Below are 288358 nucleotides of genomic sequence, written 5' to 3' on the forward strand. Positions count from 1 at the left end.
TACTTAAGTGGAGAACAGATTCTTCATAGTGGGCTTTTCAATCTACCCGAGAAAGATATAACATGATCCAATGTCTGGAAGTTGCAGCGAGACACATTCAGACTGGAAATAAGATGTGAATTTTTGACAGTGAAGGTAATTAACTATTGGAACAATTTACCAAGGGGAATGGTGCATTCTCTATCAGTGGCAATATTTAAATCAAGAGTGGCCGTTTTTCTAAAAGGTATGCAGTAGGAATTATTTCGGGGAAGATTCTATGGCCTGTGTTTATAGAGGTGGTCGGACAAAGTTATCACAATGGTCCCTTGTGGACTCGGAAGCTATGAATCTGTCATGTCAGTGTAGCAGGGTGCCAGTGTCTGTGGGAGACACACTTTAGGCATGGGCACATTCAAACCTAAGTCACGTTAGGTCAATGTAACTTTATAGTGTAGACCAGGACTAAAGCAAATAAATCAGGGTAGGCAGCTCCTTGCTCATCTCTTATGAGACCTTGTGAGGAAAAGTCTCACGAGATCCTGTTCTTGGTAACCAACACCAGTGTATAGATAGGACTTAGGCCTGGTCTACTTTAAAAATTAGCTCAGCTTAGCTACGTCTCTCATGATTGTGAAAAATGTCCCACCCTGTGTTGTGTAGTTATGTCAACCTAACTCTCAGTGTAGGTACAGCTAGATTGATGGAATAATTCTTCTGGCCTCAGTCATCCTCTGGTGCCTAAGAAATGAGGCGTGAAACCCAATAATTGCACTGAATGCTCAGAAGCTGCCACAGTGAGAACGATTTCACCTGACAGAACCCATGTTTCTGAAATCCAACAGCATTCTGAGCTGAGCAGTTGCACTGAATGGCTTTACATTAAGGGCACCTCTTCACCGGCAACATTAAAGTGCTGCCGTGGCAGCGCTTTAACGTGGCTTGTGTGGTCGTGGCAGAGCGCTGGGAGAGAGCTCTCCCAGCATTCTAACGAACCCACCTCCATGGGGGACATAGCTCCCAGCGCTGGGGCACTGTCCGTGCTGGCGCCTTAGTGTCGAAACTTGCAGTGCTTGGGGGGGGGGGGTGTTTTTTCACACCCCTGAGCAAGAAAGTTGCAGCACTGTAAAGTGCCAGTGGAGACAAGTCCTAAGATTCCAAGCCGGCACCTCTCCAGCCAGTTACTTTTTATAATTTGAGGGCCTGCTTGTCTTGTTGATACCTCCAAAGTTTTCTCTACACACCTGTTAAAAAATTGGTTCAAAGCATGGTTCAAACATAGCTCCCCTTTAAACTGGTTATCAATATAATTTGGATTATAGCGACCTAAGCGACCAGAGGAACTAGTGAACAGGAGCAGCTACCAGGGAATATGTCAAGAGAGTTCTCCAGCTGAAGGAGGAGTGACTCTGACCTTGGGGTGAGTTTGCTGTCTGTGTGCTTTCTGCTTGACTGAAGTATATAGTGTGGTCTGTTTAGAGGGTTGTGTGCTGAGCCTACCAGGCAACATTTAAGCAGGGGTAGTCAATAAGGCAGACCGTGGGCAAAATCCAGACTGCCAGAAGCTTTTGAATGGGCCGTGAAATCTTTCCATTTACTTATTATTGCTATTGTTATTGCAGTGTGAAAAATGTTTCCGAGTCTGGACCTTGACTATATCTGACCAAGAAATTTGGACCTTGACAAAAAATATTTAACTGGCTTAGAGTTTCTTAACAAGACTTTAATCCCTAAGCCTGTTAACACCTGTTAAGTGGGGGGGGGGGGGCTACTCAGAGAGAACAGGAGTTTAAAAAGCCAGCTCCTAGGTGACCAGAGGGCTGGTGAACAAGATCAGCTAATGGGTGTTTTGTGAGGAAATTTAGAGGGCGTACCTGAGATCCACACATACCTGATTAACATTGTCTAATCTTAAGCCAATAAACACTCTTCTCCTTCCCCCACCCCCTCAAAAAAAACCGCAACATAAAACAAAACCCCCAGGAGTAAAAGCTGGAGGAGTAAAAAGAATGCAGGCAGAAGTCCAGCAGCAGAGTGGGAGCTATTCAGCTTATTGCACTGAATGTAGCATGTATGATCACCTGTCTTGTGGGCTGGTGGCGTGTGTAAGGAGCTCATGGCTCTGAGAGAGTATGGGCTCTGAAGACCAGAGTGGCTGAACTGGAGGAGCTCAGGGACACAGAGAGGTACATAGATAAGACTTTCTGTGACACAGTAGGGCAGTGCCAATCTCAGTCTTACAGCCTGTCTTCTGTTGAGGAAGATGGATGTTCTCCTTCCCTGAGACTTTCAAGTGGAGTGGAAGGAAATGATCTCATAGCTGGGACCCTCCTTTCCTATGATGTCAGGGTATCCTCTCACACTGAGAATACCTCTTTGCAGGAGGGAATGCTGGTAATTAGCATAGTTAATAGTTATGGGGGATTTGATCATTAGAAATATAGGTTTAATTAGGTTTCTGATGACCAGGAGAACTGCATAGTGACTTGCCTGCCGGGTGCGAAGGTTGCGGATCTCTTGAGACATCTAAACAGGCTTATATGCAGTGCGGGGGAGGAACTGATAGTTGTGGTTCATGTAGATACCAATGATATAGGAAAAGAGAGAAGAGAGGGCTTGGAGGCCAAATTTAGACTTCTAGGTAAGAGATTGAAGTCCAGGACCTCTATGGTAGCATTCTCTGAAATGCTTTTAGTTCCACACGCAGGGCCAGTTAGACAGGCAGAACTGCAGGGTCTCAATGTATGGATCAGACAATGGTGTAGGGAGGAGAGATTTAGGTTTATTAGGAACTTGGGAGCCTTTTGGGAAAGGAGGAGCCTATATAGCAGAGGTCCTGAAACTGTGGGATGTGACGACCCCCCCCCCCCGGGGTGTGTGTGCAGAGGAATGTTTGGGGAAGTGCAGTGGGGCTTGGGCCAGCTCCCACGGGAGGTGGGGAGGGAGCAGCACCCAGCCCTGCTCCATTCCACTCCCAGCTCTGCTCTGGCCCAGCCACGGGGTGGGGGGAACAGGGGACCCTGAAAAGTTTGTGACCACTGCTATACAAGAACGCAAATAGAAAGGAGCATATACTCTGACAAATCAAGTGTGTAAAGTTATAATTAGGCAGGCCAAAAAAGAATTTGAAGAGCAACTAGCCAAAGATGCAAAAACTAATAGCAAAAAAAAACTAAATATGTCTGAAGCAGGAAGTCTTCCAAGCAATCAGTGGGGTCACTGGACAATCAAGGTGCTAACAGAGCACTCAAGGAAGATAAGGCCATCGTGGAAAGCTAAATGAATTCTTCGCGTCCATCTTCCCTGCAGAGGATGTGAGGGAGATTCCCATACCTGAGCCATTCTTTTTAGATGACAAATCTGAGGAATTGTCCCAGATTGAGGTATCAGTTGTAATTTTGGAAGAAATTGATAAATTGAACAGCAATAAGTCACCAGGACCAGATGGTATTTACTCACTTCGTAAAGCTTATGCTCTAATAAATTGGTTAGTCTCTAAGGTGCCACAAGTACTCCTTTTCTTTTTGCGAATACAGACTAACACGGCTGTTACTCTGAAACCTGTCACTTTGTATAGTGGGGTTGAACCATTGAACAAAACTGTAAACCCTGTATGATGGAAACCACTTCAAGCCAGGGAGTGAGACAGCACCCCTAGTTCCAGCACCTATGTATTCACCCAAGAGTTTTGAAATAACTCAAATATGAAATTGCAGAATCATTAACTGTGGTATGTAACCTATAACTTAAATCAGCTTCTGGACCAGAAGACTGGAGGCTTGCTAATGTGGCACCAATTTTAAAAAAGGCTCCAGAAGCAATCCTGGCAATTACAGGTCAGTAAGCCTAACTTCAACACCAGGCAGATTGGTTGAAACTATAATGAAGAACAGAATTATCAGACACCTAGATGAACATGATTTGTTGGGAAGAATCAACATGGCTTTTATAAAGGGAAATCGTGCCCCACCAATCTACTCTAATTCTTTGAGGGGGTCAACAAACATTAGGAAAGGGATAGATAGAAAAACAGTAAATATTATGATGCCACTATATAAATCCATGGCACTGCCTGAAGTTATAGCCACCTCATCAGAAAAAATAGAACTGGAAAAAATACAGAGAAGGGCAACAAAAATGATTAGGGGTACGGAACAGCTTTCATATGAGGAAAGATTAAAAAGACTGGGGCGGTCTCTTTTCCAAGCTGACAACTAAGGGGGGATATGAAGGAAGTCTATAAAATCATGAATGATATGGAGCAAGTGAATAAGGAAGTGTTATCTATTTCTTCATGTAACAAGACCCAGGGGTCACCCAATAAAATAGACAGCAGGTTTAAAACAAACACAAGGAAGTACTTTTTCACACAACTCAATCAACCCATGGAACTCATTGCCAGTGGATGTTGTGAAGGCCAAAATTATAACTGTTCAAAAAAAGAATTAGATAACTTCCATGGAGGAACTGTCCATCAATGGTAAATTAGCCAAGATAGTCAGGGATGCATCCCATCAGCGTTCGTGTTGCACTCCTTGTCCATTCAAGCTCAGGTCAGCAATAATATTTAGCATTTTATAGCTTAAAGGTATTGTAGTAAGGATTAACTAATGATGGGACTAAATTTAGGAGCTCTGTCATATTCTCAGTCCATCAGACCATGTTTTCCAAGCCATGGAAAGTTGTCTTCATTTTAAGGTTGCTGGGGGATGTATGTGAAATGAATTAGATGTTTTCTCAGCAGTTACCAATGGACAAGTGTCCACAAAACCACTACAGTTCTCAAGTGACCCACCTATCTGGCAGTTTCAGCATGGAGCCCTTCAGACCTAGCTTCTCACCCCTCCAGGTGGTTCCTCTAGGTCAGGACTGAGGCCCAGCAGTGCTGTAGCCCACATTGTACCGGTCTGTGGATAAACAGTGGATTTCTGCCTCTGGAATGGTTAGTTGTGTTGAAGGGAGGGTGTAATGGGGGGTTTTCATGCTTGGTTTTTTACATTAAAAACTTAGGTCTTTCTGTCCTGCTTTCCTGGAAGACTTGATGAATAATTAGAATTCGTAGAATTTTGATGGAAACAAAATTAACAGTCAGGGTCAGCCTAGGCTAAACTACAAAAGTTTCTAGCCTGAAGCAAAGGATTGGGGTGTATCCAGACTAGTCTTTACAAAAGCGTTAACTACCTCAAATGAATTGGCAATCAGATCAGTTCCCTCAGTGATATTTATTCAGATTGAAAGATTTTTTGTTTGTTTGTTTAACACCTTTTAAACTATAGCTCTTGGAAGAAAAGCTGTTTAAGAATTTAACACTCCCCCTACTTCAGATAAAGGCTGAGAGATCTCCCAATAAACATCTGCAAATCATCCAAAAAGTCTTCAAAAAAAAAAAAAAAAAGACAGAAAAGACAAGACTTGACATTAATTGATCATCCAAAAGGGGGAAAAGCAGTTCTTTGTTTTTCCTTTGGAAAACACACATCTTTCAGGTCCTTATGCATCATAAAGAACTCTCCTCTCCACCTCCCAAAAAAAACAGTGACAGCCTCCCTCTGCATCTTCTCTCTGTCGATCCCTCTTTTAAATTCCAATTTAGAATTACTGTATGAATTACAAACAACATGTGATGAGGATAATCAGCCTTAGCTGTCTACTCAGTCTTCCAAAAAAGGTCAGCCGTAAACTTTTCAAAAATAACCATCACTAAAATACTCGCAGCCCTGGTGGCTGAATTTCGAAAGGAGGAAAATCAACTGGGGAAACTGCATATCAGGGTTCACTCAATGTCTGCGATTGTATTACTACTGCTTTGTGGAAAAGCTTGCTTTACAAGTGAGGGCTAATCTACACTGGCAATGCTAAAGCACTGCCTAGCTCCCAGCGCGAGGGGCGCAGCTCCCAGCGCTGGTGCACTGTCTACAGTGGCACTTTACAGCACTGAAACTTGCTGCGCTCAGGGGAGTGTTTTTTCACCCCCCTGAGCAAGAACCCCCTCCCATCAGCATAGGTGGGGTCTGCACTTAAGCACTACAGCGGTGCATGTGCTGCTGTGTTGTTTCTTTGTTGTTCCCCCAATGTAGATGTGCTGCCTGGTCACCAGTGTGAAGTGGGGCTGGCACTGCCAGTATAATTTAACCTTGGTTTGAAACTATACAGCAGTAAAAAAGCCTAACGTAGGTATTCCCTAATGCAGTAGTTTTCATTTAGGGAAATGAAATTCTAAATTTCTAAAAATTTTTGAATGGAGGTGAGGACTCCTTTCAAAATCTTAGGCCTAGTCTGTGGACCATATAAGTTGAAAAACACTGCCCTAATGTGAGACCGTCCTAAAGGCTTATTAATGTTCTGGAAAGGGAACTACTAAAACTCTCTCCACTCCCTGCAGAGAACATGGGAAGGTGGTGACAGCCCTATAGACTGATGGGCAATGACTTTGACATTCTACTGGAGATATTACTTTTATAATGAGAAATGATACAGATTCTTGGCACTGGCTTAGTTAGAAGAATGGATTCATTTTAAGAAGATGCCAACAGAATTTGTATGTCTTGCTCAGTTCAGGATGGACCATAAATGTTTAACACTTAGAACACTGGCCTTTTTCCAGAATGCCAGCCAAATTAAATTGAGGACTGGTGTGTATTCAGAATCTTGATATGCTTCACCCTTCCCCTTTGCCTCCAATTAGATGAGCAATCAGGTAAAGGAGGAATGGTGCTCTTCATTACCCTCTTCTTTACTAAAACAGGAGGACTTGTGGCACCTTAGAGACTAACAAATTTATTTGAGCATAAGCTTTCTTGAGCTACAGCTCACTTCATCGGATGCAGGTGCCGCAAGTCCTCCTTTTCTTTTTGCGGATACCGACTAACACGGCTGCTACTCTGAAACCTCTTCTTTACTGTTACACTGGGTTCTCTTCTCCCTAGTGTTCACCGCTGCTCTAACTGTAGGAGGATTGGAATGGTGAACCAAATTAACACACAGCATGTTGGCTCACCGTAGGCAGTAGCGGTTTGTGAAATCCACCCACACAAAGCTATAATCACCACTTAAAAGCAACCAGCAGAGAGGGGGTAGGAGGAAAGGTAGGTTTGTGTTGTCCCCCCATTTTTTTCACTTATCTTTAAACAAAACCTACAAGGGTGGAGACATTTATCAAGGGTATTGTTTGTTTGCTTTTAACTTTGAAAATGTCAAGGCCGGTCTTTCCTGGTTTCACGGTGGACTCATTGGGGATCCCAGAATTGTATATTGGGAGTTTTCTCAGCTCTTAATTGAAAGCGGTAGCCTGTTGAAGCCTTAACAAAGAGATCTTTTCACTTAAGAGGTTGAAATAAATAGTTGTGAATAAAGCTGACCAAAAATGTCTGAATAAAAACCATTTACCCTCTCACTTAAAAAGGCAAATCTTCCTTGGTACTTTTAATTTAATAATCCTAGTAATTCTCTAGTCATCCATAGAGTCTTCCAGGGTAAGCAGGGCTTGAATTCCTGAGCTAAATCAGTAGGGAAGAGGAAAAACCTTTTCAAAAGCAAAAACGTTTAGGTCTCTTCATACATGACTGGGAACAAGCCCAGTTCACTCCTTCCTCCCCCTTCTGGGTTATGTTTAAGAACTTAACAAAGGATATAAAGGGTGTGTTGGGCCTCCTGTGGGCCTCTACACCTGTGTAAATGTTACCCTAAATGAGGTATTCAGATACTACATTCTAGTGTCAAAGTACTGGTAAGAACAGAAAATGGCACAACAGGAATCCAGTCTCCTGGAAGAAATGTAATGGGAGCAGGAAATGGTATGAATATGTAATGCAAACTATTATTCTGGCAACCTTTGTGTTCCTCTTTGCTTTGTCCTGTGAAGATTTGATGGCAGGCAGCAGCAGACTGTCCCCTAGCGGAGGTATGTGGGGCACTCCTGAAACCTGGGATAGCCAGTGGCCTTTCTAAAATGGCAAAAAGTCTTCAGAGAACTTGCCAAATAACACCCATGTGACAGATGTAAAACTAGAAAATTTAAAAGGAATTGAACACAGCTTTTGATGTCTGATTGTGTGCTAGTGTTACAGCCCACAGCATCAGGAGAAAGCTAACATTGGCCATGGATTAGTTTTAATCAAATAAGCAGACATTTCTGCTTAATGCTGACAAGCTGAAATAGGATATTTGATCAAAAAAGAAACAGTGGTTCAGTCTGTCTCCTTCTCGACTAAAATTGAAAAGCATCAAAATAAGCACAGTCAACATAAGTTGAATTTGGTTTAGAGAGTGTGAAGGGTGTTTATCATATACAGCTGAGCATGAGTCATCTGAGGCAACAGCTACAGTTTTCTTTTTTCAGCCTCTCAGCAATAACCCACAAATAATCTGATAAATATTGAATTATGCCACAGGGCAACTGTTCATACCTTTAATAAGCTCTGTTTCCCGTTTTTTCCCCACATCCACCTTCTGAATAAATGCTTTGTCACAAAAGCAGAACTACGAGTTAAAATTATGCTTTGCATTCCACATCTGCTTCTGTAACTAACAAGATGTAGTCCCCACAAGTACCATATACTTTAGAAAGCTCTCTGACCTACTGCAGAGCCCACATAGAGGGCAACAATGCAATTCTACCAGGGTCTAGAAAGTCAGAGGTTCACTGCAGAATCCAGGACTTTTAAACAGGGTTAAGGTCACTCACTGCTGGTCATGTTTGATTAAATGTTAAAATAAAACATGGATTTAAATCTTTTCACATAGACAAAGGTTGAACTCTGTGATTTTATATCACGCGTTCTGGAGTCTTACTGAATGAACTCTGAATGTTTTTAAGGCCAAGTGATTTAAAACTGCTCTGGCTGAACAGTACAGATTTATGATGTAATTTATAAAAATTCCAGTGAAATCAGGGCACATTCAAGCTGTATTAGACAAAGGTATAGCACTAGCTTCCCCTTCTGGCTGAAGGGAGCAGCAATCCCTCGGCAGGAAAAGTTTTACAGAAATGTAGGTCTATATTCTTGTATATGCTTAAGATATGGATTATTAACATGTTTTGTATCACCAAGATATATCCACCTCCATCATCTGATTGCCATTATTTGACTGCCCGGTAAAGGCTGTGGGTCATAGCACTCAAGTCAATATATTACTGGGGGTGGGAGGAAAGCTGCTATGTTTGAAAACATGGGATAGAAGAGAAACAAAGTTTCTCTGGAAGTGTGGTCCTACTGTGAAAAGTGACTAGATAAAACTGGCACCTTTTCTGCAACATGCCTCTGTATTTTCAGAATCTGATCTGCTGACATTAGGGACATATACATTTTTAGTCCTCTTAGGCCAGGTCTAATCTAGAAACTTTGTCAGTATAGCAATGTAGCTTAGGGGTGTTTTGCAACATTTCTATCCTGGTAAAAGCCCTAGTGTAGATGCAGTTACGACAGAAAGTGTTTTTGCCAGTATAGCTTATTTTACTTAGGGAACTGCTATAAGCAATCTCAGAAAAAGCACTTTTTGCTGGTATGAAGTATGTCTACACTGGGACGGTGTGCCATTATAACTATACGAGCAAACTTTTTTTAATGTCGACTTGGCATCAGTCTTTCAATGACAGCACTGCCCCAATAGAGACCGAGTGAACTGGATTTTATTTCTTCATGTACATCATCATTTTTCCCACCTTTCACCCCATTCCCTCCTATTGTTGTTTGCACCTATTTATTGTATCCTGTCTTAAACTACATTGTAAGCTATCCAATAGAGACGTTTGGGAATTTTCTGAGAAAGCACTCTTTTTTTGTCAGACAATGTCCATTTGTTAAACCCAAAATTGTTGGTGGGAAAGGATCTGTTCTAATAAATCTTCAGATTTGAAATTTTTTTTACAGAATTTTGAAAATGTGGAAACAGGACAAGTTTTTTGTTTTTCCAGTTTGAAATGACTTTTTGTTTTGAAAATTTAGGTAATTTACACAAAAAGGTTAACATTTAGAAAGGTCAAAGTTGAAACAAAATTTTTAGAAATTATTGAAATGTTTTGATTGACCCAATCCAACATATTTATAGATTATTGGTTTGTGGAAATTTTTGAGATTTCAAGTTTTCATCCTGATTCAGGATGGGAAAAAAATTCAAAATCAAATGTCCTGGGATCAGATAACTGTTTCTCTGTCAGGGATAAGTCCACAGATCAGCAGAGTGGATCTTGACTGATCTGTTGCTGTAGTGAGTAAAATCAAAACTGACTGGATGGCTGAGGCAGTGGCCCTCCCCAACCCCATTCCAGGGACCCCTTTAGTTCTGCTCTGCCTCCTGTAAGCTACTGATAGGGAAGTGGAATCCAGCACCTTCTGCGAGAGAGAGAGGACTTCTGTTAATTAGTAATTTGGATAACATTTAGTCTTATTTGGACACGCTGGTCACACTAAAAAAAAAAAAAAAAAGTTTGAAGAGTCGCTTTGTCTCTTTTCTGGAGTTACCACAGCAGGCACCTAGTTCATCTTGGAATGTTGATAGACACAGACCCACAATTTTTTTCTGTCAGCTGGAAGACAGAACAGGATCAGATCAGCAGTTACCCTCTAAAGGAGGTGCGCAAAGATGTCAGCACTCTGAGTGTTTGGGCAAGAATGCATATGAGGACTCTCCAGGGCTTCCTCGTCTCCCTTTCCTGCCATTTTATGATTTTTTTAATTTAATTTTATTTTTTTCTTCTTGGAAAGTGAATGTTCCATCACTTGTGTTTGAATTCCCTGGATTGGTGGATGAGTTTGGAGAGGTTCTAGGGAGAGATGGCCATGGCAGAACCAGATAGGTCTGTCATAACTATAGGTCTGGAGGGATGGGGTGCGTTCTCTGAGAAGTTAGTGACTCAGAGTGGTGGTCCTCTGAACAAAAGGAAAGCATGAATTTTCCAGAACCGAGGGCAGGAAAGTGTGTTTTTGAATAACTGACCCCATCATCCTCATAACGATGGACAATACATTGGCGATAACATACATATGTAAACCACCTTGCGGTAGGAGGTCAAGGTATATACATAAGGAAGCAGCATTATTGATGCAGTGGACAGAGGCCCATTTTCTATCAGGGTTTTGCATATCAAGGCCACCAGTAATAAAGGCTGGCTGGCTGAGCAGAAGAAAAATCAATAAGATAAAATGGAGTCTTCACAATGAATCTTTCCAGTTGATCACCAAAATGTTTGGAACTCCAATTTGGGATTTTTTTTCCATCCAAAGCAAACTGGAAGGCTTGCCAATGCTTAGCAATGTGGAAAGAGCCAAGAGCCCTACACAGAGGTGCCCTGTTGCTCAAGTGGCCAAGGCGCTACTTTGTTTTTCCCCTAGTGCCCATTACCACAAGGGTGTAACAGAAGATCGAGGAGGAGGAAGTGGAAGTGATCTCACTGGGTCCCCAATGGCCCAGGAGATCTTGGTTTCCCAACCTGGTGAACGTGTCAGTAAACCCATCATTTTTCCTCACTCAAGGGCTGGATTTGGTATTGTATGGACCACTTCTTCTGCAAGTTAAATCTAGCAGCTTGGCATTTGAAAAGAAGTTTGGTGTGCTCACTGCATGGAAGAAGGCAAGACACACAGTATGTGTTTTAACTAAGCTGCAGCTTTATTAGTTTAATTACATCCAAGGTTCCTGTTGAGGGACAGCCCCATCACTTGCAACCCATTGATTCTTTGCCAATTCATGGGGGCTTCCACTGGAGGGGAAGTCTGTCATCACATTAGGAGGGTCTCTGGGCACTTCCACTCCCCTGATAGCATCTCTCCCCCTCTAGGGGATTGAGGTCAGAGGGGACATTGACCATCAGCCTGCACTGCCATCAAGTGCATTGGCTGGGTGTCCCCTGGCCTCTGGTTTGCATTTCCCCCCAGGAGGTTAGACATCATATCCTAATGAGATGGGGCATCACCTTGGGATGCCTTCTACATTATCTGTTTGTATCTGGAGTCTAAATCAATGAGTTCCTGCACTGGGCACCTGCCACAAGTAGGCACTAGCATCAGATTGGCTGCCTCCACACCCATGTCCCTACAAGAAGTTACCTAGAAATTCAGCCAACCCACTACTAAGATCATCCAGGAACAAATCTGTGCCTGTATCAGAAAAAGCTCAGGTACAGGCTGGGCTGATGATAACCAAGTTACCTCAGGACTCCAGCCATGTCAGTACTTTCCAGTTGGTCCTCCTCCAGGCCTTATCCACATTTTTTGTGGGTGGATTGCAGTCTGCCAAACCCTGCAGACTAGTATCTCCAACTATATCATCCCCATGCTAGGAAACATGTCTAGCAGCAGTCTAATATCCTGCTTAGCCTTCCAAATCAGTTGGAGCCTGGAGCCCGTTCCCAGGTCATTCTTCCCTAGGGGGATAATAATGTGTGGCATATCCTTATGGTGCACCAGTCCATGCAAAGGAGGCATGAGCTAATCCACTACATGCCCTCTCTGCTGTGCCAAGATAAAATCATATGCAGCCTGACGACCAGCTGCAAGCCCTTTGCTGAATTACACACTCTTTTGTGAGTCCAATGCACAATGCTGCACCCGCAAATCCATGTCACCAGCTATAGACTTGCTCCAGTATGTTCTATATGATAGACTGGGAAGGAAGCAGACATGGTTAAAACCTGTGGTGCTTATGGACCACCACCATTTCAGTCTCCTCTCAGGCAGCTGCATGTAGGACTTACAGGTCCTGGATCACTTGTGCACTATAGCCTGGATCTCTGGTGTGCCAATACCAACTGGGTAACTGCTGTTGCAGCTACTATATGAAACTGATGCGTATACCAGCCTCCTTGTCAGGCTGTGACCTGCGTCTCAGACTTTAGGGGGCTTTCTCATGATGGCATCTTCGTGGTCCTGTGACCATACAACTGATGCTGAATGAAGTAGTGGACGAACAGAGACATGTCCAGGTAGGGCAGAGAAGGTAGTGAGAATCCCACTGGTGACTGGGTTGATTTAAAATAAAGGAGAGAATTTTTTTCTCATAAGAAAAATACTAAGTTTGTTCAGTAATTTCTAACACACTCACCCTTTCTCCTGCCCCTTGGCCTTGCACATGGAAGAAAAGCTAGGGAGTGTGGGGAAAGCAGCCAAGGGGGAATCTCAGGTTTTTCAGTTTTCCATTATAAACAGGTATACACACATTCTTGTGTCTTTTTTCATAGGGGGACAGCATGTTGGTGAATGAGTGAGTTGTTGTGGGGGTGAAGTTGTCAGGGGCATGTAGAAGCCCCACTGTTTGAAGTCTAATTGAGGGTTGTTTAGCAGAGCTCAGGACCAGTGACAGGATACTATGCCCTCTTCACCCTACCTGCTCCTCTTTGTGGCTGTTCCTATGAGATCTGCTGGCCAGGATTAGAATGTAATAGCAGAACAGTAGGGGGGGTCAGGGGAAAGGTCAGTGGGTGTGGGGATGTCTGGGTAGAGGTTGTCTATATGTGTGTATGGGGAAGTGTGTGGGTGTTGGGAGGGGTGTGTATGGAGGTGTCTGTTGGGAGAGGTGAGTGTATATACAGTGAGGGGTGTAGGTGCATATGTGGGATGTCTGTGTGCACTGGAAGGGGTCTGTCTGGGCACTGAGACAGTTATATGAGTAGTGGTGTGTCTGGGAGGTGTCAGTTGGGGGTGTTTGGAGAAGTGTGTGCACGGGGGTGGCTGTGGGTGTTGGGAGAGGAGTGTGCAGAGGGCGTGTCAGCTGGGAGAGGTGTGTGTACAGGGTAGGGTTGCCAACTTTCTAATTGCACAAAACCAAACACCCTAGCCCCGCCCCCGCTCATTAACATTCCCCTTCCCTCTCTGGCTTGCTCGCCCCCATTCTCACTCACTTTCACTGGGCTGGGGGAGGGCTCTAAGTGGGGTGGGGCCAGAAAGGAGGGGGCTCCAGGCAGGGACTTGGGGTGTGGGAGGGGGTGATGGCTCAAGGGTGGGGCTGAGGGGCTTGGCTCCAGGCTGGGGGGTGGGGCGAGGGATTTGGCGTGTGGGAGGGAGCTGCAGGTTGGGGGTCAGGAGGGGGTGCGAGCTCTGTGGTGGGGCCAGGGGTTCAGGGTGTGTGTGGGGGTTGGGGTGCAGGGATGACCCCTAGAGCGGTGGCTGCGGGTGTTGGGGGGTCTGTTGGGAGAGGGATGTGTACGGAGGTGGCTGGGGGTGTTGGGGGACACGGGGGAAGGGGTCTCTCTGGGGGGGATTGTTCTAGTCTTTGTACACACGAGCTCTAGGAAAGTGCAGGCGCTGTGCTCTCTAATGCGCATTGCGCATGCCTGGAGCTCACACGCGCCCCCCCCCGCCGACCGCGCCCTTTGCCCCGGATGTCCCGCTCGGTCGCGCGGGGAGGCCGCGGGGAAGCCGCCGGAGCCGGAACCTGCTGCTAGGCGGGTAGGGCTGGGCCTTGGGGGGTCCGTGGGTGATGCGGGGGGGCCGCGCCGGGGGCCTGTGTCGAGTGGCGTATTGGGATTGTGTGTCTGGGGCGGCGGGGGAGGGGCGTCGTGGGTTATGCGCGTTCACACGAGCAGCCCCGCGTAGACCCGCCGCCCTTGCTGCGTGGCGCGGCGCGGCGCGAGTGCGGCGGGCTCCTGGGCGCTGTGGTTGTCCAGATAACCCGATGATACTTTTACAGCCCGTGTCCTGGCCGTGTGAGCGCGGAGAGAGCACAGATCTCTGAACGGGGGGGTGTGGGGCTGGGGTGCGCCCGCCATTGCCTCACGTCTGGGGGGTCATTCCCATGTTCTTATTTTCTAAATTTTCATTGTCAAAATAAGTGAACAATCGTCACTTGGTGGTTCAGTTTCCTTATGTCCTCTGTTAACAAACTTGATGTTTTGCAGAATCCAGTGATTCAGAGTGGCCACCCTTTTTGAATTTGTCTGCCCAAAAGTTAGGTTCCTAAATCCATGTCAAGGCCCCACTTCTGCAATGACATCTGTGTGTGTGTGTGTGTGTGTAGAGATTCACCTGCATAGATGTCATTGCAAGACCTGGGCTGTAGGCATCTAAATAGAAGTGGCCTGATTTTTCAGAAGCATACCAGCTTCCATTTAAGTCAATGAGAATGTGAGATGCTCAGTCCCTCAGAATAAGGGCTACTTTGCTTAGATGCCTAAATATTGATTTAGGAGTCTAACTTTAGTCCCATAGATTTTAAAATTTTGGTCAATGTGTTTCCCAATCACAGTGAACTAGTTGTACAGTTTTGTCTGTGCTTTTTTTCTGAAGATTTGCTGCAGTAAAAATAAGCAGAATACATAATACACTGTATAAAGTGAGTGCACATGCTATGGAGTGTAGTCAAATCTTGTCCTATTGCTAATGCATCTTATTTTGTCTGAAGCTACTAGAGTTACAGTAGCCCAGTTAAAAGACAAACCGGGTGCCTTGGAAAAGGCATATAGGTAGTTTAAAGTTAATACAGTTCTATGCAGGGGGAGCATCTTCGCTGAAGCTCACTAACTGTAGGTGTGCGTAGAGCCCTGTGCAGATAGAAAATTTGTACCTGTATCTGATCTGCAATCCGGAAACATGGACTTTTTTGTAAATTGTGAAATTTACAAGGAAGTGAAAATAGGATTGTAGAATAGAATGTCTCTTGCATTGTGAGGCTGCTTCTACATTAGACTTCTTTCTGAGAAAGTTCCCATCATTGCTAATTTTGGCATAGCTCCACTGAGCAGAGCAGTAATATAGATGCAGCTTCAGGTAGTTGCCAACATTTTAACCTGTGTCTAAACCTGTTCAGAGTAGGTGTTGTAGTGCTTCTGGCAACTTGTCTATGAGGGTGCAATTATGGGTCTTTTTTTTTCTTTCCAGAAAATAACCTCCATGTAGATGAGACCTAATAGGCTCCATCTTAAATCTTCAGAGTTAACAAATTATTTCCAAGTTCCCCACACTTATTTAGTGCACCTAACTACATCTACTTCTGGAGAAAAGGTACAAAAGGTAAACTCCAGAGGGTTGTTTTATTTGATTTTATTATGGGCTTCAGAGCAGAACAGACCTGAGGAAACTATTGGATAAACATATAAGGTTTGTTGTGTCAAGAGCACAGAAGGGGGGATGTGTATGAGAATTTTCTTACCTGTTGAGGTGAATTTTTTTGGTTTTTGGTTTTTTGTTAAAACAGCTTTCTGATGATCAAGAGGATAGATGATTTTTTTTTCTCCCTATAACTAGAGTACAAACTTTTTAAACAAATGGTTTAGTTTATTAACTTCAGCTTTAAAAATTAACAATTATGTGTCTTCCTAAATCCACCTAATGGGTGGTTTCCCATGGTGATATTTTTCCAACAAGAATAAAATGTCATCTTTTAGAGAGAGTAGTTAACACAACTGTTTTGTGTGCAAATCTCCTTTGTACATGTTATGGACACAGGTGTGGATAAAGTAAAATCTAATGATTTGACTGAAAAGATTGATCATCTACATCTGTTAATTTCAATGTTTAGAGGTATTTTTAAGAAACTAAAGTGTTTTTTCTCTCCTTTTAGGCTGGCTGCAAACACAGTTGAACAGATACCACTGATACTCTCTGATTCCAAACAAGATGAACACGTTGTCATTGCTGCTAAGATTCCCTCACTACCGTTTTCTGAGAAAGATTTCTTCCAAAAGCTTCCACTCAAATTTCACTCCTAGATCATTATTTCCATATACCCAATCTTTTAATTCAGTATGCTTGTATTGTACAAAGTGGATGTTGCCAGCAAGTGATTTGAAAAGAGGGATGTGTTATCAAGCAACCGTAGACCAACAAACACAGGGACTTTGTGACAAGGAACAGAGACTTGTAGACAAACTTTACAGTGGATTAATCCAAGGGCACAGAGCCTGCTTGGCAGAGGCCATTACCCTCGTAGAATCAACTCAGAGCAGGAAAAAGGAGATAGCCCAGGTGCTCATTCAGAAGGTATTATCCTACCACAGAGAACAAGAAAAGTTAAATAAAGGAAAACCACTAGCCTTTAGAGTGGGTCAGTCCTCTTTTGTCTGTCCAGTAACTGTTGTGATCTTATGATGATATCATCTCTTGTTTCCGATATTTATAATTTTTAAGCAAATATGGAGTAGAGTCTGAAATCATTGGATTATTAATAGTTTGTAACCATCTTTAAGTCACTTGTATTGTTCATAAGAATAGCTTCTCCACAATGCTGGAAAATACTCTTAGGGAGGCTTTAAAAATGGCCCCTCAATTTCTGGAGAGGATATAGGGGAATTTCTCATGGATGATAGGATTAGTTTTGCTGAGCTGAAGAATGTGGGGGGCTAGAAGGCATAGCTGCACCAGCTGTTCAGATGAGTTTAGATGAGCATTACCAAATGGCTGTATCTTTTTTTCTTGAGGTGCATGTGTTTTCCCCAAAAAAAGGAAGAGGAAAAATTTTCAGTTGTTTTATCATTAGTAAAGGCCCCACCTTAAAGCAACCTACCTTTTAGCTGAGGAGAGGTGGTTGAGATTCCCTTTACAGCCCATCAAATGCTTCAATATCAGTTGGAAGGATCACTGTAGAGTGGTGTAGTGCACAATTGCCTTATGCATTTGTATGCCCAAAGGAAGCAAGAACTGGAGCATGGCATCTTAAATGTTAGTGAAGAGCACAAAGCGCAAAGGAACAGGCCAGTCCTAGTTAAGTTGTCTTAAATTAGAATGCAAGTCATCCACCTTCTTATCTGAAACAGCAGCTTTAAATACTAAATGATTTCTGAAAATTGTAGATTTGACATGTTGCATTTTTAAAGTTCTGCAGTGCAAACCAATATTGAGAAACCTCTGTTTGGGAAGAGGAGAAGAGGTTAAAGAAATCAATCTTATGTTGCTATGGGCAGAATGAATAAGCGTTAGAGAAGTGAATGATCCCCTCCAGAGCAGACTGATGTAATACACTGCAAATCCAAAATGAGAAAGTTTGGATTTCTTCATTAGAAAATTCAATATTAACATGTAACTCTAGGTGCCTTAACGGGAAGATGAAATCTACCAGTATGTGGTTTATGAAGGTGATTAATTGTAGCAGTTGGTTGCATTTTGTGATATATCTGGAGGAGGGAAAGGGGGAAGTTACTTTTTCAGTCAAATCTAAATTAAAAAAACCTACACCCCTCTATTAGTAGAGGGTTTTGTGTGGAGGTGAGAGTGTGTACAAAAGAGGAGGGGTCGTTTACTAGAAGTGACAGGCCTCAGATTATTTGTAGTAAATAACTGGAATAGGGTCTCATACTATTTTTCTGAATTATATTTTTAAGACAAATTATTTCTTTCACATTATTGTCAAAGGAATGTGTTGGGGATTAGTTCATAACATTGAAGAGCATTGAGAAGGAAAGATCAGTAGAGGCTGTTGCCTATTTCATTAAACTAGAGTTTTTTGTCCCCCTACTACTTAGGATTGTCTGGTCCCCCTGGTGCTGGGAAATCAACATTTATAGAATGCTTTGGGAAAATGCTTACAGACAGGGGTCACAAAGTGTCTGTGCTGGCTGTGGACCCTTCCTCTAGCACAAGTGGTGGTGAGTGTGTCTTAAAGCTTTTTGTCGGCTCTCCTGCATTTAATCTTGACAATATCTGGTGCTTCTGGTGTGTGTGGTTGAAAATTTATCCTATAAAGTTACATTAATGAACTATATATTGCTTTTTAGTCATTTTTGTGTGCTGTGGAATTAGGCATCATAGTCCCAGTTTTGTGAGGTCCCCAAACTTGTGCTGTCTTCTGGTGGCCTTGTACAGCCTCTCTCTCCTGGTATTGTATGGGGAAAGGGAAAACTTCCTTTTCTGTGATCAGTACTGTTATTGTTAAAACTTTGCGATGTAGACTGGAAGTGATGCCAAATAATCTCTTCATTTAGAGGCCATCAGAATACACTTGCAACTCAACCTCCCCCTCTCCCCACCAATATATATATTCCTGCTTTGCCTTGGATCTTGGAAAAATACACTATCATCCTTGAATGGGAACAAATTGTTTAACTTCTGTGGGACTATCTTGGTGCCAAGATTGACTCTTCTGTGTAGTAAGTCATGGTGATGTTGCAGTGCCGCTGAACTTGACTAACTTTTGTGGGCTACCTGCTCTTCAGCAACAGGCTCTCCAAACCCATGTTGCTTTCGTCTGCAAACCCTGCCCCTCCCAAAATTTAAATCCTCTGGTGCAATGCTGACTAAGCTTGATTTAGAAAACTTATCTGGGACCTAACCAGTAGAAACTGAGATTTTAATCCTTTTGTCATAGATGGCTGTATCTGACTAATACGTTATCATTTTCTGTATATCTGTCTCTTGAAACTTGTTATAATTCTACTACTGGGAGATGTTACAGGTTAACTATGAATAACGACTGTGCGATTAGTTGTGGCTAGACGGAATATGCCTTGAATGTGTAGTGGAGACAAGACTTATAGGTCACCAGAGAAAGGGTCAGGATAAGGAACAAAGGAGGACTGAGAGGGTCTGTCTCCTTTTAAACTTTAGCAACACTTGTCATACTAGTAAATTTTCATTAAATTCAAATAAAAAATTGACTATAGGAGAGTTTCGTCTTGGGAGGACACTGCTTGTCTTTGGGCAGTTTCCTATGGAGTGGGAGGGATAACAGATAGGTAAGAGTTTGCTGACCCAGCTGTGCTCAGATCACATAAAGGGGTTCAGGACTTGCAGAGTCTGTGCTGGCATAGAGGGAGCCCTCTGAGTTTAGGGACAGTGGGTTGCATTAACTTGCCGTTACACTTTTGTGATATTCTCACATCTTGCAAGCCAAAAGAGCCACACAGAAGCTTGCTAGCACACAACGCTGGGAAATTCTCATTTGATTCCACAGCAGAGACACTTACCTGCCCACCTATGTTATTGACTATTGAAAATTAACGGACTACTTGCCCTTTTTGAAATTGTTAATGTTAAATGTTTAAGGCTCGCTCTTGGGTGATAAAACACGGATGACTGAGTTGTCAAGGGACATGAATGCTTACATCAGGCCATCTCCAACCAGGGGAACGTTAGGAGGTGTGACTAGGACCACAAATGAAGCTATTCTGCTATGTGAGGGAGGAGGCTATGACATCATTCTTGTGGAAACAGTAGGTATGTGATTTAAAAGTAAAAATTAAAAATTTAGCGCTTGCAACCGCACTGTACTGTCCAGGCCAACTTATGGCACTAATGATGCATATTTCCTCTTACAGCTTTTCTTCTGCCTTGTCTATTTCTGGTACTTCATCTTTTCTGTTCCATTTTGGTCCATTCCTTTCATAAATGTGTGTTGACTTCACCCAATGGGGCCTTTCTGTTATGTCTTTAAGCCTTGTCAATTCTGAGAGAGAATTTTATTAAAACTAGATTTCATACTGACCTTCATTGTATCCAACTTTGTTGAGCTCAGAAAGAGAGGGAGCCATAGTGGGACTTCTCCTTAGTACTGTCATTAGAATGGCTGTGAAAGTTCAATTCTGGTTTCAATTTTTCAGGTGTGGGGCAATCTGAATTTGCAGTTGCTGACATGGTTGATATGTTTGTTTTGCTGCTACCACCAGCAGGAGGAGATGAGTTACAGGTATTTATCTTTCTCAAATGCTAATTATGACCTAAAACATAAGTCTGAATTTGGAATGTGTGTGTGCATTAAGTCTGAGTAAGCAAGTATTAGTAGTATTTTCCGAAGTGCTTGGTGGTGTCCTCACTCTTCTCCCACTGAAGTCAGAATCTTACCAACTTGACCCACAAAATTTGGATCTGAATTTTCCCAAATGTTACAGGTGTTAGGATTTGAAGTTTTGGTTCTGGCCAGTCTCTTATGATCCACATTACTCATTAGATATGATTAACTTCTCACTTTTGAATGCTCATATATGTACATGACGATGACAACAACAATCAATTGTGTAACAACTGATTAGTTTAGCAGAGGGGTCCTCAGACTGGGGGGTCAGGACCCCTCAGGAGGTTGCGAGCCGTCAACCTCCACCCCAAACCTGGCTCTGCCTCCAGCATTTATAATGGTGTTTAAATATATTAGAAAGTGTATATATTCGCACTCAGAGGCTTGCTGTGTGAAAGGGGTCACCAGTAAAAAAAGTTTGAGAGCCACTGGTTTAGCAAATTCAGTTATGCTCCTTTCAGGTAATATATGCCAACCCATGCTATACATACATGAAGGGTGTTAGTTTCTCATGGTAGAGGAATAAATATGTGAATTTAATGGTTCAGAGTCATAACAACTGCCTAACTACTAATGAAACCTCAGACAGTCCTAATATTAGGAAATTCCTGGTGCCTAATGATTAAGATTCAGCCTTCCTAGGGGAGCAGTGGGGGCAAAAGACACATCTGGCTTCAAGACTAAGCTTGATAAGTATATGGAGGAGATGGTATGATGGGATAGCCTAATTTTGGCAATTAATTGATCTTTGATTATTAGCGGTAAATGTGCCCCATGGCCTGTGATGGGATGGGATCTGAGTTACTACAGAGAATTCTGGGTGTCTGGCCCACATGCTCAGGGTTTAGCTGATCCCCATATTTGGGGTCGGGAAGGAATTTTCCTCCAGGGCAGATTGGAAGAGGTCCTGGGGTTTTTTCGCCATCCTCTGCAGAGTGGGGCTTGGGTCACTTGCTGGAGGATTCTCTGTACCTTGAAGTCTTTAAACCATGATTTGAGGACTTCAGTAGCTCAGTCATAGGTTAGGGGTTTATTACAAGAGTGGGTGGGATTCTGTGGCCTGCATTGTGCAGGTCAGACTAGATGATCATGATGGTCCCTTCTGACCTTAAAGTCTGTGACTCTAAGAAGAAAGTCAGGGGGTAAGATAATACAACAAACAAGCCCCATTAGTTTATCAAAGTTTTATGACTGAGCATTAACATATTCATTTTTTTCTCCTTTTTCTTTTTCCATTCAGGGTATTAAACGGGGTATAATTGAGATGGCAGATCTAGTTGCTATAACTAAAGCTGATGGGGATTTAGTTGTGCCTGCACGGCGGATACAAGCAGAATATGTTAGTGCTATGAAACTGCTTCGCAAGCGCTCTAAGGTTTGGAGACCAAAGGTTTGTATGTTTTCACAATTTTCTTCTTTTTATTTCCGAAGAGGTGGTGTGTAGGTTACGGGACTTAACTTAATCCTAACTACATATTAACCACCTGGACATTTATGTAAAAGTCTCTCCTGCACCACTTGTGCACCAGCGGCTGAAACATCTTTGCTACTTCTTTCATGCAATCCCTTATTTATTGGGTACCCTCCCTGAACTAGTTTAGAAAGCCATTACTCGCTCGCTCTCTCTCGCCTCCAGATCCTTCCTCAAAACTCACATCTACCACGTTGCCTACAGCAAAGTGATAATGGCTAGACCTAGGGTCAGGGGGGCTTGCTGAGTTTTAATCATTTCTATACATTTTTAAGAAGTTTGGGAACCATCTTGTTGTAAACCATACTAACCTATGTAACTACTATTATCCATGTTTTATTTTCTCCTCCTTGTTATACCCACTTGTGATGTGTGTCATGTGATTTTAGTGCAATGACCTTGTCTTCCTCTGTGTGTACAGCACCTAGGACAATGGGTCCTTGATTCTGTGGGCCTTCAGGTACTACCGCAATACAAATAATTAGAATTCATAATTGTGACAAAGAGTCAGTCATAAAATGCTTTTATATATAAATGAGGCTTCCTTGGTCATGGTTTTCTGTTCCCATTCTACCCCCTACACTTAGAGTGCTTCAACTCCCAGTCATTTGAAACCCAATTAGTGATTGGACATCACTGTAGAACAACTATTACTTTGCTTCCTGATCAGATTTTTAGTCCTTTGGCTTATCCCTTTGAAACAAAACCCAGGAAGTTATGCAAACTGACCTGAATGTGCCCTTTGAAACAGTGTTATTGATGCAAATGTGTTCAGCTTTTAACATACTTACATAGGTGGCACATACATTTGTGCTTTGCAGTGTCTAGTGATTAATTTGTTCAAGCGGCAGAGCAATTTACACAGAGCTGAAACCTTTACCCAATAAAGTTTAATAGGGAATGTAGTCTTTCCCTGTCTGGTTCAGTTCTGCTCCATATAAACATGAACCAGGAGGGCTGACAGGTGACTTGAGATTTATATCAACTGGCAGAAGCCACACACTCCCCTCCTCAGCACTGCTGAGCAGAAGTTTAGATATGGAAGCTTTTGAGAAACATGCTTTTTTTATTTTAAGAGGAAATTTTAAGAAGTTTACAAATCCTTGCCCTGTAAATATCAGCAAGAAAACAATCCTTACAACAGTAAGCTTAAGTTTCAAATTACACAGGAATAGAGTCATCAGATCTTTCTTTTTAGAGTGTTACCATATTATAGAGTGAGCATCATTACAACACCTATAATATGTAATTTCTAGAGATTTTATTACATTGTGTGAAAGCTCTCTCTCTACACATTTAACAGACCAGGCATCTCCGTGAAGTGTTAATAGTAAAAAAAAAAAAAAAAAAAGGACCCGTGTGGGTTTTTTTGGCTGACTAAAAACACTTCTCTAACTAGGGTGTTTTTAGAACTTGTTTCAAATGGCTTGGATGTTTGCTTTCTAGCCTACAATCACTCTTCCAATGTACAATGAGAAGTTAATACTGTTGTTATAGTATTGAAACTATCCAGGGTTTCATATTAATGTGGTTATGCAAAGACCTAACTGACTTCCCATTTAAGAAGTAATATTGTATACTTTACCTTTAATTTGATAGGATCCTAAAACCTTCTACAAATTATATTACTGAACTGCAGCAACTGCTTGGGTGTAAGCCATCAGACAGTACAGGGGCAACTTTGTTCAAGAATACTTAGGCAAACCCTCTTTGTCACAAGTACTATAGGATGTGAGTAACATTTTGGAGGTGGCAGAAACTTGGTTTTCAAGTCTCATCAGGAGGACACACAACATAAGCTGCATGGGGGGAGCGGGGGGGGGAGAAAAAGGTCTACAGTAGCACTGAAGGATGAGTTTGCCTTACTAGGATTGGAACTTGTGATTGTAGTAGAATCTAGCTGATGCAGAACTCAGGTGTAAACACCCTCCCCAACCCAATGATTACTTAATTTCTTTTAAGATGTCGTCCTTAATCCAACAGGTAATGCGCATCTCTGCTAAAACTGGAGAAGGCATTTCAGATATGTGGGATAAGATGACAGAATTTCATGATCTCATGCTTACAAGTGGTGAGTTGACCACGAAACGACAGAAACAGCAGAAAGTGTGGATGTGGAATCTAATCCAAGAAAATATGCTGGACCATTTTCGGAGTCATTTAGCAGTGAGGGATAAAATTCCACTTTTAGAAGAAAAGGTTCTCAGTGGTGTCTTAGCTCCAGGGCTGGCAGCAGACCTATTGCTGAAAGCATTCAAAGACAGACCTTAAGATACCATGTTCTACTGTGTCATTGATCAATTTGCACAAATTATTTAAACATTAAATAAAATTTTCCTAAGCATGGCTTCACATTTTTATTACTGCAGCATACTTGCATATAGTACTAGACTCAAGCAAAGATAATACACATGAGGAACAAAGCTAGTTTCTGGGAGTACTACAGATTATATTCGAAAAGAAAAATGTACACGTCTAAAACTCTTATTTGAGTACAGCATAGTGAAGGATGTTGGTTGTTTTAATGAGCTTGTAATAGAAATTGTTAAAACAAAATAACTATGGTACTGTTTGTCACAGCAAGCTAGTTAATTTGTTTGCCTGTTTTCCAAATTTTTCAGCACTTGTCCTATTATCCTTATTTTGTATGGGGGTTTTGTTGGTAATAACTGTTCTTGGGCTCATCTGTGTCTTTTACTGCAGGGGACATGCCTGTTAAATTTTACAGTGCATACATGACCTGTCTGTATAACTTACCAAAAACCTGAGATTTTTCTGATTCAGTAAGCACATTAAACAACGAGTCTCCAAAGTCTCATGTACACAACAAAAATAAGTGTTTAAACATGGCTATGGTATAACACAGCTTACTGCTGCTGGAGCCTTCTGTGGTTTAGGGCTACAATTAGATTCTATCCACGCTACAGATTTCAGCTCTGGTATAGTGGTAGATGCTGCAAGGGGAGCGGTTGCCAACATGGATCATTGCCCATCTCCTCACTGTGAGTGACAACAAAAGTGTTGGGTGCTGTATAATTACCTAAGCAAAACCTGTTCTTTGTGTTACAAACAGATATAGCATTGAAGTAGCCTCGCCTGGGAGCTATATTTATCCAAGGAAACACCCTACTCATATCTCCTGAATAGGAATTTTTTAAAACAAAAGGTGAAGTTTCATTAGGTAATATAGCTAATGATAAAGACTTCAAGTGGAACCCACATCAGAGTTTAATGATAAAGATAAGTATTTCCATAACTAAAGAGCTATAAGTAAAAAAACAACTTTGTCTATAGGGGTTTAAGGCCATTTGGCTGGATCAAAGCTTCAATTTCTAAACTTTCTCCTGTTAAATTCACCTTAAGTACTTTGACTATTTAAGGTCTATACGCACATTTTGATATCCTTTAATAATATTTGGAGGATCTTCTAAAATATTATTTGGAAAACATGGTCTGTTTGGCAGAAATGTATTATTACAGAAAAAATGCCAATTTTGGAAACTGCAGAAAAGCAATAAAGCAATAATTGGAGTTCTATGAAGAATTCTTTGTATCTTGCATAGGTAAATTGAATTTTTTAATTATGTTAAAAGTGGGGATACTTGATTTTGCATCTATATTTATTTCTCTAGATCTTCAGCTTTTTTTTTTTTTTTTAAACTTCTAGGTAAATTGCAATACATCAGAAAAGTTAGCTTTTGAAGACACTAGGAATTTTTTTTTATCCTTAGACAATGAAGAACCCCCCCTTGTTAAAGTCCTGCTACTTTAATTCTTGCTGCCAGGATTAAAGTTAGTTCGCCTGTCAGGTGACAGCTTTTGCCTTATTTTCCAGTATCCTTCATTATGATAAAAAAAGAAAGGATAAAATTGGATGGAAGGACCCCATCCTGCAAACATGCATTTGCGTTCACAGGACTAGCCCTGCTGAAGTACATTTTCAGGGATTATAGTACTGAACAGCAGGACAACCATGGTTTGGCTGGTGAGGGATGAAAGGCAGTTTCCGTATGGAGAAAACTTGCACTCACGTAACTGATTTTAGTTATACTGATGCAAACCCCTAATGTAGTTTGGCTGCACCAGGGTAAAATGATGCTTAAACCACTGTTGGTAACACATGAAATTAAGCTACCACTGCCTAAGAGTGAACATCTACCCTTGAGCTAGAGGCTTAATTTCCAGCTCAAGTAGTTCTGATCAAGCTAGTGCACTAGACATATCCAGGGCATGACAGATAGCTGCCCTCTGTATGATCCTGTCAGAAACCCTAGATATGTACTTGGGTGGATAACCCCTACTGCTGCTCATGCCAGCTGCTGTTCGTAGCATGTGTACATCTACTGGAGCTGGAAATTGTACCATCCAGCTCCAGTCTAGATGTACTCATGCTAACTCTGATAGGAGGATGAGGGCAGAAACACAAATGCTTTATGATGACATCATAATTGGTCACAGTATAATGCTAAATTGCACCCATGTGAGAGGAAGCTGTATCAGCTAGAGTATGCCCCAAATCAAAAGCCAGGGCTTTAAACCCCCTGAAATGTAGTGAAGTTTGCATCTGAACTTCATTCTTTGGGTTAATCTCTAACATACATTGTTCATTTACTAAATGGGCTGTCTTGATCACACTTTTATGATTGTGTACATACTTACAAAATTAAAATCTAAATTTCAGGCTGGCTGAGGGCACCCACCTTGTGGACGGACTAATATGCTACGTAACTCTCGGTTGGAAACTGGCTTGATCTAGAAAGTGATGAGAACAGCATTTAGACTGGTTTTCTCAATATTTTTCTAGACCATCTGTGTGATGAAAAATAGTGGAGTTCATCCATGCTAATCTATTAAAACAAAACTTTACCCTTTTGACTTTTTGTTCGAGTGCTCAACGGCTGCCATTTTCCATCTCCGGGGAAAATCTGAAACTATTCTACTTAAACAGTCAAACTTGCTAAAAGGAATCTACAGCTGAAGTGCCCTCAGCAAATTCAATCCCCTTCTCCTAGCTTGGATTATTCTCTTCATATCTAATCTCTGTTTTCAGTGATGGGGCCAAGTGACCCACGCTTGGCTGACTGCTCCATTGTCAAAATTACCGCTTTTGTAAATTCATTACCTCCTGGTTTACAAGCTTGTCAGCCTTGAATAAGTCTTCTCTTGTCTGTTCCTTATGTGTGTAGCTCTGCAAGCTGCACTGACTCGCTTCCTGTGTGTTTGCTGAGGCTACTGTCTGTAAATAAAATTATATTTTTAACCTTGGAGAAGAACTCCCTCCTGATGTTTACTTTTAAAAAGTAGCCATGTCTTGCTATGGTATCCACTCCCTCCACACTGCAGTAACTACCTCAGTTTTCTCCCTAACGCCACATTTTTTATTCTATTTTTCAGGGATGTTCAGAGAAAATCTACATCACCCCTTTTCTGTTTTTTCCACTTTTTGGAATAAGAAATGGATCTTCACATAGTTTAAGACTTCGATAGCAATACTTTTCCTTGGATACATATTTTCCCTAACAATAGCTGGATAATAGATGTCATGCAAACCACTTAAATCAGGAAATTACAAAATTAAGGGTGGATGTATAACTTTAACTCCATCCTGTTTGGCATATATATTATAATTCAGTATTATGATGTCACATACCATTTCTCAAATAACGCTCTATCAGTTCAGTTTGCAGCTCGGAATATACATGGAGCATGTTGCCGCCTTCCTGATCTTTTTGTGCAATGGGGCTGTGATCTGAGTTGGGGCATCTGGGTACTACTGTAATACAAATAAACAACACTGAATAATAAACTGTTTTTTGTAAAAATATAATTGAACATGATGTGCCACTGTTTGCTAGGCAGCAGCCGAACCCTTTTACACACATGAGCACTCAGCGAGGGAGAAGCCCGGCCTTTTTCCTTGGTGCCTTCGCATAGAGGGGCAGGGACAGCACTCCTGATGAACTTTCCTAACATAGGGTGTCTGTGCAATGCTGATAGAACAGTGGCAGACTGCTACATGAGCATGTTTATTTTAAAAAAACAGCGTGCATGCACAAAGTATGATTTTTAAACCTTTATAGCTTTGACAGTTCACAGACAGGCAATTTTCATTGAACTACCAACAGGTAGATAACTCTGTCCCTGTCCAATGTTCAGCTTCTAAATCTACAATTCAAAAGATGTTGCAAATATATTTTTTAATCATGTTCCTAGTTCCCTTAAAAAGTTGATTGCATTTTTTTAGAAAAGAAAAAAGTTGTAAACAATTGAAAAGAACATTTTAGAGCAGAAACACACATGCCTAAAATGTTCCTTATTACCTTTACAATTTAAGATCTTGCTAAACAACAAATGGAAAGAAAAAGACAAAAAAGGAGAAACATGACATGCACGGTAGCCTGAAACAAGGGAATGTTGTGTAACCAAATAAGAAAATCTCTGTTTTTGGCGGTGGTTGGATTTTTGTTTGTTTGTTTTTAAATGGGACTGTAGTATTTGTGAAAGATGCCTGATTGCCAACACTTAGAGACTGATGTAATCCACTGTGAACATCCTTCATTTCTGGGCTGCATGGACTACATTAAAGACTGAATGGTTATTTCAGTCTCCACGATTGTTGTTTCCGCTTACCTAGAGGCACAATTGCAAAGAAAATATTTGTCCTTTAGGAACCAAATGGAGATTAAAAATCACGATCTTGCTACAAAGAGATTGAAGTACTCACAGGTCTTAGATGTTTGAGTAGATGATATCTATTCACCTGTTACAAAAATGAGAAACTTTACAATGTGTGTGTTCCACAGTAGTTGACACTGAAAAGTAAATGCTTCCCTTATTGCAATACTGCTGTAATTAGCTAAGGCTTTATTCTTATTTACATAAATGTAATTTAAGATCACTTTAAGGCCCTTATTTATTTTTAATCAATCGTATATATTCCTACTACATAGCTTTATCTGCTATTTTACCACCACCTTCCTCATTTTTGCTATGAAAAAATTAGCAATTAAAAGGAAGTGTCAAAGGGGAGACTATTCAGCTGACCTGTCCTTTGACTGATTGTGATGCTAGTACCCACATAAGAAGAATAAAAAATTATCACTGCACATATAGACAGTGCCCTAGCAGAAGTCTCATTTCTAAATATTTCCTCCCAGCAGGTATATAAATACACACAAAAATCCAGTTTGTAGTTTGCTAATTACTTCTTCTTTTACTGGGTGTAGTGCTGGTAGAGTTTTTATGACCTGTTGCTTAGCAACTTTTATCAACAGCAGCAAAGCACTTTCCCTTTCCTTAACCTTGTTAAAGTTAGGCTTGATCACCTTTAGCACTCATCAGCTGAGGAAAATTATTTCTAAAGTAAGGTAAAGTTGCTGCTCAGCATCTATGAGCTGCATCCAGGATGAGCTATCTCTTCTTATCTCCTGAATTGCCTTTGCCCTTTAGTCCTCTCTCTCCTCAAGCTTTTAAAGAAATCCAACGCCATGCTGGGGAAGCCTGGAGACAGGAGGCTCAAAGAGAGGCCAACTGTGCGACAACCTATTCTGCTGGTTATGGAAAAAAGGAGCTGGCTGACCCCACAAGGTGGAGCACCAAACCCTCCTCTCCTACCAGGATAAACAGACCTCATCCACCAGAGTAAGGTTTATTCCTATTTAGTGGAGCCCACAATACGTAGTTTATGTGAGTGGAAAAATAAATTCCTCTTAGAGGTAGACGCTAGGAGAGGTTTATTACACTAGGCCTTTCTTATTCTTCATCTCTTCTAAGAGGAATTTGAACATACTAAACTGGAATGAAACCTGACTGCTATAGAAAACGAGTAGGATCAGTTTAGAAATCAAGAATAACATATAAAAAGATCACCTAATCAAATTCGGCAGGTTCTGTTTAAGACCCAGGATTAAGTTAGCCACATTTCATTTTCAATCCTGGAATGGGAACAGCTAGTAAAGAACTGCAAGGAGGGTTTCTAATGAGATCATAAACTACAAGGGCTCGTATTCTTTATGATGTCATCAGAATCTTAACCTAGAATCGTTTTATCATTGCCTTGCTACTCAGATTTTAATTCTAGATCTAGCTCTGTTTTATAAGTTAAAGAACTAGAGAAACATATATATACACACTACAGCTTATCTATCCATTTAACGATGGAGACACCTTTCACAATTCAGGCATTACATTCAAGAATTGATGGGGCAGGCTGTAGCTTCTCTCTCTTCCTCTCTGGTTTTTGGCTCCTGTCCTCTACCAGATTCTCTGAACCTGTTAGTAGAACAGCAATTAGCAGTAGTGCTGTATTGAAGAACAGTTGATGATATCATGCACACATCTTAGCGTATTCAAGTTTACACAGTGCTAGAAGATGGAAACATTTGCAGTGTACATGCTTATAAAAATCCATTTTTGATGAAATCCTTATTCAAGTCTAACAAGAAACAGGAACCATCCATCAAGAAATCTCAGAAAGTACTTGAAGGTCAAAAAAAATTGCCTCCTTTTGGTTCAGCATCCCTACTTGGTGGAAGCAAATTTAGTTTGCCACAGTAGCACGCTTTTTGCAAGCTGTCGAGAGAATGTGATGTCATTGTTTATCCTGATTAATATTGGGTCTGAGGGAAAACATCTGTTAGTATTTGTTGCCTGATAGAGCCAAAACATGTATATGACTCATGTCGTTAATCAGAAATAGAGTATTGAAAGACATTCAGTAACTTAGCAATTGCCTAAAGTCTGAGTTTGTGATATGCGAGTTGAGACCCCAGGTGTTGCACGATTGCAACCATCTTGGCCTTCCCATATTGTTAAGTCTGAAGGGGGATCCCAGCTAGATGGGAGCAAGGCCTTGGTATGAAAAAGGGGTCCCAGTATGGAACCACTGGCCTAACTAGAAGATCTAAAATACATAATGTTGTTCCTTTAAAAAACAAGCAAAAACCCCTTATAATGCAGGCTGAAGAGTAAAAATATATTACCTTACCAAAAAACTAAGGGTGAAATCCTGGCCAAATTTAAATCAATGGGAGTTTTATCACTGACTTCAGTGGGGCTAGGATTTCACCCTAAAATATGCTACGTTGTTGTAGGTGAGACTTTAAATGCCTAAATGTTATGAATACTCAGGTACAGTTGCGGCACCAACCTAATTTTTGCTGCTCTCGAGTCTCACCTGCCATACATGGCATATGCAGGCCCCCTTCCTACTCATTATAAAAACAACTGTAATTCTGCTCCTCATATCATGGACTGTTCTCCACCCTGCATCCTCTGTTACTCAATATATGGGCCCAAAACACTCTACATACACATATGAGCAGTTGTTTCTTCAACTCTGGGCTCCATCCCCCTACATTCACAATATAACTTTGTTCTGAGGGTTTTCTCTAGTTCCCATTCTGGAAGTATCTAGGTGCTTCCCAGGTAAATTAAATCTGTGTTAGATCAGGAGAGCAGGCAGGGATATGTCTGCACATAGGTGAAGAATGCATCAGAATGGTGTACTAATGGGGAAGAGTTTGGACTGCATGCGGGAGGTGGGTTGGAGTACAGGGTTTGGAAATGAAGTAGGTTCTGGAACATTAATTGACAGTTTTCTGACTTGATAGATGTATTCCTTCCTTTCATAATGTTGTAGCAAATTTGGGGCCTGTATTCTGCTGTACTAGTTCCCAAGAGGAGGAGGAAAAGGAAGATGTAGTGAACAACTTTCCCTCACCCAAGCAACAGAGCAGGATCTTTGAGAGAGTGAGGGGGAAGGCTTGCTGGCCTGTGCATCATGTCTCTAAGGGACAGAAATTTACCGTTTGGTTAATGGGGTGTCTTTCCAATGTACCAGGCAGCCAGTGCTGTCAGCACCACGCACTGAGAGCTCACATTACCCCCATTCACACAGTGACATTGTCCCTTCTGGCAGTGGAGAATCTTGCCCTGGCTAGCAGAGTTTTGTAGTTGATCACTATTCAATCTCACAATGCCAGACACAGCAGGATTTAGGGTAAAATATTCCAAAGCACCTCAGTAATTTAGGCATTTAAGTCCCATTTTCAAAAATGTTTTAGGCATTGAGGGCCAGATTTTTAAAGGGATTTAGGTGTTGGTCAGCTGAGTGCGCCAACATACAACCCCTGGGTTGCTTAGTGGAATTTTCAGCCCCAAGTTAGGTGGCTCTATGCTACCTATAGAATCCTTGGGGATAGTTAAGCACTTGAAAAGGGGTTTTTCACAAGTCAGCCATCTAAGCTAGCCAGGAGTGAAATGCTGAGAAGATTGGTGGGGAGAAGGGGGGCGGGTCTAAGGTGCCTAAGAAGCTGACCTGCTGTGCCTGGCTGATGAGCCACAGATAAGATTCCTTCTTCCATTCGGGACCCTTAGCTGCAAAGAGTTAAGAATTGTCAGAGAGACAACTCAGAGAGTTAAGAATTGTCTCCTGCGATCCTGCTCCTAGAGACATACGTACGAATCCTGTAAAACAACTATAGAACTAGAATAGCATCTCCCATGTAACATTTTGAAAAGTTATGCCTTATTGACCAGCTAGAGCATAATGAATGTTCTAAGTGCCAGGGGAAAAAAACAGACCTTTTTTGGTGCTTAATTCCCTAAGGTTTCTTCTGCCAAAGCAGCTTGTACTGGGCACTGTCAGAGACAGGATACCCAACCAGATGGACCATTGGGCTCTTGTTCTTGTGTTGATGGGCATGGCATTAAGAACCTAAATAAAACAGATATTAAAAAATGCCTGCATAACGTATTATAAATAAAGAAACCTGACCAATGACAAGGTAAAGATGCTGCAAATTTATCATATTGCACAAGCTTATAGAAATAAAGCAGCCTTTTGTTTGATCTAAAAGACTTAAACATTCTCTCCCTCTGTGTGTTCTCTAGAGTATTTATGGTAAACCAGCTTCATTATATACCTGGATATTACAACAGTGATAAACAAACTGCTTCAGATGACAAAGGTAAATCTAACACGCTTGGTTATTCTGAAGATGGTTCCTTAGCCAATCTGGCAACCTCTGTGATTTCCAGATTCTTGTTACTGATGGAGCAATGACAATGATTTAGAGGTATGGAGAGATGTAGGTTGGGGGGAGAGTGAAAACACTTGGAAAGTTTCATGTAGATGGGAGGCAATGAAGAGACATTAACAGAGCAACTGGGAGCTGGCCAGAGCAGCTGCAGGATGACCGGGCCTGGGCTGCAGCGTTTACAGGCAGTGCCTAGATGGTGCTGTGGAGCAGTGTTCCTCAGCCCTGCAGCCACCAGCTAGCCAGAATCTGAGGCAAGGGCAGCTCAGCATTCAGTATGCCTCTGCGCCTTCTGGGGGTGCTCCCTCTAGCTAGTCTGGTCAAATGGGCCAGGCAACCCGGGCAGTTACCAAGTAGGCCACCAGTCCAGGACTGCCACAGAAAGATAAACAATTGTTTCAGGGAATTGTCAGATGAAAGACAAGCAGTTGCAAAATGGCCCATGGACAATGGGTACAAACAGGGGTTGACTGAAACTCAAAGGAACCTGGATCTGGTCCAACCGAAGTCCATCCTCCTCACCCTCCCCAATCAAATCTTTTCCCTCCACCTGTGGAAAATTCCTGGTTCCTGGCCCAGCCAATGCTACCTCCAGCACTTTCTGGGTAACGTCCCCCCATAGATCCAAAGTTTGTGGGTCCATCGGCCCCCTCTGATCCCAGGTCCCAAATCCATGGAGGCTAAGTTAATTCACCCATGGGAACAAAGGAACACTGGCTGCAGACACCATTTATTAAGGTCACTAAATGTCATCTGTCATTAGACACATTTTAATATTATATTTGAACACAGACTGCAGTAATTGCTACAATTTATTCCTCCTACTAAACTTAAACCATGGGATGTTTTAGTATGTCTGTCTATACATGTGTAAGCAGCATTATTTTTAAATAAAACACCCACAGCATTTCATTAATAGCAGCATAAGATTTGGGGATCACAATTACAGAAGTATAGTATTAACTCCTGGAGCTTCTTCACATAATTACAGTGTAGTATCATCTCTTTCACCATCAGACTTTCTCACTGTATAACACAATTTATTTCTGAAGTTAGAGTTCATGGATTGGGGATCTGGATTGGGGACTGGAGACATGCCAACAAAGTAGGGCTATATTAAATGACCTTAATTAAAAATATATTGAAACTAAGATCTTTTTCAGCAAGACAGAGTTCAAGCTGTAATGTAGGTTTTATTTTGAAGCTGTTGGTGAACTTGTGAAAGGCAATTGTAAGTACTCTCCATCTACATTATCAATAGTTCATAAATAACAAATATCTAGCTGTCACTTCTGTAAGGAGGATGAGGAAAAATGAGCTACAGTAAAAGTGGAGATTTTTCTGTGAGAGAAGGTAAAAATTAAGTTTGTTACTGTTAGGGAATGTGACTCCCTACAGTATAATAGGGTGCTCCTTCTGGTTTCTATCATTTTGAGATATTTCAAATTCTTTCTAAACTCGCACAATTCAGCAAGATACGCAAGCACGAGTAGTCTGACTGAAGCCAATTATATTGATCTAATATTTAAGAAACACCTTATTTATTGTTGTCTCAATCATCTTCTGTGTAATAGTCTATATTAAAATACTAGTTAAAAACCTTCAACATTCTTTGTGATTTCCTATAACCATGGTAACTCAGCAATTGAAAGGTAAAGACTACATAACTTGGAGATGTACCATAAGTTCTAGTCATCCCAAAGCCTGCATGCTGCTGTGTTACAAGTATTCTTTATTATTATATGGGCCACATTATCATTACCCTCATTCACTTGAATGGGAGCTGCCAGCATGTAGCTGGGAACAAAATTTATCTGTCTTTTGTCTCTCTCTGTACCTTGAGAAACTGTACTGCTGAAGTCACTGACTGACAAAGTGTCAAGTTACCAGGTTAGTCTCCTTCACTTGTCTCCGCCAGAATTTTTTTTTGAAAACTACCAAAGAAACCTCCATGATGCTTTTCCACCACACCAATGAAAAGTGCCACATCAATGGTCCAAATAGAGTGGTAAACTCTCATCTGTCAAAGAATGGGAAGTCCCACTTCTACACTGGCCGTTTACCTCTAGCTATAGCTGAGTTTTGCAGAATGAAAATCCTTAAACACCAGTAACAATATTTTGCACGGATCTAGCACTTTGCATCTTCCTTGTGCTGTTTAAATCTTCAGCTCAGTAATCGTCTATACACCACTGTGAGGGAGGCAAGTATCACCTTGATTTTATAGGGGAGGAAACAGCCAAGGAGACGTTAAAGTGACTTGCCCAATAGCACACAGCAAGTCAGTAGTACAGCTGGGGGGATTACACCCCAGGAGGTTCCTGGCTCTCACTAGACTACACTGCTGTTTAAAAAGGTCATATCCCAGAATGGTGCACAAAGTTACAGTTTATTATTGATAATGATCTAATAAAGGGCTCTAGCTGTATTAAAGAGTCATTGTATAATATCTTTAATAATCCAGAATTAGCAACTCAGTAAAAGAATTGTAGCATTCCATTGTTATGGGGCAGCGATGCATCCATAGTTATTTCTCATTGCTCCATATATGCATTTTTTGTGCAGGTTGTTTCAACACAGTTTTAATTAAAACAAATCGCATTCAAAAAGTAGATGTAAATAAATATTTGTAACTAACATTTATATTACTTAGTATATTAGATATACTCAGCTCTCAGATCTTGTTTAACTATTTAACCCAGATTGTGCTTCTTGGACCCATGTGCACCGGTGAGGCTCTTTCCCCACCACTGCAGTGGCGACCTGGCATGGTCCATGCTCTGCACTGGTCAAGTGGAAGGGACCAGCCAGGTTAGGGGGAGGATGCATATTGCCCCACATCTGACCAAGTTTCAAGGAAAGTTCCAAGGAAATTTCTCTGATAATTTAATAAATATAAGCCCAGGTTGTATTACTTTTCTGCCCAAATGTGCTGGAGGCAGCCATGGTCAGCGGAGAACCTGGTATTACAGTTCCAATGGACTGGTGTTGCTGGGGAGCCAGTGGGTGGGGTGGGAGAAGGTGGCTGCTGAGGAGGCACAAAGCCTCCATGCAGATGGACCTGATATCCTTCAGATCCTTGGGGAGCTGCCAAGTTTGGGAGCAGGCCTTGGGCCTTTCATTCAGGGAGGCAAACCTGCTCCTCACATGGCAAAATGTGGCAGGCAAGGTGAATAACTGCAAGGAGATCACCTCCTCTGTGGCCCCATCCCACAAAATTTCCCCAGGAGGGTGGAGGATGAGCTGGGGAGACACTGTTTAATTTGGTAGCCTAATTTTCCTCTCTGTGTATATTTGTGTACTGTAAAATTCAACAAAACATCTGTTGAACTTAAAAACGATAATCAACTTGATAATGTATCAAGAAATTGGACTGAACATTTTACTCACTCTAAGGCTTTCATTTCTTGTTTTCCTTCCAGGCAAATGCTATGAATATCCAGGTTACAGAGACGATTCAAAGTATCTCGGACAACGAGTAGTAAGTACAGAATTTGAAGTGAATTTGTACCTGATCATTTAAATCTATAGATCTTGTGTTGACAATAGAAGGCATCAGCATTTTATCCTAGTCAAATGACTGAAGATTTATAAACAAATGGTTAGCTGCTTGTGTCTGTTGTTCTTCGAGATGTGATGCAGACGAGTATTCCATGTGGGCATGTGCATGCCCCACTCACTTGAGCCAGAGAACTTTGCCTAGCAGTACCCTTGGGGGGGGCGCTTGTGCCCTGGAGCCGTATATAAGGCTCCTCCCCTGCTCATATAAGGATGGCACTGCCCCCAAACCCCTCAGTTCCTTCGCACCGAATATCAGGAGTACAGACTCTGATGCAGACAGGATGGAGGGTGGATCAGGGAATACATCTCGAAGAACAAAAGCAACAGATGGGTGTTTTTTCTTCTTTGAGGAGATGCAGCTGTGCGTTCCTTGTGGGCCACTCGCAAACAGTACTAATAGGAGGCGGGGCTCTGAGTGTACTTACAGAAGGACTACAGGACTGCCTTCCCAAAGTTTGGATTTCATCTGGACGCAGCCTTAATGGCATAGTGGTTTGCAAAAGTACGCACAGAGGACCAAGTAGCAGCCCTGCAAATGTCCAATATAGGAACGTCACCTAGAAATGCCGTTGACATCACCTGAGTTTTCATGGAATAAGCTCATATCCCTTGAGTCAGCGTAGTCTGGGCTATTTCATGCTGTCATGATACAGGAAGTCATCCACCTGGACACTGTCTGTGAAGAGACTGCTTGATCCTTCATTCAGTCTGCATATGAAACAAATAGAAGAGGTAAGGAATGGAAAGGCTTAGTTCTATCCAGATAAAAAGCTAAACATTACTTGACATCCAATGTGCGAAGATGCTGCTTCTCTGGGATTGTACGCAATTTAGGGAGGATATTTAACTTGGTTCAAGTGAAACTGGGAAATCACCTTAGATAAAAACTTTAGGGTGTGGCCGCAGGGGTCCTTTGTCTCTACAAAACTGAGTGTAAGGAGGCTCTGCCATCAAAGCCTGAAACTCACGCACTCTCCTTGCAGATTTACTGCCACAAGGAAGGCATTTTTCTGACACACAAAGGGGAAAGAAGAAGTTGCCAGAGGCTCAAATGGAGGTCTCATAAGAGCCTCTAAAACTGAATTAAGGCCCTACAAAGGAACCAGCTCTTTAACTGATGTGTGGAGATGAGTGACTCCTTTCAAGAACCTCACTGCCATGTAATTTGAAAACACCAACTTCCCACGCATAGGTGGATGAAATGCCAAAATTTCCACCAGGTGGACTTTATAAGACCAGAAGACTGAAGGTATAACAGATACTGGCTTGTATCCAGGATATTTTGGAGTGTCGGTTGATCTCCCTGGGCTAACTATCATACCGAGAATCACTTCCATTTGGTTGAATAGGCTGCCCAGTGGAGGGCTTCTCCCTGTCAAGCAAGACCTGCTGGACACACTCTGAACATCTGTCCTCCTCCTCCTCATTTAGCCACGCAGTCACAACCAGGGAGTTAGAGGCCTGGCGAGAGTAGAAACCCTCAAACCCTTGCATGGGAACGAACTATTGTTTCTCTGAATGCTTTGCCATAAGGGCAATGAAGAGGGGGTATTCCAGAGGGCCTGTGCAGGCCTTTAATTTATTGGGAGGGCTACTCTCTCTGGAGCTGATGATTGGAGAATATCCAGCAGTTTATGCATAATCTCCTGCAGGAATTCCCTGTGGATGCCCAAAGTAGTGGTCATATTCCTCCGGAGCTCCTGATACACTTTAAAATCCTCGGGCACCGAGGGAGAGGAAGATTCTGTCATGGTAGAGTCATCCAGGGAGGGTAAGGAGGCGGTTCACTGCGCCAATAATGAATCATGTTCTTGCACCACAGGATTGGGTCAGAAGAGCCCCGTAGGTGCCGAGGGAATGGACTCAGTGGTCACTTCCAGCTGAGACAGTATGGGAGCAGGAGTCACTTGCGGGACCAGTGATATCTCTCTGGATTAGGTCAAGGAGTAGGACACTAGGGACTGTGGAGTGTCCCAGGGATTCCAAGGAAACCACTAGGTATACAGATAAGGTATTGGTGGTCAGTAGGCACCAAACCAAGAGCCCCTATCCTGATCTCAGTACTGATAGGGATCAAAGGGCAATCTGACGAGGACACTGACCTGGATCTTGAGGAATCTTGGAGGTTCTGTGGTGACAAACGGGGGAGCCAGCTCTGATAGGCCAAACAACTGATCAGACTCATCTGAAGCCCAATATGGAGGCATCATCGGTGCTGAAGAGGAGTGGGGAATTAGCACCAATGGCACCAAATGGAACCCACTCCTGCTTGGTACCAGGAGAAACACTGGCACCGAGGCCAGTACCAAACTAGATGACGGGATCTGCCACCATTACAATGACAGGACCCAAGGATGCACAACATTAAGAGGGTCTTCGGTGCCAGACCCAGTCTTGATGCCACAGTCTGCAGCCCAGGTGATGTGAGCTGCGGTGCTGACAGACCTGGCGGCTCTGCAACCTGGCCAGAAGGTGATGGAGGCAGAATGGAGGAAGAGCTGGTAAAAGTCATAGCACTGGAGAACTCCTGAACTAGAGTCCAGGACTGAGAGGCAAAGAATGTCGGGTGCTGCCTGGTATGCTATTGGCATGGAGATGGTTGGCTCTGGTGCCGTCGTCGTCGGTACTGGACTCAATGGATACCCCGTGGCTGAAACCGCTGGGGACCGCTGCCTGGGGCCGCAGACTGAGGCTGCTCCGCTGGCCCGGGACTGCTGCCTGGGGCTGCCCGAGCAGCGGCTGGTGTGGCTGTCCCCAAGGCAGCCTGAGCATCTGCCCTGGAGCATCTGCATGGGCAGCCCTGGGGTCAGGCATACTGGCTGCTGCAGAAGTCATGGAAGTTGCAGGAAGTCATGGAATCTGTGACTTCTGTGACCTCCGTGACAGACACAGAGTTCTACTCACAGCCTGCTCCAGAAGGTGCTTCTTCAACCACAAGTCTCTTGACCCGAGTCCTCTTTGGTGCTCCATCTGCAAGTTATTCACAATCTTTAATGTGTCCCTCACTAAGACACAACAAGCACCTTGGGTGGGGGTTGCTGCTGGGGATGGCCGCCCTACATGATGTACAATGCTCGAACCCCAATGAGGGCATCTCACAGGGAAGCCAACTACTCTACTAACACAAAACTAACTTTTAAACTACATCTAAGATACTGTTACTACTATATACAAGCAAAGTTCTCAGAAAACTGATGGTGGAAGTGTGAGGTGAAGACACCAAACAGCTCTGACTCTAGCCATGGGCGGTGAGAAGGAACAGAGGGATTTGGGACGGCACCACCCTTATTTGGCCAGGGGAGGGGATACATCGGCAAGGTGTGAGCGCCTTCCCTACAGGGGTTGCTAGGCAAAGTTCTCCGGCTCTGGTGCACAGCATGTGCACATGCCCACATGGAATATACGGCTGCAACTACTTGAAGATTATAAATTATGATGGGAGAAACACACATGAAGAAAATGGGGGTAATTAAACCAATCTACTCAGCATCCATTTGACTTCAGTTAGACAAAGGCGTTCATTTTGGGACAGCCCATTTCAGGCAAACTAGAAAGAGAATTTAGGAGAAAGCAACAAAGATACAAGGTTTGGAAAATAAAACCTGTGAGGAAAGAGTTAAAGACTAGAGCATGTGTAGTCTGCAGAAAAGACAAGTGAAGGGGTAAGGATGCAGTGCTCTTGTCTTTATTGTAATATCTGCAGATGTATTTGAATTAACAAAGCAATAAAGGCTTTTGGTGCTGCATTTTCTTTTTAATGCTTATTGGTTGAAGTAATTGGATCTGTTATTGTGTTCATTAGGAATACCTGCTGGGCTTCTATGGCCAATGACTTGAGAACAAGACCTATTGGAGGTCAAAACATTGGAGGGTCTGCTCTGAATAGCTCCCAGTGGGCAATACATTTAAAATGGGTTTAATGTTTTACCACTTTTAAATACTGTTCTGTTTTTCCCCTCTATCTGGCCTGCCTTAGTATTGCATTTTTGATTGTTTGGAGTCTAATTAGCCATTTGGCAATGGACTTGGAAGATGTACCCTCATCCATTTAGTTTTGTGACTTCTTCGTAAGGGCAAGTTATTGCACCACTGAAGTCGATGGAAGTTTTGATATTGACTTCATTTGGAGGAAGATTGAGCCCTAAATGCTAGCCTGTATTTCTTGAATGGCACTGGGGCATTTGCTCAACCATCCTGTCATCATTCTGTGTGCTAAACTACACACACACACACTCTCTCTCTCTCAGAAGCTATACCTGCTAATCATAGATAATACTCAGAGATAGTGGGCCTGATTTTCAGAAGTGCTGGAGCTCCTATTGATGTCAGCTGGAGTTGTGAGTAGGCAGCTCTTCTTAAAATCAAGCCCATATAATAAAAAATGCCTAGTTACAGCAGGTCTGCTTGTTTTCACATATCACTGCAGTGCTCTCATTTCTGTTTGCTGCTGCTCTGTGGAACTGTTAGGACAGCATCACACAATATATCTGAATATAGACACTTGCTCGTGATGTATTGTGATGTACTCAGATTGGCAGCCTTGGTAAAAGGAGCAATGATTTGTTACTGTCTTTATACAGGTGTATCAAAATATGTACTGTGGTGCTTCAAAGCCACATCAGGCAGCTCAGAACAGGATAAAAAATGCCAGTGAAAATGGTGAGTATAACCCTAAATCACTCCCCCGAGGCCTCATTTGCTTCCCTAAAATATAAAGCTTCCATGTTTCAAATTCCCTGCTGGTTTTCAGCCTATTTTTTTTCACCTCTTCATGACAGGGGGCAGAACGATTAAGAACATGAAAAATTTTGCAGTGGAGAGTCAGAAGATGCAGACTACACCACACAAGGTAAAGTCCTATAGCTGTCATGTAAGTAGATTTCATTGTATAACTTTTCTAGAACAGGTCCCTTGTGTGGCCTAGGCAGAAGACCCAGGTTCTAGAGCTACTCAAAACCAGCCATCTTCTCTGAAGGAAGAAATTCAAATCCCTCTTTATAACACCTCTGCGCTTTCTTCCATGCAGCTTCCAGTACACAGTATGCCCAGGAGCTGGGCAAATTTTCTGATCAAAACTTTTTTCAGCAACAAATGCAGATTTGGGCGAACTGAAACGTTTTAAAAATTCATGCAGAATTCACCAAATTGTTTCTGTCAGAAAAAAAATGCCCCCAAAATCCAACTGTTTCATTTTAACGTTTAAAAACGGAAACATTTTGATTTTTTTAATTCAAATTTTTCTTTAATTAAAAAAAGGCTTTAAAAAGCTCAAAATCAAAATGAAACATTTAGAAACAAAGCATTTATTTCCACCCCAAACAATTTTATTGGAATTGCCAGCAAACCAAATAATATCAGTTCTTTGCACAACTCTAGGTATGACCTTCCTGAACTCATCCATAGAGCCTCTACCCTGTCCATATTTAAGTCCCTCTTAAAGACCCATTTTTGTCATGTGGTTTACAGTGAATCAAGTTGATTTGTATAGCAATTGCCTATTATTGTTCCCATTTTCCTAGCCTCTGTTTACTTGTCTATCAGTCTTTATATTGTGATCTCCTCTGAGTAGGTACCATCCTTCTCAAATATTTGGAAAGTGCCTAGCAGTGCCCATTATGTGCTATAAATGAACAACAACAAATCCCACTTTTGCAAAGCCATTTTGTGCCAATTTCTTCACTGACCATATCTTTGCACTTTCTTGGAGGTGAGCCGTCTACCTATTACTAACATTGCAATTGATTCAACTTTATTGTGTGTCAGAATCTCCTACCTTGTAAATTCTGACAGATCTTTCTCCAGTGCTAGATTGCCAGGCAAGGTAGAGATCTTGACAGCAAGAGACACTTGTCAGATGTAATCTTCTGTACCACTGCTGAAGATGGTAAGGGAAATAATGATGCATCACCTACCACTTAAAATCATGGTGTTGGATAAGGTTTCCCACCAGTCCACTCTCAAAATGCTTCTGGCTTCTCTCCAGCATATATAGAACTTCCTTCACAAGTGTGAGTGATACTTCAGAATAAAGTCCTAGCTCAGAATCCCAGGACTTCCTGATTTACACTATGTTTTTTGGGTCTGTCTCATCACAATGAGGCTAAATGATGTTGATCCAGATGTAAAGACATAAAAAAGACTAAAAGCACCAGATAGTATCATGGTTGGTGCTCTAAAGATACAAGCTAGAGGTCTTTGGCACTGATAGAACTTCAATATCGCCAGCTAGGTAAATCTGCTTTATAGAGTCATGAAACAAACTTTCAATCAACTTAATCTAAACTTGAAGGAAAATCTCTCTTTTTTTCATATCAGATGTAGAAGCAATTAAAATATAAAAAGCAAATCAAACATCTATGCTCTAAAATATATTCCATTATATACACACATTTTCCAGAAACTTAAGAGACCAGCAAACACCGAGAGACCAAAATACCAAGAGTTAAAAATTCACAGAATCCATAGAGGGTTCACCTTTGTGGTTCAGAAGAGACACCTCTTTATTCTGTTTTGCCTTCTGATCAGGGTTCTTTGAAGCCGTCTTCCTGCAGAGAAGAAGAAGAAAAAAGATGTTGCCACTAAAATAAAAAAGCAAAGTGATTTACTGCTATATGGTATTTAACTATAATCTGGTATTTGCAACATTTCTTATGCTAAATAAAGGAAACACTGTAGTGAGGTAAATTTAGACGTTTTGGCAACCTAAACAAAGCAGGAAGAGTAGATGTATTTGATCAAAGGATGGGAAGGGACAGTTACTTACCTATGATTGATCTTCTCTGAAGATAAAATTTGACTGAATTCCTGGTTTTGAGTCTTGTGCTTTTGGTGTGAGATGGAGAGCTAGTGGGAGTTCTTCACTTAAGTTATTTTGCTCTGGGTAGGTGAGTGTCATGAACAGACTGTCAGTGTCTCAGCAGCAAAGTGCTTCTAATCCCCCCTGAATAGTTTATGCCAGAAATAAATATTTATACCAGGGGTAGGCAACCTATGGCACGCGTGCCAAAGGCAGCACATGAGCTGATTTTCAGTGGCACTCACACTGCCCGAATCCTGGCCCTGTTCCGGGGGACTCTGCATTTTAATTTAATTTCAAATGACGCTTCTTAAACATTTTAAAAACCGTATTTACTTTACATACAACAATAGTTTAGTTATATATTATAGACTTATAGAAAGAGACCTTTTAAAAAATGTTAAAATGTATTATGGCACGTGAAACCTTAAATTAGAGTGAATAAATGAAGACTTGGCACACCGCTTCTGAAAGGTTGCTGACCCCTGATATATATGATAGTATGATCAGAAAGAAAGTAATCAAAAGCTTTTACTTCCCAACTTTCAGTGGAAGTTGAGTAGGCAAGCAGGGAAGCAAGTCAAACGATAACTTCAGAGAAGCTAACTTGCAGGTTAATTTTCCCTTCTCTGCACAGACTAAATTGACTGGATTACTACTCTTAGAGGCTAAAAAACTTGAAAAGGGCTCCACAAAACAATGCATTTTCCAAGCCATAAAGAAACAAATTATCTATGGTTGTTTTGTGTGTCTCAGATCACTGTGGAGAATTCCTGAAACCACCTCTACTGCCAAATAGGAAGTGGGATATTTGGGAAAATATTGAATAGATGATAAAAAGCCAATGGCAGGACCACATACGGCTTGCACTCCTGTCAAGAAAAATGAAAGAACAAACATTCTTTTTGCATAGTTACCTAGTGGAGGAGCTGGACCATACACTAGCAAAGTAGGAAAAAAGACTCTCATTCCTGTAACAGAAAAACTGTTGGAAAAGGACCACCTTAATAAAGAATCTGCAGGGACTCTTCCCTGTGGAAACTACTTTGGGGATCTGATTCAAAGCCCATTGGTCAGATGCATTGTTGGTAGTAGTGGCCAGGAACCGAAATTTCTGTTCCATGTGAAATTCTGACATTTTGGGGGGAAAAATTAATTAAGAATCTGAACAAAAAAGTTTGCTTTAGGTCAGTGAACATGTTTTAATTCATTTCTATGTTGACTTATTTTAATTGTATTTTAAATTGTATTATTTTACACATAATTTAAACAAATTTCAATACAAAATCATTTCAAAATTAAAATCACAACGTTCCATTCTTATAAGCTTGAAATTGAATGATTTGCCCTTATCAAAATCCTCATTTTGATTTTTTCCCCCCAAAACAAAATTTCATCCAAATTGATGTGTCCCTGTAGAATATTTTGAGGTAAATGGACTGGCATTTTCTGCTTGAAAAACACTCAGAAAATTTTCAGTCAGCTCTAATTGCTGGCTTTTATTTTTGCTTTTTTCTGAGTCATCAGTGGCATTTAGTGGAGCAGGATACCAAAACAGAGGAACCAATGATGTGATCCAGGCAGAACAAATCCTGTTTCTGCATAAGAGACAGAGGACAGAAGACATGCATGTGTGAATGCCAACTTATTTCACCGGATACAGCCTGTGAGGAAACACAATTGTAGATTGTTCCATAACTACCTGTCATATGAGTTGGAATTTGACTAGGATACTGAAAAGTGCCAAGTGATCTTTAATCAACACAAGTGGCCATGATGCTGACTGCAAAGGTGGAACCTCCAGCAGCTGTGTTCAGCACCACACCAGGCTTTGATTCATCACTAAGAGTATGTCTATAATGCAGTCACAGGGTGTGACTAAAGCTTGAGTAGACATACTGGAGCTAACTTTAATCTAGCTAGCTTAGGTACTGGCAGTGTGTACTGACACATGGGATAGCCCCATGAGTAATTACCCAGGGTACTGGGTGGGCTTGTACACCCCACATGCTGCCATGGCTTCACTGCTTTGGCACCTAAGCGAGCTAAATTAAAGGTAGCTTAAGTATGTCTATTGGAGCTGCAGTCGCAACCCATGACTGCAGTATAGACAAATGGGAAGAGTGCCTCCCATTGAAACATCTGCACCACCTACCACTGGAAGGTCTTATGAGATCTTCTATTCAAAAATTAACCCAGCCTCATACGCTTTAGTTTTATGAGAGTGGACAGGCTAACACCACAAGGTGATATGGCTGCAGTCATGTTACTGAAATGTTAAAGCAATTCATACATATATAAGCTTTTATAATGCACTTAGATGTGATTTAAATTTTATTATAAAATTACTGACCGTATCAGAGAGACCACCGAAAAACAACAACAATCTTGAAAGACATTTTATGCATAAAATGTGGTATCGAGAGATGTCTGAACTTTGGGAAAGTGATCTGTCTGTGGCCCCTTAATTATCTACATCTGCCTGGTTTGAGTGGAGAGAGAAGACTGCTGCTTCCAGTTCTCTCGAGAGAAATCTGTCACTTTTTGAATAAGAATGAATCTTGACTGATGAAAATGAGATCTCTGCACTGTACCACCATGTAATGGGTTTTATTTATTTTTAATTGAAATGCTTACTTAAAAGATAGTGCAAATTCCTTAATTACATTAACATTCTGTTTAGCTTTTTCATTAGGTTCTACTTACATAGTCACATTAGAAATAGCTAGATATACAAAAATGAACTCTTAAAGATGATTGCGTAATAAATATTTAGAGTGCAAACAGGCATCAGTCTAGTTACACAAGAAAAAGGAGCTATTCAGTTACATTTAAGAAATGTCTCTTGTATGAGTGACAGAGAGCAATATATGCCTAGAGCTTTATTCTACAGCATCATGCTTATAGAGCAATAACTCCTGCAAATATTGGTTCATATTTACACTCCCATACCAATTATTATTTAGCAAGAGATACTAATGGTTTATAAGTAGTAGGGCAACAGTTCCGTGTTATAATGCATTACAATTCTATGTAATGCATTATAAAAAATCTATTTGTTCAAACAATACAAGAGATTTTAGTCATGTGAATTAATTTGTTCCTAATAATAATCTATTCTGCTGGATCTAGCAGGAGATTTTGCATTAGCTTTTCAGCTTGTTTTAGAGTGAATGATTTTTGTAGGAATCCCAGATTGCTTTTTGCCTTAAACCCATCCATCCAATGGCTGCTCTAGGTCTCCAATGAAGACCCCCTTGGAACTTACTGTTCACTTGGATTGTGTTTTCCACATGAATGAAGGGCAGAAAGTTGTTTTTTGACCAGGACGCAATCACTGCCAGTACTTCAATCTCTCAGCTGATGGGCTGTGGAAAGTGAAATGGCCTTTCCTCTTAGGCCTACACTGACGTCAGGATTTGCCATTAAAATGTGGGTCTCCCAAATTGCACCAGAATATCCTGGCCACCTCCAAAACTGTAATTATAAGAAGTGAGCACAAGGGTGAATGGGAAGTAATAGAAAATATGTCCTACTTTTTGGCACCTTTAAACACTGAAATATGTGATGGGTTCTAAAACCCAAGTCAATTGCCACTGTCTGAGGCAAATGTTTCTGTGAAACTCCCAATTGGATATTCTATGAAACCCTTTTAAAAATCAAATCTTTTGTTCCAGCCCTTGGCTGAAGATTCCAGGCTTCAATCAAAAATAGCAAACAACTTCACAAGTCCTTACCTATGGTCTAGCCAGCTACAAAATGAGACCCTTTTAGCGTTACTGGTCACATCAGGCCAGAAAGAACATCAGCGTGGGGAGTATGAGCACAGTAATCAGAGCTAAAGAGCACTTTGCTATGTTTTATTAAAACAGGCAACTTTCCAGCAGAGTAACAAGCCTGAGTTTGTCGTTTCAATGAATCACTGGTTGAAGAAAGCTGGAAAAGAAGGTATATTAGTTTTAAAATCTATAAAGGTAAAAGCATAGTGGGAACACCAGGTTTCTGTATTACAGAGGACAATACAATAACATGGGCCACCATTTCAGTAACTCTGTCCTTAGTCCATATTTTTCTTAGAGATTTTTTCCATGTGTGAGGGAAGGGGCAACTCCAAATATTAGACACAATTCGGGGAAGGGAAAAAAAGAACAGAAGCATGAAAGCTTCCAAGAATGGGAAGTTGTCACCAATTATGTAAAAGTAGGCAAGCAGACTGAAGAATCAGATCATTCAGTACTGCTGCATCTCATCAGTATTGTTACTGCACAGCAGTCACTCATGGAATTCAGTCCCTCTTATAGATATTCTCACATCCAACTTGTAAAAATCAGCTGCTCTGCACATGCATGCAAGCACAACAGCTGGACTGACATGCGGCATAGCCATATCTCTAGCCTACATAGTATCTTGGGATACTAATACTATGCAACATCTAGTCTTGATGTTGGATAGTATCTTGCAACTGTGCAAGATACCGGGCAACATTGATGCAAGATACTATGCAAGAGCTGTGCAACATGTTTGTAACAAGACCACAAGCCAAATAAAACCATGTTCTTACTGGGTTTAGATAGAAGCTCAAAACTTAGCTTAGATTTGTTAAAACATTTGTGACTCTTGAGCAGATTTTTGGTTTCATACCAAAAGGGTGTGAGATTCACAGATCGACATGATTTTCATGAGAAGCCAACTGAAACTTAGTAATCTCAAGTGAACTTTGCATTGAGTTTTTAGGCACAGGAGGTGCAAACCCACAGAAAGTAAAACTGACGGAAAGGTTTTCATATGAAACAACTGTGAATTGAAGCTAGTGAGTTTCAACACAGCTCCTAGGGCCTGATCCAATTCCTATTCTAGTCAATAGGAATCTTTTCCCTGACTTGAATAGGAATTGATGAGACCCTAAACCACCTCAGTACAGCAAGTAGTGGAAGGTTATTTACACTGATCCCTCTGCAAAGGGATGAGAATATGCGACAAACTTGAGTTTTATTTATCCTGCAGTAGAAAAACGAAAGAAGTTGCTATTAAAATCTTTACAGCTATTTGGCAAGTAAATATTGCTGTTACTCCCTAGGTATTTCCTATAGTAAGTAGAAGGAATATTTTTGTATTATGATCTATTTTTTAATATTACAATGGTGACTGCTTTATGTGTATTTAAAAGATTCATCCTGACAAAAAATCCACAAGGCACCAGGCCAGATGGCATCCCAGCTGAGGTTTTTAAAGCTGGTGGAACAATACTCCAGCACAAACTTTGCCAACTTCTCGACAAACTCTGGCCCTGCAAAGAAATTCCACCTGACTAAGAATGCCAACATTGTTACAATATTCACGAAAGGGCACAAATCTTTGTGCAGGAACTACAGCAGTATTGCCTCCTCTTCATCGCAGGGACAGTCCTTGCCTGGATCCTGCTAAACCGCCTTCTCCCCCTTACTGAGGCACTCCTCCTCCCTGAATCACAGTGTGGCTTCAGGCCATCCCGAGGCACAAATGACATGATCTTCGTGGCACGACAGATTCAGGAGAAGTGCAGAGAGCAACACCCGGAACTGTTCAGGGCATTCATCAATCTAACCAAGGCCTTAGACTATCAATCCTGATGTCCTATGGAAGGTGCTGTGTAGGTTTGGCTGTCCACAAAAATTCATTTCTATCATCAGACTACTCCACGATGGGATGACTGCCACCATTTTGTGCAACGGCTCAGAGACTAAACTATTCATCATTTGCATTAGTGTCAAGCAGGGCTGTGTCATTGCTCCAACACTCTTCTCCATTTACTTTGCTGTGGTCCTGATTCTCATCCATGACCACCTTTCTGATGGAATCAGGATTGAGTATCATATGGATGGTCAACGCCTCAATCTCTGACACCTCCAAAAAAAATCTAAGATCACGAAAATTGGCATCACCGACCTTTAGTATGCAGATGACTGCATCGTTCTTGCACACATAGAGGCTGACCTGCAAAGTACCCTAAATCTTTTTGCAGATGCCTATCACAGCCCGGGTCTCTCTCTCTCTCAACATCGGGAAAACCAAGGTACTCTACCAGCCCTCATCTGCACAAACTACTCTTCATACTCCACAAATCACCATCAGTGGAGAACCCCTGGAAAATACGGACCATTTTCCATACCTTGGGGGCCACCTCTCCAAACATTCAGCATTGACACAGAAATTGAATACAGGATCTGCTGTGCCAGCACATCCTTTGGAAGACTACTGAAACGAGTCTTCAACGATAGGGATCTGCAAATTGGCACCAAGATCTTGGTTTACAAGGCAGTTATCATCCCCACCCTTCTATAAGGATGTGAGACCTGGGTAACCTATAGACGACATCTCAAGCGGCCGGAGTGGTTCCAACAGCACTCCCCCAGGAGGATTCTCAGGATCAGCTGGGAAGAGCCATGCACTAACATCAGCATTCTCTCTGCAGCTAACATCAGCAGTATAGAAGTGCAGGTCATAAAACACGAGCTCCGCTGGGCTGGTCACTGTGTACATATGCCTGACACTCGCCTCCCGAAGCAAGTACTCTTCTCTCGGTTAAGTCAGGGAAGAAGGGCTCTTGGAGGGCAGTGGAAGCACTTCAAAGACATGTTGAAAGTACATCTTAAAAAGGGAGGCATCAACCCAGCAAACTGGGAGGACTTGGCGCAGAACAGAACACAGTGGCACCACACCATACACCGAGCCACAGCTCACTTTGGGGAAAACAGACCTGCTCATGAGACAGAGAAGCAACAAAGGAGGAAAGAAAGGGCACAACAGTCCAGCCAGCAACTATGTCTCTTCCAAGATTACAACTGCCACTTCTGTGGGAAAATCTGCAGGTCACGTATTGGGCTTCTCAGCCACTTAAAAACCTATCAATGAACCGACCCCCTTGGCACACATCATCCTCATATCAAGGGATAGCCGAAGAGAAGAGATTTAAAAGATAGCATAGTAATTTTCTAGGAAGGTTGTTTCTATTCTACCATTGACCTTTTTGCAGTGTTGTCATAGCTGTGTTGGTCCCAGGCAAAGTATATGAGGTAGTATCTTTTATTGGACCAACTTCTGTTGGTGGAAGTTACAAGCTTTCGAGCTACACAGAACTCTTTCTCAGTCTGCAGAAGAAAGACAGACACTCTGCTTCTTTCCCCAGACCTGAACAAGAGCTCTGTGTAGTTCAGAAATGAGTACTTTCCAACAGAAGATGACCCATTCAAAGATATTACCTCATCCACCATGCCTCTCTCATTGGCTTGCTGTGTGATTTACAGCAAGTCATGTCACTCTATGGGCTTCAGCTTCTCCAATACTTAACCTGGGTATTAGAATATTGACCCCTTTTTTGTCACGTATTTTAAGTTGTGTGGATGACAAGGGTTGTATACAAACCAAGTATTAATAAAATACTGAATAAAACATTTCTGCCAGTTTGGGGAGCTCAAACATGAACATGGGTCAAAAAATGTGATTCCTGCCTTGTGGGAGCATATTGCTACTAGACAGCCAATCAAGTGCGTCGAGTACAGTTGACTTTTAAAAAATGTGAATTAAGTGTTTGCAAAGGATGCCTAATTGACAGCCCTAGAGAATACATCCTGTATTAGCCCACAGAACAGGATCTGTTTGAAAGGTACAGTGCAACCTTCTGCACATAGGGCCTTGGTCCTGACCTGAAGGGACCATTTCTAGGGGTGAGATAGTAGCTTACTTTCACCATCAGTCTTTAGCCTCTCTGCTGAGACTTGCCAAAAAGGAAGCTAATCAGCACCAAATATTATTGCAGTTGTTGTACTGTGGACATCTGTTCACAAGGAACAAGTGATATTTTAAAACCACAACACATATATATTTTAAAATATGGCTATGCAAAACTGATATGATCTATGACAAAAATCTCTACAGTTAGCATTAATTTAGATATGGGTATAGAGAAGCTATCTTAGGTAACTGTTATTGGTTTTTAATGTATCCTTTGGAGCCCTGTACTGTTGGATTCCTCATGACAGAGGCACTTGGCTTTACAGTCTGACAGGTAGAGGATTACAGGAAATAGTGCCAATTCAAATGTTTAAAATGCTCTAAAACTTTTCTAAAATAGCTTCTCTATAATATATGAGGCATATGCAGCACACACAAAATCTTTATACTATATCGTCAGGTATTTGCTCCCTCTAATTTTAATTGAGGGAATCATCCCATCTGTGTACCGATAAAGCCTTTATATCACCCCACAAACATATTCTGTATATGTCAGAAAAATTAATTTAATAAAGTTTTAATAACATAAATCAAACCGTGCAGTGTTCCGAGGTAGCCAGAGACCTTTAAAAAGTGATATAACTTTTCTAGATTTGCGAATGTCATTTTTTGATCTCTCTCTTCCCCCATACCAAACTTTGATTAATTTTAGTCTTACTATTTGAATATTTACTGTTGTCATAGACTTTAAGGCCAGAAGGGACCATCATGATCATCTAGTCTGACCTCCTGCGCATTGCAGGCAACAGAACCTCACCCACCCACCCACTTCTGTAATAGACCTATGTTCTGTATGGATGTATACTGATCAGTGTGTGGCTTGGTAAGATATAGACTCTGCTGTTAGTCATCTCTAGAACTCTTTTGTCACAAATTTGAGTCCAGAGGGACTCTAAGGTTTGTGAAAGTTTGGACCTGTTTGGGTTGGTTTTGTTCCATCTCTAATTAGGAACTAAATATTGTCATTTTAGTTAATATGGCAAATCTGACAAACCGGATTTTTTCTTTCTTTCTTTCTTTCTTTCTTTAAATTACACAAAATGACCAGATCCTCAGCTAATGGTAATTGTGACAGCTCCACTGACTTCAGCTGAGCTATGATAATTTATGAAAGCTGATGATCTGGCCAAAATGTTTATTGTAAGGGAGGGATTAAGACATAATGAGGGTCTGATAGATCAGTTTCTGGTATTGTATATGAAAGATATTATAGAAGCTGCCCAGGGTCTAGTTTATCCTCTATCTTTTTACTATTGATGCAGATTTATTAATATTTATAACTCAAAGTATACGAAGAATATTCATTTTACTTTTCCTTTGTTATAGAAACAGCTGAAGTGGAGAGCGCGAGGCAATCTTTTCTCAAACGTGACTGATTATGCAGCCAGGGCCATGTAAAAAATAGAAGCACCTTTCCTAGAACATAACTAGTTACCAATTGATGCAGGAGCAGGATTAAACACAAGACTGAAAAAGCATGATAAAGCATTGTCGTAATCACTAGTAGGTGCTAACATGGTACCCAAGGATTAGAATATTTGCTCTAGGAATACAACCAAGAATTCTCCAGCTAATTAGAAGTTTATACCATGTCTTGATTTGCACTGAAGATTGCTTTGAATAAAAGAATTCCCTCATTACAGTGGTTCAATATTCTATTCTAACTTCATTTCAAAGCTCTTGTTTTGGTAACTAGTGCCCTCACCTCCATGACCCTTGACAATTTATGTCTGACCTTGGATCTGTGTAGATGTTTCCCCTCTCTCCATCTCTCCTGTGCATCGGAATGTCTTAATGGCATTATCCTTTTTTTATGTTGATGTTTACAAGACGTTGACAAAACATACACACTGTGTTGGATGACAGAAAAATTCACATTATTTCACCAAAATGTACTAAATGAATATTAAAGGCCAGATTCTACCACCTTTACTCATAAAAAGGAGCACCTTACTCCACAATTAGTTCCACTGGTTTCAGTTGGGTTATCTGTGGAGTAAGATACTACTCAATATGAGTAAGGGTGGCAGAATCTGGTTGTAAATCAGCATGTCATAGCTTTTAAGGGGAGAAGGGACCGTGACGATAACCTAATCTGATCTAATCACCCTGTCATTGACACTATTTCTTTATAATTTACCTAAAGGCTATCATGAATAATTGATCATACTTTTACAAGGGATAGTAAGAGGGACCTTTATTAAATTCTGTGTTGTGGCTGTCACAACAAGGCTTTCATTTATATGCCCAACCTTTAATCTGAAGGATCTCAAAGTACTTTACAAGGAAATCATATACAAATTATATTTAGGGATCACTACTAAAATATCTGTGGTGGAATACAACAAGTTTTTAACAGTACACAACAATACTACACATTAGCTTTAGGAAAAGAAGTGAAGGATGCTGTATTCAATTGAAATACAGGGGGGATATTTGGAAGGTAGATAGAATGTAGTTACATAAAGTTACATTTGGCTAGCAAGTAAGATTATTTTTTTGCTCTTACAATGGCTCAGGTCAAGACCTCGTTTATATCTCATCTGAAAGACAGCACTTTCAGCCACACAGTATGCCCCTTAAAAATATACTGGAGCATTGGTTCATTATTGAATCAAAGGAAAAAGTACCACATCCTGAATCATGCAGCACCACTTCAAACAGTATACAAGTGCTACTTGGAGGTCTCCCATCCCAGTACTAAGCAGGTCCCACTCTGCTTAGCTTGTAAGATTAGAAAAGATTCCAACACAACACAGTATGGCTGAAGGCCAAATAGTCAATTATTAATTTACTTACATTTTCATACTTTTGATCAAGAAATATATAAAATGTAACAACAACTAGAATTACAAAAAAGCCACAGAATTTTCCCATGGTTAAAACTGAATAAAATGCCGGTCTTACCTTTTTAGGTCTGTTACTCCTGTTGGGAATACTCCCCTATCCGCATTTTTAAAAAATCCTTAAAGTTAGATAGATTAGTTAACAAACCAATGGAGGGGGAGGGGAAAAATGAAAAGAAACCAGAGTATAGCCAACCTTTTTTAATTAGCGTATATTGTACTTCCAAACTGGATACACTAGAAATTGGCAATGCAACATAAGATGCAAAGGAATATACCAGTAACTGTCAAAATGACCCTGTACAGCCTTATAATGCAAAAAGCTTTATACAATACAAATTTTATTAATGTACACAAACCTTGACAGTGTGATATTTGAACATAATGCAAGTAAAAAAGGACAGGAGAAAGGAAGAAAGTGCTGAGAACTTTAACTGAATTACTGGATGGAAAACCAAGTCAACCTTCATTTAAGAATGCATAGTGAAAACGGCTATGAAATCAGCTTTGGGGTGGTGGAAGTTTACCAGAACTTTTAGTCTTTAATAGGTCAGAGATATCTATGGAGAACATTCCTTTCCTTAGCTTTGAACTGCAAACCAATTATGTATATGCGAGGGCTCCAATAAATACTGTATATTTTTCTTAACAAAAATAAAACACCTCCAAATACATCTTTTCTCCCTCACCAGAAAGAATTAAATGTCTTTTTCCAAAGTGCTAAACAAAGTTGCTCAGTTATATCAAACGTTATTGTCATTCAAATATAGGTTTGGCAGAAAACTTAAACACATGGGATTAATATGCTGACAGCTTCATAACACTCATTCCTGGGTGAGTTCCAGCCTTATTATATTGCAATTTGGTTTACAGAAAATATTCTTTAAACATTCCTACTTCTTTGCTCTTATACATCTGTAGTTTACTCACTGATGCACACGTGGGCTTTTTTCTTCTTTTTAAAGTGTCTGCTCTATTGTAGTAGGCTCAGTCAGAAACACTGTGAATGTATTTTTGTAACAGTTGTATTAACTGAAATGCAGACTGCATAATTCAGGGGGTAAAGAAACTCATCTTTTAACAGTTCTTATTCTGAATGGGTTACTAATGGAGAGCACTACTCAGCACTCTCTATTTTTGTCAATACTCCCGAAGAAGTCAAAGAGGGTTTTGATGGCGTAGGTGCAATAATATGATAAACAGGGCCTGAATTGTTTGCCTTGCCTATTAATAGAGTTAGACAGAAATTTGGAACAGATGACTTATATTAATAGCTTAGCTAGAATAGCCACATGCTCACAGGACCAAAAATATCTGATGGAACTGAAACAATTAGGTGGGAAATATTTTGTCATTATTACTTTACTTTTAAATTGGTATATTACAGTCTGCTAAAATGTGAGGTTCTCCTCATTCTGTGTTTTCTCATTGCAGACAGCTTCTAATGTTTTAACACATATTAAAAGGTGTGGAAACTTACAAATGAGCTTAATGACTTAATGTCTTAGGTCCTGGCTCGGGAAAGCATTTCACCATATGCTTAACTTAAGTTCTTAAGTACAACAGAATTTAAGAACATGTTTAAAGTTCAATATATGACTAAGAGCCTTCCCTGAACAAGGAAGCTTTCCTGATTGGGGCCTTATTTTGGTACAGTCATAAACAACAGGCCTGATTCAGAGCCACTGAAGTTGTTAGGAATCTCCCCATATACTTCAAGGAGATTTGGATTAGACCCTTAAATGTGTGTGTGAGAGGATGCTTTCAGATAGGAAAGATGTGGGGGTAGAAAATTAAATCTGATTAGGGCCACTTCTTTTAAAGCTTGTTTGGGGGAAACTCTGAAGAAAGCAAGGGAGATCTCTAAACAAATGATGAAACAAAGATCTAGACCAAATGCCAATACCATGGAAAACAGTAACACAATAAGAAAGCATTCTTGTACATTAACTGATTTTAAGAGAGAAATAATTTTTAAAGGTTCAATACTTTATACTTCAAATTTCAATCGAAAGAAACTTTTACTCCTGACCTTTCTGTCTGTTTTGCTCTGGAAACTGTTATCTTAAGAAATAGAGATCTATTAACATGCAGCCAAAGTTTTTTCCTCTTTCTTTAAGATCACTGTTTGCTTTTTAAGATTAACAAAGGTTATACAACCAATCCACTTTTGCTTCTTACTGCAATAAAGTGCTACATATAAAGTTGTCATTTTAATGACCACAAAGTAAGAGCATTAAATAAGTATAAAGTTAGCCTTCTAGCAGTGTACACTCTATCAGCCATTAACAAAAAGGAATAAAATAGTACTAATAACATGGAGGATAATATTGATAGGACCACGTAATTTGCAGATACAACTGAAAAGTTGAGAGTATAAAAAGAGAACTGTATGATTACACAGCACCTTTTCATATCTTTCTCTTTCAAAGAAGTTGCCGGTACCTTTTCAAACATACAATCTGATGTTACTTCATCCCATAAAAGAAATGTTTTCTTCCTTTTTTTCCTTTCTTTTTTTTTTTTTTTTGCAAGTGAGAAACAAACTAGTGCAAGACTAAAGCACTGTGCAAAACTGCCTTTTTTAGTCTGAGCATTTATACCCAGAATTTATCCATATCTTTTTTTTAATCCCCTTTGCTGGATTTAACCACCATAGAATTCTAGTTATACAAGTTGTTCCTGCAAACTAAAGGTAACCACTGCATTAATACAGTATATATATTTATATCTATATATATGCCCTTTTAAAACAAAAGATGTACACTATGGGCCAGATTCTGATCGTAGTTACACCAGCGTAACAGTAAAGGATCTGGCCCTGTGAATGTGTGTATATATAATGCACACACTAAAGGCATGTGTATGTATATACACACACACACACTTCAATTTCACACACTCATCTTACAGTGCTGAAAGTAATTTCTTCCAGATCTGTTCCACCTTAATCCTCAAATCTTTACAACTGATTATGTGAGGACAAGGCACCAAACACACTATAGGAAACTGCAAACAGCACTAAGCCAATATACCAATCCTCACTGAACCAAGCATTGCTCTTCTCAACAATCCTGGAGTTACAAAATTCTAAAATGAAAAGGAGGGTGGGGGGAGGCAGAAGGAAGGGAGAAAGTAAATAAAAAGGGAATTTTTTAAAAATAATTATTAAATAAGCCAATACAAAGGATGTGCAAAAGCAATGTCATGGCACACTACAGATAGGCTCTCTTTCACACATTCGCACTCACACACAAACCAAAAATAAAACGCATCAATATGTAATCTTACAAGTGCTGATTGCCATTAAGGACACTCTTCTTCAGCTTAACAAGACAAAATTGTTTCTTAGATAAGAGTATTGGGAACATGCCTCTGAAGGTAGAAGTATGCAGTAGGTTCACCTCTCTGAAGATTTAATAAAGCAGCTTTTAGGTCAATGCAGTAAGTATACACACAGAGCCATTTTCTAAATCTTACTAATGATATATAGTACAAGTGTTCATACCTCTTCAGTCTAGGTTTTGCAGCAATGTATACCTGCTGGGTTTGTTAGGGTATTTTTGGTACAGAATGTAACTGTCCTCAGACAGTTTCTGCCCTTTCTGTTAGTCCAAGGTAGGCGAGGAAGGAGTGTTTAGGTGAGGTGCCACCTAGAGGTGCAGTCTGAGGTCTGGGTGGATGGAATGTGAGATCAAAGTGGTTCTTGGGGAAAAACATTGTTAAGGGAATGAGATGGGCAAAATCAGAGTTCCAGTATTTATCAAAGCACAAAGAGGTGCCATTTATGGCCAAGGCCTTCACTCCCAAGTTTGGCTCTGCTCCACTGCTGTGTGCAGCTGACATGGCCACTGTTTGAAGAGCCTGGGAGGCAGACATGACCGAGAGGGGTGACAAGAGGTTCCTGGAGCTATTGACTGTTATGAGAGGGCTGGCTTGCTTAGAGGTTGAATATTGGCCCTTCTTCTCCTCTTCAGGGCAGTCCCCATTCTGGTGCTTCTTCACGTGGCGGCTGAAGACAAAAGGGTGGGTGGTCTTGAACAGGCACTCATCACAGCTGAAAGTCTGGCGTGGAGCATGCTTCAGTTTCTTGTGCAAGTTGAGATTGTCTTTGCGTTTGCAGCTGTAGCTGCACTGGTCACAGTGAAAAGGGCGCTCCCCAGTGTGGACACGCACATGTTCTATCAGCTTGTTGGCTGTCTTTGAAAGATAGCCACACTGGTCACACTTGTAATGGTTACCAAGACGATGTTCCCGGATGTGCATTTCTAGCTCCAGCTGATTTGCTTTCACTGTCTGGCAGATCCGACACTTGTACTCCATCTTGTAGTGGGTCTTCAGGTGGCATTCCATTGCTGCAGGGCGATTTGTGGAGTAAATGCAGAATGGGCACCTATCAAAAGAACAAAACCAAAGAAAAGACAGTCAGTTCTGAATAGAATTTTTTCACCTTTTTCTACCCATTGACATTCTTGGTTTAGCTTCTCATTCAATCCATTTGAGTCTAAATACAGGGCAAACAAAATTATTTTTCAGTTCATTTTAGTATATTTTGCTCTTCTTAGCCTGTGCCTCTAGAATAAAAATGTATGAGCAGGATGATTTACTACAGCAGGGCTAACTTAATCCTAGGAAAACATTGATTCATCCCACAAAAGTGCGTGTCTAATCTTACTTCATCTCTTAATGGAAAGGGAGTTTGTGCAAAAATGTATGAGTGTCCACTTGTGTAAAGTAAGAATAAACTCACCATGCACGAAACCAAACATACACAGAAAGAGAATGTCGGGAATTCCTTTAAAATAGCTTTCAAGGATAAACTGACAGTGTACCAAAAGAAACAACAGAAAGTTGGTTTGTCAGTGGGAAGTTCAGTCAGTACCTACTCTGTTTACCAGACAAACAAAAAGGTAACTTACCAGTAACTGTAGTTTTTTTTCAAGTAGATTGTACTGATCCCCACTCCTGGCATTGAAGACAAAACTGAAGTCAGTAACTACTGGCACCAAGCGTATGCTCCCTTGTGAAACTGAATGCCACAGCTCCACTCCCTTCACTTCCTTCCACTTACTCAAAATCTTTGATAAAAGGACTAAAAAGAAGTGGGGGTGGATGGTAGGTCTATACAATCTATGCAAAGAACTACAATTTCTGGTAAGTAAGGTTTCTCATTTGAGTACTGTCTGTAGAGATAGTCATTTCTGGGAAATTAATTAGCAGCACTAACTCAAAAGAGATGGGTAAAAGTGGCTGGCAGTGTTTGCCTGAAATACTACTTGTCGGCAGTCTTCATACTGCTGGGGAAAGTTGAGTGGGTTCTGCTGACTCATTGAAGCAAGTGACTCATTAGTCCACCTGGATATTAGGGAGGTGGGGGTGGCTCATTGTAAAGGGAGGATCATCTAGGTTGTGGGCTCAGTAGTCAGGAGAGAGGAACATTAGGAGCAACGGTGTGTGGCTGAAGGTAGGTTTAAACATTGCGATAGTTCATTTCTTCATCAATAAAACCAAAGCAAAGAAAGTGCGTGAGTTTTGACTCTATTTAGCATGTGCACTGTATTTGAGAGGAGGCTGGAGAAGGCAGCTGTTTGCAGTGGCTCTGAAGTATATTAATTAAATAAAGATTGCAGAACTGTTCTCCCAAACTTGTTTTAGATCTACCTGCCAAGCTAAAAGAGTAATGCTAAGTAAAATATGACTAAAGCTCCAGGTAGCAGCCTTACAGATGCGCAGAAAAATTATTACATTTACGACAATCTCTGAGCAGATATCATCTCTCTCACAGACTTGTTATATCTACAATAAAAAAAATCTAGGAGGCATACACATAAGTTTAATTTTATCTAAACAAGTCACCTTTAAACACAGGGAGGAAGATGATGACGAACAAAAGGACAGACGGATAGTAGCAACCAGTCAATATTCTTGGTCCATAAAAATACCCTAAACTGAAAAAGCAGCCTTGCAAAGACGATGCCAAAGCAACTAACTGTACTAGAACCAAGGATTTTGATGTCAAGACATCACTCATACTTACCTCTCTTGGTGCTGACTCCTCTTTGGATCAGAATCTTAAGATTTCTTTCTGGATAGAAACTGGAGGAATAATGGTTTTCCTCATCTTTTGCTCAATCCTCAGTGTTAAACAGGAAGCAGAAAAGTACAAACCTATTTGATATTTAGATCTCTTTGGGCTTCTTGGATGTCTTCAGAACATAACTTTTTATTAGATCCAGCTCTTAACTTGCCTCTACATTGTGTAACTGAAGAAGGACAAGGAGATAACTTAGCTGGACTGCCAGAGCTAGCCTGATGTATGCAGTATGTAGCTTGAAAGCTTGTCTCTCTCACTGTCAGAAGTTGGTCCAATAGAAGAGATTACCTCGCTCACCTTGTCTGTCAGAGCTAACCTGAAAAACCTACAAAGCTCCTTACATCAGGAAGACTTGAGTCAAGATGCATAGTCTTTCCTGGCACAGAGAATAGATTCAGCATATATTACACACAGGCACAAAAGGCAACTGGTATGTGCATCCGAGACAGATGTCTTGTTCTTGCAAGATGCATACTGTCTAAATCTGGTTTTCTTCCCAGATTCAGTCATCACATCGGAATCAAATACAGACCCCCCGACTGATGGAACTATTGAGCTTGATACAAGAGTTTGATTGGCAGATGGAACCAATCCACCAAAATGCGCAATGCACAGATTTAGCTAAACTAAAAATGGCTTACCTTACTGCTAATAAAAACTAAACCAGAAAAGTATTAATGTAACATTTACAATACACTAACATTAATTTGGTCAACAAATGCAACACAAGGCGGGAAACGGGGCATGCTAGTGTGTTGAACCCTACTCACGGCTGAAACAGTTCCAACCTTATTGTCTGAAGTGGTTGGAACACACAGAGGAATGGGACGTGAGTCCTTATATGACATCATATTGAATGTTTAGATCCGGGAGGGAGCATGCATGCATACCCAACAGTCACTGCTTGTCTGAGGGTTCCAACTTTGACACAAAGGCACACATGCACTCTAGAAATAGGGGTCTATACAGACAATTCTCAAAGGACAACGCTTATTTCTTAAAACTAATGAAGCTTTCTTAAAAGGAAGATTGGTAGAAGGAACAGACAAGTTGCAATTTAATGCAGTAACCCATGCCCAACTCAGACACACCTACATAAATCTGTACTTTTCCTGGACAATTCTGAAAGTCTTTCACTGTCCTCAGCTATGCACAAAAATTGTATTATCTACATAATGAACAGGAAATACAGCACAAGTAGTTCCATCACAGAAAAGTAATTTAGACATTTCCAGTCTGTTACATTGTAAGGACATTTCTGTGACCACAGATTGGTCTCTCAATTGCAGCTCAGGCAAAGACAACATTTTTTTCTGACTCATTAACAATACCTTTTCAAGCAAGTTAATCCACTCAAATGGTCAAAGAAAATGCTGTACTAGCAGAGGATATCAGGATATTTTGAAAGTATTTGTTACTGGTCACCTTATAATTTATAAATTAATTATTAAAGCCTGTGACTAGCCTATAATTTAAAAACAATACTGTAATGTAAGAAATGACTGCGGGAACGTGTATATAAATGTACAGCTAAACTACTTCCTTCCTTGTTACATTTACAGATTCTGTATTTTTACAACAGAGAACACAAAATTAATAATATGAAACAAAAAGTGCTGTCACATCAATATATTCCATACTCACACAACTAGAGAGGACAACAAAAATTACCCAGAACTGAAAAGATACTTGGAGAGGGAAAAAAAAACAAACCAAAACATTGGACAATATCTGCTTCTGTTATTCACCTGCATTTGTAATAAGGACATTTCTTCAGGGATTAATAGGGAAAAAAATAGGTGCTCTGTGTATTCACTATACGCACATCACTTCTTCCCACTCCCCAAAAAAACCTTAAAAAGGAACAAAAATTAGGGATCCAAAGTCTTGGGATCCAAAAATCTTTTCCACTTTGAAAACAAAAACATGCATGATTACCGGTGAAGACTGCCTTTGCATTAGGACCTGAAAAGGCTGTAAATAATTGGGAAAGTTAGAATGACTTTATACTTTGTTACATAAACAAAAGCTTGCCGACTTTATCTGAGCTAGCCTCAGTGTAAAAACTGCTCAGCCTTAGGTTTTTATATTATTTTTCTTTTTCCCTTTTCCTTTGACAGGCAGGCTGCAAACTAAGTGAAATAATTTTGTCATCCATTACATCTGTGGCATCCACTGACCACTGCTTTCAAATCCAGTGGTTGGTTCTAAACTATCCTTTGCCATGATACCTACAATACATTCGGCAACAATTAGGCTGCTGGTGTGTGAGACCACAGCCTGCCATGATGTCCAACACTGTTTCCTTGTACTCCTCTGTCTGACTTGTCTTTCTCTAGTTGCCTCTTGTCTTATATTTAGATTGTAAGCTCTGTGGGGCAGGGACTGTTTTTGTACAATGCCTAGCACATTGTGGTCCTGGTCCATGACTAGGGCTTTTAGGCACTATGGTAACACACATAATAAATAAATACATAAATAAATAATAATAATATAATAAACTACATTCAACCTAGAGGGCTGAGTCTATTGTTACCCAATTAAAGGTAAAAATGGTAGCCCTGACTTTGGATCATCAGACATTAACTAATCCCTTCTAATTTACTTCCTTTATTACCTATCGCCACACAGTATTGGAGATGCTTAACACAGTAAAAGTTTGTGTACTTGCTTTCCTTACTTGAGTCCTCCGGTGGGGACAGTGTGGCATTTCTTGTGCTCCAATAATTGCTCAGGTGTCTTCATGAATTTATGGCACACGTCACACTCAAACATCCGTGTAATCAGATGGATTTGCAAATGGCGCTCAAACATGTTTTTTGTTTTGCAGACAAAGTTACAGAAAACACATTCAAAACCTGAAAAATAAAAATACGGACACATATTACCCAAGTTCCATCCAGTTCCCTTGCCTAGAAGAAAGGAGTCTGTCTGTTTAACTAGCTTTTACCTTTCTCTGATTTCTCTTCAGTGTTCAGTAAGGTCTGGCTACCAGGCACTACGGAAATTACTAGTAGGTTGTTTGAACCGTTATTTTTTTGGGTAACATCTGCATCTTCTTTGCTATTGGCAGAATCACTAAGTGCTGACAGAGAAGATGAAGAAGGGCTGTTTGATTCACTGGGTGTCTTCCGCTCTTCACCTGAAAAACAAGAATAAAGTCCACTTGATCATTAGTATAAGGGGAAAAACTCAATCTCTGTGATAGATTTCCAGTTATCCTATCCTATGTATTCATAGTTTTAAAAAAAAAAGTGACTTGTGTTAAAAGGAGAAGCAAAGTTATTCTGAACTCACAGGTGAGCTTGTTTAGTATAAATCAATTTGTTCTTAAGCATCATGGCTACATTGCCTACCTTCTGCAGGGCTAGTCTCAAAGTACAAGAGTTATAACAGTGCACCTACCAATTTATCACTGTTGACTTTTAGTCCATATAGGCAATGAGAAGAGAATGTGTAATTTTGTTCTACTACCAAATTAAGAAAGGTTAAAAGAATTTTTTCTAATTAGCATAGAATTTACAACTTAATGGGAATTTGGTTTTTTGTTAGTTTATTAAGTTCCTTTAGGTTTTGTTTTTATATCACCTTTGAACTCACATGTATTTCTACCTCATGGCTGTTCCAGCTAGACTTTTTCTAACTTACATTGTAGTTTATCCATTTGGTTAATTTAGGAGGAGAAACGGGAGAAAGGAGAAAAATCTCACAACCCGCTCCACTCATTCTCCTGAGGAGAGTTTCCTCATACTTTAAGTCTCTTCCTCCACCTCTCTCTCTGATTACTACTTCTGTCCCATAGGCAGTGCTATTTTTCACTCCATTGGTGCTCCAGACTTTTACAGAACACCAGAGGGAAGAGATCAAATTATAAACATTTGGAAGATGTTACTGCTGCTGGTAAGAGATAAAACACATTCATTCCAGTGTAACTCCAGTCAAGCCATTGGTGAATTTGTCATCATGTCATAGAGAGGAAAGATCAGAAGCCTTGTATATTATTATAAAATTTCTCTGCAGCCTCTGCTCTGGGGTTAGTGTTCTAGGACCAGATTTTAAACGTACTTAGGTGCCTACATATTCAGATAAGCACTTAGTGGGATTTCCAGAAGTGCTTAGGTGTCTTACTTCCATTGACTTCATATTCATCTTTAGGTGCTTAAATACCTGTAAAAATCTGGTCCTCTCTGCTTAGGTGCTAGTGCACTTAAAACTAAAAGTACCATTGTCATCTACTGCATAGCACTACAAACTACATTTGAGATAAATCTGGGTTGTTGACAGCTATGTAATAGTTTGTGTTATAAAGATGAAATTTATAGAAGACTTCCATGTTGCTGGATGCATGAAGTTAGTAGTCTTCTCTCAAGGTTTGGTTATCATTAGAATTTTTTAATGAGGAAAAACTAATTTTAAGAAAAAGCAAACACACACACACACACACCACACACATACATACAGACTTCACCCAACTGGATACAGAGTTCAAATCAGTCAGGGATTTCATGTGTGTACAATAAGCACATAACATTCCAAAGGGCGTCAATTCAGAACTGTAATACATGCTAGCTAAGTATGGAGATTAGGTTGTCTAGATGTTATAGCAATAGACTGGGAGCAAGGAGGATTTGGGTAATAATCTGCAATGAACCTTATTTGGCAATAGGCAAATTATTGGATCTGTCTTTGCCTCAGTCTAATCAGTTGCATAAAAAGCAGAACCTAACTAAAAATCCTAACCTTATGTATGTGATAAGATTTCTTAACTAAAGTCTGTATCCTGTAAACAGTAATGGACAGGCTTAACTCTAAAAAGGTGAGTAGTTTCATTAAGACAAAGTTAGGTTAAACATAAGCATAAGAGTTTGCTCATCAGCACCTAAAATAGCTGAATTCAATATGATGAATGGAAAATATTTTTTAAGATACAGAGTCATCAGAAGACAACAAAATACACAGAAATATTTGTAAAACTGGATTTGATATCCAATACTGAAATATTTGAAACAAAAAAAATCAAAGAACCAGACAGAAAAACTCAGGGTTTGGTCCTGTCCAAAGTTTTATTCTTTGCCTTTTCAACCACTTTATTATCTTTTATATATGTCTAAAACAAACTGTTCAATTTTCACCATTGTTCCTCTTAGGGATGAAATGGTGATTTCATTTGACTAGAAATCATGCTCAGAATAAAGCACACCTGTGTAAAATTAAGGCCTTCTTAACATCTGTGCCATGAGCATCACTTACTGAACCCAAAACAGAAAGTTCAAAGCACAATGACTCCATAAAGAAATGTGCTTCATTTTCACACAGAACAAAGACCTGCAGAATGCAGAGATGCCAAAGTCTGAGTCTTGAATATGCACTCTTGAAACATAATTTACAGATGAGATCTGAAATTATTTTTTAAAACAGAGTACATGAGAGAGGCCATCCTTAGGGTGTGAGTTTCCCCTGAAATCCTGCCACATTTAAATTCACTAAGAAACTCCTCTCCAGCTTTGCCCAGTACAGATTAAGTTTTCGATGAAATGCTGCAGTGATTGACCATAAAATGTATAACTAAAAATAAGTACCTGTAACCAGTGTTTATGGAGAACAGTTAGAGATGCATATGGATGCATAAGGCTATTTCTGAGTTTGCATTTTTTAAGTTCCACAAAGGTTTGCAGAACACCAAGTTGGATTCATTTTATCGGCTTCATTTTTAAAAATGGCAGCCCCTGGTTCTCATACAAAAATACAGGTGTAATTTGTTACCTGCATATTACAGAAATTATATGCACAAATTGGGCAAATATGCCAAAAATGGCTAATTACCTACCTACATGTGTTTACCCATACCCATTTGCACACTGGTCTTGGGCCTCAGGTTTTTAAAATATGGGTCCAAATGGCTACAGTATTATTGCAAATAGAGGAAGTGGGGGAAGGAGGAAGAAGTGAAAGAGTGAAAACTTGCTCTATAGGTCACTGATCTACTTAGAGAACAAAAATGTGTAACAGAGGCATTTCCTAATTCTGACTCTAAAATGATATGAGCTTTTAACACAAAGACTACTGCATAGGATAACAGATGATTCCAGACGGTACAGAAGCATATAAATCTCCAAAAATTCTTTGCTGATGTCTAAATTGAGAATGCTGCACTCCTATCATTTATGACACCAGCAGTAAAGCCCTAGGAATAAATGCAGGCTTATATAGAAGAATAATTGATACAAGCAGTTACTTGTGCTTACCACATACATATATTTTAAATACAGCTTTTCAATATTTAATATTTTTAAAGTATATTTTTCAGCATTGTACAGCACACTAGGAACTCATCTCCCACTAATTAATGAAGGTTTCACACATCACTTGTGTAGAGCTAAAACTGTACACCTTACGGATTGTCTGGTCAGAAAAGTGAGTGTTTGAAGGCACCTTCTTCATCAACAATATATGTGCTTTCAGCATGTTTTCAAGTCATAGTGTTTAATTTCACTGACAAAGGCTCCAATCCTTAAGATACTAGAATGGGACTCAGCAGATCTGGATTCAGTTCCCAGCTCTGCTACAGACTTTCCATGTGACCTTGGATGACAATCTCCATTTGCCTCATCTCTAAAAGGGGGATAATTATAAGGGTTTTGTGAGGATAAATTAATAATGTTTCTGAGGTGTTCAGATATTATGGAGATGGGAATCATATCAGTACTTTGCACTAGCACAGAACCCTCTGTGGACTTTCACTGACTTCATATTTCTGTAGTTGCATTTAGTGCATCTATTTGCAAGTTGAGGGGAAAAAAATCCAATTTTATTCCTCGTAGAACTGTAGAGCCAATACAGTGATGGAAGAGACAGCTGAATTCAATTCTCCCCAATATAATTGTCTACAAAATTGTCAGCTAGTTTCTAACGACAAAATCCTTATGACTGCTGATACTGAGAGAGAAATTAAGAGTATTCTAATTTTCCTCTCCTTGCATCACGCCAGGGTTCATTAGTTGGTATAAATATATGTGGTTTATTTGAAAATTGTCATGAATCAGAGGTAATGTAGAAGTTCTTTTCTTCTGCTGGTAAGTGAATAGAACTAGAGAAACACAGAAGTTAAAAATCACGATCTGTTCAACTATTTAATATGATGTTGGGACAGTAAAACAACAGCTGCATTAGTTTAGTTACTGAATCAGAGCTCAGGCAACAAAGTTTCCAGACATACAGAGTGAGGGGGAGGGAACAAACTCCAAATATTGGCACAACTCAGTACAATTTGGGTGTATTACACGCTTACAATCTAGGGCAGGTAGTTAACACCCAGAAATCACCATACAGCTACTGAAGTCAAATTACATTTTAATAAGCCAGTAAACAAACAAACAAATAAGTAAAACAATAACTTGTGTTTTTGACAACTTTAACTTCATAGAAGTCCTTTATTTATGCCCCCTGACTGCAAAGTGATCTCCCCAAGCAGACTTCTTACCTGGTGGGGGCCAACTGACTTCAACTTTGTGGGATCATGACCATAATTAGTATGAATTTCCATGGAGAAAAGGAGTGTTGATAGGAAGTGTGAATGATTGCACTGAAAAATGGGGGGGAGAACAGAGATCACAGGAGCAGAAAGTGCGGGATCATCACCTGTGTGCTTGGTGCTGACATGAGCCTTCATATCGGACTCTTCCATGGTGACAAAATCACAGGCTGTGCAGCAAAGAGAAAACATCCATTGCTCTTTATCCACATGAAGGGACATATGACTGACGAACTGGACATTCATCTCGGTCTCAAACCCACAGACGTGACAGCTGCAGACAGAAGGGAATTAGAAAGAGAAAGAAACATAAAAAAAAATCCCCATAACAAATGTACAAAGCTTCTGCTCATTTTCATAAGAAAACTCTTGCTTCACTAATTTCTTCTCTTCTCTACTGTTGAATTTTCAATGGAAAATTCTTTTGCCAGCTGAACTGCCTCTGAACCGAGGGCCATGCCAACCTGATTAAAGGGAGGCCCAATGCAACAATCCCAAACATGCTATGATGATGCTCAATAATCATAAAGTTAATTAAAAACTACAGATTCCAGATGCTGCACATCACCTAGCTGAATCCTTTGGGCAATAAGATGCACTGCAGTCTTGCCAAGATGTTTAGTAGGGCTGGTATTCTGAAACTGAGAGTTTGCTGCACTCTCCAGGAGACATTCTCAAGCCCTGGAAACAGTCCCATGTCAGATCAGGATCTCCTGCAGAACTGCCTGACTTTCTGAGTACAAGCAAGCAAAAATGGGTTCAGGGATTCCTTCTACGTGACTGGACAAAAGCAATTATCACCAATGCAAATAATCAGCACTGATGCAAATTTTACAACTAGCAGATAACAACAACGATGTTCACAGATAATAGAAAGGAACTTATAGTTTAACTTGTTTTATACTGTTGTTTTAATTGAGGCATTAACATTTAAAACAAAGCCAGAACACTGAAAACAGTTTTGCACTTGCAGAGGGATAGATGAGATAATCTAACAGAGCTTGTGTATTTCTGATTTCTATGATTGTAATTAAATCTGTTCCCACCACTTAGATTGAAATAAGAGTGATTTTTGTAATCTATATGTACACTAGGGTTCATATCTAAGCTTGAAGAATATGTGATAGTGCTTACGTCAATAATAAATGCCTGAGCAACACAATTGTATCTGTACCATTCTTTTACCATCATGAGTTTTCCTAATGCTCCTATTCTCACCTTCATAATTTTGGCCTTCTTTATTATATGGAAACATTATTTCACAGGTAGCTGAATTATAAAACATACCTGCCTAAGGCAATCAAAGAGATAAATCAAATAGAGGAAATGTTTATATTTATAACAGAAATTTTAGTTGAAATGATTGAACTAATTGCATCAAGTGGAAGGCACTATAAATTACTGCAAATGTGTATACACGCTAGTATCCACAAAAGGGAACTTATTAGATGTATGTCGTACATGTGGTAAAAGATCATGAGGTATTTAAAGGCCTATTTGCCTTTCAAAGCCATTTAAAAAGTGCACAGTCTTTCAAAGTGTCCAGCAAGGCCCAGAAGCATGACATAACCAGCTGGGTTTTGTTGCTGAACCTAAAGTCAAATGTGGCTAAGCCAAATACTTCAGTCACGTTCTACCTTAGAACAAAAAGGATCATCCTCATAATTTGTCTTTAGCAAGCAGACAGGCATATAAGACAGTTGGATTCTGGTCTCTCATGTGTGGCCCTCTACTGGGTCCTCACCTGTAATAATAAGGGTGCTTCTTCCCACTGCCTTCAGAAGTGACAGCGCTGACAATGTCCTCAGTGTCTGTACTCACTAACTTCACAGAATGGACAGTCAGGTGCTGGTTCAGATTAGCACGGCACTTAGCAGCATAGGGGCACAAATGGCATTTGTATTTTCTCTCTTCTGAAAAACAAACAAATCATCTCGAGTGTGTGTATCAGTCTTAAGTGAGATACTTTAAAAACCTCATTTCAAATATGCAACTACACATTGCTTGGGTTAAAAAATCTGAGTAGCTTTTAGAATCATCCAGGCTGACACATTTAGGAGGTTGAAAAACTTCAGAAAGTTATCAGGCTTCACAATAGTAATTTATATAGATGACTCATTTTCAGCTAATTTAGGGGTATTTTTGAAATTTGGTATAATGACTGTATGAAGTTTAATACAAAACTTTTTAGGCTGTGGAAAACTGGTGTAACTGCAGCTCTGAGAACTGCCCCTCAGCTACTATAGATTCAGGTCAACAATGTGCCATTCATTTCTTCACCTAGCACTATTTTTTTCTGTAGGGTTTTAGTTCTTGAAGGTGGTTGTGTGCATATTATCTATCTTTCTATCTATGGTTTTTGATGCTTATTTACCAAAACTTGGAGAAAAGAGTCCATGGAGGTAGTCAAGTTCTGAGCACAAGTCAGCCAAAACCCCTTGAAGAATAATAAAACAAATCCAAACCAAACTCCTCGGCAGTTTCTGATGCTTCACAATTTTTGATTAACATCTCTAAATCCTGGCAACAAAGTCATTGCACACAGCAGGTCTTATTTTGTATTTACTTGATTAAAAAAAACAATCAAACATTAAATTGCCTTTAAAACCTTTCCTCTTTAAGAAGAGCTGCTTCGCTTTTGGAATACAATAATACAATGTGCAAGCGCTAACAAAGAGAAATTCAGAATCCGAAGAAGACAAAAATCACAAAACCGTAGAAAACACCATTTCTAGCATGGCCATACTGTATATACCAGCATTATGCTAACAATATTTTTCAGCACTATGTCTGACATTTTTGCTTCCTAATCTTATTAATCTGTGCATTGCATCTCAACACATTTGTCCTTTGGCCTGAGTTTGAGACATTCTCCCAAAAAAGCTTGCACTATACACTGGCTGCAACATCTGGTTAGGCAAATCCTCTGTATAAAACTACTGGGCATGGAGTCAGATCCTCAGATGACTTTAATAGATCTAGCTCCATTGACTTTATGGAAAAGGGTGTTGTAGAAAAGAGTCATCCTCTACTATCTTAACTTGAGCTAACAGTTCATGAAGGTGAACATCCCAGAGGCTAACTAATATCTGAAACACTAGAGCTTTTTCCTCTGCTGGTCACTAATGTTTAAAGAGCCTGTCATATAAACAAAAAAACAAAACAAAATACAACTTTCCTCCTCTCTTTAGAACCCTGTTTACAGGCTTGCTTAATTGGTGGTAACCAAAAGGTAGTTTGATATTGTCAGAACCTGGCAACTGGACAAATCTCCATTTAACCATTTGTTTTCTAAAATGGATGATGGTTGGGCCATAATGAGTTAGGTTAGCTTCTTGAATCTTTAGCCCAGTTCTACTTGTCTTCATCCCAAGTGAAGGGAACAGAGGATGTCTCTTTCCACTACACCTTGCAGTGAAACTTGCATCATGTTTTTCTTGCAACAAACTTGCATGACACTGTAAATGAGAATGCCAAAATGTTTGATTTACCTGTGTGCAGTGAGAGATGTCGGGACAATGTCTGCTGTCGGCCAAATACTTTTCCACACACGTCACAGGGAAAGAGTTGGTCATTAAATTTCCAAGATGGCAATCCGTTTCCTGCATCCAGCCCTATCCTTTCTGTGTCTATTCCAAAAATGCATAAATACAAAGTCTTATTTTAACAACTTAAAGAACTGTTAGATTTCACTGTATGGACTACTTCCATGTGTCATGTAAAAGAGAACACTCTCAACTCTACTTTGCTGTTCATGGCGCATGAGTTCACATGAACTCTGAAGCAGAGATTAATTTAATCTGTAACCTAAACTGCAAATATTCCTCTGCTCCACGGTCCATAGCATTTTGAGTTTCTGATACAAAATCCCAAAGCAGGGCTTCCACAGAACCAGAACACCCTTGGGGACTCTGGCAGAACACGAAAAAAAAAGCAATGTTACAGATGACATTATAAGAATAGTATAGACAGGTAGCAATAATCTGATAAAACCTCAAATCCATCATAAAACTAAGAAAACAAAAAGGCAACAAAAGATGCTTTTTTGTTTTGTTTTTATCCCTACAAAGTCAACAAACTGGCTGCTGTACAGACTACTCTAAGGCAACCGAGTCTCCACCACATCAGTGTTACTCCACTCATCTACTATACAAGGAATTTTGCAACACAATATGGACTGTAATTTTTTTCCACCAAAAGCCTGTTGTAGATCTGACTATTTTGTATGGCATCTTTCCAACAAACTGTATTGCAGAACACTTCAGAGTTACTATAAAGTTGAAGAGGCAAACCATAAATAGTAGAGGAAGAGGTACAGGCAAGACAGAGCAGAGAAAAGCACTGATTTTTTCTAAATAGATCATTTCACCGGTCTTCTCACTTCCCCTCAGTGTTTGTCGGGTCTCTCTTTTGAGGCAGTGGTAAGTTTTACACTAATTTTTATTATTCACTTTCTCAGGCAATGTTTTCAAACATTTTCATTTTTATTGGCTTACTTCTTTGGGGAAGTTTTGACACCTGGTCAGTTCAAAACTGATTGGAATATTGCAAAGGCAGCAGCTAAGCTAAGAGAGCAAAGCATGATCATCAACTGATGAAAGCTGAATTGTGTTCCATCCTGCTCCCAGGGCCCTTAGGGATCAGAAACTTTCAACAGCTTGGGGAGTTCTGCTTTTCTTGCACTAAGAAGCTGAGGACCAGGAGTGAGTCATCTTTAGAGAAGAGGGAGTTTTAACTACTTTAAGACTAGATGAAATCTCCATTGGTGAAAGTCTGTTCCAGATGACAGAAAATGCAGAGGTGAAGGCTCTCATACCACCAGACTCAGGGGAGGGATAGAGAAAAGGGCAGTTTTAGATCCCAGGGAATGAGGGGGAGTAGAAATAGATAATGTTCACAAGATAAGTTAGAGCAGCAAGGATATAGAGGGCAATTTTGAACTGGATCCTAGAACAAATGGAGAGCTTGAGGACAGTGGTGATGTCATCTTGCTGCTTCGTACGAGGGTTGCCAGGTGTCCAGTTTTAGACCGGAACCCCCGGTTGAAAAGGGACCCTGGAGCCTCTGGTCAGCACCACTGAGCGGCCTGTTAAAAGTCCGGTCGGTGCCTCAGTGGGGCTAAGGCAGGCTCCCTGCCTGCCATGACTCTTTTGGCTCCCAGAAGCAGTGGCATGTTCCTCCTCTGGCTCCTACGAGTAGGGGCAGCCATGGGGGCTCCGCATGCTGCTCCCATCCCAAGCGCCAGCTCCGCTGCTCCCATTGGCCAGGAACCATGGCCAATGGGAGCTGCAGGGGCGGAACCTGCGGACGAGGCAGCATGCAGAGCCGCTTGGCTGCACCTCTGTATAGGAACCGGAGTGGGGACATGCCACTGCTTCCAGGAGCTGCTTCAGGTAAGTGCTGCCCAGATCCTGCACCCCTGACCCCCTCCTGTACCTGAACCCCCTGCCCCAGCCCTGATCTCCCTCCCACCCTCCAAATCCCTCGGTCCCAACCCAGAGCACCCTCCTACACCCCAAACTCCTCATCCCCAGGCCAACCCCAGAGTCTGCACCCCTAGCCCTCACACACCCCAATTCCCTGCCCCAGCCTAAAGCCCCCTCCCATGCCCTGAACCCCTAATTTCTGGCCCCACCCCAGAACCCACACTCCCAGCCCAGAGCCCATACTCCCTCTCACACCCCAACCCCTACCTCAGCCCGGAGCCCCCTCCAATACTCTGAACCCTCTGCTCCACCCCCAGCTCGGAGCCCCCTCCTTGACCCCAAACCCATCATCCCTGGCCCCACCCCAGAGCCCGCACCCCAGCCAGAGTCCTCAACCCTCCTGTATCTTAACCCACTGCCTCAGTCTGCAGCCCCCTCCCACACCCTGAACTCCTCATTTCTGGCCCCACCCCAGAGCCTGCAACCCCAGGCTGGAGCCCTCACCCCCTCCTGCATCCCAACCCCCTGAACCAGCCTGATGAAAACGAGTGAGTAAGTGAGGGTGTGGGAGAGCGAGAGACAGAGGGAGGGGGGATGGAATGAGTGGGGATCAGAGCCTCAGATAAGGGGCGGGACAAGGGTGTTCGGTTTTGTGGGAGTAGAAAATTGGCAACCCTACTTTGTACATGTCAGAAGCTGAGCATCAGCATGTTATATCAGAGGAGACGCTTTTATACAATACCTCATTAAGCTTGAGCAGGAGGACTTCTATACTTAGAAGTTCACAAAATCAAAGAAGGAAAATGTATTCAGTAATATTCCAGATACAACACAGACGGATTGTGTTCTTTCTTTGTTTAAGGACCATAATTTCCAGTCAGGGTCCCCTTGACTAAAAGGCCAGGATTCAGTGGGACTTTCTCCTATATTCTACACCATCTGTGGGATTCTGGATGTATCATGTGACTAGCTCACAAGTCAAGGACTATAGAACTGGTATGTGTTTATTTAGAGCAATAGAGGAAATCTGGTTTGGGATTTCCTGTTAAACGGGAGCAGGGGGAGGAAAATATAGTATGACTCACCCAGGAGTGGAGGTGAGGCACAAAGGCTGAGACATTGTAATGTCCTGTAGGGCTCAAGTTACCACTGCAGGTCCCTGTATGCACGAAGCAATGAGGCACTGAACCATGAGCAGTAAACATCACACTAGCACTGGTGATGCTCCCATGAACAAGAGCCCCCTGCAGTTGCAGGTTTGGACTCCTTATCTGTGCCAATTCTGCTTCCATTTATAGAATAGAGCTGGCTGGGCAGCTTTTCAGTTGAATGAAAAATTAATTCCGATACTTGACAAGTTAAGTAATAACAGAAAGGCTCTTTATTTGGGAGGGGGTAGTTATGTAGTTATTATAGCATGTTTTATTGGAGGTCACATCTGTCAGCATCACCACAGCTACATGTTGTTGGTTTGGGTTTTTTTTTTTTGTTTCTGCTATGATCCCATATCTATTTGTACAACAGGGACTTGATATTTGATAGAGGCCTTTGGATGCTACTATAATATAAATAACAAACAATTTTTTCTAGTGAGAGGACTCATGAATCTGTGAAATTAGTCATTTTGTAAAAATAATATAAGAAAAAGAATGCAGACCTTATGTGTCACAATGTCCAAGAACATCAATAAACAACTCATTTGATTATATTCTTGAGCTCAAAACAATGAACATTTTGACACTGCAGCAATGCTATGGATATTTTAGTAGAGCTTTCAGAGTACATAATGAAAACAGCGCTTCAAAAGGGGAATATGGTCATAATTATAAGAAAAGGTCAAGAATGTGCAGGTTTCTTCAATAGCGTCACAACAAAAATGAATTAATTGGGACACACACTAAACAAGCAGACTCAAATAGAAGTAAATACATCTCTTAACAATTCCTTCCAGTATTAGTCACTGGCCTTCTTTTATCTCTCAAGAAGCTGATATACAATATCCTGTTCTCTATGCTGGATTTATATCTATCAGAGTTGTGGGAAACTCATAGAAAGCTTGAAAAATATCCATTTTCAGATTATCCAGAGCTGTTAAAAACTAGTTCCATTTATGTAGAATAGGATACTTTTGATGCTTTTAATTATTTAGTTTTATTTTAAAGCTATACTGCTGGGTTGCAACTTTCAGTGATTTTTCTTCAGTAGTTGCTGACTTGCTTTCCTGGCTAGGATACTGCAAAGTATTCTAGTCAGCGTGCCCCTTACTTTAGCTATCATGACTAAAGTAAGCATCTGGTGCAATGTGGTGCTGACCACCTCCCACAAGGTTCTTTGAGCTCTTCACTCTCATAGAAATCAATCACTGAGTGATTTCATGCTGTGAAAAGACACTATTTGTCATCCATGGTAACCAAAGCTCTTTGTTCAAAGAACAGGTACAGCAAACTTTCCCACAACCTTCCTGTAATTTACCTCACCAACGACCTGAAGAGTCACTTCTGGGAGTGAGTGGATAGTTCAGTCATCATATCCACTCTATTCTTGGTTCCTTTGTGGGACGGCAAATAGGGGTGCTGATTAGTGCCAGTTGTGATGGTTATTTTTCTGAAGTGGGTATGTATGTACCAACTCAAATACGACAGTATTATAGTAGATATCTTACAGATACTTTAGACAGAGGATCATTCAGTCAGACAGGAAGGAACTGGATTGATACCAACTGATGTTGCATAACAAATCATCATTATATGGAAGGCTTCCCACAGAAATCCATCCTTCATCAAATTATCAAATCAAACTGTTCCCTCACTAAACTCCAAAATAAATTTTCCCCACATTGTGTACAAAATACTGATAGTACTATAGATAGGGAGAAAGACAGGCTCATCTGTTGATTGAAAAGGTACTGTAGACACTGTGTGAGTAGAGAACCCAGTCTAACAGTCATTTTTCTTTTGCAATTTCTTTGAATCCGTAATTGTTTTGTATGCCAAGAAATCCTTACCTTTTTAAAAATAGGTAAGCGTGTTTGGTGCAAGATTTCTGATTTAAACCCGTATTTAATAGCAAAAATGCTGCTGGAAAAAGAGCAAAGTGAAAGGCAAATTTCAAACTTTTAAGTGAAAATAGAACTTATGTAAAATACTGATGTTCCCAAATCAGAATATACTATTACATGTAGACTTAAGAGTTAAAAATGTTTTAAAACAAAGTACTCTTGGTGAAATGCAAGGTTTCTAAGTACTACTGAAATTCATAATTTTAAAAAGTAATAATACAGAGAGTTCTGAACTCACGGATTTAAAATGGTTTTAAAATGTAAATGTATGGAATTAAGACTACACACTGTGTACCACGTTAAATAATTAATGTGTTACTTTAAAAAGCTGAATTTGAATCTTCAATAAATTTCTTGATAAAAAAAGTAGTAAAATTTGTTAGCAACATTTCTGTCCTTTATGCTACACCCAGATGTCATTTTGCCACCAATCCTAGTAATTGCATACCGACAAGCAGTGTAAGGCTGATGGTCTGAAAAAAGGCTAGAAGAAGGTGGGAGAAAGCACAAGTCAGTATTATAACTGCAGAAATTTGCCCCATTATACCAAATATTTCATGTAAATTCAATGGATGTTTCATGTATATTGGCAAGCTTGGTTTTGCATCCTCAAATTAATGACATCAGTATGGATAGCATATTCCACCATCCTTTATAAAAAGCCTTTAACTTGACTTTTGCTTGAGAAATGCTGAGAGAGGCTGCTTCATTTGGTTGAAGGTATAAGCAAAGAAGAGAACAAAGTGTGACCTGAGTACATAAATAACTGTCCAGATTCACTAAATCAGCATTGTAATCACTGCTGGTAGTTCACAAAAGGGAATGTGCCGACTCTGGTTTTAGACTATGAGACACGATCAAAGAAAATAATCAAACTTTCGCTTTACTTAGCTTTTTAGCTGTTTTTACATGATTGCCTCACAATGTTTTAACTGTATTCTATTTTAAGCTATTGTATAGCACCAGCATTACCTTGATGGGGGAAGACAGTGAGGATGCTTTATAAATAAAATTATTATAAAAGAACAAAGCTTTGGGTCACCAAAAAAAAAAAAAAAAAAAAAAAAGTCACACGAAGGAGAAATTAGGGTTTATACGTTTGGTTGTTTCACTAGCTATACCGTCTCTCATCCTAAACCCCATGTAAACGGCTGCTTCAGCTGCCTCCATTTCAAACCTCCACGCAGCCACAAGTAATCAAAGATTCCATGGTCTACAAGCAGTGGTCCTAGCAGTGCAAAGCAATCTGCATGGGCAGACCCTTGTGTCCATGTAGAGGCCCACTTGAATGAATTATAAGGGTTTTCCTGTGCTAAAAGTACCCCCTGAAAAGGTTGAAATTAAAGATGCTGATGAAACCTAACAGGCACTTTTAGCCTTTACAATATCATAATTCCTCTGAAACTGTGTATAATTTTTTATATTTAGGAAGCATTTGGGATTGTTGATATCAGGTTACAACTTCAGGATGGGATCCACACAAGCAGACCCACTCCACATGGTCAAGTGGAAGCCAGGACAGTGACTTTGAATCATAGAATCATAGAATATCAGGGTTGGAAGGGACCTCAGGAGGTCATCTAGTCCAACCCCCTGCCCAGAGCAGGACCAATCCCCAACTAAATCATCCCAGACAGGGCTTTGTCAAGCCTGACCTTAAAAACTTCTAAGGAAGGAGATTCCACCACCTCCCTAGGTAATGCATTCCAGTGTTTCACCACCCTCCTAGTGAAAAAGTTTTTCCTAATATCCAACCTAAATCTCCCCCACTGCAACTTGAGACCATTACTCCTTGTCCTGTCATCTGCTATCACTGAGAATAGTCTAGATCCATCCTCTTTGGATCCACCTTTCAGGTAGTTAAAAGCAGCTATCAAATCCCCCCTCATTCTTCTCTTCCGTAGACTAAACAATCCCAGTTCCCTCAGCCTCTCCTCATAAGATGAGGTTGTGACGAAGTGGGACTGTTCTTAATGTTTCCTCTGAATAGTGTGGGGGTGCCTCAGTTTCCCCTATGCAGTTCTTAAGTATCTAGGTGGTGGGGTAAGGGTGTATGATCATTGCAGAGCCCTAGAGGGCAGGTGTGTGCAGGAGTCTGGACACAAAGAATGGCTGACACCGTGTTTCCTGGCAACTGATGGCCTGGGCCCTTCCCCCCTGCAAGGTGAGAGCTAAAGGGTTGGAGAACAAAGGAATCAGGTGACCTCCTGGCCCGGGAAAGGAGAAAGCCCAGAGGAGTGGGGCTGGAGGGAGTTTCAGTTGGGGGCTAGCTGGGACATGGAGTGAAGGGCAGACGTGGTTGTCTGGCTCACTGTCCCCTAAAATGGACCCAGCTGAGGGGTCCTGTTCTCTGCACCTGCAAGCTCTGTGTTAGACCATGTTCCTGTCGTCTAATAAACCTCTGTTTTACTGGCTGGCTGAGAGTCACGTCTGACTGCGAAGTTGGGGTGCAGGACCCTCTGGCTTCCCCAGGAGCCCCACCTGAGTGGACTCGCTGTGGGAAGCGCACAGAGGGGCAGAGGATGCTGAATGCTCCAAGGTCAGACCCAGGAAGGTGGAAGCTGTGTGAGCTGTTTGTCCTGAAGACAGGCTGCTCACAGAAAGGCGACTGCCCCAGAGTCCTGACTGGCTTCATGTGGAGCAGTTCCAGAGCATCGCCCAGGGACTCCGTGACAGAGGTGAAGGTCAGAAAGAGAACATTATGATGGAGAGATCAGAGAAGGAGCAGTGCTTAGTGAAAACAAGATTGAGTGAGTGGCCATTTTGATCAGTCCCGTTGAAGGTTAAATGAGGAGGTGAGAGCCAGGTGTCAAGAGAGTAGGTCAGCATGGAAGTTGAAGTAACCAAGAACGAGACAGAGAGGGAGAGATGGATATCAAATTCCGAACAGAAGGCACAAGATGGAGGGAAAAGGAAGGGAAAAGATACTTTAAGAGAATGAGTAGGAAGTGAGGAGAAGATGGAAATGGCAGAAGTGGGGGAGTAGGAGATCAACAGTAGAGCTATGCGAATAACAGATTTTTCAGTTCACTGGCAATTATGAAAAATTGAACAGACATTTCATTGTGGGCCAAACAAAAAATATTTTTTTAAAAATTTTTAGTGAATCAAAAAATTTTTAAAAAATTAAATGTTATTTTGAGTCGACCCAAAACAAAAAGTTTCAATATTTGAGAATTTTTTTAATTTCACTTTTAGTTTTCAATAATTTTAAAGGAAATTTTGAAACAAAAAGTTATTTTGAATTGAAAACTCAAAATTCAGTTTAGAAAACGTTGAAACTAAAAATTTAGATTTTTTTTGAAATTTTTTAATATTTTTTTTAAAACTAAAACAATTTGGCAAAATTGATGCAAATTTGCCAAATGTTTTAGTGTCCCCAAATCTGCGTTTTTCACCGAGAAAAGTTTTGGTCAAAATTTTTTGCCCAGATCTACTCAACACACCCACCACATTTCTTATGGAACAACTCAGGGTAACGTGTGTGAAAGAGAAGCCACTTTGGGACAAAGCAGCTGGAGAAGCAGTGTCAAATAGGTGACTAGGTTTCTGTGAGTGCACGGAGATAGAGGCCTGAAAACAGGGGTAGCACAGGTAGCTACTGTGCATGCTTCCCATGCAAGTGTGATTCAGCTCTGAGCTGAAGGGCCACTTTGGACCAAACCAAATATTTCACAGAGGTCACTTGAACAGCCATCAAATAACTTTTGGTTCCTTCAGATGCCTCCTATTTACCATTCAAAGAGGATAGGACACACTGTACATAGTGTTGCATCTGTATCACCGAGGCTTGTACCACTTGAAAGCCTACTTCTGTTTCTTTATGTTTTAAAGATGAAAAGTTTAATAAAAGTTTTATTCAGAAAAATAGTTGTAATATTCAACCAGTCAAGTAAACATTGCTTTAAAAACATGCATTTGGAAATTCTCCTCTCCACTCTTATCACTGCACTCAACTAAGATATTTCATTGGCTCTCTGTTTTTGTGCAGTGCCTCATTTGAGATTTTTTTTTTGCTTTAGAAATTTCCACTTACATGCTCATCCATCTTCTGTGCCAATAGCACAGTACTTAAAAGCTGACTAGAGAACTCCTTTCCTGAACTATGCAATTAAAGTACCACTGCAAATTTGGTCCCTAAAAGCCCACAAACCTCTTACAAGCTTAATAATATATTGACTGTATGAAGTTGCATCTTCTCCAAATACAATATATCTTACTCTCATTCCCCCACTCACTGTCAAAGTGATTCTACCTGCACTGCCAACAATTATGTTGCTAGTAATCCAGTTAAAATAAATTGTGGATTCTTTCCAGTTCCTTTATAAAATATGCTCTCCTATTTACCTACTGTAATTGTGGCCCTGGGTGAACGCTGTTTTCATTTATCATTGTCACTACCACACTGAACTAACTAGTACTTTATTTTTGGATAATATTTTTCATTGTGAACATAATCATTCATGGAATCTTGTTTTATGTGATCAATCTGTTACGAGCAACTTTGATTTTTTTTACTTTAAACTCTCATATGCATCTCCATAATTTTTTTTTAAAAGAGATCCTATTTCTTAACCTCACTTCAGTTGAAATACTACAAGTTTGTTTGTCTCCTTAATATTTTTGTTATGCTTTTTGTAATTATAAAAACATTCAGTATTGTCACCTGCAATATTTTTTAGTCACAATGCATGTCAGATAAGAATGGCTGTTAAGGGGATGTCAAGTTTCCATTTTTACTAATTTATCATCCAAATATAATAATCTTTGATCCATCTGGTAGAAGGAGAAAAAACTCATTGCTAAATAAAACAATTTAATTAACTAAACCTTAGTGGATACTCTTAAGGTTTTTGAAATGTTTTTGCAAATAATTATCATTACCATGGAAATTCGGTGAATATCAAAGTAATGTTATTATGGTTGTCTGACTGACCACAAAGATCCTTACTTGATAGAGCTAAATAAGATGACTATTTGTATGTCCATAGTATGATACTTCTAAGTTTTACATATGGTATTTCTAAAATTGCCTGGTACTAGGTGTGGAAGTATTGGACTAAGGAGCCAACATGCCCCTCACAAGGCAGCACTGACTTTATGCACTGAGGTACTCCAAATGAACAACAGAATTGCCCAAAAGTGTTTGAAGAAGTCACTGAAAAGTGATAGATAAAGATGTCTATTTCCAGGAAGGGAGATAATGAGGAGATGGAACTTTAATGAACTTCAGATAGGAGTCAGGAAAAACATGCAGCCAACTATCTGCTCAAGCAAAGTGGTTGGATGAGACAACGAAAGGTGGGAGCAGGAATCCACCACCACACACACCAGGGATAGGCCAGGTTGCTAGAAAATGGAAGTTCACAAAGATGGTGACAAACATAAGAGCTGGAATCCAAATAAAACAGGAGGTAGACTAGGAGACAGGAGGCAGAGGAAATTACAGCAACATAGGTGAGCCTAAGACGAGAGGACTTATTTTCTCTTGTCCTTAAACAGCATTTCTACATAAACTTCACTTGTAATACAAATAATTTTTCACCTAAGCAGCAAGGTTTATGGTAACCTTAAACTGAATACCACAACTTTGAGATTTGCTTTTATTTTAACCGATTCTCTCTTTTTTTCCATATTGGATAAATTTGTTGATTTAAGCAATATAAAGTTACTAGCTGTTATCTATGCAGAGGCAAACAATCCTTTGACTTCTGAGGAGAGGCAGAGGGATATCTGACCCTAAACCCAGCTTGAGTTCTCAGTTGCCAAAAATGAAACACAAGTTGCCTTTGGTGCTTTGTCTGAAGTTGGACTGAACCAACAGACAAGAATAAAGACTCAGGAGGATAGCTAAGCCTTGATGGACAAAGTGACAATTATCTAGCTGAAAAGGAGAAATATTTTAATGTGACCATTGTAAAACTATTGAACAGACCTATGAGTCTCATGGTACATCATATCACATCCTGTAAAATGTACCGAAGTGACAAACAAAAACCTAGCAAGTACTTTTCAAATTTTGAGATTTTATTTTTTAAACTGAGTTTTCAAAAACAAATACAAAACTATTTGCCCCATCTCTCTCTCTTCAAAACTTGCTTTTAAAGAGAGTCATTTAAAATCCAATATGAACAAATAGGGGATGAAGTGAAACTTTTTTCCAGTTTGCTTCTCACACTGATGTGAGTTTCAAATGATTGCAGGAATATGAAGTGAAGCCATCAAGGTTTTTTTCTGTTTTGAAGATAAATCATGAAAAACCACTCATTTTAGAGAGGTTTCCCATACTTTAAATCAGTCCAAGTTCATGAATCTTGGTGAAGCTAGTCTCAGTTGCAGGTTTTAAACAAACCCTGAAACAGAGATAATTCTGCTGTAGTTCCTTTACAGAAACTAGTTTTTACAGCAAACGTAATAACCTCTTTTCATCAACTTCAGACTGCATATAACATGGAAGAGGCCCCAAATTCAACCATATATTGTACTGCCCTCTTCAATGTGAGTCATAAACAGGACTGCCTTCTCAGAAACGTCAGTCTTTACCAAGACAAAAGGAAAAGACAATGTAAAATGTATGACATATACTAAGGTCAGATGGGCACTGGTCATGAAAAGTAACACTGATAGCAAAAACATCGTCAACCAGAAGTCCTTTCAGATCACTGCATTGGCTTCAGAAGTTTATCTAACACCTTTACCATCATTAATGACCGTCATGATGTGGAAGGTCAATCAGTCTGACATTTCATTTTCTAACTGTAGCAGAAACAATTCCCCCGGGGGGAGGGGAGGGGAGAGGGGAATGGAAATTGAATTAGTTTTTCATTGAGGGAATTGTGTCATTACAAAATCAGGAAAATGGGTGAAACTGATGAAAAATCCTCTTTTCCTTCCAACATATATGCTTTTAAAAGCTTAACTGATCACTGCTGACAAATTAGACAATCAATCATCTGAGTAACAAAAAATGTCATTCTCTTTGCCTTATTCTAAAAAAGTATTGTATGTCTTAAAAAAAGAGAGTATGTATCCATTCCCAACACAGAACCTGAAACTGTTCTCTGTTCTTCTTGCATGTTTCAATTTATTTTAACTTTATTGTATGGACGGGATTTCTTCTTTAAAATATCTTCACTACAACCATAAGGGAGAGATACGTATGTGCCATAAGGAATTTACATCAACTACTCTCCTAATTCAGTTCCATGTACCTCACCATCATTTTTAGCTCATTTATATTGCTCGTTACATTTATTTTGGGTGCTATGAAATCCAATCTGCATCTATTTCTGTATGTCTGAGTGACTACTGTATTTGGAAAATAGAATGCACTTATCTTCTAATAAAAGCCAGTGCAGGTTTATTTGTTCCTTGCAATTCAGTTTGTTATGATAAACTTCAGAGAAAATCCTACTCAAAACCAATCTAGGCTACTCATACATACCTTTTGGACCATTCTGGGCAGTGTACAGATTTAATGCTTGCTTTATCTGTCAGTGTGACACTTTCCTTTACGAGTCCTGGTGAAATGGTGACTTCTCTTTCACAGAAAGAAGGCAATAATACAATTAGGGATTTGCACAGAGATTAATATTAATATTCTCCATCCAGAAGTTCGAGGTTAATAAAAATGAATTTGCCTTACGGTTACATTTTTCACTCTGGGCTTCAGCAACCCTTTCAATTTTCCAGCCAAAAAGCTACACAAAAAATAATATACGAACTGTTAAGCCAGTGAGCAGATACACCAGTAGAGGGAGGTAAAAATACAGCCCAAACTAGCTCAGATCAAGTCCCTTTCCTCAGGGCTAGCTTTATCGATACAAAAAGATCAGAACACTTGGTTTCAGCCACTTTTCCAGCTTTCAGCAAGCTAGTAAGGGAGAGGACACACCCTTTCCCCTAGACAGCTGCAGCCCCTTCCCCTTTGCTTTTACAACCTCACTGCAGCTCACTTACATGATAGACAGTGAACCTGGGCTGTGCTTGAAACCCCTTACATACTGGGACTTAAGGAGAGCTTTATACCTTGTCTCACACACACAAATAAGAGGTGAAAAGATTCCATGTAGGAGCTCTCCCTGTTTATCTTGTATCCAGTAGCATTTTGTGGCATCAGTCTAGTCAGCATATTGAGCTGCCCGTAATGGAGTTGACTATAACTCCCAACAACCAATGTGGCAAATTTTAACTGAGGTCTAACTCAGAAGCCATTAGAAGAAAGGTATGAAAGTCTTCTCCCCACCCTCTCATAAGGTACTATTTTTTAAAAAACCGTCTTCTGCCAGCCCACCCTCACTAGTAGCTGATGGGATTTGTTTTTAATTAACTTCCTCCTAGGCGGACTGAGCTGTTGTAGAAGACAGCTGTGCACAAGATAGAAGACGGGGTGAGGAGGAGAGAGTCCCAAATTAACTTTTAAAATAAATGTCTGGGACAGGTCTCCATTTGTTAGTAAAAACAGAAAAGTTGTTTTAAAAATCTGTCTTACTACTTTATGTTTAGCTTGTATTCAGGTAAATTTCATATTTAGGAAGGAGTACAACTAAACCCTGACATTAAATTTCCACAAATATTCTGATATAAAAAAATCAAGACAAAATTTGGGCTTCATCATATTTAGACCCACATATAAATAAGAGCCCAATACAATACAACGAGTATTTGTAAACCAAAGGCTCCTTCTATCAAGAGCCACACGGCTGGTAATTTAATATATGACACATCTGTAGCACTCAACTTAATGACAGTGTAGAAAGTTCCATTTGTAATATCTCCATTCATTTTATGTATTTATATTAAAATCCTAATGACAGTAAAACATTTGTGACTAATTATTTTACTTCTTGTAAAGTTGGTTTTGGTGGAGTAAGTGCTAGGTTTCTTACTGCGTCTATGACATGGACTTTGGAGAGATGAAAAATGTTACCACGGTTCAAAAGTGCATTCAGTATGAAAGAGTGAAAAAGTCAAAGCCCACGTGCTTTGTTTCCCACACAGAAGGAAACAGTTATCTTTTGCTGTTTTGCCCTGGATTTGGTGTTTGTGAAATTTATTAACACAGTCGTTGGCTTGCTGGGTTTAATGATTGGGATCCAGAGTAGGTTTATTTTGAATGAAACCAGGAAGGTATTTGTTGAATTTACTTTGTTCTTGTGTTGGTTACCCAATGTTGATCTTGCTTTAGAAAGGAACAAACGCAAAAAGGGATATTACACAAAATGAAAATATACATTTTTGCTTGTGTGGGAGGAATGTACAGTGTGAGAGGAGAAAGGCTGTGCCAATTAAAATTAGCCCATAATAAAACAAGAGTCACAATGTTTCAGTTATAAAACAAGTACTCTTCCACACAGTCATTAAACATAGACCAGACTTTGGGTTTCTATAGCATCTTTCATCCTGAGGGTCCCTTGAAGTGTTTACAAAGTAATTAGTGAGTGCAGTGACTCTGCAGTCAAAGAGAGCAGCCATTGTGCGCTCAACATTAGTTCCAGGCATATAGCATCTGTCATACTGCGGAAAGGAGTAATAGCCAGAACATCACGAGTTTCACATATACTTCAAAGAGATCTTTAAATTCTGCCTGGAAGGCCACCAAACAGTGACTGCTAAACAACAAAAAAGGGCTTGGTTTCATTATTTTACCCAAAGGACTTTGCCAGTGTCTGAATTAGAGATGGGCTTGGGCTGCACAGCTTTGATCCAGACCTGAATGTTCTCAAAGAGCATGGGATGGTCATAGCTAGGGTTTTGTTCAATCTTCTACAAAAAAAAAAATGGTTAACTTGAACCCACGAAATTACAGGCCAGAGGTGAGAAAGCTACCTTATAACCCACATCATTATTATTTTCTCCCTCTTTTATGGATGGCTACAAGTACTGTAAATAGAGAATCTAGGCCACATATAGACTATTAATTTCATAAACACCCTCATGCTGTGAGTTTCTCTTTTGTGCAATCATTTTGAAGTGTTCATTGTTCTGCACAGTTACACATTACCATGCCCTGAAAATTCTTTCAAAATGGAAAGATTTGTTTGGCTGCTGAGATCATGTTAGTTACAGTGACTATAATGGATAACAGGAGACAGTCATTATTACAATATCAGAGACCTGCAACACATGGAATTCTTAGTGACCGTGACATCCCTGCTAGGGAACACATATGCATTACATGCAAACCTATCTGGTAGCAGCCCTAGAAAAAGTGACAACGGAAATGTACTATAGAGACAGAATATAATAGAATAACTTAGAATCATACGCATCCTAGCTGGTTATAGCCCCAGAAAGGGAGCCAGGGATCTGGAACACCATTCCCTCTGCTCGCTATGTGCAATTCAAGCTGTCCATCAAGGCAGTTGGAGAATGCGTGTCCAGCAATGTAACTGTCTATGCTTCAGTTAGGCACATGATCATGGGAATTTAAAGATATGATGAGATAAAGAACAATGTGATGCAATGTGCTAAAGCCAGAACCACTGAAATATAGTTTGATGCTAAATTAAGTTGAACAAATGCTGTTAAATCTGTGTCTCTAGGAAGAAATATGCCAAACGTGCCCGCTTCTACAGTAATCCAAGTGAACTGGCTTTCCTAGAACAGCTTTCTACAAGCTGTAATGAGTCATCTGTCTCCTGCTACTAGAGAGTAACAAGGCTAGCTGACAAATCCTCTCTCTTCTAAAGGGCAGCAATGTAGAGAAAGCGTACCATATAACAGATACCTTAAATAAGTTTTCTGTTTATGAAAAATCATAACTGCATATGAAGGCGACAAGGAACCAGGAGCCATTATAACTCAAACTGATTGACCACTCTGCCATAGGGAATTTCCTGCAAATCCAGGGCTTGTCACAGAGGTCTGTTATGTCTGATTGATTATGTCAATATATTTTATTTTATCTATTTGGATTTATAGACAAAATAAAGAGGTACCTACAGAAATCTCTAGGCAACCCCAACACTGTGCTGCAGAACATGCCTTTGCATCTGCCTCCATAGGGAATATCCATAGGGACAAGCATTCAAAGAAAAAAAGGAATATTACTTACCTCATAGTAACTGGAGTTCTTTGAGATGTGATCCCTATGGGTTTTTGCTGTGGGTGCACATGTGCTCTATGCATCTGGGACTGGAAATGTTTCCAATAGCAGTATTCGTTGATTTGCACCTGTGCTCTTCATGTCATCGTGCTCTCAACTGCGGGTGTAAAGGGCGGCACAGACTGACTCTCCAGTTCTCACCCTACTGCAAATCTGAGAGGATCTGAGCAGAGGGGAAGGAGGACAGGACGTGAATACCCAAAGAGACCACACATCTTGAAGAACTCCAGTTACTGTAACGTAAGTAACCTTCCTTTCTTCTCTGAGTGCTGGTCCCTAAAGGTGTTTCACTGTGGGTGACTCCCAAGCAGTGTTCATTGAGGATGTGAGTGAGAGGATGTCTTCTGTATCAGTTCTCAGGACTGCTGAACCAAATCAAGCATCCCCAACTGAGTCTTGAACCAAGGCATAGTTCCCAATAAATGTGTGAATGAAGCCCCAGGTTAGGCCAGAGCCCTGTGTACCTTCAGTGAGTGGTGTTTCCTGTCCTCTCTAATATTATGAGGTTACAGGTAGGTGAACTGTTTGGTTCAAGTGAAAGTCAGAAAGAACTTTGTGGATAAATTTGGAATGCAATCTGAGAGATACTTTATGTCCTTGGAAGATCATATAAGGTGGGTCCGCCCTAAGGGCCCTGAGCTCACCTACTCTTCTGGCCAAGGTGATAGCTGTTAGAAAGACCACCTTTACTGATAAGTGCAAGAGGAGGCAGGAGGCTAAGTGTTCAAATGGCAGGTTCATAAGTTCTGGCAGTACCAGGTTCAGACCTCAAGCAGGAGTAGGTCTTGCTACTGACAGGAATGTCCTGACAGTGCCTTTTTAGAACTTTACTGTGGGGCAGAAAACTGAGCAGTTCTCCACTAGAGGATGAAATGCACTAATAGCGGCTAATGTACTATAATGAACTTATAACAGGTAAGCCCGATGACTTCAAGGAGAGGAGACATACAAGATAAGAGGAATCCTGGACTCCTTAGGAAGCAATGATGCTTTTGTCAGATGGCGAATCTATTCCATTTGGCAACATAAAACTTTCTTGTAGAGTTTCCTGCTATTGAGAAGGATGCATTGGACCTCCTCTGAGCACAATCTCTCTTAAGTCTCTTGCCCAGGCAAAAACCAGACTGCCAGGGGGATGGTTGGTTTTGTCTCCAGTCTTTGACAGTAGGTCCAGAAATGGCTGTAGGTGAATGCACAAGAAGGAGGTCAGCTGCAGAGCCATGGTGAATCAGAACTGTTGCAGCCACCATGGTGCTATTATGATCACTGTTGCCTTGTCTCACTTGATAGTTCAGAGGATGTGAGGCAGGAGAGGGATGGGACAGAAGACATACATCAATGGTTCTGACCATTGCACAAGAAAGGTTGTGCCCCTGACTGGATTGTGGGAGCAGTTTCTGTACTTCCTTAATGTGTGATTGAGTCTGTGATAGAGTGGCATTCTTCATGGAGGGAATGGTTTGGAGGAAGTACATTAACATATGAATTGAGGAATATAAAGCAAAGTTTCTATCTTGTCCCATTACTGGAGCTGATGGTCACCTCATTCATGACTTTTTTTTCAGTTACAGTTTCAGCTTTGCCCCGCCCCTGATGTCAAGTAATCAGTTCTTCTTTTAGTGCTGTTGCCTAGAAATGTAATGCCTGGCTTGAAAAATAGTTTAAAAAAGAAGAGATTTACACTGTAAGGTCTCCATTTTGAAGAACATGAAACCCATACAGTCTGAATGGCTTACTTATCATATTAAAGATATGTTGCTAAAGCGGTGAGATTTTTGAACTATAGCTGCAGAAAAAAAAAAGCAATACAGGAAGAATGGAGAGAGAGGAAAGAAGGGTATATATTATGAAAAATGGCACTCCATCACAGACTTAATCAGATAATTACACAGTCTAATTAATGGTCCTGTACTTGTATAAGTGTCTTTGTTACACAATTTACCATAGTTGCACCAGTGTAAATGTTTCATTGATTTCATCAGTCAAGTTGTCCGATTTGAATAGAGTTATAATTGACATAAGGGCAAATGGATGGGACTATCAAAATACAAATTCCTCCAGAATATTATTTGATTTTTAACTAAAAAAATAAATAAAAACAAGTTGCAATGCTGGTAAAAACAGGAAAATTTAAATTGATTAAATATAGGACTAATGGACACTAATATAGAGGAAGTAAGGTCAATAAGGAGACAAAGGCTATTAGAGAACAAGAGTGGAAGGTTATTGATGGTGAGACAGATACATTTTCCAGGAATGAGCTGGGAATTGGTTTTGTTTATTCGTTTTTGTTTTGTTTTGTTTTTTTGATACTTTAGGGCAAATTTAGTCATGGCACAAATGACCAAAACTCAAGTAATTAGAACTACTGGAAAAAGCCCAGATAGATTTTTTTTGTAATTTTGGGATGCAATTTATCTAATCTATCTAGGTATTTATACCATATTCAACACCCTGGTTTCCACCTCACAACAAGTATTTCCAAAAAGGGTGGGGGCAATAAACAAGAGGGTCCCAATATTTAAGAATGGATGAGGGAAGACGTAGGTCACAAGACTTCAACTGTGATGAATGGATGATAAAATAATATGTATTTCATTGAACTAGAAATGGGTGATAAAATAGTAATAAAATAATGTATATTTCAGAACTACTCATAGATAAAGACTGGGCCTCAAAAACTGTAGTTGAATTCTTTGACTATATTGCTGAACTGACTGGAAAAGTTGAAACTGTGGAAATCACTTATCTGTATTTCAGAAGAGCAATTTGATTTACAAATGAGACAGCAAGGTAGTGGAGAACTATTAAAATAGATTAAAAATTGTCTCAGGGTCAAGAAAGTCAACAGAAGATTAAAATTTTAATCTATCTAGAGATATAGACCTAGGTATACAGTTCCATACAGAACTACACTATACTTATCAATGGAAGTCAGTCTCAAAAGGCATGAAATAGAGATGTCCTCTTCTTCCCATTTGCTCATTCTGAATAACTTCATATCTTCTTTGTAATTTGTTAGGCAAATCAGTGATTTTTTTTAAAGTCATAATTTCTGAATTGTTTCATGTCCAAGTGATCTTCTCTGAGATCTTGTCCTGTCCGACAAGTGAATGAAGGAAGTGAACCACTGGCTAGGCAAGTGGTGTAGTGTAAAGGGTTTTGGTTTTGTGGAACATTGGTCCACCTTCTGTGAGGAGAGGGGGCTTGTACGGAAGCGGAGTGGCCTCCAACTGAACCGGAAGGGGAGGGACCACTCTCTGATCCCTGCTGGGCAGAGCCAGGCTGAGCTTGCCCCTCCCACTGGAAGCTAAGAGGCGGGACAGGAAATATAAAAGGCGGAGCCTCTAACTCAGTTGAGTCTAAACCAGGGAAGGGAGCAGACAGCTCCAGGCCACTGCAGATCCCTGGAGCTGAACCTGCACTATGCCATGCCCTGCTCCTGGAGGAGACTGACCCAGTGAAGGTGAAAAGTTGCCAGGACTGCTGCTCACAGTATACCCCAAAGAGACAGGGGACAATCCCAAGCCACAGGTACATTACGGTGGACGAGTAGGAAGTAGCCCAGGGACAGCAGGCTACAGGTAGGTTGTGTTGCTGCCTGAACATTGGTCAGTGTGTTGTGGTAGGATCCCCACTGACCCAGTGATTAAACCTTCTGCCACTGTTATGGCCCTGGGCTGGGATCCGGTAGAGTATGATGGGCCCACGTCCCTCCAATGCCCGGCAGCCAACCCCCGCCCCAGGGTGGCAGCCTCCCTACCTTAGGCCAAGGGGCCTGCGTTTGTCTGCTGTCTACCTGAGCCAAAATATCAGATGATAGACTGCCTACTGCTCAGCCCTGCATAAAAGGTTCAGAGACCCCTGGACCTCTAAACAGACTCTGTCTTGCCTGAGAGTCTGAGCTCTACAACTATTTGTTTGCTTTGTCCTGCCTAGGGACTTGAAACCGAAGACTGTTTATCTCCCCTGATCTGCCTGAGGGCCTGGGCTCCTTAAGACTGCTGGATTGTGCTGTTCTGCCAAAGGGCCAGAGCTCTAATCACTGATAGGGAAAAGTGCCCCAGAGACGTAATGAAGCGGAGTGGCCTCCAATCGAGCCAGAGGGGTGGGACCACTGCTAACCCACTACAGATCTGGATAGTTTGTTTGGCCTCCCCCTCAGAAGAAGCGGAACCAAACTCCTCAGGGACAGGCTGTCTAGAAGTAGTCAAAAGGTGTTAAAGTAATAGCAAAGGGTAGGGTAAAAAGAGGAAAGATATGAACACTACACACAAAACTGAGATTTTGAAAACAAAATTAATCAAGGAACCAGAGGACATGAAGAGAAGAAATTCTTGAATTGCCTATTCTGAGTCTGGAGAACAAACAGAGGAATTGGAATTGCTCATTTATGAGAATAAATTCAATTTAGTTGATATTACTGAAATGTGGTGGGACAAGTCACACTACAGGAATGTTAAAATCAATGGTTATAACCTATTTAGGAAGGATCAAGTGGGCAGAAGAGGAAAGGGACTAGAACTATGTAAAAAATGGTATTATCTGTTCCAAAGTCACTGATAACTCAGAAGAAAATGATCTTGAATGCTTATGGATCAATGTCCTAACCAATAAGACGCAAGATGGGGTATTAGTTGGTGTCTGTTACAGATCACCATATCATGCTAGGGAAAAGGATAACAGTGTCTTTACGCACTTAACTATAAGGTGTAGGGGGAAAAAATTGTTGTAATCAAGTGACATGTGGAGGTCTCATTCTACCAGTACTAAAACATCCTTGGAATTTCTAAAGACTATAGATGCAATTTCCTACCTCAAAGTGTAGCAATCAACCCAGAGGAATTCTTTATTAGACCTTGTCTTAACAGAGAGGAACCGATCACAGAACTGAAAACTAATGGTAGCTTAGATACACGTGATCGTGACTTGATCACATTTATAATGTACAAGCTGAATATACACACGCCCACACCTGGTGCTTTAATAGTACCAATTTCACAAAAGTGAAAACAGGAGCCAAATCAGCTGGGAGGAAGAATTTAATCAGAAAAATGTGAATGATCATTGGGAATCATTGAAGAACACCTTACTAGATACCCCAAAAGCCACAATCAAGGAAGAATGCCATATGGGTTAAAAACTAAGTGAAAGGCAGCTATACAAAACAGAAAAATAATATTTACCAAATGGAAAGAAGGGGAAATTGATAGTAATGAATATAAACCGAAAGTTGGTAATTGTAGAAAACTGATAAGGAAAGCAAAAAGACAAGAAACAAATTTAGCAGAATTGAGGACAGTAAGGAGGAATTTTTAAAATACTGTAAGAACAGAAAGAACCCTGACAATGTTATTGGTTCAATACTAGATGGAAATGGTAGAATTATCAATAAAATTATATTATCAATAATATTGCAGAAGTATTCAGTACATTTTTCTGTTCTGTATTGGGGAAAAAAACATGACAGTCTCCTCAGAGAGTGATAAAGCTCTTTCCATTTCACTAGAATCTCTGGAGGATGTTAAACAGAAGCTGCTAAAGCTAGACATTTTTACATCAGCAGCTCCAGATAATAGTTTTAAAAGAACTGGCTGAAGAGCTCACTGGACCAAGATTTTTAATAAGTCTTGGAGCACTGGAGAAGTTCCAGAAGACCGAAAGAAAGCTAATGTGCCAATTTTCAAAATGGGTAAATGAGATGACCTGGGTAATTATATGCCTGTCAGCCTGACATCAATCCCAGACAAGATAATGAAGAGGCTGATATGGGACTCAATTAATTAACAGCTAAAGGAGAACAATGTAATTAATGCATATCAACATGAGTTTATGGAAAATAGTTCCTGTCAAGCTAACTTGATTTTTTTTTGAGGGGGTGAGATTACAAGTTTGGTTGATAAAGGCATTAGTGTTACTAGACTTCTGTAAGGCATTTGACTTTGTACAACATGACACTTTGATTAAAAATCTTGAAAAATAAAATTAACATGGCATACACATTACATGGATTAAAATCTGGCTAACTGATGGGTCTCAAAATGTAACTGCAATGGTGAATCATCATCGAATGGATACGTTTCTAGTGGGGTCCCAGAGGGATCTATTCTTGGCCCTGTGCTATTTAAAATAAATAAAATCACCACTGATAAAATCTGCAGATGACACAAAAATTTTGGGGCGTGGTAAATAATGAAGAGGACAGAGCAATAATGATTTGGGGAAATCTGGACTGCTTGGTAAACAGGGCCCAAATAAACAATATGTGTTTTAATACAGCTAAATGTAAATGTCCATATCTAGGAACAAAGAACGTAGGCCATACTTACAGAATGGGGGGTCTGTTATGGGGGAAGCAGTGACTCTCTAAAAGATTTGTGGCTTGCAGTAGATAATCATCGGAACATGGACTCCCAATATAATGCTGTGGCCAAACGATGCATAAACAAGGGAATCCTGAGAGTAGTAGAGAGATTATTTTACCTCTGTATTTGGCACTCGTGCAACCTCTGCTAGAATCCTCTGTTCAGTTCTAGTGCCCATAATTCAAGAAGAATGTTGATAAATTGGAGAGGGTTCACAGAAGAGCCACAAGAACGATTAAAGGGTTAGAAAACATGCCTTATAGTGACAGACTCAAAAAGCTCATTTTATTTAGTTTAACAAAGAGGAGGTTAAGTTATGACTTGCTTACAGTCTAAGTATATTCATGGGGAACAAATATTTAATAGTGGGTTCTTTAATCTAGCAGAGAAATGTATCAGAGTAACAGCCGTGTTAGTCTGTATTCGCAAAAAGAAAAGGAGTACTTGTGGCACCTTAGAGACTAACCAATTTATTTGAGCATAAGCTTTCGTGAGCTACAGCTCACTTCATCGGATGCATACTGTGGAAAATACAGTAGATGTTTTTATACACACAAATCATGAAAAAATGGGTGTTTATCACTACAAAAGGTTTTCTCTCCCCCCACCCCACTCTCCTGCTGGTAATAGCTTATGTAAAGTGATCACTCTCCTTACAATGTGTATGATAATCAAGGTGGGCCATTTCCAGCACAAATCCAGGTTTCCCCCCCACCCCCTCCCCCCAAACAAACCCACTCTCCTGTTGGTGTGTGTGTGGGGGGGAGAAAACCTGGGTTTGTGCTGGAAATGGCCCACCTTGATTATCATACACATTGTAAGGAGAGTGATCACTTTACATAAGCTATTACCAGCAGGAGAGTGGGGTGGGGGGAGAGAAAACCTTTTGTAGTGATAAACACCCATTTTTTCATGATTTGTGTATATAAAAACATCTTCTGTATTTTCCACAGTATGCATCCGATGAAATGAGATGTAGCTCACGAAAGCTTATGCTCAAATAAATTGGTTAGTCTCTAAGGTGCCACGAGTACTCCTTTTCTTTCAGAGAAATGTAAAACACTATCCAATGACTGGAAGTTGAAGCTAGACAAATTCAGCAAAAGAGATTAACTACCGGAATAATTTACCAAGAGTTGTAGTGGAGTCTCCATCATAGACTGTTTTAAAGTCAAAACTGGATGTATTCCTAAAAGATATACTCTATGAATAATTTAGGGAAGTTCAAAGGCTTGTGTTATAGATGATCACAATGGTCCCTTCTGATCCTGGAACCTATGAATGTCTGCATCTCTCACAGTTATATATATATCAAGCCGCAGTGACATGGAAGAGTTTAATTGAGAACTGAGTTTCAACCTCCTCCCACCTATTACTCTTCTTATTTCCAAATCAAGTACAGTGGAATCTGTTTAAAATTCTCTATTTATTGTTAAATAAAATGAGATTCTCTCTCAGATAGGTTTAATTAATTAAAATGTGAAAAGTGGAGTCTCTTTACAGTGATTCTGTGCAACACTGTGTTTTTTTAGTTTTCTTAAAATGTATTGTGTGTGAGACTAGTACTAATTTTTTGTGAAAACTGTGTGTGATATTGGATTGATAGCTCTTAACAATAAAGTTCTCAATGTACACAGAACAGTTGCTGATCACAGGTCATTATTTTCTTTATCAAAAATTATTTTATTTGGCTGATACCAACTCCACAGGAAGAGATGGGAATGTTCGATAAACAAAGGGAAAAGAAGAAAAAAAGTCCCCCAAACATTAGAATATAAGAACAGCCATACTGGTTCAGGCCAATCGTTCACCTCACCCAGTATCCTGTCTTCCAACAGCGGCCAGTGTCAGATGTGTCAGAGGAATGAACAGAACACGGCAATTATCAAGTAATCCATCACTGTTGTTCAGTCCTGGCTTCTGGCAGTCAGACGCTTCGGAATGCCCAGAACAGGAGGTTGCATCCCTGACCTTCCTGGCTAAGAGGCATTGATGGACCTATTCTCCATGAACTCATCTAAATCTTTTTTTAACCCAGTTAAAAAACTTGGCCTTCAACACCCCTTGGCAACGAATTCCATGGGTTGACTGTATGTTGGGTGGAGAAATATTTCCTTATGTTAGTTTTAAACATGGTGACTATTAGCTTCATTGGGTGACCCCTTGTGCTATGTGATGGGGTAAATAACACTTCCCTATTCACTTTCCCCACAGCATTCATAATTTTATAAACCTCCATCATATCCCCCTTTAGTCCTTTCTTCTCTGAGCCGAACAGTACCAGTCTTTTTAATATTTCCCTATACAGAATTTGTTCCATGCCATACTAATAATTTTTGTTGCCCTTCTTTGTATCTTTTCCAACTTTAATATATCTTTTTTGAGATGGGGTATTCAAGGCATGTGGGTACCATGGTTTTGTATATTGGCATTATAATATTTTCTGTCTTATTATCTATTCCTTTCCTCATGGTTCCTAACATGGTTAGCTTTTTTGACTTCTGCTGCACATTGAGTAGATGTTTTCAGAGAACTATTCATGATGACTCCAAGATCTCTTTCTTGAGTGTTAACAGCTAATTTAGATCCAATCATTTTATATGTATAGTTGGGATTATTTTTCCCCACTGAGCATTACTATGCACTTATCAGCGTTGCACTTTATCTCCATTTTGTTGCCCAATCACCCAGTATGGAGAGATCCCTTTGTAACTTTTTGCAGTCAGCTTTGGACTTAACTATCTTGAGTAATTTTGTATTGCCTGCAAATTTTGCCATCTCATTATTCACTCCCCTTTCCAGATCATTTATGAATAGGTTGAACAGCACAGGTCCCAGTACAGATTCTTGAGGACCCCACTTTTTACCTCTTTCCATTGTGAAAACTGACCATTTATTCCTACCCTCTGTTTTCTATCTTTTAACCAGTTACTAATTCATAAGAGGACCTTCCTTCTTATCCCATGACTACTTATTTTGCTCAAGAACCTTTGGTGTGGGGCCTTCTTAAAGATATTTAGTTTAGGCATTACTTTTAAAGGATATTACATTTTCCCCTCAAAGTCATGACTCATCACAAATTATTAGCATGTTGACTGGATTGCAGTTCAGACAGCTATTGCAATTTCCGTCTTATTTCCTTGGTTGCCCAGCCAAAGTGGTGCAACATGACAGTAGCTCTTCTTTCATGTGATGTGGCTGCTGGTCTTTTTTCTCTGATGTTAATTCATTTCACTTTTAATTCTTAGGGCTTGCCTACATGAACATTTAGTTTGTGGAAAGCTTGGGTGTAAATCTACCCCATGTTAGCCTGCCGCAACTAAGTGTTCACATGGACACTGCTGCTGTCAACTAAAGGTATGTCTAAACAGCATTTTGGAGTGAGCATCCCAGCCCAGGTCAAAAGACTTAGGCAAGTGGGGCTTGTGCTACTGCCCTAAAAGTAGCTATATAGACAGTGCTTGTAAGTTGCACCTCAGTGCACTGCTGTCTCTTGTGCACTGCAGAATAAAAGAGGCCCTGCAACTCCTTGGCACACTCACTTCACAACACAGAGCATAGCAAGGTGGTGATGGCAAGCAGCTTCAGGGTACCTAGCTGCCACTCCACTGACCCCCACATGGAGGTGGAGGAGAGCTGACCCAATCTGAGAGGGTCCGGTTGTTTTCACACCTGACACGACCTGGACCTTAACTCTTGCAGTTGGTCTGTGGGAGTTCATTCCACAGACTCAGACCAATCTTCAAGAAAACTGTCTTCTGCACAGACTTGGATATAAATGGTTTAAACAGTTCCTTCCATGTGTATTTTACTTACCTTTATTAAATTTAATCTGCATTCACATTGCCTAATTGCCGAGTTTTCTTAGATCCTTCTGGATTTCCTCACAATCCTTCTGAGTCTTGATTAACCTAAATAATGTTGTGTTCTCAGCAAGTTTCACTATGCAGTTGCTCTTCCAACTCATTAATATATGGCACAGCCTTGTTTGTAAGTACATCTTTTTACTACAGCATCAATTTCCATACTAATTAGCCATTTTTACTCCTTGTACCCTATGTCTTGATCAGCTTCTACTCCATGACATGACTCTATTCCTCACTCTATAGTAGCAAGCTTTCTTATATCTATATTCAGAGGGACTTTATCCAAAGCTTTTTGAAAACACACTGAAACACGTACAGCAGCAGTTCTCAGCTGGGGATCCAGGACTCTCTGGGGGGCTGCAAGCAGGTTTCAGGGGGTTCACCAAGCAGGCATGGCGTTAGACTTGATAGGGCCCAGGGCAGAAAGCCCAAGCCTGAGCCCTGCCGTGCAAGGATGAAGCCAAAGTCTGAGCAGCTTAGCTTTACAGAGCACCGTGTGGCATAGGGCCCTGAGCAATTGCCCTGCTTGCTACCCTCTAATGCTGATCCGGACTCTTATATGCAGAAAAACAGTTGTGGCACAGGTGGGCCCTGGAGTTTTTGTAGCATGGGTTGGCGACGGGGACTCAGAGAGAAAAAGGTTAAGAACTTCTGAAGTACTGGACACAACTCTTATTAGGTAATGTCCTATCTTAAGAGACCAACCTAAAGTAGTCCCAAAGTACTGAGTACAATTCTGATCTGTCATTAGAACACCTTATTTAATCAGTCAATTTGTCCATTTATTGAGTGGTTGCTTAAAACAGATTTTGTTTAGAAGGAAGCTCCTGGGGGTAGATTTGACGATACCATGGATTATTTATTCATTCATTCCAGAACATCCACAATTTCCACCAGAAACAGAGAAGGACTACGACCTTCTACTAACAAAGAATGAATTATCAGCTCTCTGAGATTATACATTATATATAATTATTATTTTTATTTTTTTAAATCACTACCACATTGCTACTGTAAAGTTGTTTCAACATTTCGGTTCCAAATCTCATTTATCAAAGGGTTATTTGCTTGTGAAAAGTGATGAAAAATCTCATAAGATAGAGTTATTCCAAAAGTATGCAGTAAACAATGAAAAGGAAACTAGTATTTATGCATACCTATCCATACAAATTACATATTGATCCAACATATAGACTCCTTACAATATGACCAGTAAACAATATGCACTTTGTAACCAATATATTATATATAAATAACTAAATAAGTAGCCCTTATATGCTACATGTAAATGGTAACAATAAGGGACAAACCAATAGTTAAAAATAATTCCTGAGCAATCGCTTTCTGGATAACAACTTTTTTTTGACTATTGAAACTTATCTGATACAAAAACATACACTATGGTTCCAATTACCTCAGTTAAAACACTGACTCTTGAGAACAATCATAATTTAATTGCAATAATTCTGATAATATAAATCAAGACTTCATGCTGTGGTATGATTCTTCTGGTATGGTACAAGAATGTTGGCTCTACAGACTATGTCTTCTGCAGTTCTGAGCACATCTTGAAAGATGCTGAGAGTTGCTATCTCCTAATGGGTATTGACAACACTCAGCATGCTATAGGAGGTGCTTATCACCTTTCAGGATAGGGTCCTAAATGAATGATATGGGTAAGAGAATTGTATTGGAAAGCTGAACCGTTCAGGCACATGAACTGCATATGTAGAAATTACAGGGAGTTTTCCTGTATTTTATGAGTTGGAAGGGCTTAGTCACCAATGAGGGAGTCAGAGGGCAATAATTATTTCTTATCAGACAGCTTTATACTTCCCTTAAATATAGGATGTGAAAAGAAATGCACTCAATTTATAATATTGAGCTACATCCTTTTTAGGTTCTTGCTTTGGGTGTTTTTCTTTGTTTTTTTTGAGAGAGTTGTTTAAAGGCTAATAACATAAGTGCTCAGGCAATTATGAAGAAACTTAACTTATTCTGTTTTTTTCTTTTTAAAAATATTCATTTTTTTGGTAGCTGAGTTATTTGTTTTTACACAGCAAACTAAGTTTTATTAAGGGTAGATATAGATGATTAAAGTACTGAATAAATATAGTACAGATAGGACTATATCTAGAATACCTAGTAAATATTTGTCTTTGTCTAGTCAAAAATTTGTCTAGTAAATATTGTCACAGGTCTTTTTATGCTGAACAAATTAAAAGTAATTAAATAGAAAAAAGGCCATACCTGGTGCTGATATCCTTCCATGAAGAGCAGTTTCATTGGGCAGGAGATCTTTTGAGTTGGAAATGAATGGCGATTGTCTAAATGTATCTTCAGAAAAGAACGGGCTGAGGGGGAAAGAGATTTTTTTTTTAGTAAACAAAACACTGGCTAGCTAAAGAAGTAAGTGTGACAACTGATCCTAATACTTTTACAGCTCATGTTCAATTAAGTTTTTTTGGTGTATAAGGCTCCTACTGAAACAGATGCAGTATGTGATGCTCCATACAGCGGTCTTACTTCAGTGGCACCCCTACATCAAATTTCCTATCAAAGTGAAAACTCTCTCTCCAAAATGCTTTTAATGGCATCACTTCAGGATAATTTAGTGACAACCCAACATCAAGATATGTATCAGTAACTAAGAATTGATTTTTTTTTTAAATTTGTACTCTTCTATCCAATCTGAATTTTATTGTGGGAGGCAGGGAAGGAGTGGGATTATTTTGATTATATCTCTTAATGAGAGCATTTAACTATCTAATCAGTTAAGATAATTAGGAATGGAATTCTAAACAAGTCATGAAATACCCTGTGTGGTTCTCTTTTAACGTGGTATTCTGCAACTCAGCTGAAGTTTAGTTGGCTTTCCTTGTATCCTTCCCTATCCTGGACAGTTTTATCAAATAATCAAATGAAGAAGCAGGAAAAAATTGTTATAACTGACCAGAATGGTGCCTTCTCAAAGACCGCAGAATACAAACACTATTTTGAATTCACTTTCATCTGACTTTGAAAGTATACCTTCTTTATTCACCGTAACAGTTAATAAGAAGTTAGTTTTGATACTGATTGTCATATGTCATAGAGCAGTTTTGTTTCGCATGCAGCTAAAGACCTGAACAGAAACAAGACTTGCCTACAATACAAATACCAAGAGGTACACAAAATTTAAAATAGAAAAAAATAGTCTATTTGTTGGAAAGTCATTCTTTTTCCCTGGCATGTTAAATATGATTTAACCCAGAACAAAATGAAAATTACATTTAAACCTGATAGCTGCTAAATTGAGAATGTATAATAGATAGAGACAACTGTATTTTAAAAGGCATCAAGAGGCAGGATGGAGGAAGTGATTGTTTCCAGAATGGGATTAACCACATCTGCACTGTACTATCACAAGTAATTAGTAATTATGTACAGAACAAACCTGGCATACTTTTGCGGGGGAAGTTTGGGGATAGCTAAACATTTTCATTGAGTTGATCTGGCCAACTTAAAAAAAAAAAATTAAATAGAAATTGTAAAGAAACACATTGCTTCCGTAAAGAACTAGGAACCTTTTCTGGCCATGGAACAAAGTATTGGGTTTTATGAAGTGTTACACTGTGAGGAGTCCAGAATCAGAGCATATGTGCCAGCAGCATGCCCAAGCAAGTTAATCCTGCTGGTCTGGATACAATAACTGTCAATCTGAAGACTGACACAGACACACATCTCCTGTCACAATCTTCTCCTGTAGAGAGAGGACAATGATTTCTACTGATGTGGTCTGAGTGAGAGGTTTGCATTCACAATGAAAGGTTATTTGCCATTGGGAAGCTCACTGATAATTACAGTTAAACTGATCTAGTAAACCTCTCTTTTCTTTTCCCCATTCACTCTCTTTACTTTCCTTATTGTACTACATGGACATTATCTAGACAGAAGTCAAAGAAATCTAGTACTCATAGCTGCCAAATTTTGTGCTGCTCCACATCACATTTAATCAGCTAATTTTTATATTTACTAAGGCTGTCAAAGTGATTTAAAAAATTAATTGCGCGATTAATCATGCTGTTAAACAATAACTAGAATACTATTTATATAAATGTTTTTGGATTTTTTCCACATTTTCAAATATATTTATTTCAACTACAACACAGAATACGAAGTGTACAGTGCTCACTTTATATTTATTTTTATTATAAATATTTGCACTGGAATGATAAAAAAATAGTATTTTTCAATTCACTTAATACAAGTACTGTACTGCACTCTCTTTATCATGAAAGTTGAACTTACAAATGTAGAATTATGTACAAAAAATAACTGTATTCAAATATAAAACAAACAAAGTAAAATTTAGAGCCCACAAGTCCACTCAGTCGTACTTCTTGTTCAGCCAATCGCTAAGATAAACAAAAAGAAAAGGAGTACTAGTGGCATCCGATGAAGTGAGCTGTAGCTCACGCAAGCTTATGCTCAAATAAATTGGTTAGTCTCTAAGGTGCCACTAGTACTCCTTTTCTTTTTGCGAATACAGACTAACAGGGCTGCTACTCTGAAACCTAAGATAAACAAGTTTCAGAGTAGCACCCATGTTAGTCTGTATTCGCAAAAAGAAAAGGAGTACTTGTGGCTCCGTGTATATAAATCTCCTCACTGTATTTTCCACTGAATGCATCCGATGAAGTGAGCTGTAGCTCACGAAAGCTTATGCTCATAGAAATTGGTTAATCTCTAAGGTGCCACAAGTACTCCTCTTCTTTTTAAGATAAACAAGTTTGTTTACATTAGCAGGAGATAATGCTGCCCACTTCTTGTTTACAGTGTCACCAGAAAGTGAGAACAGGCATTCTCATGGCACTCCCATAGACGGCGTTGCAAGATAGTTATGTGCCAGAAGCGCTAAAGAGACATATGTCCCTTCATGGTTCAACCACCATTCCAGAGGACAAGCATCCATGCTGACGACGGGTTCTGCTTGATAACAATCCAAAGCAGTGCAGACCAACGCATGTTCACTTTCATCATCTGATTCAGATGCCACCAGCAGAAGGTTGATTTTCTTTTTTGGTGGTTCGGGTTCTGTAGTTTCCACACTGGAGTGTTGCTCTTTTAAGACTTCTAAAAGCATGCTCCACACCTCGTCCTTCTCAGATTTTGGAAGGCACGTCAGATTCTTAAATCTTGGGTCGAGTGCTGTAGCTATCTTTAGAACTCTCACATTGGTACCTTCTTTGTGTTTTGTCAAATCTGCAGTGAAAGTGTTCTTAAAATGAACAACATGTACTGGGTCATCATCCGAGACTGCTATAACATGAAATATATGGCAGAATGTGAGTAAAACCAGAGTAGGAGACATACAATTCCCCCTCAGGGAGTTCAGTCACAAATTTAATTAATGCGTTATTTTTTTAACAAGTGTCATCAGCATGGAAGCACGTCCTCTGGAATGGTGGCCAAAGCATGAAGGGGCATACGAATGTTTAGCAGAACTGGCATGTAAAATACCTTACAATGCTGGCTACAAAAGTGCCATGAGAACCATGTGTTCTCACTTTCAGGTGACATTGTAAATAAGAAGTGGGCAGCATTATCTCCCGTAAATGTAAACAAACTTGTTTATCTTAGCAATTGGCTGAACAAGATGTAGGACTGAGTGGACTTGTAGGCTCTAAAGTTTTACAGTAACGCCTCACTTAACATCATCCCAATTAATGTTGTTTCGTTATGTTGCTGATCAATTAGGGAACATGCTTGTTTAAAGTTGTGCAATGCTCCCTTATAATGTTGTTTGGCAGCCGCCTACTTTGTCCACTGCTTCAGGAAGAGCAGCCCATTGCAGCTAGATGGTGGGGGCTTGGAACCAGGGTGGGCCGGCAGCCCCCCCATCAGCTCCCCGCTCCCCTAAGTTCCCTGTGCAGGAGCTGCCCAGCAGGCTATCAATTGCCAGGCAGTTCAGCTGTCCCTCCCCGACTGCCAAGTGCTGCTCCTGCCCTCTGCCTTGGAGCTGCTCCCAGGAGCCTCCTGCTTGCTGTGCATAGAGGGTGTGGGAGAAGAGAGGTGCTAATGTCAGGGTGTCCCCCCCACTCCTGCCCCCCCTCCTGTACCCCATCTCCACAGAGCAGGGGGACACCCGACAGGGCTCAGGATGGAGGGAGCTTGCTGGCAGCAGCTGTTGTCTCACATAAGCAGGGGCACATATAGGAATCAAAGGGCTGTGAGCCTCAGATGCCCAGGATGAGCTATACTTTGTCCAGAGAAAGTAATCCACTGGTCGGTAAATGTTACAAGCACCTCTTTTGCCTTATCCACAAAGAATGAATCTGTTACAGCTTCCAACTATAAAGACTGGCTCTTTGTTTCAAGCTCTGGAGGCCACTGGTTCAATCTCCAATATGCTGCTCAAGATGGCAGCCATCATATGTGCTGGGGGGGGGGGGGTGCTAGGTAGATGGGTGGGTGCTGGAAGAAGCTAGGGTGTTTCGGATGGGTGGGTGCAGGAGGCCATCTGCAGGTCTGAGGAGTAGCTAAGTGCTGGTGGGTGGGGTTTGCTTTGGCAGAGGTGGCAGTGGGGAGGTTGAGGGAAGGTGCCTGTAGATGTCTGTAAGAAACAGACGGAAACCGAGTGTGGGTCTCGGTGGTGACTGGATGGTGGGGGAAGCTGGCTGAGGACAGGTGGAAGTGTATGGGGATGCTGCTGGAAGGGAGTAGCCAGAGGCTGACAGTGGATGAGTGAAGGGGAAGCGGAGTGGTTGTGTCTGGAGGATGATGGGAGGAAAGCTGGGGACGTTTGGAGTCTGTAATGGGCCCCCTCAACTTCTGTCTCTGCCACTGCCTCCTCTGCTTGCTCTTGCTGCTGCTGCTGCTGCCGTCACCATCTCCTCCTGGCTGCCCCTGCCCTGCTCAGATACAGCAAGGGGAGCAGCAAAGGAAGGCAGAGAAGCTGCCTGTTCAGTAGGCACTACAGCAGCCCCTAGTGAACAGCAGCAGCAATTACAGGGTACTCCTGCAGCCTAGCTAAATGCATGGTATGGGACAGGGCTGCCAAAGATGTTTCATGCAAGATGCATAACACTGGGCAGCCCTGAGTATTAATTATAAGCTCAGCTGATAAGAATCAGGAACGCTAGAACACTTTACGTGAGTCCTACTAGCCCTCGCTTGGTGGTGACCAAATGACATTTTAAAATTTTTATTATGTATATTACAGTAGTGCCTAAAAAGTGTTAGGTGTTTGTAATGGGGTTGGAACCCACCTCTCGCGAGTGCCCCCTTCTGGTTGGGCGTGTCTGCATTCTTTAGTTCTGGTGACGCCTTTCAGTGGTTCTCAGGCAGGTCTTCAGCGACTCAGCGCTCCGTCCGAGTCACTGTCTGCATGTTAACCAGCACAAACCCCTTCTGGTGTATACGGTCCACCGGGGCCTGTCTCTCTCGCTAGCCCTCCCTGTGCTTTGGTCTTTAAGTAGTCCAGCCCTGGAATGCAGTTGTATCCCCAGGGCTTCCTCCTGGGAGACACTATCTTTCTGCTGCCCTCCCCAGGCTCAGTCCCTACTCAGTCCTAGCAACCAGCCAAGAGCTTCCTCAATGCTCCCGCGATCCCTGCTAGCAAACCATATGGGACCTTATTGCTCTTCCAAGCAGCCAGACCTGCAGTCCTTTCTTCTCCTGCTCCAAACAGCAAACAACTACAGCCAGTCCTCGACTTTACGATGTTAGAGTTACGACGAACGTCACTTACGATGTTTATAAACTGTCACTGTGTTGCAACTTTATGATGTTGATTTCGACATTATGACACTCAATCTGACATTGTTACTATGGAAAATTCGAGTTACGACGTTTTCAACTTAAGATGCGATATTCAGGAACCAACTGTGTCATAAGTCTGAGGACTGCCTGTGGGGCTCTGCAGCTCCTTTTATATGGCTCTCCTGGGCCCTGATTGGCTGCTTCACCTGCAGCCACTCTAGCCTGCTTGGAGGACCTCTCCACTGCTCCTTTCCTGGGATGGGTGTGGCAGAACCCTGAGGCCTCCGACAGGGTTAAATACAAATATTTGTGAGTTAATACACTCCGAGGCTGGCTGAAGAACAGTAAAAAGTTCCTGTCCATTAAACCCTACAAACTTATTTCCCATCTAATTGAGCACAGGTATGAGAACATTATGGATAATGGGTTCAAAGTAGATGTGAAAATTGCCAGAGGAGGGAAACTTTTTGAGGTGAGCAAATTCTCTTTAGGTACCTACACTTCACTGCATACCTTATGCAGTTTAGCTTCTAACATGAAGTTGGAATTTTCAGGCTCACAGAGCAAAGTACTCATTTGACATGCTGAGATCTCAGCTAGTCTTATCTTAAATATAAGGCATAATTAACATACAAAGTCCTGAAGTTAAGCTAGGTACCAGCTCCAAGAGAATAAAGTCATTATTAATTCAATGTGCCCTTTTGTTTACTCTCTTAAATGCATACAAAGCGTTTAGAAAAAAGTGCTATTCATATAGCCCTTTGTCTATATATTGTACATAATGTATAATATTAATTCAAACTGAATGGCAGAGTTAGAAGAGGAGGTTTGGTAAATAAGTGCTTAGTGCAATACAGTTTTCAAAGAGATCTCCCAGCCTCCATTTAGTGAAGAGATTAGGAAGCTCCTTATATCAGAAACATAAGTCACCATTCCTCATTTAAACGTAAGCACCCCTTATGGGCTTGTTCTCATGCAACATACTGTACATCAGCCCTCTAAGAATATAGGCTGGTTGAATCATATGTTAGTTCTCTTAATTCTCTGCCAATTTTGCCCCATTTTCCTAACCCTGACAATTAGTCTACATCAAATATTTCACTAGTTTTTACCTCACACAATACCTGAAAGAAACTACGAGGGTCCATCTCAGTGGGACCAAATCACAAAACTGAACTGTTATTTGAGAAGTCTGAATTTGTCAGGAAAATGAATCACAAGACATGGACCAATACAAAAAAAATGTTAAAAACTGTACTGTCAGATAATTCCTTACTCACCAATTGTCCCTGATATTCTTTTAAGTTATAATTTACTGAAATAATATTTTGTTTTGCAGAAAAAAATAAACTAGGAAAATCAATTTCCAGTGGAACGTTTGCACATTTGGTCAGGGAAAGGAAGAATCATTACCACAGATAGCTCTGGTATGGTGCCAAGGTGCCATCTTGTCTTGTTTTATGGCCTCATAATATGCACTGATTTATAGGCCTAATTTTTTTAGTCATATATGTTACCCTGGACACAGAAAACTATCTTACATTTATAATATGATATTACAATTGTGAAATGGTGTCATTTTAAATTATGAACTGCAATGTAAAGCTAACCCATGCAATTTATGCTGCAGCACTACATGGATGGAACTTACCTGGTTGTGGTTCTGATGGTGTTATCTTTAGTGTGATTGTGCTCTTTGCTCACCTTTTCTGCAGAAGAACAAAGATAATTTTAATTAGCATGAGAACCATTTTTTCAGATTTTTAATTATTTTATATCCTTGCTGCTTTATACTACAGTACAGGAAAACTTTTATCCAATAATTAGAATGAGCTAAGAACACTAGAATCATTTTTATTTTAAACTGTAACTATCACAATATTAGTCTTGCTGCATATTTTAGCATCACTATTCACAATTCTTGCATTCGTTCAGTTTATGGCAATGAAAACCTTTCTGTGTTCTCTGCTGCTTGTCCCCTCTGTGAGTGGGAATCTGTAAAGCAGTCAGAAGAACCTCTGATGCTGCAACCATCACGTGCTTATTCCAATAGATGTCGTGCACAGAAACCCTCCTTTACTTTATTTTCAGCTCTGTATCTACCAGCTGTCAGGAATTATTTAATTAGCTTTCAAGACACAAGAGATGAACTCTGTTTTTTCCAAAACAGTTAAAATGTTATGAAACTGCTCTGACTGACAACACCCAAAACCGTATTCTAAATAGCTAAAGAATTCTTGGCCAATATTATGGGGAAGCTTTTGAATTTCTAATGTAAGGCATAGAAGAAAGTGTTTTTCATTTCTATTATTTTCTATACCATACTAGACTTAACTGTGTGTAAAATCAGAACAATGTTAGCTATCTTCTTTTGTTCTTTAAATTCCACTTCCAAAGAGCACACAGTGGTAGCTATGTCTACCGTCTTTACCTGACAGTTGGAAGAGCAGCTCTGAAGCCATCTTCACTGATATATCCTGGCTGAAGAGGTTTCTCTCCGGGAGCACTCGGCCCTCTGGTACCTTTTGTATGTGTTCAGTAATCTCTCTCCCTAATAAAGAGCTGTAACCAACAGTCTGGCTGGGTGAAATTGAGGGCTGGGACTGATGAATGTCAACTTCCATTGGTTCTTCTTTAATCTTTACCATCTGGGTTTCCTTGTAACTTTCCGCTGCAAATATGTGTTAAAATAAACAAAACAACAAACAAAATTGTTTAATTCAATTAAAAATTTTCAAAGCAAGTAAGGAGGAATAACAAATGCTAGTTTTACATATTACTAGGATATCAGCATAAACAGGACTGAAAGCAAGTAGCTGAGTATAGTGGTACTGGTCTGATTTAGATCTCTGGAGGGGAGAGCAGGAATCACTATCCGCCACACCCACTTTGATTGAATTGTCCTCGTTAGCACTACAGAAGTAAATTTTCCCTCTGTTGATATTCACCCCCCTCTTGTCAACTGTTGGGAACGGGTTATATCCACCCTAATTGAATTGGCCTCGTTAGCACTGACCCCTCACTTGGTAAAGCAACTCCCATCTTTTCATGTGCTGTATATTATACCTTCTTAATGTATTTTCCACTCCAGGCATCTGATGAAGTGGGTTATATCCCACGAAAGCTTATGCCAAATAAATTTGTTAGTCTCTAAGGTGCCACAAGGACTCCTCGTTGTTTTTACTGATACAGACTAACACGGCTACCCCTCTTAAACCTATCCGAATTATATTCATCAGACTATTTTTCTAAACAGAAATGGGAAGATTGCCCAAAAACGTATTTTTGTTTTTAAAAAAAACTATAGTTATTTAATTTACTGGCTGTGGGCACTGTTTAATCAGTCATATTCTAATTGGCCAAGGTTTTTGTTTTTTTTTAAATGATGTCACTGATGGACACCAGTTCTCAAAGGTGCATAGCTGAAACCTCATCACACACACAAAGTTATCCTATGCACATGTTAAGAGCAAATATATTAGGAGGAACATTTTTATGCCTCCTCTCTTTCTTAAAACCCATTTTCGATAACAGGCATAGGAATTTTCTCTTAAAACACTACAAACCCATAGTACCCTTCCTGTCCAACTCTCCAAATCCAATTTTCCCCTCTTCTGTCTTCTTCCCCAGCCCTAAAACTTGGTCTTTTAAATTAAGAAAATGAGGTGATAATCTAAAAACCAACTCTCAGTTCAGTTTTCTACGGTGTAGGTACACTTAGATTATTCATGTGTATTCATGAGTGCTGTGATGCAGGTGCAGGGTGAAGTGACCTTATCCCCTTGAAATATTGGCTCCCTTCCACTTCAAAAGAACCTCAAAGGCTGCACTTCAAGGCAGCTCGATCATGGCACACCAAAATACCTATAAAGCAGGTGGGCTGCTCTGAAGTGTAATCCTGAACTGAGAGTTGGTTCCAGACTCCCACTTAAGTTTTTTCAGTTATAAACAAAGTTTAAAGGAGAGTGGAAGGCCCTAGGGGTTGTTTGGTTTTGAAACACCTTTTCGTTTCCTCATTATAAATTATAGTATTAATTTTTAAAACATCAAAATCAGAACAAAACAACATTTCAATTGAATGGCTGAATGATTTGACTGACCAGATACATTTTCTCCCCACAAAAAATTTCATTTTGCAGGAAATTTCAAAATTTTGGAATTTCCAGTGGGATGGAAATTTCCAGTTTTGAACAGCTCTACTCCAGAGCTTTGGCTTCCCTACCAATAAGGTTCTTTTTTACTGAAGCATAGCATAAAGAATTTGAAGAGGTCTGGGCCATGCTGGTGAGAAGGCCAAAAATTGCTCTTCTCATTGACTTACAGCATCCACCAAATCCTATCTAAAGGAACTGTTCTGATTTGTAAGCCAACCAATAAGAATGTTTTTTCTCCACCAACCTGACGGCTGCCCTCCTACTTTGCTCAGAAAACTGAAAATCCATGATAGCCTCTCATTTGCAGGAAGCACGTTCACCATTCTTCTTCTCAGAATTAAGTTCACTCTCAATAACGAGAGGTACTATAATCTTTTTTAAAAAATCTGTGCCTCAAATCTGACTCTTGCTAGAGTCAGCAGCAAATGTAATGGCCCATTTCTGACAGAAATAGAAGCAGTCAATGGCTTTCTCAAAGGTGGTAATCAACCACCAGGAAGCATGAAATACTGTGATCTAGCTTCCAAAAATCCATGGTCGATGCCATCGTCATCAACTACCATCTGCTCTCAACCCTGTTTTTCCTGGGAAAGAGATAGTGAACTAGCTCTAGCAACATCTGACCCCTTCCAACCTGGCTTCAGGCTAAGTTACAACTGGCAAAGCACTGGTAACACGGATGGACAACTTTACAGAACTGAATAGAAGCAAAACAACAATGCTGATACTCTGATGTGAGTTGCTTTTGACACAATCCACCACGAGGTGCTGCTTCACCTATATGTCCTGGCATGAGCAGATTTAAATTGTGCTTAACTAACTGTGCTCTTTCCTTTCCTTAAGATCACCTACAGTGATGATAGGCAGCTGTTACTCGATCCTGAGACCTCTGATACATGGAGTTTCACAAGCCTTAATTCTGTCACTCTTCTTGTTTAGTATTAGAGGACATCATGAGATAAATATTAGCTATGATGACAGCAATAGATTTGATAATGTGTCTGTCTACCTATTTAGATATTTATATAGTCCTCATCACCATGGTATCCAAGCAACTCACAATCATTAACAGATTTTTATCTTCACAATACCCTGGTGCAGCAGGGAAGTATTATTTCCATTTTACAGATGTGGAACTGAGGCACAGGGTACATATGTGAATTGTCCAAGTTCACACAGGAAGTCTGTGGCTGAGCCAAGGACTGCATCCTGGTCTCAAGTGCCCTATCTACTAGAGCCAAGGACTGCATCCTGGTCTCAAGTGCCCTATCTACTAGACCAGTCTTCCTACATAAATGCAGCTCTGCAGCTCTCTTACATAGCACAAAGTGGCCCAGATATTTTAGCATATGTAGGAAGGTAGAGCCTGGATAAAGAACAGCTGGCTCAAATTGACCCCTGAACAAATAGAAGTAATACAAATTAGAAGAGAGAAACTCTTTGAGGAACTAGTAAATTCCACTTTCTTACCATCTGCAGTCTGGTAGCTAACATTTTGTAACATTTAGTCATGGTAGATTCATGACTAACACTGGACATCCAAACAGCAGCAGTAACCAAAAATGCTGCCTTCCTTCTCTGGCTAGCATGAAGACTTTGTCCATTCCTTTCAGATGAGGAAATCTGTCACAGCAATCCATGCATTTGTCAGCTCCAGTCTAGAGCACTGTAACTCCCTATGTGGCTCTAGGCAAACATTCAGTCTGCACTGGCTCTTGTTCACTTCCAGATTCACTTCATAGTCTGATGCTGATCTATAAAACCCTTAATGGGACAGGGCCACACTATCTCAGTTATTACACTGCATTCCAAAACTGGCCAAGGCAGCTATAATTGTCCAGCCCATAGTACTGGCAGAGTCCTGGTCTTCCTCCATCAGCATTCCAGCCTTTCAAAGATTCATAGAGTTTAAGGCAAAAAGGGACCATCAGCTCATCTAATCTGATTTTTTGTGTATTGCAGGCCATTACATTTCACCCAGTTAGGGATAACTTGTAATCTCCTCAAAGAATAAAATCACGTTTATTTGATGTGACCTATTTTCCATAAAACCATGTTGCCTAGCATCAATTATATTACTATGACTTAATTCTTTATCAATTGAACCCATTATCAGCTTTTCCATTAAAATTTGCCAGTGACTGAGATCACACTAAACCAGTCTATAGTTACTGAGATCATCCCACTTGCTCTTTTTGAATACTGGAAAAACATTAGCTCTCTTCCAGTCTTCTAAAATTTCCCCAGAATACCAATACTTGATAAGAATTAACAGCAACAGCCCAGCAATCTCCTCAGCCAACTCTTTAGGACTCCTGAGTGCAAGTTATATGGGCCTGCTGATTCAAAACGTTTACCCCTAGTAGATTTGTTTAACATCCTCCTTAGTTACTAATGGACTGAAAAGTACTTCATCTTCCTCATGTGATAGGGGTACATCAAACTGCTTCTTTCTGAATACAAAACAGAAATATTTATTGAACACTTCCCGCCTCTTCTGCATCATCAACAATTTTATCATCTCCACCTAGTAATGAGCCTACATCATTGCTAGGATTTCTTTTGCCCCTAATGTACTTAACCTCCTTCTTATAGTCCTTACTTCTGCCAGCTATGGATTTTTCCCTGTCATTAGCTCCCCTTATCAATTTTCCTCATCATGAATTCTAATTTATGCTATTTCCTATTTGTTTCCTCCGTTTCCCATTTGTTAAAATAAATATTTCTAATTGTTGGTTTCACTTTGCCACTGACCAGGATAGGCTTTTAGCCAAATTTGTCCTCTCCTCTTTCTTGATTGTGGAATCATGACTTTTTGATCTAATAAACTCTTCTTACGGAACTTCCAATTTTTGTCCACGTTTTCCTGTCTCAATTTTACCTCCCAATCAATTTAATTCATAATTTTCCTCAGTCTTTCCTCATTGTCTGACTTCATCAGAGCACCATGGAGAGCTGTGTGCTTAGTGTAGTACTAATGGGCACTTGTGGGTCAGAATATTAATTGGTGTAGACGGTAGGAGATCATAGCTGCAGTATCTGACCACTAATCTGTTACTGGGGGAGGAGGAGGATACAGCCTACTAGTGAGGTTTGGAAGGGTAGGCAGTTCCTCTTTGCCAATCTTTTCTTTGAAGTGTAAGGATATTAGGGATGTTTTTAAAAATCAAAACCACCACCCTATAGCTGTTTCAACTTCAGTTCACCAACAAAAGTTCACTGGTTCAACTAACTTCACTTGGTAGTTACTCTGATTCTGCCTTCTCTGTTTCCCCCTGTGCCAATTAAGGATGTGTTTACTTAGCACCTTCCGTGATTTCCATTTTTCTCTAATCTTGGCCATCAAATCTTCAAGCTCTGCCATGCATTTTGTCCTGAGCTGCTAAATATTTACAGAATATTGTAAGGTAGTATAACATGGTTCAGCCATTCACAATGTCATGCGACCCCAATATAGTCCTAGTGTTTTTATATGGCTTTAGTACAAATATTAAGTTTTCATACAGGAAACCTTTTCATGCAAGATCAAGTTGACTTATTGACTGACTCATTTGTATTTCCCTAGATTGTGGACCTGGAAGGAGAGATTGTTTTGGTTGCTTTTGTTGTTAAATGGAGAAAATAGGCTTTATTATTTGCAGCACTAATAGAAATGAAGCTAGCAGTTAACAGCTACATGGGAATGTTCCAAGAATGATTTACATGAAGTGTTTTCTATCCTATGACAACCTTTGTGCATTTTTTTGAAAAAAGGCCAAACTGATAAAAAATCTCCACCATTCACGATCTACCTGATTTATTTCAGACTTAAGAACATTTTATATTGGGTTCTCAATGGAAAAGCAAGGTAGAAATATTATAATTCAATACTATTTTTTGCTCTATCAAGCATATTTCTTCTTTCCCTAAAGCTTCTCTCACCCTCTTATAATAAGCCATAGAAAATTGTATCAATGGTGAAGGATAAAAAATAAAATATAGTGCACTGAAAGTGAGCTTGGAAGGTCTACATCAGTTATTATTATTAATCAAAATTTCAGGTAACTTGGCAAACATATGTTCCTCAGATGTGTGACATCCAGAGTTCTGGGACCAGCCTCCACATTTAGGTGAAGAGATATGGGTTAACCTTTGCTGCTCCGCCTCTCTTTCAAAATATTCGATTTCTGTTTCCATTCCATAGAGTTTAATCCCCTGTCCTGCTTACTCTTTTGATTGAGAGACACTGACATAAGCCAGGCAGAGGCAAGAATGGAATAATACAAGTGCTTCCTTTCTCTCATGATCAGGGAAGACTTCCACAGCTCAAGCTAACTTTACACATTTGAGATATTTCTCTCTTCCTTCCCTATCTTATTCTAGGCCCCCATTCCATCCTGTCAGAAAAAAAATAAACATAAGTCATGCCTTAGCCTCTTTCCTAACAGTAAAGCAAAGAAAAAGTGATACATAGCTAGACTGTAATTTTATCACAAGACCTGAGTAAGGGGAAGCACATAGTCATGTTGTCCAAGCAGATGACTGGGGACCATGTTGTGACTCAGTGTCACAACATGGTCTCTGGTTCATTCTTGCCCTGGGGTTAGGTGGTGAAGCAACATGAATCAGTCCAACTCCTGGCACAGATTACTACTACTTCTGCACCTGTTTAGCTATGCTGGCCCACATGGTGGGAGAGGAAATGATGTCAAGTCTCTGCTCACTCCCTACCCACTTGCACAGGTGGGAGAATAGTACCGCATGAAAGTGGTTTTCCCCTTCATGCAAGGGAGTAAAAGGCTCCTTGCACTCCTGCATAGGTTTACACATGGTCAGAACTGGGCCCAGTGTTATTAGGAATGAGGTTAGCACATTGAAAAGACTAAGGTTGAATATGTAACACAACAACTACTTTGATTTTTCTTTTCTTTTGCATTACACCTGGGTAGCTGGGCAGGGTTAAATTATCGTCATGGTTTATGCACTATTCAAATAAACTTTGATGGCCAAATTAACTTGTAGCATGACAGAGCTGTTATACTGGTCTGCAAAATATAGTAGGGTGACCAGAGGGCAAGTGTGAAAAATCGGGATGGGGTGGGGGGTAATAGGTGCCCATATAAGAAAAAGACCCCAAAATCAGGACTGTCCCTATAAAATCAGGACATCTGATCACCCTAAAATATAGTCTGTTGTTCACTTAAAAATACACTGGATGAAGCACCATAAAAATACAGCAGAGAACAATTGTGGATGGACTAGTCAGACTTTTTGTACTGGCGACCCCTTTCACTCAGCAAGCCTCTGAGTGCAACCCTGTCTCCTTATAAATTAAAAACAGGGGGAAAGAGGGTAATTTTAATTTAATTTAACTGGGGCTGTCAGCTCCATGCATGGCAGAGCTGACAGCTGGAGCCCCACCAGGTATGGGGCTGACAACTTGCAACTCCCAGGCAATAACCTCGAGACCCCATCAGGAGTCGCAATCCCGCAGTTTGAGAACTGCTGGACTAGATGATCTAATATTGAATCTATTTCCCCATGTTAAGTATCCTCACACCTTCTTGTCAACTGTCTACATGGGCCATCTTGATTATCAGTACAAAAGTTTTTTTCTCCTGTTGATAATAGCTCATCTTAATTAATTAGCCTCTTACAGTTTGTATGGCAACTTCCACCTTCTCTGTATGTGTGTGTGTGTGTGTGTATACATATCTTCTTACTATATGTTCCATTCTATGCATCCGATGAAATGGGCTGTAGCCCACAAAAGCTTATGCTCTAATAAATTCGTTAGTATTTAAGGTGCCACAAGTACTCCTGTTCTTTTTGCGGATATGGACAGACACAGCTGCTACTCTGAAACCTGTAATTTTGGACAGATTTTCTGTTGCTAATTTACATGATGCCCAACTAGTTTAACAAAATAAGGGAAACTTATTGCATCTATAAAAGCACTAACATCAAACCACCAAGAGTTGTTACTTTACACATCAGTAAGCCTTTCAATCAGGTGACCCATAAAACCCTCAGGTACAGCTATTCATATCAAGAGACACTATTTTCCAAATCAGTCATAAAAACAGAGTACTGCATATGGTTTATTTTGGTCTGAAGTGCATTCATCAGAGGTTACAGCCTCTTTTGTGTTCATGAACACAAGGAATTGTAAAGTAGTAACATCCCAAAAGACCAAACCAAACCATAAGGGAGATCCTAACAGTCTAATTGTAGCACAGTGCACTGCCATGGTGAAAATACACAGATTGGCATTCAGCTCCAGAGATTTCTCCCAATCCCCCAGGCAGCAGGGCCTGAGAGTTGTGCAGAAATCCACTCTAAAGTAACACCCTCTGCTCTGTTTAGAACCAGTATTGACTAACTTCAGAAAGACCATGTCCAAATTTCTTCCATCAAAAGGTTGGGCTGCCAGTATGAGCCATTAAGGTAGAAATAAAGCGGAAAAGCGGAAGACAAGTAAAAATGATCACATAAGATTTTATTCCAATAACATAAGCCTCTACTGTGAGTTCATTGCTTCCATAGTATCTTAAAATAGAAATGGAGCTAACTCATAAGCTGTCAGCTCATACAAAGTGTAAAAATGTTAAATTACGGAGATTAAACTACCTCCATGCAAAATAAAGTTAGTATCAATATACCAATAAACTTATTTTGTATAGCATCTTTCATTTGATGATCACTAACCATTTTACACATGGTGGGGAAAATGATGCCCAGCAATGGCTATTTCTTTTGGTTTATACTTTATAAAAATAAATGTTATTTACATAGAGAGGGTTTGAGTCTCATCATTCAATTTTACACCAGCGTAACTCCGTTGACTCAGTTGGCAGTTACTTACGGAGATTGGTGCAAATTCAGAATCAAGCCTATATAGTAGAGCCGTCAATTAATTGCAGTTAACTCAAGTGATTAGCTCCAAAAAATTAATCATGATTAAAAAAATTAATCGCGATTAATTGCCATTTTAATCGCACTGTTAAACAATAAAATACCAATTTAAATGTATTAAATATTTTGGGATGTTTTTCTACATTTTCAAACATATTGATTTCAATTACAACACAGAATACAAAGTGTACAGTGCTCACTTTGTATTATTATTTTTTATTACAAATATTTGCACTGTAAAATGATAAAAGAAATAGTATTTTTCAGTTCATCTCATATTATACCGTAATGCAATCTCTTTATCGTGAAAGTACAACTTACAAAGGTAGATTTTGTTTCGTAACTGCACTCAAAACCAAAACAATGTAAAACTTTAGAGCCTACAAGTCCACCCAATCATACTTCTTGTTCAGCCCATCACTAAGACAAACAAGTTTGTTTACATTTCTGGGAGATAATGCTGCTGGCTTCTTACTTACAATATCACCTGAAAGCGAGAACAGGTGTTCGCATGGAACTTTTGTAGCCGGCATTGCAAGGTATTTATGTGCCAGATATGCTAAACATTCGTATCCCCCTTCATGCTTCGGCCACCATTCCAGAGGACATGCTTCCATGCTGATGACCCTCATTAAAAAAAATAACGCATTAATTAAATTTGTGACTGAACTCCTTGGGAGAGAATAGTATGTCTCCTGCTCTGTTTTACCCGCATTCTGCCATATATTTCATGTTATAGCAGTCAGTTTCAGACAATGACCCAGTATGTGTTGTTCATTTTAAGAACACTTTCACTGCAGAATTCACAAAACATAAAGAAGGTACCAATGTGAGACTTCTAAAGACAGTTACAGCATTCGACCCAAGGTTTATGAATCTGAAGTGCCTTCCAAAATCTGAGAGGGATGAGGTGTGGAGCATGCTTTCAAAAGTCTTAAAATAGTAACTCTCCAAAGTGGAAACTACAGAACCTGAACCACCAAAAAAGAAAATCAACCTTCTGCTGGTGACATCTGACTCAGATAATGAAAGTGAACATGTGTTGGTCTGCACTGCTTTGGACTGTTATCAAGCAGAACCTCTCATTAGCATGGATACATGTCCTCTAGAATGCTGGTTGAAGCATGAAGGGACATATGAACCTTTAACGCATATGGTACGTAAATATCTTGCAACACTGGCTACAAGAGTGCCATGTGAACGCCTGTTCTCACTTTCAGGTGACATTGTAAACAAGAAGCGGGCAGCATTGTCTCCCGCAACTGTAAACAAACTTGTTTGTCTGAGTGACTAGCTGAACAAGAAGTACGACTGAAGGACTTGTAGGCTCTAAAGTCTTTCATTGTTTTATTTTTGAATGCAGTTTTTTTTTGTAAATTATTCTACATTTGTAAGTTCAGCTTTCATGATAAAGAGATTGTATTACAGTACTTGTATGAGGTAAATTGAAAAATACAATTTCTTTTATTATTTTTATAGCACAATATTTGTAATCATAAATATAAAGTGAGCATGTACACTTTGTATTCTGTGTTGTAACTGAAATCAGTATATTTGAAAATGTAGAAAAAAATCCAAAAATATCTAAATAAATGGTATTCTATTATTGCAATTAATCGTGATTAATTTTTTAATCGCTCGACAGCCCTACTATATAGTTATTTAAAATATCACGAATCAGGTAGTAAAGCCTGATGTTGGCAATACCATAAGTCTCCAAAAATTTGGCTTCCAGAGTAATTTCAGATGTTATACCTCAGACCTAGAATCTTTGTGTCTGATAACCAAGAGCCTGAATTACCTGATTATTAGCTGGGATGCCAGTCAGGTTCACATGCCAACTGGCAATTTGGGTGAAAAATATTTCCCTTGAATGTCTGATAAGTTGAATTTGTGCATTAGTTTTCACAATCAAGTCGACAGGAGTAACTAGTGGGTCAACTTGTACTGACTCTTCAAAAGCATTCAATATGGTGAATCAGGCATTTTGTTATGCTAATTGTTCTCATTTGCTAGAAATAAACATGCCCTAAAACAGCTTAAATAAAACCTTAGTGGTAGGAAACAGTTGGTGAGCCTCAGAGGTTCAGCTTCAGAGCCACAACAAGTAACATCTGATTTTCCCTAGGGCTCTGTGCTTGATGCTTTATTCCGCTGTAACTTTTTCTTTTTTCTTACTGATGTTTTATGTAAGGCAATGTTGATAAGGCTGGAATCAATGCAACAGGGCTTTGCATAAAAGAACAAAATTGGAAAATGGCTACTGTTTTGAGTTTCCACTTTAACAAAATTCCATGCTGTAGCATTTTATAACTAAAAAATCCAATTTAGTAACAACTAGAACTAGAAAAAACTGGCAAAGGCAAGTAAACCACAACATAGGGATACATCAGAGTCACGCAATACACATTTCACTTCTCCTTTTTAAATTATAAAACTGTGGATGCTAATTTTAGAGATTCTGATTACAGGATTATCAACCCTTTAAGATTAAAAAAAAATAACTGAAAAGTGTTTTAAAGTCTACACATGCAGTGACCAATGTTGTTGCTCACCCAACACATTCCAATCAATATAGTTCTCTCATATTTCAAGATTCATCTACTGAACTTCAAGAGTATCTGTGGATACTTATAAATTCATAAACACCTTGGCTCTTATTCACCTTGGCATCTCACTGCACTGTGTTCTATGCAGAAATAAGCAAAGGGAAGAAGGGGACACAAAGGTGGCTTCATGCAAACTTTGCACCTCCAAGATTCTGGGAGCACACACAGGGACTGGATGGGTTCCCAGCAAAAGTCAGAGCATCTCCAGAGGCTGCTCTAGTTTGCAGTCCTCTTCAAAGGTTCTATATGGGTTCACAGCAGCTCATAACAGCTTGAGTGTGACAATCTCAGATACATTCCCTCTCTACCCAACATGCTACTATGCTAGGAAAGCACAGAGCCTTTCCAATGGCCCTATACATCCAGGGAATCCCTTACTCCGGGCAATTCCCGTATCCATATGGCCACTTTTACCAACTCTGTGGCTTCTGTATGGTGGTTGAACAATATAGAGGGACAAAAGCAGCGCTAAGAATCCAGGCTCTTGCTTTTTGTTTAAACTTTTATCTGAAAGTTAACAAAGAAGGTACATTTAAACTGTGGACATTAGCATTCGTTATTCCAAATGACCTCATCTTTTAAATTAATATGCTTTTCAATAGATGTCAAGATTACACTTACATAAAAAAGGGAAGGTCAATTAAAATCTCTGATCTAACCTATTTAAAGATCTATTATCCATTAACATCTACTAAACTTTAAGCTCTGTTCAGTTGTGATTAATATGCTTGTACATCTCTATGAACATGAACTTTTCCAACTAGTGCCTTTTGCATTTTGTAGAAAAATTGTGATCTCACAGGACTTCAGATACATATTAGAAAAGTGCCACTTTTGCCAGATGCTGCTGCAGCTAGTGCTTTGCACTGCTGTGTGGAATTCAGCTCAGCTGTCCTTGGCCACTCTGCTCTCCACATAGGCTAACAAGGTGATGTACAGGTGGCTGGGTTTGCTGAGTGATTCCCTAGAGGGATACCAGGAGCTGCTTGGTTCTCATAACCAACAACAGTCTGGCCTGCTAGCTGACTGTGCAAAGTCATTCCCCTTGCTCTAAGGAGCTCTCTTATTGGCCAAAAGGGAGCTTCACCCATTAGGTTTAGCTGGGCAAGGAGTAAAGGACATTCAGATTCTCCTCTTGATGTACCACTTGATAACCGAGCTTAAGGTAAGTCGCAAAAAGAAAAGGAGTACTTGTGGCACCTTAGAGACTAAGCTTAAGCTTATGCTCAAATAAATTGGTTAGTCTCTAAGGTGCCACAAGTCCTTCTTTTCTTTTTGCGGATACAGACCAACCTGGCTGCTATTCTGAAACCTAAGGTAAGTCGCTGGTTCTTATCTTTGCAAAACTGTATTGCATTCTGGTTTCTGGTTGCATCAAGCCAGCACTGCAGTCAGGTTTCCATATGTTCCACAATACGTCACAATTTTAGGAGCGGACATAGTCTTTGCAGGAAGGTAAATTTATCTGTCTGGTTAGGTCAGACTGGTAAGGAGGGAGGGATATATATCTTCCAGATTTGTAGGATTCGTGGATAGCTGGGACCAAAAGACTTGCCAGCAAAGACTGTGTGGAGTCTGCATAGGCGGAGTTTGGGGGGGCAAGGGAAGGCATTGCCCCCCGAAACTGCAAGCCTCAGGGGCAGGCAGTCTGAGGCCTTGTCTACACTGCCACTTTACAGCGCTGAAACTTTCTCGCTCAGGGGGGTGAAAAAACACCCCCCTGAGCGATGCAAGTTTCAGCGCAGTAAAGTGGCAGTGTAGACAGCACTGGGAGCCGCGTGCCGAGCGCTGGGAGCTACTCCCCTCGTGGGGACGGATTTTTTACAGCGCTGGTGCCGTGACTACACAGCCATGTTAAAGCGCTGCCGCAGAAGCACTTTAACGTTGGTAGTGAAGACATACCCTCCATGTGCAGTGCAAAGAGTTCTGCAGAGGAGGTGCTGCTGCCAGCTTGCACCCTGGAGGAGGGGAGTCAGCATTTTGTTTATAAACAGAGTGATTAGCAGGTGATTAAGATAAGAAAGGGCTTTTAGAATATTTCCTAAAGTTAAAAGATCTGTTCCAAACTTGGTGAGCTCAAAAAGTAAGTAGCCTAAGGGCTTGTCCACACTGGCAATTTACAGCGCTGCAACTTTCTCGCTCGGGGGTGAAAAAACATCCCTGTGAGCACAGCAAGTTTCAGCGCTGTAAAGCGACAGTGTAGACAGTGCACCGGCGCTGGGACTACGCCCCTCGTGGAGGTGCTTTTTTTAGAGCGCGGGGGCCCTGTGCCACGACCACATAAGCCACTAAATGATAGAGAGTAATTGTAGATTTTTCTACAATGGTTTCCATTGTTGTATTCAAGAGGTGGTAACAAAGTTACTAATATCTTTCTTTGAGAAGATAACTGATTTTTTTAGACAAAGGAAATGCAGTAGGTCTAATCTACCTGGATGTCAGTAAGGCAGTTGATACAGTTCCACATGAGAAATTATTAGTTAAATTGGAGAAGATGGGGATTAATATGAGAACTGAAAGGTGGATAAGAAACTGGTTAAAGGGAAGACAACAACAGGTCATACTGAAAGTGAACTCTCAGGTAAAGGAAGGTTACTAGTGGAATTCCTCAGGCATCAGTCTTGGCACCAACTTTATTTGACATTGTTATTGCTGACCTTGGCACAAAAAAATGGGAGTGTGCTAATAACACTTGCAGATGAGACAAAGTTGGGAGGAATTGCCAATACCGAGGAGGACCGGAATACCATACAAGAAGATCTGGATGATCTTGTAAAAGGGAGTAATAGAAATGGGATGATATTTAATAGTGCAAAGTGAAAAGTCATGCATTTAGGGACTAACAACAAGCATTAACTGGGGACCTATCAGTTGGAAGTGACAGTGGAGGAGAAAGAGCTGGGGGTATTGGTTGATCACGGGATAACTATAAGCCATCAATGTGATGTGGCCGTGAAAAAGCCAACACAGTCCTGGGGTGCATCAGGCAAGGTATCTCCAGCAGAGACAGGGAAGTGTTAATACCATTATACAAGGTACTGGTGAGACCTCATCTGGAATACTGTGTGCAATTCTGGTCTCCCATGTTTAAGAAAGATGAATTCAAACTGGAACAGGTGCAGAGAAGGGCTACTAGGATGATCTGAGGAATAGAAAATCTATTTTATGAGAAGAGACTCAAAGAGCTTGGCTTGTTTAGTCTAACCAATAGAAAGCTGAAGGGAAATATGATTATCCTGTATAAATACATCAGAGAGATAAATACCAGGGAGGGAGAGGAGTTATTTAAGTTAAGCATCAATGTGGACCCCAGAACAAACACATATCAACTGGTCATCAACAAGTTTAGACTTAAAATTAGGTGAACACTTCTAGCCATCAGAAGAGTGAAGTTCTGGAGCAGCCTCCCAAGTGGAACAGTGTGGGCAAAAGTCTTAACTGGCTTCAAGACTGAGCTTGATAAGTCTACAGAGGGGATAGTATGACAGACTGACTACAGTGGCATGTGGCCCATTGGTGACTGCCTGGGCAAAAATCCCCAATGGCTGGAGATGGGACACTAGATGGGGAGGTCTCTGAGTTACTACAGAGAATTCTTTCCCAGGTATCCGTCTGGTGGGTCTTGCCCACATGCTCAGGGTCTAACTGATCAGCATATTTGGGGTTGGAAAGGAATTTTCCCCCAGGGCAGATCTTTCGCTTCCTCTGCAGCATGGGTCACTTGCAGGTTTAAACTAGTGTAAATGATAAATTCTCTGTAACTTGAAGTCTTTGAATTATGATTTGAGGACTTCAGTAACTCAGCAAGAGGTTAGGGGTCTATTACAGGAGTGAGTGGGTGAGGTTCTGTGGCCTGCAATGTGGAGGAGGTCAGACTAGATGATCACGATGGTCCCTTCTAACTTTAGTAAGAGTATCTGAGTAAGAATATACATTACAATTTTAAACCTAACCAGTATCCCATAAGTTACTTGCCACAAGATGTCAGAACATGTTAGTATTAGAGCTGAGTGTAAGTTATGCAAAAACTCCAGAGTTTTCAGTTGCCTAAGTAGCCCCTGGAATCATGGTTAAGACTGTGCCCTCCCCCTCCCCATATCTGAAATGGCACCCTTGTGGGCAGGCATGAAATTTGTCCTCACCCTCCCAACGTGCAGCCCCATTGGCCTGACTGGACCTGCTGCCCCAGTCCCCCCAAATATAGAAGTCAAACTATGCCTATGGGAATCTGTCTCAATGATGGCTCTAACCTTCTCTACAGAGGTGGAGCGTGGCTTAGTGTAAGCCATGTCGAGGCAAGGGGGAGTCCGGATGGTAGCTCTGATTGGGTCTTGAGGTTTGTCAGCCAGGACCATAAAAAAGGCAGCTCATGCTTGGGCCGAGCTACTAGACACCCTTTGTCACAAAAACTCCTGCCGTTTGTTTGCATTCTTCATGGTAGTTTATTTCATAAAGTTGCGGCCTTTGTGACAAACATGAGAAACAGACATACACAGACTTACTGTTACTTGCACCTAAGTGGCACCTTAATTAGTGGCCTTATCTAAAGCCTACTGAATGCAATGAACAGCATCCCTTTGACTCAGCGGGCTTTGGAAGGACTTGCAGATCTTCACTCAAGGGTTTTATTCTCACTTCCATGCACAAACAATTTAATTCAAACAGTGAAAGTCAACAGCAACGTAAGAAGCGAATAGTGTCCTTGTTAATCATTTAAAACTTTAAAAAGCACACACCTGCTGGTAAAATCTGCCCTGTGCTCCTCCTGAGTCCTCCAGCCCGCGTTTGCAGCACTCCTGCCACCCGCACCTCCCACCTGCTCCCTTGAGGCTGTGGGTGAACCTCCCTCCCTGCTTTCCTGCTCCCCACAGCTTCTATCCCTGCAACCTCCATCCCATGGAGCAGCCCTCCCACAGGGGGTGCGCCTGTTGTTGGGGGGCCCCATGCCAGGATACAGTGTGTTTTATGGTAAATCCGCCCCTGATGATGATCTCTTCTGGCCTTAAAGTATAGGAGTCTGTAAATGGAGGTGCCAGGAGTGAGGAAAGGGGGAGGAAGACTGTAGAGAGCAAGCCAGCCCAGCACTTACCCACATCAGTGGCTCTTGGGCCCCTCCCATTGGGCTGGGCCCAGCTCCCTGCTCCAGATGTTGCACTGGTTGCAGCACCACCTAGGTCTGGCCTGGCCGTCTCCTGGCAAATGACCACCCCCCATCATCACCGCTCACTAAAATTGGGCCAAAGTTGAGTAGTGCTGCAACCCCATGTGTCAGACTGCAACACGCATAGTGGGGAGCCAGGCTCAGCCCCAGGGGATAGAAGCCGCTGCTACAGGGTGAATCAGGATGGGCTTGCTCTCCAATGCCTCCATCCCAAGGACCTCTTCTCTTAACCGGGCCCACAATCCATTTAGAACCTTCCTGTGACTCACTGATGTGATCCTCCATTTGAGAAACGCTGTATTAGACCTTGGTGTGCTGGAAGAGAATTCTGGGTATTAACATGCAATCAGCTTGCCATGCATCTCTCCTTTTCCATGCTCAGTATCCTGAACACAGTGATTTTTTCACCAGAAACTAAATTTGCAATTAAATGAGTTTTTCTCCCCTGCAATTAGGCAGTATATTTCCACCATTCTGCCTGCTGTTTGGTTGAGTCATTAATGGTGTCATGAAACATGACAAGTCCCATCCCCAGATAGAAGTCCATTACTATTCACATTCTTTTGGGGCTACATATTTATGCAATTGTCATGGAAAAACCTATTAAGTGAAATGAACTATATGAACTTTCTGCAGTATACCGCTGCTAGGAGTAAAACTCAAAATACAGCAAAAAATCCTAGATTTGCCTTAACACATAGTAAATCTAGCTCTTCAACAGGTTACATCTTTGTAAATAACTAGAAAAAATGGATTAGCTCTATAACATTGTACTACTGTTATCATATTTCTGTTGTAGTAATCAAAAGTCTCATAATCTTATAGTTTTACCATGAGCTTTAGACAGAAGATTTCTTTTCTACTGTATCATTACATTTCTATTTTTAGTTTGAAAATATTTCCTTTATTTTCTTTCTCCTTCTCTGGGCTCCGGTTGAGGGGCTCATGAGGGGTGACCCTACTGCGTCTTGGTCCCGGACTATCACTCATACTGGCTACAGCAGAAGAGGTCAGTTCCCCAAGCCTCCCCTAGGTTCTCAGCCCCTGCAAACCTCCTGTCTCCTATTATTTCCCATCTCTGCCCTTCCTCAAAGGGGCCATATCCTTCCCTGCTTGGTCCACAATCTTCTGGAATCACTTTGGCTCTTGCAGAGTGGCATCTATCTCCTGGTCAAACACCTTCTCTCTTAGCCCAGCAAGTAAGAGAGAAGGTCTTACAGAGAGGTGAAGCAGAAGCTACTGCTTCTGCCAAATGCCTCCAAAGCCCCACGTAGGGGTCTAGGAAATTAAGACAAAGACTTTCCTACTCCCATCCCTTGCCGGGCTCCCAAGGGCTCCCTAGCACTAAGCAGGGATCTACACAGCGAAGACGCGGCTCCCCCAGGCTTCTGTTGCTCTTTGCCCCTCAGAGACATTGACTCAGTACTAAACTCAGGAACAGCAGCAGCATTGTTGCTGTGACACTAGTAAAAACCCTCTTGCAGGGCCTGGGGAAGATTCCGGGTTGCGAGATCTCCCCAGGGAAGTGCAATGAATATGCTGTCAAGATGCAAGAGCGTGAGATGAGAAGTTTAACTCTCTGTCAAAAAACAGCGAAATTATATACAAAGAACTGTCCAATGCACACAAACTGGAAAAAACAGGGGAAAATATTTACCCCCATTTTGTTGAATTATAGCAATCACAGGTGTCACTTGAGACAGCAATTTTGAAAAAAATCAGATTAAAATGTGTTTTAAAGCTGACAATCTCTTTAAAATAAGAAAATAAAATTTCTTATTATCAAACATTAAATAAATCACTAGTATTTTGCATAATCGGTCAGAGGCTCCTGAGGAAAATGTATCAATTTGATCTAAACTGGTCCAAAGTAAGACCGCTGTACTATAACAGAATTAATCTAGTTACAGAAATTCTTAAGATTTTCATAACTATCTTATTTAGTTTGTTGTGTGCTTGCTTGAAGATCATATTGTGGTCTGTTTCGGGGGGCTGTGCGCTGAGCTAAGTGAACAGGAGCAGCAACCAGGTGAATTTTGCGAAGGAGTTTAAAGACAGAGGGAGAGAGGCATCCCTTATTCCTTCCACATCCAGCTCTCAAGCAGAGAGTGCCCTGGGACAGACAGCAATCACCAGACAGAGTTAACTGCCAAGGTAAGGTTTCAGAGTAACAGCCGTGTTAGTCTGTATTCGCAAAAAGAAAAGGAGTACTTGTGGCACCCTTGATTATCATACACATTGTGAAGAGAGTGGTCACTTTGGATGGGCTATTACCAGCAGGAGAGTGAGTTTGTGGGGGGGGGGCGGAGGGTGAGAAAACCTGGATTTGTGCTGGAAATGGCCCAACTTGATGATCACTTTAGATAAGCTATTACCAGCAGGACAGTGGGGTGGGAGGAGGTATGTTTCATGGTCTCTGTGTGTATATAATGTCTTCTGCAGTTTCCACGGTATGCATGCGATGAAGTGAGCTGTAGCTCACGAAAGCTCATGCTCAAATAAATTGGTTAGTCTCTAAGGTGCCACAAGTACTCCTTTTCTTTTTGCCAAGGTAAGGAGAGTGTAGCTGCAGTGAGACTTCAGCAGCAAGGGGAGAAGTAACTAGATAATACTTAGTCCTGACTTGAGTGCAGGGGACTGGACTAGATGGCCTCTCCAGATCCCTTCCAGTTCTGTGATTCTAAGGCTGAGGGACTATAACCTAATGACTGGAAGGGCACCAGCAAAGCCCTTGGGAAAGAAACATTGAGGGGAGGGAGGTGGGAGAAGGAAAGAGACAGAAAAACCCAATACACCTAACAAACTAATTCTAAACTTAAGCCAATTATCCCCGACCCATCCAAAACAAAAACCAAAACCCTGCAAGAGTAAAAAGAATGCAGGCAGAAGTCCAGCTGCTGAGTGGGGGGCTATCCACTTTATTGCACTGACTGCAACATGTACCTGCCTTATGGGTAATCATGGATGCAGGCATCTCATGGCCTTCAGAGAGACAGTATGGGCTCTGGAAGCCAGGGTGATTGAACTGGAGGACCTATGAGATACAGATGGTACAGAGAGGAGACTTTCAGGGACAAAATAGAGTGGTCCCACCCCCAGTCTGACAGCCTCTGTGCTGTTAAGGATGGCAGTCTCGGGGAAGGGGAACATCAAGCTGCAGCAGACAAACAATCCTCTAGTGGGGACCTTCATTCCAGATGATGTCATAGTATCCTCTCGCACTGAGGACACTCATCCTGGGGAGGGAACCCCAGTTACTTTGAAAAGCACAGTAAGAGAAATGGGGGGGTTTGATTATTAGAAATATAGCTATGTGGGTTTGTGATGACCAGGAGAACTGCATAGTAAATTACCAACCGAGTGCAAAGGTTGAGGATCTCACAAGATATTTAGACAGACTTATGGGCAGTTCTGGGGAGAAGCTGGTGGTTGTGGTGCAATGATATAGGGAAAGGGGGAAGAGAGGTCTTGGAGGCCAAATTTAGACTTCTAGGTAGGAGATTCAAGTCCAGGACCACCATGGTAGCATGTTCTGAAATGCTTCCAATTCCACGCACAAAGGCCAGAAAGACAGGCAGTACTGCAGGGTCTCAATGTGTGGATGAGACAATGGTGTAGGCAGCAGGGTTTTAAGTTTATTAGGAACTGGGGAACCGTTGGGGAAAAGAAGGGACTGTAGAGAAATGATGGGCTCCATCTAAACCAAAATGGAACCAGACTGCTTGTATGTAAAATTAAAAAGGTCATAGAGGATTTTTTAAACTAAGGGTTGATCGGTTGAGAAGTACTTCAGGAAGGTTTCAGTATAGTTTTATTCCTGACAGCAGATTTCGTTGGCTTTTCAGATCAGCTGAAGAAAATCCCAATAATTATATAAACAAGAAAAACAAAATAAAGCATGTACTTCACCGTACTCCATTACCAAACCACCAGTCTTTCTACTTTTCCACAGCTTCTAGGAGGATTTGTTTTGCAGCTTACAACCAGGTTCTTCACTCTTAAGAGCTGGCATTAAAATAAAAATTAAAACAGAATCCCAAGAAGGCTGCCCTTACATAGCAGGGACAGGATCATGTGATCTCTAACCTTCAAAGATGCATAGCTGTTGTTCAAGGGACAAATTAAAACCAAATGTTTTTCATCTTGCACACAAGAATGCGATGCACCACACCCTGTCAACCTCCTGAAGGCCAAATGTGTGCAATTTACAGCAATGAAAATTAGATACTATACCAGCAAGGTGTGACAGGGAAATCTGCATCTAAAATTAGAGACATTCCTTGAAATAAGGGACAACTGAGAGATGCAAAATGGGTCACATGGGGTATGTCTATGCTGCAGTTAGACACTCATGGCTGACTTGTGCCTGCTGACTCAGGCTCGTTGGGCTCAGGCTAAGGGGCTGTTTAACTGCGGTGTAGACGTTCCGGCTTGGGCTACTGACTGAGCTCCGCAAGCCTCCCACCTTGCAGGCTCCTAGAGCCCAGGCTCCATCCTGAGCCCAAACTTCTACACTGCATTTAAACAGCTCCTTAGCCCACACCCCACGAGCCTGAGTCAGCAGGCATGGGCCAGCAGTGGGTGTCTAATTGAGTAGACATATCCTTCCTTTTCTACTGCTTCATAAATTGAGAGGTTTATTTTAATATAAACATATTGTCTTATCAGGAGGTGCGGCGGCCTGTCACAAACAAAAAACCAATCATAACACATCATTGATTACAGTATATAATTCACACTGAAGCCTGTATTTATAAGTCTGTCTCAGTCACTGTATGTTATATAATACCTCTCTATTTCTGATGTTCTGTTTCTTGTTATTTATTTTCCAAAAACATTGGAAGTTCTTTTTGAGCAATTAAACGTTTAGCAGAAAAGCCAGCCCTTTTATTTCAAGACAACTTGGTGCCATGCGCTCCCAAAGAGTTTTCTTCAAACACCCATGTCCTGCTTCTTTGTATAGAAATGTCAGCCTTGCACTGTTTCAAATTAATTCAAGTCAATGGAAGATAAATAACTAATACTTAGGACTTTTCAGTAATAGAGCTGAAAGTGCTTTACCATGATGGCATTATTAGCCCCATTTTAGATATGGGAAAATGGAGGCACAGAGAGGTTAGGTGAGTTGCCCAAGGTCACACTGGAAATTACTGGCAAAGATAGGAATTCACGGACACTTCCAGTCAGGTTCACAATCCACTAAACCATATTGTCTCAGAAAGAGAAAGAAAATCATGTGTTTTGTTTTTGTTTGTTTTTGGTTTTTTGTTTGTTTTTTTTTTTAGCAGAAGAGCCAGATTTTCTACTAAAATATTTTTGACTTCATCTGGGTTTGAGTGGCAAATATCACTGTTAAACAACAAGCAGATTTTCTCTATATGTACCACAACAATTAAGAATTTGACCAAATCATGTTTCAGCTCACACACCTTCAAGACAGAGCTGACTCAGTGGAATAGATAAAATCATTCAGAGAGTGAGGAAATTAAGAGGGTATAAAGGAGAAAAAGTTTTATATATTTCCAGGTCTGTGATAGGCTTTGCACAAAAGGATAAAGCATTCAATGATTCTGAAAGATAATACATACACAAAACAAAATCCCTCTACTGTTTCAGTAGAAAGGAGTTTTTTGAGTGTAACATTAGAGTGTAAATGAAAGTTAACAAGACAGGTTGCATTGGCTACTGAAATTTACAAGAAATGCCTGCAGCGAGACTGGATGCATTAAACTTAGATGAGTACAGTGCAGTGCTTGAATAACCTACTTCAACATTTTGGGGATGAACTGTTGCTTTTCTATATTTGAGAATGGATAAATTTGTAGAAAAAGCAGTTTAGCTACATTTGAAAAAACAGATTTCTGGAAAGACTTTTTGGAATGTTGTGACGTTATTGGATTAAAATATGACTATATAGATCATTGTTACAACCACTATTATATATTTGCAATGAATCTTGTACAAAATGTGGTATGTAAGGTATCTATGAAAAGGTTATGATTTGCTGATGATTATGCTATTTCTATGCACGTATCATTTTTGTATTTGAAGTTGTAAGTACTAGCTTTATACATGGATTTCAAATGTTTGCTCCTGGGGTAACACCCACAAAGTAGTTAGCCAGCACATCTTGGAGAGACTATTCAAATTGAGTGGCCCATCAAAAGGACACTTAACTCACAATGGACCATGGGAGTGGACTGTCTTATAAACGTGCTGTCTGGTATATAAGTAATGGCTTCCTGCAATGACTGAGTGAAATTGGGCATGAACATGTGACTTGCCCATGTGACTCCAAACATTCTGTAAAAGCACTCTAATGTGCTACAGTACTGCCCTATGTAGACCTTGCTGACACACTCTAAATGGTACCTAGTTCGTACTGATCTAGTCCCATTTGAAATCACACCCCTCTAGTGTGCTTTGCTGGTGCTGTGTAGACAAGTCCCAAGAAAAAATTAAAAAGGGCTTTTCATTCGTGAAATATTTTTCAACATGACCCACACTGACCTCTATCATTATGCCCCTCAAGAGCTGTCACAGACTATAAAGCTGAAATGTTTAACCACCAACACGGTATAACCCCATCCACAGGCTAATTTAGGAATATCAACTGCTACAATTAATTCCTTACTTTCTAAACTATTGATTAGCCGGAAATACCATCAGCAAGCTTTGCTGAATCACTGAAATGATCACAGGAGAAACATTTACTTAATGCATTTCTTACTTGCAGCATTCAGTCAATTCCCAACTGAAAATGACTGAAGATTTGTGTAAGATTCTATATAGTCTCTGAAAATTCCTTTTGAATAGCAGATGTGGAGGGGCCAACAAGATTTCATCCTATTTGAATAGGTATTTCAAAAAGGAATATTCTAACCTACTATAATAAAAAGAAAAAAACCCTGTATTTTACAATAAGACAAGGAGATTCCACGTTAGTACTGTTATTACTCAGACGTCACGGTCATGATTTATAGTATCTCCAGAACATTGGAGGAATTATATTAAATTACAGAGCTATTACTTTATTGAGTATAAACACATTTGTAAGTATGAAGAAAAACAGAAAACCACCATTTAATATCCATCAGATTGGAGGGTTTTATCATTAGAACACCATGCTTGGAATTCTGTCTACTTCCATTCAAAACTCCTCCTACTAGTATTGATAGCATGCTACGTCAATACAAAACACATCTTATAATGTTCAGTATTCTATGGGAAATTCCCACCCCAAAACCCAAATCAGTAATTTTTCATTCAAAGTGGATGCTTCCAGACTAAAGTATTTCTACAAGTGTCCATGTATCTTTCTGTCTGTCTCTCACTCCGTACCCCCATTAGTCTAACCTGAGACATCCACACTGAAAGGATGAATTGAAAACAAGAGATAACAGACATTGCTTAGTTCCAGGAGTTTAAGTAGGGCTCTGAGTTTAGCTTCTAATTTGACAATTCGAAAATCTTGTCGACGAATTTCAGATGTAAATGGCAGAGATCACGAAAGTCACTGATCACTGAATTTCCACTGGTGTTTCTTGAAAGACTTTGACATAGCCAAACTGCAAAAAAACCTCTTCCAATTTTGGATATGGAGATATGAATCTTAGTTTTCATACTGGAAATAAGGCATACATTTTTCACAGTGAGAGTAATTAACCATTGGAGGAATTTTAAATAAAAATTAAAATGTTTTCCTAACTAGAAAATTATTCTGGGAAGTTCTATGGCCCGTATTATACAGGAGGTCAGACAATACGATCACAATGGTCCCTTCTAGCCTTGGAATCTATGAATATTATCACTCCCCTTTCTCCTGCCTCTCCCCTCCACACCCGTTCATAGTTTCAATTCAAGGTTCTAATGTTCACTGATCTGTGCTAAAACCTGAAGTTTATTATAAGGGCAACAAGGTCCCATCATCACTAACTTAAATACCAAAAAAGTCATCAAATTAATCCCCTGCCTCACAACCCTCACACCCGAAATATGTATGCACGTGTCTATGTCCATGTGCACACTACTATAGACTGAAGGCAAAAATTATGTTCCTCCTTTCTACGCTCAGATATAGAGCATATTATATACACACACATGCCCACACCAAACAGCCAACAGAATGCAAAAGGTTATATTTCTATTGGGGGTACAGAGAGAAAAAGTAAAGCAATGGAGTCAAGTTCAAGTGGTTTGTAACTCACTACAAAGCCTGTTCAATCTACAGTATCTACTTTATAATATGTTCTTACAATTTAGGATACTGCACTCAAACAAAAGGCTCTAAAGCCCGTAGTGTGTAAGGTTATGTCAGATACCTACACCATGTGTACAATACAAATACACACTCTGATGGTGTTAATGAAGAGAGAAACAGACGCAAATAAATTAGGTATGGAAGTGTTTTGGGACATTATAAAACTATTTCAACATATGCAAATTTTAAGTTATCAGTTCTGTTGACTGATTTTATAGTCATTAACTTGAAGACCACTGAAATCTGTGCACTGGAATAATTAGACACCAGGTGGTTAGGCACCTTAGATTTGCCTATCTGAGGGTAGGTAGAGGTATCTTTGCTGCTCCTTCAGATGTAACTGATACCATATGCCTTTTTTTCAGTGTATCCCTGCTAGCATACAGGTGAACATTTAAGAAGCTGAATATTTTTAAATTAATCAATTACCTGATAGCTTCATGAGGAGCTCAGATGCTGCCTTGACAGACATGTCCTGCCTTAACACATTTGTCTGCACTTCCTGTGGCTTGACAGTCTCCTCAGGGATGCTTGGGGCTGAGGCTTCAGATCCCGGGTTGAACACATAGCTGGACTGAGACAAAGTTGAGCTTGCAGCTTCTTCATCCCGAGGCTCATCTTTCACTTTAAATGTAGGAGTCAAGGGCTCTTTTTGATTTGCAGCTGTCAAGGGAGTTAAAAGGCTGGACTTAATGAGATGTGTACTGCATAATCACACAGCAGCAAGAAACAGGAGTGAACTGCAACCCAAGAACAGCTGGAGCAGATACTGGGCGCTAGAACATGACACCATTTAGAGATGGCTGGTGAGGTAGGTAGGTATCTGCACCTTTTGTACAAAGAGCATCTTTGGCACATAAGAGCTCAGTGTGTTGAATCTCAAGGAAACGTACATTTCCCACTCCTCCCTTTCTTCTTCTGCTCCTATCCCCACAACAGCTTTCCCATTGCTTGTGCTGTCTTGTATGTCTCCCACAAGCCTGATGGACACCTGAAGATAACACATCACATAATAGCCAATTTGGCACAACCCATAACCATTTAATTATGAAGCTATTTTTTAAAAACTGGATATAAAAGAGAGGAATAATAAAGGATAGCAAGAGAGGAGGCAGAAGAGGGGAGCAAAAGGAAATGGAGAAGAGCAAATTAGTTACCCAAATCCAAATGGTTTGTTGTAATAATCTTACAGGTGTGAATAGAAGGAATTTTAGAGGTCCCAAATACTTCTTGGGGAAGAGAGCCCTGCATTATCAAAATATTTGGAGATTTTGTTAAAATATCATTTTAACCCCAGTCCCCACCCTGGAGAAAAACCAAACAAAGCAAATAGGTTTTCTTTTTAAATGCCTCATGTAAACAATTGCTGCTTCTGGGAGCAAGTTCCATAGATCTTGGTGCTGCTTATGTTGGCTTGGCACAGAATCACTTTGGCAAATAGCTCTTCAGTTAGTAGTTGCTAGTGTTGATCCATGGCACTGGATTTGGTCAACTTGGTGAAACCAGGGACCTGGATACCACTTAAACAATATTGCCAACTCCAAACATTCTAAACTTATGAGTCAAGCCCCCTAAAATTATGAGAATGCCTTAAATCATTAGATTTATTTTAAAAATGCCTCACATAAACAACTGCTCCTTCTCAGAGCAAGCATACATAAAGCTACTTTTGAAGCTTGGTCTTCTGCTTTGTAACCCTATCTGAAGTGCTCAAAGGAAGAGATAATGAAGTTTTAAGTGCAATCATAGTTGCTTCTCAGATGATGAGAAACTTGAAGTTGGTGGCCACAATCAATTTGAGGGTGCTTAAAAAGGATACAACTCTTGGACACACATTCCACTGTGCCTTAAAAAAATATATATATATATCCGGACCTCTAATACACATTTTAAAAGCTTTGCAATTTACACTATGGAGCTGCTTGGGTTGCCTTTGGATGATTTATATTTTTGGTTGGGCTTAGGGTTGGCACGATGCTATCACAGATCATTTAAGGAAGTGATGTGGATTGGGCTCACCCAGTAAGTATGCACATTTCAGTGCATGTTGACAATACTCACTCTTAAGGAATTAAATCATCTTAAATGTGAACATTTTAATATGCATTTTTAGCACTTATGCCACCATATGGATTTTTTACCTTTACAATTTTAGGTAATCTAATGCAAAAATATGCATTAATGCAATGATAAGCATTGCATTAAATTCACCAAAATACAGGTTATGGTTAACATAGTTATGCTAACCTCACCAAGTTACATATGTAAGCCCTCCAAACACCTCCACCATCCGTTGTCCAGGTCTGACCCTTCTGTCTAGCTCTGTCTCTCATGCCCCATTTCTAAACTAGATAGTCTATTCTAGGGTTCCAATTTGGCCCATGTGCGGTGGCATTGTGTACCAGCACATCTCCCAAGAGGAGTGTAGCAGCACCTCTTGGGGTCCAGAATCTCAGCTTTTATCTCAGTCTCAATTTACATTTGAATCAATTTGGCTCTCGGAGGTACAGGGGTCCATTCACATGGAATTCAATGCAGGATCAGGGCCCATGTCTAGACAGGGCTTTAGAGATGTGGTTTTGGCTAAATTATACAAGGAAAAAGGCTAAACTGATGTTCCTGCCTTTCCTGATTTCTCTTGTATAGATGCATTATTCTAGTCAGAAGTCATAACTCATCCAGCAGAATATATATTTGTTTGGTTAACTGAAAGCTCTTACTCCTGGAACATTTCCTGAACTGTCAAAACCCTCCCCAGATGAATACGTCCAACCCAGAGGACACACAAACCTAGGACAGTTATTACCAGGGCTTAAATTCTCAGAGACTATTTCCTGGAATCCCCAGGTCCCTCCCCCATTTGGGGCTCCGGGCTTCAGCTGTGGGCTGGGGCTTTTGGGGGCTTCAGCCCCACAGGAGGTGCCAGGGCTTGGGACTTCAGCCCTGCCAGAGCTCCCGCAGATTTGAAAATATTTATCAGAGCTCATCTCTGGATAGCCCCAGCTGAATTTCAGCCCTAGTTATTACAATTAATTGAAAAAAGAACCAACTATTGTGTTGATATCCATTTAATATTCCCTGTTGCTCTAACCTGAAAGATAACAAAGAGGATTACAAGCTAAACCAAGTCTATATAGAAGAGTAGATAAACATAAATAAGATTTTCCAGAGTGATGGATCTGCACTAGGATAAATTAAAATTACAGGTGAGAAAACTAATCTTGTCTCTCTTCAGTACCAGTTTCACTGCTCCAGACAGAATTCATCATAACACATGGGAAGTAGCACACAGTGACCAATCATCAACCACATTGGGAGAAATAGTGAACAGATGTAATAGTCATTACAAATAAAGGAATCAGAAAGTTTTCAACAGAAGCTGCTGACCAAACCAATTCACTTACTGTGTATTTCTCAGTGCTTACAACACTTATGACTGAAAAAAGGAAAAGGAATTATCTGCTTCAAGTGAAGCTTGGTGTTATAAGTTGGGCACAGTGAAAGACTGGTCTGTGGTCCAGCTACTAATGGGTTGAAAGTAAGAATTTAAGAAAATAAAAGAATCCCCACTCAACCTTCCTGCCGAAGGGAAGGCTGCAAGAAAAGAGATCTACAGAGCCAGTAAATAGACACATCATGGTTGAAAGTAGCTCTAATGAAGGGCTCTAGAACCACACAGCAATAACCTTGGGCCATAGGATGCTTTATAAGTGGTGCTTGTGAGCCACAACTACAAAGGCATGAGATAGCAGGATCCAACCAAAGACAGCAGTGGGAGATGTGAGGATCAGTGGCACCAAGTGCTGAGACATGAAGCTAAGAAAGGAAAACTTTTTACAAGGAACCCTAGGGTTTATGGGAAGAAAAGAAAGGAATAACGTTTTAGTTGGGATCCCATTGAGGCTAGAATGCCTGAGTGACTCAATAAGTGAATACTTACTAAGATTCCAGGTGGGAAGTTGTGGGCATTGGGGATCAGGAAGAACCAAAGAATTCTGATGATTCATATTCATTATATTTGGAAGGATCCATTGTTTGATGTTGAACATTCACACCCTAAAGAGAAGCTGTGATGAGTAAAGGACTAACAGTATGATGATAAGTATTACTAGCTATTTTTGCTATTATATTGGGAAAGTTGGGGGGCTGGAGTAAACTTTGGCAAACTATATACAAGACCCTAGTTCACACTTGCAGATAGCCAGGAAGTTTGTAAAATCTGCAAACTCTGCAAAAGGAGCAAGTGGTGAAGTGATCTCTTTGCAGGAAGAAACTATGTGGTTGAGATCTGTTATTGACTTTTCAGAATAAGATCCTATTTACCTGATAATTTCTATTTGACTTATTAGAAAGAGATGCTTGGAAATACATGGCTTGGAAATAGAAATGCCATTCTCCTGACAGGATAGAATCTAGCTGGGTCTCTCACTTGCTCTTATTCTTTCCGGTGCCCTCTCCTCAAAGGATCTGATAGATTACAGAACACCGGTTGTCATTCACCGTACATGAGGTGCTGTAACACAATTCTGTTCAGTTTCCAACTCCTTGTGTACTCAATCTCTGCCTCAGGAAAACCAAGTAGGCTACCACCTAAGCTCCCCACTGAAAGAAATTTACCTCTGTGGGAACTATTGCCGGCAAATTCACTGTGTGTGTTTGAGATCCTCCACAAGGATCTGAATTGAAATATACATTGTCAAAGTGAAACCCTAGTTCCATATGAACTAGGGTGGTGAAACTGTAGTGTACGCATGCCTAAAGGGAAGGGATATGAGTGTTAAGCCTTACCCCTGAGCAACAACCTATCAGGTGCAACACTCTATTTAAATTCATGGTTATTCAAATCATCTTGTTTAGGAATATTAAGGCAAATTGGAAGTAATAGTAGAAGTGAAGTGTTCGAAAAAAGTTAGCTACCTAGCTCCACCTTTTCTTAAACTGCTTTGAACCTAAGTGCTTGGGGCGGGGGGGTGGAGGTTTAAGGAAACCAGAGAGTGCTATTTCACACACAAGTATTGCCACAAGAAATCCCTTCCGTCACCACTACTGGCTAAATTACAGCTAGTTCTGAACAGTGAACCCAGAAAAGAGAGCATGCAGAGTAGGAGTGTGACTGGCCATAGGGAGAGGTGCACAGAAAAATGGAGGCTGCTTGTCTGTGTGAGCCCACTGAATGAGTTTTTGTTCCCTTACTGGAACCTGCTTGCAGGCTACATGGTGTGATGTAGATTCTGGTAGGGTGAAGACAGGAAATTTTTGGTTTAAAAACCCCTCTACTACTGTCTTCAGGGCCGTCCCCCTGTTTGCCAGCTACATGGCGCATGGCCCATTGCAACAGAGGCATGATCCTGAAGGGAAAGCAGGTCAGTACCAAGTGCTAAAACCATCCTGCTGAACCCACTGATATGTCCCTAGTCTGTTGTGCAGCAAAGTGAGACCCTCTGCGAGGGCCCTTTCCACCCTAACAGATGAAGACCAAGCTGGAGGAAGATGGACGGGGGGGAAACGATTTGTTTCCCATGAGAAAGAATTTCTTGCAAAAGGCTCTCTCACAGAGAGCAGCAGAGAAAACATCTGCTCACCTCCATGAAAGCAGAGATACTGGGGAAGGAGCTTTCAAAGAACGAGCGAATGAAACTCCGCCTTTTTGCCAGTGGATCTGACTGAAAGGCCTATGAGTTATGACTTCTGCTCAGAGCAGTAGATCCCATCACAGAACAAAGAGAATTATCATTATGTTTGTTTCTGTGAATAGTAATTTGTGCACAATTTAAATCTAGGTTGAAAATATACACTTTCTAGAAGCACAGGGTTGTATATTTCTTGCTGTGTCTTGGGGAAATGCACTGGGAAGCAGTTTGTTGTACTGAAGTTCAAATCACGCTTCATTAGCGCAGACTTTCCATTCCTGTATGCTGCTAAATTCTGTGCATTTCTGGGAGGTGTAAAATATGAGAGATTTGATTTTGATGATGCCAAGAAATTCTTGGATGTAAAACAGCAATCTGTTGGGGAAGGGGAAGATGAAGCTGGTGATATATCAGAAGCAGAGGTTATTAAAAGCTTTTATTTGTCCAACTTTTAATTAACTGTGCTATTGCCCTTTTTGGGTTTTATTTTCAATTAAAGATCTAGATGGAAATTATGAAAATGTGAATCTGGAGAGACACTTCAAAGAGCTATCTTGACATCAGTAATATCTACACTGACAGCAACATTATGGAATTTACAATGTTTTTAACTTAAGGACATGACCAAATATTTGCCAGCCATGTGTGCTTACATATTCTATTTGAAATCTCTGATTTGGGCATAAACTATGGACTTTAAACATATGCAGTATATTCTTTTCCTTCGAATTGCAAAAGAAATATATCAGTTTTGACAATTTAATTGGGTGTACTTTTTATTATTTTAAAAATAACCTTCTGAAGAGTCTCCAAACCAGCCAATTCAGCACTGTTGATGGGAAACTTTGCAGGGAGATTTTGCTTGACACCACATAAGTACCAAGGTTTTCAAGAACCCACACAGTACGGATGATCTTTCTAACTAATAATGCAATTTACCTCATAATGTACTGTATGGAGCAGTCAGCTGATTTAGTAATTTTTTATTATTATATCAATGGATTCAGCTGAGAAAACATGAGTACAGAGTTTAGTGTTTTTCAGTCATCAGAATCCCAAGATAGTATTATTTCCTAAAATGTGTATCACTGTATGGCTGTGATATCAGTTATGAATTAAAAGGGGTTTCCCCCACCCTCCTTAAACACAGACTGTAGTTTCTTTAACAAGTAAGGCTGGCCAAACTTTATATATTGATAAGTGCTCCTGTTAGTTTTCCCTCATATTAGAGTGTTTTCACATGAGCAGTTTAAACAGCATAAAAAGAACTGTAGACGCAAAGTACATCCTAAGATAAAAAGAGTTGTTGTCTAGGGCAATGCAATTGGGTGAACACCAGGAGGAGAAAGGGAATGAAGTATGCTTCACAATTATTGTTTCCACACAAAGTCCCTTTGAAATTAGTAGCTCAAGAATGACATTTATTTCAATGGGACTCATTTATTTTAAATTGTGATGAAAAGTAAACACTTCACAAAAACTAGCACAGTAAGGATGTTATTATACTATGCTGGCCATGGCAATTTGGCTTAATGTGAGAAAACGCTGTTTTATAACAATAGGAAACACAATTTTTAAAATGAGTGGAAGGGAAAAATTTTCACACAGACACATATTTTGAATCTGCTGAAATTGAAACCATAAAAATAGAAACTAACATTCTGCAGATTAAGTTACAAATGCAGTTACAGGGTTTCTGTATGGAATTGATGTACAGAAAACAAACTAAAACAAAATGAAAAAACGTGTTGGCTCTGATTCAACAAAGCACTTAAGCACGTGTTTAACTTTAGGCCTGTTTGAACTGAAGTAAATGCAAAAAAGTAAAGCCCATGCTTAATTGATTTGCTGGATCAGAGGTCATTAAACAGAGTCAAACAGACTACATGACCATAACCAGTAGCTAACAAGCTAAAGGGAAATTATTAAACTGGAGAAGATGGGGATCAGTAGAAGAATTATAAAGGGGTATGAAACTGGCAACAGGTTGTGCTGAAAGGAGAACTATCAAGCTGGAAGGAGGTAACTGGTGGAGTTTCTCAAGGATCAGTCTTGGGACCAATCTTATTTTATATTTTAATTAATGACCTTGGCTCAAAAGATCAGCATGTGCTAATGAAATCGGTTGATGATAAAACGTTGGGAGATACCATCAATACAGAGGAAGGTTGGGATATTATAAAGGAAGAATTGGAAAAGCTTGAGGACTGGAGCAATGGAAATGGGATGAAATTTAATAGTGCAAAGTCATGCACATAGGGACAAATAAGAACTTCTGCTATCAATTGGAAACAACAGAAGAGGAGAAAGACCTCAGTGTATTAGTCGATCACAAGATGACTATGACCAATCTGATGTGGCTGTGAAAAAGGCAAATACAATCCTATGATGTATCAAGCAAGCCATTTACAGTAGATGTATGAATACCATTGTACAAGGTACAGCAAAGACCTCATGTAAAGGAGTGGGAATTTTCTGTAATATTTTGTAGGAATACTGTGAGTACCTCAATTTCCCTTATATGTTGCATGATCATCTTGGGAGCAGAAAAAGGCTGTTTACTCTTAGGCAGGCTACCAGACAGTGTGGATGAAGCCTCGCTGTCTTGAGTTTGTGGCCCATGTGAGTGGAGAGTCCATGAAGACAATGGCAAAGCTGACCCCTGGGACATTTGGTTCCTAGCAACTAACGATCATGGATGGTCAGGAAGCCAGCCATGTTTGACCAGTTGGAGAACAAAAGACTGAGGAGAGGCCAGGTGTGACTCACTGGGAAATCTGCACAAAAAGGACAGAAGGGGACAGAGCAGGAGCCAAGCAGGGACACACTGCTTGGCTGGGACTCTGGGCTAACCAGAATGGACCAAGGTGTAACTTTCTTCTCTCTGTGCTAACCAAGGTCTTTCTACTATTCTACACACCTAACAAAGCAGGGATTCTCATCCTTTTTCTTTCTGAGGCCCCCCCAACATGCTATAAAAACTCCACAGCCCACCTGTGCCACAATGACTGTTTTTCTGTATATAAAAGCCAAGGCTGGCATTAGGGGGTAGCAAGCAAGGCAATTGCCCGGGGCCCCACACCATAGGAGCCCCGTGAAGCTAAGTTGCTCAGGCTGCGGCTTCAGCCCCACACAGCAGGGCTTTGGCTTTCTTCCCTGTGACTCTAATGCTAGCCCTGCTTGGTGGACCCTCTGAAACCTGTTCACGTCCATCCCCCCGTCCCATCCCAAGAGGGCCCTGGACCCCTAGCTGAGAACTGCTGTAATAAACCCTACTGTTTTTACAGTGCTGGCTGAGAGTCACTGCAGATGCTGAAGGTGGGGATGCATTGCCTCCTTTGGGTGTATAAGTCTCCCTCAGGTGCCCACCTCAGGTGGATTTGTTAAAGGGAGCTCATGGTTGAATCAGGGTGCTGAAGGCTCTGAGGTTCAGTCCAAGACTCCAAGGTTCAGTCCAATGGCTTAACCCTAATGAAAGAGTGAGATCCTAAGGTGGTCTGGCACACTGAAGGGGTCCTCCCAGGGATTGCTCCAAAGCAGTTCCAGAGCACTGGACCTGTGGATCTGTGACACCTCACCTCAAATATTGTGTACAATTCTGCTCACCAATGTTCACCAGAAAGTTGAATTTGAACTGGAACAGGTGCAGAGAAGATCTACTAGAATGATTAGGGAATAGGGAGCCTATTTTCTGATGGGAGAGTAAAAGGGCTTGGTTAATTTAACCTAGCCAAAAAGATGGCTCAGAGGGGACATGATTGGTTTTTATAAATACATTGTGGGGAGGAGTAACCACCAGGGAGATGAGCTATTTCAGCTAAAGGACAATGTTGGCACAAGAACAAATGGATATAAACTGGCCATGAATAAATTTGGGCTGGAAATGAGAGGAAGGTTTCTAACCATCAAAGGAGCAAAGTTCTAGTACAAACTTTCAATAGGAGTAGTCGCGGCAAACAACCTTAGTTTTAAGATAGAGCTTGATAAATTTGTGAATAGGATTCTATGACTGGGTTCCCTGCAACAGCTGGGGACAGGACTCGATGACCCAGTAGGTCCCTTCCAGACCTATGCCCCTAACCAAATAAAATCTGTAGATCAGCCTCATTTAAAACAGAACACTAGGAAGCATTAGCATACACACCTTGCAAGTATCTTTCTAAATTAAACTGTTTTGACTCTGAATGATAAAATCGGGAAAGTATTTCAGGGTTTTTTTTAATGTTTTGGACTTTAAAATTGCTGAATTGGTTTAATCTTCTATTTCAGAAAAGTTGAAACAAACTAAAGAGTCACATCTAGCCTGAAAATTTCTCTGGAAAGAGTCTGTCACATGTTATTTGAGAAGTCAAGAGATTTATATTCTTGAAAAGTTAAGGGCTGAGAGTTAATAGTGTCATTATAAGAAACTAATCAAAGGGACTGAATTCAGTACACTAACTGAAAAACCTGGAAACAAAAAAAACACAGCTAATATTTATCAGATCTGCTAAATAAAAGAGCACTACTACTGCTATATAGCCACGCATATTGCATAGGGAATAGCACCAACTTACAAACTATGTTGCAAAATATCAACCCCTTTGGAAAATACACTCCTTCCCCTTTAACATAGCTTTTCTTGTATTGTAAACTTGGTGACGGTGGCAGTACATTTTCATCCAAATATGCACACACACAAAATTACAGATACATCTCACTCCCCGAGTGACTTTATAGCATGTTGCTAGGTAACAGTGCATACAAGTCAGGTTTCAGGACCTTTAGTAAGTCACCATAAAATAACTGCATGGGTCTTTTTGCATGAATAATGTACATTTCTATCCTTTTTCTGATGCCAACAGATCAATCATTGAAAACATGACTGTCTGCCAAACTGTAAACAGCTCCCCATCAACTGTTACATGAAAAACAACAGATCAAGATGTTGTGGGTTTTTTTTCCCCAGTTATCAGTAGGCTTTTTCGCCTCTTGCTTTCCGCTCTCAATTCATGCTCTAAGCAGCCATCATGAGCTCTATTATCTACAGTGCAGTCCAGCTGAGGTCTAGAGAGCCACTTACTGCATAACATGCTCTTAAGCAACACTAATCTAAACCAGTTGTCAGAACCACAACAAAAAATGGGCTTTTTCTATGGATTAAGTTTGAAACTCAACAGCAACAACAAAATAAGGTGCGGACAAACAAAAATTGTTTTTCCATAACAAAAAATGGAAAAAACCGTCAACATATACTTCTAAAATCCAGAAGTTTCCAGAGCTTCTTTTGAAACATAATGAGAGCTGTTTGCTATCCCATCCCTGACTTCTCATTCCTCTTTTCCTCTCCCTTTTGCTTTGTGTTGGGTTGGCTCTATGAACCCTGAAACTTTATTTTCCAGCTCTCTTCATTCCATCCTGTGTTCTCAGGTAAGAGTCTACATACTCCCAGAGGTACAAAGATCTGGGGCAGATGAGGACATTAAGCCATTCCAAAAGACAAGACTGAATTGTCACTGAGCAAAAGGACATTAGGCCAGACCTTGATCCTCTGGTTCACCTAGCAATGACATTTATTGAAATGCAAGTCACATTCCATTTAAAGGAATGCAGTGACCAGTTAGTCTCCATTTAAAAGGCTATTGTTAACCTCCAAAGGGCAGAAATGGTATATGGAAATCACCTTGGGGACTGCCATCTCCATGTAAGACAGAACTGATTCTCTATCAACCATTTTCCCCCTTCCTCTCCTTTAAATTTTCAAGCCCAACCTTTGAAGATGTTTAGCTAATAATGCCCCACCCCACCTCTGGCATATTCCCAAAACTGAAATGTTCAGTCAAACCAACAATAGAAGACAGAAAATACAACAGATTCTCCCTAGGCACATATACTCCATTTCATAAAATTATTCTGCAGACAACTCTCCAAAGGAGGGGGAAAAAATAGAAGCGTGGTATGCATTAAATAAGGATTTCAATTAAAAACAAAGGTTTTCAGAAGTTCTTCACGTACTTCTTAGGCTACCAACATTCTGATGATAATAATCAATAAAATGAAGTAACATCTTCCATTCTTTAATAGCACTGATTAACTAGGCCTCACATACTCCTGTGAAGTGGGGTCAAGCATTATAAGCCCCATTTAAGAGATGGTAAAAGGCCAAGGAAGGTTAAAGGCTAGATTTTCAGAGATGCTGGGCAACAATAGCTCTGATTGACTTCAGCTACAATTGTGGCTGCTCAGCATTTCTGAAAAGCGTGCCCAAGAGGACTAGTATATGGTCACATTGACTCAATAACAGAATCTGGAGTTCCTATTCCCAGCTCTCTAATATAATAATTAGGTGTGACCTCCCAAAGAATAAACAGGAAATTGTTATTTTTTTAAAGTCAGGTGAAAAAAAAAACGTATGGCAATTCCAAGAATTAGTGAACGCAGAACAGAGGGGGTTCTTAAGGTTGGAGAAGGAGCAGCAGCTGCTGCCTGCCTTTCAGTTACCTGACAGCTTCATGAGAAAGTCTGATGCCATCTTGACAGAGATGTCCTGGCTGAATAGTGCTGAGGCTGTATTGGCCACATAGTCAGAGGAGTCTTTCAGCTTTGTGTTGTTGGTGGCTCTGTCAACGGTGCTGAAAGCAAAGGATGTAGCTGAGATGCTGTTGTCATCTTTGGGTTCTTCCTTTACTACTAAAGGTGGGACACCAGCACTGGCCTGCCCAGCCACCTCAAGTGTTTTAGACACAGACACTGTCCCTGTAAGCTCAGATCCTCTTTCCCTCTGTTGCCCAGGGCAGGAATTGTTATTTAGCTGTGGCGATCCCTTCACTTCAGTTTCTGGGATTTCCTCCTTCACTTTGGCTTCTGTCCTGAGGAAGTGCTGATGGCAACGCATGTGGAGTTTCAGGCTGAAGTGGCGTGAGGACGTGAAAGGGCATAGCTGGCATTGGAAGGTTTCCCCCCTGTCCTGGTGCTGATGAACCTAATTATATGATTGAAAACAAACATACATTTAAAGAAAATGTTATAAAAATATTCTAACGGTCTCTCCTATATATCTTTCTCACACACATTTTTATAAATACTTCAACTCATTAGTGAACATGTCATTACAAGACTCCTGCTAAAGATCAATTTCTAATAAAAACAGTATGGCACCACCTAGGCAGCAAAGAACATAAATTCTGAACCCAGTTCAAAAACCAGATATGTCCTGTTTCTGCACCATAAAAACTGGAAGTCCTTTTTGTACAAATCAACCTTTATGACCTGTCTGTAATGCCTATTGTATAAAATTCTGACTCCTCCATTCAGACAGGCAGCTGGTTCTTGGACAAGAACCTTATTTATTGTGTATTTTGTTGAGCGTTATGCCTATAACATTCTGTAAATTATGATGTTTCAGTGCAAACCTTGAAAATGCTAACTTGTATAACAAATACTGTAAACAATTTAGGTCCCATATTAATCCTCCATTATGAGAAAAACACAGTTCTTGTTTATAGTCACTGAAATAGTTTGTTGAGAACTAATTCCAGCAGAAAATGAAAGATTTTGTTATGACATGAGACAATAAAGTATTTGCATCACATTCTGATTTATCAGGTGTTACCTGGTGAACATTTTCTTTTATCTTCCATATTTTTAGACTACAAGTTCTTTCACACAGGGACCACGTCTTCCTGTGTGTTTGTACACTTCCCAGTACAATGGGACTCCAGTCCCAACTATAGCCTTTGGGAGCTACCATTTGTGTATGTACACACACTCTCTCTCTAATTTGTAAATTAATTTAGTATTCATGACAGGGAGGGAACAAGCATAATTAGGGCCCTACCAAATTCATGGCCATGAAAAATGTGTCACGGACTGTGAAATCTGGTCTTTTGTGTGCTTTTACCCTATATTCTATAGATTTCACAGGAGAGACCAGCGTTTCTCAAATTGAGGGGCCTGACCCAAAAGGGAGTTGCAGGGGGGTCACAAGCTTATTTTAGGGGGATCACAGTATTGCCACCCTTACTTCTGTGTTGCCTTCAGAGCTGGGCAGCTGGAGAGTGGTGGCTGTTAGCCGGGCACCCAGCTCTGAAGGCAGCACCCCGCCAGCTGCAGAGCAGAAGTAAGGGTGGCAATGCCATACCATGCCACTCTTATTCTGTGCTGCTGCCTTCAGAGCTGGGCATCCGGATAGTGGCGGCTGCTGACTGATGGCCCAGCTCTGCAGGCAGCATCACAGAAGTAAGGGTGGCAATACCATACCCGGCCAGCAGCCGCCGCTCTCCAGCAGCAGTGCAGAAATAAGGGTAGCAGTACCACAAACCCACCCCCCCAAGCACACACACAATTTCTTTATGGAGCAGGAAATTAAAACACCTTGAAATTTCTGATTAGAATAGCTGAAATCATGAAATTTGCAATTTAAAAAAATCTTATGACTGTGAAATTGACCAAAATGGACCATGAATTTGGTATGGCCCTAAGCATAATGCTAGCAAACTTTCCCAATGCACTTTTGTCATAAATATAAAGGGAAGGGAAAACACCTTTAAAATCCCTCCTGGCCAGAGGAAAAACCCTTTCACCTGAAAAGGGTTAAGAAGCTAGGATAACCTCGCTGGCACCTGACCAAAATGACCAATGAGGAGACAAGATACTTTCAAAAGCCAGGTGGAGGGAGAAACAAAGCCTCTCTCTGTCTGTCTGTGTGGTGCTTTTGCCAGGGACAGAACAGGAATGGAGTCTTAGAACTTAGTAAGTATTCTAGCTAGATCATGTGTTAGATTCTGATTTCTTTAAATGGCTGAGAAAATAAGTTGTGCTGAATGGAATGTAGATTCCTGTTTGTGTGTCTTTTTGAAACTTAAGGTTTTGCCTAGAGGGATTCTCTATGTTTTGAATCGGATTACCCTGTAAGGTACTTACCATCCTGATTTTACAGAGGTGATTCTTTTTACTTTTTCTTCTATTAACATTCTTCTTTTAAGAACCTGAATGCTTTTTCATTGTTCTTAAGATCCAAGGGTTTGGGTCTGTGTTCACCTATGCAAATTGGTGAGGATTTTTATCAAACCTTCCCCAGGAAAGGAAGGATTTTGGGGGGAAAGACGTTTCCAAACGGGCTCTTTCCCAGTAATATACCGGTTATACGTTTGGTGGTGGCAGTGATAAAGTCCAAGGGCATAAGGTAAAATAGTTTGTACCTTGGAAGTTTTAACCTAAGCTGGTAAAAGTAAGCTTAGGAGGTTTTCATGCAGGTCCCCACATCTGTACCCTAGAGTTCAAAGTGGGGAAGGAAACTTGACAACTTTAAATTCAGACTCTAGCAACCATGCTATTCCAACCCTGGGTATTCCTTTTACAAATACTGCTAGAGATGTAAATTTGTTCCATTCTGTTTGGTGAGTGTATAATCTGGTCAAAATGGCACTCAGCTGAGATAAACACACTCATTTTCACTTGTGACCTAAACAGGATTTGAACTCAGGCCTCCAGAGATGTAAGGTTAGCGAAGCAATCAAAATCTCGCTTGCCATTTAGCCCTTCTGCATTCAGTGAAAGTACGTTTCATTGATGCTGCTAAGATTTGTACTGCAGCAGCACCCAAATGCCCCAAACAGGATCAGGTCTCATTGTGCATGTGATGTACAAACACTCAGTACAAGATAATCCTTGTTGCACAGAGTTTACAAAATGACATTCTCAATGTGATAGAAATGTGGGTATTTACAGCCAAAAATAATTTTAAGATGTTAAAAGTTGCAGCTAACAAAAATTAAGATATTAAGAGCTAATGCTGAAGCCCAGTCCTTATAGCACCCAAAGTGCGTTTTAAAACAACCCCCCACTTACAGCAGAACATTTGTATAATGCATCATAAATAATAAGAATTTGTAATGAAACGTCAACAAAATTAATTATCTGTACTACTGGAAATACTGTGATATAGAAGTGAATTTCTTCTTTATCACATGGCACTGAGATGTGCTAACAGTTGCAAGCACCTTCAGTATGTCAACTTTATCTGCTACACCCACTGAATTGCTATGTGCCAGGCTGCATCTTTAGGATTCCCACCAATCAATGTCTCCCAGCGCCCATATTTAACTACTTCTGCCAGAGGACTGATGTCATAAATATGATTCCTTTTGAAGGCTGTCAAAGCCACTGCTGCTGAGAGGTGGCAAAGTTTGTGTGGAAGCCCAGTTTCTTTTCCCAGGGGCTCAGAATGCCACCTCTGCAGTTTCCAGAGTTCAGAGAGAGGTGACGGGTCTGTCCGTTTTGGATTTCTCTTGTGATAGGTCACAACAGCAAAATCACCCAGCTAATCATGACTTGCTTTAGTTTGAAACAAAATAAATGTTAGGTTACAATTTTGCAGATTATACAATAAATAAAAAAGGAAAAATTCTTGCTCACTGGATCCAAATTCAGGGATTCCTGTTTAAACCATAGGAAATGGATGAAACAAGTTTCCAGAGCACTGGCTAGCATGCCTATAGTAGTATTTAAAAAATTTCAATAAATAAATTGGTTTGAAAACAAATAATGATAAAAACAGAAAATGATAATTTTCATTCAAAGGGATTTTAACTGTCATTCACTTCCTGGTCCTTAACTGCAGGAAAGAACTTAGTTATTGACACGTTGGATGGTCCATCTACAGTTGTCCAGTCTCCTCTCTCAGATAATGACTACTTCCAGATGTTTCACAGGGAGAAGCAATAAACCAAGTGGATAGCTATAATATAACCTGTCTATATGGCAAGTTTCTTCCTAATCCTATTACGTTTATGCCTTGGAGCATAAGGACCTTTTTTTTAAATCCTATTTAACATAACTGTGGATGTTCTCCTTGTCTGTATAATTGTCTAAACTTTGTTTTAATCCTGCAGTGTTCTTGGTCTGAAATGACTTCCTGTGGCAATGGGTTATAAAGTTCCAGGCCCTGATCCTGAAATGACTTTTGCATCAGTTAACCTGAAGCATGCTAGTAAGTCCCATTGGCTTCAAACTTTAGCATGTGCATGTTTAAACTTTAAACTTTAGCATGTGCATGTTTGCAGAATTGGTCCCAGTTAGGTGGGGGTTAAAATATTTCTGTTCTATCAGTTTTAAATTTGTTTCTGCCAGCTGAATTCAGTGTCTTCTTGTTCTCATATTACAAGAAAGAATAAAAAGAAGCTCGATTTACCTTCTCCATCACATTCATTACTTCAATCTTGTCGTCTCCTCTCTAATCTAAGCAATTTAATTCTTTTCAGTCCCTTTCTTCACAGGAAGTTCTTACCATCCTGCTAATCATTTTGTTGCCTGTTTTTGAACCTCTTGTATCTCTGATATAGCTTTTTGATTGAGCAGAACTGAATACAGAATTACAGGTGAGAGCATGTGTCATAAATATAAAGGGAAGGGTAAACCCCTTTAAAATCCCTCCTGGCCAGAGGAAAAATCCTCTTACCTGTAAAGGGTTCAGAAGCTAAAGGTAACCTCGCTGGCACCTGACCAAAATGACCAATGAGGAGACAAGATACTTTCAAAAGCTGGGAGGAGGGAGAAAAACAAAGGGTCTGTGTCTGTCTGTATGCTGCTTTTGCCGGGGACAGAACAGGAATGGAGTCTTAGAACTTTTAGTAAGTAATCTAGCTAGGTATGTGTTAGATTATGATTTCTTTAAATGGCTGAGAAAAGAGCTGTGCTGAATAGAATGACTATTCCTGTCTGTGTGTCTTCTTTATAACTTAAGGTTTTGCCTAGAGGGATTCTCTATGTTTTGAATCTAATTACCCTGTAAGGTACCTACCATCCTGATTTTACAGAGGTGATTCCTTTACTTCTATTAAAAGTCTTCTTGTAAGAAAACTGGATGCTTTTTCATTGTTCTAAGATCCAAGGGTTTGGGTCTGTGGTCACCTATACAAATTGGTGAGGATTTTGGGAAGTGGGGTGCAAGGTTTGGGAGGATTTTAGGGGGAAAGATGTGTCCAAACCATGTTTCCCAGTAAACCCAGATAAAGTTTGGTGGTGGCAGGGGAAATCCAAGGGTAAAATAATTTTGTACCTTGGGGAAGTTTTAACCTAAGCAGGTAAAAGTAAGCTTAGGAGGTTTTCATGCAGGTCCCCACATCTGTACCCTAGAGTTCAGAGTGGGGAAGGAACCGTGACAGCATGCAATCTATTTAAATAATGGCATCATAGTATTTTCAGTATTGCTGCTGTCCCCTTCTATATAAATTCAAACATTCTGTTTGCTCTTTTAACCACTACTGCACAACGAAAAGACGTTTTCATTCGGCTGTCTACAGTGACACTCAGGTATTTTTCCTGAATGTGCATGACTAGTTTAAATTGTTCCTTCTAGTAAGTATGCCCTTGCATTTATCAACAATGATTTCATTTGCTATTGTACTGACTAATCACCTAGATTTTTTAGGCCTTCTGAAGATCTTCTCAATTCCTTCTAGTCTTGACACTCCTAAGCAATGTTGCGTCATCTGCAATTTTGCTAGTTCACTCCTTTTTCTAGACCATTACTAAATAAATCAAACACGACTAGTCCAAGTATAGAGAAATCTGCAGTTAACCCCGTCATACTTCACACTGATTAATATATTCCTAACTGTTGTTTTACTGTCTCTTAACCAATTTCTAATCTGTGATAGTACTTTACCCCTCACTCCACAACTACTTAATTTTCTTGACAGCCTCTTGGTGGGGGACTTTGCCAAAGGCTTTTTTAAAGGCCAAATTAATTATCTCAACTGAATCTCCTTTATCCATTATTTTGATGACATACTCAAAGTTTCCCAGTATATGAGAATATGATTTTCCTTTACAGAAGCCATGTACTCCTATCAGATCATGTTATTCAAGGTGTTCTATTTTTATCATTTTAATCAGTTTCCCTTGTATTGGTCTGTGATTTCAAGGATCAACCCGTCGTGTCTTTTTTAAAGACAGGTTCAAGATTTACAATCTTCCAGTCTACTGGCTGATTTTAATAAGGGACATTTTTCTCAGCAGTTTTGTCACTTTATTTTTAAATTACTTCAGAACTTTTGGGTGTACATCACCTGGTGCAGATCACTCGTTGTTCTATACATTTATCTACTTGTTCCAGAACTACTTCTTTTGACACCTCAGCCTCTGACAGTGTCTCACCTTTATTACTTGTAAAGAGTAGCTCTGAAGTATCTTCCCAGTGTGGTGAATTCTGATGCAAAGACAACCTTTAGTTTTTGTGAAACATCATTATCCTCCTTAATTGTTCCCTTAACTCCTTGGCAGTCAAGTGGACCCACCAATTCTTTCATAGATGTCCTGAAGTTTAATACACTTAGAATTTAAAGAGTAAATAGCCAAAAAACATTTTTATTTCTGACCTCCTACTTACTATTTGACAATTTAGCTGCCATAGTTTATGTTCTTTACTTACTATTGGTTTTGTTTGGGATGGATAACCATTTTCTGGAGGACATAATTGGCTAAAATACCTTCTTGAACCTTGCAATTTAACCATATTTCTCCCCTGCCCCACTCTGCCTTCCTGCTTCCATTTTTGTTTAGTGATATGCATGCTTTTCAGGCCTTGTAAGCTTGAGAAGTCACTATGCTAAGACCAAAAATTATAGTTTTCTCTTTTCATTTAGGGCATTTTTTCTCACAAACCTCCTCTTAAAACAAAAACACCCGTCTTTTTTAAAGTTTAGTGTTACCATGTGTGATGGGGTGGACCAGGCCCAAAGGCCCCAGCTGGAGGCCTCAGGGTTCTGCCACACCCATCCAAGGAATGGAGCAGTGGAGAGGTCCTCCACTCAGGCTAGAGTGGCTGCAGGGGAAACAGCCAATCAAGGCCCAGGAGGGCCATATAAACGGAGACGCAGAACAGAGCAAAAGTGGTTTAGAGCTGGTGAAGAAAGGACTGTGTGTTTGGCTGGAAAAGAAGCATGATCATGGACAGCTAAGTAGGGACAGGGACCGGGACAGCGAGAGGCTCATGGCTGGCTGCTAGGACTGAGCTAAAGGCAGCTTGCTAGCAGGGACCAGGGGAGCAATGAAGGAGCGCCTGGCTGGCTGCGGAAACTGAGTCGGGACTGAGCCTAGGGAGGCTGCAGGAAGATAGTGTCTCCAGGGAGGAAGCCCTGGGGATATGGCCCCATACCAGGGCCAGAACTGGTTTAAAGACCGTGGACACACCCAACCAGAGGGGGCACTCATGAGAGGTGGATGCCAAACCCATTACACCATGCTAGTTTTGGTATGATCCCTCCCCTAAGGATGTTGACTTTACTTACACTGGGGCCACTCTTAATGAGCACTTCAACAAAAGTTACTTCTTGAACCAACTCCTGTGTATTATTTAGACTAAGTTGAGACTAGCCTCTCTGCCTGCGTGCTCTAGGACTAGCTGTTCCAGGAAAAATAATTCAAGGTATCAAATTTCTTCTCTTTATCTTGTTCTAATATGAAAATTGACCAGTTTATATATAGATCTTTGAAGTCACCCATTTATTATCATATTAGACTTAGCTGCTGCTTTGCTATTCCTCAATGTTGTGCATTCAGTATCCATTTTCTAATCAGGAGGCTAATATATTTCTATTCTTATGGCATGGGATTTCTACAGATTCCACAGTATGGTCCTCTTCACACAGAACCTTTAGTTGGGTATAATTCTACTTATCCATGTTTTCTGAATAGTTTATACCCATGTAATACAGATTCTTGTTGGTTTTTTTGTTATTCCACAGCAATTCAGCCATGTTTACTATGTCCACTGTGTCAATCGAGTTGCCAGGCAATCGAGTTCACCCCTACTTTTGCTTTAAGATTCTTGTATTGTTATATAGACACTTTGTCAAGGTTCCTTCCCCACTCTGAACTCTAGGGTACAGATGTGGGGACCTACATGAAAACCTCCTAAGCTGCCAGTTTAGGTTAAAACTTCCCCAAGGTACAAACTATTTTACCTTATGCCCTTGGACGTTATCGCTGCCACCACCAAACATCTAACAGGTATATAATTGGGAAAGAGCCCATTTGGAAACATCTTTCCCCCCCAAAATCCTCCCTTACCTTACACCCCTTTCCTGGGGAAGGTTTGATAAAAATCCTCACCAATTTGCATAGGTGACCACAGACCCAAACCCTTGGATCTTAAGAACAATGAAAAAGCATTCAGGTTCTTAAAAAGAAGAATGTTAATAGAAGAAAAAGTAAAAAGAATCACCTCTGTAAAATCAGGATGGTAAGTACCTTACAGGGTAATCCGATTCAAAACAGAGAATCCCTCTAGGCAAAACCTTAAGTTTCAAAAAGACACACAAACAGGAATCTACATTCCATTCAGCACAGCTTATTTTCTCAGCCATTTAAAGAAATCAGAATCTAATGCATATCTAGCTAGATTACTTACTAAGTTCTAAGATTCCATTCCTGTTCTGTCCCTGGCAAAAGCATCACACAGACAGACAGAGACTGTTTCTCCCCCTCTCCAGTTTTTGAAAGTATCTTGTCTCCTCATTGGTCATTTTGGTCAGGTGCCAGCGAGGTTATCCTAGCTTCTTAACCCTTTACAGGTGAAAGGGTTTTTCCTCTGGCCAGGAGGGATTTTAAAGGTGTTTACCCTTCCCTTTATATTTATGACACACTTATACTTATTTTTGGCCATATGCTTATTCTTAAATCCTTATGCGGATACCCAGTTGCTCTTCTGGAGCATAACTTTGTGATCTTAACCAATCCGTCTGCAAGTAGTGTTGGAAGTAGAGCAGGAAGCTGCGTACTAGTATGTGCATGCTCCATGGATACGGGAGTGGCCGGAAGCTGTGTGAATGAAGCCTGCAGCAGTGTTCTCAGGTGAATTTCATCCATACTTACCTATGAGGGGAAATTGAAAAAACTGAGATTTTCTTCCCAGATTATCACTCTCCCTTATGTTACATTTTGCCACTTCAAAATAAGTACATAATCTTTTTTTAAATTAGGAAAATAAATTCCTGTGGTATATTAAACCCAGACAGGGAAGGGCTCAAAAACTGTCGTCTTGCTTTTTTATTCTTAATTTTTTTTTCCTTCAGAAATCCTCTTTGTTCCACCCTTATGCTGGTCAACATCACTTTCCACAGTTGTAGCACCAGTTTAAATCATGATGCAGTACCAGAAATGAGTCCTGAGTTCCTGGGAGGAGGCTTGATAGGCCTTCCAAAGGCCCAAGCGTAATGACCAAAACTTTGGGTTATGAATGATATGATTTTTGTCCCATCCCAGGTGAATAAAAACTAATTTTAGTTTATATTTCTGTACTGAATCTATTTTAGGTTTTTCTATGGGTATGATCATTGAATCCAAATGTCATACAACTATTAAACATAAAAAGAATGTGCCCTAAATGACAATATTCTCTCAGCCTCCCTTGTTTACAAAAGGCACCTGTGGGTATTTTTCCTTCCTGCCTTTCACTTCCTTGCCAACAGTTGCAAGTTGGCAGTGGAAAGGGGTCCTTCTTGGATAGTCTTTATCCAAAAGATAGGTATAAATCTAAACACTGTTAGGGTTAGAATCGGCCCAATACCCTGTAGCCAAATGCTCTATAGCTGGAGTCAAGACACCAGAAGTGCTCTGCTCCTTGCAATGTTGTATTCTGGTCCAAACTCATTAGCATGACATTGTTAACAGAAAGCTATCAAAACTGATTTTTTTAAGAAATGAAAAGGGAAAAAAAGATGCCATAAACAAACACCTATATGTCACTAACAGAAATCAAAACTCAGAATCCCTAATTAAAAATGGAAGTCTGAAAAAAGATGCACAACATCTATAATTCTAGAAGTGGGTAAAGGTACTGTGCCTCAAGGCTATGCTGCTGTAAGAAACAAACTTAAGAAAAGGCTCCTAGATTTTGATGACAGCGTGACAGGACTGCAATAGATTAATGCCTTGAACAATCCTGTCTGCCATCCTGCTCTACTAAACATAATACAGGAGACACAAATCTCTCAACACACTTATACAAAAAAAACGCTGGATTTTGATGGAATCCTGTCTGAGCAGATGGTGCAGATGGACAAACAAATCCATTCCATTATAGACTTCATTTTTTGTCATTCTTTTGTTCTGGAAACCTGGGCTCTGGAGATGGCATACAATCTTGGCTGCAGCCAGGGATTTAGCCTGAATTTATAGTAGACTCAGTGGGTGTGGCTAGTGGCAACAGTTTGTGTAGGAGTCTCTCCTCTTTATCCTATCTGCCAGAGTAAGATAAAGTAGTTCCAGAGAAATGATAGGACACTGAAAGGCTATGAAATCTCCAGCAAGAGAAAGTATACTGTGCCTCTGAATAACAGCTTCAGTTTTTGTTTTACCCTATTACTTCTATTTAATTTTTCTTTTGGTTTTATTTCTCGGTTTTTTTGTACGTATTTTATGTCTATGTACTTTTTGTTTTTGGATTTTTTTTTTATTTTTATTTTTTAAATAGAGAGGGTTAAGGAAACATTTTATACTGTGGTAAAATAAATCTGTTCCTCAGCTTACCCCAATTTGTCATCAGCTTACTTCATCACCAAAGAAAACTCATGTCATTCTGGCAGGGTGACAGTGACTTCAAACATATATTCTCTATCCCCCTCACCAGCCACACATGCATTTTGGATTCATCTTGATTTTGTCCTCCCTGATGCACCACATTGTCATAGAATATTTACTGTTGTCATAGACTTTAAGGCCAGAAGGGACCATCATGATCATCTAGTCTGACCTCCTGCGCATTGCAGGCAACAGAACCTCACCCACCCACCCACTTCTGTAATAGACCTATGTTCTGTATGGATGTATACTGATCAGTGTGTGGCTTGGTAAGATATAGACTCTGCTGTTAGTCATCTCTAGAACTCTTTTGTCACAAATTTGAGTCCAGAGGGACTCTAAGGTTTGTGAAAGTTTGGACCTGTTTGGGTTGGTTTTGTTCCATCTCTAATTAGGAACTAAATATTGTCATTTTAGTTAATATGGCAAATCTGACATCACCAGAGGCCTACTCAGAAGAGAATATATATCAAGCCCCAATGTCAACAGAAAATATTTTCCAAACCCTTATACTGTAAGTCTGATCATTTGAATGTATCTGTAAACCAGAGACTGCCAAAGTGAGCATGTGAGACTGAATGTGGCCCATACAATCCTTGTATGCCCTCATCTCTAATAGGGTGGTGTGACCAGTGAAGGCCACAGTTCCCACCATTTTGACCTGTGACATCACACTGTGTTGAGTGCTGATATTTGCAGTCTGCAGGCCTCACCTCTATATCATGGATAAGGGGGCTGTAAATTGCTCCAGTTTATTTTACTTGTTGATTCACTTATAAAATCTCATCTCTTACAACTGACTGAGGGTGTAACAATATTGTTTTGTTTTTTTTAAACCCCACCAAGTTAGTTAATCAATATTAATCCCTAGTAGATACACGTCACCCTGCAAATCAGGAGTAAACTTAACACAACATCCCTATACCCACCCACTTAAAATAAAGAGAAAATTGATGGGCTTTTTTTTTCATATTGATATGCAGACTCTGTTAGAACAGAGGAGGAATGAATGACAGAGTTGAGGGCCCTCCACTCAGAACACTCTGTCACCAACCTGCAGAGGTTTAAATCTGGGAACACTTTGTTCAAGTACATTTCAGTTGATCTCACTCATTATGGTGAAATGGGGGGAAAATACAGGCTTACAGATACAAGTTACCTGAGACATAAAGGCTTTTAAAGATCACTGTCAAAACTTTGAATCGCATCTGGACGCAGAAAGGCCTCACACACACATTGAGCAGAAGGGGTGTCAGAGTGAGACCTTGTGGGACCCTCCATGAGACCAGCTTCAGGGCAGATTAGTTCATAGTGACACTAGAAGAAGGATGGGCCAACTTTTTGGCCTGAGGGCCACATCAGGGTGCGAAACTGTATGGAGGGCCAGGTAGGGAAGGCTGTGCCTCCCCAAACAGCCTGGCCCCTACCTCCATCCGCCCCCTCCCACTTCCCGACCCCTGACGGCCCCCCTCAGAACCTCCAGCCATCCAACCCCGCCCTGCTCCTTGTCCCCTGACCGCCCCCTCCCAGGACCCCCACCCCTAACCGCCCCCCAGGACTCCACCCCCTATCTAAGCCCCCGTTTCCCGTCCCCTGCCCACCCCAGAACCTCCGCCCCATCCAGTCACCCCCTTCTCCCTGTCCCTTATCCAACCCCCCCTCCCGGCCCCCTTACCATGCCACTCAGAGCAGAATGTCTGGCACCTGCACCGCCGGCTGGAGCCAGACATGCTGCCGCACTGCCCTGCAGGAGCACACAGCCCCGCCGTCCAGAGCGCTGCCCATGCGGTGGTTTTGCTGCGGGGGAGTGGAGGACAGCAGCGGAGGGGCTGGGGACTAGCCACCCGGGCCAGGACCTCAAGGACTGGGTAGGACAGTCCCGCGGGCCAGATGTGGCCCCCAGGCCGTAGTTTGCCCACCTCTGCACTAGAAGGTGGTGTTGAGTAACCACTAAAGTAATTTTATATCTAAGTGGCCCTTGGTTGGGCAGCATGTGGACACTTCTCATGTGTAAACATATTAGAGAAAGCAGTGATGTAACCAAGTCTTCTGCAAAATGTTGCCAGCACTGGAGAAGAGCGTATGCATATAGTGGTGGTGGTAGGGTTAATCATATTTATAAAAATTTTAATTCAGGGTTTGTTTTTAGTTTTATTCCTAACCCACCACACAGCAATATAAATACTTGTCTCAATGGTTATGACCAAGAATTTAAATATATTCCTTACATACATAAATCCTTTACTGTACTGGTTGCTGATTTGTTCTGAAAGCATTTTAAGACAATATAACCTATATAAACCGTGCAACTCTCAGTTGTGATACCGTCACAAGCTAGAGTCTGTATCATAAAGGTGCACACAGCTAGCTAGTGTCGCAGGAGGTAAGGATCAGTTGTAATTTCTATTACAGTTTTGCTTTTATGGATTTATAAATACATTGTTTTAACTGATATTGGGATAAAACTGGCATACTAGTTGGCAGCGTAATTGCAATTTTTCTGCTCATGAATAGCTTGACTTGGTTAAACACTGTTTCTCAATATGTAGTAGAACAACTAAAAATAATTTTTGGTGCTGTCAGATTTTTTTGAGGACTCTGCTTTACCTAATTAATTCCTTGGTATTTTTTGTTGAAGACAAATTTTGAAAAATGGCTATTGGACAGTTTAATGTTTTTATCTGTGTTACAGAGAAGTTTTCATAAAATCACCACCACATTATTGCACAGAATACTATATGATCTGTATATTTGTCTGATTGGTGTAAGGGGGCTTTACTGTATGAAGACAGAGATAATTCAAGGAGAAGCTGATTACCCATAGGCAGAAAAGAGTAGAATGGCTTCAAATAGCCATCCAGCAACCAACAATTAAGAGACAGTGCAAGAACCAATCATTCACGTTGATGTCATACCTCTAACCCTCTGCTAAACTCACCGGAAAAGCTTGTCAAGACAGGGGTCCCATCAAGTAAACAAAAGAGAACCTAAAGGCCCTGGAAACTGAAACAGAGGGCTTCTCAGATGGGATTAAAAGTGGCGCTCTCTAGGGAAGGGAGAGTTGTTTGCAGGAGACAGTAAAGAGAGGCCTGCCTAGGGTTTCTAACACAGGATGACAAGTCTCTAGGTAAGACACACCTGCGTATAGGCTGTTTATTGTTTTAAAAAACCCTTTTTTTCCCTTATGTTATGCTTTGTTCTTATCAAGATTAAACAATATTTTGGTTTGAGAAGGCTGTCTGGTCACTGTATTTACCACTGGTCACGGACTCCCAAAGAACTACAGGTACTGAATCTAGTCAGACCTGCCAGGTACGCACAATCGATACACAGGGTACTGTAGCCCAGAACCCTGTCTAAGAGTGGGAGAATTGCTTGGTTCCACCTCAGGAGAGGTAAAGGCGCAAGGTCTGAGACCTGATGTGGTGCACTCAGAGACTGGAGAGGAAAGAGAGGTGCAGCTAGCCCTGTATCCATGACAAGTGTAAATCAAGATGACTCCACTGAAGTCAATAGTTGCTCTGGTGTAAGTGAGATCAGAATCTGGCCCAATGTTCTAAAATGTTTTAACATAACAAATGCTGTAACACAGGGGTGAGCAAACTTTTTGGCATTGGGTTTTGGAAATTTTATGGAGGGCCGGTTAGGGGAGGCTGTGCCTTCCCAAACAGCCAGGCATGGGCCGGCCCCCACCCTGCTTCTCGCCCCCGATGCTCCTCCCCGGGACTCCTGCCTCATCCAACCCCCCCTGTTTCTTGACGGCCCCCCAGGGACCCCTGCCCCATCCAACCCCTCCTCTCATCCTGACTGCCCCCGCGGGACCCCTGCCCCATCCAACCACCCCTTCTCCCTGACCACCCCCAGAACCCCTGCCCCTGACTGCCCCCTGCCGCCCCATCCAACCCCCCCTCCTTCCTGACTGCCCCCCCAGGATCCCTGCCCCCATTCAACCCCCCTGTTCCCTGCTCTCTGACCGCCCTGACCCCTATCCACACCCCCGCCCCCTGACCACCCCTGCCCTCTATCCAACCCTCCCTCCCCCGCTCCCTGCCCCCTTACTGCTTGCCTGGAGCACTGGTGGCTGGCAGCTCTACAGCTGTGCCTCCTGGCTGGAGCCAGCCACTCTACTGTGCAGCACAGAGCACCGGGCCAGGCCACAGCTCTGCAGCTGCGCTGCTCCAGGAGTTTGCAGCCCTGCTGCTCAGAGCACTGTGCCAGCTGTGCAATGAGCTGAGGCTGCGGGGGAGGGGGAACAGTGGGGGAGGGGCCGGGAGCTAGCCTCCTGGGCCAGGAGCTCAGGGGCCGGGCAGGAGGGTCCCACGGGCTGTTGTAGTTTGCCAACCTCTGCTGTAACAAATCATGCCTAAAAGCCCACTATTTCCCTGTGTACTTTAAAGGTATTTATCTGTGCTAATAACTATAAACAACAAATTTAGCCACTAACAAAAAATTGTACTGCTACTATAACAGGTCAAGTATGCCAATGAAGGAAACTCAACAGTTCTGATCAGTAACTTTATATAGAGACTGGATAAACCAAAGCCCATCTTCACTTCACCATCCGGTGTCCATGCATTGAAGTACACATTATGGTAAGCAAGAACCATCACACCACATTCTTTAACCCCTGCAGCACTTTACTGCCTCTCCATTAAGTTTCTTTGTTGAATTTGTTCATTTTTGCCAGTTTAACATGGACATTTAACCTTCAGGTAGGTTAGGCTTGAAATATAAGTTGTGTATAAATAAATAATAAAAACATTATTTACAAAAACGTATTACAGTGAAAACAGTTATTGTTTTGGTTTTGAACATTCCCCTGAAATGCCTGCAAACTTTACAGCATTGTAGGAGAGCCAGAAGGTGAAACTGACCAGTCTGTTTTCATTGCCCAAGTTATACCAAATCCAAAAGGCAAACAAATTGAAATTTTAAAATCTAAAACTTTTTGTACTTTCATTTTTAATAAGATGTTATTAGTACCACAGGTACGGAAATGAGATTTTTTTTTAATTATGTGATTTTTAACCAGATAGGTTTTTTTCTATATATTTTTGCTCACTAAGCCAGTCTCTTCATTGTCAGTGAACACTGCCCTTACCTTCATGTGTGATTTGAGATTGTCCTTGCGTGCACAACGAAATGGACAGAGTGGGCACTGATGACTTTTTAAACCTGTATGAATCACCATGTGTCGTTTCCAGTAACTCTTCCTCTTTATAACCAACCCACAGATTGGACACTGAAAAGGTTTTCCTCCTTCTTCTTCTGGGGCTTGGTGGAGGGAGAAAAGAAAAAGAAAAGGTCCTTTACAGCCACTGGTAGAATACTTTCCCCTCATACACATATCAAAATATCATTTTACAACTTTAGATTTTCATCTGCAAAGACAGACATAGTACTGGTTAAACACCAACGCCCAACAAAGGTTTCAATTCCTCCCCTTCCATATTCAAACCTCCCTAATCTAGTTATGCTCCCTCTTGAAAGCTGTAATTTAAGATTCATTTATCAAGTTAAAAGTCTCAAAAACTCATTAGATAGCCAATAGGCGATGCTACTCTTCCTCACCTGGCCCTATACTTCTCACAAACATCATTCGGTAGCTAAATTTCCTATCCGCTGCCCACTTGATCAGGGAAAAAATGCTTAACTCTTGATTTTAAAAGTGGTGAATTCCAGTATTTGATGGATAATGAAAAAATAAGATATTAAATACAGAATAATTCACACTTCTTAACCATAAACCATGCTGGTGTCATAAACCGGACACGCTCAAGGCCAATACTGAGTGTTTTCAGAATCCCTGCTGTTGAACTTGTTTACTTATGGCTCAAGCAGATGCTGCTGCTGCTTCAGTCATCAGGTGATTTTAGGGTCATGGGATTTTTTTATTCTTCTATCCTGTTTCTCTGGGTGTCAGTGCATTAAACCTACTGCCTTTTTCTAGACATTTGGATGCTATTTTGCACAGTATCATCCATTGTAGGAGGGAATGGCAACCAAGGCCCAGGAAATTTACCTACTAAGTATGGAATAATCACCAGGCTAAGGAGAAGGAGATTCTTTGACTTGACACAATTAAATATTCTGACATCTCACTACAAATGCCTCTGCCCATTACAAGGAAGTCTGTAGTGTTGTCATTGAACTAGAAGACAATTTTTGTGATTGCTAAAAGGCAGTTTGATTATTTCCGAAAATCCAGAAGTCAGTAGTGTCTATCCTGCTATTTGGAATTATTTCCAGACTATTTCAGTTCATTATTAAACGTATTCATCAGCTATTTTCTACCTGCAAGAATTCATGAAATTTAACATTTCCTGTGATTGGAAACCAACTAATAAAGCCTCCAGAATGATTTTGTAATGTGTTTCAGGATAATTCCTACTAGCTGGTAGGAGACAAAAATATAATTCGTCTGATTACATAGTCCTTCTGACCTAATCAACAAGCCTGAGAAAAAGAGTACATTTTCAATATGTGTTTTGCAGCTTCAGAAAACTTCATGAGTAGAATTTCTATCACACTCAATATATTATTAAATTGCTCCATCACTGCATCTCTGAAAAATCAGCAGAAACCAACACTATAATTGCTAGTGTTTCACTTTTTTCATGTCTTTCCTTATTTCTTTATAAAATGTAAGAGAAACTACAGAAATATATATTAGTAGCATTTTTTATTCATCAAGTAATTTCTTTCTTTCATGTCTCCTTTTGAGTAACTGGTTATCATCAGAAGGGAATCAGAAATAAATGTAGCAAGTTCTGTCACCTATTTTCTAACCCATTAATAATAAGTCTATAAACAAGGTGGCTTACCAGCAATTTTGCACATTACTTTAGGCCAAACCCAGAACTGGAGTGAGCGAGTACAACTCCGCTGATAACAATGAGAATTCCTAATATACAGGAATTGTGTAATCCACCACAAAAATGCAGCCATTTCTGGGCTGGAACACAAGAGTTGCTTATAACACTACACAGTGCTTTAGCATAGGAAGCAAAGAATACTGAGCCTGTGTTGCCTCTCAGTTATACTGACGTAAAATCAGGAACAACTCCAATTAATTCTATGGAGCTACATGACTGTAAAACTGATGTGAGAGGAGAATCAGACTCACTGAATCCAATTGAAAATCAGGAAGAATGTTGTAGGTGTTCCAGGCAAAGTGTTATTGTTCAAATGGGAATGTGATCCAGGCATAGGGACTAACACTCATTCTTGCAAAAGTGGCATGGGATCTTAAACAGGGAGTCAGGACCAATGTTCCCTCTAATTTTTCCCATCCATGTGCGGAATGAATTTTGTTACGTGCACCAATATGGAGTTGAGGTGTAGCAGGGGCCGAGAGTTTTGGAGTGTGGGAGGGGGCTCAGGGCTAAAGGTTGGAGTCCAGGGGGTGAGGGCTCCGACATTGGGGTGCGGGCTCTGGGGTGGGGCTGGGATGAGGGGTTTGGGGTGCAGGCTTCCCCAGGGGTGCAGCAGGGAGAGAGGACTCCCCCCAGCCCTCTCTCCCCACAGCAGTCCCAGGACTGTGGCAGTGGGGAGGAAGAGGCGCCTCGCCACACCGCAGCAGCCCTGGGGCTTGGCAGGGGAAAGGCATCTGGCCTCGCCGCAGCAGCCCTGCAGCTGGGAGGGAGAGGTGTCTGGGCCCGCCGCGGCCCCACATGCCCCAAAATACCCCGCCACCACCCTCCACCTCACCCCACACCTCCACATACCCCCTATTTCCCACCTCACCCCACTACCATCTTCCAGGCGCACCTGTGGCCACACCCCTGAGTGCAGTGTGCACTGCACGGCTCTGCTAATTATGTGCACGTCCCTTGGTGGCCTCCTGCATGGCCGCGCATGCATGCACTTTAGAGGGAACGTAGGTCAGGACTTCATTTTACATTTCATCCAAAAGACAGCAATACCAACTCTAAAATGTTTCATAACACCACTGCTACAGTGATTGAGTGGGTGCCACTTCAGTCTCTTCGTGCACCACCTTGAGATTTACTGGGCATCTCCCATCCAAGTAATGATCAGGCCTAACTAGGGTTAGCATGTTAGATCTGACAAGACCACAATCTGATGTGCTATTGCTCCTTATATACTAAAAAAAGTTTATGAACTCAGAGCTTACTTCATGCAGTAGGCCTGTTAAGCATATTTCCCCCTTTACTGCCTCCTTATTTTTTCCAATATCTAGTAGTTGATCTCAGTGACCATTGGCTATACGGATAGCTTCATTGCTGATGAAAGAAGCTGACTCATAATAACTGGAAGCAGACTTTCTTCAGCTATAAAATATATGGGAAAATCTGCCAATCAGTGCCTTCAGGGAAAATATGTTTATTTTACTGGCAACACAAGCATGTCCTCAAGAGAAGACCCACACAAACAGACAAAACTTTAGAAAATGAAATATTATATTATGCTTTCAGTGCCATAAAAACGTGGCTGCAAAAAGAATTACTGCCATAAAACCATGGCTGCAAAAAAGAATCAAAGGAATGTGTGACATTTATTTTCATAGCAAATATACATGATCAAGTGCCCAACTCAATATTTTAGAGGAGTACTGTAATGTCTACTGCTCAAAAGTCACACAACAGTGACCTCTTTCTGCAAGCTGTATGTCTCTACAGCAGAAAGAATGATTACAGAAAACAAAATTCCTTCAAAATCCAAATACCCTATCTCATTGCTTTTCTTGGTCCCTTATTTTCATTTGGTCAATTCCTTTCCAGTCAAAAACTAATGAGCATGTCAGAAAGGGAGCTAGAATTCAACAAAAATCTTTGTTATTAATCTATCATGATAAAGTTTGTTTGGATGCCAGCTGAGGTTGGTGAAGGCCCAGTACATATAAACTGATCATATTTTTTATATATAAAGCAAAGGGAAATGATTGTTTCATGGTTACCAAGGCCCTGAGGTAACATGCTCCCATTACTGCCTTTCAGCATTCCTGTGTCTTAAGCAGAGTAGATGCTAGAGATTTCACTGCATCACAGCCAGTTTATGAATTGCCAGCACTGCATATATACTTAGACGCACTCCTCTTTTCCAAGGTGTACAGATAAAAATTCACAATTCGTTAGCCAAACATATAGAAGTTGGATTTTACTACAGTAAAAAAGTTTCTCTTCTGCATTACTCTTCCTTATCAAGTAACTAATCATGTGAATGCCTTTTGCACATGCAGTAAATAAGCAGATAATATTAACATTTTTGGAATGGTGTAGTATAGTAAATATAACTGAATCCTTGCTATTCCCTCTCTTTAAGGGCTTGTCTATGTGAGAAAGTTATACCGGTATAACATTAAAGGTGTGAATTTAAATGAATACATTTACACTAGTATAACTCCCCATGTGGACAGTCTTATTCCTGTATAAGAGGTTTTTTCCAATTTAATGTAAACCCCTTCCAAAGCAACGTAAGCTTACCTGAAAAAAAAAACAGTTTATGCAGGAATAAAAGTGCCCACAAAGCTATATCAGTTTAACTATACTGCTAAAACTGCGCCATGTAGACAATCCTTAACAAACTAACACCCAAACCTTTTATCTTGTGAAGGCTTTTGACCAGCTTCCTCATTCTAATTATCAAAATTTCATTGTTAGCAAAATAACACCTAAATTCCATGGAGATGTCTGTGGAAATATGAACATTTGATGCATGCAATTTTTTTAAAAAGAAATGTCAGTATGTATAAAAGAAAATATTTCTTATTTTGATATAATTACTCACATTCTTTCCTGATTTCTTTTGTTAGTAGTACTGTTTGCAATAGGCCTATATCTTAGAATGCTGACAGAACTAAGGGAGGAAGAGGGAGGGGGTGGGCCAAGAAGTATAAAGCGGGTTTTGTTGAGCAGAATTAGGAAAAAGCAGTTCATTTTCTTCTATTTTTCATGATAAAGAATTGTGAAAGAATGAACATGAGAGATTTGTTCGTGCTTCTGCAGAAAATTTTAATGAAAAGTGGCAACACAATAATATACTCTGGTAAATTAGGACAGGGTAGTAAGCGATTATACAAAAGTCCATTTGTGACACAGACAGCAGGAGGGAAAATTCTCCCTTGTCCAATATTTCAAAAGCACTGGTTTTGTACATGTTCACTGATACCATAAGCTCCCTAACAGGGATTCTTTGATCTTCCCCCATTAAATATTTCTTGTGTGGACCTATTCTGAACTTGGTGAGGAAAAAATACATTTGTATGGAATAAAAAAAAAATGTATTGAACTGTACACTCATTACTTTTCAAATATGGAAACATTTGTGAAGGTTTGATCTTCAAATGGTAGTTTAAAAGCTATCCTATTGTTTATTTTGTTCTTATTTTCATAATAGGTGGAAACAATACAAACCAGACCAGAAAATAAGAGTTAAATAAATCTAGAGCAAAACAAACATGCCTTACTTGACGGTTAAGATAAGTGTCCATACCTGTATTAGTGGGCTTAGAAATTCTTCCTTTAGGGACTGGAAGTAGCAATAATTCCAAAGACTGTGGTGGAGTTACTTTCTCTTGCTTCATCTCTGAAAGCTGCAGGGGATCCGCTGCAAGCAGTGACTTTTTCTTCTCAGCCAACAGGCTGCCCGCAGCCCTTGCAGCCACCTCCTTGAGTAGGGCAGCTGAAGAGGTCATTGAGGCTAGGGAAAGGAAAGAACTAGCTGGAGGTGGGTGGTCCTGCCCAGGAGTCATGCTTCTTTCACTAACTTTCTTTGATAAAGCCGCTAAGGTTGAGCTGGCAGACTGAGAACTAAAAGGTGAAGAAAAGGATTCAAATCTTATAGTATCTTCAGTCCTTGAAAGCGATTGGTCCTGAAGAACTGCGTTGGCTGCGGCTTTCAATTTCAGGATAGCTGAATCTGGGGACAAACCACAGGTAGTGGCTGAGTTTGGCAACCATTTACCTTGATTCCATATAAACCGATTACTTGCATTGTATTGATCATTTTGTTCCTGTTTCTCAGCAAGCTTTCTAGCAAGAACACTTAGCTGCTGGGCATGATGAGAAGGTGGAGAAAAGGAGAGATTTGAACAAACATTTACAGGGGACTCGACCTTGCCATTGACTGTAACAGCAGTGTCCAGCTTGAGAGAACCGGCCTCCAGAAGCCTTCTCAGGTTACTGCTCAGTGGCTTATTTGGGCCAGGAGGTTCATCTTCACACAAAGACGACACATCAGGAGAAAGGTGTTCTTTGCTCTGTAATGTGTCTCTTAAAGCCTCATTGTCAATAGCTACCAGCTCCAGCGTGTTGCTGCTAGGAGTTGCACTTCCCAGAGAAGTATCCGGGGAAGTGGACTGTGCCTGGATTCTATCCTCAAGAGATAACTTAAAGTTTTCCTGGACTTCTCCATATGATGCTTCTGATGGGGTCTCTGAAGAGTTTCCAAACCAGTGTTCTTCTTCACTAAGTTCACCTTCCACTTCCTCCTGTCTAGTACCATCTGTGGGATACCAAGAACCACAAGTTTATTTCCAAAATATTAATGTGTCCTTAATGCTAAGTGTGTGAAGCTCTCTTAATACCTCCAGTTCTCGTCTCACCCCAACAAGATTCTAATGAATGCTAGGGACAATTGCATCAGGGTGAGCCCTAAAGCTGGAGCATTTTGAACAGTTACTAAACATTTGTCTCAAGTGCTTTCATTTGGCATCTGGACTAGTCAGAAGAGGTGGCTTTCAGGAAAAAAAGAATGAAAGAGTGGAATAATAAAAGGAAATAGTGGAATAAAAATGAAAGCTTGATGGACTTGTTATCAGTAAGTCCCTAAAAACTTGCTAAGTCAGTGTAACTGTATAATTGTAGTAAGGTATTTGCATGACCAGAGCATGGGCATCATTTATAGATGGCTATTATTTAAACCAACATGGTCTGCTAATTTCTCACATTATAATTTCAGTGGTGTAAAAGCAGTGATGTATTTGACCCACTAAATACTATATACGATACCTAAAACTCTGTAAGCTTAGTGCAGAGATGTCTTCAAAAGGCAGACCAGGTGTTGAATCACTTATATTAATAGTAGTTGCCTACAGTTATTTTAATCTTAGTCCAATCTGCACTGCACCCTATTTTTGAAAAAATGAAAATTTATTGCTGTAATACATGATGTTTCTTTTCTGAATAGCTGGGAGTAATAACACTTGAACTGCAAGCTAATGTATTGATCTTGCCAGCTATTTAGCGAGGAAACGTAACATACAACAAATTTTCTTGCAGTGGAGACATGCTTTAACAAAAAATCTTAAGGAAGCGCTAAAAGTTAAAACAAAGAACATACTAAATGGAATTTTGTTTTATCAAATGAAAACGGTTTCTTTCATACAGTTAGCCACATTTTTTCTTGACAGGTGATTCCAACGTATCTAGCCTCTCTCTGGAGAGCTGACTGGCAGTGTTTAAAGTGTGGTGACCCTGGATTGCTCTTCTTCACAATGGTTATTCAGAGAGATATAGATGTGACTAAAGATTTTTGTCCATCTAGCTGGCCAATCAGAATGTTGCAAAGAACAATAGCAATGTTAAAATTAAATTTATCTTATCTCCTCTTGCCACGTACCTTTCTCACATATCTTGCTTTTAGACTGAATGTCCCACAGTATGAAAGAGTCATAGGACTCATACTACAGCAAGTCAACAAAAGGATTTAAAAAAATATGGACACTACTATTACGATTTTATGGTACATACTGTATATTCCCTGATTCCTTATTCATTTCCAACAAGTTAAAAAAAACTTTAGATAGCAGCTGATGAACAAGTAATAATTAATACCTAGCACTTATATTGCACATTTCATCCACACATGCAGCCTCAGCTAACAGATATTTAAATAAAACCTGCCATAGAAAATATATGAAGCGAGAGTTCCTCCTCCTGTTCCACTCTACTTTAACTACTGCAATGTGGCTGCCTCCAGATCCCAAACTTGCCTCCAACAGTAGAGAGAAAGTTCTTCCCCAGTATCTCTATCCCCAACACCAGCTTGGATTTTTTACCCATCAGCTCCTTAGTCCCCTGAAACAGGATCTCTTCTAACTGCTGGCACTGTTCTAGTTCTCCACTTCTCAGTACCACCCTGCAGCATCAAGTCCTCTTTACTTTAAGGCTAATGTTGAGAGCTGGCATCGAATCCTATCATGAACACAGTCCAACTTCCATTTAAACATTAGTGTTTTGGTTTTAAAGAAGCTGTATGAAGCCTGATGGTTTTGTATCACATGGGAGCAGGTGCATGTTGGGGAGGAGTTTAGTTCATATGGATTCATGCCCCCCTGTGCTTGAGCAAAGCTGAAAACTCAAAGAAACACACCTGAACCCACCAACTTTCCTATGGTTTCAAATTAAATCATAATCCCCTCCCCAGAATCCAGGATGTTCATTTGACAGTTGGAGCTGGTCTGCTTGAACTGTGTGTCATCCACAGGGAGCCTATCAACAAACTCTGGCTATATTTTGAGTTTGTGTTGGACAATTTGAACAGCACTATTTGAAAAGAGACAAGATTTTCTCATAATTATATCTGACTCACTGCTTATGAGGAGTCCTGGAAAACTTGGAAGGAAAATATATTTCCTTACTGAATTTTTCCATCATATACAGGCTATACATTGTTACTGCAGGGATACTTATGAGCATAAGGGTTGGTATTGAATTTTTTTTAATTAGAAAATTAAGTTCTAGTCTTGGGGAGTATAAATCGCCTGGACTTTGCAAATGGATAAGTTAATGAGAATTTGGCCGAAAATGTAATGTAACTTCAGTGGGAGCAGAATTTGGCTGGAGCATCTCACTAACTTCTATGTAAATTATCCAACAATTGTTCAAGTTTCTCTTGTCAAGGATTATGGGGCTGATCCTGTAAAGACTCTTCTTTGCTTACTCCCATGGGAGCTCTGTACACATAGAGCATTTGTAGGATTGGTCCTTGAATTGTTTGTCAATATTTGACCATCAGTGGAAGTTGTAAGTACTCAGCATGTCTCAGGATTACATCTAGACAAATTGCAGTATTGGCCAAAAGAAATCTGATGAGGTTCAAAAAGGACAAATGCAGCGTCCTGCACTTAGGACGGAAGAATCCCATGCACCGCTACAGGCTGGGGACCGACTGGCTAAGCAGCAGTTCTGCAGAAAAGGACCTGGGGATTACAGTGGACAAGAAGCTGGATGAGAGTCAACAGTGTGCCCTCATTGCCAAGAAGGCCAACGGCATATTGGGCTGTATTAGTAGGAGCATTGCAAACAGATCAAGGTAAGTGATTATTCCTATTCGACTATTCGACACTGGTGAGGCCACACCTAGAGTACTGAGTCCTGTTTTGGTCCCCCCACTACAGAAGGGATGTGGAAAAACTGGAAAGAGTCCAGCGGAGGGCAAAGAAAATGATTAGGGGGCTGGGGCACATGACTTACGAGGAGACGCTGAGGGAACTGGGGTTATTTAGTTTGCAGAAGAGAAGAGTGAGGGGGGATTTGATAGCAGCCTTCAACTACCTGAAGGGGGGTTCGAAACAGGATGGAGCTAGGCTGTTCTCAGTGGTGGCAGATGACAGAACAAGAACCAATGGTCTCAAGTTGCAGTGTGGGAGGTCTAAGTTGGATATTAGGAAAAACTAATTCACTAGAAGGGTGGTGAAGTACTGGAATGAGTTACCTAGGGAGGTGGTGGAATCTCCATCCTTAGAGGTTTTTAAGGCACGGCTTGACAAAGCCTTGGCTGGGATAATTTAGTTGGTGTTGGTCCTGCTTTGAGCAGGGGATTGGACTAGATGACCTCCTGAGTTCTCTTCCAACCCTAATATTCTATGATTAGAGGACAGAAATGAGTCAAAGTACATCCTAAACTTGCTAACAGTGTTAAAAATCCAACCAAATACTTCGACAGCTGTTGCCACTGATTTAGCTCAGTATGAGGCATGTTTCGGAAGAACCCCAAATATGTGCAACAGTAAAAGTGCCAAACCCTCTTTACTAACTTATTTACCTTGTAAAAAATATAGTGACACTCTGCTTTGAGAGGAAATCAGATTCAAAGGCAAATCCTAATGACCAGAAATAATGACTAGGTAAATTCATAGAGAGAGTTCAAAAAAGAACTAGATAAGTTCATGGAGGATAGGTGTATCAATGGCTATTAGCTAGGATGGGAAGGGGTGGTGTCCCTAGCCTCTGTTTGCCAGAAGCTGGGAATGGGCGACAGGGGATGGATCACTTGATGATTACCTGTTCTGTTCATTCCCTCTGGGGCACCTGGCATTGGCCACTGTCGGAAGACAGGGTACTGGGCTAGATGGACCTTTGGTCTGACCCATTATGTCCGTTCTTATGTTCTTACGAAATTATATTTTATGATTCTACCCTATGGGTATTTTCCCTTTTTATTTAAAAGTATCAGTATATTAGAATTTGCTGATTTGCTGTGGATATTACACAAGCTTCAATTTTATTATTATTTTTTTTTAAAAAAGGACATTTCTGAAAACTAAAAAAACGCCAGTCAATTATGCCTTGGACTTATCCAGCCTAAATCAACTGCTGGAATTGTTTCTCTGGCACCAACACAATACATGCTTGCCACACAGGAGAGTGAAAGGCAAGGGAGATGAATAAACTAGAGGTAGGGTAATATAGATGTCAGAGAGTCCAGGGATGAGGAGGATGCAGTACAACACAGGCCAAACAGAAAGCCTGAACAAGCTTTAGCTGTGTGGATAGAAATAAATGATCAGACCACAAAAATGTTACAGAGGCAGAATGGGAAAACCTAGACACAGTTAGGAAAAAGGAGGCATTGAATGACTTCCAGATTATCAGCTTGAAGTTGATCTGGGAGGAAAACTAAGGAGAGTGGGAAAGGAAAAGAAGTGGAATCAGGAGAATATGGTGTCATGGAAGGGCAAGATTTTGAGAAGTCAGGTATTGTCAATCAGTGTCAAATGCAGCCAGGGGGTCAAGGAGGATGAAGGAGCAGAGGACTTGAAATTTAGCCAGTAAAAAGTCGCTGGAGACCTTGGACAGAACAGTGTCAGTGGAGTGGAGAGGACAGAAACCAGATTGGAGGGGATCCAGCATGAAATTAATGTAGAGGAACTCAAAGCAGTGCTTGTGAACAGCACATTCAGTGGGTACTATATCAACCAACAATGGAATTGTAACTCAGAATTTAATACAAACCTGAAAATTAGTATTGCCAACTTTCAAATCGCACAGAACTCTGAGCACCCTTGCCCCACCCCTGCCTCGAGGCCCTGTCCTGCCCCTTCTCTGAGGCCCCATCCCTGCTCACTCCATCGCCCCTCCCTCTGTCACTCGCTCTCACCCACCCTCACTTGCTCACTCATTTTCACTGGGCTGGGGCAAAAGGTTGGGGTGCGGGCTCCGGCTGGGGCCAGAAATGCAGAGGTCCTGGCCAATGGGAGCTGCAGAACCGGCGCTCAGGGTGGGGGCATCACGCGGAGCCTCCCTGGCCGCCCTTGCAGGGAAATGTCACCCTTCCTGGTAGCTGTGCGGAGCCAGGTAGGGAGCCTGCCAGCCTTGCCAACTGGACTTTTAACGGCCCAGTCAGCAGTGCTGACTGGAGCCACCAGGGTCCCTTTTCAACTGCGTGTTACAGTCAAAACCGGACACCTGGCAACCCTACTGGAAATATATGGAAGAAAATAATGGGAAAATAATGGCTCTGTCAGCTTTCCTAATACAGTACATATCTGTACCATGTAAATAACTTAGCTTCAAATACATTATTTTTAACTCTGAAACCCTTCCCTCCCCCAAAGATCACATGCTAATTCTGCGTCACTTTTGTCTGTGTGCCTCTGGCTGCCAACTCCACATGAATCTTTGTTAGTTTCACACCAAGATGTGATAGAAAGTCAGCAACCCTACGTCTAAAGAATAGTAGCTGTGCAACCATATGATAAAAAATACCTGGGAAGTTAATTTTACAGAATCCCATAAAAGTTGTCCAACCCAGCCCAAAAACCTGCCGACTAACTTTTTATTATTTGAAATGCTGAAAAAGGCTGCCTTTTAACCAGTTAGAATAATAAAAGCTATTAGGCAGTTTTGGGGGTTGAGGAACTTTTATGGTTTTCTGCACTGACTGGACTGTACCAATCTTGCAGGGACTGCTATGCAGTGGGGGATACGTTCCCACTGAAGTTCCAGAAACTCCCCTCCACAGAACGGCATTTACAGCAGTCTCGGAATAGACTATACATTCAGAGTAGTAGAATGCCGATTTTCCCACAGGGATGCTGAAGAAAAATCATGATTTTAATAAAGGCCTGCCATAGCTTCTGTACTACATTCACAGCACCAACTAAAACTGAAAAGACACAGTTGCATAAACAGCACATGGATGCTGGAGTGCACACCATCCCCCATAGTTCCCTCATGATGCTGGTGACCTATAATAGATAAGAAGCACAGGAAGTCTGTCTCTTCTCTCAGTGGAACTTTTGGTTCACTGATGATTCATCTAAGGACCATTCAACTCTTGGCCTCATCACAAAATGGTTTATCAATGTGGCTGGTGCCCGAACCAATGGGGTCAACACCAAGCGTCTCCATTGTAGACTGACCTAGAGAGTAGCACAGCTATAACAGGAAAAAGCCAGAAAACAACTGCTCCTACATTCTGTCTTTCTCCCTCATATTTAGAATATGTGCAAATATAAACACAATTAGCTAGAGAGAAAAGCCCTGGGAGTGATTCTATATTTCATCGCCATGTCTTCTAAAATAACGATTTTCCCAAAGGAAAAAGAAAAATCACAATTTTAAGGCAAGACAGCAGCTCTATTACCATTCTTTGTTCAAATTGTCATTATAAAGCTCAAAAGAAATCACTAGGTTGAATAATCTATGAGAGAACTTTTTTAACCATAACACTCTGAGATTAGTCAGATGCCATAAGAATATTTTCAAAGGAGACCACCTTGTAGGCCGTAGCATGTCATACAAGAGCAGGCTACAAAAAGTGCTATCAATACCTGCTTGGACCACTATCCACCTGATAGAGTGGACAATGATAGCAGATGTTTATAAAATGAGAAAAAGCCCTTATCTCCTTTTGAGAGAGTCAAAAGGAAATAAACCTTCCTTTGATGTCAACCAACTACACAGGTTTCAGAGTAACAGCCGTGTTAGTCTGTATTCGCAAAAAGAAAAGGAGTACTTGTGGCACCTTAGAGACTAACCAATTTATTAGAGCATAAGCTTTCGTGAGCTACAGCTCACTTCCTCAGATGCAAGATGCAAGATGATCTGAGGAAGTGAGCTGTAGCTCACGAAAGCTTATGCTCTAATAAATTGGTTAGTCTCTAAGGTGCCACAAGTACTCCTTTTCTTTTAACCAACTACACAGAGGAGTAGTTCAAAGACCTAAAATGCAACAAAATATTCCACTCCTCCCACAACATATCTCATAGTATCTAATGCTTTTAGGTTTAATGGGGAATGAGTAAACTACAGTAGCCAACTTTGCTGAAAGATAACTAATTCCCTATGAAGTAACATCCCATAACAGATATTTGGACACAACTTTCATAACCTTACCACCAAATGGCGACCTCACTGACTTACCTTTAAAGGAACGAGCTGCCCTGTCTGTACATTAATAGATCAAGAGAGTTCACCTTGTTTATATGAAGAAAGAGATAAACTGTGACTGAGATCCAAATACCTTTGCTGGCATAAACCACTTAGACCTTTTTCAAACCTGAGACTAAAGACCGGGAAGCCCTTTACCAAAGGCCTGGGTTTTCTCTGAGTCCCCTTAAATCAGCAAAGCTGTCAATTAGAGATTTTGATGAAGCCCTATGAAGCTGACTAAATGGGAGGGAGCTCAATTACTACTTCTATACCTCCCACTGAACCTGCAGTCAGCAGAGTGATTTCATAGTCCATTTGGTCCATGAAGTTGTCTAGAAGGTGATTGTACTTGAGGACATGGATTCTCTCCTTATGGTGTCTCCATACTCAAGTGGCAATGCACCACATTCCTCACTGTACACTTAAAATGGTGGGTACATTTACACACCAGGGCTCACAGGTGGACCACTGAAAACTTCGCCTTCCTTTGGCTACCAGGAAAAGAGAACTTTTAAATTCGATAAGATTCTCCTGAGTTACACAACAGATTGTTTACTTTTTTGGGAAGCGTTTTGCTTTGACATCTTCTGAATGTCTTTCTACAATGACAAGTTGTTCCAATCAGGAAGTGTCAGATCCCAGGGTTGGCAGAGATACTGGCTTTCCTGAAATGCAAATAAGGTCAGCTGTCATCTCAACAGTTCTGCCATCTCTAGCACACAAGGAAGCCTTGTCATCTGTTTCCATTTGGGGAAGGAAGAGAAACTGGAGTCTTGCTGCTAACAGAAGTTGTCTGGGAAAGACCAATTTAAGCTTTCCCATACAGCATATCAATACGGGTATTAACCCATACACCAGTCTAGATAGCTGTTTGGAAAAGCTGGCTCTGTATCCAGAAGGATCCCTAGATATATGACCTTGACATCTGCAGCCTATACAAGATCCTCGCAGTGTCTGTTCTGAGTCAAATTGTTTTAAGTGATGGCCAAGTGAATGATCCTTCCTGCTTGCTCCTGAGGGACCTGCAATGGTTTTGGGACATTCTTGAACAAGAATTTGGCCCTGTGGATACTGAAAGAACTTTGCTTCTCATTAATGAAGTTCACATTGAAAAGTTTCACATTAGTCACAGAACCACAGTCCAGATTGGTGCATTTTGAGCAGAAACACAGGAGGGCTGAATCCTGGCTATCTGCAGATACCTGAGTCTGCCGATCGGCAGACTCAGTTACCTGGCAGCCCACTTTCAAATGGATCAGAACCTTGCACAATGGCCAGATTCTAAGGAATGGCCTCAGAGACCCTAGTCTAAAGACAAGTCACAACCACAAATTTGTTCAGACAAGAGCCCATGGTGCTATCAGTGTTTTGTCCTCCCTAGACACAGCAAATGAGGAAAATAGGGTCAAGTGAAGGTATCACCATAGTGTCGACCAGCAAAGCAGCATAATGGTTTCACCCATCAACATGCAGTTTTGTCTAAGGCTTGTGGAATGTGAAATCTAGTTAGGGGAATACCTCTATTTGAGGCAATGGGGAGAATCACACCACATGCTTAGGGTATGTGAGGGTAAAGGGGTGGAACAATGATCTTTGTTCTTTGGGATTTCTTTTATCCCCTGAAGGGCAATGCATTGGAGGGAGGGGGCTCAGAGATTTAAAGGAGGAATGATCATGAGACCAGATAAGACTTAAATATAGCAATCTGAGTCAGAGGGCTCAGAAAATAGATCATCCACATTTTTGGAGAGGAATGAATGGTTACAGGTAGGCCCCTGCCTTGAACAGCTCAAGTAATACCAGCAACATTTCCCTCCTGATTATAAAAAAAAAATCTGTAAGCCATTTTTGTAAATGGTGCTGTGGAGTTGTCATGCTCACTCCCCAAGCCTAACACGTGTTTTGGAGGATGTATCTGCCAACAAGATAGATCATGGCATCTATCTTAAGGTTACTATATTCTTCCCTCCTGTCAAGCACCAAAAGGAGAGGGAGAGTTCCCATGCAGCTTAGTTTTTATGGAGTGGCCATTCACGAGAAAAGGAGCATCTGAGAAGAGACTGGAGAGGGGTGCTTAGTGTACGTGCTATTTATGCAAAACGTGTCTTTTAAGTTCTTACTGTTAAAAAAAAAAAAGGCAAGAACATCTTACCTTCTAATCCTGATTTAACTGGATAGCCACATCAGATAAAAACTGTTGGTCCAATCTGTTTTGCACAATATCTATATTCCTACTATTGATTTCACCAAATTCTTACTCCCCAGAGCCTCCTGCCTATTCTCTCAGGGCCTTCAATTGTGTCTGACTCATCTAAATTAGAGCCTGTACGGGGCCTGCCACTGCCATAAATGGATGCACCAATAGCTGTTTTGACTGCTTCCTGAAACAAAGTGCAACTTCCTTCACCTGAAATGTATTGCAATCCCCGCCACACCTTCAGGTCCTACAGCCAAAAGTAGGCATAAGCATACTTCTACATACTGGGCAATTTAGAGCAGCCAAGACTAAGTGATTTGTTTAGGCTATAGATTATTAAAACTTCAATGCACCTCGATGCATGCAACTTATTTGAGTGCAGCCAGTCATTTAAACCTGCCAGGGTCGTCAAGACAACTAGCTCAGACATAGGTGAGAGGTTTATTGCAGGAGTGGGTGGATGAGATTCTGCATTGTGCAGGAGGTCAGACTAGATGATCGTAATGGTCCCTTCTGACCTTAATATCTTTGAGTCTATGAGTCTAGATTTCAGTCACCCTTCCAGCTGAAAAAGAGGTGGACAAGAGGAAGTTTGAGCATCAGTTCAGCACAAAGGACTGACTAAAAGTAAGAAAAGTATATAAGCATGCCTTGTTGCACACACACAATTTGCAATGAAGCTAAGAGTTCTCTGATCGTAACTGCAACTTATTATCAAGGTCTACCAAAGGCACTTCAATGATCACAATAATTCTGACAGCCATCTGAAAGCCTGAAATTGGTTTAAAGACTATTGGAAAAGGCAGTAAAGTACTGGAGTTATTAACTGAGCAGAGCAGGATCATTTTAAATTTTCCTCACAGGACACACCCAGCCATGCTGGAACAATTTGTATAGTGGAGGTGAAGAAAGCCATTGAAACTGTAAACCCTGTACATGATGGAAATCACTTCAAACCACAGGGTGCTTCTGCACCCCCAGCACCCCTAGTTCCAGCACCTATGGACACACCATTAGCCAAAAGGCCAATCTAGGAACCAAAGTTGCACAGGCTGATTACCTGCTCCTTTACCCATTCATTTGAAGGGGCTGCTGTTATGTGTTATACCCACTATATAGGATCTGTCCCCTTAAGCAATCAGAAGTAAATTTACCATAGCTGCCACAATGCTATCAGAAAAAATTGTCTGCTAAGGTTGATAAATTGGTCAATTATATGCCTCCTTGACTTTTATTCTTCTTGTGTAAATGTTTTCATCCTTACATTACCAATACCTGTTACAAGATGATGTGTGCATTGCCAACACAACTGTTTAAATTACCAGATCCTTAATTGAGCTAAATGGAATTACAGTTGGCTTATTAAAAAAGGATTCTAAAAACAAAGCTGTAGAAAATAAAAATAAAAGAAAATAAAGATTACTCACAAGTACTCTCTGAAAATGTTGTCTATGCATATTTAAATTTTTGTGATCAGCACCTTTCCTGCCCCTAGCACCAGTGGGCTACAAGAATCTTCCAGAAAAGCAGTGCCTATTGGTTCTGCATCAGTGCCCCATTGTGCAGCCAATGATATATAAAAGAGCCATGCAGTCCCCTGCCATCTCAGTTCCTTGTACTACATCCCAAAGTCCTACGTGAGCATAGAACTCTGAGGCAACACTCTCAAAGAACTATAGTCACTGGTTTCTTTTCTAGGGGGAACGCTGCATATTCCGACTTGTGGGAGTCTAAAGAACAGTACAATTCCAATGGTGTAATGTAGTGACACCTGAAGATCAGGACTCCATTGTGCTAGATGTTGCACAAATGAGACAAAGATATGGTCCCAGCCTACAAGTGGAAGACAGATCTAGGCTTCAGGATGAATTGTCAAATTAGTGGCTGGGCAGATGCAGAAGATGACCTGAAAGCTGAAAAAGAACTTCATCTCTGAAATGAATTTCCCTCTACCCTATCTCCTCAGTTGCTGGTGAATCTAGAACTCCTGGAAAGTGTCCGTACTGACTCTGGAATCTGAAAGAAGATGCAATAATGCTCTTCTGCTTCTAAATATAATGAATCAGTCCCAGAGATATGGCAATATACCTGGTTTCTTTTATCTTTCAAAAAAATCATCTGTTTTAGAACGGAGAAGACCCTCTCCTTTTAAGGGGAGAACTTCTACCTTGGCCTCGCTCCAGCTGAAAGACTAGATGATTTAAGCCAGAGAGATCTTTGAAGAGTGACACCTGAGCAAACACACTTGAGGAGGTTTCAAAAACATTGTAAAATGTTCATCAAACAAGTCTAGAAACCATTTGACCCTGTTAGATCAATGCCCTTCACTACTTACCCCTGCCTCTCAAAGAGATGGTCATGAAGAGAAACATCCAGATCCATAAGTACTGGTATCTAGCCGTGATGGGCTGATAATGAACAACTTGAATTCCCAGAGTAAGTGAGGAGTATATCTTCGTACTAAGAAGTCATTCTTTTGAGCCTCTTTCTCAGATGACATAGTACTTTACAGCCCTTCAAGATGGATGGGTGAGTGAAGAAAGCTAAAGAAGGACCTGATATAAGTGATCGCTCTTCTTGATGAGCACAGATGCCAGAGTCAACCAGATATTCCAAGCAGGGTTTTACATGCCTTCATTAATGGGAAGAGTAATTGTCACCTTTTCCTTAGTCTCCAAGACATTAAAGAAACAATGTGTCTTCTCCTGAACCACAGTAGAGTCGAGTTCCAAATAATCTCTCATTTGAGCTATCAATTCCTGAAACAGGTTGTAGTCATCAGGAAATGACACTGATGACGAAATGATATTATCAAGAGGAGAAATGGATGATGCTGCAGCTTCCTTATCTGTAGGGAAAGACTGGTCAATATCACATGCCAGGTCCTCTCCATCTGGTCTAGAAAAGATGATATGAACATTGGCCAGAGATGGAAACAGAACAAGATTTATAATCAGTTGCAGGAATGAAGCAAGTGGTTATTATACGCTAACTCTTTTAGGAGAGGCAGAAGAGGAAAACTGGAAAGCAGATTTCTCCTTACCCCCACTGTATTCAGAGAGGTTCTTGTCAGTATCAATATCAACCAAAGATTAAGCTGGGGGCAAAGAAAAGAAGCCTGCAACGCATTAGCCTAATGGACAAGGGTAGCCTCTCAACAGAAGTTCCTAGTTGATCCAAAGGAAAAACAAGAACCCCTGAAATCTAAAGCCCCCTTGTCCTGTGAGCTGTCCAGATGAACCTTCAAGTTCATCTTAGTTGGCATTGTGCCTGACCCAGAAAGCTCCCAAAACAGAGGTATCACTTTATATTCTGTTTAGGCTCACGGACTTCTCTAACCTAGGTCAGCTGGCACGACTGTCTATCTGCGGATAGCTGGAATGCTGAGTGCTCCAACCACACCCTCCTCTCTATCCTTTCCATCCCTGACACCCCCCCCACACTGGGCTGTAGAAGGATAGAAAAATAAAAGACAGTTACGGTGGCTCTCGACCCTCTGGGAACTCCCCAATACCATCCCCAGCTAGGAACGCACAAACAGCTTCCACTGCTGTTACATCATCTTAGCAATGCAAAAGGAGCAGAGTGAGCCTGTGAATCTGGCCCCTAGATGACAATGCTGTTAGTTTTAAGTTGTAATTTAAAAATAAAGTTAATTTGAATTCAGTGGAATTATATTATTCAAATATTTAAAGTTTAAAAAGTAGCTATAGAGCGTATGTTGTAATTAATAGTTTCCTTTTTATAAAAAAACACCAGTTTTCTACAGTAATGGTTCAAAACACTAAATCTTACTAGTGCTACTGTAGTATTTGGAGTTATTGCTAGAAACTAGCTTTGTAATGGTAATTCAAGTGATCAGTCTAATAAAACAACCAAGGAAATCAATTAAAAAACCTTGTTACCATAGTATTTAGGCTGAGATAAACAAAACAAGCTCAAGCTGCTACAGTGGCCTTAATTATCCTTATTGTGCTCACGTCCTCTATCAAGGGGTCACAAAGTAAAAGGTGATCTCATATACCATATGCACTGCAATACTCAAGCATAACAGGTGACATCAAGACAGCATGGCAGCTCTAACAGAGATGTTTGTTTTTAATTGGTTTGTGTTTCATTTTGCTAATTTAATTTCTACTGCTATATCTCTCGTAAATAATATGAAGCTGATTTACTATTTAAAATATTTACTTTTGTTCTCTCTCCTGCTCACTCATGGTACTTTAAGTCTGGTAGCATTCCCATGGGTTCAGAGACAATGGTTTCAGGTTGTGCTGTTCCTGCCTCTTGATGGTGAAATTAATCCTATATGCTATAAATGTCACAGAAATCTAGCTCACTGTAATTTGACTTTGCTGTTTCCTAAAGTCAGATTAGAACATGGTAAATTATGTTCTTTGTGTTTTTAATTTTTCCCACACAGTGAAGGCATTCTGGTACGTATCTATGGGAAATTTCAAGAAGAGTTTTTTTTGTCGTGCTGTGTTTTCTACCAAAGACAGCTGCTTTCTGTGCCCCTGAGAGGATTGCTGGGGTTAACAAGCAGAGCCAAACAAGAGAGGATTAGGAAGCTACCCATAGTTATAGGCTAAAACAGTGAAGCAGTCCTCTCCATGTGAAATAGGCATTGCTCACTCTTCGACATGCTGTTTAAGACACTGCCCCAGCTTTCGACCCTTGACAGAGTTCAGAGGTCGTATAATCAACATTCTAGGACTGAATAAAAGACGTTCTTTTCTCAAACCTTGTTTTATTTTAAAGAGAATCTAGATTTCATCCCAACTTGCTGATACAGGAAAATAAAGTCTTGTAATTACCCACAGAACAGGTACTGCATAAACAGCAGCAATGCATTTCTTCATCCTGCCCTAACAACGCATCTAAACTCTGACCTGGAGGGAACCACATCAAGGAGCGAGGGAAGTTTCCTCTTCATGCCCAGTCTTTGGCTTCTCTGCTGATACAGTCAACAAGTGCACCAAGTGTGATCTTTTAAAAAATATATATGCACACTTCTCCTTTAGGAACGCTACTGAGTTTATCAACTCATTTCATACAGGCCGCTAAACTGCCTTCAAATACGATGATTTCAAGAGTCTGATTCACACTTTTTGCAAAGGCCCTTTTACACCAGTTTAAAGGGACATTAAAAGTGGACAGAAGATGCCCCCTCAGAATAGCCCCTGTGCAGAGGGTTTCCCTTCTCAGTGTAGAAGTGGCAAAAGGGTTCTACGTCAGTTCCCAGAAAAAGGGATGAATCAGAGTATGCTTAGAATGCACTGGTTCTGGGCCCATGGGAAGCAGAGTATAAAATTAGAACAGCCCTAAGGTTGCTCTGTCTTACACTGGTGACTGGTAAGGGACCCAGAATATGAGAAATGCCAGGGTAGAAGAAGTTACATTACAAGTAGAACGTGTAGTACAGTAGAACCTCAGAGTTAAGAACTGATCAGTCAACCACATACCTAATTTGGAATAGGAGGTGCACAATCAGGCAGCAGCAGAGACCCCCCCAAAAAAGAAAAAGCAAATACAGTACAGTACTGTGTTAAATGTAAGTTACTAAAAAAAATAAAGGGAAATTTTAAAAAAAGGATTTGACAAGGTAAGGAAACTGTTTCTGTGCTTGTTTCATTTAAATTAAGATGGTTAAAAGCAGCATTTTTCTTCTGCATAATAAAGTTTCAAAGCTGTATTAAGTCACTGTTCAGTTGTAAACTTTTAAGAACAACCATAACATTTTGTTCAGCATTACAAACATTTCAGAGTTACAAACAACTTCCATTCCCAAAGTGTTTGTAACTCTGAAGTTCTACAGTAAGCGGTAAATGTTCTTGTAAGTTGGCAGGCTGATCCACCAGCAAGAAGAGTGAAATAGTGACCCAAACAACTGCACTGGTGCACTGCTCCAGTTCCTTTGATCTGGGCTTTTCTTTGTTAACGCAGAAACATAGATTCAGAACAGCTCAAAGCAACCCAGTCTCAAAGTCTTGTCTAGCCTTTGTCTCCAGGGCTTTGCCATCCTTATACCCCTTCCTCCAGGGCTAGGGCCCTACTCAGCTGAGGCTTCCCTTCACCCGGCTCCTGCTCCCTACAGGTGTCTCCATCCCAGGCCTCCTGACTGACAAGTGTGAAGATCCCTCTCCCAGCTCCTTCCTTGACCTTGAATTTGCTCCCCTGCTTCAGATATAGGGAATGGGAGCCTATGTGCAAGTTCCAGTGTTTTGTCTGGCTTTTGAATTACAGGCAGAACATTTCACATCTAGGCCACTATTTCAAAGGCAGACCTGGCAACTAGTGACTGATTCTTACTCTTTTTCTGCACTTGGGACAGGGACGGAGGGAGCAAAGGAAAAGAGAATTTGATTTCCTGACAGGTCTTGTAAACAGTTTGTCCTAACACCTAACTTCTCTTCTTGTGCTTTTGCCTGCTACATAAGTTAGTCTTCATCAGTTCTACCCACTCCCCCATTCCATTTGTGCTGCCAAAGTGCTGGAACAAAAGGAGAAAAGGCCCTGCTTCATGAAGTCTGCTTTTTCCTCTTCTTTGTTTCTCAGTCTGGAGTATTAAAATTCAACCTGTCCTGCAGAAAAGGAGTGGGTATTTTGTTTATTTTAACCAGGGAGTCTATTATTCAATCAAATCTTGTATTCTATTCTAAATATTGTACGCACAGCAGGAAATCCTCTGTAGGATAGGAATAACTTTAAGGGCCAGGACTGCACCTCTGAGTTGACTGAGATTGGAATTAAGCACCCAAAAAACTTTAGTGTCTTGACCCAAGAGGAAGTCAGACTGTTCATGCTGACACAGATACATCTGAAAAAGAAAAACTGCCTCTTGGGAGCATAACACTTACTGCATTTAACTATGCCCCTCAGTCAATCTGTGAAAAGAAAGCTCCTAAAGGACATATTCTTATCACAGATCTCTGGCTGTGTATCACTGAACATTTTGTAAAATCAGCTACACTGCAATGTATGTGTGTAGATCCAGTAGCTGATTTTACAAGATACTCAGCAACATGTACCCATGTATCTAAGATCAGAATCAAGCCTAAGTTTTATTATTTTAATTTCGAAACTATTTTCTAGTGGAAGAAATTCCCTCTAAAAGTAGGCTTTAGGGAATGATAATATTCACCTACCTGGGACTTTTTGCTTCAGCATCTAGACATGTACTTTACTTTCATGCCATAAAAATGTAATTTACAAACTTAGCATGAAAATACAAGACTTGCTTGTAGGAGAAAAAAATAAAAGAGAAAACCCTCAAACTGGAGTTCATCATGTACTGTTAGCTACTTTGAAGTCTAGGCTTTTGCAAACATTTTCTTATAAAATATATCAGTAGATCTTTCAGCCTCCTTACACCATGAAGTGTTTTTTACACTAATACCTAAATGGTATTCATTACAGTACTACACCTAGCAAACTAAACAACAGAAAATTCCCATTACAACAGAAACATCATTATTTACAAAATACACTCAAGTATGACTGTGCAGTAGCTTAACTAAAATATAACTGTGAAGGGATTCTAGGAGTAAGCCAAACTACCTCTTCATAGACATCTGAACTGATGTCTAGATCTTGATTTCTTTCAATAGGGGTAAAACAAAAATAGTCTCATATATGGTGCTTCATGACAAATCACATGGCTTATGAAACGTCATGCTAAAAAACCTTTTAACTTCCAAAAAGTTCTCTTTTGTAGGTCAAGCTCTCATTATCTTGTTCTGGGATCTGGTCTGATTAAATTATAGGAAATTACTAATACTTCATTCTGAACAGACCAGCTCCTCTTGGGCTGTTCGGTTTTATTTATTTCCTTAATTCCCTCCATCCCTACCTTCTTACATATGAAAAAGAAAGAAGAAAATCACTCTTCTGCAAAAGGTGAGGTTAAATTAATTTTCTCATATATTTAAAAGAATGCATTCTGTTCTGATGTCTCCATACCCCAACCCTCCACACCACTCCACCACAGTGGTTCCTTCTGTTGGGGCTGTAAAAAGTTGCATTTGTACTTTACGCTAATTTGCATCCCCACCCTGTCCCAAATTTCATTCAAAAGATCCTAAAATTGTACATGGCTCAGTGAGCTCCAAAGCTGGCTCTTGGGCAGTCTAATTTATGCTCTGGCAACATGATTTATTAATGTTTTGTACTATCGCACAACACTAAGACACGTACTACCATTGTCTGACTTTTGACAAGTGTCCCAGTGTAATGCTGAGAAATTATTTTTAAAAATACAATCATAAGAGGTTGATTCTTTTTCTTTTTGTGGTTTGAAGTAGGTATCTAATTTATTTGGGCATACTTTATTTATGTGATCTTTCTTCCTCAAGGAAAACAATGGGAGGGACCAAACAAGATCAATGTTTTTTTTAGGTGGAGCAATGCAGACAACACTGTATGCATCTCACATTGCTCTTTAGGTAAAAGATGCACTACAATACCACAAGGTTAACTACGATGATAGCAATGAAATTATTAACCCAAATTCACTAAGAATAATAATTTTCCCTACATGTATTCTCTTGTCAGCAATGAGCTATACCATGACCCCCGCTGTGGCAAGAGGTTAAAAATAATAAATAGAAACTATGTTAAAAGCTTCTCCATGTACATGTGATGTCTGCTAGTAAGGTAATAAATACTATTAAAAGAGAGAGACTCCTGTTGCTGATAAAAGTCCTTTTCACTGGCAGCTCTAGATTCCTGCACGAAGGCAAAAGACTGTTGTGACGTATGGGGAGCCTTTTGAAAGTCCCATCCATAATGCCTACTGTAGTCTCAAACTATCAAATCCCCAAACAAACAAAGAATAGAAAGAGAAAAAAGAAAGAAACTTTAAATAATATTGAATTTATCTAGCAACATTTTCTTTACGCTCTTTGTCAATAAATTACTACAACAAAAAATGAGATAACAAGGCTAAATGGAACATGCGGTAAATTAGGTGTAGAATATGAGTCAGTTGAAATTCAGTTTCAGAATAGTATAAGGCAGTGGTTCTCAAACTATTGTACTGGTGACCCCTTTCACATAGCAAGCCTCTGAGCGCGACGCCCCTTATAAATTAAAAACACTTAACACCATTATAAATGCTGGAGGCTGACACCTCGTGACCCCCCACCCCATGTAATAACCTCGCGACCCCCTGAGGGGTCCGGACCCCCAGTCTGAGAACCCTTCGTATAAGGGAATGTTCAGGACTGTATCCTAGGCATGATGACTGAACAGTTATGAGGCTCCTCCTAAAAATTCAACTATGCTGTTTGTACCAATATAGTGCCACAATTACATTTACTTAGTTGGCAAAACAGATTCAACAAAGAGTTATATTGAAGTTTGTACTTGATTAAATACATTCCTCAGACAATAGCCATTTAACATTTAGGAGGACATTGTCCAGATCAGTCTTACAAATTTAGTTTGAACTTATATAATATCAGTCTACTAGTTTGCATTTTGCACTTCCTGTAAGCCCTTGAAACTGAATTAAAGTCAAAGCAATAGTGACTGCTATAGTAAAGGTGACTTGAAAGTGGACATTCTAATCACCTGTTTCAAGCCTCACTACTTTCTGAAACTTTCACTTTTCAGACTGCCATGTTTCCAGTAAGGCATGTTTCCACTTTCTGCCAGAACGTGAATTTTTGTTGGAAAATCCAAGAAAAAACAATTCAAAATGAGGGGAGGAAGTAAACAAGAAAATATTTTCTCCATTTTAAAACACACACCTACAACTTTTTCTTTTAATTATCTCTAAGCACTGAAGTAGCTATGCTATGGAAATATCCCTCATTGAGGAGACAGCCTTTGAGTGTTCCAGTTGAAACTGATTGATTTATGGGAGTTATGAGCATTTGAAAACCACACTCTCCACATGCATGGCAAGTTTTTAATAAAGGTAATATAACTAGGTTTGTAAATTAAGAAAGATTATGCTACACATGGCTGTGAAAAATTTAGTGAGGATGGGTAGCGACTGAGCCACGGGCTCCACAGCAATTTGTTAAACCTTAGCCTTATTAATTTGCACCTTTAAAAGTAGGAAAGAAGCATTCACTGTATTTTGTAAGGTGGGGAAGGGTAGGCATTCTGGCCATGTCTAGCTAAAAACTTTAATTATGGAATTTCTTGTTCATAAAAAAAAAAGCCACCAAAAATAGGCAATACTGTTTCTCAAAACAACATAATATACTTTTTATTCTACAACCTTAGAAACATACGGCTACCATCTTGCAATTGTTTTCATTCTCCTATATTTACACTATTTTAATTGTTGTAATGGTCCAGTATAACTTTGATAAACTTTTTATACACTTTCTCTCCGAGGCATGTGTTTTAATAATTGAGGCCCCAATCTTGCAAATACTTGTAACTTTACACATGTAAGTGGTTTCAACTGTCGTCAGTTTCTGTAACTACAGAATTGTGGCATTATTCAGTAACCATGTATTATTCTGCTGCAATTTCTTTTTGATGGACAATACAGACTTCCTTAAACGCAATTCAAGGAATAAGACTGTTAACTAAGAAATAACTAGGGCGTAGGTCCTGAAAATACAGTACTTACATATGTGCTTAAATTTATGGACAAGACTAGTCCTATATGAAATCCTATTAAAGTCAACAGGACTATTTATATGAGAAAAGTTACACCTTTAAGTATACAAGGTATGTCAGCAAATTTTCACTATATTCTCTGTTATAGTTAACCTGTAGTATGCTGTGTAACAATGTTTTACTGTGTATTTTCCATATAATTCACTTTAATACACTCTGTTTGGCCCATATGTCATACATAGCAACCTTAGATACACAACATATGCATATTATATTGCATTTAAGAATTAGCAAGTTATTATGTAAATAAAGACTTTATCATAATGTAAATGCATAATGGATGGAAGAGTTAAGGTTGCAAGTACATTCTTAACTATTTCATTTCCAGACTTTAGTGCTTAACTATGCAACCTTAACATTCTCCTACTGCAGTTTCAGATTTGGGGATCTTCTTGAATGAAATATGTAAATACTGTTTATCTAGGAAACATATTGCTAAAATCAATTTGAACCTTAAAATCAAAATATATTTTACATTTAGTACATGTTAACACTAAAATGTCACAAAAGTCACTATTTATAGCATTTGCACACTAATTGCAATGGACTCCCAAGACATTTTCTAACTCTGTAGGACCCTTTGAATGCATAACAGCATTTGAACAATTCTTACTGAATTACCTAATACATTATTTTCCAAGAACATCTTTTAATCCCAGTGCAATTTGTCTATAAAAATATAAATCCCACCAAGCAAAACTGACATTAGTTTAGAAAAATTTAGTGCATAAGCACACATCAGGAAAAAAACCCACTACTTAGCTCAAAAATTAGTGTAAAAACTCTGCAAATTAGGCCCTGAGTTTAAACACCTAGCTTTGCACAGTACTTCAACAAAGGCAACTGCTCCTCAGTTCAGCAAATGTTACTTTACTAGAGCAGGGAGTCTGGGGGTGAGCGGGTAACAGCATGCAACTTGAGGGGTAAGGAAAAGCCAGTACATAAAACTGAGCATAGTTAGCAGCGGTCTGTGCAGGAGAGGCACAACCCAAGTGAATTAAAATGGAGACTGAATTTCATCTCAGCCCTAAAGAAACAGGGTAGTCGCACCAGGTCAGGGTCAAGGTCACCAGCAGGGCAGTCTGCAGCTGCCTGCAAAGCTATCTTATCTGCACACACAGAACTCAATTTCCAAATTCTGTCAATCCAGAAGAATTTTCTGCCCTCACCAGCCATCCGTCCCCCCTTCCCCCCACACACAAAAGTTTAAAATTAAAATCTTGTTTTCTCAACCACTATTCTCAAAGTTGTTATTTTGTGGAAGTTTGATGTTCATGCCAACACCCAAATCATACATACAAAGGAGAGATTAGCCCCCCCTCCTCTCCTTTCCCTTATTAGAGATCAGTGAACTGGAGGAAAGCAGCAGTGGTGCAAACACAGATCACTGCACTTTCATGAACTCACTTGTGCAAGCTTCCTGAACTAGATAGATTTCTATACGGGGAATTCTCTGTGTGTGTGTTTCAGACTCAGATCCTCTAGCGGGCAGACGGTGAAAGGACTGTACAGGGGCAAATAAACACACACACACACACACACACACACACACAACCCCAAGCCCTGTGAGTCGGCTCCAGCGGAAAGAAAGGGAGAGAGAAATATTTGTGGAGCTGCAAGTGCCATTTCTTCCCCCACCTCTGCGTTGGCTAATGTGCCAGGTTGACAGTGTCCGGGAGGTGGTAAAGGGCTAGGAGGGGAAGCGGTGCCTCAAACCCCTTCCCCGATAGCTAAAAATATATGGAGAGAGGTAATCGATCGCACTCTGTCTGCGGCGGAAAAAACACTGCACACCATATACCACAACCTTAACCCTCCCCCTCCCTGGTGAACTTCAGGTGACCGACCATGGCTTTGACACATAAGCAGTTCAGCTCTCACCAGACACTGAACCCTGGGGCACAGCGAGGAGCGGCTGCAGAAAGGCGCTGAACATATGTGCTGGAGACAGCAAAATGACCCCTAAATCTACCCCCCCCCGCCCTCCTTAGACCGACCCTAACGCCACGCCGGGGCACGATATTTATAGGGTTTCTTTCCCCCTCTGCCTCGCTCGATAGCATCCGATCGCTTAATGGAAGGAGAGAGGAAGAAAAGTTAACTGTTTTGCAAAGAGGAAAAAATGGGGGAGGGGGCAGAAAAGGAGCCGGGGGAGCGGGCAGAAAAGGAGCCGGGGGAGCGTGAGCTCGGTGTCAATGCGTAGCCTGCAGGCTAGGAGGGCTGCGATGCACTTTAGTCCCGAGCTCTGCTTCTCAAGGCTGGGGCAGCAGTAGCGAAGCCTGAGTCTAGCCTGGCTCGCCTGACCCTTCATTTTATTGCGGCCAGGAGCAGCCCCTATGCTGCCTCCCGCTGCTGCCGCCGCCGCCGCCTCCCTTGCTCTGCAGGGACCTCGCATGCCACGATCTGCCCCCTGCCTCCCCCGCAGCGGCAGCCCCGGCTCCGTGTGTGTGGGTCCCCCAGCCCTTGTGCCCTCCTCGGCCGCTCCCCGCCTCGCCCTCCCCGGCTCCGGGGCCGACAAGCCCAGCCGCAACCTTTAGCCGGAGACGGACCTCTCGATTGATTCTGCACAAGACGCCAGCAGCCGCTTCCCCTCCAGTGCCACCCCCCTCCCCACCCCAATAAAAGAGCCCCCCGGCCGGCCCCCGGGAGAAACCCGCACTCCCGCACAAATGCACGATCAGCGGAGAGGAGAGGAGAGGGGAGGGAAGGGGGGGAGAGGGCGAAGGCTGCAAAGCAAGGGGGGAAAGGAGAGGGAGAGAGGAAAAATTAAAAGGGCACAAGGCTGTTCATCACCAACATGGCTGCCTTAGCTCAGACCTAAAAGAGGAATAACCCAGGCTGTGTCTTTGTCAGTTTCACCTCTGTAACCCTAAACTAATGCACAAAACAACGGAGGCGGCTGCAGAGAGGAAGGAGACAGGGAGAGAAGGAAGGAGAAAATGGCAAAAGAAGGGGCACTTACGTGAAGAGAGGCGCTTGGGCTGCTCCTGCTTCCTCCTGGGCATTTTCCCCCTTTTTTCACATTCTCCTCCTTGGTTTAATGGGAGATCAAATAAAACCAAAGGGGGGCAAAGGCAGGCACAAAGCGGGGGCCGGGGGCGGCCGGCAGCGGGGGGTTTCTTCTTCTGCTGGGGAATGGGATTGAAGCTGCTTTTCCTGGAGCCAACAAGAAGGGGGGTTTCTTTTGCTTCCCCCTTTTCTTTCTTTCGTCCCCCCCGCTCCCCCTCCCCCGGTCGTGCACCTGGCTTGTCCCCGGTCGCAATATTCTTCAATGGGAATGGATCTAATCTGTGGGAGAGTGAGTGTGTGCTATGTGCGGTGTCAATAAGGAGGGCTGGTGCGGCGGTGTCTATGGCTGCTCCCTGTGTGTCTCCAAGCCCCTAACTAACACTAATGCAGGGATCAAAGGGCAGCGGCGGCGGCGGCGGCAGCCGAGCTCCCAGCTCACACACAGACTGGAAAGAGAGACAGACACACAGAGGCAGAGCAAAGAGGAAGGTGCCCCCAGGCTCCCAGGCTGTACTTTAGACACCGAATTGCAAGCGCTCCGTTTAGGAAGGGTTCACAAGGGGAGGATGCAATTCCTAAATTATTTGCCCAGTTGTCTTCGATCTGAAGGGGGGGCAGTTTATATGTCGACCGTTCACATTGCAATTCAGTCACGTTTCCTATAAAACCAAATAAAATAACTGATTATTTTTTAAAACAAATCTGATTAAAGTGGGTTTTTGGGGGGGGGGGAGGGAAAATTACCAGCTTTTAAAGAGAATTCTATGGGATGTTTGGAGAAAAAGAAACAGCTTGTGTAGTTAATTTCAATTTAAATTAATTGGGGAAAGGTGTGGATAACCTCTTTCCCCTCCCCCCTCTGAAAAATGAATTATTATATGGGGAAAAAAACAAAAAGCGTGATGGATAAATAACTGCACTGATGCAATAATATAATACCAGGTTTTAAAAATCCCTAGTGCAGTTAAAAATATGAAAAAATGCAGTCAGCATGCAAATCACAACTCCTTGACAAAAAGGGGAGGGGGGATCAAGATTAGATCACGCCAATGGATGGTTTAACTGCTACATAATGCTCCGACAGTGCACACAGCAATCTTGACTTCTGAAATTTACTTTTTTCCTGCTGTAAAGCAGGTATATGAAGCTTTATCCTGAAGCAATTCCAATGTGCATTAAGAACCCAGTATAGCAGTTTTCATTAACTGATACCTACTTTCATTACTTCACAAATCACACATCTTTCTTCAAAGAAAGACATGAGGAGGAGGAAAAAAATAGAAAAGGGACTAGGTCTCACTAAAGCACAAAAGGTAGTTGGTGAAAGAGAAGTGTTCTCTTTGTGACTTGCAGTCATTTGGATAAAAGTTCACTAAGAGGTTGTTAATGATTTAAACTCTAAAACCTGCTACTACAATTGAAGTAAAATGGTTTGAAGCACAGCTGTTTCATATAGCTCTCTCTTTGTGAAAGGAAACTTTGAACTTAGTAGAATGCATAATATAAATCATGAGTCAGAGGTAGTAAAAATAAAAAAAATGCATTATTCTGCTATGTATACCTTTTTGGATTTTTGCTTTTGACAATCTGACTCATCATTTTATCACATTACATTTTATCCTGCTAACTTCAAAACGCTCACATATTAGATACGGTTAGATGGATACACAGCAATAGTGAGGCACACTACATCTTTGAAGCACAGTACACTCATTTATTACTTAATATAACAATCCTGTGGGGTAATTAAGTAATACCATTATACCCATTTTACAGCCGGAAAAATTAAGATACAGAAAGGTTAAAATACTTGCCCAAGGCAAAATCCTGTTAATGGCAGTGCAGGAGTGCCTCAGTTCTTAGGTCCTGGACTCAGTTCTCCAGACTGTGCTGTTTCCCTAAACATATTATATAAAATTAGTAATGTGTACTAATGATGTCATAAAATACCCTTCGTTATAATCCACATCTTGGCAGGTGAGTCCTTCCTTAATATTAATACCTAAATATGTGGGACTTTAGTTACATACCTTTTGTTAAAATTAATAGAAGTGGTGCCCTTGTACTGTTTTTAAAATATACCCCATATGCAGCTCTTTTTGCACTGAACTACACAGGCTTTCTGACTAGGACTGATCTTCTGTCCAAATGTTCCCTGCAATGAAGGAGACCAGAGAGCAGTGGATTCACATAGGGAGGGAGTGCTGGCTCTAGGATATTGTCACTGCTCAGGAGAGGATAGGGTGTAAGGACTGTTGCTTTCTGCAATATCACCTCTACCCCTCCCGCATGGATTTCTGGCACAAATTAACACAGACAGTGTCAGCATTAATTTACAATATGCCAATTTCCTGTCCCTCATTTGACACCCTCTTTAGGGGAGTTTAGGTGGCTGCAGCAATCAGAGACATTATAAGGACACGGATCCCTTGAAAGAGCTGTAAGGTCATTGGGATTGGCAAGCACTACAGTAGCAGAGGGCCTGTATAGATCTTCAGTGATCCAAAGGTTTTTGAGGCCAAATCCTAATTCTGCTCCATGGAGGAAGAAATCCTACATCTTGAACAAACTATCCGGCAGAAACTATAAATCCAAACTTGTAGGTTTCTAGTCCTGTGTGTGTGTGAATAACCCATATAGGGACAACTTAGCTTTTTGTTCTTTCTTGCCTAATTGTACTGTACATAAATATTGCATGGGTCTTAGAAGAATATAGCATGCTGTATTTTCTAGGCAAAACATGAAAATCAGAGATGCAGCAACAGTCTTAACGTTTGTTTATTGGCTTAGGGCAGATGATATGACTAATATTATGCAATTTTTGTAGTCAACTTCCATCATGATAGTAATGGCTGAAATATTTTAAAATGTTGAAAAAATTCAACTGACCACATTTCTGAGATTTCTCAGATCCTTTGAGCTTGATATATGAACACAAAACAATGACAAGTCTTTTTGTTGTCTAAATAATATAAAAAATGAATTCCATCTGCAGGCCCTACTAATAATCAATTACAGTTAATACTTTCCATGGCTACATCATCTTCCAAACCACAAACCTTGTTACAGACACAAATTAATACAGCCTCAGTAAATCCTTGTGGCTAAAGTAAGCATTTGACAGATGAGGAAACTGAGGCATGAATAGTAGGTGTCTGCCTCAAAGTCATACATGATGTAACAGCGTAAATGGAATACTCTGTTGATATTACATCCTTGGAACCTTCAACTGAATATCCACTTCAGTCTATCCACAGACATAGCATTCTAACTGCCTGGGCTCTATATTTGTGTAATATGACATTATTTGTATAGTGCCAACAGTATGATGGGTGCCTGAAAGAGTTATTAATGAGACACCTAAGAATGGTAGGCTAACATTTCGGCCAGAAGCTGGAACTGGACGACAGGGGATGGATCATTTGATAATTGCCCTGTTTTGTTCATTCCCTGAAACATCTGGCACCGGACACTGTTGGAAGACAAGATACTGGGCTGGATGGACCATTGGTCTGACCCAGTATGACCATTCTTATGTTCTTATTTTTCTACCTTACAATCCATTTTTTCCCAGGGCCCTGATTTAAACAAAACACAACAAAAAGGGGAATTCAGTGGTTATGAAAAGCAAAGCCAGTGTAAGCAAATCTTGGGCCCCCTGTTAAGCCATACTACTAATAATAAGTGGATCACCCCAGTAGTAATTTCAAGAAGTATGATCCTTTAATCTGCCCCAAACTGTTCTGTCAGGCCAGCTGAGTGTGCGTACATGTATAATATGAATGCTAATCAGGTTTCCTGGGCTCTCCTGAAATGGTGTCCAGTTTTGTTTTATTAAAATTGTCATTTTGCGGGGCAAAGAAGACGATATTACAATCTAATCTTACCTATAGGCCTAATCTTCATACCCCTTACCTTATTATCAAGTGTAGCATTTACCACCAAGCATACATCAATTATCCCACCCACTCTAGAAGGCACATCCCTCAAGCGCGGTCTCAAACTCATCTTCTCTCTACCACTACTGATGTCAATGGCACCACACTCAACAGTGAGGCCCAGATTCTCAAAGGTATTTAGGTGCCTAAGTCCCATTGATTTCCTATGCAAAGGAATAGCATTGTGTAATTTTTTTTTAAAATAATGAACAATGGAAAAGTTAACAACTAGCGAGGCTACCAATTTCTTTCGCAGAGGCCGATGAACACCCATCAATTTTTGATCATGATCGCCTAGGAACAGATTATGAAGAACCACCCAAAGGTGAAAAGCTGTGTAGCCCATCAGTTCTAACCCATTCAGTCCCCTGCTTTAGTTTTTAAACAGACAACGCACCCTGCCTTCCCCCAAAGACCACCACCCTAACATCTCTAAGTACATTTATTTAACAAAAACAAAAAAGCGCACTGTTTGTGAGCTCACTATAACAACCCACTACAGAGTTCTTCTCTGAAATCCGAGATCTGCACTGATGCCACTTCTCTCACTCTTAAGCATCTGCACCATGCTTGTGAGCAGATAGTACATTGAAATAACTCTCTTGGAAGTGCTCAAAGATCAAAATTATTGTAAATTTCAATATATTCTGCACACTCATAGATCTAGAGCTGAAAGCCACAAAGAAGGAAAAGCACAGTCTGCCATGCTGATATCTAACATCCAAAGCACAACTGGTTTTTGCAAGTGTCTCTAACAAAACCTGGCAAATGAACTAGCATGAATTGTTTTGTAGTAACAACGCCACAAAATACCGTTAGCTGCTATGCAAATGTTAGCATGTACTCTTTACAATAATGGTGGCATTTACATTTTGCTGCTGTTTGAATACTACAGTCTCTGCATATAACAGATGATACAGAGCCCAATTTCTATTAAAAAATCAATATTAATAAGATCCATGCACAGTGGCTGATCTTAAATCTCCATGGGTATATGCCCCTGCAAATTTGGCAAGCCAGGAGATTTGGACTGCATTTCAAATATTTTTGTTGTTCTAAGGAAGGATTTTGTGAGTGACAACATTTTTAATGTAGATACTTAACTCTGGATTGCTGCAGTCCCCAGTCTGGACAGATAGACAAACATAGGGCCTGATTTTGATCTTGTACGTTAGAAGTATCTCCATTCAAGTTAATGGCTCTACAACAGTGTTACTCTGGTGTAAGTTAGATCAGAATTAGGCCCAGAGTTTTCACTCTTGCCATTTTGCTTTAAGTTAACATTTTGTTGGCCACTGATTTGACTTCCAAACTATGATCATCTAGGGCAAGACTCTCTGCTTGGCCGTAGCTCAGTTCAGTGCAGCATAGGAGGGGTGGGATTCTCAGCCAGTTACTACTTCTTGCTTCTCTGGTTGATTTTGTATCAATGCTGAGGGGCAGGAGAGCTTACCGGAGACTGCTCTAACCCCTGAGAAGTGGCAATGGTCCCTAAGGGACTGTCTGCCATTTGGGGATTTTGCTCTGCTCACACACCCTCTCTGCCCTGATACCAGCCCTATACCAGGGTGTAGAGCGTAGGAGAAAGGAGGGTGTAGAAAATGACTTTGCCACCTCTTATCCCCTGTTGGGAGATGAGGCCAGTGTCCATCCCCTTTACACCACTCCAGTGACACAAAGAAAGCAGAGTAGTGAAGAAAAATATAAAATAAAAAACATAGATGAAGATGATATATTATGAGACAACTAGCATGGCTTCTGAGAAGGACAATCACGCCACATTTACCTATTATACTTCTCTGAAACCCTGCAAAGGGGGTGGGTCTCACACCCTGAGCTCCAGCTGGAGCAGGAACATCTACATTGCTATTTTTGGTACTGTAGTGCAAGCCCCAGTCTGTAACCCTGGGCCCTGAGACGGCTGTAAGTTGTTTAATTTTGCAGTGTAGACTTATCATTTGTCCTCTCTTCTGGGTGCTCTCTGCTTTCCCCAGCACATGGAGCAGCAGAGGGGAGGCAACGAGTGAGGCACCATAGAATCAGTGTCCCCTCTCTTTGGGAAATGCAAGGAATAAGATTCTGCCTTCCCATACCTGCTCCTACTGCTCAGTGGACATTTACTCTCTAGCCAATGCCTTTCACCACCACTAAACCCACCTAGTGTTTTTAAACTTGATGTTTCTGGCAATTTGCAAATTAGATAGATAAAAATTAACTAATTAAATAATTTGCATAAAATGTCATGCACGGAGTAGCACAATACTTGGCAGCTCTGAAGAGGGGTGATATGGGGAGCTAGAGGCAGATTGAAGGGGTGCAGAAATATGAAGTGCTTGAGAAGAGTTGCAGCGGGCACTGAGCAGGCGGGCGACTGAGTGGAGTGCTGGAGAATATGGCATGAGGGAAGGGAAGGTAATATGGACAGGGGGAGAGGGCAGGAGACTGTGTAAGGGAGCATGAGTGGTGCAGCTTCCTATCTTGTGTAGCTAGGCAGGTAGATAGAGGGGAATAGAATGTTATGTCCCCACACCTCAGGGTAGAGGGGAAGGTAAATGGAGTGCCCTCCAATCAGAGAACAAGGAAGCTGCATTTTTGTATGTATTTCAGTTTGAATCTTGACCTTAAAATGGTCACACAAAAACCGGGGGTAAGTGACTTCCTTTTAAAAGATGAAAAAAAATTAAAAGAGGCAAAACAAATCAATGATTTTTTGTTTTATTTTCAAATCTCATAATTTATAACTTCCAGCTCTCAACTGTCACTCACACTGCCATAGAACCTTACAGAAAACTTCCGACTCCAACATTTCACTCCTTTTCCTGTTAAAGGGGCATTACCCAAACTATCCAGATTGCTGTTTGATTAGCTGTAGCAGATAAGAATAATTATTACTGCAACTTCTTACTTTTCCCATAGCACTATCCCAACCACTGAAGAGCTTCTATGGTGATGGCAAACCTCTTATGCCAAAATTGCAGTGAAAATATCAGCGGTACGTAGCAGGATGAGCCAAACGCAACAAGCTGTCCCCTTTATCTGAATGGTTGCACTAAACAGCACTACCCAACAAGGAACTGCTATCTCTCAAAAAGTAGCCAGTCCTAGATATAACCTAATCCCCCTACTTTCTCTTTAAAGAAACAGTTTGAGCACTATGTATGTGAACAGTTTGAACAGTACCTGCAGACTTATTGGTTTAGTAAGGAACAGATAGATTCTGAGTCCCCAGTCAGATGTGGGATACCTGAAGACCAGTATTTAAAACAGAGAAGAGGAAGCATATAATGCTAAATCACTAGCTTCTTCCATTCCTACATGTAATATTGGTGTATTTGGGATTAGGATTAGTTTACACAAACACAGATATTCCACAGCATTTATTACTAACAAAGGTATTTCATTGCCCATCTCCCCCTAACTCTTAACATCAAACTTTCTTTTCTTAACATCAGAACATTTATCAAGAAATCCCTGTTGGTTTATGATCTTCTTGATAACAAATGTAGTAATTATTATTATTTAAACAGTGCCCACAGTGTGGTAGATGATTCTTCTCTGAAGAATTTACAGTCTAAATGAAGCTGCAACATGACAAATGAAGACAAACTGAAAAGGGAGCAGGTACAGTACTGGTATTTTATACCTGACAGACTGCATACTCAAGATTTGATCTTTTTCCTTTTCTTCTCAATAAGAATACTTACCTCTTCTGATCCATAGATCTCAAAGTCCTTTACAAAGAAGGATAAGTACCATTATCCTAATTTGACATATGGGGAAACTGAGGCACAGAAAAAGGCAGTGACTTACCAAGGTCACAAAGCATTTCCATGACAGAGCCAAGCATAGAATTGAAGGTTCCTATTCTTGACTACCATCTAAGCATGTAGAAAATATGCCTATCACTACCCAAACGGAATTTAAATTCTCTTTCTTATTGATCCACATTTCCACTTCATCTCTGCAATCCTTTTTTTTTTTTTTTTTTACCAAAAAGGATCCAGCTTTAAACTGCCTGGAGTATATTGCCCACCGAATGGATCCTTCTTTCTTCATGGAAACAAACATTAATTGGTAAGTACATGCATCAATTCAGTCTTTTGCTCTCCTTGTTTTTCTTCATTTGTTTTCTCTTATTTATTCAGGCCAGATTCTGATTCCCTTACTTATAGTCAGTAGTACCTTAAGCTGCATATATGACATCTTCCAATTGATTTCAGTAGGATTACTCCTGGCCTAAAGTACTGCTCAACATAGATAATTGTGGCTTTCAGCAAGGAGTAATATATTCTCACTTATAGACAGGAATACGGCCCCATTCAGCTTCCTCTGCTCCCATACCTGGAGCCGCAATGTGGGCAGGTTAAGGAGGAGAACTGTGCAGTGTGGCTTTTTGTCCCTCTACTACCCTACAAAATCTTGTTCTAAATAGGCAGTGTACACATGAAGTTTGGGGGAAGGACTGTAATGGAAAGCAATGTGATTTACCAGAACAGTAAAGCATGCATCTGGTTTGTTCCTTTTTACATCTGCAACAACAAACTCCTCTTCATTTTTGTAACTTTAGAGTATATTTCTCTGAAGAGGAAATTAGAGGATACAGAAGCAGGAAGAGTTTCTGAGGACAGGATTGCTTCTGTCCCCATCCTTTCACACATTTGGGGAGGATTTTGCACCAGTCAAATCAGTGGATGGTTTGAAAGAGGATGGAAAGAAAGTACTCCACAACCCTGTGGCCAGATTGGGGAGGAGCTACCAGCATATATTTTAAGTCACTGATTGGTAAGGGGGGATCCCAGACCAGCAGAATAAGAGAGTAAGCATCTAATGAGGCAGTAGGGTTGAGCAAGACAGAACTGTGTTGTTAAAGCTCTTATTTACACACACACACACACACACACACACACACACACTCATTTATGAAGGTGTTGTTGGATTGTACTACATCTAATGAGAAAACAAATAAAGCTGTTGTATTTTTTACATTTTGTATTCCCTTCTTGCTGTCTTCTGGTCATTAAGACTAAGTCAGATGGCCCTCTGGCTAATGCAAAACTCACATCTGTCAATTGTGTGACAAACCCTTTTGTCTCATTCTTTTATTTTCCCCTAAGAGCATGTACACAGACCAGGTGGCATCAAGTGAGTTTGGCAGGGGAGCAGCATGTTTATGGTGTTGGGGGTGCTTTTGTTCAAAGGAGATGAGGTCAGTGATAGATTTTCAAGGGAAATTAAAGCTGGAGGAGAGAGATGTAAAGGGTGCCAAGCTGAAGGTGAATTAAGGAAGAAAAATATTCCTGGGTTTAAAGCAGGAACAGAGGGAGTTTCTTTCTGATATTTAAAAGGAAAAATATAGCAAGCTACTCAGTGTTCAGTTGATAAAGGGTGTGCAGGAGAAGTGTTGGAAGGAAGACTGAGGGAATAGAATATGAGTCCTTCAGGGCAGGGATAAAACGGTTACTCACCTGCTCGTAACTGTTGCTCTTCGAGATGTGTTCTTCATGTCCATTCCAATCAGGTGTGCGTGCGCCGTATGCACGACAGTCAAAAGATTTTTCCCCTAGCAGTATCTGTCAGGTCGGCCTGGGAGCCCCCTGGAGTCGTGCCTTCATGGCACCCAATATAGGGCACTGCCGACCCGACCCTCAATTCCTTCTTGCTGGGTACTCTGACAGAGGGGAAGGAGGGTGGGTATTGGAATGGATAAGAACAACACATCTTGAAGAACAACAGTTATGATAAGGTAAGTAATTGTTTTTTCTTCTTTGAGTGCTTGTTCATGTCAGTTCCAATCAATCAATCAGGTGAATCACAAGCTTAAGTTCCAGAGGTGGGGTCAGAGTTGTCCACTGTTTGGAGTACCGCTCTACCAAAGGCCGCGTCTTCTCTGGCCTGCTGGGTAATTGCATAATGTGTGGTGAAAGTGTGTATGGAGGACCACGTCGCTGCTCTGCATATTTCCTGGGTAAGAACCTGAGACAGGAAAGCTGTTGAAGAGGCCTGTGCCCTGGTGGAGTGCACAGTGATTGGTGTGGCAAGTACCCCTGCCAGGGTGTAGCACTCTTGGATGCAAGACGTGATCCATGATGAAATTCATTGAGAGGAGACAGGAAGACCCTTCATTCTGTCTGCCACAGCCATGAATAGTTGGATGGACTTTCAGAACAGCCTTGTTTTCTCGATTTAAAAGGCTAATGCTCTGCAGACATCCAGCAAGTGAAGCCTCTGCTCCCTACTACTTGAGTGCGGTTTAGGATAGAACACTGGAAAGAAGATGTCCTGGTTGATGTGAGTCGGGAGGAAAGCTGGATGTGGCCTGAGCTGAACCTTGTCCTCGTAGAACATGGTGTAAGGGGGCTCTGATGTTAGGCCTTGAGCTCAGACACCCTCCTAAAATATAGCCACCAGAAATGCCACTTTGTACGAGAGGTAAAGCAGGGAGCACGTCACCAGCAGTTTGAAGGGCGGCCCCGTCAGTCTGGAAAGGACCAGGTTGAGGTCCCAAGCTGGGACTGGCTGTCTGACTTGCGGGTATAGCTTGTTGAGACCTTTGAGGAAACAGCTGACCAGAGGGTTGGCGAAGACTGACCGGCCCTCTGCGCCTGGATGGAAGGCAGAGATGGCAGCCAAGTGAACCTTTATTGACGACATGGACAGCCCCTGCTGCTTGAGATGGAGAAGGTAGTCCAGTCTGGTAGAGGCAAGCATCAGGGATCAATGATGCTACGCTGACCAGATTGAAAATCTCTTCCACTTGGCAAGGTAGATAGCCCTGGTGGAGGCTGTCTACTGCCAAGGAGGACTTGTCTAACCGGGTCCAAGCAAGAGAGCTCCATCAGGTTCAGCCATGGAGCTTTCATGCCATGAGGTACAGCAACTCAAGGTTCAGGTGCTGGAGATGACCGTGATCCTGAGTTAGTATGTCTGGGAAGAGCGTCAAGGTATCTGGAGCTTCCACGGACATTTCCAGGAGTGATGTGTACCAGTGCTGGTGAGGCCAGGCTGGGGCTATCAATATCACCAAAGCTTGTTCCCTCTGTATCTTGAGGAGCATCTTGTGAACAAGAGGGATAGGCAGACACGTGTATAGGAGATAGCCTCTTCCCATGGGAGGAGGAACGCATCTGCGATGGAGCCTGGGCTGTGATTCAGGAAGGAGCAAATCTGCTGGCACTTCCTGTTGCGTCGCGTGGCAAACAGATCTGAGGAAAATCGCAGTGATGGAAGATTGAGTTTGCAACATCTGGACAAAGGGACCACTTGTGGCCGGGGAACAACCTGCTGAGATAATCTGCCAACTCGTTCTATACTCCAGGGAGGTACGATGCTTGCAAGTGTATCAAATGCTCTACACAGAAGTCCCACAGTATGAGGGCTTCCTGGCACAGGGGAGAGGAATGTGCACCCACCTGTTTGTTGATATAAAACATTGCCATGGTGTTGTCTGTCATAACTGATACACATCTCCCTGTCAAGTGGGCTCGGAAAGTCTGGCACGCAAGGTGCATTGCTCTCAGCTCTCTGACATTGATGTGGAGAGAAAGTTCTACCTGAGATCAGAGGCCTTGTGTCCTGAAGTCTCCCAAATGTACTACTCCCCAGCCCAAGGCTGATACATCCATCACTAGCGAGAGATACAACTGGGGGCTGGTGAAAGGGACCCCTGTACATACTACCTGTGGGTCAAGCCACCACAGGAGGGAGCTGAGTACCGGCCAAGGCAGGGTTATGATCCTGTCCCAGCTGTCCCGGACTGGCCGATACACTGACTCTAGCCATGACTGAAGAGATCGAAGTCTGAATCTGGCATGCTGTACTATGCAGGCACAAGCTGCCATGTGTCCCAGGAGTTTCAGGCAATTCCTTGCTGTGATGGTGGGGAACTTCCTGAGATCTCGTATGATGTTGCCAAGGGACCGAAATGTTGCTTCCGGGAGGTATGCCCTGGCTTGTGTCGAGTCCAGTACTACCCCTATAAACTGCATCCACTGAACAGGGGACAGCATTGATTTCCCCTTTTTCAGAAGGAGGCCCAGTTTGTCGAACAGCATTCTTATGAAGTCGACTTATGCCTCCACTTGAGACCTGGAGCGGCCCTTGATGAGCCATTCGTCGAGGTACGTGAACACCTGTACGTGTCACCTGCACAGGAATGCAGCCATGATCGCCATGCACTTGGTGAACACTTGAGGTGCCGCTGACAGGCTGAATGGGAGGACTGAACTGGTAGTGGGTGTTGTTCACCACAAAGCTGAGGTATTTTCTGTGAGACAGTTATTGCTATGTGAAAGTAGGCGTCCTTCAAGTCAAGGGCAGCGTACCAGTCTCCTGGATCCAATGAAGGGATAATGGAAACCAAAGAGACCATGCAGAACTTGAGCTTCTTCTCAAACTTGTTGAGTTCTTGCAGATCTAGATGGGTCTGAGCCCACCTTTGGCTTTTGGTATTAGCAAATACCGGGAATAGAAACCCTTGCCCTTCTGCTCCTGAGGAACCTTTTCTACTGCCCCTAGCGAAAGGAGTGAGTGCACCTCCTGCATAAGGAGTTGCTTGTGAGAGGGGTCCCTGAAGAGGGATGGGGAAGGGTGGGATGGCACATAATTGGACAGAGTGACACGGGACCATGCACAGAAGAAAGGAGACAGTCGGGACAAAAAAGTGAGACGGGGTAGATCCAGTTCTTGTTCTGGTGCGCCACCCTCAACCGCACCTTCAAAAGGCAGTTAGGGGCCGGAAGGTGGGTTGGGTTTGCCAGAACCTGGCCTGAGGATGTGTGCGGCCTCTTCCTGCTGCCCCTATTCCTCCTCTGGGAACCATCCTGTCGGTTTTGCTGGTAAAACTATGGAGGAGGCTGCGGCCTGAAGTGCCTGGTGTGTAGTGGGGGTGTGTATGCCCAGGGACTTGAAGGTGGCCCTCAAGTCTTTTAAACTGTGCAGTCTCCTGTCTGTCTTTTCAGAGAATAGGGCCTGACCTTCAGAGGGTAGGTCTTGAATGGTCTGTTGGACTTTGTGAGGGAGAATGCCTACTTTGTGAAGCCAACCAGTGGTTAGGTACTGAGCTGCTTGTTAGCATTAGGAATTAGGTGGTTTTGCACATGCCCATCAGCAGAAATTTAGGCACCTAGAGGACTTTCTCAGTGGAAACACAAACTTTAGATACCTGCAGGGTTAGGCACAGCTCAATGGTAGTTTTCTGAATGCCACAGGGACCTCAATGTTGGACTTAGGGGCTTAAAGTGGCAGTTAGGCACCTAAGTTTCCCATGTGAATCTAGCCCTTATTCTTTATATCTTTTCCTTTATCAGTCACCCTATCCCATTTAGAAGTGCTGGTCTATTTTCACTATTGAAAATAATTGTCACCTGCCCCTTCCTCACTTATTACCTGTCACTCTATGCATCTGAAGAAGTGGGTTTTTTACCCACGAAAGCTTATGCCGGAATAAATCTGTTCGTCTTTAAGGTGCCACCAGACTCCCTGTTGTTTCTGTGTACACAGACTAACACAGCTACCCCTCTGATACTCGGTACCTGCCATCCTAGCTCCAAACTCCTGTTCCTCAGGAAAATCCTGGAGTAGATGGTTGTCTTCTGACAACCTCCCTCAGCACAGACTTAATGAATATTTACAAACCTGTATCTGGCTCTTTCAAAGTACTCAGGCTGCCCTTCACCACTAATCACTAAGTAAGAAGCCAGTGTTTCCAGTAACACTTCCCATGCTGGTCTGACTCCTACTTTGCACTACTGCTTTTTCATTTCTCATGGAGGCTTCCGTCACCCCCTGAATAAGGAGTAACTCAAAACTCTTTCCTTTGTCTTGTGAGGGAGAGGCTTCCAGAGGAGAAGGCTGCACAAGAAAGGAATCAGACTTACAACTATAAAAAATCATGAATGCAGAATTATTGGTTTTAGACCACTTCTTGTTTATTTGTGATGAAAGTAAACTGGCTTTATGAGCATAGGAATAAAATCCAACAATACAGGAATAGTAAATGATATTTGTTAGCCTAAAAAATTACAGCCATTTAAAAATAAATATTTTCTTAAAGGTGTATTTTGCTCTAGAATAATTGGCACCAGGTTGGAAGAGATTTTGTGCCCATAGCAAAACCACAGCTTTTAAAATGCTGATTTTTGTTCTTGGAGGCATTTCTCCATTCTTTCCCCTTGTTTTGTACATTTAAGGGAAACTTAAAAAAAAAGCATATCTAGCTTACTTGCTAGGTGTGTTTCCCTTAACTTTGCTCCACTCAGGAGCCAGAGCCCATAAACGTCTGTTAGCAAAATGCTGGCAGGCATAAGCCAGACACATGTGTTTCCCTTTAAGAAAGGGCAGCTGCGGGGGTTTTGTCAGTGTTCCTCTGACAGTCTTCACCATGTGTCCATGTCAGTGTTCTCTCTGGGCATGCTCCTTTAAGTCAGTGTAACAGTCTCAGAGTAGCCTGTAGTCCATATATGGGCTGTGAAAGAGGGGCGTGCCTTCTTGCTTTGTTTTATTCCAGGGAGTGTTGACAAATTGCTGAGTGTTAGCACTGTGGGAGCAGTGTGGAAAAATGTACGGCTCCCCAGTCAGATTTTGGCACCGTGGCCAAAGCTAGACAGCTCACACTTTTTCCTATATTGTGCCTACTGTGCATACAGTAGGGGATAACCAAAGGAAGAATTAAATTAAACACGTTAACTCCCACTCACTAAATTTATAGTAAAAGCATTCTTAATTACAAAGAATATTACACAATGAAATTATATTTTCTTTGATCTGATGATTGAAACAGTTTTTCTGCATGGTCATATTTAGATAGCAAAGGTATTGGTTGGAATGACTTCCATTAACTGAACGTAATTACATAAACTGAGTAACTCCACCTAAAAAACCCACACCGTCTCTTTTAAAGCAATGTGAAGGGTCTGATTTAAACACGGAGGGCCAAATCCAGCGCTGAGGTAAACGTTCAGAAGACAGTGGAGTTAAACCAAAAAATGAACTTGGCACACCAAGCCAAAGTGAAATGTGCAATAAATCCTCTAATTAGCAAGCACAATAGGATGCATTTTAAGAAAGTAGTTAAGGGTATGTCCCATTATGCTGAGATATAGAGGATATTGGGTGCATTTCATTCTTAAAAACAAAAGCAAAAAAAGCCTAAATTAACTCAGACTCTTAAGGTCATTTTAACACGGTTTTGTTATTGGATTTCTCTCTCTCTCTCTTTTTTTTTTAAAGAGACTTGCCATATAAAAACAACTGAAGAAAGAAAATCTCTTGGAAGTGTATGAAACAGTCTGTTATATGACTATTTCTGTTACTTAAAGTTACATATGCTGAATCGCTAAAAATAGAGGTTTAGATTGGAATTTCAGACAGGCCTTTAACTATTGTGTCATTAAAACAGTAGTGTATGTCAGCTTTTAGCACTAATTGGAAAGTATTACTTAAAGGAATTCATCAATGCCATTAAAAAAATATTTAAGTTTCCTGGTCATTTTCTTGCCAGGCTAGAGACTCAGGCCTCATTGTGCACTCCAAGCTGCCACTATGTATAGTAGCCAACCTTTTCCTATTGCTTAATTAAAACATTGCCATTCATGCTACTTTAACAGCTAGTTTTTGGAGAAAACTATGTAGGATAGTACAGTATGTTCTGTGCACAGATTTAAGGTCTCCTAACATATTTTAATAGGTTTTTCATAATTTAAGGTTCCAACTAACTCCCCCCTCCATGCCCCCCACCCCCCCAAACTAAAAATAGTAGTTTCACCAGCAACTTGATGTCATGTTGAATCTTTAACTGGACTGATGCAATAAGTGACCTAATACGTCTTTCACTTAGGCCACATGTATACCTGTGTAACTCTACTGATTTCAGTGAAGTTGCTCCTCTTTTACACCAGCCTGTGTGAGATCAGACTCAGGCTTTTAGAGAGGTGTAAATTTTCTCCATTCATTTTAAGCCAATTTTTAAGCCAGTCATAATTGCATAAAAGGCCAACACTAGTAACTATTTAACTGCTGCATGATGGTCTGCTCATGATTCCCACCCCAAGACTCTTCCTCACAACTTGTTTTTATAAGTGTTGCTAACCAAACCTGCTATGTCCCAACAAGCCACAGGGAACAGTTGCTAAAACACATGAACCTTTCAATGGCAGCAGCGAGGAAAGGGGTAAAATAAAAAGCTGGAGACCTGCATTCATTTTAGGTTTTGAATCTAAGGACTCATGCTAAAACAACGATGACAATAATAATAAAAAACAAACACTAAAGGTGCCAGCTAACTCAGTTTAAGACCGAAAAAAAATTTCAACTGTCATTACTTGTTTTAGTTTTAATATTTTAATTACCTTTTTAATGAACATATACTGTGTGCAAATTTCTGCTTTTAACCCTGAAAAAGGAAAGTGATTTCTGCAAGTTCATACCTTCTCCTCATAATTTACACTGATTAAAATTTTTCATAGCAGCACAATGTTACCAATGCACAAATGTGTTAGGCGATCCATATAGAAAGGAAATACACATACACACTTCCTTAACAATGCTGTGGTGTAGTCTGCAGAGGGAAATGTGGGACTCATTAGCCATACGCCAGCAGCTGGTCTTGCTGCTGCTAAGATATTACTGTGCGTCCAGAAAGCAGAAAAAATAATAATAATAATTGTTCTTCCTCCACTTCTTCTAAATTGGTCTGTGTGTCCAAATGAGGTATCCTGCAATGACACATGATATGTGTCCCCAAATGCTAGATGATTTCAAATTCTTAGTTTGCATGAACAATCTCTAGCTCTTCTCATGTTAGCCTCTCTTTGAGCAGAACAATCTTTACATTTTGGATGATTAACCTCTTCTCCATTTCCTTCATGTGTTCTTTATATACTTTTAGGTCTTTAAGAATCTCTGGGAAGAGTTTTAAGTAGAACTGATCAGCATGCCCTCTCACTCCATGAAATTTCAGCTTTCTGGTGAAAAAATAAATCAAAAACTGAAAATATCAATTTGGAAATACCTCCATGGTGCCTCTAGGAGTTGTTGTTTGGGTGCCTTATGCCCTCATTTTCCTCTATGGGCTGGGCTTCAGCTCCAAATTTGTTTTGGCCAAAACCAATCTTTTCCATTTTTGGCTGTTCATTTGTTTTTTTGACAAAAAATAATCTACATTTTCTGCAGAAAGCAAACTACATTTTTTGCTAGTCAAAACCCCAATTTTCCATCAAACAGTTTTGACTATAACTTTTTGACAAGCCATAATCTCAAATCTAAACTGTTTTCAGTATTCCAGATATAGCTACCAATTCTCTGAATTCTTATTCCAGTCTTGTAAATCTTTTACTGACTATCATAGCCCTTTGGCGATCATCTAGTCTTTAAGTGGAGGCTAGCTACTTTGCAAAAATCACCGGAGAACTATTTGTTAACAGATCAGGGACGGATACCACATCAGCAATTAGAGATGGCACTGCCTGAAATGCTACGGACAGTTCCAGCAGGCTTAAAAAACCCTTTGCTGCAGATCATTCTTTCCAGCATAGTAGAAAAACCTGATGAGACAGAGCACACAAATATTTTATGCAGTTATTTAATGCACTTAGGTCAGCATGCTGTGTCTGAAGGTCTAGAGGAGGAAAGCAATATCAGAACTCACCACTCATTTGGTGGAGTTATTTTTCCACACAGCCTCTCCTTGGCCAAATCCTATTTTGTAAGCCACACTCCTCCAAATGTAGGTGCCAAAATGGATCCCTGCCCATTCTTTTTCAGGCCTAGAAATCTGAAGAGACCCTATTTCTGTAAGAGACAACAAACTGGAAGTGATGAAACAAAAGCTAAGCCACTACATAGGTGCCGACTCCGTAGATGCTCTGGGGCTGGAGCACCCACGGGGAAAAATTAGTGGGTGCTCTGCACCCACCGGCAGCCAAGCTCCCCGCCCCACCCCACCTCACCTCCTCTGAGCGCGCCGCATCCCCACTTTTCCACCTACCTCTCAGCGCTTGCCACCGCCAAACAGCTGTAGCAAGCTCCGGGAGGGAGAGGGGAGGAGCAGGAACATGGCGGGCTCAGGGGAGAAGGTGGGGAAGAGGTGGGGCCAGGGCGGGGATTTGGGGAAGGAGTTGGAATAGGGGCAGGGAGGGGTGGAGTTGGGGCAGGGACTTTGGGGAAGGGGTTGGAATGGGGACAGGAGGGGGCAGAGCAGGGGTGGAGTCAGGGCGGGGCCAGGGGCAGAGTGGGGTCGAGCACCCACTGGTGCTAGTAGAAGGCAACGCCTATGAGCCACTAGGGTTGCCACCTCTAACTGAAGCTATTCTGGGAGGTTATTTTTCCCTAACATGAGGTAATGTCATTTTCTTAAAATAGCCTATTAAAATCTCCAAGATTGCTTTCAATAGTCACCGGGAAATCAATGCCGATTCCAGGAGACTCCAGCCCTACCCGGGAGGTTTGGCAATACTATAAGCCACAGCACAGCTACTGTATATCTGCCATCTTGCCTAGCCCATCTGAATGTCCCTACCCCTTAAAAAAAAAGAGAAAGAAACACCCCCTCTGACATATCCGGGGTACAATCTAGACAAGTGAGTAGCTGTGTCACCCCTGCCCTCCAACCTGGGGCGTGCTTTGCTGCTGTAGCTTCCAGGCTGGATTGCTCACAAACAGCTTCCAGCATGCAAGTCACTCCCAGTTATGCCTGTATGTACTTGAAGCCTGCCACTCACACCCAGGCTTTTACCTGCCTGAATTATACAGCAGGGTGATCCCAGCACACTCCCAGTCCCACATTTCCCCCCAGAAATGTATGTCTTGAACTGCTAGGGTTGCCAACAGTCCCTTATTACAAGGGATGTCCCTTATTTTTTCATCTCTGTATAACAAGATCAGGAGTTGCTGAGTGCTGCAAAAAGCAGCAAGAAATATCCCATGCCAAATGTAGGTGAATATGGCTTATTATTATATAAATTAATAAATAATAATTAATACCACCATCGGGAGGAGAAGTGGGCTGGGGGTGCTAAGAAAACAGTCCCTTATTTTTGAAATACTGTACAATATTGGCAACCCTGTGTACTACCCTGTTCTCTCCAGGACAATATAAGCTCATATTAAGTCTGTCATTTCAGTAATAGAAATAATATGCACAAAGCCTGCTATCCCGAACAGTTCAGTGTAAACGTTGGTTTAGATCAAACAATAAAAAAAGTTTAAGTGAAAACAAGTAATAAGGCATAAAAGTCAGAAATTGTTATGAGAAAAATAAATATATAATGTGACAATCTATGTTAAATTCAAAACATAGTTTCTCTCACCACATGCTCTTAACATTTTTACTAGCCAAGCTTCTTAGTCAGGACACCTTCTTTTGTGGAATGACTGCTTCCTTTGTTCCTTATGGTGCAGTCAATCAATGGACAGAGAGTCAGAGAGGAGGAGGGGTGCCTTGAGGTGTTTGTCTCATTTTTATAGTGTCAGTCCCCCTCTTAGCAAACATTTCCAACTGAGATTCAGGAGACAAAAAGTCTACAGGGGAGAGTATCTCCTGCTGGTTTCCCCACCTGTTAGAACTTCCTTTGTGCTTGATCCCTCTGTTTATTGCTTAATAGCAAATTAAGCAGGGCACACATTCTTTTGTTTGAGACAGACATGTTGGCCAACTTCTATCTGGGCAGGACTGTGGTTTGAAACGTGTTAATAACACCATAGAATGGAATCTTATAACTTTATGTACAATGTTGCAACACAGTTTATCAGGACAATATTGACCAGCAAATTATGAATTTTCAAATGATACCACACAAAGCATACTTTGCACAAAGGTTACTACAATGCTGTACATCTGCCATCTTGCTGAGCCCATCTAAATGCCCCTACCCCTTAAAAAAAAAGAAGAGAAAAAGAAACACCATCCTCTATCAATTACAGTAAAATCTTGTCACCATTGGAACCAATTGCAAAACTTCTGTTGACTTCAGGGGGCCCAGGATTTCAATCTTAGGCCCAGATCCACAAAGGGATGTAGGAGCTGCAGGTTTCTGCCTCTGAGCATGCATACTGCAGCCTTAAGCGGATGTTCGAATACCTAAATTATGCCTAAACCCCAGTATAATCCTAAAATTGGGGAAGGTAAGGAAAGCCTATATTGCCTGCAGGACCCAATCCAATAAGTAAGCTCAGAGGCCACTTATCCCCACACTGAATGTATGGAAGTGAAGAGGACTTCCCCCTTATAATCTTCCCCCTAAATCTAGGCTAAATCACTCTTTGTATATCTGGACCTTAGTGCCTAATTCTCCCCTCACTCATGACAGCTTCACACTAGGATATCTCTATTGACTTTGATGGAGCTCTTTTGACATGCGCTAGTACAGGGACCTGATCCAAAGCTCATTGAAATGAATGCACAGAATCATTGACTTCAGTGGTTTTTGGATCAAGACTGAAGTGAGGGCAGAATCTATTCCTTAAAGTCGCTAATTTTCAAGATAACATAAAATGAGACAGATATGGCAATGTCCTGTGACATCCTTGGGAGACCTTATTGAATTAAGCTCAAGTATCTTTGGGGTCCATTGTACTAAATGAATGGTTTATGTTTTGTTGTGGATCAGGATTGTATAACCTCTCTGTGGGGCAGATGTGATAGATGAGAGACCTGGGAGTTCAAAGGACTATACTGAAAATATGCTAGACAAGAATGGACTTCTGGTACAATAAATGTTAAGTGAATTTCCTGGGAAATACCTAGGTAGAGGTTAATGCAAAGTCCCCACTTCCAGTTTTGTCAATGCATTTGGAAGAAAGAGAAAATAAATATGAATTGGTGCTTATGCATTAGTTAAACTACTGCTTGATGGAAATATGGCTCTTGTGATCCTCCCCCACATTAACATGTTTCCTTAGACTGGATCAAAATCATTTTAGGGATGAGGAGGAGAAGGGTTAGAATTCTGAGCTTTTATTGTCTCTCTCACCTTTCTTAAATAGCCATACTTTTTGGGAAATAGAAACAACAGAAAAGAACAAGGACTTTTTTTTTTTTGCTATGATGTCGGGAAGTTGTTTAGAAATGTTTGTTTTGTGGATTATGCTAATTAATGTAAACCAGGCTGACTGTCCTGCAGAGGTTAAAAAATGCAAAAAAGCTTTGTGATAGTGGAGAAAATCATAGAATCATAGAAGATTAGGGTTGGAAGAGACCTCAGGAGGTCATCTAGTCCAACCCCCTGCTCAAAGCAGGACCAACCCCAGCTAAATCATCCCAGCCAGGGCTTTGTCAAGCCAGGCCTTAAAAACTTTTAAGGATGGAGATTCCAGCACTTCCCTAAGTAACCCATTCCAGTGCTTCACCATCCTTCTAGTGAATTAGTTTTTCCTAATATCCAACCTAAACCTCCCACACTGCAACTTGAGACCACTGCTCCTTGTTCTGTCATCTGATAACATGAGAACAGCCTAGCTCCATCCTCTTTGGAACCCCCTTCAGGTTGTTGATGGTTGCTATCAAATCCCCCCTCACTCTTCTCTTCTGCAGACTAAATAACCCCAGTTCCCTCAGCCTCTCCTCATAAAGCATGTGCCCCAGTCCCCTAATCATTTTCCTTGCCCTCTGCTGGACTCTCTCCAATTTGTGCACAACCTTTCTGTAATGGGGGACCCAAAACTGGATGCAATACTCCAGATGTGGCTTCACCAGTGCCGAATAATAACGTCCCTCGATCTGCTGGCAATGCTCTTACCAATGCAGCCCAATATGCCATTAGCCTTCTTGACAACAAGGGCACACTGTTGACTCATATGCAGCCTCTCATCCACTGTAATCCCCAGGTCCTTTTCTGCAGAATGGAGGTTAAGATTAAAGAGACCTACAGTTAATGATACGCTCAAGTTCAATTGTCAAGCAACAGAAAATATTTGAGAAGAGACAATAAATAATGAGTAAAAAAAAAATTGAGTCCAGATTATTGTAATGAGATAGGCATATATCTGGAGGTTAATGTTAGTTACCTAGAACCATATGAAATAAAGTACTGTACTACTATACAGCAAAAATAATGTAACTGTATACTTCAGAATGATCCATGATAGTTGCTCTTAGTATATTTAAAAGGTTTATGAGATATAATAACCACAGTTTTACAAATCTGGTGCTATAGCACCAAAAGAGGCTAACATAATGCTGGTATTTCTCCCTGGTTCCAAGAAAGCATTTCCATGGTGCTGCATCCTGGCTTTTATCTTCTAATTACATTGACTATGCCCATGAATCCTTTCATTCCTGAATGGCATCACCTTTTAAGTAATATATCACTGGTATGCTTCACTCTGATAATGTATTACACTAATATATCATTAAAGCAACAGATGTATTAGTGTAATACATTACTGGAACAAAGCACTCTGATGATGATGATGTATTTCTTATAAGATGGCACCATCCAGAGAAGGAGGTCCAAGAGCAGATTCAGTTCAATAGGACAAAAGGTATGCATGTATCACAATGCTCCCTGACCCAGCCATTTGGCACTAGATATACTGATCTGGCACCACTATTAATTTCATTCCCATTTGTATTTGGGCTTCGAGGATCTTACAATCTGGAAAATAACTGATTACGGTTCAAAGAAAAACCTGCCACACACCCACAGAGTTGAACAAGGCCAGATTATGTAAAACTGTGGCTGCTAAACATCTATCTGACTGGAGACTTCTCATAGCCAATGTATTATGTTTGAGTGCACACATGAATACAAAAGTTTTCTTTAGGGATGAGTCAAGTAAAACACCACATGTTCCTAAAAGCGGATGAGGAAGCCAAACAGTTTCTTCTCTGTCATTTGCAGAAACCTCTTATTCTACATAGGCCTGGGTTGCTCCACTTACTTTCAGTTGTCTTCTGGGTAGGCAGCTTAATGGCCTCCTCCCCAGGGTCTGTACTTTATATTTAAAACAAATTCTAATGTACATATTAATTGGAGGTGAGGGCACAAGTGAAACTTTCCTCCTTTTTGTTTCACCCATTTTCAGCCATCCAGCTCTCCCTGTAAATGAGGTTACATCATAGGAATATAAGATTGGACGGCACCTCCTGGGTCCTTGTTTCCAGTCCCCTGCTATTGCAGGCAACCCCATTGTATTTCCAAAACATAAATATATCAAGCTCCATCTTAAAACTAGTTATGTTGTTTGCCCCTACAGCTCCTATTGGAAGGCTATTCCAGAACCTCACCCCTTTGAGGGTTAGAAACCCTTTTTCCAATCTCCAACTTCAATTTACTCATGGCCAGTTTCTACCCATTTGTTCTTAGGTCAACATTGTCCTTTAGCTTAAACAGCTCTTCTTCCTTCTGGAGTTTACCCACCTGACATATTTATAGAGAGCAATCTTATCCCCTCTTGTCCTTCTTTTTGCTAGGCTAAAAAATTCAAGCTCTTATAGTCTCCTCCCAGAAAAGAGGCTGTCCATTGCCCTGATCATCCTAGCAGCCAGTCTTTGCACCTGTTCCAGTTTGAATGCATCTTTCTTGAACATGGGTGACCAGAATTGCACACAGATGAGGTCTTACTTGTTAATGCTTTGTACAATGACATTAATACTTTCCTATTTCTACTGGAAATATCTCACCTGATATATCCCACAATCTTACTTGTCTATTTCATAGCTTCATTACATTTGTGGTTCATAGTCATCCTGTGATCAACTAATACACCCAGGTCTTTAACTTCTGTTGTTTCCAACTGATGAGCCCCTGAATGGTAGCAGAAATTCTTGTTATTTGTCCCTAAATGCATGACTTTGCATTTTGTACTATTAAATTTCATCCCATTTCTACTACTCCAGTCCTCAAGATTATCCAATTCCTCATATGTAGTATTGCAATCCTCCTCGGTATTGACACTGCCTCCCAACTTTGTGCCATCAGCAAATTTCATTAGTACATGCCTACTTTTTTGCCAAGGTCACTATTTAAAATATTAAATAAGATCGGTCCCAAGACCAGTCATCAAGAAACTCCATTAGCAACTTTCCCCCAGCCCAATAGGTGCCCATTCAGCACAGCCTGTTGTTGTTGACTCCCCTTTAGCCAGTTCCTTATCTACCTTACAATTCTTGTACTAATCCCCACCTTCTCCAGTTTAACTAAGTTTGCCCATGTGGTACCATACCAAATACTTGACTAAAATCCAGACAGGTTAGATCTACTTCATTTACCTTGCTTAAATATTCAGTTATCTTATTAAAAAATATCAGGTTAGTCTGCCATGATTTACTTGTGTTAAAACAATGTTTGCTTTTTATCCTATTTTTTGTTTACTTCCATGGCTTTATTCTTTCCTTCCAAATTTGTTCTAAAGCCTTGCATACTATTAGGGTCTGACTAACATGTCTGTAGTGGCCCAGATCACTTCACCCCACCCCCTTATATAAAGGTAGTACTACATTTGCTGATCTCCTGTCATCTGGTACCACAACCCCCATTTGATATTTTTATTAAAAATCCTTCCTGTTGGACATGCAATTCTAGAGGCCAGGTCTTTCAGTGTTCCGGGATGGAGATTATCCAATCCCCACAGTTTTAGTGCACTAAGTTTTGCATCTACCTTGGATGTAGTAATTTCTATTTCTACACACCCATTCCCATTTGTTATCCTGCCGTTGTCTCCATGATCTATATTGTCATCCTTTTTGAAAACTGAGGCAACAAGTTCATTTTTCCTTGTATTCTTCCTAAGGGCCATACCTAGATTTTAAATCTCTACCCCATACTCATACTGAGTTTTACTTTACTCCTCAGTTAGTCCTCTTGATTATGATTACTCATGATGTTCAATCTGGCCCTAAATAAAAGGGCTTTTTTTGTTACATGGAAGCAAGATTCCATTTTCGGAATTTTTCTGCGTGACTGGGAAGTGAAGGAGCAGGAGAAAGGCAGCAATGGGTGTGGGGAGGAGAGAAGAAGAGAATGGTAAGATCAACAGAGGAAGGGAGAGAAAGAAAACTAAAGGAAGCAGAGGAAGTAAGGGAAAGGTACAGAAGGAAGGAAGAGGAGAGGTCCCCCCGCCCTTAAATAACTTATATTTACAACCCTGATTCCAAAGGTTTTTTTGCCTTGAAACAGTAACCATATCAGTATATACACAAACACGTGAATAATGCAAGAAAACAGGCACACTAGACCTGATTTCCTACTGGTTTATGCCTTGTGTAGTCACTGCCAAGTGTACAAAGTAGGTATAAAAATGTTATCAGATTGGAATGATAGCATTTTACACATGCTTTGCACAGGTGCAAATGACTACAGAAGGGATAGATCAATGGAGGATCAGGCCCATAAAGTTGCACAAAGGTTCTCTCTAACAATTTGTGGTGATAGTCAGATTAAGAAGTCTTAAAATATTTGAAGGAGCTATATATTAGTATTTTCATAATTAAGTTCAATCTTTTACAAATATCCTCCAATCAGGGGAAGTGGGTAGGAATCATACCAGAGAAAACATGTCAGTACATTTGAAAAATAATTCACTGGTAGCATGCCTTCTTATTTATCTACATAGGACAGTGATATAATTCTCTTCTTCCTCAGATGCTCTGTAACAAAGTCTCTCCCCCACCCCACGCAACTTATGTGCAGCTGCTAGATTACAAAAACTATAGCTCTTATAAATCCAATTCATTCCTGTATGGAAATACAGGATCAGATTCTCAGAGGCTGTAAATTGTCATACCTCTATTGAAGTCAATGGAGCTATGTTGATTTACATTAGGTAATGATCTGGCTCACAATGTGATATTTGATTGGTAAATGAGAAAGGAAGACAGAGGTATTTATTATTTCTAGTACAGTAGTGCCTAAGAACCACAAACAAGAATGAAGAACCCATTTTACTAGATGCTGTAGAAAAAAAAAATACAGAGGCAGTCCTTGCCCCCAGAAGGTCCATAATCTAGAATTTTGATATAATTATGAAGGTGGTTCAGAAAATGTGATACCCCAGTGCCTTGACAACCCTGAACTAACATACCATACTCCTCTAATGTAGAGGCACCTCCTAATTTTTCATGATAGATAAGCATCAATATAAAGACATAAGCCAAAAAGTCAATCATGAATTGCTCACTTCTCTAGATCTTCCATAATAGAAATATTATGGCTGCAATCATTAGTAAGTCATCTGATCAATCTGCTGTCTCAAAGCAGATTTATTCTACCTCTCAGCAAGAATATCTAGATATAGCACAATTTCCATATCCTTAAGTTATTTTATCCATCTTAACTATTTTGTTTAGCAGCTTGGTTCCACATATTGATTATTCTCTATAAGAAGCCATTCTTAGATATCTAACTTACCGTTTTTCCTTAGCTATGAACTGAGATTTCACTTTGTAATGTTTCCTTGTAATAGGAATGAATCCTGCCTTAGATTTTTGTATGAATTCAGGGAAAAGAATTATGACAGATTATGCTAAAGGCAGAGCTGGTAGTAGTGCTGTGACGTTACCCTGGTGTTATCTGGACCAGTGATCTGCTAGGTGACTCCAATCCTTGACTCTCGGAGCCAGCCGTACCCTACTCTGCTGTGAGAACCCCCACTCCTGGGCTGTTCATGCACAGCCTCTTGTATGTAAGCTTCTCCTTGGATTGTGCAACCGAATGACACTAGCCAATATCCCCAGTCCTAGACACAACCCTAGGAACCTCCATCTTGCAAAGTCCAGTTATGCCCGCTGGATGCTGCAAGCTTATATGAGTTTGTCAGTTTAACAAGGAAATTGATATGTACCAGGCTTGTTATCCCAAAAGGAGTCTGACATGCTTCAAACCAAATGCACTGTTTCAGGTAGAACAAACAGATTTATCAACTACAAAGACAGATTTTAAGTGATTATAAGTCAGAGCATAACAAGTCAGATTTGGTCAAATGAAATAAAAGCAAAACACATTCTAAACGGATCTTAACACTTTTGATGCCCTTACAAACTTAGATGCTTCTCACCACAGACTGGCTGGTTGCCCTTCATCCAGGCTTTCCCCTTTGATCAACGCTTCAGTCACTTGATGGTGGTGGTGTCTGTAGATGTAGGTTGAAGAAAGGAAGAGCATGGCAAATGTCTCTCCTTTTTATCATGTTCTTTCTTCCGTCTTGGCTTTGCCCCCCCACCCCCTTCGGAGTCAGGTGAGCATTACCTCATTGCAGTCCCAAACTGACCAAGGAAGGGGGATGACTCATTCGAGAGTCCAACAGATCCTTTGTTGTTGCCTGGTCCAGTGTCTTTTGTTCCTGTATTAGCTGGGCTGGATTTGTCCCACACATGCCCTGATGAGGTATGAACTGCCCCTCTGCTCTTGGAGAGTTTTTATCTGGGCTTGTTGTAAGCCATGACGACACATTTTCAGCCTCATAACTATATACATGAAATTACAACCTATAACATTACTATAACAACAATGCTCAGTGCATCATGAGCCTTCTGAAGACACCCAACATGACAAACTTTGCTTTGGATACCTCACAATCATTTTATAAGGATGAACATGAGGGTGCTCAGTGTTCCCCTGAGGAATAGAACGTCACAACTGCCTATTAGGGTTGTCCAAAACTTCCCAGAACTTTGCCAAAACTTCAACCATTTGGGCTCCAGTTGTCCATGGTGGGTATCTGCCTCAGGTTGAGTGTTTTGGAGATTTTCAGCCAAAATAGTTCAGCCATTTCTGAGAATAAAGCTAAGGAAAAACAAACACATTGTTTCATCCATACTGTATTAAAAAAAAATTTGAGACCTTTTCTTTGAAATTACCTCCTCCCCCCTTTTTGGAATGCGCATTTGAAGTTTAGCAAAGGGGTGGCTTTGATGTTAAGATTGTATCTTTTGTCATTCCTGTGAAAGTCTGCCTAGATTTAGCCAAGTTATAAGCTTTTGAAAAATTCCAAATCACACATGTTCAATAGATACTTTCTAGAACTTAGCAGGTAAATTTTCCAAAGAATCGGTCCTCAGTGAGCTTGATTCAGCCTCTCTTAGCTCCTAGTGTTGACCAGATGGCATATGCACCATCCCCATTGACAGACTGAGCATGCTCAAGTCTGGGTGGAGCCAGGCATTGGAACTGAGAGCAGAGAGCTTGTGTCTCCTGTGCTCCCAATGACCCTGCCTACTGACACCTATGCAGCATGAAAGAAGAAGCCATCTGATTAGAATGCAGGGGGGACAAAAGTGAGACTAGGGTGGAGGGACAGGAGTAGACTGGGAGAACTGGGAATGGGTGAATTGAGGAGAAGCAAACGTCTGCGGGGAGAATACAGGGATGGTTGGGCAAGGAGGCTGGGACTAGGATGAGAAGCCTGAGGAGTGGAGACAGAGTGAAGGAAAATGGAATTGGGACAAAAACAGGTGGGGAAGAGACAGGACTGGGACAGGGACCAGCTGAGGATGACTATGCAAAATGGGTCCAGCTTGGGGGGAATGGAGACTGTGCTCACTAGAGAACAGTTCTCTTTCAGAGCCAAGAATGGAACCCCAAATTCCTGAATCTTGCCATTCTTCTGCTGTCAGCAAATATCTGTGAAACCCACATGTCTCATTCCCTGTGGTACTGGTCTACACAGAGGATGACAACCAGCGAGTGTTATCAGTTACTCTTAAACAAATGGCAGCAGTACGTGCAGTAGGGATCTAAAGGGTCCAACCCTGCTGATGTCCCATGTAGGGCATCTTTAGCCCTTCTTTTTGGTCTTACTTTTCAAACCTTTTAGCATTTATTGCCATCTTCTCAATTCTCTCCAATTTACTGAAGTCATGTTCAAATATAGGGCCGACAACAGAATATGGCATTGAAAATAGAATCTAAGTTATCTTGCCTGTTTTACTACGTAATACTCACATTATACAACCAATATAGCATTAGGCTTTTTAATGGTAATGTCTCATTTCCAACTCATAGTTAATCAGATAATGTCAAGTACAGGTTAAGCTAAGCCTAAAATGTTGGTTTAAAAAAGGGGGGGGGGGCAGGTTCCCTGGGGGCAGGGGAGACTTTGAATTAAATGTTTTCATTCAAAGTTTTTCTACAAAAAAGTTTGATTTGACAAAGTTTGAAACCAAATGAAAAATTTTAGTTTTGTGTTGTTTTGATTTTCTTATGGAGTCCCCTCAAACCAAACATTTTCACTTCGCCCTTTTCTTTCAGTTATTTAAATATTCCCTGCTCCATGTTTTCTTTTTTCTGCTGTTCTTATTTCAATGTAAAAATTGAGGGGTGATACTGTTTATATATATAACCATTATCGGACATTTTAGCAGGTTTGCAGATCCTTGCCATGTAAATGTTAAGAGACAAAATAATCACTACAACAGTGAGATTTTGTTAAGAGAAATATATAGTAATAGATTTCTCTATTTAACAGGGGTTACCATATTAACTAGTGAACAATTTTACACTACCCATGAGATACGATTTATTGTGATTTTATTCAGCTGAGTGAAATCTGAGTGTTACTTTCTTTAAGAGTTATTTTGAAAAAAGTTATAAAAAACAAACTTTTCATGCTTTCCCAATGTCAAAAAAGTAAAAAAAAACAGTGAGGGAAATAAATCTCTCATTTATATACTTCCCCCATATTGGAAAAGTGTGAAAAAAAGTTTTTTAAAAAAGTGTTAGTGTTTGTACTTTTGTCATACTAAGTAAAAATGGACCAGAAATGTCCTTCCCCCAACCAACACACATGTTTTGTTCTGTGGAAAAATGGGGTGGGGGCTGGGGTTGGGGTTGTGTTTTTTTCAGCAAAAAATTACAACCTGGTCTAGTTTTTAACATTAAAAGGCAACTACAAAATGGGGGAAAATTAGGCCAATGCCTCTTTGACTTTTAAATGATATATAAAGTAGGGCTGAATTACTTGTTGTTACTGTTGGTTTTTTAGGTGGCTTTGTCGTCATTTCCCTCCCTCCCACTCACTTTTTACCTTAGATGTCAAGAATAGCAAGTCCCATCTTCTCAGTTTTTGCTGCAGGTCTCAACTGGAGAAAAAATAAAGTGAACTGTGAGATTTCTTAGTCTTTAACTGAAGGTATAAGAATACTGAATGTTTACCAAAGAGGTTTTGGTTTCAATTGTACATAAGGTGTTTGAGTTAAATAATTAACAAAACAAAGACTTATCAATCCTATCTAAAGACTACTTTGCTCTAGATTGTTTCACTTCTTTGGTATCTAGGATTTCATAAATCTACTAAATCTCCAGTCATCCATAGAGTCTTCCACAAAAAAACCAGTAGACAAGACCTAAATTTGTTTTGCAAACAACAAGTGTGGGGGCCGGGGGAGGGGATCGGGGGGCTTTCTTGGAGGATCATAAAGCAGCAAAAAGTGGTCCAAAACCACACTTTTCCTTTGCTGCTCATATTTAACGTAAAATGTCTTTGTTAATTTTGAATCCAATTTTACATTAATTTTAAATAATGCAGTATTCCCCTGCAGACATTTGCAATCCAAGCAAAGTCAAAGTGTGCTAGTGAATGAGAAGTGAAACGGACTATTGGTAAATTCATCTAGTTTTATTATTCAAGCTCTGTGGAATGCAGAAAGTAAATAGAAAACATAAATGGTAAAAATAAGTATGACATTTCAGTTTTAATAATCTAAGCTAGTATTAGTAAACAGTTAAAGATACATATATATATTGCCCATTTCTGCAATTTATCATGATTGTATTGTATCTTACTCCTGTTCTACAGGGTATTTGCAATCCTCCCAGCTTCAGATCCTCTGCACAGTCAGTGTACTTTCCATTACATCCTCCAAGCTGTTGAAGTATTGGATCTGAAATCCCACCTGGCACTATGGTCAATGGGACTATGCATTTGACTTTACTGGTACTATTAAACCAAACAGTATTTAGCCCTAAATCCTTGATTTTTTTTTTTAAAGCTAGCTGTGTATTCATCCCCATGATATAACATTTCCATCTAATACATTACGTTTCCCACAAGCATGTCGTGAGGAACCATGTTTAATGTCACTATATACTACATCTACTTCATTTAGTCTCTATTGACTTTTTGTTCCAAGGAAATTCTCAGCTCTCAAAGATTTCCATGGATTTTTTTTTTAAAAAAAGAGAAGGAAATTCATACATAAAAAGCTACATTAAAATAATGTGAAGATTATGGCATTAAAAAAAACAAAAAACCAAAACCCAGCAAGAGCCCGGATATGGGAAATTAAGGCTTACGTTTTCTCTTTAGGCTCACAATCATATGAACTAAGTATTGCAGTGAATGTCTTATATTAGATTTACTGCTCACCAAGAGAGGTTTCTGTTGGCTCTGTAGTAGCATGACCAGACAGCAAGTGTGAAAAATTGGAACAGTGGGTGGGGGGGGGGTAAGAGGGGCCTATATCAGAGAAAGACCCAAAAAAACGGGACTGTCCCTATAAAATCAGGACATCTGGTCACCCTACTCTGTAGTCAAAAGGAGCAAGCAAAGGTCACAGACCTCGAGCAACCAACTGATTTCACTGAAAGGACATCAGGATATGGGGAGTCTGACCAGGAGTCTGGCTTAGGGGGTCAGAGCAGGAGTCAAGGCAAGGGTCAGAGCCAGAGTCAGGAATCAGGAGACTAGCCAGGGATCAGAGTCAGAGAACAAGAGCAGGGTCTGTTGTACCAACAGGTCATATACTGTCAGGTTGCACAGACAGCTTCCTCTAACTCCCTTCATGTTTAAATAGTGCACCTGGACCAATCAGCATTCATAGGCAGTGCAGCCAATCGGGACCCCCATGGCAGCACTTCTCGTGGTGCTTAGTTCCCCAGCATTTCTAGGCCATGGATTAAAGGTGTGCCATAGCTGCTGTGGCATGGACATGTTGGTCACCTACAGACCTAGGTTCCAGTCCTCTGGATCCTTACACTCTTAGGTGAATCCAAGCTAAATTAAGACTTTGGGACAAACAGATTTTGGTGGAAAAGGTGGACAACCATCTACAAAATGCTGGTGATATGAATTATTCTCCTGGCAAGCTTTTGCTATTTCACACTGTATCATGAGTAAAAGGGAGATACTATGGAATTAATGGACAACATCTTATACTAATATTATAGTTGTGATGTGTCATATGTTAATTTAGATGACAACCTGTGTGTCACTGCTTAGACAAATCAGGACTGATAGAATCACATTTTAATCAGGGACCTCAGTGCTAGTCATCTTCACTTGCACATAATGCATATCATTGCAGGCATCAGCAGACAGATCAAAAAAGACATGTAGCCTTGGAGTAGCTTCAATTGTTTTTCATGGTTTGTGATAAGTAAAGGTTAATTGTTATACTTTTCAGGAGAGACCAGACAGGCTTAGAAGAGTTCAGGTATCTGTAAACACAGAGGTACTTGGGGGCTTGTGGAAAAGCTGGTTATTGCACTACACTTACCCTTTCTGTAGTGTTGGTTCTCAGTGCCATCCTTTTGCAGTATCCCCTTAAGTATTCATAAAATTATTTCACAGGGTGATGGAGCATCACAAAAGGCTAATTGACTTGTGCTGCTGTAATGATCCATGGCTGTACACATACAGACGCCATTGTTTTCAGCCAACAGTATCCATGAATCTTGGAGACTGGGATTTGAAATCATAACCTTAAGCTCCCCAAGCACAGGTCTTTATCTAGCAAGTTAAAAGAGCAGCTGTACCCTTAGAAAATACCATTATACATGAGCAATTTTACCATGTTGTGGTAAAGGGTAACAGTACATTTTTCCCTTAAGCCAATATATTCTAGAGTAACATAATTCCCAGGCAACTCTACTTCTAGAAAAATGCCAGCTTCATATGGTTTTCAGAGTACTTATGCCTATTGTTGAGCTACTGATGAGCAGTGCCTGTCAGATCTAGACCATTAGCCATGTATAGGATATTCTTTGAACATTCTTGGTATGATTTTTACTAAATTACTGTGCCTCAGTTCCTAATCTTTTGCTTGTAGATTCTATCCCTTTCTCCCACCTCTTTGTCTACCTTGTTTATTTATACAACCAACATCTGCTGGAAATGAATTTTCAACTACATTAAAATTATCATACAACACTTGTGGTGCAACACTTGTGATCTTGATATTTGCTTTTCATTAATACAGAGAACATGTGCACAACTGAGAGATTCTGAGAAACTCCAGTAGAACCCCGAAACATTGCTAACCTTTTTCACATTCTTGTCTAATCTGATACTTCAGTGTAGGGAGATTTTAGACTGTAGATAAAGTATTGAAGTATGATTTTCAGTACTTTTACTTTTGTATTTAGGGAGGTGGGGGATGTGTTTGCATAAACTTTCTGAAGGATTATGTTGAGCACACTGCCTATTAGGTGAAGAAAGCCTGACCCACATCATCTGAAATAAGATACAAATGTAGATACAAAAGCACCATTGTTTAGTTTGCTGATTCCATTTGAAATAGCACCGGGAACTTGGACAATTATTTCTATGAGATGAGGAACCATTTTCAGTATGTTTCAAGTGTTTTTTGAAAATACATTCATAGCATTTATCATAATTTACACACAGCCAGCCAAAGCTCTTGCTGAATATATAATTACTTTAAAAACAACTACCAGAGAAAACAGTTGCACCAATGTTCACTGGAACCAGACCCTCCCAGAGCTTCATCCCATGGTCAACTAAACTCTATATCCAGCCACCCACTATACTTCCTAGCAGCTCTGCCATTCCTCATTCCTGTACAAAGGGAAGTTAATCCCACAATTTAAGAATCTCACTGAAAATAATCAGCCTCTAACCCCTGTTTGTAAACTATGAAGATGATAACTTGAGTGCCTCAGATGATCTCAGCTGTTGTGGTACCACCCAAAGAGATATTCATTTCTTTCACTCCACACTCATCATGGCAGTTAATGACTGAGGAAACAAAGGGATTTAACTTGCATTTCTAGTGTGGGATATTATACCAGAATTAGACCCCTGAAGATCACAGAATCATAGAATATCAGGGTTGGAAGGGACCTCAGGAGGTCATCTAGTCCAACCCCCTGCTCAAAGCAGGACCAATCCCGAACTAAATAATCCCAGACAGGGCTTGATCAAGCCTGACCTTAAAAACTTCTTAGGAAGGAGATTCCACGACCTCCCTAGGTAACCCATTCCAGTGTTTCACCATCCTCCTAGTGAAAAAGTTTTTCCTAATATCCAACCTAATCCTCCCCCACTGCAACTTGAGACCATTACTCCTCGTTCTGTCATCTGCTACCACTGAGAACAGTCTAGATCCATCCTCTTTGGAACCCCCTTTCAGGTTGTTGAAAGCAGCTATCAAATCCCCTCTCATTCTTTTCTTCCGCAGACTAAATAATCCCAGTTCCCTCAGCCTCTCCTCATAAGTCATGTGTTCCAGTCCCCTAATCATTTTTGTTGTCCTCTGCTGGACATTTTCCAATTTTTCCACATCCTTCTTGTAGTGTGGGGCCCAAAACTGGACACAGCACTCCAGATGAGGCCTCACCAATGTCGAATAGAGGGGAACGATCCCGTCCCTCGATCTGCTGGAAATGCCCTACTTATACATCCCAGAATGCCATTGGCCTTCTTGGCAACAATGGCACACTGTTGACTCATATCCAGCGTCTCATCCACTGTCACCCCTAGGTCCTTTTCTGCAGAACTGCTGCCTAGCCATTCGGTCCCTAGTCTGTAGTGGTGCATGAGATTCTTCCATCCTAAGTGCAGGACTCTGCACTTGTCCTTGTTGAACCTCATCAGATTTCTTTTGGCCCAATCCTCTAATTTGTCTAGGGCCCTCTGTATCCTATCCCTACCCTCCAGCGTATCTACCTCTCCTTCCAGTTTAGTGTCATCTGCAAACTTGCTGAGGGTGCAATCCACATCATCCTCCAGATCATTTATGAAGCTATTGAACAAAACCGGCCCGAGGACCGACCCTTGGGGCACTTCACTTGATACCGGCTGCCAACTAGACATGGAGCCATTGATCACTACCTGTTGAGCCCAACAATCTAGCCAGCTTTCTGTCCACCTTATAGTCCATTCATCCAGCCCATACTTCTTTAACTTGCTGGCAAGAATACTGTGGGAGACCATGTCAAAAGCTTTGCTAAAGTCAAGGAACACCACGTCCACTGCTTTCCCCTCATCCACAGAGCCAGTTATCTCGTCAGAGAAGGCAATTAGATTAGTCAGGCATGACTTGCCCTTGGTGAATCCATGCTGACTGTTCCTGATCTCTTTCCTCTCCTCTAAGTGCTTCAGAATTGATTCCTTGAGGACCTGCTCCATGATTTTTCCAGGGACTGAGGTGAGGCTGACTGGCCTATAGTTCCCAGGATCCTCCTTCTTCCCTTTTTTAAAAGATGGGCACTACATTAGTCTTTTTCCAGTCGTCCGGGACCTCCCCCGATTGCCATGAGTTTTCAAAGATAATGGCCAATGGCTCTGCAATCACATCCGCCAACTCCTTTAGCACTCTGGGATGCAGCGCATCTAGCCCCATGGACTTGTGCTTGTCCAGCTTTTCTAAATAGTCCCGAACCACTTCTTTCTTCACAGAGGGCTGGTCACCTCCTCCCCATGCTGTGCTGCCCAGTGCAGCAGTCTGGGAGCTCACCTTGTTTGTGAAGACAGAGGCAAAAAAGCATAGAGTACATTAGCTTTTTCCACATCCTCTGTCACTAGGTTGCCTCCCTCATTCAGTAAGGGGCCCACACTTTCCTTGACTTTCTTCTTGTTGCTAACATACCTGAAGAAACCCTTCTTGTTACTCTTAACATCTCTTGCTAGCTGCAACTCCAGGTGTCATTTGGCCTTCCTGATTTCACTCCTGCATGCCCGAGCAATATTTTTATACTCTTCCCTGGTCATTTGTCCAATCTTCCACTTCTTGTAAGCTTCTTTTTGGTGTTTAAGATCAGCAAGGATTTCACTGTTAAGCCAAACGGTTGCCTGCCATATTTACTATTCTTTCTACACATCGGGATGGTTTGTCCCTGTAACCTCAATAAGGATTCTTTAAAATACAGCCAGCTCTCCTGGACTCCTTTCCCCCTCGTGTTATTCTCCCAGGGGATCCTGCCCATCAGTTCCCTGAGGTTGTCAAAGTCTGCTTTTCTGAAGTCCAGGGTCTGTATTCTGCTGCTCTCCTTTCTTCCCTGTGTCAGGATCCTGAAATTGATCATCTCATGGTCACTGCCTCCCAGGGTTCCATCCACTTTTGCTTCCCCTACCATGCTGTAACATGGCACAAGCCTAAGTTTGAACAAAAGATGCTGATAGGTTTGCGATTGCCGAAGATTTTAGTGTTAACTAAAGAACAGAATAAAGAAAATTGGAAAGGTAACTACCAGCATAAATGTAAACCCAACTAAATTAACCCCTCAATGTAATGACTTTCTATTTCCTTTTAAAGTGTTAAAGAACAGCTTGCATTGATTTTTAACTTATTTGCAACAAAATGTAAAGTTCTTCTAGAATCACTCTAAGTGATGAATCATTGTTTATTTATATCTTTAATAAAAATGTTACTGTATGTTTGATGTGTATATATATGTTTTGTCTTACCATAGCATATATGCAGAATAATACTACTAAAAATAGCTTGCATTTACCAGTATTTACTAACTTTCATCTCCAAGGATCCCAAAGCACATTACAGATTATCAGGGTCACCAACCCCAGAAATAAAATACCCTTGGTATGAAAGAGCACTTGGCAGTTCAGGACAGGATGTGACAAAACCCATATCCAATTGAAACTGAAGGAGAAGTTTATGTAGCCAGGATTTAATTATCTGAATGAGATTTGGGAATGGCTAGAGCTGCTATTCTTACACAGAATGCAATGGCATCTTTACCAAAGACATTGTCAAGACAAAGCGGGACACTGATTTTGTGTCTCATCTAAAAGGACAAGAAGTGCAGCAGCACAGCGCCCCCATTAATTAAGGGTGCCGGCAGCTCATTCACTGCCATCACTTCCTGCTGCAAATACATGTTTCCTGGAGGTTTACCATTTTAGTATTGCCCTTTCCCACCTTAGTGAAATCCAAGAGAATCCACAGCACAAAGCAGTACCAGGTCATAATTTTTTCATAAGAAAGACCATCAATAGCTGTATGTAGCCTAAAACAGATTACTATACTTAGTGTTGGATTTGCTACTATAAGTAAGTATTTTCTCTAGGTATTAGCATGACCTAACATGCTACCTGCCCGCCACCATGTAGTCTTTGTAGTTCTTGGCAGAAGCTCAGAAGAAGCAGGCTGTTACCACCAACTGAGGGCACCGGTGCTCTGGTTCAAAGAGGAATTAAAGTTAGGGAAGTCCCATAGCCTAGACTTGAGATCAAACTAGACAATCACAATGATCTCTTCTGGCTTTATAATCGATAAATCTATGGTGTTTGGCAGTGATATTGTATAGCTCATGCACACAACAAAAGGATAAAAACCAAAAAGGGAAAAAAATTAGAAAAAGTAAAAATCCTATTTAATAAAAGCCTGCTAATTACAATTAAATAACTTCAATTTAAGATGAACATTTGTTATACATGGTATGAGTAATGTTAGTACTTTGGAACCTTTAAAATATTTAAGCAGAGAAAAAAATGAAATGAACTGCAATCAGTTAAGGTCATCCTTTTAGGACAAAATTGATAAAATATTAAAATGAAAGAAATAAATTTATAAAACAGAAATACTGAAGTTTCATAGACATGTATTATTCAAAGCAGAGGAACACATGTGACCTCTAGTCTATTACATAATGGAGAAAGGATACAAAAGTTCAAATGTACAGCAACTGTAGGCAGAGATTGATGAGCCATTCTGCAAGTCAGTGGTTAGATTCTGGGGAACTCACGCTAAACCCCTGGATTAAAACATTCTCTTTTCAGAGTCAAACAGTTGTTAGAATAAGAATGTTACTATGTTGGTCTTAAAATCTTTTGAAAAAGGAGAAGCCAGGACCCAAAAATAGCAGGATGTGGTTTGTTGTATTGAAAACTAATTTATTTTGCCTATGGCTGAGTTAATTCATCAGTGGTGGCTGGTTTCTCAAAGCAGAGATTGGACCAAGCTGCAAAGTTTGGATCCAGATCTGAACTTCTCCAAAGTCTGGAGGGGATTGTATCTGGGATTCTGGTTTTATTCCATCTCTAGGCCAGATAGTACCCTTTGTACACTGACCTGCAGTGGGGCAATGTGGAGATGCCTTGACACAGTGCAGCATACTCCCATACGTTACTCGCTGAACTCCCATTTGCTATTCGCTGATGGTCCCCTCCTCTGTCCGAGGCTTTTTTTTTTTTTTGCACTGATGGGGTCTCTAGAAGAGCGCAGTCATATGCTCAGGTGGTAAGTGTTTGTGCTCTGGGGCTTACGTCCATAGTTCCTATCCCTGATAGAGATTCATGATGGCCCTAGTACAAAATGGGGTCCTATGAGGTCGTGAACTGCTGTTTGGGACAAGCTTCCACTAAAAGAGGCAAGTGTGTAACACTAATGGCCTGATTTTCAGAAAGACTGAACACCCTTACACCTCACCAAAGTCAGTGGGACATGCAGGTGCTCAGATTCTTTGAAAACGAGGCCACAATGTCAGTGATCACATAGTAGCGGGCTCACACAGGACAAAAGACTCTACCAACTATTTATAGACAACTTTTAGCTTAAGTAGTATAAGCTTTCGCTTTTGGTGCAAAAGATCCTAGGTTCCATTCTAGCTGACTAACCATGGGAGGGGCAGTCATTAATGTACCTGATACGAAGTTGTAAAAAATGGATGCTTTCATTGTGTAAGAAATCATCAAGTAATAAAATAATGTAACATATTGGCTATATACGTGTAATCTGACCTTTCACATTTCCTGACTTTTATGATGCATGGTTAAACAGCTAATATTATCAACATTATTTTTATATGGAATTTTAGATGTGGGGGAGAGGGGGAGGAGAAGAGAGGGGAAAGGAAAGACAAATTCCATAACCTGGAATTATTTGGCTAGACACCAGAGTACCATTTCCTGCATGCCTTAAGAGATCTTATCAGGTATCCAATGATTCAAATCTTTGAAGCCCTGCCGATGTTAATACAGATTTAACACCATGTACGTTTAAGTATGCAGCTTTCACTACATATATGTAGCTCATTATACCTTCACTTTCAAATTTGGTAAAAAGTACTAAAAAAATTCCTAGCATGTTAATTGGAAGTTCCAGAACTAAAGCCACAACTTTTCTTTTCAATTCCCATTAACTATACAGTTTTTCAAAGCCACATCAGTGAGGCCTAGAAGATAGAACCTAAATAACTTTGTGGAGCTGGGCCTCAACTTCTCTAGGAAGGATTTTCAAAAGTGTCTAAGGAGTTTAGGAGCACAAGGGAAGTCCCATTGAAACTCATTGTGCTCCTAAATCCCATAAATGTTTTCAAAATATCCCCTGTATTTTAATTACCCCAGCTGAAAAATAATGTTTAGCATTTGCTGAGATGACTTTTCATTTTTAAGTCTCAAAGCTCTTTATGAAAGTGAGTAAGAATTATTAGCCTGATTTTACAGCTTTTTTAAGCAGCAAGATTAGAAGCAGTTTGTAAGAGAGTTACTCTAGTCTAGTATCTAGAATGTCAGTCTACTCCGTCAGAGGTTAGGTTTCTTTTCGTTCACCTGCAGCAGATCTCTTCTGTGGCCTTTGGCAAGTTGCTTAAACTCTCCATCACCTCACTGGAAAATGGGGGTAACAATTGTGGTCATAGAATCATAGAATATCAGGGTTGGAAGGGACCTCAGGAGGTCATCTAGTCCAACCCCCTGCTCAAAAGCAGGACCCATCCCCAATTAAATCATCCCAGCCAGGGCTTTGTCAAGCCTGACCTTAAAAACTTCGAAGGAAGGAGATTCCACCACCTCCCTAGGCAACGCATTCCACTGTATTACCGCCCTCCTAGTGAAAAAGTTTTTCCTAATATCCAACCTAAACCTCCCCCACTGCAACTTGAGACCATTACTCCTTGTCCTGTCCTCTACCACCACTGAGAATAGTCTAGAACCATCCTCTCTGGAACCACCTCTCAGGTAGTTGAAAGCAGCTATCAAATCCCCCCTCATTCTCCTCTTCCGCAGACTAAACAATCCCAGTTCCCTCAGCCTCTCCTCATAAGTCATGTGTTCCAGACCCCTCATTTTTGTTGCCCTTCGCTGGACTCTCTCCAATTTATCCACATCCTTCTTGTAGTGTGGGGCCCAAAACTGGACACAGCACTCCAGATGAGGCCTCACCAATGTCGAATAGAGGGGGACGATCACGTCCCTCGATCTGCTCGCTATGCCCCTACTTATACATCCCAAAATGCCATTGGCCTTCTTGGCAACAAGGGCACACTGCTGACTCATATCCAGCTTCTCGTCCACTGTCACCCCTAGGTCCTTTTCCGCAGAACTGCTGCCTGGCCATTTGGTCCCTAGTCTGTAGCTGTGCATTGGGTTCTTCCGTCCTAAGTGCAGGACCCTGCACTTATCTTTATGGAACCTCATCAGATTTCTTTTGGCCCAATCCTCCAATTTGTCTAGGTCCCTCTGTATCCTATCCCTGCCCTCCAGCGTATCTACCACTCCTCCTAGTTTAGTATCATCCACAAATTTGCTGAGAGTGCAATCCACACCATCCTCCAGATCATTTATGAAGATATTGAACAAAACCGGCCCCAGGACCGACCCCTGGGGCACTCCACTTGACACCGGCTGCCAACTAGACATGGAGCCGTTGATCACTACCTGTTGAGCCCGTGTAGCCAACTTTCTACCCACCTTATAGTCCATTCATCCAGCCCATACTTCTTTAACTTGCTGACAAGAATACTGTGGGAGACCGTGTCAAAAGCTTTGCTAAAGTCATGATACAATACATTCACTGCTTTCCCTTCATCCACAGAACCAGTAATCTCATCATAGAAGGCGATTAGATTAGTCAGGCATGACCTTCCCTTGGTGAATCCATGCTGACTGTTCCTGATCACTTTCCTCTCATGTAAGTGCTTCAGGATTGATTCTTTGAGGACCTGCTCCATGATTTTTCCGGGGACTGAAGTGAGGCTGACTGGCCTGTAGTTCCCAGGATCCTCCTTCTTCCCTTTTTTAAAGATTGGCACTACATTAGCCTTTTTCCAGTCATCCGGGACTTCCCCCGTTCGCCATGAGTTTTCAAATATAATGGCCAATGGCTCTGCAATCACAGCCGCCAGTTCCTTTAGCACTCTCGGATTCAACTCGTCCGGCCCCATGGACTTGTGCACGTCCAGCTTTTCTAAATAGTCCCTAACCACCTCTTTCTCCACAGAGGGCTGGCCATCTATTCCCCATGTTGTGATGCCCAGCGCAACAGTCTGGAAGCTGAAGTCTTGTTCGTGAAGACAGAGGCAAAAAAAGCATTGAGTACATTAGCTTTTTCCACATCCTCTGTCACTAGGTTGCCTCCCTCATTCAGTAAGGGGCCCACACTTTCCTTGGCTTTCTTCTTGTTGCCAACATACCTGAAGAAACCCTTCTTGTTACTCTTGACATCTCTCGCTAGCTGCAGCTCCAGGTGCGATTTGGCCCTCCTAATTTCATTCCTACATGTCTTTTGTAAATGGTATGAACAGATACTAAGTAAGGGTTTTGAAGGGCAGAGGTTTAGTGAGGCTTTTCACTGTACGAAGTAGGCCTAGAATTCAGGACCTACATATCTTTATCAAAGGTAAAGGGGACACGTTGAAGGGGAATGCAAAAGAGCAGTCATTTGACCAGCTCTTGGAGTTCGCTTTCAGTTTTGAAAAGTATTTTCAAAACCATTTTTGAACAAAAGTATTCTCTATCACATTTTTTTCTTTGTTGGCTTTTAATGACAAGAAGTTGTGGTAATTTTGAACCGATAGATACAATTTTCTAAGCAGTTTGCTCCCCGGCCCTTAAAACCTGTCTTGTGAGCCAGAGTCAGAATCTGCCAATATTTCAAATGTGATGGTAGTGTGATTTCATTAGGCAGATGGAGGAACACAAAGATCTGAGACACTGCTCTCTTTTTTTTAAAAAAAATATCTGAAGTCCTAATATCTGAAGTCCTTTTTTGCATTTTAAACCTGCTGCCTATTAATTTGATTTGGTGACCCCTAGTTCTTGTGTTATGAGAAGGAGTAAATAACACTTCCGTATTTACTTTCTCCACACCAGTCATGTTTTTTGACCTCTATCATATACCTCTTAGTCGTCTCTTTTCCAAGCTGAAAAGTCCGTCTTATTAATCTCTCCTCATATGGCAGCCGTTCCATACACCTAATAATTTTTGTTGCCCTTTTCTGAACCTTTTCCAGTTCCAATATATCTTTTTTGAGATGAGGCAACCACATCTACACGCAGTATTCAAGGTGTGGGCATGCCATGGATTTATATAGAGGCAGTATGATATTTTCTGTCTTATTATCTATCCCTTTCTTAATGACTCCCAACACTCTGTTTGCTTTTTTGGCTGCAGCTGCACATTGAGTGGATGTTTTCAGAGAACTATCCACAATGACTCCAAAATCTTTGTAGAGTAGTAACAACCAATTTAGACACCATCCTTTTGTATGTATAGTTGGGGTTATGTTTTCCAATGTACATTACTTTGCATTTATCAACAACATCTGCCATTTTGTTGCCCAGTCACCCAGTTTTGAGAGATCCTTTTGCAGCTCTTCACAGTCTGCCTGGGACTTAAATATCTTGAACAATTTTGTATCATTTGCAAATTTTGCCACCTCACTGTTTACCCTTTCCCCAGATCATTTATGAATATACTGAATAGGACTGGGCCCAGTACAGTTCCAAAACATGTGTATCTTCCCCTTGAGCTACAGGAAAGTTCCCATGAGCTACTCCCTATAGAAAAACCATTATGTTATTTTATAAAGTGCAACAGAAAGAAAAACCCACATTCAAAGGGATTTAGACACCTAAGGCACCACTGTGATCCACAAAACCCTAGTTCAGCTGCCACCTAACTCTGTAGATACCTAAACTCATGTGGCACCTAAATTTGTGCTGTAAGAGTTCCCATAGATACTACCTTTCTGCCTCTGGGCATCCATACTGCTGCCTCAGGCAGGCGCCCAGATGCCTCTCTTCCACCTAAGCCCCAGCGTGGTCCTTAAACCGGGTGAAGATAGGTAGAGTGATGATTATCTTGCCTGCCGGGCCCACTCTGGTAGGTATATGCTGAGTATGTTTAATTTCACCCAAAGTGGCAGACTTCTGTTGTAATCTTTTGCCCACTGGTTAGGGCACTCACCTGGAATGTGGAAAACTCCAGTTAAATTGCCCCCCTTCCTGCTGCCTGATGAGAAGTTATTTAAACAGGGGTTTCCCACATTCCTGGTGAGTGCCCTAACCCCTAGGCTATAGTGCCACTCATGCACTCCCTGGCCCAATTAATATTTGGTACAAAGTGGAACAACAGCTTCAACAAGAGAGACACAGCCCTACAGCAGAATAGGCCAGTGGCTAGAGCACTCACTTGAGAGGTGAGAAATTCCTATTCAAATCTCTTCTCTTCATCAGGCAGAGAATGGATTTGAACTGGAATCTTCCACAGGCTGCTGCCTCTCTACGCCCTATGCAGTTAGGCAGGCACCTAAGCCAGTCTTCCAAGAAACAGCTTAGGGGCCCTACGCTACCTAACTCCAGGAGAAGGGTTCCCAGCTGTGGATCACAAGCAAAGAGAGCACCTAATTTCATAGAAGGGGTGGGTCTTAGGACACAACACTAATCCCTGGCTAGTTTAGGCAGCTCTCCACCTAGTGCTGGCTTTTGTGGATAGGGAGCCTAGAGGTCTAATTCAGGCTTTGTAGATTCAGTGATTTTTCAAGATGCCTAAAAGGTTGGTGTTGCAATATTCACAATCCATAAGTCCCTTTATAGATCCGAGCCAAACATTTTATGCATACAGTTCCGGATCCTATTCCCAGTGAAAAGAGTGGCAAAAAAAGCCTATTGACATAAATGAAAGGAAGATCGGACCCCAAACCATCCATCACAAAAACTTAATAAATTTTGCTTAATTACAGCCCTTTTTTTTTCAAATATAGTTGTATCTTCTTAAAAACCCCTATATGGAAAGATGGAAGGAGTAGTAAGATAATTTTGAGTTACAGGGGAAATGTTGACATTAAAATAATGGTGTTTTAAATGATCTGTAACTCAAAATGTCAACATTTAAAATAAAATAATGATCTGTAACTCAAAAAATTTGGACCTATTTTCTTCATTGTTAGAGCAAAACTAGCCATTTTACAGCCAAATTAGTTTAAGGCAGAGATATAGGTATGCAAAATTAGTGCTTCCTAATAATGGAGCTAGTGACATCCTTACTATAGGCTACAGCCTCTTCATAATAATGACTTGTAGAAGGTGAACCAACAAACAGTGCTATCTAGTGTTGAGGCAGGCATGTGGCAGGTCATTTCCCTGTTGCAAATACTGTCCTTAAGGTTTCCAGTCCTCCCCTTTAGCACAGGGACTTTGTGGGTCTGGGCCCCTGAATGGTCAGGGTCTTTCTCAGCTGGTTTCTTCTGTGGTGTGAAGACTCCTGTTGTTGTTCTGTCTTCTTAGGGGAGTCCAGGTCTACCAGTCTCTGGTGCCCACCAGTGGGAAGTTACCCTCTAGATCTTGGGGTGATAAGCAACCACCCCCTTGATCACTTCCTAGCAAAGTTTCCTTTTCCCCACAGAGTAAAATCAAAGGATCTCAGGTAAAGTCTCTCACATGCATCTTCTTGCTAGGCTTGCTCAGGTCTCAGACAGTCAGCTACTAGGCAGAACTTACCTCAGAACAGCAGTCTGCTTCCTTCCACTCCCTACCACCTTCTGAGCTCCTCTACTTCCCCTTTTAAGTCCCACTGCCAGTTTGTGCAGGATTTATAGGTGTGGCTGGGCGAGGCCAGTTGGGTCCAGAACTGCTCCTTAACCCCTTGCTCTCCAGTGTGGCGTTTGTAAACTTCGTTACGTGACTTGAATTATTATATAGGTCAAATAATGCCTATGTCTCAAAGAGTTTTACCACCCATATGAAATATGGCATGCATATTTAGATGAATTGTATTTTCCAACATGGTCTTTTATTGTTTGATGCAGCTAGCTTAGGAATTTATTATTTTCAGTTGAAACCTTTACAACCTCTACTGCCTCGCACAATGGCAGTCTTGTATAATATATAGAAAAAGCACACATTAATTGAATCTAAGGGCAAGTATACTTCTGTCATTTGGCCATATGGATAGGATTTTTCTTTAAAATAAAAAAGGCCAAAAAGTGACTGGAACAATGCCCAAAGGGGAGAATAAGGCTAGCAAGACAGACATTTAAAGGTGAGCTCACTAGATTTATAATAGCAGGGTACACTATCATACTTTCCAGCCAACTCTTCCGTTAACAGTATTGCTTATATCACAGGAAGGGCGTAGAAGCTTTTTTTTTTTTTTTAAAGAAAATAATGGATACAGCTATTAATAAAGTGCAGAAGCACAGCAATCCACTTCATGTATTGATAATAAATTGCATCTTTCAGATGTAAGATTCATAATCCAGGCAGGCAAGCAGAAAAGCATCTTTTATATGTTAATACTAAAACATTACACAGAAGAAAGTTTTACGAAATTAGAGTGGTTTTCTAATAGGATAGCCAACTACTTCGAAAAAAGAATAATGCGAATTATTTATGTATACTAAAAGTCTAGCGATGTAGTAGCAGGGGGCTCATATGAAAGGTGCTGGCTCACATCCCAACCCAGTCCTGCTTTTACAACGGTCACTATATAAAACTTACAATTAATATAATAAAAATACATGAAATCATTAAAAAATTAGGGAGCTATAGAAGATAGCAAAATCTTGACATATCAAGGAAAGATGACCAATTCATGGCAGACAGTACTTATGTTATGTTATGTAGGTTAGGTGTTATGTAAGAACATTACAATCTTCATTAATTTTTCTCTAGTGGAATTATAGCTGCCCATGAGAAGGATTTGTGTGTTCAGTGTAAAAAAATGGTATTTTAGAAATTAATGAGTACTATTATCTGAGGGACTACATCTCTAAGGTATCTGACACAGTGTCCACAGCACTCCTCTCTCTGCCTCTCCAGCATCCCATTTCTGTGTCCCCATAGCCCTCACACACTTTCACTGTTGGTGTCCATAGTAGGCCCAAGGAAGTATTCCAAGATGGGAGAAAATATATAGATTTAGCTAGTCAGTCTCAATAATTTGAAGAGGTGCTAGGTTACTCATGTTGTGTAGGGAGAGAGGATTTTGCTGTCCAGAAGATAGGAAGGGAGCTCTGGGATAGCAGAAAAACTTCCATGTTTGTTGGTTTATACATTTGTTTTGTGTTGGAAAGCAAACTGACTACAAAGCTCCATGGCAGGAACATAGCCAGAGACTTCTGCCAAGTTTATCTTATTTTAGTTAAATTAGAATTGCTGAAATAAACCCACAAGCCCAAGTAATGCCAACCCCAAATATTCAAAAATCATGAATCAGGCTTTCCCCAAATCACTTTAAAGCATAATAAAATGTTAGTCTTCTTTTTTGTTCCTGGCTTTTGAGCCTTTAGGGTTCATGATTTCCAACTTTTCTCCTGTCCAGTGAAAGTGAATAGTTTTGTATAATCCCAGGACTCCTGGAGATGAGGCTTGAAGAAAAATAGTAAATATCATAAGACTACTGATAACAGTTATGAGAATTGGCAACACCAAACCCAGCGAGATTTTTGTGTTTAAATCTGAGCATCCTGTAAGCTGTCTCTGCATTTGATCAGATCTCAGCCCGGCCAGAATGATGGGCACCTGCTATGAGATGATAAGCATCTTGAAGTCCCTCTGAAGCTAATGGAAAATGAAAGCACCTCACAAGAAGCTCAGCACTTTGCAGGAACAGGCCCCAAGTGCATCCTTGTAAATTAACGGAATCTTGGTAAATCTACAAAAAAATTGCACATTGGTTCAGCTGTATGAGGATAATACCTCCTGATGTAAGGTTGAATCTGAGAGAAGAGCATAATGTATTCAATTTGAAAAATACCTACCCATCTTATGCCACAGGCTCAAATCCCAACAGGGTCATCTGAGCCTTTTACTTTACTGAAGTAGATAAACCAACTGCCGTGACATTTAATGTGAGACAACATCAGCATTTGACTGGCTTTGGTCTTTCAGGCAAGTCCTTATAAACCTAGATTCTTATAGTCTGATGAATATTAAAGACCCCATGGAACTTTTCTTGAAAGTAAGAATTTGCTCTAGTGCCACTGGCCAAAAATGTCACTCCCCTAGCTATTGTCCACTGTGTTGAATTCCATTTCTCCATATGCCTGCCATTCCCCAAGCCAGTGGTGAAGTGATATGTATCTCAGTGATGTGACATCTACTTTATTGGATCTGATGGCTACAAACTACTAGCTGTTTTTTCCCCAACAGAGGGAGAATTTGAATAACCAGAGGTATCACAATCTTACATTACTTCACAACAGCTCAAGATAATGTGATGCTTCATGAAGAGAATTAGATCTGTTCCAACCAATAGAGAGGGACACCACAACGTGAGGCAATATGACAAACCTGCAAAGTCTCAGTGATTTCTTGATGGGGGCTCTGTTCTTCTTTTAGTGCATACTTCATAAAAGCAGATGAAGTGTGAATATTGTCTAGTTCTGTTCAAGTAAAAATATTCCAATAAGGATGTGTGAAGCTTATCTTCAAGCTAACAGTGATGCTACTAGTCCACTGTCTGGACTAGCCCTAAAAGTCGTAATATTACAACAAAAAGACTTCAAAAACAGACTCCAACGAGAGACTGCTGAATTGGAATTAATTTGCAAACTGGATACAATTAACTTAGGCTTGAATAGAGACTGGGAGTGGATAGGTCATTACACAAAGTAAAACTATTTCCCCATGTTTATTCCCTCCGCCATCCCCACCCCCCCACTGTTCGTCACACGTTCTTGTCAACTGCTGGAAATGGCCCCCCTTGATTATCACTACAAAAGGTTTTCTTCCCCGCCCTCCCCCAGCTCTCCTGCTGGTATTAGCTCATCTTAAGTGATCACTCTCCTTACAGTGAGCTACAGCTCACTTCTTCAGATGCATATCGTGGAAACAGTTTCCACGATATGCATCTGAAGAAGTGAGCTGTAGCTCACGAAAGCTTATGCTCTAATAAATTGGTTAGTCTCTAAGGTGCCACAAGTCCTCCTTTTCTTTTTGCGAATACAGACTAACACGGCTGTTACTCTGAAACCTCTCCTTACAGTGTGTATGATAACACCCATTGTTTCATTTTTCTGTGTATATAAATCTCCCTACTGTATTTTCCACTGAATGTATCCGATGAAGTGGGCTCTGTAGCTCACGAAAGCTTATGCTCAAATAAATGTGTTAGACTCTAAGGTGCCACAAGTACTCCTTTTCATTTTAGTAAAATATATGAAACTGTTCATGAATGAGACTACCTGTTCAAGGACATATTTCTGCATGTGAACTATTGAAAGCAAATTCAGTAATAAGTTTTTAGCCAGTTCGCATTTTTTTTTAGTATGATGACTATGACATACTTTAGGTCATGGTTTTCTTATGACTTGGAATAAGATTGTTCAAACATTTTGTTTTTTCTAAATGACTTTCACTTGGATGCCGTCATTCCCAAAGCTTGTTTACTGCATCTGCAGTTTGGACCCTTTCAAGTTTGGATTCAAATTGGTTCAAATGTTTTCTTCAGAACCAGTTCATGCTAAGTTTGCAAACCCTGAGAGTCAAAAGGGTTGAGATCAAATTAATCTATTTCCCCCCATATATTAATCTCATTGCTAATTGGCAAGGTCTCAAATTTGCAAACACTCACACAATAGCTTTGAGCATGAGGGTAGTCAGTGACTTCAGTGGGACTGTTCATTTGCTTACAGTTAAACATGCATAAGCATTTGTGGGTTGGGGCCTCAGAGTGGTTTGCTAAACTGTTTTGCCTGCAGGTTTGTCCATCTATTCATAAGTTCCAAAACGTTTCACAGGTTTACAGATGGAATTAGGCCTGCAAGACAGATGCATAAGCTAGACTTTCCTGATGTACTGTTTATGTCAGACTGTTGCACACAGAGATCAGGGAACTTTTGCCTTCAAAAACAATAGCTTTATTAGGCTGAAACCAGTTCCCTCAATCTGATATAGTTGATAGTGTCCTACGAGGACATTTATTGCCTGATAGACAAAACTGATTTAACTGACGCAGGCCTCATTTATGTACACTGCTGCCTGTGCCAATACTTACAAAACTAACAAATTTTAAATACTGTACAGGTGAATGCAATTTCTTTTAATTGATGGAATTAAATACACTATAAGCCTGAGAACCCCTGGTCTTGAGCTTGGACACCCCTCACTATTTTCTTCCAAAAACCACAGCCCTCTGTCAACCGTTTTCATTACTTTCAATAAAAATAGAGTTTCCCCTTCTTTCTACCTTCATTTGTGTTAGTGCTGCTGTCTGAGCTGAGGCTCAGGTTTCACTGGTTTTCAGGGCTGGAGGCTGATGCAGAGAGTTTGGTGCAATTTTGGTGCTTTTGATGAACTCACATTGTATAAATTACTGAATACACTGAAGTGGTGGAAGCATAAGGGTCTTGTGGGGAAAAGAAGGCCATGGTAGTCAGATCCCTCCGATGAAGAGAAATAGGCTAGCTCTGACTGCTTTCCCTGTGAACTCCATATTGGGAGGAGACAGGGTAGTTGTAGAGCTGATATCTGGACAACCTGCAGTTCTACTCCCTTATCATATACTTCAAAGGGCAAGAAGGAAAAGTTGGAGTTTGGGCCGCTAACAAAGCTGGTGGTAGCAATGTTACAGATGCCATTGGCTGCACTGAGCTTAGGCCACAGAACCTATTCTGAGAGCTTTTGTATTAGACCAGTGTTTGGCCACTACCAAGTACACAGATTACCTGCTGGATTTTTCTCTGTGCTGGTTGGGACTTCCTGTGTTGTAGTTTGTTATTTTATTAGACCTTTTTCACTTGTGAATGAGATGGTCATGGATTTTTTGCCAATTATGCTTCCTTCCTCTATTTTCATTATTTTGTATGTGATCTAAAAAAGGTAAGAACATTTCCCTTATTTTAAACTGGATCAGAATGAACAGCTAAACCATAGCCTCTCTTTCAGAGAAAGAGTGACAATACCTCCTCTGACCTTACTAATCACATTGATTTTAATTGCTATTTATCTTTACAATGCCGAGCAGTGGGTTAGGCGTTTTACAAACTAAATAAAAAGACATAATTCCTGTCCAAGAGACTTTATCATCGATACACATGTGGCAACAAATGTAGGTAGCAAACATTAGAGAAAAGGTGGGAAAAGAAAAGACGGTTCAAGGAAGACTTTCAAAGACAAAAACACAGGTTATTAGGTATACAACTCCATTGTGCTTATGGAGACCTCTCCCTACATCAGATAGGTCATGCAGTTAATTAATTTAAGTTGTTTGCGCAAATTAATAATTCAGTGGAATATGTCATTTATATAGGTTTTGTTTGTTAGCAAATTAGCTCTGCAATCACAGGGTGGGATTACTGGAGCTAGCTTTACTCTAGCTAGCTCAGGTACGAGAGCAGAGAACCTGTAGCAGTGCAAGCTTCAGTGTGAGCCATACAAGCCTGCCTGGAGCCCTGGGTGATTACTCAGGGGGCTGGCCCACAATGAAGAGTGCACTGCCATGGCTTCTGTGCTCAGGTACCAGATTAGCGATTGTAATATAGACACATGCAGGCAATATGACAGGAATACATTCTGAGGAGGGATTTGGATGGGGTGCAGGAAGTGGATTAGCGGATAAGGAGGGCACTGTGTGCATAGGGACAGCATAAAAAAAAAGCCTGGAGGCAGACATGACGGAGGTATCAAAAAGAGAGAGGCTCAGCCATTCAGGGACACAGGAGAGAAACCTGATGTAGCTTGCTCCATGTTTTCACTCTCAGTGAACAAGGTTCAAACTTGATGGGAATCCATGAACAGCAGCTTCAAAATATTTACAAACATCCAGAGGAAAAAAAATTCACATCCATAATTGATGAAAGGTTCATGGACATAAAAATATCAAAGCAAAACCCACTGCTGATTCACCAGAACAAGCAGAACTTGAACCAGGGCTGATTGCAACTGCATTTAAGGCTTGAGTCCAACATTTTGCACAGCTCTAATTAGTTAAAAAGTGAGGCTACAGAACATCCTGTTTTGGCTGTTGTTCATAATCCTCTGCTCAATCATTCAATTTGGGGGAAAGCAAAATATCTACATGGTAGCTTAATTTATTCTGCTGAGTTATTGATTTTATTTTGTATTTAGTATCAGAATAATTCAGGAAACATTCTATGATTTGCCCAGGACATAGTTTGTACAGGAATCAGAGAAGTTAAATCACTTTGTACTTACATAGTGCTTTACATTTTCAAAGCCTGATATCGACAAAAACCTCCAAAATACTCTTGAGTGTGTATGTATGCATTGATAACCCCATTTTACAGGTGGAGAAACAGAACACAAAAGTTAAGGCTCACATTTTCAGGTGGTCTATAACTTTTAATGCATCAGATGTTTGATTCCCACCTTTAGATGTCTATGGCTCAATATTCAGAGGTTCTGAGCTTCCACAATTTCCATTGACTTCAGTTAGAATTATGGGTGTTTCGCAACTCTGAGAATTAGGCCCTAAGTTTGACACCCAACTGTTGAAAGTTTTGGTCTAAGAAACTTGGCAAATGCTACATAATGTCTGATCTAAAATACACTGAAGTCAATGAGAGTCTTTCCATTAACTTCAATGGGCTTGGATCAGGCCTATAATGATTGTGAGCAGAGCTAAGATTACAACTCAGGTGTTCCTGGATCCCAGCTGTTCTCAATCATGCTGCTGCTTAAAGCAGTACTAAATGGAAGAAAAAAAGGGGGAGGGAAGTCAGACATTGTTTTATGTAACAGAAGAGGAGCTAGATGGAGAACATGAAAATGAATAAACAAATCAGGTATTGATACGGCGCAAAATACAGTTCCTCTCAATTCACATACAGCAAAGGACATACTGCAAGATCTGAAGCAAAAACTGACACTTCACTTTAGTTGTATGGTTTTCTACCATAATATGACCAACCATAAAAAGAAAATACACAAGTCGATGTTGTAAAATAACCCGCTATATAATACACAAGTTTTAACATAACAAGCAATTATGTAGGCATAAAAATGGATGTCATTTTATTCCTCAGCCTATCAGCCCAGCACCCAGTAGCATAGCATTGCTGTTAACAAGAGGCACTTTGTGATATGAGACAATCCTTTTCTGTCCTGGATTTCTTTTATTATTGATGGATATGTTTGGGTGGCATTGATCAGAACTGAACACAAGAGAAAAACTTGAACAGAAGACAGGCTTATACTGTGCATGATGCCAATCACACTGTCCCTCAGGCAACTCAAAGGCATATTCTTTCCTTGGATCTGAATGGATTAAGAAGCCATATTTCAGATGCCCTCTGCTGTGCTCCAGAGGTGTAATGCAACACTTTGATGCACTAGAAACAATTTTATCATCATAAAAAGATAACTAAATTTACTTCAACATCTGAAATCAATCACCAGAAACAGATCTTGACTGACCAGCTATTGCTCATCCAGCTGGTATCAGAATCTTAACTCAGATGTAGAGCTGTCCCTAACTGGCATCAGTGAATGGGAGGGCTAAGAGAGGAATGCTCATTTCAGCAACAACATGTTTCTGTTGATGCTAGTGCTCACTCCACTAAGCAAAACTTCCCGTAAGTTCTGGAAACAACTGGCTTTCTAGCAATATGTAGAGTCACTGTAGTTCTCAACGAAAGGAAATTCTAGAACCTACCAAAGAAACTCTGAGAATGACTTCATATGACTAAAATATACTGCTATTCATAATAGTAAGTTACATGTAATTACACTGAAATTAGATCAATTCTATAGGAATAGATGGACAATATAAAAACCAGAACTCCTTGTTAGTGCTGACATATTGTTACCCTACTTCTGCTAATTTGATCGACAGGACATTGACTGGTCAATCTGCATTGAACCATGCTCTAGGCAGTCACAAACTTGTGGTGTTGCTGCTTTAATTTCAGACTGTCTATAAGGGAAGGATTGAGTTGATTTCAGAGGGCGTAGAGCAATTTAGTCATACACCCGTCTTATTCTACTCCCAAGATACACTGAGCACACCTATTTAGTGTAATCTATCTCTGATAATACTACTAATAAATAGCACTTATAATGCTTGTAAATAATTTAAAGCAATTTACAAAGGAGGATATAATTGGGTAGTATTACTATACCATTTTATAGATGAGGAAACCGAGGCACCAGGCATTTAGGTGACTCATCAGGGGTCACAAAGTACATTATAAGTTGACCCAGGGACTAGAACCAAATTGTCCTGTAACTACAGGCAGTAGGCAACATATTCCACTGGATCATACTGCCTCCCAACTATAAACTACAGTGCAATGAATCAGCACAGCGAGAGGTACAAACTGCACTGCCTCTGAGTGATGGCTAATGGAATTAGTTGCTTTTATCCTTCAATATTTGAGAAAGCAAGTGAGAGAGAAATAGGTACATTTCAAATTTGCTATGAGAGAGAGAGAGCACGTCTCACAGTAGATAAAGAGGGAAGGTGCACCTAGGAAACTTTCAATTATAAACCTAAAATTACTCAATTTTCTTAAATTGTGCATGTATATTTTAAAATGTAGATAACAAAAAAAATCCGTGTATGCACATGAGAGTGAGTATGAGAAAATGAGAGCAAGGCTCCTGACAGGGGCCTCTAACAAATGGATTCAGTTTCATTTACCACCCTTACCACTTGTGAAAAATAGTCACTGGACTTGAAAATTAGGTACAGTTGGAAGGTATGGCTGCCTGAGGTACCCATCAGGCTTCTGAGGGCACTGTTACTTCACAACGAAGCACAGACATATGACCTCAAAAGCAGGGCAGTCAACAAAGAGGATATCTAAATTCACCAATTATTTTCCTTATAAATGGCTTGCCTGTCTACAGTTAATGCATGAGAAATGCCTTCCAATCAATCAATTTGCTAAGGGGGGGGGAAGAGGACAAGAGCCAGTGTTTCATCCCCCCAATCTTTTTTGTTTATTTTCATATGTTTTTATTGCACCAAAAGCAGCTCAGTGGGGAATAAGGGAGAAAGATGATTTAGAAATTAAATTATCTGTAGTAAGAGATTGGCTTAATCTATCCTACTATGGTTTAAATATGCCACCTGAAATAATAGACTAGAAGAGGTTAGGTTACTTTTCAGCTTGGAATGCACTAAGAAGCCCTAACATCACTCATTAAAAAGGACAGTGCATGACCTAGCACTGAGGTTAATACTAATATGTTCTATCAGAGCCATGACTGTGGTCCCTCATTACCATTATACTCAGAATATTGTTATAAACATGGGCACCCTAATTGATAGACAGATTCAGCTGGTTTCAGACCTCAGACACAGTTGACTAGAATTGAGACATCTATCTTTTGCAACAGACCATGACAGCAAAGTATTTTAGCATTTTGGGTACCTATAGAACCCCAATCAATGTTCTTGTGATACCAATAATTCACAGATAAAACTGGAATACTTGAAGGAAATAGCGTCTCTTTTCCCACCACAAGTTGCTGTTTCTGAGGAGTATTTGATGAGAGTCAGATGTAACCATGCAATCTGAATTTGAAAGGACCATTAACCAGGAAGAATTAACAAATGACATAGAAATGACTGAGCTAAAGTGACCAGTTTTCCAACTATGACCTTTAATTTGTCATAAATAGAAGATGCTTAAAACATCAAATATCATTCTTACCAACCTGGATATTTAAACTGAATGTGAATGATGCTATATATGTGGAAGGAATCCAAAAGAAGTTTGATTGGATGGAATAATAATTGCTGCAGTTTGAATCCAGACTTGTTTAAACGAGGAAATTAATGTTTAAGGATATGATATATTCTTGCCTTAACAACACAGGGGTATGCATGTAGCCGTACATAGCACTACTGAAAGTTGTGCAAACACCAGATGTAGTTTATTTTTCACTTTCAAATAATATCTATCAGCCTTCTTAATGGGCACATATAAACCAAGGTCCTAAACCACTACAGATTTAGCTAATCAAACTGCATATGCCAGAATCAAACCCCAGGTAAACTGCCGGCATATCCTCTAACAGTTCTCACATGGCAAAAGCATAAGGCCTCAACTCAAATGCACATAACTAACTTTAAGCATGCAAGTGGTCCCTTTGAAGTTGGCTAATTTTGAGTCGAGAACTTTATATTACATATTCCTATTTTGGAGACAAGGTGGGTGAGGTAATATCTTTTATTGGACCAATTTCTGTTGGTGAGAGAGACAAGCTTTCAAGCTTACACAGAGCTCTTCTTCAGGTCTGGGAAACCGAAAGCTTATCTCTCTCACCAACAGAAGTTGGTCCAGTAAAAGATATTACCTCACCCACCTTGTCTAATATCCTGGGACTCACACAGCTACAGTAACACTGCATATGCCTATTTGCAACTTTCAGTGGAATGTGTGCTCCTTGACTAATAATCAGTGGGATTACTTGTGCTTAAAAGCACTGCTTAAATGCTTCCCTGAGCATACAGATGGGTTTAGCATCATGGCTTAAAGTATGCAAACCAAGGCTCAAAAATAACTGGTGAATAAAATTCTAGTGCAGAGAGCCCTCTATAGAAAGTGCTCTGCTTCCAGACACTATATGATCTAGATTTGACAAAACAGCTGTGTGTTATCCACATACTAATGGCACTACAAGTCAAACTACTCACTATCTTCTTGTATAGTTTCACATACACATTGAATAGGAAGGGTGGTAGAATTCCCTCAATACTACCTTCAGGGTTCTTTAAGACAGGAAGACAAGAAGCTAATTTTAGTAAAGCAAGACTCAAATCAAACATAGGCTTAGACTAGAGATTCCAAAATAGTGGTCTATAGATTGCTAGTGATTGCAGAACACTTGCTGAATGTTTGCAAAGACCTGACTGATCACATAGTGCTGGCTCCTCCTTCATGGTCCTAGCTGCCAAATTTCATTAAGAGACAGTTAAAGTTGCATTAAGTTCTTTCCTAATATTTTTCCCTGTGAACAATTGCTGTACTTGCCACAGAAATTGTGCATCACCAATGAGAAAGGAGTTGGTCCACAGTCATGATGTAATGGACTAGGCACAGTCCATAGTCTTGCCTAGCAGTTACATCTGGGCTGGTATCCACAAGTCAAGGACAGCCATGAGGTAGTAGGCAGTGAGCAGGGATCAGAGTAATCACTAGAGTTGGGATCAACAAGAAAGAGTCAGGGTCAGAGTTGGAGGCTGGAAATCAGAGTTAGGCTGGGTTAAGAGACTGGGCTGGGTTAAGGTAGTTACCAGGTTGAAATCAAAGGAGGTCAGGTCAGAGACCAGAGGCAATTATCAGGTTGGACTCAAGGTTAGACTAGAGAACAGAAAACAAGAAACAGCCTGGAATCACTGCAAGCCAAAAGCCTGTATGATTACCCAGACAACTTCCTGGGCCACTTTCCAGGTTTAAATAGTGTGCATGGCCAATCAGAAGGCTGCAGGGTGCTGTCACTCTGGACCCTTGGGGCAGTACTTCCTGCAGCACCTAATCTCTACAGTGCTGTTTGTATAGAGCCCTACATGTCCATCCAATGACAACATAGGAACTCAGTTGTCCTAGGCTTTACAGATGTGGGTTCTAGTCCTACTAATCCTTATACATAAATATATGGGGAGGTGATTTATAGGGCAGCTTTTCTTGAGAGAGGTGAGCTATACCTTGAAAGAATTTATGAAACCTTTTTTAGACAAAGGGAGACTGCAGCAAATGACATGTCTTATGCGAGAAGATCTTTCTGGTGGACAAGCTACATGAGACCCCAGTGCTTCACTATTGGTGGTCTATTCATCTGAGACTGAAGATGGTATTACTAAGGTGAAGGGAGCTCATCCTGTGGACTTGGAAGCTGAATGAAGGAAATGAAACAAAGTCACCGGAAAATTTTCCATCTCTTCGCTGTTTGAACTCTGACAGGGCTAGAGATACCAAACTAGAGCCAGAGATCCCCAGGGGTTACCTCCTGGCACCACCCTGAAAGACACTTTGAATTGACAGATCACTACAACACTGTCACTCTTAGGCTTTAGATGATAACTCATTTGTGTGTATAGGTTCGCTTGCTTTAACCTGTAAATAACTTATTTCTTTTTCCTAGCTGTTAAACTTTTACATGGTTTATTATAGGATTGGCTATAGGCATTATCTTTGGTGTAAGATTTAGGTTACCAATTGATATGGGGTAAGTGACTGGTCTCTTGGGACTGGAAGAATATGGTGTGATTTTTGCTGTAAGTGACCACTAAGTCCAGTTTGTCAGGGTGGCAAGATAGGCTGGAGGGTCTAAGGGGACTGTCTGTGACTTCATAGTAAGACTGGTACAGTGATCCAGGAGTTCACATTTGTTACTGGCTTGGTGAAATCTAATTATAGAACACAACACCAGTTTGGGATATCTGCCCTGTGTATGAGACTCTGCCGTGAGGTAGGCACTCACAGTCATGAGCCACTCCAGACAGTGTGAGAACTCTATCTTTCAAGACTGCCCTCTGCAGAGCTCCATAACCCATTTGACAGAAGTATGATGCTAGGAAAAAGGAAAGCAGTTCATGCCTTGATTGTGTCAGGTCCTGAACAAGTTCATGACTTTTCAAATCATTACCGAACCATTTAAAACTTAAATTACATTATTGGCATCTGAAAGTTTGCAGATATATATGAATCTTCAGGGGAATCACAATTTTTTTGCAAGATATAACTGTCATATCTCCAACAACTCACAGGACTGGTCTTTGAAATGTTTCAGCGCTGTCAGAGTACATTAACAGGCATAAAACAGAGAGAAGAAATTACTACCAGTACCAGCATTTCTAATATTGCCTATTATAATTTGGGTTTATTCAGGTCCGGATTAAGACCTTTAGAGGCCCTAAGCACTGAAAAGATTATGGTGCCCCCCCCCAATAGGAATTCAAAATAAAAACAATACTATACTGTAAAATAAAATTTTATTTTTTGAAATGACACAAAACTTAGATGTATGCTGAAATTAAAATAGCTTCTTTCTAGATTTTCTGGTTGCAAAATTCTGGATAAGTTCATCGAAGCTGACTTGCCAAAGCATGTCCGCTTCCGTACACAATAGGGAAAGTGAATCAAGTCTGTCCTGACACATTGTTGTTCTCTGAGGGTTTTTTATTCTTTTCAGCTGAGAAAAAGAGCGTTCAGCGGAGCAGTTAGTAATCATCAATGTTAGAAAAATACGTAGTGCGATCTCTGCATTTGGAAATACACATTGTATTCCATCTTTCAATATTGTGTCATGAACATCAATGTGACTGAATTTCATTTTTCTTGTTTCATTAAACTTTGCGTGCATATAACAGTGGAACTGCCGTACTTCTCCACAGAGATTCATGTTCAAGTCAACAGGGTATGAGTCAACTAGCTTTTGGGAACCTTGTGAATACTGTTCATCAGATAAGTCCGTATCGTTTAGAAAAGAAAATCTACTTGATACTTCTTTGTACACTTCACCTCTCCTCTTCATATGAGCTTCAAGTGTATCAATTATAGCGTAGTAAGTAGATATGTGAAATTTGTCTCTAGGATTCAATGCTGTTTCTGTTGTGCTGCTATCATTTGCTTGTTTTTTCCTGATTCGCTTGTGGGACTGGGCTTCTTTGTAGTTAGTATCAGGCAAGATAGCTTTTGATATTTCTTCAAATCTTTCGAAATCATTCCTCAAAGTGTGTAAGTGGTCTGCTAATGATTGACAGAGGTCTGCACATGTTTTCAAATCCAATTCGTTTTCTTGGACAGCTTGACTTGTGTGGTAAAAGTGTTGTAAAATTTCATTCCACGTGGTCAACATGAATACAAACTCTAGTTCTTGCATCTTGTTTGCAATGTTTTCTGCCTCTCGTATAGTTTCTCCTTTTGTGATTGGTCTTCGGCTGTACTTTCTAATGCATCCACAATCTTTGAGTAGGACTCCAGAATTGCACTTGTTGCCACTGCATGTGCCTCCCAGCGAGTATTAGAAAGAGATTTCAACACACGATCATTGCCCAAATATGTTTTAAGAACTGCCCATCGGCGCATTGAGGCAGAGAAAAATGTATAAAGTAGCTGGATGTTGAGAAAAAACGTACTGCCACTGGACAACAATCAACAGCACGGCGGCCAACAAGATTGAGAGCGTGTGCAGCACATGGTATGAATATGGCATATTTGTTTTGTTCTAAAAGCTTCTTCTGCGTTCCCTGATAACGCCCTGACATCATTGTCAGAAGACTGACCTCTGCACTTTGAGAAATCTATTTTGCAAACTTGGCACAGATAATGCAGTACTTGATTTGCCATTTCTTCGCCAGTGTGGCTTTTCAAATTGAGGAATGTTATAAATCGTTCAACTGGTTTTCCATCTGTGGGAGACACATAGCTTAGTACAATACTCAATTGATCAATATGTGAATGATCAGGTGTAGAGTCGACAGATAAACTGAAGTACCCAGCAGTACTTATTTCATCCACAATAGCTGAACGAACTTTGTTACTCATTAGATCAATGAGTTCATCACATATTGTCTTGGATAAGTATGATGGGTTACCTTTGCCAGCATTCCCATATTTTGAGATATGGCCTGCTAAAAATCAGTCAAACTGAGCCACAATCTCCAACAATCCCAAGAAATTTCCATTCTGCAATGATCCAAATGTGTCATTTATTCCCCAGAAAGGCAGACCACGTTCAGCTAATGTTTGAATAACAGCTATAACACGCTGCAAGACACGTTGCCAGTATTCACGCTCCCCTTTAATTTGTTCTCCCAATTATTGTGTCAATCCAAAGCCCTGTTTTCGATTTAAATGTCACCATTGAATCTCTGTGAGTAGTGCTATTTTCATGTTGTTCAAGTAAAACAGTTTTCCGCCAGTCACTAAATCCATCTGCAGCAAAAAGTTTGCAAACAAAACAGTACACAGACCCTGTTGATGGTGAATACAGTAGCCATTCTCAAGTGTATTTCTCACCATTCGCTTTCATGCCAAAAAATATTTTTTGTGGACAATATCTTGTTTGTTTGCCATTGGTAAAAGTCCGACGTGATTTCTCAAATGGCCCAGTGTGGTGTTGATAGTCATTTGGTCCACGATCTATCTAGTAAGCTACATCATCAGTACCTAAATCAACCCACATACCAGGATCTTTTCTCCTATTATTTACAGCATGAGCAGGTTCAGTCTCTGACACATCCACACGATCTACAACAATGTCTGTTTTATCACCAGGAGTAGGATCGGATCACTTCATCGGATGCAAGTGAGCTGTAGCTCACGAAAGCTTATGCTCAAATAAATTGGTTAGACTCTAAGGTGCCACAAGTACTCCTTTTCTTTTTTCTCTTATGTTAGTTACAGCTTCAGGATTACATGCTAAAAACCCATGCAGCTTAGTCAGAAGCAGGTAGCAGGTTTAAGCAGAAGTTTAAAAGAAGAACATTTGAAATCAGTTTAAGAATGTCAAGCCATCTCAGAATCAATGGCAATATTTCCTAAGCAACATACTAAACCCTGAAGGCCTAATTTACAAATAAAAGACCCCAGGTTTTGATATTTGCTTGCTGTCCTTTCTCTTGGTGAAATAATCATGCACCCAGCTAATGACTGACTATATTGCTGTCAACATCATTTTGAAATGATTAGGCCCAGTCGATGTGACATAAAAGGAAAAAAGATGGTCAACAGGCAATCTAGCTTTTATTTTAACACTCCCTTGAGGATTTTCATTACCCTTCCCTTTTCTGTTCTCAAGGTTAGCTCTGGCTAGACTGTTCCTGGCTTCTACTTCCTGCAGCTAATGCACATCTACAACAGACTCGCTTCTCTAACCTCGGAGTGCACCCTTCCACCTGAGTAAGAAGAGTCCCTGCTTTTTTCTATTATTTGTGACCTTTCCCTGGGTTAAAAGGTCACTCATGCAGCAGGCAGGTTTCACTTTTTATGGTGATTGCAGTGAAAAAAGCGGCTTCTACCTTGTTAGAAGTGACATCACTGTACATTAAAGACATCATATCTCCTTTCATATTAAAATGCCTGTCAGTTCTCCTGCTCAAAGGCTGTAAATCTGCCACAGTAGCCTGTGCTTGGGGAGCTTTCATTATGAAAATATGAAGATAAGCGCTCTGTTTTACTGTCAAAAGAAAAATAGCAGCCTGCTAGTAATGAGGTTACTTTAAAAAATAAATTTACATTTTCTTAACTGTGAACTATATAAAGTGGGGCAATTTTCAAAAGAAATCCTTTTATTTCCTTTTTTTTTAAAATCCAGGCTTAAAACCATATGAGTAAAGCATGAATATACAGTGCTGTAAAATTTATTAATGCATACATTTTACACTTGCTCATGCAGTAAATCACTAATCTTTTCCTTTGACGTTAGCCCTCCAGCCTTGAGAGAAATGCCATACAAGAATTTAACCTGTTTTTCATCTTTAAATCAAAAGACCTATGTGGTCTGTTTGAAACAGCATAACAGTATTCAGCTATTATATACACTATTTTAGAAAATGTCTAGTAGCAAAATACCTCCTAAATAATTATTGATCTTCATCTCATGGCATCATTTTAATAATACTTAGCTGCTATGTAGTGTTTTCTATCCATTGAACGGAAAGCCCTTTACGTAGGATGGGATCTATCATTATCCCCAATTTACAGAAGGGAAATTGAGGTACAGGGAGGTGAAGTGACTTGCCCCAAGTCATAGAGCAGGTCAGTGGCAAAACTGGGTATAGAATCCATGTTTCTTGACTCCCAGTTCAGTAACATAGCCACTACTTAAATCTGTTATTCAGTGCTTAGTTTGTTTCAAGCAGTGGAGTATATCTGAATTGTATCTAAAAATCATCACATAAATGGGATACTACTTTTTTGAGATTGCACTATAAAATTTTGAGAGACTTGTATTGGTAATTTCTTTAAGAACATGGAATCATTCTCAAACTGATAATCTTTCAGAACAGAGCACTGACAAATGTCATTATCCACATAAAATATTCTATTGTTCATGCTCTATTCATTGAGTAGAGAATGAATGGCTCAAGGAGTTATTACTGGATTATGAAACCTTTCATCTCCAAGCCACTGGTTCATATATGAGCCCCATGTCAGTTGGGACAGAAATAGTTGTTTTACTGTCTATTGTGTATATCATGAAATTAATTGATCTCAGTCCAGTTCCAAGTGGGTGAGTATCCAGGGCAACTACATTGTTGAAGGCAAAACTTGGGACAACTTTCTTATGATTGGAATAGGGAGGTTGTGATGATGTATGACTGAATATGACCATTTATATCATTGATATTAGCACTGTTATACAATTGCAACAAATCTTGTACAAAGTATGTCATGTAAGGTATTAATGGAAAAGTTATGATTTGCTAAGTCTGATTATCCTGTTCATATGCATGTATCATCTTTGTATCTGAAGTGATGAATCTTGGCTATGGACTTGTATCTTATGAATGTGTTGTATTCCCGGGTAACTCACACCAGATAAAATTTACATTGAAGCCAGACATGTATTGATGGCCAGCTATATATTGAGGTATTGATGTATTAAGGCCACAATAGGCCATAGAAGAAACTCTTTCCACCCAGATAGCTCTTCCTGTGGATGCCTCAGACTCCAAGGGACCAATGGCCACCCTCTGTGAGTCATCAAGCCATGTAAGGACATGGAATATGCTGGACTTCATCCTGGGCATGAGTGGGTGGGTGAGATTCTGTGGTCTGCATTGTGCAGGAGGTCAGACTAGATGATCATAATGGTCCCTTCTGACCTTAATATATCTATGAATCTAATATCTAACTTTCCATAAGGAGGGTCTGTGGGCTTTGTTTGGGACAGTACATTTCCAGGCACATTGCAGAGGATATAGAAGACCCCTGAGATATCTCCATTATGCCTATTTTCTGCCCTGATTCTCTGGACTGTGGATTTACAACTAAAAGGAGCATTTTGAACTATGGACTGAGGACCTTCCAATCTTTTGGAAGTTACCAGAGAGACTTAAAAAGCTGGCAGCCTATCCCATCATTGCTACAAACCTGATATAAGGACTTTGCAGTTATTTGCATGTCTATGATCTATTAACTATTCTTAACTCTCTCTTTTTTTATTATTATTATTAAACCTTTAGTTTTAGTTACTAAAGGATTGGCATCAGCATGATTATTGGGTAACATCTGAGTTTTATATTGACCTGGTAAGTGGCTGATCCCTTGGGATTAGAACAGTGGTCCGCAAACTGTGGGGCATCGCCCAGCCCCCACAACTCCAGCTCTGCTCCAGCTCAGCCCACATCCCTGCCTGCAGCCTTGCTCCTGGCAGCAGCTCGGCTGCCTGCCTCCATCCCCAGCTCTGCTCCCAGCTACAGCCCCAGCCCCAGCCCTGCTCCCAGCTGCCAGCCTTCTCTCCAGCCTCCAGACACCAGCCCCCGCCCCCTGATGTCAGCTTCTACCCTCCACTGCAAGTGTGCTCCTGGCCCAGGGTGTGTGTGGACACATTCAATTACTGGTAAGTGGGGGTGCGGGAGGAAAACTTTGGGGACCACTGGATTAGAAGGACCCTATTTTCGATGAAATTGGTTTTCAGTAATTACTCATCATAGAGTCCAGTGTCTGGGTGGTGAGTCAAGGGCTGCAATGCCTAAGGAGACTGCATTTTTGATTTCTTGTTAATCAGTGTAGTGAGACAGAAGTTTACCTTTGTTACTCTCTTGTTAAGCTAATGATATAATAACCTAAGTTTGGGGTGAGTCTGCCCTATTTCTCATCAGTTTGTCCTGAATTTGGTATCCTCAGCTGCGATCCACTGAGGCACAGTGACAGAGGTCTTGGCAGCTGAAGAGGGGGTCAAGTTGGGACATGTCACTAGAAGTGGGTAGAAATAGGGTTTGAGGTAGATATGTGTTGGAAGGAAAGAGGAAAGAGACTGAAGCTCATGTTAATAGGCTGGGGTTAGAGGGGGAATGAGGTAGGAATAGATCACAGGAATGGAGAGAAAGTGGAATGGGTACGTGGCACATAGTTATGGAGGGAGGGAGGGATTCTTTTCCTCCTCCTCCTGTCTTCCAGCTGTACCTCTCCCACTACCATTACACCACTTTCCAGCATCACTTCACCTTAGCCTTCCAGCTTCCCCTTTGGTGTTCCACTACTCCCCTCTGCCCTAGCTTTTCACTGTTCCTCTATGACGTGCCTCTCACCTTCAGGCTGTCTCCTGCTCTCTGTGACTCTCTTCCTCTATGTAGAAGGTGAATAAATAGAAGGTTTCATTTTTGATAAAGCAGACCAAGTAGTGAGAAGTGTAGGGGTTTTTTTTAATGGTCCAATTCATAAGACTTTATAGCCCAGTTCAGCTGAATATATCTAATACTTTCCCAGCCAGACAAGCCCCGAGAAGCTACAGATCCTGCCCTTGTGGCATCTATCCTATTTCCAGAAGAACAAATCAAACATTTTCAACTCCACAGTCATAGATCTTATCTACATTGAGCTTCTTCTCAAAATTTCCCATTGTTGCTAACATCAGCATGGCTCCACCAGTGATAGCAATAGTGAGCCACTTGCCCTATGCTGTTGCCCTTTCCTAGAATGTTACATTCCTAACTCTGGCCATAAAGCAGAGAGACATTAATACATAAACTTTAGTGGCTGATTTTACTTTGTTTTATTTTTGATGGTTTAGGCTTTTATTTTTTAAAAAGAGATCAAGAAATGAAGTAGAAGGAATATTTCCCCTCATGTGAAAACCCTACACAATCAAGTATATTATGGTTTATTTTTCATCTACCTCTGAAGCATCAGATATCAGGACTGGTTCACAGACAAATGATCTTTGGCTGATTCTATGTTTACAGATTATTAAAAATAAATGGAATACTGTACCTACTGAAAAAGACACAAAGTTAAAAGGAAAGACTTAGGATGTAGAATGTCATCTTTTTCATAAAAAACTTGAAATTGTAACTTTATATAAAGCTTTATTTCTAGTCATGTCTTTTGATTTTATCTATTCTTGTTATTAAATAGCAAAATTGTTTTCATATTCAGTTTCACTGCCTTAACCTCAGACATAATGATTTTGTGGTCAATGACCATGAGTTGAGTCCACTGAAAATCTCTGCTCATGACGGCTCTAAGAGTGACCTAACAATGACACTAAATCACTTCCCCTTCCTAAAGAAACTGAACTCTCCAGGGCGCCAGCTAATAATGGCATAGCAAGAACAGGATGATTGCATCACAATCGCTAATATTTTAAGTACTTAACAGATTAAACTTTCAGTTTCCTAGTTTAGCCGTGGATGAAATCTTTATGTTTAAAAATACTGAAACTGTTAATAATTGAGATTTTCCACATTTCCACCATATTTCCCCATCGCTTTTAAAATTTATACTAATAATGTTTAGCCCTTTTGTTACATCTTCCTTCTAACCAAACCTCTGTTAGATATTATATTCATTTTACAAGTGGGAGAATGGAGGTACTGAGCATTTAGTGTTTCACAAAGTCTATGGAAGAGCCAGGAGACAAACCAGATCCCTTGAGTTCCGGTCCCCGTGCTGTATAACCAACACCATCCTTCATTTCAGTTCATTTTCAGTCCCTCAGCCATTCTCTTTTTCTTCATGATAGTATTGTATCATTGTAGCTGAACAGCTACTTTGCAGCTACCCCCTGTGGCTGGCTGGCAAGCTGGCTGATATCCAAGAAAGTACTCTTCTCACACTAATCTACTGAATCATTTTCACACACTGTACCTATTTTTTCTTTTCTCTAAAATATGATTATGACTAATTATTTGTTTTGCAGTAGTGTCTAGAGGCTCCAGTCCCCTGATGCTATGCCCTTACAAACATATAACACAGAGACGGTTCCTGCCCCAAAGAGTTGACAATCTATGGTCTCAGTCCTTCATCTTCCTATCATTTTTCTAACCTTTTCCAGTGCAGACTTTTCACATTTCACTTAGTTACTCTGCCCTTTTCTATATGATATATTGGCCTGTGTCTGTGAATTTCAGTTCACTACTTTTCAATGTATTATGTACCTAAATTTTGTTAACTACTTTATCCAATGAAATACTGCCATTGGGATTGACTTACATTTCCTGGCCTCTGGAAAATACACACTGTGAGGATGGAAGGAAGCAATTCTTACCTTATTTTACAAAAAAGAAAAGGAGTACTTGTGGCACCTTAGAGACTAACCAATTTATTTGAGCATAAGCTTTTGTGAGCTACAGCTCACTTCATCGGATGCATACTGTGGAAAGTATAGAAGATCTTTTTATACACACAAAGCATGAAAAAAATGGGTGTTTACCACTACAAAAGGTTTTCTCTCCCCCCTCCCCACTCTCCTGCTGGTAATAGCTTATCTAAAGTGATCACTCTCCTTACAATGTGTATGATAATCAAGTTGGGCCATTTCCAGCAAAAATCCAGGTTTTCTCCCCACCCCACCCCACCCCCCACACAAACCCACTCTCCTGTTGGTAATAGCTTATCTAAAGTGATCACTCTCCTTACAATGTGTATGATAATCAAGGTGGGCCATTTCCAGCACAAATCCAAGGTTTAACAAGAACATCTTGGGGGGGGGGGAGTAGGAAAAAACAAGGGGAAATAGGTTACCTTGTATAATGACTTAGCCACTCCCAGTCTCTATTCAAGCCTAAGTTAATTGTATCCAATTTGCAAATCATAGAATATCAGGGTTGGAAGGGACCTCAGGAGGTCATCTAGTCCAACCCCCTGCTCAAAAGCAGGACCAATCCCCAATTAAATCATCCCAGCCAGGGCTTTGTCAAGCCTGACCTTAAAAACTTCTAAGGAAGGAGATTCCACCACCTCCCTAGGCAACACATTCCAGTGTTTCACCACCCTCCTAGTTAAAAAGTTTTTCCTAATATCCAACCTAAACCTCCCCCCCTGCAACTTGAGACCATTACTCCTTGTCCTGTCCTCTACCACCACTGAGAATAGTCTAGAACCATCCTCTCTGGAACCACCTCTCAGGTAGTTGAAAGCAGCTATCAAATCCCCCCTCATTCTTCTCTTCTGCAGACTAAACAATCCCAGTTCCCTCAGCCTCTCCTCATAAGTCATGTGTTCCAGACCCCTAATCATTTTTGTTGCCCTTCGCTGGACTCTTTCCAATTTATCCACATCCTTCTTGTAGTGTGGGGCCCAAAACTGGACACAGTACTCCAGATGAGGCCTCACCAATGTCGAATAGAGGGGGACGATCACGTCCCTCGATCTGCTCGCTATGCCCCTACTTATACATCCCAAAATGCCATTGGCCTTCTTGGCAACAAGGGCACACTGCTGACTCATATCCAGCTTCTTGTCCACTGTCACCCCTAGGTCCTTTTCCGCAGAACTGCTGCCTAGCCATTCGGTCCCTAGTCTGTAGCTGTGCATTGGGTTCTTCCGTCCTAAGTGCAGGACTCTGCACTTGTCCTTGTTGAACCTCATCAGATTTCTTTTGGCCCAATCCTCCAATTTGTCTAGGTCCCTCTGTATCCTATCCCTGCCCTTCAGCGTATCTACCACTCCTCCCAGTTTAGTATCATCTGCAAATTTGCTGAGAGTGCAATCCACACCATCCTCCAGATCATTTATGAAGATATTGAACAAAACCGGCCCCAGGACCGACCCCTGGGGCACTCCACTTGACACCGGCTGCCAACTAGACATGGAGCCATTGATCACTACCCGTTGAGCCCGACAATCTAGCCAACTTTCTACCCACCTTATAGTGCATTCATCCAGCCTGTACTTCTTTAACTTGCTGACAAGAATACTGTGGGAGACAGTGTCAAAAGCTTTGCTAAAGTCAAGAATGAATTCCAATTCAACAGTCTCTCGCTGGAGTCTGGATTTGAAGTTTTTTTGTTGTAATATCGCAACTTTCATGTCTGTAATCATGTGACCAGAGAGATTGAAGTGTTCTCCGACTGGTTTATGAATGTTATAATTCTTGACATCTGATTTGTGTTTATTCTTTTACGTAGAGACTGTCCAGTCTGACCAATGTACATGGCAGAGGGGCATTGCTGGCACATGATGGCATATATCACATTGGTGGATGTGCAGGTGAATGAGCCTCTGATAATGTGGCTGATGTTATTAGGCCCTGTGATAGTATCCCCTGAATAGATATGTGGGCACAGTTGGCAACAGGCTTTGTTGCAAGGATTGGTTCCTGGGTTAGTGGTTCTGTTGTGTGGTATGTGGTTGCTGGTGAGTATTTGCTTCAGGTTGGGGGGCTGTCTGTAGGCCTGTCTCCCAAGATTTGTGAGAGTGTTGGGTCGTCCTTCAGGATAGGTTGTAGATCCTTAATAATGTGTTGGAGGGGTTTTAGTTGGGGGCTGAAGGTGACGGCTAGTGGCGTTCTGTTATTTTCTTTGTTAGGCCTGTCCTGTAGTAGGTGACTTCTGGGAACTCTTCTGGCTCTATCAATCTGTTTCTTCACTTCTGCAGGTGGGTACTGTAGTTGTAAGAATGCTTGATAGAGATCTTGTAGGTGTTTGTCTCTGTCTGAGGGGTTGGAGCAAATGCGGTTGTATCGCAGAGCTTGGCTGTAGACAATGGATCATGTGGTGTGGTCAGGGTGAAAGCTGGAGGCATGTAGGTAGGAATAGCAGTCAGTAGGTTTCCGGTACAGGGTGGTGTTTATGTGACCATCGTTTATTAGCACTGTAGTGTCCAGGAAGTGGATCTCTTGTGTGGACTGGACCAGGCTGAGGTTGATGGTGGGATGGAAATTGTTGAAATCATGGTGGAATTCCTCAAGGGCTTCTTTTCCATGGGTCCAGATGATGAAGATGTCATCAATATAGCGCAAGTAGAGTAGGGGCGTTAGGGGACGAGAGCTGAGGAAGCGTTGTTCTAAGTCAGCCATAAAAATGTTGGCATACTGTGGGGCCATGCGGGTACCCATAGCAGTGCCGCTGATTTGAAGGTATACATTGTCCCCAAATGTAAAATAGTTATGGGTAAGGACAAAGTCACAAAGTCCAGCCACCAGGTTAGCCGTGACATTATCGGGGATAGTGTTCTTGACGGCTTGTAGTCCATCTTTGTGTGGAATGTTGGTGTAGAGGGCTTCTAAATCCATAGTGGCCAGGATGGTGTTATCAGGAAGATCACCGATGGATTGTAGTTTCCTCAGGAAGTCAGTGGTGTCTCGAAGGTAGCTGGGAGTGCTGGTAGCGTAGGGCCTGAGGAGGGAGTCTACATAGCCAGAGAATCCTGCTGTCAGGGTGCCAATATTGGCCTGAGATGATGGGGCGCCCAGGATTTCCAGGTTTATGGATCTTGGGTAGTAGATAGAATATCCCAGGTCGGGGTTCCAGGGGTGTGTCTGTGCGGATTTGATCTTGTGCTTTTTCAGGGAGTTTCTTGAGCAAATGCTGTAGTTTCTTTTGGTAACTCTCAGTGGGATCAGAGGGTAATGGCTTGTAGAAAGTGGTGTTGGAGAGCTGCCGAGCAGCCTCTTGTTCATATTCCGACCTATTCATGATGACAACAGCACCTCCTTTGTCAGCCTTTTTGATTATGATGTCAGAGTTGTTTCTGAGGCTGTGGATGGCATTGTGTTCTGCACGGCTGAGGTTATAGGGCAAGTGATGCTGCTTTTCCACAATTTCAGCCCGTGCACGTCGGCGGAAACACTCTATGTAGAAGTCCAGTCTGCTGTTTCGACCTTCAGGAGGAGTCCACCTAGAATCCCTCTTTCTGTAGTGTTGGTAGGGAAGTCTCTGTGGATTAGTATGTTGTTCAGAGGTGTGTTGGAAATATTCCTTGAGTCGGAGACGTTGAAAATAGGATTCTAGGTCACCACAGAACTGTATCATGTTCGTGGGGGTGGAGGGGCAGAAGGAGAGGCCCCGAGATAGGACAGCTGCTTCTGCTGGGCTAAGAGTATAGTTGGATAGGTTAACAATATTGCTGGGTGGGTTGAGGGAACCATTGCTGTGGCCCCTTGTGGCATGTAGTAGTTTAGAAAGTTTAGTGTCCCTTTTCTTTTGTAGAGAAGCAAAATGTGTGTTGTAAATGGCTTGTCTAGTTTTAGTAAAATCCAGCCACGAGGAAGTTTGTGTGGAAGGTTGGTTTTTTATGAGAGTATCCATTTTTGAGAGCTCATTCTTTATCTTTCCCTGTTTGCTGTAGAGGATGTTGATCAGGTGGTTCCGCAGTTTCTTTGAGAGCGTGTTGAGCAAGCTGTCAGCAGTCTGTGTGGTATGTAGATTGTAATGGATTTTTTACCTTCAGTCCTTTTGGTACGATGTCCATCTGTTTGCATTTGGAAAGGAAGATGATGTGTGTCTGTATCTGTACAAGTTTTTTGATGCAGTTGATAGATTTCCACTCCATACGACTAAATGCAGTGCCTTGCATAATGACAGGTTTCAAAGTAACATCCGTGTTAGTCTGTATTCGAAAAAAGAAAAGGAGTACTTGTGGCACCTTAGAGACTAACCAATTTATTTGAGCATAAGCTTTCGTGAGCTACAGCTCACTTCATCGGATGCATAGAGAACACTTCAATCTCTCTGGTCATGTGATTACAGACATGAAAGTTGCGATATTACAACAAAAAAACTTCAAAACCAGACTCCAGCGAGAGACTGTTGAATTGGAATTCATGTGCAAATTGGATACAATTAACTTAGGCTTGAATAGAGACTGGGAGTGGCTAAGTCATTATGCAAGGTAACCTATTTCCTCTTGTTTTTTCCTACCCCCCCTCCTCCTCAGACGTTCTTGTTAAACCTTGGATTTGTGCTGGAAATGGCCCACCTTGATTATCATACACATTGTAAGGAGAGTGATCATTTTAGATAAGCTATTACCAACAGGAGAGTGGGTTAGTGTGGGGGGTGGGGTGGGGAGAAAACCTGGATTTTGTGCTGGAAATGGCCCAACTTGATTATCATACACATTGTAAGGAGAGTGATCACTTTAGATAAGCTATTACCAGCAGAAGAGTGGGGTGGGGGGAGAGAAAACCTTTTGTAGTGGTAAACACCCATTTTTTCATGCTTTGTGTGTATAAAAAAGATCTTCTATACTTTCCACAGTATGCATCCGATGAAGTGAGCTGTAGCTCACAAAAGCTTATGCTCAAATAAATTGGTTAGTCTCTAAGGTGCCACAAGTACTCCTTTTCTTTTTGCGAATACAGACTAACACGGCTGTTACTCTGAAACCTATCTTATTTTAGGCTTCTTCCCTCCACTCCAGCCTACCGGGCTTTCTTTTATCCCTGTTATCTTTTATTATTTAAAATCTGTCTAACCCATTTGTGAACATATACACAAATTGCCTCAGCTACTGGGTTGGGAATCCATTTTACACAAATAATCACGCTCTTAGTAAATGTGTCTTCCCAAATTCTCCCTATGCTCAGTTTTGTACTTATTGGTAATTATTTTTACTCCTATTTCTTTTAATTTGTCACAAGGAAAACAGGTGACACACCGATAGTCAGATATTGCTACTTTAGCTCTGTGACGGGTTGGACCCCTTTGGAAGTCTCCTGATGTGCTGAGGTACCACTAAATTTACTTGTTCTGCCAGCATGGGCCCCCTTTAACTGAGCCAGGCTCTTAAAACCTCCTCTAACACACACACAGGCAGGGCCACACCCGGCTGCAGATCAGTTCTGGGAAGACTCAGCTTAAGGGACTTGCTCCAGCACTCAGGTGTCCACCTCCCTTGGAGTAGACACCCAAAGATGACACATCACAAGCTCTAACATGTTCTTCTAGAAGAGGCTACACGTTGCATTTCCAGAGAGGATCATGAAGACTGGTCTAATCCAAGTGCAGAATAACTAAGGCATAATTCTCTGAGTACAGATGTCAAATAGTCAAAGTTTGGACTGTCCACCTGGGGCTTGATCCATGATCCAATACTTTGAAATCAACTGAGAGGCTCTGAAGTTCCTGATAAGAAGAGGGAAACACATAATTTCCCATGTATGAAGAACCTGTGAGAATACAGAACAGTGGCAAAAGTAGGCTGGGTACCAGAAAAAAAAATCAGGTGATAGAGGATTTCCTTCTGAGTCCCTGTAAAGAGACATACTCATTCTGCAGGCCAGGGATTTATTTGCCTTGTAGCATGATTCAGCTGACTGCGCTGTAGATCCTTCTTTGATACTGTAGACAATGGACTAGATCCTTAAATCCAACTGAAGTCCGTTGAGCACAAAGCACACGTTCTTTGGGGGGAAAGGTGTCTGAACACTTTTAAATTTACTTCTCCCCTTGAATCTTGGAGCTATCTGGTTATTGGTTCAGCCTGAGTGCAAATTAGAGCAATCACATGGCCACTCCTCATTTCCTCAGGTCATGTTCTCTATGTCAGGAAAATCCTTAGGTTGCTGGGTAAACTGGCTTTGCAGCTGCTTTGCACTAGCTTACAGAGCAAAGCAGCCACAGTGATTTCATCCCTTAGATCTGTTCTTGAACTTGACCCAACTAGTTTTCAATCTGATGTACTGAATCTGCACCACCAAGTTGGCTGTGGAAACATTTGAACTGAAAAGGCATATGGATTTGATATTCCACACTGGAAAAATCAAGGACATGTGTTTCTTTAACATAAATATTTCAAAAAGTCTAAACATAAAACAATGAGTCCAATTTGTTAATGTTGTGGACAGAATTTAGTTATGATAAATGTCACAGGCGAAATTAAATGGAGTTGCCATACTTTATTTAGTACACGAGAAACAATTTTTTCACATGATCTGTTAAACTATGTTTTAACTGAACAGAAAACAGGAGAGACAAACATGACACATGTAAGTAACATTAGTTAATGCATAGTATAGGATCTTACATAGAATAGAATTTTACTAGGTTCCTTTAGCTGAAATCTAGTGCAAGAACCAATATTTTATTGTTAAGCTCTAATTTTAAAATGCATTAGCTATTTAATTGGGAACATGACTGTGAATCAGCAGTTCTAGTGTTCTTAGTATAGCACGGCAAAGAAATGCTGAAGAACTAAACTTTCACTTAGGAAAAAAAGAGGTAAGTCTCCAGCCCTTGTCTTGAATGGAGCTCTTAAAATATAACCGAATTGCTAGGGATGCTTGAATTTTACCATCAAAAGACATCTGCCACACCTTTGAAGGCTCATGAAAGTATATATTAGGGGGAACCAAAGGGAACCCTCATAAGGCTTGTGTGGGGGTTCAAGTGTTCTGGAAGTTTTCCCTATTTGCACACCTGAGAAACTACATGAGAAGGAAAGAAATGACCCCTGACTTCCTCTACTTCCCCAAGCCCAGTTCTCACACAATCCTTTCTCCCTCCCTGAAGACCTCCTAATATCCTCCTATGATCTTTTGTGATTTACAGCATGAGGGGTCCTGCAATGGTCATTGTCGACAGCACCTCTACCAACTAATGGTACCGTATCTTTATCTTTGTGTTAAGTTGTCATGTATTTAATGATGCTCTTGATTTGATTTAGGGGCAAGCTGGAAGAATAGACCTGACAGTCTGTGCTGAAGTTGATACTTGCAGTGTTCCAGTAAATCCCTGTGATTCTATTTGTGAGTATTACAACTGATGGCAGTGGCTTCTAGATGGCAAAAGTCCTTTTGCCTAAGAAGAAATTTACTGTTCATACAGATGAGACTGGAATCTGTGAATACTTAGACTTTGAGCTGTTGCTCTCTGTGAATGAGTAGACTGATGAGAAAGCAGCACCGTGTCTAGTGACTTTGGATGGTCATGCCAAAGCCTTTCACCAACAGCTCCCCTGTGCAAATTGTGGTTCTTATAGACAGTTATGCAAACACTTCTACAACCACTACGAGGGGGGGTATTGGCTCTTTTGTTTCAACTCTGCAGAATGCCTTTCAGATTCATGAATGCACAAGAGACATTTCAGAGGTGTCCCTGAATGAATGTATGACTAAAGCAGGTAGATCAACATGGAAACCTGCATGGATAGCAGACTACTTGGATTCCAACCAGTTACTATTTTCAGTTCTTATTTAGCTAAAGGGGAGGGAAGTTGTAAAGTTCAGTGCAGATAGTACCTCCACCAATAGATGGTGCTGCATCTTTATCTTAGTGTTGTCATCTTGTATGGGGCTGCCCATAACTTACATAACACATTAGGGTGTGGGAGGGTCCTTAATTCTGTGTGTTTGTTTCAGTGTTACAAAAGGTAGGTGGTCTTGAAAATCATTTTAAAAAAGTGTTACATAATTAATGGACAGCTCCTGTGTTATATTTGATCTGGGGGGTTAGCAGGAAATTCAGTCCTGCCTGTGGTGCTGGAGTTACTTGCTGTGTTCCAAAAAAATCTGTGATTCTACAAGTGAATATTATGCTCTTCTGTAACTAGAGGTCTGTTAAGGAGAAAAGGAATGGAGGTGCTAATACGTCCTCTGCCTTCTCTTCCTGCATCCTTGAAACTCCTGAGTGACCCACTCCCCAAATGCTCTGGTGGGAGGTCATGGAGCCAGTGGGTCTCTAAAAGGGGTAAGGATGAGCATGAGTTGAGAAGGAACATAGAATCATAGGACTGGAAGGGATCTCAAGAAGTCATCTAGTCCAATTCCCTGCACTCATGGCAGGACAAGTATTATCTAGACTTGGGGCATAGCTGACTGGGGGCATGAGGATGGGTCAGGGATTATAGCTGGTATGAGGACATTGAGGGAGTGGGTCTTTTTCTGGGAGACATGAGATGCTTCAGGAGTAGAGGGGTCTAGGAACTCAGAATCACATAGGGAGTCCTAATGCTGTGAACCACAGAAAGCTGCAGGAGCTGGAGGAGCCAGAGGAGTGCTAGTGCTTCCCCTATATTCTCCAGCTGCTCCTTACCTCTCTTTGCTCCTTGCATTCCCCATGCCTCCACCAATAATTTGCTCATCCCTGTATAGCCCCAATCTCCTCAAGAGCCCAGAAGTACAAGGCCTACAGATGGATTGGACGGCCCTGACAAACCTAATGAGAATCATGGGGTGGGAGGAGAGACAGAAATGTGATATGTTAGCAAGGACTCTCTCCTGCGGGTATAGATATTTAAGATTTTTTGGGGTGGTGTGAAGGTTACCTGTGATCAGGACATTTCTAGGCTCAAATAGTGCCCAGCTTCAGGAGGTACACTAAGTGCAAAACTGGAAACCTTTTGTTCTCAAAAGCATTTTTGCACACAAGGCACTCTCCCAGCAGTCTGCCCAAGTAATATCTACTTGTTCAAAATGAGATTTTGACCTGTTTATCAGTGTTCCATATAAGCAGGACCCCTGGTGGCAGCTAGTACCTAGATCAAACTGCTATAAAAGCTAATAAAAAGAATGAGGGTCACTGATCACCTTGTACATAGAGAGGGGATGATCATGAGAAGTACTGATTTCAATTGGAGTTGCAGACGCTCAACATCCCTCTGAATTAGGCATTATCGTCACAAACCCAAATATTGGAATTCTAAACCTATAGGCTCTCTCACTCTTTCTCTGTGGTTTCATACCATCGTAACTCAATTGACTTCAGCAGAGAGTTGCTCTAATGCACAGCTTAATACCTGAACACAGAATTAGGCTTACAAGGGGAACTTGATGGGCCTGATCCAGAAGCAACTCCACGGAAATCAGTGGAGTTACAGTGGTGTAAATGAGAACAGAATCTGATCCAACATCCCTATTCTCTCTGAACTGGAGCTGCAGTGCTTGTCTGGTAGATGAGATAGAGCAGCACAAACATATTATCAGATTGAAAATGTATTGCTATTGCCAGGTAAAGCAGAGCTCTTGGCATATATTAGTGTATCCAGTTATCCTTTTGGATTCCAGAGGAACAGTCTTTAAAACATACACTTGGTAGCATCTTTCGAAAGATAGATGCTAACGAAACTTTAGCTCCTAGCACCCTTAAACTTTGAAAAAATCAAATCAAAGTTCGGATCTTACTTTTGCAGATAACCCTACTTTACAATGAGCCATGCAAACCTGAACCTAAGGAACTCCAAACTTTGGAAAAATTTGAGTTGGAATTTGGATCAATCTTTTCTGCTTGGGCCCATCTCGATTTCCCTTGATTAGAGCCTGATCCAAAGTCCCTTGGAAAGACTTTAATTGAATTCAATGGGTTTTGGATCAGACCCTTAGGCTCTTCATTGCTTTTGCAGCTCAGAGTTGTAAAAACTTAAATTTCTCAGCCTGTGAAGATCCCAACAAGGGCAATCAGGGCCAAGGGTCAGAGCAGGAGCAAACCTGAGGCTGGGAGTCACAGAGGAGAGTTCATAGTTCACAGGTTCCAGACCAGGGTTGATACCAACGGTCAGAATCAGGTTTCAGCATCAGAGTTAGGAGGCAAAATCCAAATCAAGGGGAGGTCAAAGCCAGGAATTCAGGAACAGTCATAGCAGCTAGATCCACATTGTTGCCTAGATACTTCTGGACTGTCCCTTGGGTTTATATAGGGCAGGGAGTCAATCAGGAGCCATGAAGCTATCTGTCAAATCCTTGAGATGGAACTTTCTATGCTTTGTGTTCATAGCAGGTCATGAGAAGTGCAATGCAAGCAGGCTACAACTTCTGCCAGGTGGCAACATGGAGATGCTTGTTCTGCAGACCTGGGGAATAGACCTATGGGGCCTTACACTAGCGGCTACGGTGTTGGGGGAGACATCAATTCAATGGATTGGCTTCATTTTGAATTTTTCATTTTTACATCCATTTGGAGAATTTCAGGGTGAAATTTGGCTCCATTGGCAAAACTTCTGTTGACTTCAGTGGATCCAGGTTTTCACCCCTTATCTCTGATTTTCAAGAAATATAATAGTGTTTCCCCCTGTTCCCTCAGACAACTCAAGTTCTTATGTTCCCATGGAGACCTTGAACTTTCAAGCTTCTCCCTTTTGCAGTGAGATGCTTCCACTTGCTGTTCCAGAAGAGTGTGCTTCCCTTCCCCTCCCCGCATACTCATATGCTCTGAACTAGCACAAATACACTGTGCATCATTTTCTTCCAGTTGAGTTCACTGGACTAGGTATTTAAAATCGCTGAGGTTTGAGTTATTTTCTGCCCAATTTTCTTTGTTCTTTGGGGGCGCAGAATAAGTTCATCCTCCAAGACCCTAGTTTCAGGTGCTGCCTTTGTCCTCCTGTTTACTGTATCTTCCTTTTATCTTCCAGTTATTGTAGCCTGGAATTGCTCAGACTCTCTGTACGTAACTGGGTTCTTTCTCTTGTCATCCAAATTGTTGATTTTGTGTCTAAGTTATATAAATGTTTTTCCCCACAAGAAATAGGTGAGGAATTGGGCACTCCTTGAACACATATTTTACTCTGTTATACAACATTTTCTCACTCTTGAAAGGCTTTCATTTTAAGTAGGGGGTGAGGGTGGTGGAGGGACTCCTTAATTTTGAAGCAGTTTTTACCGCATTAAAAGAAGAGAGAGACCATCAGATTTTTAAAGTTTTAATTAGGTCCTCTGCACAAGGATTTTGAAATGCTTCATGTTTAAGGCTTAGCAATAGGTATATGTTACACAGATTTCCATCATTAAGCTCAATTGACAAAGGCCAACACAACTCTTTTTTTTTAAATTTTGTAACCATTTATGTTTGAGGTGAAGATGTTAATATGGAAATTTTGGGAGCTGGGAATGACTATGGACTCCATCAGTGTAATTTATGACCTTACATCTCCGGCTAAATGTAAAGGCAACTGCAATTGTTTTATATCTCAAGGTCAGCACATAGCAGTTGTATGAAATTTGGAGTGTTAGACATAAACTTTTATTACCAAATTATAAATAATTTCTACCACTTACAGTGTTCACTTTTCAGGTTCATCTTGATTAAAACACAAGGGCAGCTTCTCACTGATTTCATTGAATTATAAACCTGAAAAGGCTTTATCCTAGGTCATGATGAAAAGATAAAGCAATATGGTATTTAAAAGAATCTATTGTGATCGAAACATACAAAGTTTTAGATCTATCCATTTTCATTTGGATGAGTGAGACGCAAACAGATAAAATTGTTAGCTAATGAAGTCTAAATTTTATTTTCATTTTTTGAAGCTTTGAAATCATTAAAAATTCCATTAAATATGGATTTTGTAAGTCCTTCGAAGACCACCTTTCTGAGGTCACTTTGAAAATGTAGCATTCTTTAGGCTGCCCATTAACAGATGTGCTTACATAATCTTTCTGAATATATTAGGAATTCAACAGTCTTTCATCCCAGATGCAAATCACACTATACCAAAATATTCAACAATATACCTCTTATTGCACTGAGGTCAATTCATCACAGAGCTTCAAACCCTAAAGGAAACACTGCAAGTCATTAAAGAAAGGGAACCAGTTTGGATTCCTGATTCAATATCTTTAACTCTGAACTGAGGGGCAACCAGCGTGTGCAGTTCACAAACTCAATTCCCAGGCCTGAAACAGAGCAGGATAGGGAGGTGGTAGAACGTTATCTTGTTTGTGAGCTTGATAGGACATCAAAGACAAAAAACAGAGGCATTTAATCTGTTGAATAGTATAAAATAAAAAGAAAAAATATATATAAAGCCAACATGAATAGGGAGCAACCTATAGGCTAAATGTTAGGATCCTGGAGACGAGTGATGAACAAACAATTTATTTAAACACAACATAGAAAAATAAATACAAATTACAAAAAAGGAGAGCCCAACAATGACAAAATATCACTGTTCAGATTTGCAAAAATTGTTATGAAAATTGAACAACCCACAAAATCTCTTTGCTCAGTCTTTACTATACTGACTAATAATAATGGGAAAACTACTATTTTACCATCAAAAATATTACATACTGAAGACTAGTGGCCAAGTTAAATTTTGCAAGGCTGTCCCTAGCAATAACTATTTTAGGTTCGTTTCCTGCTTCAAGTATTAGATATAATCAAGCAGTGTTGGAGGCTCCTGATAATACAATAATTGACTGGCAACCCAACTGCAATGTGGCTCCATTTATTTGGCCATGCCCATTTCAGAATTCCTGGGCCAGTAAGATGAACTTTATCAGGTCCACAGATCTTGCTTTATAAAACTTTTTAGGCTTTGAGAAAAATGTTACCAAGAACATAATAAAAATATGTTAAATAACTCCAGAGGGAGGAGAGGGAGACCTTCATCAACCTGTTTTCTAAAGCTCCACTCTCCTTTTATTATTTGTCATATATCATTTAATAAGTTATTAATACAATAATGACTGAAGAGACAGGATGAATATAAAATCTAGATCCCAGAAACATTTCTAAGTGAACACAAGCAGTCCTATCCTAGTACTATCGCCCTAAAGAGAATGATGCATGGTCCAGTGGTTAGGGGTTAGACCAGGAGACTCAATTCCTTGCTCTGCCCCAGCCTTGCTGGGTGACCTTAGGCAAGTCACTTTGGGTGGGATTCATAAGAAGAATTTAGGTATCACTGACATTCACAAAACCCCTGGTACCTATAGTCTCTAGGCACCCAAATTTCCACATGAAAGTCCCCGAAGTGCCTACATTTCAGCATCTGGTCATGCACACAACCACCTTAGTTCTGACACTAGCAATTTGGCACCTAACTTATGAGTAAGCCCCATCACAATTACAGCACAATTCACAGACTAGACTTGCCTTTTGGGCCTCATCCAGTAGGCATGCTCAGAGTACACCTAAACCCACACAAAAGAGCCAGAGAATGAGGAGATGGTGCCAGGATGTAGGACACCCAAGTTCACCCCCTCTGCCTGATGTGGAGAAAGGATCTGAACTTGGGTCTCCCTGCTCCCAGGTGTCCTCCCTATAAATACCACCCATAATTCCTCTGTGTCTCAGTTCTCCATCTGTAAAATGAAGATAATAGTATTTCCCTACCTCACGGGGTATAGTCAGGATAAATATACTAAAACTTGTGAGGTATACAAAACTTCAGTAATAGAGTCCTTATGAGTACTTAAGATAGAGACAAGAATATTTGGGCATTAATGGAATAATATTGTAATAAAATGATATTCTGCATCAACATTTTTCTGTAAGAATGAGGAGTCTGGTGGCACCTTAAAGACTCACAGATTTATTTGGGCATAAGCTCCTCGTTGTTTTTGTGGATACAGACTCAAACGGCTATCCCTCTATAAGAACTCTATTTACATGTTATTTTCTTCTACAAATGTGAATAAGACACACAAAAAATTTGAAAGTAGACTCCAAAGGTGAATCAGCCTTGGAACATTCAGGCAGATTTCTCAGTGGTTTTATGAGAAATCAGTAATACTTTTGCATTGTCATAATTCTAAAATAGATATGACTTATGGTCTATAACAAGATGAAGTTTCACATGATATAAAATAGAAATGGACTAACTCAATACAAAAATACTCAGATTTAAGAAGTAGAAGTTTCTTGCTATGAGGCAGAGAAGCTTTCAACATATTAGGAAAATATACCGACTAGAATTTTGATAACTTCTTTCTCCTCCCCACCCCTTCAAATTTGTGCAGAATTCTCTCTCTATTAATGGGAAAAGCAAAAACGACAATTATATTAAAAGGACAAAAAGAGAGAACTATTATAGGTTATTTCCCAGCATGTTTATTGTATAATTTCACAACTTCGGGTATCTGGTTGGGAGGATCTTCAAGGTCAATTTTCAAAATACTATATAGCTCAAGAGGGAATGTGGAACTCCATACATGAATTTTGTCCCAGATTAATTTGGAATATACTAGATTCCATTGCCCACCATATTATAGAAAAATTCCGAGGCAGCTGCTTCAGAGAGATCCAGTACAGAGGCAGGTGTGTCCTCACTTCATCTTTCCAAGTCGTAGGAGGATAGAGGTCAAGGGAGGGAGTTATGGTTAACTGGGGAGAAAGTGTGGAGTTCTATATGTTAGAAGGCGGCTTGCAAGGGGAAGATGCTAATCAGCAGATCCCTCCCTCCCCCATCCAGTGATAGTCATCCCACCCCCTGGCAGCTGAAAAGACCTTCCCCAATGACTTTTGTAGCACTAGCCAAATTTTCTAGTGGTAGCTCTAGTTATTTAAAAACATTATCACAAATTATGCTAAATTATGCTTTAATGACAGTAGAAGCCATAGAAGACAAGAACCGAATGGTCATAGAGATTAAACTAGATTAAATTTAGGTCTCTCCAGAACAAGTTTGTGGCACACGTGGAGACTTAGTATGAGGAAGCTTGCATGCTGCTGTACCTGCTCTATGAATAGAAGAATTAAATTTCCACTGTTGTCAATCAAAAATCTTTCCGAAGCATAACATTCACTTACAAAATACTGAAAATAAACACAAGTGGAGTTTTTATATACTAGTGTAGTTCATATTAAGCACTGTCAAATGTGTTGGGCAAATAGAACATGTTAGAAAAGTTTTCAATATCAGCTATAAGTGAGTGTGTGCAAGAAGTTAGAGCATGGCTGGAAGGCATTCACACCACGACTTGCCACTACCGCTTCTTCATACATTCCAGCTCCTCAGACTTGACTAGTTAACAGCTTTCTTAGTGGGAGAAACAAGACAAAGGAGTGAGTGTATTTGAAAGATTCTACCATTAACCCTTTAAATGATATCCTCTGAAAAGAGAAGTGAAGGCCAGGGAGAACTTTTCACATGGCTCTAAAATTAATAGCATTGCAACAAAACATATCTGAAACACCAGCAAACTGCATGACATGACACCCATCAGCTCTCACAGACCTCCTGTGTTAGGATGGACTGATCCTTTGGCCCTGTCATCATGTAGCAGGAGACAGAGGTGACACATAGGGGAGGACACATGGGTTCATGTGCCCCCTTCCAGATTTCTGTCAGGGCAGGAGTCGAGCTGAGTGCCGCTGATGGAGATGTGCCTGGAAAAGGCATCTTGTGCTCCCTCTGAGACTAGGGTTGCCAACTTTCTAATCACACAAACCGAACACCCTAGTCCCACCCCTTCACTGAGGCCATGCCCCCTTCCCCAAGGCCCTGCCCTCAACTCACTACATTCCCCTTCCCTCGGTGGCTCACTCTCCTGCACCCTCACTCACTTTCACTGGGCTGGGGCAGGGGTTTAGAGTGCGGGAAGGGGTGCAGGCTCTGGGGAGGGGCCGGGATGAGGGGTTTGGGGTGCAGGAGGGGGTTCCAGGCTCAGGGGGTGGGGCAGAAGGGTTAAGGGTGTGGGAGGGGGCTCTGGGCTTGGGCAGGGGGTTTGGGTGTGTGGGGGGGTGAGGGCTCCATCTGGAGGTGCAGGCTCTGGGATAGGGCTAGGGATGAAGGGTTTGGGATGCAGGAGAGGGCTCTGGATTTGGGCTCAGGGCTGGGTGGAGGCTTACCTCTGGCGGCTCCCAGTCAGCGATGCAGTGGCAGCGGCGGCGGGGGGGGGGGGAAGGCGGTAAGGCAGGCTTCCTGCCTGTCCTGACTCTGCGCTGCACCCTGGAAGTGGCCAGCAGGTCTGGCTCCTAGGCAGAGGCGCATCAGGCAGCTCTGCGCGCTGCTCTAGCCCACAGGCACCGCCCCGCAACTCCCATTGGCTGTGGTTCCTGGCCAATGGGAGTGTGGAGCCAGTGCTAGGGGCAAGGTCATGTGGAGCCCCGTGGTCCCCCCGAATAGGAGTCGGACCTGCTGGCTGCTTCTGGGGTGCAGTGTAGTGCCCCAGGACAGGTAGGGACTAGCCTGCCTTAGCGCTGCAGCATCACTGATCGGACTTTTAACGGCCCGGTCGGCTGTGCTGACCGGAGCCACTAGGGTCCCTTTTTGTCCAGGTCGAAAACCAGACACCTGGTCACCCTAGCTGAGCCCCACTAGGAGGTATCCAGAGCAGGTACCAGAGATGGGGCTGGCAGCAGCTCTGCCAGAGATAGCACAGGGAAGCCGAATCCCATCCCTTCCTCGCCTGCAGCCGCAGTTACCTGCTCTGGCCCACGCCATGCCCACAGCGGGGAGGCGATGGGAGAAGTAAGAGGGGAAGGAGCTGTGAGGAGAGTGGGGGCAAGGTGGGTGTGGCTTGAAGCAGGTGTGGGAGACACAGGGGGAGTGGGAAAGGGGCCTGTCACGGTTCCTCCCCCACTCTGAACTCTAGGGTACAGATGTGGGGACCTGCATGAAAAACCTCCTAAGCTTATCTTTACCAGCTTAGGTCAAAACTTCCCCAAGGTACAAAATATTACACCTTGGACTGGCCGCTACCACCACCAGACTAATACTGGTTACTGGGGAAGAGCTGTTTGGACGCGTCCTTCCCCCCAAAATACTTCCCAAAACCTTGCACCCCACTTCCTGGACAAGGTTTGGTAAAAAGCCTCACCAATTTGCCTAGGTGACTACAGACCCAGACCCTTGGATCTTAAGAACACTGAACAATCCTCCCAACACTTACACCCCCCCCTTTCCTGGGAAATGTTGGATAAAAAGCCTCACCAATTTGCATAGGTGACCACAGACCCAAACCCTTGGATCTGAGAACAATGAAAAAGCATTCAGTGTTTTACAAGAAGACTTTTAATAAAAAATAGAAGTAAATAGAAATAAAGAAATCCCCCCTGTAAAATCAGGATGGTAGATATCTTACAGGGTAATTAGATTCAAAAACATAGAGAACCCCTCTAGGCAAAACCTTAAGTTACAAAAAAGATACACAGACAGAAATAGTTATTCTATTCAGCACAATTCTTTTCTCAGCCATTTAAAGAAATCATAATCTAACACATACCTAGCTAGATTACTTACTAAAAGTTCTAAGACTCCATTCCTGTTCTGTCCCCGGCCAAGACGACTACAGACAGACAGAGACCCTTTGTTTCTCTCCCTCCTCCCAGCTTTTGAAAGTATCTTGTCTCCTCATTGGTCATTTTGGTCAGGTGCCAGCGAGGTTACCTTTAGCTTCTTAACCCTTTACAGGTGAGAGGAGCTTTCCCCTGGCCAGGAGGGATTTCAAAGGGGTTTACCCTTCCCTTTATATTTATGACACGCCCCCCAAATCTCAGCTAGGGTGAAACACTGGCTGGGATTTCTTCCTGGAGCTCTAGGAAAACAGAGTTAATAAGACACATGCATCTCTAAATATACTACCAAGTACATAAAGACTAACAATATTTTCCACATCTCCAGGACGATTTTAACCAGTTGATTCTGGGAAACTTTCACGGGAGAGTGCATCAGCCACTTTGTTAGAAGCTCCTGAGATGTGTTAGATGTCGAAATCAAAATCTTGGAGAGCTAAACTCCACCGAAGAAGTTTTTTGTTAGTTTCTTTGACGGTGTGAAGCCACTTTAGTGCAGCATGGTCGGTTTGCAGGTGGAAACGCCGTCCCCAAACATATGGGCGTAGCTTTTCCAGAGCGTAGACAATGGCATAACATTCTTTTTCAGTGACTGACCAGTTGCTTTCCCTCTCAGACAGTTTTTTGCTGAGAAACACTACAGGGTGGAATTCTTGATCAGGTCCTTTCTGCATTAAAACTGCTCCCACACCACGCTCGGATGCATCTGTGGTTACTAGGAACGGTTTGTCAAAGTCTGGGGCCCTTAGTACAGGGTCAGACATGAGTGTCGCTTTAAGCTTGTTAAAGGCCTTCTGACACTTTCCGGTCCACTGAACAGCATTTGGCTGTTTCTTTTTGGTTAGGTCTGTCAGTGGGGCAGCGATTTGGCTGTAGTGCGGTACAAATCGTCTGTAATAACCGGCCAAGCCTAAGAAGGATTGAACCTGTTTCTTTGACTTTGGGACAGGCCACTTTTGGATAGCATCCACTTTGGCCTGTAGGGGGCTGATAGTTCCTTGACCCACCTGGTGTCCAAGGTAAGTCACTCTGTTTAGGCCTATTTGACACTTCTTAGCCTTAACAGTTAGTCCTGCCTCCCTTATGCGCTCAAGGACTTTTTGTAGATGTTCCAGGTGGTCTGCCCAGGAATCCGAAAATATGGCCACATCGTCAAGGTAGGCGACTGCATATTCTCCTAATCCCGCTAGGAGACCATCTACAAGTCTTTGGAAAGTGGCAGGTGCATTTCGCAGCCCGAAAGGGAGTACATTAAATTCATACAGCCCGAGATGTGTGATGAAGGCTGACCTTTCCTTGGCAGATTCATCTAGCGGTACCTGCCAGTACCCCTTGGTTAAGTCCACGGTAGAGATGAACTGGGCCCGTCCCAGTTTCTCTAATAGTTCATCAGTGCGTGGCATTGGATAGTTGTCTGGGCGAGTTACAGCATTTAGCTTACGGTAGTCCACGCAAAAACGTATTTCCCCATCTGGTTTGGGAACTAGAACCACTGGAGATGCCCATGCACTTTCAGAGGGGCGGATTACACCCATCTGTAACATATCCTGGATCTCCCGTTCTATAGCAGTTTTAGCTTGAGGAGACACCCAGTAAGGGTGGACCCTAATTGGGTGAGCATTACCTGTGTCAATGGAGTGGTATGCCCGTTCAGTCAGTCCTGGGGTGGCTGAGAACGTTGGCGCGTAGCTAGTGCACAGCTCCTGGATCTGCTGTCGCTGCATACGCCCAAGGGTCATGGAGAGGTTCACCTCTTCCACACCACCAGCACATTTCCCTTCGTAATAGACACCTTCAGGCCACTCAGCGTCGTCTCCTCCCTGGGCTGTAAACTGACAAACCTTTAATTCTCTGGAATAAGAGGGCTTTAGAGAATTAATATGGTACACCTTAGGCTTTCGGTTGGAGGTGGGGAATGCTATGAGATAATTAACAGCTCCCAGGCGCTCCTGGACCATGAATGGCCCTTTCCACGATGCTTCCATTTTATGGGCCTGGAGCGCCTTTAAGACCATGACCTGGTCTCCTACTTTGAAGGAACGCTCTCTGGCATGTTTATCATACCAGGCTTTTTGCTCTTTTTGAGCATCCTGTAAGTTTTCTCTAGCAAGGGCTAAAGAGGTTCGGAGGGTGTTTTGTAGGTTGGTTACAAAGTCCAGAATGTTAGTTCCTGGAGAAGGTGTAAATCCCTCCCATTGCTGCTTCACCAACTGCAATGGCCCCTTAACCTCACGGCCATATACAAGTTCAAATGGGGAAAACCTTAAACTGGGATGTGGTACAGCTCTGTAGGCAATGAGCAACTGCTGCAATACTAGGTCCCAATCATTGGAGTGCTCATTTACGAATTTACGTATCATGGCCCCCAAAGTTCCATTAAACTTCTCCACCATGCCATTTGTTTGATGATGGTAAGGAGTGGCAACCAAGTGATTTACCCCATGAGCTTCCCAAAGGTTTTTCATAGTTCCTGCCAGGAAATTAGTCCCTGCATCTGTGAGGATGTCGGAGGGCCAACCTACCCTGGCAAAAATGTCTGCTAGTGCCTGGCACACACTTTTAGCCCTGGTGTTGCTTAGAGCTACTGCTTCCGGCCATCGGGTGGCAAAATCCATGAAAGTCAGTATGTACTGCTTTCCTCTGGGTGTCTTTTTCGGAAAAGGACCCAGAATATCCACAGCTACTCGCTGAAATGGAACTTCAATGATGGGGAGTGGCTGGAGAGGAGCTTTGACCTGGTCTTGGGGTTTTCCCACTCTTTGGCACACCTCACAAGACTGGACATAGGTAGAAACATCCTTGCCCATTCCCTCCCAGTGGAATGACCCCCCCAAACGGTCTTTGGTCCTGTTCACCCCAGCATGGCCACTAGGGTGATCATGGGCTAAGCTCAAGAGCTTGGCCCGGTATTTAGTTGGAACTACCAACTGTCTCTGAGGATGCCAGTCTTCCTGGTGTCCCCCAGAAAGAGTTTCCTTGTATAAAAGTCCTCTTTCTACCACAAACCTGGATCGATTAGAAGAGCTGAGAGGCGGTGGTTTGCTCCGTGCCGCCGTCCACGCTCTCTGGAGGCTTTCATCTGCTTCCTGTTCGGTCTGGAACTGTTCCCTTGATGCTGGAGACATCAGTTCCTCATTGGATTGGGGACATAGGCTTGGTCCCTCTGGAAGCGATATAGGGGATGGAGCTGTTTCTGTTGACTGTGAACCGCTCTCCGCTGGTGCACTATGTTGGGATTCAGGCTCCGGCTGAGCCTCTTGTGTAGGGTTATCGGCTGCTGCCAGTTCAGGTTCGGTGGGGCCCTCTGGTGTTGAGGTTGCAAGTACTGGATTCAGTGCTGGCACGGGGTCTGGTGTTGGTTGGTTGGCTGGTTCCGGTTCTGGGACTGGTTCCGTCTGGGTCTCTGGGACTGGATCCACTACTGCTGTTGCAGACATTGGCCTGGGGTCCGGGTCCATCACCTCTGACCGGGCCCTGATAGAAGTTTCCGGAACAGAGCTAGGCCCCACGGCTTGTTTAGCCTGGCTGCGGGTGACCGTTCCCACCCTCTTGGCCTGCTTCACGTGATTGGCCAAGTCTTCCCCCAACAGCATGGGGATGGGATAATCATCATAGACTGCAAAAGTCCACATTCCTGACCAGCCCTTGTACTGGACAGGCAACTTGGCTGTAGGCAAATTGAAAGAGTTGGACTTGAAGGGTTGAATCGTCACTTGGATCTCTGGGTTGATTAAATTGGGGTCCACTAAGGAAGCATGGATAGCTGACACTTGTGCTCCGGTGTCCCTCCACGCGGTGACCTTCTTCCCGCCCACACTCACAGTTTCCCTCCGCTCCAAGGGTATCTGGGAGGTATCTGGGCCTGTGGACCTCTGGTGTGATTCCGGTGCAATGAACTGTAATCTGTTGGGGTTCTTGGGGCAGTTGGCCTTTACATGCCCCAGCTCGTTACATTTAAAACATCGTCCAGCTGACGGGTCACCGGGGCGAGGTGGGTTGCTGGAGAACGGGGTGGTGGGACGATAAGGGGTCTGGAGGGTTCTTTGGGAGGTAGGTGGGGCTTTGGGCGGCCCCCGGTAATAGGGTGTGGTCTGGGGTGGTCCCTTCTGGTCTCCGCTCCAACTGCGACCAGTTTTCTTCTTCTCTGCCACCTCCACCCATCTGGCTCCAATCTCTCCTGCCTCGATTACAGTTTTGGGTTTCCCATCTAGGATGTATCTTTCTATTTCCTCAGGAACACCCTCTAAGAATTGTTCCATTTGCATTAGGAAGGGCAAATTTACTGGAGATTCAACACTTGCTCCTGATATCCAGGCATCCCAATGTTTCACAATGTGGTAGGCATGTCGGGTAAATGACATGTCTGGTTTCCACCTTAGGGCTCGGAACCTCCGACGAGACTGCTCGGGTGTTATCCCCATTCTGACTCTCGCCTTGGATTTAAACAGTTCATACTTGTTCATATGTTCTTTAGGCATTTCAGCTGCCACCTCAGCTAAGGGTCCACTGAGCTGCGGCCTCAGCTCTACCATGTATTGGTCAGTAGAGATGTTGTACCCAAGGCAGGCCCTTTCGAAGTTTTCTAAGAAGGCCTCAGTATCATCACCTGCCTTGTAGGTGGGGAACTTTCTGGGATGGGAAGTGGTACCTGGAGAAGGATTGCTAGGGTTTGTTGGTATATTCTGCTGGGCCTTTATCCTCTCCATCTCCTCCACATGCTTCCTTGCCTCCATTTCCCTTTTGTAGGCAGCCTCCTGTACCTCCTTCTCCAGCCGCATGAGTTCTATCTGTCTTTCATGTTCCCTTTGTTTTTCCTCAGCCTGAAATTTGACTAATTCCAGCTGTAGTCGAGCCGAGGATTTGGCCATTCTAACCTCTCTGTTTTTAACTAACTTTACACCCGAGGTTTAGAAATAAACAAACAAAACTTGGCTGTAAAATTTTGCTGTGCTGGAATAGAATACCTATTCTCTGATAGTGATTGTCAGCCTACAGAAAAAGACAATTCCCTTGTCTCTGCTCTGGGCCCAAATTAAAGCAAAAAACCTCCAACTACTTGGAAACCTGCTTACCCAGCCCAAAGAAAAAAAAAATTTCTTTTCAAACCTGTGCTCCTTGTAAAACAAAAAAAAAATCAAAATCCTAAAAAAAACCCTGCCACTTTTGTCTCCAGGCAAATGGGTAGAGCACACACCCCCTATTTACTTTTAGGAAGAAAAGAAAAAAAAAACCTCTGGGTTGGAAGACTGTGAATTTCCCTGCAGGAGTTAAGTACCCTGCCTCCAGGCAAAGAAAACCTGCAATTCACAAGATAATCCCCTTTTGTCTCTGCTTGGCCACAAAGCAGAGAGAAACCAAGCTGCTTTCAGTTTCAAAGCTGCTTCCTGGACTTCCTAAAAATTCCTTTTTAAAATCTGTATTTCTAGTTCAAAAAATCTCAACTGGATCTCAAAATGATTTCAGGTTAATCCCACCACTGTGCCACCATGTCACGGTTCCTCCCCCACTCTGAACTCTAGGGTACAGATGTGGGGACCTGCATGAAAAACCTCCTAAGCTTATCTTTACCAGCTTAGGTCAAAACTTCCCCAAGGTACAAAATATTACACCTTGGACTGGCCGCTACCACCACCAAACTAATACTGGTTACTGGGGAAGAGCTGTTTGGACGCGTCCTTCCCCCCAAAATACTTCCCAAAACCTTGCACCCCACTTCCTGGACAAGGTTTGGTAAAAAGCCTCACCAATTTGCCTAGGTGACTACAGACCCAGACCCTTGGATCTTAAGAACACTGAACAATCCTCCCAACACTTACACCCCCCCCCTTCCTGGGAAATGTTGGATAAAAAGCCTCACCAATTTGCATAGGTGACCACAGACCCAAACCCTTGGATCTGAGAACAAGGAAAAAGCATTCAGTTTCTTACAAGAAGACTTTTAATAAAAAATAGAAGTAAATAGAAATAAAGAAATCCCCCCTGTAAAATCAGGATGGTAGTTATCTTACAGGGTAATTAGATTCAAAAACATAGAGAACCCCTCTAGGCAAAACCTTAAGTTACAAAAAAGATACACAGACAGAAATAGTTATTCTATTCAGCACAATTCTTTTCTCAGCCATTTAAAGAAATCATAATCTAACACATACCTAGCTAGATTACTTACTAAAAGTTCTAAGACTCCATTCCTGTTCTGTCCCCGGCCAAGACGACTACAGACAGACAGAGACCCTTTGTTTCTCTCCCTCCTCCCAGCTTTTGAAAGTATCTTGTCTCCTCATTGGTCATTTTGGTCAGGTGCCAGCGAGGTTACCTTTAGCTTCTTAACCCTTTACAGGTGAGAGGAGCTTTCCCCTGGCCAGGAGGGATTTCAAAGGGGTTTACCCTTCCCTTTATATTTATGACAGGGCCAGAGAAGACACGTGGGGTAGTCACATGCCCCCCTCGTACAAGCATTTCATAGAGTCATAAGAACATAAGAACGGCCCTACTGGGTCAGACCAAGGGTCCATCTAGCCCAGTATCCTGTCTGCCGACAGTGGCCAGTGCCAGGTGCTCCCGTGGGAAGGAGCAGAACAGGGAATCATTAAGGGATCCACCCCGTCACCCATTCCCAGCTTTTGGCAAACAGAGGTTAGGGACACCAGACTGGAAGCAGAAGTGAGCTGTAGCTCACGAAAGCTTATGCTCAAATAAATGGGTTAGTCTCTAAGGTGCCACAAGTCCTCCTTTTCTTTTTGCGAACACAGACTAACACGGCTGCTACTCTGAAACCTGCACTCTTACAAGACTCATACCTAGTTTGAGCAAATCGGACAGACAGCTGACCTGGTCTGGTCTCTGGCTAGGCCCTGGTCAGTACTGAGCTCGCCCCAGGCTGGCAGTGGCAGCAGGGCAGGTGGGGAGCTGGAGGGACGGGTACCTGCCGCAGAGACTTGACCGCGGCGGCTGAAGGGCAGAGGACCCTTCAAACCCAAGCACTGGCCAGCAACCCCCAGCACCAAACGCTCCCCCGCCCCTCGCCAAACGCGCGCTCAGTTTGTTGGGTGTTTTGGCTCAGCCACCTGACCGTAGCGGAGCCGGAAGTCTGGGAGGGGGCGTTGATTGGTTGCGAGCGCTGCCAGTCCCTCGCTTCGCTTGGGAACTGGCCGAGTGAGTGGCCGCCGGCGGGCAGGGCGCGGGTGAGCGAGCGAGGTGGGTGCGCGGAGCTCGGGGCAGCGGGGGGGTGGCCGCCGCGCGCCAGGCCGCTGTGTCCGCACGGGCTCCACGTGGTCGGGGCCGCCGCGCGCAGCCGGGGCGCGGCTCCTCTGCCCCTCGCTCCCTGCGTGCGCCGGGGCCCCGCGCGGTCCGGGGGGCGGGAGGATCTTGCTGCAGCGAAAGGCGCGTGCGGCTCCGCGCCGGGCCCTTGCCCGAAGACGGCCCGAGCAGCCGCTGGGGCTGGGAGTAAAATCCCAGCTTGGGGGGCGCGGCGGGGCTGATTGGGCAGCGGTTCCACAGCTGAATTCAACGCCCCGGGCCTGCTACCGCTGCTTGCAGCCCTGTTGGGTTGGAGGGAGCTGCGTGTCCCGAGCGAGGGGTGTAGGGCTGGGCGCACTAACAGCGAGGGGAGCCCCAGTAACTTCCAGGGAGGGTTGGACGGTAGCTGCATCCCGTCATAGCGTTTGGCTTTGCACAGGCCCTTTTGCTCCCCTCCATTGTGAAGCCCAGAAAGGATCTAACTAAGTGGGGTGGAGCAGCCCACGAAGCAGGGTGGATAGTGGGTAGTAGAGCCTGCCCAAGTCCATCACCACCCCGTGCCCACCAGGGGCGGCTGTTCTCGCTTGGGATTCTCTTCTCTATTTCTGAGCTGTTGCAGTGTCAGCCTTTGGCTGGTATTTTTACATATAGTCTTTATTTTTCATAGCTTGTTCCATTTGCTGGGAGTTTTCTATGTGGTGCACCTAAATTCAATGTAACTGTTACTAGATGAGTGACAATGTGTAAAGTCCCATTAAAATCTGCATTACCATTTCTGATCTGAAGTATCCTAAATGAGAGATGAAAAAGTAAGCCAATACATGTGCCTATTCATGTAATGCAAAATTGTTACCTCGGCAATATTCTTAAGAACTTTTAAAATCTTTTAATCAATGGGGTCTCTACTGCTTCCCTTGTGATGCTGTTATGCATTTTTATATAAAGTAAGGAAGTTTTGTTGGATCTTTATCTTATTTGTATTTATTTGTATATCACAGAGTTTGCTTGATGTTGACAAATCTACACATTTAAAGATTCTGTGTCCCTGAGCCACACAGAACTGAGTAACATAGTTAAGTCAACCTTACTTTCAAGTGCACACCAGCCCTTAGACTGTTAAAATACATTAAATACACTCAGTATTTTTTTCTTTATCTTTTGCTATAGTTGACACACAGATGATGGTGTGTAATCGCAACAGAAAGGGAAGTGGTTCATGAAACACTATGCCGTCCACATGGTACAAAAGTTTGACATCTCCCCTCCACCCCCCCATCTAATAGAGAAGTGTTATCTCAAAGACCTAGGAATTAAAATTAAGGTGTTCGGCCTTCATCTTCGATCAATAAAGTCATTTTACACCATTGGCTTCAGTCAAGGTTCTATGGCTTACTAGTCCTATCCTTCTGCCCTGGAAGCTGAGAAACAGTTTTACAGAGTTGCTGGTCATGTCTTAACTCATTTAGAAGTTGAGAAGTAGAAAAGGGATATTAGAATTCACATACAAAAACCTAGCCCAGATATAAGAATAGACTGGATAATATGTATTCTGACTACTGAAGAAGTACAATGACCCAGGACAATTCATACTTTTAATTGACTACTACGTTTAAAACATGTGAAAGTGGTAAGTTTTTCTGAGTATGGCTGTCCAATGGTTAATGTGGGTAATTGAAAATAGTATGGCAAGATGCTGTTACACTGTGATAGAAGGACCTGTAATCTACATTTAGAAATCATGCTGAACCAGAATGAACAGCTGTCTTTTCTGATTACTTCCCTAAAAATGATCAGATTGCTTATGGTGTTAATACAAATTGGCTGTCTTGTATATTTAGATTGTAAGTTTTCGGGGACTTTCCCTTACAGTATAGTTTGTACCGTGCATAGCATAATGGAGCTCCAAATTCAGTTGGGATCTCTAGATGCTAGTATAATACAAATAATAATAGGTTTCAGAGTAGCAGCCTTGTTAGTCTGTATTCGCAAAAAGAAAAGGAGTACTTGTGGCACCTTAGAGACTAACCCATTTATTTGAGCATAAGCTTTCGTGAGCTACAGCTCCAATGAAGTGAGCTGTAGCTCACGAAAGCTTATGCTCAAATAAATTTGTTAGTCTCTAAGGTGCCACAAGTACTCCTTTTCTTTTTACAAATAATAATGTGGGAGTGTTCCTGAGTAGACTTTCCAGTGTAAACTTATGTAATATTTTTAATGAGTTCTAAAACTTGATTGTTGAATTTACATCATACTGAAAATTAGCAGTGAACTTAATGTCAGCAAGTAAAATAACATGCTGGTAGACCTAAAATTGTGGCCTTTCCTCTAATAAAAGATATATACATGCATTTGCAGACACACCATACTGATTTTACCATTGTGCCCATTGCAGTAATATTAAATCCATTAAGAAAAGCTTCTGCACATCCAGGACTCTGACATGCTAACTTTTGCATTCTCTCTTCCTTCTTGCTCCCCATTCTGTGGAAGTCTTTATATTGGAAAAACTAGTATACTAAACCTGAGCCTTTGTGGGGGGAGCTAGGTGGTTCATGTAGGCTGTGTGTGATGCTAGACATTAGTTTTAGAAACTACTTTTGCTTTTTATTTATTTATTTTTAAAGTAAAAGTCAGTAAAGTGAATAGTCATGTTCAGATACTACTTTGGTCTTTTGTATAAAAACGTCTTTAAAATGTTTCTTCTGTTTTTAGTTTTGTTAAAATATGTTTAGAGTTTTGTTTTAGTAGTTTTATTTGCTGCTGTTAGCTTTGTTTCTAAAAGTGAAACTTTGTAGATGAGTTGATAATACAGATCAGTTCTCAGTATGTTTTTAACTGAATCTAAAGCATGCACAATACATACTCATGTACAGATTATTTCTATATGTTGTGTACATGATATACAGTGGCTCTATTCTGAACTCTCACACCAGTGTGTAACTTCATTAAGTTTGAGAGAATGACTTCAGCCAAATTATTCTTGACTTTCATTAGTGTAACTAAGATCAGAATCGTGGCCAGAATTTTACTTTTAACACAGTCTCCTTGCTCTTTCCATTTTAACATAGCAGTCTGCATATAACTGTATTTTTTTTTTTTAGATATGAAACACTCATTAACTATTCTTGATTCCATAATTCAAGTAAAGCTGCTGTAACGAAAGGTGTTATGGAAAAGAAAAGCCTTTGCTGGCTACATTGGAAGTTTGCAAGAGGCACAGCATGGTGAACAGATGTTTAACAGAAAAACATATGAGGATTCCTATTAAGAATTTCAGAAACTGCAAAAAGTTAAATGGAATGTTTCATGCTATGGCTGTGGAACTGCAGTTTTAAGTCTGTCCTCTTTTTCTGCAGATTTCACGTTTATCCATTTTGATATTTTTTCCCTGCTGAACACTTTGAGAGCCACAAGACTGCCTGTCTTAGTTGAATATATGTTTTAAGATCTGTATTTGGGTTATTTATCTAAATATTTTTTCCCTCCCAGCCCACCAGGACTATCACAATGAGTCTCCGGAAGCAAACCCCTAGTGACTTCTTAAAACAAATTATAGGAAGGCCTGTTGTTGTAAAGTTAAATTCTGGAGTTGATTATCGAGGTAAGTTCTCCCCACTCTCTCTCATAATGAATGTCTACATTCTCACTGTTTGTATTTGTCCCTTCCTCCCCCAATGCTTAACTTTAAAACAATGACTGTTCCATAACTAATAAAAGCAAGAGAACTTTGCAGGAATGTTAATTTCTTGGTACCTGTATTTGCTTTCTGAGGCTGTGTTCATATGGTGGCTTGCATGTATCAGGAATTATTTCTATAGTAATAATAGCTTAAGTTGGATTCTCAAGTTCATGTTGTGACTGGTGCAATTCCTGTATACTGTGGCCCCAGAGTGACATGTTCATTTTAGTGATTTACGTAAGCTCCAGAGAGAATTTTGGTTGGGAATCTTGAACTGGGGATCCCAGTTAGTAGTGCAGTGATCTGAAGTGTTAGAATAGCCAATTTTAGATTTGGGAAAGGGTGGCATAATGTTAAATAAATAAGTCTGGACAAATTGCTGATGGGGGAAAAAAAAAACGTGTTTTTTTGATTAAAACAATTTGTCTAGGTCAGTGGTCTTGAAAGAAGCAGTGTAGGCTTCCAGGATAGAAATTTCGAATCCCCTTGAGTTATGCATATGTTTAAATGTTGGATTGAGGCCTCAGAGTGGGATTTTTTTTTAAAAGAACCTAAGTAATGTAGGAGCAAAAGTTCTAATGGCTCTAAGTGGGATTCTTGTTCTAACATCCCTTAAATGCTTTTGAAAATCCAAGTTAGTCATGGACCTATCCTCTCATAGGATTATCAAGGAGAATCTTCTCTTACAGGTCGAGTGTACCAGCGTGACTTCAACCAGAATAGGTCTGTTGGCTCCCTGATTTTTTTTTTTTTTTTTTTAAAGCAGTGTCATCAGAGGTTTATATCTCACTGCTTGCTTTCAGTGAGGAAGAGGGGACTGGCTGTAAAGTGAAGTCAGCTGAGTTATACCTATGTAAAAACTGGTGTGATCAGTATCTGGCCCAAAACTATTTTACTGAGTGCTTCAAATATTTAAATGTTATGGGCCAGATACTGATCACACCAGTTTTTACATAGGTATAACTCAGCTGACTTCATTGTACACTGTTTGAGAGAATAGCGCATGTGTTGTGGTGAGGAAAATTTACTTAGGGATTTATTATAGTACATGAAACTATAATGTAAGCTAGATTTGTGAAATTCCTTAAAACTTTTTGTTCAAAAAGGATTCCAAACTCTTGTTACAAATTTGTCAACAAATTTATCTACTTCTGTTTCTAGGCCATGTTGCTAATTGTACTTTTTTGACAAATATCACCTAATGCAGATATGACTGTATATAAAAAATGTCTCAATTCTGTGCCAAGTGAATGCCACATTTAAGGAAAGAGGCCATGAAAAAGCACAAACCATATTTGGTAAATTACAGTGTGTGACTTGCTTGCCTCTGTGTGTGTGTATATATACATTTAAAATGTAAATAGGAGGTTGGGTAATGATAACATTTTATGCCAGTCCTGTTAGTAGAGTGGAAAAATACAAGGGGGAAGAAGAGAGAATGAAATAAGCCTGAACGCATACTAGTAACAAAAAAGGCTGTGAAAACACTGCCATTTAAGGCATACTGAGTGATATTTTTAAAGGGTATGTAGTCAACTTTAGTCTCACTTGTGTGAAATTATTTTTTACCTGCTATTGTTAAAAGTAATTCCTGAGATTACTAAAACAGAGATCAGAGGGGGGAAAACCTTTCATTTTGTTTATTTCGTGCAGTTAACAGCACTTTGTGTGTAGTCAGTCAATTTCTCCTATTTGTGTGGAAAGAGAAGAAAGAAAAACACTTAGGAAAATGTGATCCTAAGACCATAGAAGTTGGCAGGAGAGTTCAAATTCCCAGTTATTTAATGGAAGATCTTACAGTAGCACTGCTGAGATGTGGGGATATGTGCTAGAGGAGAATCAAACTGGACTGTTTTTCCACATTGCTGTTCTTTAATCCAGACAGTTATACAGTTAAATTATAATAATTATTTAGAACCCAAAAAGTACCAGATGCTTTCCGATCCCAGAGGAAAGCATAGTCCCAACCCTAAAGAATACAGTCTAAGACAACAAAAATGATGAGTAGTAGGGGAAAGGATACAACATACAAAAAGGCCAGTGTGACAAGGCACACATCTTACTAGTTGCAAATTCAGTGTGTTTTAACAAAAAAAAATTTTTTTTAAATAGTTCTTCAAATTATCCTCAAGCTTCAGTTCTAGTGTCCCTAGCACCTGTTCCTCCCAACATTAAACCCCTTCCCTCTACATAAATGAACAATTTGTTTATTAAGTAAACAGAATACATAAGTAGATGGCTAAAATCCTAATCCTGCCTTGAGTTCCATGCTGGTGGAGCTCTTTTGAAGAAACTGGGATTCATGGGTGTCACAAAAGAAGCAGATCTTGAGGAGGGATTTAAGGGGCTTAGTGGACCAGCTCAGAAAGTGCATTCTGTATATAGAGTGCAGTGCAGAAGAGGACTAAGAGAAAAGTGGGAAAAGAGGTTATTTATTTTTTTAAAAGCAACATTGGTTTTGTATTCATTTGTTTAAATTCAAGAAAATAAAGTACTAAAGGGCAGGGAATTTTTCTTCGTGATCCAGTAACTAAACTGTATAACTATTTTGGAAAATCGATGCCTGTGGCATGTTTAAAAATGTGTGCATTTTAAAATATTGCAAACTTAATTATCTTGAAATAAAAATGTATAGTATTTTTAAAAGTAAATAGGTCAGTTACTACAATTTTAGCTGAGTTGTGTTCAAGAAAAATGTTGAGAAGTTTATTGAAATGTGTAATTTATAGCATGAAGATAACAGCTGCCAGTCAAAAAAGTTTTTTCTTTAAAGATATTGTAGATCAAAATTGTTATAAAATGTGGCATACTATGGGGTATTATGCTATCCTATATTAAGGTGATCACTTCATGGATATTGAAGTTATTTATTTAAACTAAAGGACTAAGCTGTCTGAGGTGACCTCTGGACCGTTAATGTTACTTTTCAATAAGACTTGGATCACTGGGGAAGTTCCAGAAGGCTGGAAGAAAGCTAATGTTATGCCGTTTTTAAAAAGGTGATTGGGATGACCCGGGTAATTATAGACCTGTCAGCCTGACATCAGTCTCAGCCAAGATAATGGAGAGGCTGATACAGGGCTTGATTAATTTAAAAAAACCTAACAGAAAGAGTGTAATTAATGCAAATTAACATGGGTTTATGGAAAATTGATCCCGTCAAACTAAGTTGATATTTTTTTGATCAGATTACAAGTTTGGTTGACAAAGGTAATAGTGTTGACATAATATACTTAGACTTCTGTTAGGCATCAGACTTGGTACCACATGACATTTTGTTTTAAAAAAAATTAGAATGATATAAAATTAACATGGCACACATTAAATGGATTAAAAACTAGCTCAATGATAGGTCTCAGA

At 41.1% G+C, this 288358-nt stretch overlaps 4 protein-coding genes across 15 annotated transcripts in view; 3 read left to right on the forward strand and 1 right to left on the reverse strand.

Annotated features, from left to right (window-relative positions):
* The first annotated feature begins 14256 nt into the window (after positions 1-14256).
* On the forward strand, positions 14257-27929 carry MMAA (metabolism of cobalamin associated A). Of its 4 annotated transcripts, none has more exons than XM_073341283.1 (10): positions 14257-14360; positions 15789-15920; positions 16471-16953; positions 18368-18490; positions 19887-20057; positions 20441-20526; positions 21872-22021; positions 22524-22562; positions 24086-24173; positions 27497-27929. In XM_073341283.1, exons 3-10 carry the CDS (start codon positions 16527-16529, stop codon positions 27571-27573), a joined length of 1161 nt encoding a protein of 386 aa, XP_073197384.1. In that variant the 5' UTR covers positions 14257-14360; positions 15789-15920; positions 16471-16526; the 3' UTR covers positions 27574-27929. The 4 variants fall into 4 exon arrangements, with proteins under 4 accessions (XP_073197384.1, XP_073197385.1, XP_073197382.1 ...); XM_073341284.1 differs by lacking the exon at positions 27497-27929 and adding an exon at positions 25176-27490; XM_073341281.1 differs by lacking the exon at positions 27497-27929 and having other exon boundaries at positions 24086-24549.
* A 76-nt stretch (positions 27930-28005) lies between these two features.
* C4H4orf51 (chromosome 4 C4orf51 homolog) lies at positions 28006-52908 on the forward strand. Its single transcript, XM_073341286.1, has 7 exons — positions 28006-29743; positions 32996-33072; positions 36564-36622; positions 41283-41361; positions 41481-41551; positions 47371-47446; positions 52595-52908. Exons 1-7 carry the CDS (start codon positions 29508-29510, stop codon positions 52642-52644), a joined length of 648 nt encoding a protein of 215 aa, XP_073197387.1. The 5' UTR covers positions 28006-29507; the 3' UTR covers positions 52645-52908.
* Positions 46546-190449, reverse strand: ZNF827 (zinc finger protein 827). 6 transcript variants are annotated; one of them, XR_012158583.1, is made up of 16 exons: positions 189995-190449; positions 166030-167040; positions 160676-160848; positions 144493-144973; positions 132812-133045; positions 107736-107975; positions 106956-107013; positions 99812-99915; positions 71231-71368; positions 69484-69652; positions 67847-68013; positions 63159-63350; positions 62889-63066; positions 62147-62182; positions 61957-62061; positions 58433-58507 (listed from the first exon to the last, which is right to left on the reverse strand). XR_012158583.1 is itself a non-coding variant. In XM_073341279.1 (15 exons), exons 1-14 carry the CDS (start codon positions 190035-190037, stop codon positions 62167-62169), a joined length of 3204 nt encoding a protein of 1067 aa, XP_073197380.1. In that variant the 5' UTR covers positions 190038-190449; the 3' UTR covers positions 58427-58507; positions 62147-62166. The 6 variants fall into 6 exon arrangements, 4 of the variants coding, with proteins under 4 accessions (XP_073197379.1, XP_073197378.1, XP_073197380.1 ...); XM_073341279.1 differs by lacking the exon at positions 61957-62061 and having other exon boundaries at positions 58427-58507; XR_012158582.1 differs by having other exon boundaries at positions 61957-62182.
* A 90713-nt stretch (positions 190450-281162) lies between these two features.
* Positions 281163-288358, forward strand: part of LSM6 (LSM6 homolog, U6 small nuclear RNA and mRNA degradation associated) — a 14915-nt gene continuing 7719 nt past the window's right edge. The window contains exons 1-2 of one of the 4 annotated variants that reach the window (XM_073341290.1): positions 281163-281264; positions 284809-284920. In XM_073341290.1, coding sequence (XP_073197391.1) covers positions 284827-284920 — 94 coding nt within the window. In that variant the 5' untranslated portion in view covers positions 281163-281264; positions 284809-284826. Of the gene's footprint in view, positions 281278-281986; positions 282129-282497; positions 282560-284808; positions 284921-288358 lie in introns of those variants that run through there. The other 3 variants (XM_073341289.1, XM_073341288.1, XM_073341287.1) reach the window with 3 other exon arrangements.

This window comes from Lepidochelys kempii, chromosome 4 (assembly GCF_965140265.1).
Source record: "Lepidochelys kempii isolate rLepKem1 chromosome 4, rLepKem1.hap2, whole genome shotgun sequence".
NCBI lineage: Eukaryota > Metazoa > Chordata > Testudines > Cheloniidae > Lepidochelys > Lepidochelys kempii.

Coding starts and splice junctions, on each gene's coding strand:
- MMAA (XM_073341281.1), top strand. CDS start 16,527: ATGAACACGTTGTCATTGCTGCTAAGATTCCCTCACTACCGTTTTCTG. Junction 20,527..21,871: donor CAGGAGGAGATGAGTTACAG/GTATTTATCTTT, acceptor TTTTCCATTCAG/GGTATTAAACGGGGTATAAT. Junction 22,563..24,085: donor TTGATTCTGTGGGCCTTCAG/GTACTACCGCAA, acceptor TTAATCCAACAG/GTAATGCGCATCTCTGCTAA.
- C4H4orf51 (XM_073341286.1), top strand. CDS start 29,508: ATGAGCTATCTCTTCTTATCTCCTGAATTGCCTTTGCCCTTTAGTCCT. Junction 41,552..47,370: donor TGCAGACTACACCACACAAG/GTAAAGTCCTAT, acceptor TTATTAAAACAG/GCAACTTTCCAGCAGAGTAA. Junction 47,447..52,594: donor GAAGAAAGCTGGAAAAGAAG/GTATATTAGTTT, acceptor CCTTTGTTATAG/AAACAGCTGAAGTGGAGAGC.
- ZNF827 (XM_073341277.1), bottom strand. CDS start 190,037: ATGCCCAGGAGGAAGCAGGAGCAGCCCAAGCGCCTCTCTTCAC. Junction 167,041..189,994: donor GCCCAAGCGCCTCTCTTCAC/GTAAGTGCCCCT, acceptor GGTATCCCACAG/ATGGTACTAGACAGGAGGAA. Junction 107,014..107,735: donor GCTGCTCTTCCAACTGTCAG/GTAAAGACGGTA, acceptor GTTCTTCTGCAG/AAAAGGTGAGCAAAGAGCAC.